The sequence below is a fragment of the Echeneis naucrates genome, chromosome 9 (genome assembly GCF_900963305.1).
Source record: "Echeneis naucrates chromosome 9, fEcheNa1.1, whole genome shotgun sequence".
Lineage (NCBI taxonomy): Eukaryota > Metazoa > Chordata > Actinopteri > Carangiformes > Echeneidae > Echeneis > Echeneis naucrates.
In genome coordinates this window covers 15,739,096-16,020,498 of record NC_042519.1, presented here as the reverse complement: position 1 = coordinate 16,020,498, position 281,403 = coordinate 15,739,096, and the positions used below count along the sequence as shown (strand labels likewise).

The window sequence follows — 281,403 nt, the reverse complement described above, 5'->3', positions numbered from 1 at the left end:
GGTAACAATGTCCAATTCTGAGTCCATCAGCTGTGCCCTTCCTTCGTGGTGTATTAGTTCATGCATACAGTATCTGATAAAGCTTTCCTGCACCTCTTATCAGACGCAAGTGAGGTGACCGCCACTTCCAGAGGCAGCCTGTCACTCTCTACTCTGCTGTGACTGGATGACTGTCAGCTTTTTGGGAATATGTGGGTGTGGCCATTTCCCAGTGGAAAAACGCCATCACAAAAACATCACAGTGTCATCAGTTTTGTTTCATCCCTCTTGATGGTGCATTTCTCTGAATTATTGATCACAGGGCCACCTGTTATTGTGTGGTTGTCAAAAGTCGGCGCTAAGACGTTACTACATCTCTACACTGTTGTGTGTACTTTCTTGTTAGAAAGCTCATTCAAATCCACCTATTTATTCATTCATTCATCTTCTACTGCTTATCCATTTCCATGTTGCAGAGGGTGCAGGAGCCAATCCCATACCACAAAAAAGCCTCACTTAAACATGAGTACAATATGCACATGTTGTCTGTTGTCTACATCAGAGTGAGGGAAGTAACGAGCAAACAATGTCTTTAAGTGCCCCCCTCCCTCCTTCTAAAATGGTATGTACTTATGCAACAATACATTGGAGCACCTACCAGATGGTACGACATGTTCTTAAATGACCAACTACAGCAGATGGAGAGAGGAGTAGTCAAGACAACTGTAAGAGAGGGAAAAGAGCAGATGGAGAGAATTACTGGGCAGAGCCAAAGGATGTAAGAAGGTAGTGAAGATTATATATATATATTGCAAGTATAGATGGTCAGCACAAATCTGTGTAAAAACAGTGCCCAGATTGTACTTGATATAAAGGAAGGAAGGATGCTTTTTGACGTACAAGGCATATCTCACAAAGTACAACTCCTTCAACGATAAGATCAGCAAAAGCCAGTGTCATTCATGTTCGCTGTTGTTTGTCTTACACATGTTTGTGGTATTACAGAAATATCTAAACATTCCTTTACCAAAGAAAATTCCTGGCTGACATTGGGTGAAGGCGAGGACACCCAGCTCCGGCTGCAAGTCTACTGCAGGGAGCCAATAATTTCCCTTTTTGGGATTAATGATAATTATAAGTTGAAATTGTAAAGGTATTAAGATTGTCCGCTTGGACTATGTGTTTTGTTTTGTGTTAGGTTTTTTAAGTTTGTATTCCTTAGTATGTGTCACTAGATTATTTCCCCTCTAGCAACATCACCCACATCTTTGGATCAATGCAAGCTAAACACAACCTTCACAAACCCGTAAAAAAGGAAACTGTATTTTGTGGCCTGGCTCAGAGCAAACTGGCAAACCCTGTCCCTGATTTTTGGCGAGTGTCCTGCTGGTTAGGATTAAAACCGAGCTCTGCTCAGGTACGTGTGTGTGTGTGTGTGTGTGTGTGTGTGTGTGTGTGCGTGTGTGTGCGTGTGTGTGCGTGTGTGTGTGTGTGTGTGTGTGTTGTGTCTACAGCTGCTGTAGGGCTAGTTTAGTGCTGAAAAGAGGAGGCCTGCCTTGTGTCTGTCCATGGTGCTGAAACTGGAAAATTGTTGCCCTGAGCTGAGTTTGTCAGACAGCTTTTCCCCGGTCTACAAATCCTAGAGAACCAGTTGTGCCGTGTCATGACCAAAGCCAGATCCAGTGACCGTCTGCCAGTTTTTTGTTGTTTTTTTGTTATGTTTTTTCATAAAACAGTTTTGGATTTAAGATACTGACACAAGTTTTTAAACTCACATCAGTTTGAGAACCAACAGTGATGGCTTTGTGTTTATTCTTTACTCTTCTCGTTGTCAACGTTGGTTTCTGTTTTGGTTCGTGTAATGTTTGAGACTAAAAGATTGTTATTGCCAAGTTATTTAATTGTGTCAATCTGTCATGAGGCTCTCTCGGAAAAGATTTCAGAAGCATATTTAAATCCCAAAACCTGTCAGTTCATTTTATTTAGAAGTTAACCTGCTACAGCGTGTTGTAGCAGTGTTGTAGCAGGTTAACACCTGTTTGTTGACACCTGCCTGGGTCTTCAGGCACCTTTTTCAAAGAAGGTACGAACACTGATGATAGCGACTTGGTCTCATCCATCCTCTAATCAGGATGTTCAATCGCCAGCGTCCTTGGGCAGGATACTGAACCCCAAGTTAATAATATGGAGCACTAGTTTCTAAGACTAGTAGCCAAATTAACCGCAATGCCTAGGGTGGCACAGGGTATTTGTTTAAATATAGAAAAATAGAAAATACATTTTAATTAAATAAAAAACAGTCACTTTAATGCAAGTGTGGTTCATGCGGCATCAGCTGGGAAAAGGTAATTGCTGGCTTGAAAGTGAAGCAGAAATGGATTGTCATTCAATTAAATCCCAGAATGTTTCCAAGAAAATACAATTTTTTACAATTTCTACAATTTTTAAAGGACTTACTTTTTTCTTACTTACTTTATTTGGAAAATGTAAAAAAAATCATATTCACAAGTTAAATTGCACTGAATTTTAAAGGATCAGGTCCATGGTCCAGTCAGGAAACTCTGTCTCTGGCTGTGTATAAGACTTCTTTCTTTCTTTTCTTTTTTATTTCATGAAAGCTGAGAGTTATCTGTGTTCCTCCTTTCCAAATTCAATTCAATTAGTATTTTTATTCATCAAAGCTTATTCTGCCAGAAATGCTTAATGATCTGGCTTTATGAGAGTACGATGGAGATGTCCTCATCCCGCTCATGTTTTACAGTCAATCACTACCTTTCATGTTCACGCTGAGACATACATTTCTGCTTTTATTGGTCCTCAGTGTGTCATGTAAGCTTGGAGAATGAGTTCTTGTCCTTGCTCTTCTCATAGCTTGTCTCAACAGAAGCAGTGATGATCAGAAGTTTCCATTTTGTCAGCAAGGTCTTCATTTGAGTGTTTGACATTTGTATGTTTTTGGAAAGCGTGACAAGACATCAAAGAATAATTAAAGGTTAGATTTGTTGTGCTTGACTTTAGCAGTGAAAATACATGTGCACGTCACAGCAACACAAAACGCACATACTCCCAGATCTCTGGACTGTTTAACACAATGGCTGTGCACTCATAACTCTATTCTCAAAGCTGCTGATATCACCGCAACCCGTTATCAAGACTTAGTCTCCTTCATATACAGATAGGACAGCATCAGATTGCTGACACGCTAGCTTGAAGAGAATATTACAGTTTCTTTGTTTGACAATTTTATGATGTTTCAGCATGTTAGAGAACAACATCTCTACAGCACCATTTTGCAAGGTACCGACTTAAGTAGAAGAATTTTCACTTGAGAACAAGCTTTCCAGTACTGTGTATATACAGTGTAATGCACACCAAAATCAGGAGGAAGGGAAATAAATTATTCAAGCAAGGTATTGAGTGTCTAACTGAAACTGACACAGCACTTGCTGTGTTTTCAAATTAAATCAGATCAGCTCTCCCCTCAGATTCTCAGTGAAGGATAGAATTCAAAGCAGCTGTAACATGAAAGCAGTGTGACACTCTAAAGTGTGTGTGGAGTGATGGGTGGATAGAAAATTAACCACTAAAATTCCTGCTTTTTGGGAGATTCGGCTGATTGTTTAGTAACAGTTTTGATTAACTGTCACTCTAACGTGCAACACAACGCTCACGTGGTCCTGAGGTCGCTAATGAGGCAGAATAAGTGTGAACTCAGGGTGTTGAGGGCCCTTGACAGAGCTTTCATTTGAAATGTTTTGATTTTAATCGCTGTGATGGACTGGTGACCTGCCTGGGGTGACCCCGCACTCACCCAGTGTGAGCTGGGATTGGCTCCAGCACCGCACATGACCCGGAAATGGGTAAGTGGTAGAAGATGAAGGAATGAATGATTATAATCAATCTCCAATATTTATTAGTTGTTTTTTTTTCTACACACAACTTTTTTTTTTTTTTAACTCTGTGCTATAAAACACTTTGAACACTTCAAACCATCTGACTCTGAGTTACTGTTTAAGTGCCAACCTTTCTGCTCACCTTCCATCAGCCGTTTTCATCCCTCCCCTCATCATTTTAAGTGCCATAAAGAGTCCAGGTCATGAGTAGCTTGGATATGAGTCTCTCTGTAGGGCTTAAGAGGCTGCCTCCTCTCAGAGGCATTGAGATGTATACGAGTCGGTCTGGACCACTCATGGCATTAGCGGTGGGTGTCGTAGACTGCTAATATTATCACACTGAGAGAGAGTCAGTTTGTGTGTATATGTGTGCACCGCTCTTAAATTACAGAGCGCTATAACTCATTGATTGATGGTGACATGCAGCATGGAAATAAGTACCGACACGTTATTGCATTTAAAAGTGCGTGAACATAATGTTATACATAGTTTGTGGGTTTGTGGACAAGACTCCTCATTCGTTGGTGATATAAACAACCACAGCAGGTATTGCTTCTCGTGTTTGTGTGCACGCACAAGTGTTTTAGATCCTTAATATAACCACACTGTGGCAGCTATACACACACACAGAGCACATGCAGAGAATACATGGAGGGGTCTGTGCCATGAATTAGATGGTGGTCTGTGTAATTTAAACCTTCTCCTGGTCAGCGTTTTCCTGTTTTGTTTTTGAAAGCCGATGAGAAATTAAATTTATTATACTATGCAAATATATTTTGTTTGCCAATTTTTTTTTTTTTTTCTGAAGTTGTGTTTCTGCCCTCTTGCTTTTGTGATGTTGAAGAAGTGAAGAGTTTTTTTTTTTCACATCTCTCCTGTTTGTCGTGGCACTGTATGGAAATCTCTGGTGATTACCTTTACAGATGACCTTCCTGGTTTTATTTCTTTGTTTACAATCACTTTTGTTTACCTCCTGGCTCCCAGTCTGCTGCAGTGAAGTTCAAAAGGGTATAAGTGACAATGTTGGCCGCCTGTGGTACGAGTGTGTTTCACTGGTCTGTCATACAAATTGATTTATTGTTCAACTACAGGCTTATTGAAATTGTGAGATGTGAATAAGTTGGTTGAAGATACCAGCAAGAGATGCTGCCAGAGATTTTAGTGACAAAACTAAGACCATACTAGTTACTGTCTGTTGTATGTTTTAACCAGGGGAACAGACTGGAAACACATTTTGATTTGGAATCCGATTCATTGCGTTTCAAAGTAGGATTCTTTTCAATATTGTACATTTCTTTTTCATTTTTCCTCCCATATCACCAAAGAGTTTCCAAATCTTCATAGATAGATCCTTCATTGTCATTGTGTGTTATACAATGAAACCTGGAGATGAAAGTATTCAATACTTTGATGCCCTTTGAGACATTGTATCAGAAAAACCACAAACGTGAGAACATCAGCAACTGTGAGGAAATCTTCAAAGTACAAGGCATGAATTTTCATCCATGACAAAAATACGATTGTGTCTTGTAGCTGTCGAGATGTTTGAATGGGTAACGGAACATTTTGACCTGCTGATGCTACCACAATGAAAATCACCAATCACCATCCATGTGAAGAGGAACCAAGAGAATACAAGTAATATGTAGGTTGGTGTTTGCATTCGGTCTTGCGAGCATTCAGAGAATATGAGCATGACAGCCCTGTCTAGTTTTGAGTCAGTATCACTTGCATGCTGTTGTCCCCTCATTAGCTCTTAATGCCCCTCCAATGTCCTTCAAGGTAACCCATGTCAGCTGGCCTGCAGCCCAAGCCCCACATTGATTTTGTTTGCACAGACGCTGGCCAGCCTTCAGTCCTAAAGTCGCCAGGCTTCAACAGAGCACCCCCCCTTCACGATAACACCCCAAAAGGTCACTGGTTAAGTTATGGGCTGCACTGGTTCACCTGGCTGGGCCCCTAAGATATAGCACCGTCTCTTCTTTCGCTCATTAAGCTGGGCTAAATGTTGATGCTAAATGTTAACATTTACATACGTATGCTGTCAATTACTGTCAAGCGGCCCCCAGCTTTTAAAGAGGTGTGTTAGCCGAACTGCCTGCTTCATGGTTGCCATGGAGACAGCAGAAAGGAAAGTCAGCATTTAGGAACCAAGAGAACAATCAAAGTAGAAATAGGGTGAAAGGGAATTTAATGTTGGTCTGCATTAAAGTGCAAAATTATATATGTCAGTGTCTCAGTCTATACTGCAGGTGAAACAGATGATGGAAATTATAATTTCTGTGGAAAGGAAGTTAACATTCAGAGTACTTAGCAAAAGTGTAAAATAAGAAACCACCACAGGCTGTATTCAATTATCAGCAGGTAATAGTTCACTATGGTGCGATATAAATTAATTTATCAATGCAACATTCACAGTACTTATACAGTTTCATTTCATGTGCAAATGAGGTAATCTAAATGCAGTGAGAACAGAATGAGACATACCTTCTGTTGTTTTGGTAGCAGATTTTGTACAAAAGCCATCATCACTTTTATCCAGCTACAGTTTTCTTTTTTATTTTTGACAAAAGAATGTCAGCACACACATACACTCACAAAAACTCTCAATCACACCAGTGGACATATCAGTCATTCATTTAAAGACATAATATTTTAAAAGAGGAGTCAGACTTAGAGTAGTTTTGGCTCTTTTTATGCAATCACATTTGAAAATGTCCTGAAAATGAATGAAAGGCTCTTGTTCCAAACTACTGCAGATGTATTTTAGAAAATGTGAGGCAGATGTAATAAAAAAAAATCATCAGATCGAAAGGATGACACCCTGACCCACAATATCCTTATATTGTATTCCAAATCCCTTTCTCTTATGTTTATTTATTTAGAATAGTGGCTATCTATTTTCAGATGTTCACTTCATTTTGATATTATGTATAATACATGTTACTGAACTGTATCACTCCAGTAAACTGATTGTGTGACAGTTTCTATATATAAACAGACGTACATTTTGAGGAACGCACTTTGTTCCTGGAAAATAACAGCCCCACCACATGCGAAATAAATTAGCAGTGTACGCTGTATGAAATAGAATTTTTAAAAACAGGATTGGATGCTGTCATGCTTGTTAGGCATGAATTGTTGATTTATAATTGTATGATTTGGGTAAACGGAGCAAGTAAATGTTACGACTGAGGCTATATCATTAAGGAAGTCGAAGAAAGACTTGTTTTCAATCACTCCAGCACAAACCTTCCATGCTTACGATAATCACCATTTGAAACACCTCTACTTCTACTCTGTGATTCCCATTACTTCTTCTCTCATAGACGCAGATCTGTCTTTCTGAAAGGGCCCATGGCATCTTTTGTTTGATTTTATGTGGCCCCATACAGCTGAATTCTACTGTTGCTCTCCTCCCTCAGTGTAATTTTGTTTTTCAAATTTTCTCTGCAGCCACAACAATGCAATAATTTAATGTGAGCTCTAGTTTAAACAAGACAGTTGTAGCTTATTGGCTGCACTGCTACCAAGTCACCACAGTACAATTACCTGGCACGGCGGGGAGCGTCATTTCGCTTTGAAACACGGTTTAGACCAATCTGCATTCAAGTAAAACAGAGATATTACGAGTGTTTGAGGAAATTACCATGAAGTTTAGTTAGAGTTTTGACTTACAACTGTTGGAAAATTGGAACAGCAATTTTTTATCAGCTATTACAATGACAAGTAGGAAGAAAGGTGAAACAGGGACAAGCACAAAGGTAGAACAGAGGCTTCTAGTAGAAATAAGGAAAGAGAAGAAATAATAATCTTTTCATGCTACCTTTGGATGTCGACTCCTGGAGTAATGAGCCAACTGTGGCCTTAAGATGCTATTCAAACATTTTCTTAATTAGTAACTGGAAAACACACATACACATCAAGGTACACCCTAACCCTATAAATTCAAAGTCATCAACTGAAATAACAACTCATAAGACAAGCAGGCATAATATCCTGTTTACAGTGTACACATTCACAGCCACAATGCAGCAGCATCATGCATGCAGCACATGAACACAGACACAAACAAGCACATGCTAATCAATTAATCCTATATTAAAGTGCAACAGAGCACTAAATTCAACACATTGAATTCAGTGCAGCTCTTTGCTGACAGCTAATTCACCAAAGAGGAAATGAAACAAGAAATGGACCAAGTAATGCCTGACAACAACACTGTATATTTATTGCCGTACTTCAGTTTTGTTTTGTTTTCTTCATCTTCATAAACCTTCTATCGCAGGCAGGTCTCTGCTTTTATGATTGTATAGCTGTGACAAAACACTGGATGCATCCCACATGCCAAAAAAAATAAAATAGAAAGAAAAGAAAACATACATTTTTACTCAGAGAGCAGGCCGAGCACTTTTTGGGGTGTGTTCTTAAAATTTGCTTGTGATTACATTTTGCTGTGTTCCCCTTTGTCTTCATCGCTCAACCCAGGCAGAGATAATGCCCATTTGCATGTTTGTCCCTGATAAATTGTGCTAATTAACAACTAAGGTCTAACAAGAAAATTAGGTTCTCGGAAGCGTAATCCCAGAGTGACTGAGCCTTGGGAGCATCATACCTTTTGATTTGATGAATTTCTACATTTATTAATGGCTGCAGACTGGCCGGGAGATGGCTGGGACAGAGGCTAGAGGTACAGAGTGTGTAGTTAGAGTTCAGTCAGTGTAGCACTCATGTTAACATGGTTAAAGTCTGAAGTCAATGGCCTTTTCTCTATGAACCATATTGACCTTAAAATGTGTGATTAATGCTGCAGTCATCTTAAATGGATGTTACACTGGTTGATCAGATATTTTGATTGAAAATAATTTTTTGTCTGTAAAACAGATTACAGATTTAGATTCTTTGGTATCAACCTTTAAAATCCATGTATTCCTGTTCTGTTGAGAGTAAACTTCAGTTCTGGGAGAGTGGGTTTTTATCACCGTAAGTTCTGGACTCCCTTACTGCTAAGAAGAAAGACAGCAGGAGCAGCTTCAGCAAATACTCCAAGAATTTTACCTAAAGTGACGAAGCCCTGGGGGTTGAAGCAATTATAGAGGGAGCAAGGAAGTAGGACGGTAATGCTAGTTGGATGGAAGACTCCATAAAGAGTCCTGTTGCAATCCTTTTTTTTTAACCCAACCACTGTTCTGTAATTTTAACTATAGCTATTATGAAAGACCCCAACCGTAATCAGGTTGCACACTAAACCATGATCTTTCACATTAAACAAGCCCAATCGTTGCTTTACTATAAAGATATTTCAATATATGACTTGTAACCTCATGTTAAGTAAGTCACCAATCAATTCTATATTGTACACTCACTGTCACTCCAGGGTAAACCCTTAAAGGTTCAGGAAGATACTTTGTTCTCTCTCTGAGCATTGTTATTCAACTGAAACTAGAAACGAAGGGGGCTTTTAATAAGATCTATTCAATGTGGCCTCCTCACAGATTTCTTGCCCCTACGAGTGGAGTCAATGTCCCACTTCGTGCTCTGCTCCATAAGACAAGTGTCCTTGTAGAGAGTGATTAGCTCAGAGTCTACAGACACTGAATATATTGCAGAAGTGATGGCAAAATGTTGTCTGAATTTGAGAAATTGATGCTGAGGATCAAAAATAACAGCAGCACAAATCTCTTCTAATTTACAAATACACGCCATTGCTAAAAATTTTAAGGGAGTGGGGGGCAAAAGGGTCCATTCAGAATCAGAATCAGTTTTAATGGCCAAGTATGCATGGATAAACAAGGAGTTTGACTCCAGTTGATCTTTGGACGTGAGGAAACATTGAAGTATAAAAGTGTAAAAAGTCGGCCCTGTAAACGGACAGCTGGCTCCCGTCTGGCACCTGTATTAAAGTGGACCACTGTTCATCTTCTCCTTTTATTGCTTTTGACTGATATTTTGCCTCTGATCTTAAGATCAAGTTGTTCCGAAGCTTTCAAGGCCAAGACAAAGTTTGATAGAGCTTATTATCGCTGTCTCCTCTGTTATACACATACCAGGGTAGAGATAAATGGGCCCTGGGGGCAAAACTGGGATTTCAAGTTCATAAAATGCCTGTGAAATATATAATGTGGCAAGATGGAGCCCCCTGATATTCCAGCCTTTTTCTGATTCACTCTTTACTTCTGTGGCCAGTGAACAGTTTAATTGCATCCTGAGATGAAAATATTTGCAATCTTCTAAACTACTTAGAAAAATTGTTTATCCACAAAGTTAAATATAATCTGATTCAGTGTGTGTGTGTATATGAGTTGGTTAAGACAGGCTGACAGACAGGCCGACAGACAGGCCGACAGACAGGCCGACAGACAGGCCGAAAGACAGGCCGACAGACAGGCCGACAGACAGGCCGACAGACAGGCTGACAGACAGGCCGACAGATAGACCGAAAAACAGGCCGACAGACAGGCCGACAGACAGACCGACAGACAGCTAGATAGATAGAATGATGGTGACATAATGACAAGTCACTGAATGGCAGCAAGCCCTCCAGCCTGAATATGAACTTAAATACACACAACTCAAACACTTTCCCACTCACGAGCATTGTGCACACACAACTAACACACTGTCCTCTGTTGCTGAAGGGTGTGATTGCAGTGATTGCTGTGTGACTGTCAGATCGTCCGCATGCATTTTTATAGCATCTTAGCTCCCCTTCTTCTCCTTTTCTTTACAGTACAATACATCTGCTTTGTTCTGTACAGATAGTACATGTGCCAAACATCCCTCCTCTCTCCGGAGCTTCTCTGACTTTTATATTTAGATGATGTTAAAATGCATCATCTCGATACTTTTCAATTACATTAAACCTTGGTGGATGTTAAAGGCTTGCTCATGAGCTCTGTAGTTCTGTTCTTAATGGCTCAATAATTTCTCATTGTTGAAGAGACATACAGTATTGTACCTTTGACGCCAGTGTGGCAGCCTTCAAATCACCCATAAGTAGGTTAACATGTTGAATAAAAGTAAAGTGAAAGTAAGATTAAAAAAAAAAACAGCGAATAAGCTATCATAGCATTGTTTCTGCTGTAGAAATGCTCAGGCACAGCGACATCATCACTGCCTGACAAAGTATTAAGGATTTTAAAAAATAAGTTTAGAAGGGCAAGTTGATCTTAGGATGGTAACGTTACTTTATGCAACAGGAAAGCTAACTACTCATGGTAAGAAATCCAGAGTTAACAGCTATGTAAGGTGGTCCCAAGAAAACTCTTTCTAACTCTACTGCAGTACAGTGGCATGCTGACATTGGAGCTGACAGGCATTTCTCTGATGTTCAGACAGGCTATTAACTTAACTATATTTACTGTCCATTCATTTGTATAGCAATATGGATTTCCTATCAAAGGATATGAGCCAAATGCCATACTGCCAGACCTCTGGTAAGTCTCACTGTCCAGCTAAAGAATCAAAACAATGCTAGAGTCACTTGTGCTTGGGAGGAAAGGAACGGGTGACAGAGAAAGAGAACTAGTATTGGGCTGTTTACGCCAAACAAACAGATTTCTAGTGTTCAAATAATTGTGTCACTGTGCCCAGATGCTTGTGCCTGACAGTTGTTTCTTTAATGTCATTCATGCTGGAAGGAGAAGGAGAAACTGAAACGCCCTTCAAAGGTCCCTTTGGCTATAGTAAGATTTATATTACATTTGTTATATATGTGTTCAGAATTGAAAGCTCAGAAAATAGTGTACCAGTCCACAAACATGGTCAGAGCTTCACTTCTGAACCTAACAATTGAAGAAGAAGAATCTTTTACTGTCATTGTACGCACACTGAAGTCAATGCACACACAACGAAATTACATTTACGCAGATATGTACATATATATATATATACAGGCCCCCCCACAACCACACACACACACATATAGGGCCCCATATTATGCAAACATACAAACGTGCAAAGAGGTTCCAGAGTGAAGGCACCTGGAGCAGTTTTTCAGGGGACAGTACCTCAGCAGTCCACACTCAGCATTTGAGAAGCTGTCGGGTTTTTAAAACAATAAATTTGTCTTCTTATGGATATCAAAACCTCAGTATTGTAGATTAAAATGTGAATGTATACATGGCACAGTAAGACAAACAACATCTTAACTGAGGTGTTTTTTGTATCCAAGCCTTTGATGTTTTATAAAGCATTTGCCCAACAGGTGTCAGATCAGGATATGCACGTACAGGCAGCAATGAAAATCAGTGTGGGCTTGTTCTTGAATCGTCCATGTTTGTTCTGTGACCTCTGTGTCTTCCACCAAACTCTGGCTCTGTCCATTTGTCACCCAACTGAAACTAGTAATGGAAATTTCTTTTTAAAAATAACCTTGTAAAAAGGAGCTTAATAACTACCGTGAGAGTGGACAGGGCAAGACATGAAATGGAGCAGAAACCAACCTGAGCCATGTAAATACATTTTCAATTACACCTTGATTTTCTCTTATAATGTTTTTTTTTTGTTTGTTAGTTTTTTTTTTTTTTACTGAAAGGATGGGAGAGACTTCTCAGGCAACACAATTACATTATAGTATTTTTTGATCAAAACAGCAGATAGCAACAACACATTAATGTTGAAGATATTTTTCTCTGTAGACATAGAAACTGAATTGAAGATCTGCATCAGCCTTGGCTGGACTCCAACCGGTTTGGAGACTTTATTAATTGTGTTTCTTTGAACAAGTTAGGCTCAGACTTCATTGGAAGTTTTCCTCAGAACTCATGTTGAGACTGAATGCTTCATGCCATGCAAGAATAAATCAAGTAATTCATACTTCATTACTGGGATGTCTGGTTATTTGCCAGAATGTGAGATGTGGTCACTGTTCTAAATTATATCAATAATTCTGTTTTGCATCAAAACTGTCACTGAACTTGGTAAGAAATCTCCAACATAGAGTCAACGAAGGAACAGACTCAGTCTTCAGCTGATGTTAATGTGAGCAGATCCCACATTTGGGGGGCAATATGTCGGTAATTGAACTCAGGATGAGAAATTAAAGTACTGCTAGCGGTATGGTATCCTGTTTATCAACTGTGATCCCGCTCACCCCAGCCGAAGCTCGGATTGCACTTGCAGTGTGTTGATATGTTTGTGTGTCTAAGTGTGAACATCTCTTTCCTTCCTGTCACCATGGTGTTGCACCTCAGTGACTGACTGATTGTGTGCTCTGATTGGATCCTGGTTGCCAGGATGTGGGACATTACCTCGATGAGTGGTGGATAAACAGAAAATATCTTTTATAAGTTTCTTTTTTTTGGTTTTTTTTTGCCGTGCCACAGTTAAAAGCCGCTGGTATTAACTGTTGCAATGTACAGATAGCTTTCTTTTTAATTTATCTGACAACAAATAGATCACTTTTTTGAGAATGGGACATTATTCTCACTGTTTAACATATGGCTGGATCAGAGCTTCAACTTCTAAGACCAATAAATGAGAGGCAAGCAAATCATTGCCTCTTTAGTCACCAAAAGCAACTTTATGTCCGAAGTCGTGCAGCAATCCACCTCACCGTGGCATCTAGTGGCACCCAGACAACATGACATCACTCACAATACTCCTAATGACCCCATTCGCGAAAGAGATTAGTTGCAAATGAACTAATCACTCGTGAGTCGCACATTGCAACAGAGAGTGGGAAAAAAAATTGGGTGAATTAGTAAGCAGTTACGATGATGAAGAGCTACTGACAGTTAGTTATGCGGGGGGAGAGAGAGCGATTCGAAGTTGTGTTTACCCGACTGTTTTATGTCTTCTCCACATGTCTTTCTGCTTCGATGAGAGAACTTTCCCAGGGCTTAATGAGCTTGGTGCCTTGGGCGGTTTAGATTGATGTGATCTGGGTTGAGGAGGTAACTTTTAAAATGTATTCTGGTGCAGTGTAATCATTGGTGTAATTCATCTAGTTCTTCTCAAGTGACAAGTGACTGGTTTTTTTTTTGTTGTTTTTTTTTTTAACTTAGGTGCACATGGAGTTGAATTAGCTGGATAAAGGAAAGAGAAGAACATGTATTTGTGATATAATTTGAAGAAGTGGAGCTCAGTTATAAGTAACCAAGCGTTATCTTTGAATCATAGTTTTTTTCTCTTTCTTACATATACAGTCTTAATTTTAGGTAAGAACCATTTGTTATGTTAAGCAGTACTACATTATAGGGAAATTTGGTCTAAAATCTCGATGATGGAGTCTGTTGTTGTCGCTTGAGTCTTTTCCAATTTCTCACACTAAATACCAGAGCTTGTTATGTTACATTAAATTAAAAAAAAGTTCCAGTGCTGTAACTTGCCTCAACACTGACTTTTAAGGCACAATGAAATTGTAACCCAATTAGCGGCTGTCACTACTTTTAAAATGTCATGTCTTAAACATGAAAAATAAACTTTTTCGGCAGTGAAATATGCACACGTGTTCGCACAGCCATGAAATGCAAGATCAAGAGGGAAGTGGTCGTGCACGGCATTGCTCAGATGATTATAAGGTCATCCGTCCTTGCACAGTGTCAGATCCCCGCTGTAAGCGCCTGTTACAGGACCAGCTCTCCATCTCAAGGGTCCAAATCTCTAGTTCTAACAGGCTCTGTCCTGAGTAGAATTTCCACAGGTGTCTACCCTGCTTCCTCCAGAAGTCAGAGTAGCTGTGTTGACTGTGGCTCACCGCTGGCCGCGCCCGTTGACGTCAGCTTTCCTCTCAATGATCTTGGATGTTGAAGTGATGCTGCTTTGACAATCAACAGAATTCTGAATGTCAGAAATGATATGACATTGCATGAATATAGTAATATACTCATCATTATGTGAAAATAAACCAGTACATTGAAAACCATAGCACGGTAGCATTGACTGTAGATGATGAGACTTCCCGAGTCTTCAACTTTAAGTTTGGGGATGAATGAAGTTTTCCAGACCAACGACTTCTCTCAGATGGGTCTGTTTTTACCGAGAGATGTCTGGAGGCTGAATGGCATCTTGAGTAGCACACACACACACTGTTGGGTTTCCATTCTGTTTCCTACTCACAGAGGTTAGTAATGTGGCTCACACTTCTAAACCATGTGGTGTGGTGTTAATCACAACTAGGAGCATTAGCACCTCAGCACAAGGCACCCTTAGTATGCACACACAAACCTGCCATAATAAATGCAGATTTTCAGTCTGCTTAGCCTCATTAACAAAGTCATAAATATTCAATTTACTATTGCACAACTTGAATTTTGCATGTCATGAATGTTTTTTTAACAAATATATCTTTTTATATTTTAAATATATATATATATATATAGATATATATATATCTATATATATATATAAAGTGTTGATAGTGTCAACACTGAAGAGATATGTAAAATATCTATTAATCTTATTTTTATATTTAATTAAATTGCAGCAAAGTTAAAGAGCCTTGGTGGAGTTTTCATATAAACAAGCAAAACCTCTGTTTACATTACTATATCTCACCAAATTACCAAGGTGTTTGTGTTTATGTATGGAATTAAAAACATCTAAATAAAATCTCTTTTTCTTTCATGGGAGTGATTTGCCACACACACACACTTCCTGAAAAACACCACAAACCTTTTAATATCTTTGGCGAGGATTTGGATTGTTGGTTGGACAAAACAAGCAATTTAAAAATGTCACATTGATCACTGTGCTTCAGGTTTTTTTCTATCAAAATTAACAATTCAAATAGTAATTGCTAATTGAAGCTAAGCCTGTGATAGACTTCAATTTCATGAGTCATTAGAAAAGGGCAACAGACAGTAAACAGGCAGAAAGGTATAAACAGCTCTTAAATATATAAAGTAGGAATGTTGTAGATTTCAGAGTAATATTAAGAAAACTTGCTTTACTCTGAGTCCAGGGTGCCATAACATTTTCACATATTGCTTGGCTTATTTGAAAGACCGCCTGTTCAGTTGCTGGTTCCACATTACATTGCGCTCTCTAATAAATTTGCCCACAGATTAAATTAAAAAGAAAAAATTGCAGTAGAATAATTCGCTGTATCTATCTATTGCTATAGCTTCATTAGAATTTTTCATTTCTGCTGCGTAGCAGCTCCCTGCAGGCCGGTTGGAATTTACACTGATTCTGTATGCAGCGGTGCCGTGTTTGTTTCAATGTCCTAGCATGGCAATTATTAAAGCAGGAACGGCTGTGATGTGTTTTCTGATTGGATGCTGAAAGATTAGAGCCATGAAGAATAATGAAATCAGATGCCACTATAATGTTTGGCTCTGTGGAAGTGCAAATTGCGGGCTGTCCGGGGACTTAAATGGAGCGGTCAGAGGGAAAAGTAAAAGTCATGTTGCCACAGAGGAAACTTCAATTTGTAGCTGCGTGTGATTTTTCAACAACCTTATTCCAACCTTTTCAAACCACACACACCGGGAAAAAAAAAAAAAAAAAAAAATATATATATATATATATATATATATATAATGTATTTGATTACTGGCTGGCTGAGCTTCAAAAGTTAAAGAGAGAAACAGATTCATATCTAGCCTCCTCTGCTTCTTCTTTGAGAAGCCAAAATCTGTTTGTATGTGTTAACAATGTCACTGCTGCTTCCAATATTTGAACTAGTTCAGTGGCACTTGATTACCTCAGCAAACTGGAACAGCTGCCAGCACAGACACATTACTGGTGAGATTAAAGTAAATCAAGCACTTTGGTTTCTGCTGTGTTAGCTGTAGGATCAAGTAGCAGGGTCTGAATAGGGCTTTCTGTCTTGATCAAGATTTAAAAGAAGAATGTGTGTGTGTGTGTATCTGTGTACATAAAATATAATTCCTATATGCCAAAGGACCACTAACTCCTGCTTGTACACCCCAGTACTGTGAAGTAATCTTTAAAACAATGACCTCTTTGGGTTTTGGAAGGCCTCTGTAAAGCCAGCCTCCTCGCACTAGAGTTGAAAAAGAGACCCCTGAACTAAATAAAAAAGTCCACATCCCTTCACTTCGCATCATGCTTTGACTCAGAGACTAAATTTCACACCCAGACAATGCCATGGCCTTTCATATACATTTACAGTATGCTGAGCGTGTAAAAGACTGCTGATTGGTCGCACAGTGAGTGAAACCAACTGCTCCCAGACTTCACTACATAATATTGCCACCTTTCAGGTGTGTCTGTGTACGTGTGTGTCACTGTGTGCGTGTGTGGTTGAAATGTGCGAATCAATATATCACTGAGCAAAAGCCCTTTACTACCCTCAAGTGGCCAAAAAACTGAACTGCCTGAGAAGTACAAGAAGAAGCTGGAGGTTAATGTTGAGTAAGTCTCTCTTCCTGTATGTGTGTGTGTGTGTGTGTGTGCATGCATGCTTATTTGTGCATCTACGCGTATTTGTATTTTGGTCTTACCTTCTTCTGCATCACTGTGTGTGTTTGTAAGTCACGCCTGTTTGCATCTCTTTATGTGTGTCTCTAGGTGTGCGATAGTGTGTATGGACTGTGCATGCCCAATAACTCTTATTTAAACTAAAGTTTAGCAGTTGGAGAAGGAGCAGCAGAGTAAAACGAACAAATATACAAACGCTGTGGCGTAGGTGGTGGGGGCATGAGTTCAGAGCTTGTTTTTTGAAAAAAATGCAAGAGGTTTCATGGATGGAGGACTGTGACTTCAGGTATAAGGGAGACATGAACCGGCATCAAAGGGAATTTGAAGGCGTATCAGACACCAAAACGCAGCGCAGTGGTTTGTGGAGAGAACTGGCAGATGACGTTGGGTCGAGTTCCAGCTAAAGTTGAGCCTAAATCAACTTCTATCAGAGCTGTTGTCAGTTTGAATACAGACTTAGGAGAGAGGAGAGCGCATGAGAGCACTCAAATGCAGCTTTTAATTATGTGTTTGTATATGCACGCGTTCAATCAATCATCCTGTGTTAACCTGGAGCGTTGGCTGTTGCTGTGCCACCCGAAATGCAATTAGTCTAAACCATCTCAGGGTATTCGTTTGTCACTGAGGTAATTGATTGCAAATGATTTTTCTTTTATGTGTATTGAAAAAAGTTTGAAAGGTGTTGAACTCCTCTGTGAATAAACAGGAACTTGACATTTCAGTCAGTTGCAGTGGGTTAGTTGAAACCTTTTAATGGTCAAAAGAAAAATATTGCAATAGCAACCTTTTGGCTGCTATCTTTGTGTCCATGTCGTCCCGCTTGACATAAATATGTACGTTTTGACACTTCTCAAAGTTGTCCTCAGTTTATGAAATCCTGTAGAACATTATTGTACTAGATGAAATTATGTACCGAGGCAGTAGGAAATGAAGATATAAGAACAATAATACACCTGCTCACTGTTGAACTGTAATCAGTTATTTGATATTTATTGTGATTCTACATTTACTGTGATTTTATATTTTCATTTATTTTGAGTTTTGATCACTTTTTGTAAAACTAGCCTATTGGAAAACCTTAAATGGTACATGTCTAAAGACTGTGTACAATGATGAGCCCTTGGCTCTACCTTGAAGAGATGCTAATAATATAATTTCTCATTGGAAGACCAATTATGAGTCGGTAGACCATATTGCAACAGGTTAATCATCTTCCTCATAATTAAATAAAATGATGTTGTAATTGTTCTAAGTAAATTGTACTCTCATCATGAAATCAACTCAAGTAGAACTATGTGGTTTTATTCCTGGCCCCCAAGGTAGGTTTGGACTGAACAGGGCTGCTGAAGTCGGACAGCAACAGTTAGCATTTATCCGTTTGCACTTAGCGGGAAGTCGAACCATCGAAGATCAGCAAAGCCGTGAAGTGTGTATTTACTTGGTGTAAACAGGCCATATAAAATGCCCCCAACCTTATTACATCACACGACAATCATCGGAATGCGTTCGATCAATCTGCTGTGTGCACGTGTGTGTTTGCGTGTGTGAGATACAGGTCACAGGCTGCTGCCAATGGACAGCGATGAGTTCCACATGAACGGCTGCTCCCTTTTCTCACTCCAGCAATCCATTTTCTCCAACTTCTACCGCGCTGTCAGCCCACAGCTCTGTTAATTTCTCATTCCATGTCCCTGTTTTTCTCCACCTCTTCATATATATATCTTTTTTTTCTATCCAAACATGATGTCTTTGGACGATGGGAGGAAACCCACCTAAGCACAGCGAGAACATGCAAACCCAGCACAGACAGGCCACAAACCCGGGACCCGAACCCGAGGCCTTCCTGCTGTGGGGGAACAGCGCTGACCGCTATGCCACCATGCTTGGCTAAATGATTTTCCCTATTTTATCTTCCCCATATTGAATCTCTTATTTTCTCTCTCTCGCTATCTCTTTTGTCAACACTCATGTTTTTGGCTGAATCACGACAGCAGAGCAGAACTATAAAACCCAAATGTCAATGACTAATTTATCAACTCATTGGTCAGGTGAATGTCACATTACTGTGTGATAAGTGATAAATTGGTTGACCAGCCAAGCATCTGTGTTTTCCCATTGGTCCTCATTCTTTAATGCTTCCACAGAGGAGAGACTCCAGTATTTGCCCACAAGCACAAGGTGCAAGCACAGGCACACCTGAGCCTCTAATTCAGCTGTATCAAAATACTGAGTGTGTTACTGAGTGCAAGAAGGAGGGGAATAAATGAAGCACAAATGGTTTAAGTAGTTGCTGTAGTAGGCCTTGGGCCTGATTAAATCGGCCCTACACCGTGCACGTTGCTGCAGCTGTAGACCTGGAGCCTGAACGTGGATTACCTAAAAAAAGAATGACAAGAGCAAAACAGTCGCAAAATGTGATAAAAGAATGACAGATACAGATAATCAGACACATTTCTGCCGAAGCTAGTACTACACCAGACTCAAAAAGTGATAAAGTTCCCCCTCTGCTGTGGGTTGTGCACGCTCATTAAGTGCTACACAACTTTCCCAAGAAACAGTATGCTGCTCTCACCACAGCGAAGCACAGATGGGATGGAAGTGTGAATGCCAAGGGAAATTACCAAATTGTCAAGATAAACCAAACAGCTTGGCATGAGACGACGTAGCCCCAGTCAATAAATGCTAGAACGTTGTTCAAATTGGGCTTTGGCAGCGTCACTAATGCAGATAGGTCCTAGTGGTGACTTCAGAATTCTCTGGAGCACCTAATCAGTGAACCTGAGACCTCAAAACTGAACAGCGGTCCTTGAACATCATGAGCTATTTTGCCAGACACACTTGACCTTCATATATAGGATCATTTGACGCTTTGCTTTTGACACTGTACTTCAAATGTTAGCGAGCAGCACAGTGATGGAAACCTTCACTGCGAAACTTTTCATAAATGTCTCGCTGCTTAAGCCAGTTGAAGGGGAACATTTCTGCCTGCACTGGCCCTGCACTGTGTATGCACATGGGCAGATTATAACAGAGATGGATAGAGACGGAGGAAAACGGTCACGCTGAGGGAGAGGGGGAAAGAGTTGTAGAGAGTGAGAGAAAAATGAATGGATGGAGTGAAAATGGAGAGCAGCAGAGGTGGTGAACCATTCATGTGGAACTCATCTCTCTCCATTGTTGACACTCTGTGACCTGTATCAGGCACACACACACACAGACACAGAGTCAAACAAGCAGTGCTTGACGGACGGGTCGGATCCTACACACAAACAATGGGGTGACAGAAGATAACTGCACCAACATTTAGTCCAACTGAAAAAACAAAAGCAACAACATTTTTCCGTCTTTGTTGAGCTTCTGTTGATATTTCTGGTAAAATGGTTTGGATTGTTTGATCTCCGGTATCAAAAGTTTCAATGCTTATTTTGTGTGTTGTTTTTTTTTTTTTTTGTTTGTTTTTTTTGGCCTGCATGATTAATTTGTCCCAACACCACAAAGGAGTTCATCACAGGAAACATTTCTTTCAAATATACAGATGCGCCACAATGCCAAGTAATTACAAAAACACAAAACATTACGGATGGGTCTATATCCAGCATTGATCTGTTTATGCTATTGATCTGTTTGCACTGGAAGGATGAATAATGGTCTTGGCCTTGATGATTCGCTTGTCATTTCTGGATCCATTTTACTGAGCTTGATCCAACTTTTTTTTCATCATGAATATAATATGTGTTTTACGTATGCAGTTTTCTCTAATGAAATATTCTCCATGCAGCCAGATGTGTCATGACAAGCTATATTAGACAAAAACCTCATCCGTTACCCTGAGGCCAAAATCCACTGAGACAGACTGCACCCAACACGCTATTAATATATTCACTAAAGTAATAATGACTGAATATTAACCAAAGTTGGCGTGAGTTAATGCAGGTTAATGCTTCTCATGTTCTGCAGTCATTTTTCAAACCGTGGGAAAAAAAAAACAAAGTCTCAGGACTCAGACTGTTTTCTGTGTTGACATTCACAATTGAGCTCACAAGGCACACAGGAAACGTTAAGAATACTACTAAAGGTGTTAGCAAAGGTGGCTACAAACAAAGCGACAAAGGTGCAGCAAGGCAAGAAGTTTGTATATGTTTGGCCTTTATCCTGGGTTACTATGACATCCAGAATATAGTCACATCCCTTTTGTAGACAGAAGTGTGAACTGTTGCATGCAGAAACTGCTACAAAAATTAAGTCAGCACTGCAAAATTTTAAATTTAATTTACTTTCATTATAAAAATGCAGACCTGTCCAAGGTGGCCCCGCCCTTGCCTGGGATTGGCTCCAGCGCCCCGCGACCTGGAAACCGATAAGCAGTTGCAGATGAATGCATGAATGAATAAAAATCGAGATGGCTTTTTTTTTTTTCAAGACAATTAATGCAATCACCGTATTTCTTGAGTTTTCTTATCTGATTTAATTCTTGATGTCAAGCCTGTTTAAAATGGCATTTCAGTGGATTTGGAGACAGACTCATTCATTCAGAAGCACCCACCCACACACACACACACACACACTTAAATCTCACACAGACAAGGCATTAAAAGGTTTAGGAGTGTAGCAGCACTTAAACAGATTGCCTCTATCTCTTCACTATAAAGGTTCACACACATACACACTGTCTCTCTCTAACATTCAATTACTGCTATCTATTCAATATACAAGCCCATGCACACACGGACATGTACACACACACACACACACACACACACACATAATCATTCAATTAAACTAAACTTGCTCTATCGATTTTCATTCACAGTGGCATGCGCATTCTGTTCCAGGCATCCTCTGTGTGTGCGCACTGGTGTGTAGGGGGTGTGTGTGTCTGTGCTGTAGAAGTGTTGTAAAAGTGCTTTGGAGCATGAATGGGCAGGAAGGTTGTGTGTTGGTCTTGCTCTCTTTCTATCTTTGTGAGGACAAATTTAAGTTAAACACCTTCAGAGCGAGGACATATGATGTCATCAATGCCTCCTTAAGGTCTTTTCACGGCAGCGCGAATGATTGAGGGGTTAACGCGCATGCCATGTTGTCGCAGCGTCCTCTGACCTGGGGAGCTATGCGCCATGTCATTCCCCTCTCTCTCTCTCTGTCCCTGTCTCTGTTGGCCTTTCTGCCACTTACTGTCGTTAGAAGAAAAGCTCTGGAATGAATGCTTTAAAAGGTCGAGCATTAAGACTTGGCGTTGCTAATAGGTTATGTGGGTTTTAAGGCTTATAGTGAAAACATATGGATATATTTTCACAACATCCCACACTTGGACCATTGTAGCCAAAAAATGTATTTTTGAGCTCCTGGTGTACCCAACATGGCCCCAAAATTACTGAAGACTGGAACAAGAGGAAGCACGAAAGACCGAAGATGACAATATAAAAACACTGTAGCTGGCAAAGCACTCACCAACTCTGCTCTACTGTGTTCATGTGAATGATCTTATTTTTGGACATTAACTCATAAGACTTTGTGATAAGTGTGACTGTGTTGCCTGAAACATAATTCCAATCTTTCACGACTTTTCTTCTGCTTTAAAAGCTATTTTGATATACTGTAGGTCCAGTAGCATATGCAGTGTGTGTAAGACCTTGGAGGAGCAATGTCATTGAAAGGTATAACGAGAAAACAAGAAAACACTGTCTCAAAACAATGTCCTCATGTGTTTCTTTGCCTCATGCGATCTACGCATTGTTCTGTCCCTCGCTCTCTCACACAGACACACACTCTACAGAGAACAAATTAAAGGCTAAGAAGCAATCATGAATAAGATTCTGACATGCAGTAGTATCAAGTACAAGTACGAGTATCAAGTAGTACAACAAATCCCAACGTAATTGAAGTCCACACATTCACAGTCGCACACATCAAGCTATACTACGTAAAGCATTTTAGTCTACACACACACAGGGCATTGCACACCCATACACACACATCCGTCTCTCACCGGGCGCTACAGTCATGTGTCCAATGTCTTAGAAAGTAATCACGATCGTCTGTTTGTGTGCGAATGTGTGTATGAGTGTGTGTGTGTAGGTCACTGGTCTCAGATCAGGTCCTGCTCAGTGCCGTTTTGATTTCCCCAATGAAATCACCAGCTGTACCAGCGCACAATGACACACACACACACACAAACACATTTTGTTTGATTGGAGCTTTTTGTGAGTCACGTAACACAAGCTGTCAATTTTGCCATCACACCTGAAACGAAGGGGAAAATATGTGTGTGGGGGAGAAAAGCAGCCATAATAGATTTTTCTCTGCTCTATTTTCTTCATTCTGTTTTCATTTCTTTGTCCCCCCATAAAACATTTCTTTCTTTTGTAAATTGTGTTTTTTCCAACACAGGTATAGAACATTTTATGGGAAAATGTCAAACGCAAATGCCCCTTACCATGGTAACATGGTGATAAACAATCAAACCAAGCAAATAGAAGGTTTTGGTAAAAGACAGTGACATACTTAACAAAAGGCTGGAAAAACAATGATTCATCAAGTAAATATCAAACAGAATGATGCCTTACCTGTGTTTTCCTTTTAATTACATTTGTTAAAGTTGTTTTTGTCCAATCTGTTTTAGTGATATAAAAAAAGCACTCTTTAATTTTACAGTCATGATCTATGTTGATTACATGTTTCTTTGGTTGCTTCATCCTCCTCAACCGAAACAACCTGTAGTTTAAAAGAATACAGCAAATCAGTGAAGCCTGAAAAACAGAACTCAACTTTTGAGTTCACACAGCAGTCAAAAACATTCTCTTGGAGGAAAATCCAATGTTGACTCATTCATCCATCTCTCCATATGGACTTTTGTTGCTGTTTATAGTAGCTTTATTTTTATACTATGTTTATACCATCACATCTGACTTCCTGAAGCCTTCCTGCTATAGAAGTATTTAAGAAGCTCCTGACGGCAGCAGACATGTAGAACGCCACCTGGTACACAATGCTGATTCAACTACATCCTTTCTTTTTATTTAGTCAAAGGTAGACTGAGGAGATTACAATGAAGCAGTGTTTTATTATTGTATTTTCCGGTTGACTAGCATTTATGTGTGAATGCACATGAGGCACAGTACAAGTTTGTTAAGATAAGACAAAACTTTGTTAGTACTGGAGGATATTATCGTGCCAGGTTGCTCCAATTACAGTTATACACGACAAAACAAAGTAACAATGTGAAGGTCAAAATGTTTCCTGAATATTATCTTTCTGTTTCTTCATGCTGTAACTGTAACTGTCAGGTTTTGAGTTAATTCTGGTGTTTAGTGTTCTGTCCATGTAATTTCCTGTTTTATTTTGTAGTCCTGGTTCCTTCGTGTTCCCCGTTATGTTACTTCCTGGTTGTGTCCCATGTTGATTGCCTTCCCTGCCCTAATGTGGATCACCTGTGTCTTGTTTAGCACTGTGTATTTAGGTCCTGTTTTCAGCCTCGTCCTTATCGGATCATTGTCATTTTGTCCCTGTCATTTCGTCCTTGCCTTGTCCATGCCCTGTCCATGCCCTGTCGTTTTGTTCCTGCCTTGTCTGTTTGTTATTAAAGTGTTTTCATCATCACCTACCTGGTTTTCCGGCTCCTGCGTTTGGGTCCTCCCTGCAACGCGCTCGCACCGCGTTTCCCGTTGTGACAGTAACTTACTGCTTCTGTCTGTGCTGTACATGCAGCACTTTCCTGTCTTTCTTTCTATATATTAAAACAAGCAGGAATAGAATAAAAAGTACTTTATTGTCTCCCTTTTGCATACAGACAGAAAGGCAGAAATTTTACTTCGACTTGTGTGACATTTGAAACACATTTGAAGCACATTGTCACGGGGTAGTCCTATAAAGGAAAACATTTAAAGGATGTGGGGTAACCTGCTCGGTGGTGTTTGTCTTTCACTCCCCTGGTAAGACTGGGAGCTGGCAAAACATGCTGGAGGGTACCATTGTGTTTTAAAGGGGGTTCCTCAGAAGAAGGCGCCAAGCATGGGAGAACTGGAGGGGTGATTTCAGGGGGATGAGTGTTTAAAGCTATTTTTAATTGTAAGTGAACATGGTGCACAACTAAAATGTAATTTTATCTAATTGGGAAGAGTGTATTGAATTGTGTTGTGTATTATGTATTATCACTTCCTAAGTGCCCAGTGTAAAGCTGACTTTTTCCTCAGTCTTTTCATAGTTTGGCATTTATTTAATCCCCTTGTTTCTCAGTATTGTTTTTTTTTTTTTTTTTTTTTTTTTACTTTTTGCCAGGCCTGCGCTGTACATACTCCTGCACTTTTGGCTGACAGACACTGTGAAATAAATCTCACCTGGAATTGTAAACAAGATTTTTTTCCACCACTCGGTCAACCCAACACACATCACTGACAAAACACATTTCAAATGTCAGTCTTAAAAGTCACAACAAGCTACATTTGAAAGAGCATGCTTTTAAAGAGCGCAATATGCTATTAAAATTTTGTTACAGTGAATAAAATGTAAAGTGCAGCATGGCTTCAAATGCGGTTATCCTTACTAAAATATTTTATTCCTGTTACTGCTAAAATGGGTCAAAAATTACAGATAGTGTGTGAGAGAAGTAAAATCGATGAGCAAGCCACATTGAAAACAAAGCTATTACATTTACATATACATGTCCTACTGTATTACCGGACGAGGGAGAAGCTGTGACCTGGTTAGGAACAATGCATTGGATGGCTTACAGTAAACATGTACTGACTTAAAATAACTTCAGGTTCAAATCAACTTCATGTGGCCTTCTTTTAAAATTTTTCACGAATCTCATCAAGGAGAAGTAGGGCAGAAAACAACTCACTGCCGGCTGCGCTGGTTTGCTCACATAATGACAAGTTTTAATACCTTTTCAGTGGCAGTCGCAGATGTTGATAAGAGAGAAAACAACAAACCCCTCGGTTTTCTCTCTAGTTTGTTACTTTGGAATGACGCCGGTTGAGTTAAACCTGAAGACAAAGTAGTCAGGCATTACACCTGGATCCAGTTTAAACCTTGCAGTGTATTTCTGCCTGATTCATCATGTTGTTATATAATGTTGCCGTTGTTACTGTTCTCTTACCAACAGATGGATTCAGAATGCAACAGAATAGCCATTCGGAGAGAGGTAGAGCGAGGTGGAAGGGAAGATTTAGAGAGGCAAACAGAGAGAGAGAAGGAAGGGACTGAGGTAAGAGAAGCTAAGGAGAGAGGAGGAGAGGATAGTAGATCCGCCTGGAGGAAACAGAGGCAGAAAGCATGAAAAGGGCTCAGCTTTGTTTATAATACCCTCCAACTAATATTATTTGGGGGAGGGAGCTTAACCTGCCTCAGGCGTGATATAGCATGCACTGGTGAGTTGTAGTGCTACCTGAGGGTGTGAATGTGAATAGATGAGTCCACGTTGAGAGGGCATACCTTATATGCTGGCTGTTTGTGTGTGAGCATGACTTCCCTTTCCCAGCATATGTTCATGGATATTAAGTGTATGTCTGTCTTTCAGTGGTGGAGCGACTTGAATGCATTTAATAAGGCCGAGGCTATGCAAAGGGAGAAGTTACATTGCATTTAAGTCACGCTCAAAAGTGTGTTTTACTTATTTGGGTGTTTGAGCTTCACAGTGCAGAATGATGGCTGTGCAGAATTGAACATGTTTACTCTGTGTGAAGTTTGCTGTAAGGGGAAGACTTTCCCTGTGTTGCCTTCAGGTCCTGGTTTAAGACATGTACATGGGCATGACTTCATGACATCAATGTGCAACTAATAGAAGAGTGAAGCGAAACGTGAATCCTGCAGCTTACATTTATTGGCATCGCAATTGACTTGACAGGGAAGTAGATCATATTTTTTGGCCCACTTTATTTCTTTTCAAAAACAAAAACTACAACAGCGGAATGTGGTCAAAATTGTTAAATCCAATTCTGTGATAAGCCAAAAACATACAACATGTCTGCCGTGTCATGTGTGATTTAAGCTTTGAGGTGAGTGGCGGTCATACTACTTTTCGTAGAGTGATAAACTAACAAACAAAAAACAACAGATAATTTGAAGGGCATTCTGACCTTTTTTAGGGAGATTTAGTAAAAAACTGTCAAGATGACATGAAAACATCATCAGATTGGTCTCACAAAATTATATTAGTGATAAAAATGTTTCCCTTTTAAATAAGATCTTTATTATTATCACTCTGCAGTCTTATTACAGTAGAAAGCAGAAACATCAGATGAAACAAGTTAAAAGAAAATATGTCCACCTGAAGAAAAGGGTGGGGCCACATTTCTTTGGATCTGTCTCTTTGCTTGTGTTTGTCTGGCTCTTTTCCTGTCTCCTCTGATCTCTTCAGTTCCTGCAGTTAAGCACAGTAGCCAGTTGTGACAACGTTGAAACTTTAATTGTCATGTGAGGTGACCCGTTTCACTGCTGTCAGCGCCCACTCCTGTCATGTCTACCAATGCAAACAGGAAGGTAAAGGAAGACAGAGATAAGATAGAGGAAGCCAAACTATTCACCCAAGAAGAATGGAAGACAAGTAATAAAAAACAGATGAGAGCAAGACACGTAGCCAACACCATTTAAAAGACTGGAAGAAAGAATGAACTTTTTTATATTTTCTAATCAAAGCTTTGTTTATGCTGCTTCTGAGCGACCTAGCAAATGAAAGAAACAGGAAATAGGGCAAAAAAACATTAGAAATAGGAGATTTTATGCCAGACGAGAGAAAGGAAACAAAAATAATGTTATTCACGGGTGACGTTCATTAGTTTCAGCTTTCAGTTGTTTCTGTGGTGGAACGAAACAGATCTGATTAAGCCTCACAATTAACCGAACTGTTTTTGGAAAGTAATATGAAGTGACATGTCACATGTGTGCCACGCAAGTCACACATGTAACACAAAGCAACACTCTGCTCGCTCATTTCAAAGGAAGGCTTTTAGTTCTCTTTTTTTGGCCCGACAGCTCCTAGCAGGCTGCTTTAACCAACTGTGGGAATGCTCTCATGACCCACTGTTCCTTCACATTATTAAAAAAGGGAGAATAATATGATCTACAATAGATACAATAATACTGAACTTCAATCTTGTTAAAAATCAATGTGCTCAGGTCTGTTTGCCCTTTAATGTCACACTCATGCATGCAATGAAATTTTACCTCTCCTTTGCATCGTTTCTTCCCACACTCTTTGTTTTTATTTTCATATTTTGGACAATCCTGTTTTTCATTCCCCAGATACATATTGAAGGTGGAGTCAGTGGAGCGAGATTTCTGTCAGAAGAATCTCACACACATACCTAAAATATATACACACACACACACGCACACACGCTTAAGCTCGCTCTTCTCGCTCTGATTGTCAATGAAGGTGCTTCGTGACAATACATATTTCTTAGTTCTCCAGAGCAAAATCAGATATTTCAATTTGTTCTTAGACCTAAAGTAGACTACACCACACCCAGAATACCACCTTTAAAGGCGTTAAGGATTTATTGTCAGTAACATGAGGAGCTGAAACGGCTAAACGTGATCTTTAATTTCTCATCTTCAGCTCACTATGGGTTTATCAGCGAAAAGCTAAAAAGACTTATTGAAAAAAGTGCATGTCAGTTTTTCATGTCAAGTTTTCCTGTACTCTACAATCCATAATATTTTATAGATAGCTGCTTTAACTTGTTCCAGGTGACTACAAAGCACTACTACTGCTCAACACTGCAGCAATAGATGATGATTGAAAGGCAAATGTTTCACTGCATTGCAAACCTGCAAACCAAAAATGCTGATATTAATGTAAGCCCTCCCCACGTAGAAGTGTGTGCACCATGAATATGGTATGATGTGAATTCGCTCTTTACCGGTTACGCTGTTTTCTTTATGACATTATCGATCAGCCTGCATTGTGACATTGGAGTCTTTGTAACTTCTCGAGTGTTTGGCCACAGAGGCAAAACACTATCTGACTGTGGACTGATGAAGATCTAAACTGTAACCCTTTTAGTTTTATGCTATTTGAAAATACTGGAAGCATCTTTTTCTTTTTGCATAGTTCACATGGGTACATTTCTCTAGTGAATAGCAAAATGTTTTTATGTGTCACCTGTAACTACACCTCCAATCTTATTCCACTGATTGGACTCCAGGTCTGATAACTCCTGACTCCAATTAGTTTTTGTTGATGCCTCTTGCCGAAGGGTTTGCGCACTTTTTTCAGTGTGAATGTTTGAATGATGTTTTCACTAGGAAGAATGCCATGATTTCTGTGTTATGTAAAAGTGATTATTTAATCACAGTCTCTGACAAATAAGTGGGACCAACAGCAGTGCCATCATATTTTTTTAGGGTTGTTTCTATTTGCTTTTGCAGATTTTCTTGTTTTCCAGCCATCACCACCTTTCCCAAAGCAATAGTTCTGCCTGTTGTCCACACCTAATCCTGCTGCTTTTACTCTCCATCATACCTTCCCCCGCTGTTTTAGCTTCCTATTGAAAAACAGTCAGCAGAACAGAAACCATGATGATTCACTCATACACACAGCAAGAGAACAATATCAACTCTAAGCATAGGTGAGTATATAACCTCAAACCCAAAGGATAAAACGTAGGACACACAATAATCCATGTAGTAAATGTACACATGAAAGCATCCAAACACACAAAGACACAGCTGTTGACTAACGGTCACTTTGGCACCTTCCAGACTGACAACTAATCAGCATGGCTCTGGCCAGTCTAATTTTCACACATGTGCACACGCTGCGTGGAGATTAACACACAGTGATTGAATTCAGATGTTGGATACCAGCCGATGTTTTCATTGAATAGCCAGTAGTTGTTTGTCAAACCAAACTCTCAAATGACTTCATCTCACTAACTGGCCAAATCAAAAACTGTGGGGGCTAAGAATATACGTGTGTGTGTGTGTGTGTGTGTGTGTGTGTGTGTGTGTGTGTGTGTGTGTGTGTGTATACAGTATATGTATTCACTGGCTGATGCAATTCAAATCAATGGTCCTAGTGTGTAAGGATATTATACTGATTGTCCAATAATGTAATGAATCATCCCAAAGAGGCAAACAGTGCAAGACACAGAGAAAGAAAAAAAAGAAAACAAGAGAGGAATTCCTCCTCCATTAGGTTGCAACCTGCTTCTCGTCTTTTGTGGGAACAAATAAGTGGGAGAGGCAAAAAGATGAGGAATAAACGAGAAGAGGCGAAAATAAAATGAGCAGAGAAGATGGGCTAGTTGCGTTGATCAAAGTGTGAATATTCACTACACTCTCTGCTCCAAGATTAAATACTAATTACTCTCAACAGCTGCTCAATGAGCTTGCTAAGAGTCGTTATCACAATGTACTACATGTGTACCGCTTTAGAAACACAGAGCTTTATTGCTAAATAAGACATCCACCAAAGAGGAAATAAAAACACAACTTTCTTGGGTACGATTATTCCTGCAGGAAAGTTTAAACTTTATTAGTTATCATTCATTAAGTCCTTCAGGAGAAAGACAGTTCTGTTTTATGAACTAAACAATACATTTTTATCTGTCACATCAGCAGTGATTATTTGGCGGCTATTGTGGCACAGATGTGTTATTCCCATCAGTTCTGTGCATGCTCAAAGTCTAATATGATGGACCCACAATGTCTAAATGAAAGCTTGTACCAAAATTGGATGCATAAAAAACATTCATATTAATTCACATTCAGATCTGATTTGTAAACACAGGTGAATCTTTCTTTTAAAGATCCCTTATTGCACACTGTGAAATTTCCATCTTCTTGATTGTAAAACACGTAGATATGATGGAAGTATGTCAAAGTATCAAAGCCCCACGTCCATGGAAAAATTCACATGGCCAACAATAATACAAACTGTTCCTCATAAGATGCAGGGTTTACTTAAAGGGCATATTGCAGGTTAAAGACCACTTTGAATCAATATTTAGAAAAACAATACAGGAACAGTTTTTTCTTCAAAATATAGCCTAATTAATACATTAATTAGGCTTCTATAGTCATTTTTGTGAGAAAATTTTACTTCCGAAAAAGCTAAAGCTTAGGTGACTTAGGCAGAGGGCGAGCAGGAAAACAATGGATCCCGATCTCAGTTGACACCGAAAAAAACGTTAAATGTGTCCAATTAGATATATGACGGACTGCAGCCCAATAACTTATGAGCCTGTTATCTGCCCCAGAGAGCCCAGAGAGAGGAGGGAGAGTAAATGCTCAGAGGAGAGCGATAGAGCTGTCAGTGGAGAGCAGGAGTTAGCTTAGGTAATACAGTTTTCACATCATAATATTAAACAGATTACCATCATATGTCCGGCAATAGCAAAATTATTAATGGTCATCTACTACAGGCAGGAGTATTGATACTTACAAATAATCAAAATCAATTATCTTGATTGATCGTGTCTCATACTCGTAATATCCGTCAACACTACGAGGTATAGCTGTACTGCTGCAGCGGGAGAGAAACACTTTGGTGATCCACGTTTTGTTTGATAGGTGCTCGAGTGGGAAATGTGAGGAGAGCCGAGGAGAGCATGTGCTGCAGGGAGGTAGATGCCTGCTGGGCCTTATTGGAGGATGTCACCCCCAGGCCCCAAGTGCAGGGCTGCGCACAGCACCCAGGATTTGATGCTTGCTGTCTGAATCCCTCCGTGCTTCAGACAGCCTACACGCGCTGCAGGCAGGAGCATGGACCTCTGCAGAAATAATTCATTCTTCTATTTAGCTATTTTATTCTTTTCCATATATGAGCTAGAATAATAAGTACATGATAATGCTGAATGTTCAGCAGATTTGTAAAACTCTAAATTTCTCCGGCACAACCGGACAGCTGAGCTGAGGAGGCTGTGTGCACCGAAGGCACCACACCCGGTGTCAGTCGGCAGACCTTGTTGAACTCCCATCAGATGGCTTGATTGATAATCCTCCGGTCTAAAGGGTCGTTTGTCATAGCTGATGCAGCCATGATGTCTCTTCAGCTGCACAAAATTAACCTACAATAATTAATAATTAACCTACAATATGCCTTTTGACTACTTGATGTCACAGCAAAACAGCCACCACTCTTGGCAGTGGACCCAGGTTTCAGGTTCAAGTGCACACAACTACTGTATGTTGTATAATATGACAGTTATTGAATTTTAGAGGTGCTGGTAAGCAGATTTTCCAGAGCAGAGGTAGCTGTTACCCTGAAACTAGTTTTGTGCAAGCTAAGCTAACTGGCTGAAAGCGACAAGGTATACAATTTCACAGTTTATGACTCCCCAAATGGACTTGAAAAAAAAGAAAAGAAATGTTTTGAATAATTTCTATATATATGAAGACATCCATAAGAAGATCAATGGGTTGCTTAAAGTGCCAAGAGCCATCTCATTGCATTTTTGGGGTACAGCTGACTGCCTTTTTGGGACATCAAAGTTACTTACTTACTTACAAAGTCCTAACAGCTCGTTTGAAGGCTTGCTTTTTGAATAGGGCAAGGCACATTTCTCTGAGGACTGAGCATTTTCATCCTTTCACGTCATATCACCTGTTTTATTATAGAGTGATATGAAAACATCTTTTTTTCCAAAATTGAACTTTTGCCAGAATATTGATTCCACTGTTGCACATATGCCCAAAACGACTCCTTTGTCTCTTCAATTGTAAGAGATATGCCATTAATTCACATTCATAGGAATTTTCCATTTTCAGTCATATGGTGAGGTATAGATACTTATGCTGTTGCAGTCATTACAGGGGAACTGAACATTAGAGACACCTCTGAATATGATTCAGAAAAATCCCTAACTATGCACTCGATACTGAAACGCACACTTTAATTAACATCAACAGGATGCTCTCAAACACTAAATATAAAAAAGATAGATCTGGTTAGTTGTGCTGGGTTACATTAGAGAGTACAGATCTGCCTAATACAGTAGCCACAGTATGTCATATACTCACAACAGAAACAGGTGAGCTTATTTAAAGGTCTCAAGTCTAACAGAGGAGGAAAGTGGTGGAACACAACTGCGAAAAAAAAAGTTTTGGTAATCTTCTCTTAAGGTTTCCAAAAGTGTCATCTTAAACTCCAGAAAATTAATTGTAGTATCAGTCAGTTGCCTAATATTTAACGGTTGGGCTATTGGGAAGTAGCTGTGTGTTTATGGTGAAAATATGTTCGTGTGTGTGTGTGTTTCTGTGTGTTATGGGAGGGAGGTGGTCTTGACATGCCAGTCCTGTAAGAGTTTTTGGTCCAAAAAAGAGAACAAGCTGGGAAATTAGTTACGAAATTCAAAACTCACAGTCGGCACTCTGTGTTGACCTAATGATGCTGATGAAAAACAAACTCCCACAGACAGTATTTAAGTATGGCCCTTTACTGCCTTTTACACAACACAGACCATCTCAACAACCGTAGCAACACCCTGTTTTTTCACCCTCTTAACGATAACTCTGCACAGTATCCTGATGTTGCAGAATCACCATAATAACATACGAATAACAATAAAAGAGCGTGGCAGATGGCGGCCAACCCTGTCGCGCACAGGGTCAGCTTGTTGGGGAATGGACCAGACTGTACAGTTTTTATATAAGCGATTGAGACACACTGCTGCTGTGATAGATGAGTGAATCTGAATTTGCACTATAAAGGCTGTATGAGTCTAATACAAATACAAAGAGGGCACAACAAGCTGAAAAATACTAGTTATCCAGAACTAAAAATATCATCAGCATTCAGGAGGGTGAAGGGTGTTCAGTTAAATTGTGTTCCCACAGTCGTTCACTTGTTTTATTTAACTGAATTAGCTGCAGTTTATCCTGCCTGTGTGTGTATGTGTATATGTGTGCTGTGATTGGCAGTCGGGTAGCATGAGAGTTGACAACTAATCAGTGCGTCACTTCCTAATGGGCTAAGATGCACACCTACACACACAAACTCACACAAGGAGCATAATTGTCTGTGATTGCATTTGGATACCCATCCACACTCATGCTGCTTAGCAACATGGTGTTAACGGAGAAAGAGTTGCGGAGAAAAATGGAGAGGGAGACACCGAGACAGGGAGCAAAGGAGACTTATTACCTCACACAGTTCTCGAATATTTCTATTAATGGGAAAGTTTAATCAATTAAAGTGAGTCTGAATCTACTACACAACAGCAGCCCAATATATTTGCTCATGATTCATGAACTGCACATAAATAAATAGATGAGTGAACCAACTGACTGTCTGTGTTAGTTTCAGTTTGCTTCCAAAAAATTGTTTTCAGCATTTGCTGACAAGTTCCAGTTTGCCTTGGAAAGCAAATTTAGCAAATGAACTGCTCATATCAAGTTCAGTGACGCAGGTTGCGATTGCGGAGCAGCGGCACACAAGTCCGGGATCACCATGCTGTAATTCCAAGCTTTGATGTAAAGCACATTACCATTGAACTTAGTGGAAACATGTTATCTGGAGTGGTGACTCACAGGTTACTGTCAAGCTGTCTAACGGATCACAGGGTTACATTACATTTACTCATTTATTTATCCCAAGTGACTTACGGATGAGTCAGTAAAGCTCCCCTGCAGTAGTACTTCATACAAGTTTTCAAGAGAGGCTTTGATAGTATTCGGGGATGACCGAGGAACAGAGTAGGTGGGTAAGCTGCGTTATTTGGATCGCATGCATTGGTGCAGACTCAGAAGTCGCTATAAGCAAACATGAGTGACTAGAGTTTTTAAGACAGCTGGGGGGTTCCCCATGTAGGTCAATGAGTGGGGGAAAAAACGTGCCCTTTCGGTTGGATTTAAGGCCAGATGGCCTCCTGCATTTTCAAGCATCTGCAGGGTTTTCAATGTGCACAAAGGGGAGGTCTACTTGAAGAGCATTGCAGTTGTTGAGGTGAGAGATAGCTAAAGCCTGAAGCTAACGCCCGGTGGCATACTAATTAATGTGAGGACTGAGCTGATTTTTCTGATGTTGTTTGGAGGAAAGGTATGACGGAGAGACATGAGCCACCGACATGATGTTAGAGAAGGATAACTCTTCATCTTCCTTTGGCTTATCCCTATTTGGGGTCGTCACAGCCAGTCAGTCGTATCTCATTTATCTCATTTATCTCGGCTTGGGACCAGCACAAGAATACTACTACAGAAGGATAAATGGTCATCAAAAATGACACCCAGGCTTCTTGCAACTGAAGTTGGGTTAAGAGATAGTTGTGATGTATATCTCAGCAACAGTCCCTTCAGCAATGGTAAAGAGACTGATTGGCTAAGATATGCAGGAGTTCAGGTAGGGTCAAATGATCAATACTAGAATGCAGAGTGCAAGAGGAACAATCATTTTCTGCCCCTGCTTCTATGAGGAGAATTGTTGATGATACAGTATACTTTAGATTCAGCAAACGGTGGCTTCTAACTTTTTGTTGGTTTGTGTTTATCATCATGACAATGCCCCCATATACAAAGTGAGCTTCATGTAGAAGATTTGTGTGGAAGAACTTGATTGGCCTGTCCAGAGCCTTGACATAAGAGCTGATCCCTGCACCCATGCTCCAGAAACTTGTATAAAACCTTTCCCAGGACTGTGGGCTGTTATATAGCACCATCAATTCCCGGAGATTTGGACAGAGGTACTCAACAACTCTATCCACACACTTGTGTGGTGTTGATAGATACACGGAGAGGTGCTGTCTAATATTTCATTTTATAGCTCCCTGCTCAGGAATACATATGCAGATTCATTTAAGTATGCCAATGTTTGCAGACCTGTGATTTATTTTTAAGGCCACATTTCACTGCTTCCTCCCTCAAGATACTTTTGGCAGCCACATCAACAATCGAGCCTGGAGAGAGTCAAGCGTACAGACGTCCATACTCACCCAAATAAAAGCACCAGGCAGGTCATTGCGGGTGATACCTAAATATGAAAAGCAAATTCGTTATTAAAATGTATCATCATAGCTGAATTGCAGCAAATTAGTATGAATAAGCAGCTCCTGCAGATAGCATCTCTATGAAAAGATAAACAGTTTTCACTGGAGCCCCTCACATGAAAAGACTGAGGATGCCTCACCCTTTCAATGTATGCAGATGGTAACAGAGGAAGAGTCTGAATGGGTGAGAAGGAAGGAGGGCAGAGAGGAAGTGGAAGAAAATGGAAGCGGGAGACAGAAAGATGAGTGGGGAGGAGAGGAGGAAGGATGGTAACAAAAAGGGTGGGAGAGCAGGCGTAACAACCATAATGTGTCTGCATGAGTGACAGCAATGTATGAATATTGGATGTGTGATTATGGAGCAGACAAGATGGGGCTTAAATGGCTTGTTAACCGGGCACCTAAATACTGGCAGAGTGATGGAAAGGAGCAGGGAAAAGGAAGCGAAGGAGAAGAGGGAGATGCCACAAAACTGACAGAGTGAGGGAGGGAGAGCACAGGAGGATGGAAAGATAAAGAGTAAAAGAATAAAAAAATAAATAAATAAATAAAAAAATCGCCTGATATTTCATAAGCTGATACAGCAAGCCAAAAGCTGAAAAAAGATCGAATCAGGAAAAACCTCACAACAGGCAAAGCCACATTCAAGTTGTAGAAACAGTGACACTCATGGGAATATTGGTCAGGCCTGATACAAACCATGTTCAAACTAGCTTCAGGAGTTCAGGTTCTGCCTCAGGTGTCAGCTCTCCACATTAGTATGTCTAAAGGTACATTCTCCCACCAAACCTCTAACTAAATACCTATATTTATATTTTGTTTGTCCTTACTCCCAGATATGATGACACATATTCAGCGCTGAAAACCACTGCTAGAAAATAAATTATAAATCCTTTTTAGTTGTGGCAATGCCATGATAATAATTATAATAATAATGCTTTTTATTTATGTGGCGCCTTTCAGGTCATCCAAGGTCGCCTGACAGAGAATACAAGCATATTAAGACAGATAAACAATAGGCAATAAACAAAGAATCGGACACAATAATGCACGCATATTAAGACAGTAAACAATGGGTGAGTTTGTTTTAGTGCTCAAACCACTTTAGGGTTTGGGTTTAAATAAGCCCTTTATTAAGACGAGAGGACCTTTGTTGTTACTGTTACAGCAAGACACATAAAAGTGAAGGATAAACAGCACATTTTAAAATGTGCGTGACAATCAAATGTTTTGTTTGTCCATTCATCCACTGGATAGTATAAATGGTATCAACTATCTGGAAAGAGGAATATTAAATGTATTGTCAATGGCTAAAACATGCAGAACCACTTGCTTGTTCCTTTAATGATTTGCAGAGATTTGTTGTCAATAACACTTTAGCCAAGATGCGTTGTCATTAATTCTCACTAATTCTTCTCACTAATTGTTTGCAGGCAATGAGCAAAAACACTTATGGGATTTTGCAAAACTGGCATGAGTAGCACTGATCCGTACACTGAATTATTGTTTTTATTGTTTGCAGCATTTTGGACAGGTTTTTGGCAGTTACAGGTTTTTCGTTTGCAGCATCTCAAACTTGTTTTTGGCTAGTTGGATTTTATTTTCTCCTGAGCAATTTCAACCAGTTTTGGCAGCATTGGATCTCTGATTGGGCAGTGTTGGGCCATGCTAATCGAAAGTGGCTGCATGCCCGTTTTGGCACCGTGTCACATATCAGCGGAGCAGTGGACACTTTCTCAACTCCAAATTCATGCTGCAGGACATTTTTTGGCAGAGAGAATTAGCTGTCCAAGCCAGACATACACGCACATGGGCACACAAACACGTACAGCAAACAGACTCACACTTACATACGCACAGTCACATGAACACTCATAAGTGCAAAAATGTGAAAGCTGAGAGGACAAATGAGGTACAGATTTGGTGGGGGTGGGTGGTTTAAGTGTGAACATGTAAATGACAGGCGTATGGACAAGAATAACCAGCCAGCAGGTTCTTCTGCCTTGCCTCTTTTCTATGAATAAAAGATGGATAAGACTACTTAGTGTGAATGCAGATTTATTTTGTTGAATACCATATGAGAGATGGCATATCTTTAGAAGTTTTACTTTCTTGAGTCAGTTTTAGGTTGGCTAAGGCGTCACCCCGACCAAGTGACATCAACTGTTGAGTGGCTGAATGTGAGTTCAAGGTCAGAAAATGTGAGCACTCTTGATATATTGTCCTACTTTGACAAGCCAAAACATGGGGCATGTAACTCTGGGTTTGGGTTTACTTTTACATTTTTTATTTCTGCCCATCGTTCCCTGTTTGTCAGATGAGCTGATGTAATTGTATTTGGAATTTATCATCATGTCACCATTGTAAACAACAGCTACACGGTCACTATGAATCTCACTATGAATCACCAGTGGGCTGTGTCTATTTCCCTTTCTTCATAACATTAACTGAAGCGTTTGTTCATCATTTTTCATCTGTCCTTCTCTTTCTTACTTTTTATTGCAGTTGTTTACACTTTGTCTAATGTTGTTATTCTTCAGGCATCCTGGGGCTACCGTGGTTGCCACATGTTGAACAATTCCCTCAGGCAAGGTGCATGATGTGTGCTTGATGATTTTATAGTGGGAGAGCACTAAGCCCTTATGGACTTAGTGAGAACATCCACAGTCTGAACTTGAAGTAATCTCCAGTAGCCAGTATGGCATTTAAAGGCTAATGGCTAAATAATTGAACTACACAAAATGTGTTGAAAGTTTTGTTATTAGCGTAAATGAGAGCTGGAGCCCTCATTGCAGGTCAAATCGAAATAATTTGATGTTGACACCGTATGCTGCCCATCTGGCAGTTAAGAGTAGAATAGTGAAATCAAAAAGTAAAATATAGATTTTGTGTCAGTGTTTGGATGAACATTGAATTGTCATTGACAGTCGATGACAAAAGACTAATCCTGTGATGAGAAATAACCAAAGTGATGGATATTTTTTCTGAATGAATATTTCATTGAAAAACAGCAAAATCAACTGGGATGTTGCACAACACGCAAACTTTTCTTATACGCCAAATTTCCAATTTATACGCCAAATATTTCATGATTTTTAGCAACAAATGACATACGACATTTCTTCCCTCTTTGGTTCCAGTAGCCTGGTGGCACCTGATCAATTCATGTTTGTGAGTGTGTGCTCTGAGTTCCTTTCCAATTTCGAGTGACAGGAATAATGGCATTAAAATAAACTGAGTTGCTCTTTTCAGTAACAGATAATCTAACTAATTAAGGTTTCTTTTGTTCCATCACCCTTGGGGCCCGTGGGGAGCAGTATCAGAATTGAGCTTATTAGCTGGTGTTACCACCAGTTCTCTCAGCCTTAAGATGGGATTGGGGGGGGGGGGTAAATTCAGTTAGTTAATGAGATTTCCTCTGAGATATTTGTTTTAAGTTAAAATATACCATTGAGCATGTTTAATTATCACCTTCTTCTTTACATTAGCGGAAGCCATCTTGTTGGAAATGCTTCTGTCTCAGTCATCATATTCAACCCAGTTCATTCTCAATAAATGGTTGTGACTGGCTCAACTTGTCTCGGGGCAGATGGAAATCTGTCTGAATGAGACAAGAGCCAGACCCATCATAGAGAGTGAATAAACATGAGCTCGCTGATTGGACCGGTCTCCAGGCATCTCGTCTCATGGACTGTGTAAACATACAGTGTGGGAGGGAGGCCAGAGTAGAATTATGAGCTTCATCACATTATAAGACAAGTCTACTGGAATCACAGTTGATCACAAAACAGACAAAAATAAATAAATAAATAATTTAAACAAATAATAAAAAACCATGTCAAAACTTGAATTTATCTACCAATTAGATAAACTTTGTCTTTATACATCTTCACAAATAACAATGTCTTTAAAGGGGCTTTTTGTAAGTTTTGTTAATGATGCATAGCCAACCTTAGCACTTACTGTTGTTGATTTACGACACAAGAAGAAATGTGAGTTCAGCATGAAACCTAATTCTCTTACTCAGCAAGAGCTGTTTCAGTGGTGGAAAGCAATGCCAATGTTATCTGGTGTCGCTACCGCATCTTTTCTTCTGCTTAATTTGCTGTGCTAATCAGCTAGCTCCAGCCCACCTCATGACTTATGCAACTCAGTGTAGTCTCCAATCTGCCCTACCCCCTATCCACCCATTCCCAGCAAGAAACCATGGTGGCAGGGAAAATTTACAATTACCCCCTCTAAAATGTCACTTTTTTTGACCATACATTAGTTCAGTACCTAACCATTAATTTAAGATACATTTATGGTGAAGACTAAAACCATTTGGTTACTTCCACTGGCATACACTGGCATAGGAGCACTTCACTTCACTTTATTATCCTGAAGGAAATTTGATCCACAGCAGGTGTCAAGACACGACAAAAACATGGGGACATCCAGGGGACAAATTAAGATGCAGACAAACAAAGACATCGCTATTAAACATAAAGCATTTATTTGCAGTTGTTGTGTATGTCTTTTACAGGAAGAGACTTGCAAAAGAAAGTGTCCAAAATGTGACTTTGGAAATATGCTTCTGTCCCCCACAATCTGATTAATGTTCAGTGCATACAAAGGCCAGACACACACACACACACACTCACTCAAACACTTCACCATCCTGCCGGAAATCTCATCCTTTGCAAATTGTGCTCTGTTGTGTGCTAGTTCAACCCAAGCCATTCTTGCATTTTGCACCACTGAAAGCTAATGAAGTGGCGTAAACGTGATCTTTCACGCTGAGTTACCCCTTCTTAGATGCACCGGCCAGACAGAATATGAATGAATGAATATCATGCCACATGACACATATCTTTTACCATATTCATCTTACTGTCTGAACTAACACGTCATTTTGTTCTTTTGTAAAGTTCCGATCGGTCTGCTGTTGTGTCCTACAAAAGAACATAGGGCATGTAAATTGCAGGCACCGCATATGATGCTGATGTTTTTCATGCAGTGATCACATTTTATCTATTTGGACTAAGCTTTGATTGATGGTATTGTCAGCCAGACCTGGTTGCAAAATCAATACTGGAGTTCTGTCTCAAATCCAGCCACTACAACATTTAGTCCACAGCACAGTGTCAAATTCAAGTGCTCTATTGAATTCTAATTTATAAACTTATCAGGATAAAGTTAGATCTAATCTTGTGACATGTGTTTTTGAAACAGATGATCAGAGATTGCCGATAAAGAAAAACTCGTTTTAACTTTTTATTGTTTCAATAAATATTTTAACAGTACAAAGCCATAACAGCAGTAGGTTGTTAAAGCTACCCGATTCCCAGAAAGAAATGCAAATACCATGATCTCTGCACACTCAAGACAAAGGCAAAAAGATATCTATAAATCAAAACTATTTTTGGCATGACTCAGTGTCATATACCTTTGAAAAATAATTATTCAAATGCAGGACTGTGATGGATAAGCTCAGCCATGACATGACATTTTCAAGTAGCATTCAAAATGCTATAAAAGTTTCTGAGCCCTTTCCTAGGAAGGAAGAAAAGTGCAAGAGAGAGAGGATAAGTGAGATTAAAAGAGAGATATGGAAAAGAGACAGGCAGGGAGAGAAAGAGAAAGATAGGAAGATTCCCGTACAGCACCGAAAAAGATACTGGACAGTGCAGGAATAGAAAAGACAGTCAGAGGGAGAAAAGAGAAAGTTATATAAACGTCCTTTAAGGAGCTTATCGTTCATATGATGATCAACATTCAATTTGATTGGTTGGCAGATAGTAGGTCAAGAAGGCAGCTACTCATAATTGTAGCTCCCAGCTCGGCCCGACTGACTCCTTTCAGGTATTAGATATTGTGTGAATCTATGTGTGTTCTTGTATTTCTGTCTTTGTGAGGTCCGGCTTGAATCATAGACCTTCAGATGGAGGACTTTGTTGAAATGTGACGGTGTTTTAGGGGGTTGAGTCTTGGTTTTAGGGTAAGGTTAGGTAAAGCTTCGGGTCAAGCAGCCTCTTCACCAGTTGACAGAAAGATACAGAAAGACAGGTAAAACCAACATCATTACAAAGTAGGAGAGCAATTGGTAAGCTCAATGCTGTAAGTTACTTTCTTAAATTTGTTTTTACTGTGTAACAAGATTCCCTGCCCATTTATGGCCATTCAAAGTTAAAGGGTACTCTCACTTAAAGTGTACTTCGTTGGGAGCTACCATGCAGCGTTGCTTTGTGATGGCATCACACACCTATGACTGAAAAGAAGCACGTCAATCCTGAAGGACAGTCGTCTTCCTTCAGCCAGTTTACAAAGTTGAAACGTGATGAAGTAAAGGTGATTTATTTTTTATTTGTTTGAGGTAAGAATGTTGTACAAGAGAGACTTTTTGTTAAAATCCAGAAGCCCTCCAACTCTGCCAAGAGTCACTCAGCATGACCATAAGCATGAGTCTTATTACTTTTGGCCTTAGTTTGACAAATGCGTTTCAGTTTCTTCTGCCCAGTGATTAAACTGAAAGTGGGAAAAAAAATGTGATGAAATACTACAGTAATTTTTTTGACTGATAGAAAGGCTTGATGGTGTTTGCAACTCTTCAATGATTTTTTTAAAGGCTTGGCGAAAGAAATAACATAGCATTTTACGTTTGTGTGCGTGCATGTCTGTCTGTGTGTTTGTGTGTTTGTCTGAGAGAGAGAGAGAGAGACGCAGGTGGTGAATTTCAGGCATGGAGAGCCTTTTGAGACTTTGTTCAAACCACCAGGGAACAAAAGAAGAACAATTTTTTATCTCTGTTCTTTCTATTTTTTGTCACGACTCTTTTTTTTCCTCATGCTCTCGGTCTGTTCACACCACATTCTTGTTTTTATGTTCTCCTTATTGCATAGTTTTCAAGTTGTGTACACGTTGCTCCATCTAGTGGCTAATTCTGTGGATTGTAATGTTCAGCCACCTTCAGATTTCTTCACAAAGGATTATGATGATAGAAAGGCTACCTTTTGTTATGCTCTTAAAGTAAGAATGTTATTAGTGTAAGTAGTGTCAGAAATCGCTGACCCAGGATGTCATAAATTGTGGAATATCTTAATACTTTGCAGCAGTGTTAATCCATCCTCTATGTTTTCATTTTGGAACATGTTCACATTCTTGCTATGAGCCATAAGATGCGGTCGCTCTGGTTTCTGCATTAACTATGAAATTACAGCCAGGAGGTATTTAGCTAAAATCACAGCAGATTGTTTTTACACTTAGTTTAATGTACAGATTGAATGAATGAAGTCGTAGAGATGCTGGTTTCTTTAAACAGCAGTTTCCAGTTCTCTTTACGACAACACTGAACCATCTGACATCTTCGGATTTACCCTAAAGGCATTAGAGCAGTGTCAGTCTGTTCATGTAACTCCTGGCAAGAAAGCAAATTATTAAGAAGGCAAACTATTGCTTTATTGATTGTTTAAATAATGCAGTGCTTACAACAATGCTGCAAGGCTTCTATCTGCTTAGCTTTCTCCAAAGTCCAACTATAGGCTTCTCAGTGTCTAAAATCTCTCTGATTCATGTCATGCATCTTGTTTGTTTAATCTATAAAGAACTGTTAAAACAGCAATTTGTGATTTTGTGAAGGAAGTTGTGTGTTGTGTGTGTCTCTTCTCTCCCTCTGCTTCCAATGAAAGTGGGTAAGCAGATGGTTAAAACACAACTTGTGTTTAACAGTTAACTTGAAAAAGTAACAAAATCAGCTTCTTTAGCTATCCTTCCTCTCTCTCCTCCCTTCATAGCTTCCCTTTATTCCACCACCCCACCCTTTATTTTTTCTGCTCATTCTCTCAGTTCCTCCACTTGTGCTTCTTCCTCTATGTTCCTCTATTTTTGTTTCCTACCTCCCCTGCCTGCCTCCCTCTTATTGTGTCATTTTTCTCCCTCCATCTCCTGCCTCCACCAGGGGCAACTCATGCTGTTTTACATCCACTGGAGGTATAAGTGTTGGAGCAGAAAAGATTATTATTTCTTAATGTTTCTTTGTGTGTGTGTGTGTGCGTGTGTGCACGCATGCGTGTTTGTGGTTGTGTGACAGGAAAGACAAGTGTCACCTGAATGCCCTGGGCTCTTCTAATACATGTATTCATGTATCAGGTGCTCTCCCATGGGGTTCACCAAGCGATGGATGTGTTTGCCTCGCAGCATCTGATCTGTGTATCTAGCTCGATAGTTATTAAGAAAACCCACAGCTACAGCATGACTGTTCATTTGAGGTGAGCGGTTCCATGTGTTTTAGGCCTAAACCTCATTTAAACAAAGCTGTGTTTTCTTGGAATCCTTTCTCGGCTGCTACCAGATCAACCAAAGAATGATTTTACCTCTTTTCCACAGCTGAGCCTGAGTGAAATATAACAACTGCTATTAAATAGATTAGATTTAAATATTTGTCAGCTGCCCATTGTTCCAAGACAACGTACCCTAATAGTTTTCATGAGCCCATGACCTTTCCTCAAGAGACATAGTTTAACGACTATGTTTTGGGTTAAATGTCTTACATAGTGTTGAACGAATAGGCACAGCATGTGCAAGTCTTAACATGTTCATGTCCCCTCCTGACTGAATTATAGTTATTCCCAATGTTGTAATTTTCAATCTAGTGCCATCATCGGATCATTCTTTTTAATGGTCTAATGTTTTACTTTATGACCAAACCCATTCAGAATTTAAATTCTATGCTGCCACACTAAACTTATATGTTAAACATAGCTGCTATACATCAGCATTGGCATTGTGAGAGCATGCTGGTGTTTCAGCAGTGGAGCCTCACATAGCTGTTTGAATTTTAAAGACACAATGAAGAATGACAAAAAAAAATAAATAAATCAGAAGATAAAGGCTGAAAGCCCAAGTTGGACACTGCTGTTTTATCTGATAGAGCACTGTGCCAGTACTTTGGGGTGGGCCATTTCCTGTCTCAGCACAACAATGCCCTGTTGAGAAGGGTATAAATTATGTCAATAAGCTGACAGTTTTCCTATCTCTCCTGGGAGTGAAGGGGCCTGCAGAGACCCTTGGCCTCTACGGGTTCCCGCATCTTTGGACGAACTGGCCAGGCCATTTCTCCTAAGATCACTGCTAGAATATGTTGGGTGTTCCTCACAAGTCTGCCTCTGATTATTGTATGTGGTGAAATGTGGGAGACTAACGGTTCAAAAACCACCCAATTACCCGGTTCTCTTTTCTATGATGAGGAAGTGGTTGTCATGAGTCTTTCTCATTTTGTCTACTATATGGAACTTTTCAAGTGATACATTTACTGGTACTATAGCCTTCACACTGGTTAAACCCAATGCAGTCATATTTAATAGCCTGTTTTCAATAATGTCAAGGCTGCAGTTACTTTCAAAATATATTCATGACGAAATAAAGGACTGACAAAGAATATCAGAATCAACAGCCTAAAATATCATGAAGCTGAATCGATATGATTCAGTCTAGGTTAGGTCGTTTTGGGAAGTTTGTACTTTTTTTTTTTTTTAGGGAAAGGCCAAAAAATGTAATCAGTGAGAGGATGTTGCCTTCAAGGGTCCTTGTTACCTCCACTTCCAAAATCAAGTGTATGACATTTATGCTGAGATTAATTCAATAAATGTAACTGATTGAGATATGAACTGTATGGCATTTATATGCATATTCTACAAAACCATAAGTTATACATGGCTTAAAACATGTCCAAAATTCCAGTTTTGGTTTTCTCCATCGAATCGCTCCCATTTGTTTCTTCCTACATGTGTAATACAAAAGCAAAAAAAAAAAAATCATCCAAAGTGTATGATCATTGCAACGTAATGTTGTGAATTTCTGTTCTCCACCAGAAGGGAGACTAGGTAAAAGGTCAGTTTAGGGTAGAGTCACAGTGCCCCACATGCTGCACTAAATCTTGTGCAGGGAGACACAGTCGACTGCTTTAGACACAGCTTTGGGTTGCTGCTGATATTGCTGGAGCCGCAGCTGATAACAGAAGACCTTGTGTGGTCGGTAACAAGTGGCTCAGGGTTCACTAAACTGCATTATAAACAGAAATGCATTAGTAATTGTAGCTTTAAAAAAAAAAAAAAAAAAGATCAACCGTCTCCTGATAGTTGTTATGTTTATACTCGTGCAAAACGCTTTTCTGTGTGTACAGCAGCGGCGTTTCCGACGGCACCTGAAGGCAGCGTGGCTCTGATGGTAGAGGCTCCTCTCTACCTGCCGCTGGCCAGCTAGCTAGCAAAAGCTTATCCGATTCCTTTGACGAGGTGTCAACAATGTAACCGTCGTCGCAGCTGTGGCCGCATGCTCTGGCTCCAAGAACATGGTCGCCTGTCGGATAAATCCCGTGTAATCGCAATCATTTCTTCTCTCGTAGCCGAGCACGGCGCGGTTTAAGGTGTAGCGCTAGCTTAAGTTGCAAGATTGACAAGATAAGAGACGGCTGAAGTTGCTCCGCAGAGATGGGAAACGTCAGGCTGACCAAAGGTAGCTCACGTAGCAGGTAGCCAGCTGTCAGCATGCACAGGTGGGCTTCCCGTGCAGTAAATTCACCGCTGTCTCTCCGTGCAGGGCTCAAAGGGCTGAGCTGCAGTGTCCGGCTGTAGCTGTCAAACTCTCGCTCGTCCTGGCCTAGAAAGCGAGCGGCAAGCTAGCTAGTTAGCTAGCCGGACGTCTGGCTCATCTACTGAAGTAAGTCTTCACATTCCCGAATAATTCATCTACCATTCTGTCAGTTTTACTTTTTCAACACCTTATCACGTGAACTCATGTGGTCAGTTAGCGAAGTTGCTTGAATACATTTGGCTTTTTTTTTTTTCTTTTCTTTTTTTTGTAACAGCTTGAGTGATCATAAATTGGTGGGTGTGTGGCTGCTAACGTTGACTTAATCTATTGAAGCTACAGCTAATGGTGGCAGGCAAGATCCTGGCCTGGATCCGTTTGTTGTCCATCCAAGTTGGCAATATTTGTTTGTATTTAACTCTTGATTTGGGCGTTTGGGCATCGACACAGCAAACTTTGGGTCAGCGCTTCAAAACAACGAACCGTCAGGAAGATATGGCTTTGTTTACTCTCACTTTTGGTATTCTTGTTCAGATTGTCCACTCAGTTAGAAAACTGAAGTAGGTCATGTGAAGATTTCTTCTATACAGTTGTGTATCTGTGTGATGTTCCTGGGAGTCACAGATATTGATACTTTTGAGCTTCATTCCTACACTGAGTGTAAATCCTTGTTGGAAATGTTATGGCATCAAGGCTGCATGCTGGAGGCTCCAGTGCCCTGTTTCTTTGCTCTGGGGCCATCTTGCATGCTTGGACTGGATTTCCCTACATCTCAAAAGAATAATAGGTTGACATAAAACTTACTGCAGCCATGATTATCAATTAATCCATCTTATTTTACAAAGTAAGTAAACACTTTACTTGGTATTTTCAGTTCATTAGTTGTAAGGGTTTGTTGTATTATTTTATTTATTTATTATTATTTTGTTCTTTCAGTGTAATAGCTTTGTGAACTTGATCTTTCTTTGCAAATCCAACTGGCTCTGAATTTTAATGTCAGTCAATATAGTCTGACTATTTACAGATGGTACTGATTGATTAAAAAGTAATCAAACCTGAAATAATCGCTTAGCCCCTTTTGTGTCTAAATGTGTTTACAACTTAAATTAAAGGTGGATATTTTATAACAAACGTGCTGTCAATATTTAGAGAGATTCTTTGGTAGTGATTATACCTACTCCCTCAAACATATATTTTTGCTTTGGCTGTATCACACACACAAACCTCTTCTATTTCAGAGTACTTTTTTCACTGGTACCTAACTAATTTAACAACTATCAAATACTTAATTTTTCAGTAAGGGCTTGCACAAGCAGACATGAAGTCATACAATGTTTTGAATTTTTCACTTCTTCTTTTTGGTCACCAATTAGATTTTGCTAATTGCACAAATGTATGTTGTGTCACAAATGAATCATCATGTAAAAATAATTTTTTTAAAGCAAGATATTTATTCTATTTACATAAACATAAGTCCATGTTTACAGCTCAACACTGAAAAAAACACGTTGGGAAGTTTTAGTAATCATTAGAATTGATGTGATAAGCTGTTGATAAGATATATAAAAATTGAGGATGGAAACACAGTTTATGTATGTTATCTTATCGTTGTGAGAGAAATAAGATATATTTAATTCAGCTCTTGGCTTAATAAAAGTTTGTATTTTAGGGAACTGCAGTGTGAATTGCCTGAATAACAGCACATTGAGTGAGAGGTTTTAAGTATTCTGCTTTGCTTCTGCATACTGCAAAATTTGATATTAAGATTTGTGCTGTATCTCCACTCCTGTGCGTGTAAATGAAAGAAATTAAGAAGGAGAAAAAGAAGGAAATTTGAAACGTGGTTAACACTAAGGTGGTATCTCAAAATGCGATGCAGCAATCTCAATACCCTACTTGCAATGAAACTACTGACTGTTTGATAACTCTCACAGCAAGCTGCCTATTTTTGAATTAGATTTGCAGATTTTATAACATATTTCCAGACAATGGTCCCTCTGTACTGCAGCTTTATGTAATACCTGAATTTTGATAACAGTTGCCCATGTTTCCGTGATTATGATGCTAAATTCATCACACTCAGAAAACAAAGCTGTAATTTTTTTGCGCTGACATTTTATTTAATTTATGGAAGGCTGCTTGTTGTTGAGGGCCTCCCTGCCAGCGATGGACACTGTGACAGACACATGCCCTGCGGTGCACCAAAATGGAAATGCCCATCAGGAATCTCCAGACACAAGACCGGCCACTACCGTACTAAGGCTTCATTTCTACCACAGCGGCCAAGGACCAGCTGACTGCAGTTTGATAAGCTACCCCCCTGGGGACTATGTGGCTGAAGAGCTGTGTATAGATGCAGCCAAGGCGTGCAGTGAGTACTCAAGCTTTCCAAGCCTGTATAAAGCACCCCCATTCCTGTGTGTTGCTGTAACTCAGGGCATAGGTCCCAAGATAAGGTTAACAAGAAGCCACAGCGAAATCTATCACCAAAAAAATCATTGGCTTGTTCAATCAGCACTGTGCTCTCTTTATGGTCTAACTTTTTTAGCCTGTTTAAGGATGTTAAAAAATATTGTTGCATTGCTTTGCTTGGTGCTTTTTCTATTGTTTTTATTTAATTATATCTTATATTGCAAGTTTGTGTGAATAAATGTATGATGCAATTTATACATAGAGCCAGGCCATAAAGTCAGGGGAGGGCCTTGCAAGACTAGCCTGCATGTTGTTGGAATTGCACATTATGTGTTGTTTGATAAACCAAACATAGCTGACAATCTTTATTGATCTTTTTTTCACCTGTGTTTAAACAAATAGTTTTCAAATGTGTCCCGAATCATTATCTAATTCAGTATGTGCTGTGCAGTGGGTTGAATTAACATATTTCCGACACATTTATTCATTCATTCATTTAATTTACACAAATAAAAACACTCAGTGCGGACAAACAGTTTCTGGGGGGACTTTTGTACAAAAATGTAGCATAATCGAGTTTATGAAAGATAATCTGGATTTCTATTTTTTGTATGCTTTAGATATATCACCTCTGTACTGCAGCCTTTTTGGTCTCTTTCGAGAGCGGGATTGCATGTGGTTTTCACCAAACCACACCTTCCAGCTCGACAAATCAGCTTCAGAAGATGTGTTTTTCAGAATAAGGTAGGATTATTTTCCCTTGTATTCTACCTTTAACATCTTTTCCACTTTAAATTTCAGATGTCATTGTGACTTGGTGCATTTTCCTGATCACTATCTACCACAGGTACTACTTCCCTGGCTGGTTCAGTGGTGGGGCATCCCGGGCATATCGATATGGTATCACCAAGGGGTCAGAAACTCCTGTCCTCGATGACTTTGTAATGTCATACCTTTTCTCTCAGGTAATTACCTCACCATATAATTACCCTCCGCATTGTATGTGTGTAATGCTTAATATACAGGAAAGATTTAAAAAAAAACAAAACAGAGCATTCTGTAATTATTTATTCAAATGTTTCCTTGCAGCCTGCTATTCTAGATAAGACATCAGAAAATGATTAGTTCACATCCTTGATAGATGCAGTGATATCAGTTTAACCTGCTAGTTAGGTCACATCTTTAAATTTCATTAAAAAAGAAATGCAGTCAGGGATACTAAAGATTGAGAAGTAACAAGCCACAAAACTTGACAAGGAACTAGAAAATTTCACAACTTGTGTGCTAAAGTCCCTTTTTGGGGATGCAGAAAACATGCATCTTTTTGCTGTCTTCTTTTCAGAGCTTTTGGAGCTGAGAGATTGAAAGGTCATAGAAGCATCAGGGCAGCACCTTTGTCCCAAAATGTCATTGTTCACTGTTTAAGTTCCTGTCTGTGTCTAAAACAATTGACTCTGCCACAGAGTATTAAAGAGGTGCTCTCAGGAGGCCAGTAAGGCTTGATTACTGACATAGGGGAGACTCTTCTAGACCCTTAATACTTGGCAAACTCCCAAATATTCTGTTTTGGAATATGATCACATTCAAATTTTTGGGAGGAATACCTAGTACGTTAGGAAAATATGATAAGGGTCATGAAAACAGCCCTGCATTGTTAGCTAGCCTTCAGGCTTCGTCGTGTGGTGGGGCCTTCTGTCAAAACATGGGCCAGCAATGCTTTAAATGGTTTTATTGTTGTTTGTGTCAACAAAGGAAAAGACCAGACAAATAATGTGTATCTATTTCCCAGTACTGTACAATTTCCCCTAGTGTTTCCTACTGAATCCATAAGAAGAGCCCGTAACATATATATACTCTTCACCAAAATCAGCATCAACAGCTTTAAAGGAATTCTTGCAAGTTCAGCATCAAAAGTTCCAACTGTTTGTTCTTCCTCATTTCTACTGAGGTTGGCATGCTAAATTAATAGTCTTCCATCTATTTAGCCCATTAGAAGTACATGTGCTCAGACATATCATAACCTTTTCCCTTGCTAATCCGATTGCTGAAACTCTTGGCAAGACTGGCAAGTAAACTGTTGGGCTGGTAAGGCAAATATTGGTGTGCCAATAGTTAAGTTAGTTACTATTAATATCTGATGTCGATAACAAATTATATTCTTAAAACAGGTGGGCACCATAGTTTTAAACAAACATCACTCAAAAGGGGATAAAAAGGGAATTTTTGTGTGCTGTTTTCAGCTGTATTTTGTGATCATATATTTGGCACTATCGCGAATTAAATCGTCATAATAATGTAGAAGGATGCCACCCAGTGCAACAATATGCATTATTCATTATTATTATTATTATTATTATTATTTATTTTAGCACGTTCTGGACAGCCGTTGAGATTATGGCATAATGAATGTTAAGTAGTCAGCAGTTCTTCGTCAGCTTTATACTTCACCTTTGCCTATCAGAAAAACATAGATAATCCCCAGACTTATACACTATATCTTGTACAAACTGTGTCATCATCACAGATTTCACATTGCATAGCGTTATTATCCATATTTATTATTAGGGTTGACATACATCCACATGGGAGTTTGTACAGACTACAGTATTCTGCATCTTTTCTCGTACCCCAGCAGGATAATCTAGCCATGGATATCACATTACTTTACAGCACTACTACCCAATTAAAGTCTGAAAACAGAAAGCTTGGTTTCATGGTTTGGACACAAAACTCAGGATGAAGACTATGGCACATTCCCTCTGATTTTGTGTTGGAGTTGAGGAAAGCAAAGCTGCAATTGGTATAGTTTTTTTTTGTTTTTTGTTTTTTTTCTCTTCCCACCCCTCGCATGGACAGTGAAATGTCTCAGAAGGACAGGTGGAATAAAACACTATAGAGTCAGATGAATCATCTTAAACCTACCTACCCTGGGTGGAGAAATGCTTTGTGTAAACTGCAGTGCATTTGAATTGAGTTTTATGCTACAGATGAATCCAGGTAATTTAAGACCATAATATGACTGGCCCCAACCTCAGTGTGAACTAAAAGATTATGTGGAATTATGTCTGTGGAAATCTGCCCTGGTAGCATGGGCAAAGCCTAAAAGGGAAAAGCACAGCTGTGGGGGTCATTTCAGGGTCTAGCCGATTCTGTATTTGCTGCCATTTTGTCATTAAACATGCTCACGTTCACCTTACATTCCCTTTTTACAGATGTTGTGTTTGCCTAGTGAAGGATGTTTTATTCTCACAGTCTAATCTTGAGATGAGCTTCTGTGTTTGTGATAAGAGATGGCTGTTATGACTTGCAAGTGGAAGTGTCTCAGTGCACCCACCAGCTGGCTTTTATCCAGGGTTAAAAAAAAAAAAAAAAATTATCCAATTCCTTAATTGCTCCGAGGACACCAATTAGGGGCATATTTTTTAAATTAAGGCTTTTTTGTCATGTAGTGTTGATAGAATCCACCACTGGGGCAAACAGCACTGATGGACAGTGTAGACAAGAAAATAACCTTCAACTGTTTCTCATTTTAAGATTCAGACAATGGACAAGGGAAAAGTGAGGTCCAGAATTAGTTGATAAATATATAAATATAGTGTTCAAATAACACAGATTATTTAATTTATTTTAGTAGCCTGTTTATTTAGATGTCAACCTTTTTTTTTCTTTTTTTTTACATTTTGATTCACACCATTGTTCAAATAGCCTTAGAGAACAAAGCCTGAAACTGCTGGACTGATGCAAACATGTGCAGGACTCAGACTTCATGCATGAGCACAAGGTTGTACACAACCTCTACATACATGAATGAAAAGATAACACAACAGACCACTGACAAATCTGAAGGCAGTTGTTTGCATGAAGGGCTATCAGATTCAGCCTAACAGTCCTAACAGCTGCTGTGTTTCCCTCTTGTGTGTGTGCAGTGGAGAAATGACTTTGTCAATGGCTTGGTGAAAATCCCAAACTCCCATGAGACTCAGGAAGAGTGCCTCGGTATGGCTGTGCTTGACATGACAAGAATAGCCAAGGAAAGACAGATGTCACCTTTGGACATCTACCACACAATAAGGTACAAGTGGGACACAGTGACAGCTTTAGACCCAGGTGTGTTAAGTACTCTCAAATATAGTAGAGACAAATACAAAAATGGCAAGACAATGTTTTGTTGTTGTTGTTGTTGTTGTTGTTGTTGTTTTTTTTTTTAATAAAACCTTTTAGTCAACTAAAACAGCAAAAAAAAAAAAAAAAAAAAAATTTTTTTTTTTAAAAAAAAAAAAAAAAAAAGATTTTTTTTTTTTTTTAGTAGCCTGGAAATAGCTATTATGCTTCAAATTCAATGCCACCTCTTAGAACCTTTTACAACTTTTTTGTATCTGAAAAGAGTGTGTATAATGTGATATTTGTAATGTATTTGAGACATCTGTCTTATTGAATCTCTTCCAGCTACAAGTTGTTCTTGCCAAAGGACGTGAGAGCTCAGATCCAGGACTGCAACTTCTTGACCCGTAAGCGAATCCGGTTCCGCTTCAAGCGCTTCATCCAGCAGTTCAGTCAGTGTCGGACCACAGCGCGTGACCTCAAGCTTAAGTACCTCATAAGTATGGAGACCCTGGAGAAAGCCTTCTACACAGAGACCTTCCAGGTCAAAGACTCGTGCAATGGGCAGGTCATCATCCTGGTGGCAGCAGACTGTGGCATCCAATGGTGTCGAGAGAAAATTAAAGATTCAGACCAGGTTTGTTCTAGTTGCCCCCAAAAGAAACCTGAAGACTCTGAAATTAATCAGTGTTTAAGAATAAACAACATATGATTGATTTTTTTTTTTTCAATGATTTAATGGGATTACAACAACATTAATGTTATAAAAGTGGAAGCATTAACCATATCAACTATTCATTATTGATAGTAATATTCAGATACGCACTTTTGTTCTGCTGCTTGATCAGGCGTTGCAGACTCTGTGTGACTTCCCTGATGTTACTGACATCAGCATCAAACAGGCCAGCAAGGAAGGTGCTGCAGAGTGTCGAGTGGTCACCATCAACAAGCAAGATGGCAAAAATCTGGTAATTTCAGTTTTTAGACTTTTCTCCAACTGCTTTTTTCCCCACTGCAAACACATTCAATTTTCCTACATTGTTTTTAATGTAGAGTGAATACAGAAAAAAATATAACCATTTTGGATGCAGGGTTTTTCTGGTTTGTGCCATGTCTGGCTCCTGTTGATAAGCTCTGTTGTGGTTTCTCACACATTTCAGGAGCTGGAGTTCCCCAGCCCATCTGAAGCGCTCTCTTTTGTGTCCCTCATTGATGGCTACTATCGGCTGACCACAGATGCACATCACTACCTTTGTAAAGAAGTGGCCCCTCCAAGGCTTGTGGAGGCCATCTCTTCTCATTGCCATGGCCCAATTTCGTAAGTGAAGAATAATGGAGCTTTGTTTATATTTAAGTGTAATCCTAAACTTGCAATGTTATACCAGTCTTTGGTGCCTCTGCTCCTGCTCCCAAGCATGAAAGATAATAGGTGACTCATCAGACTTGTAATCACATTGCCTAATTTAAACTTTCCAGCAGCAACAGCCATCCAATTTACCACAAATGTTCGCTACACACACAAAATAGAAGTGCCAAATCACAACAGAAATGATCTCAAGCAGAGCAGGCTAACAACCATCATAATGATAATTATTGTGTTCATGGAACCAGTTTGACATGAGTCTTGGTCATGTCAGACTGGTTTCATGAACATGGATGGATGTCATCAGCAGCAATACTCAGAAGGGCTACAGCATTCAAACCATGATTGATTAATATTAATGGGCCACGAAAATTTTACCCATACAATTACATCACCACCAGCAGCCTGGACTATTGACACTGGGAAGTATGGGTTCATGGATCAGTGCTGTTGACTCTACCATCTGCTGCCTCAGCAGAAATCCAGATTCATCAGACTAGATTACATTTTTTGAGTCTAAAATTGGCCAGTGTTGACATGCTTGTGCTCAGATTTCTGTTCTTGGCTGAGAGTCTTATGGTCTCGTGCTGCCGTAGCCTCTCACCTCTCAAGGTTTGATGTGCTTTGCATCCTGTTTATCATAGTTGTGTAGAGCCCACTCCAACTAATCTGGCTATTCTCTTTTGACCATTCTCAATATTTCTCTGTTCATTATTACTTACTGATGATTTTAGGTATTTCACACAATTCTGAGGAAACTGTAGTAACTTCAGCATGTAAAAATTCCCAGATCAGCCAAAAAAAAAAAAAATCAAATTAGTCTATCTGGCACCAACAGTCATACCGCATTAAAAACAAAATGTGCTTGATGAGTGTACCGATATGGCAAAATAGTGGCCAAGATTTTACAAGCAAGTAAAATTGTATTTCCCTGCTGCAACTACTGTGCGCTGCTTCTTTTTTTTTTCCAGATCAGAGTTTGCCATCAACCGGCTTCAGAAGTGTGGAAACAAGCAGGGCCTGTATATTTTGAGATGTAGTCCCAAAGACTTCAACAAGTACTTTCTGACTTTCCCTGTTAAGGTAGGTAACTCTGTCCCATGGTAGCAACTACATTTCCCAATAATAACAATAAAATGACAAACTTTAATTGTATTGCACCTTTGTTGCAAATATTGTAGCTCTTAAGTGCTTTACAATAAAAACACAAGTATGAAAGAGGCAACATAAACAGGCACGTAACTTGAAAACTACAAAACTAATAATTACAGTTAAATCTAACTGATTTAACTGAATTTCATTCAGAACTCATAAGAAGATGGAAAATAAAATGCTGAATTAAAATCATACAGTGAAATAGATTTAGTGAATTCCAGCAATGCCCAATTAAAAAAATATTTAGCAAATTTGCTTCCTTTTCATTTACAAGGTTTGTTCATGCTATCTATAGTCAAATCAGCAGTAGTACCCACTTTTTTTAATTGAAGAACAATGTGAACTCATCACATTGTGATGCCGAGAACAGTGGCAAAGTATGGGCAGTGTTCAGCAACAGAGCAATAACTGGAAGTGGTGGTTTTTTGTTTGTTTGTTTTTTTTTTCCTCTCTTCATGCTTGACATATAGCTTTGTTAGTCATGGTTTCTTCGAAAGGGGAACTTTGGCTCTAGTTTTATTCTGGGTTTTTTCTGGTTTTTGTTTGTTTGTTTTTTTTTTTGTTGCCCAACAACACATTCATTCAGTCTTATTAACACCTGAGAGAACACCTGAGAAACACCATGTGAGATCAGCTCTGAGAATCCCTGTAGAAATAATGTTTAATATCTTGCTGGGTGCTGTAATGGAATGATAAGCACTGATAATTCGCATGAAAGAGGAAGATATTCAGATGGTGTAGGTTTAGTCAATGTTGTTACACAGAGACCAATTCATCTTCCTCTGCCATTTTGTCTAACTGACTGATTCAAAAAATTACAATTTGAAGGACAAGCCTCCATCAGTGTTGCTACATAGATGAACTTTTTCTTTGTTTGTTTGGGTTTTTGTTTTTTTTTTCATTTTCGTTTCTTCGACCCAGTGTTTTTGGGTCTCTGAAGGACCTGAAAATGATTCTGTGCCAACTTTCAGCTCTAAATGCCCTGCAGTACAGAAACATTTGGTCAAGCAGTTTCCATGCAGCATTGCATGATATAGGCTGTACAATAAGTGCATTAAATTCTTGCTTCGTTCTCCGTGGTTGTTAATTGTTGAACTGGCTTCAGTTTCCCGCTAAGAGTTTTGGTATTGTTGAATTACTGATGATTCACTTTTGCGAACTTGAATAACAACCATTTCCACTTCTTTGTCCCCAGGTGTATGACACTATAGAATACAAGCACTGCCAGATAACCAGGTCTGCCAGCAGGGAGTTCAACCTGAGCGGAGCCAAAAGAAACTTCAGTAGCCTGCAGGAGCTACTCAGCTGCTACGAAAAAGAAACTGTGCGCTCTGACAGTGTCATTTTCCAGTTCAGCAAGTGCTGTCCACCTAAAGCCAAAGGTAAAACTAACTGAACCTGGATTTGTTGTGTGTTTCTTATTTATCTAACCCTAATGCTCTGTTTTAGGTGAGATTAGTAGACTTGCACATAGAGAAAGTATTTTTCATACTTTGATGCAAACTAAACACAAACTAACAGGGTGGCTGAATTGTGTCTTTTTTTTGGTAAGTAAACTGGACTTAGCTATGAATTTTAACAGCACAGCTGGTTGAGGAAATGCAGCCTCAACATTTCACATATTCCATCTGTGACCCACACTTTGACTTCCCAAGTTTCTTTGTCAAGGTTTTTGTTGGTTTTTATGTTTTTGTTTTGTTTTTCAGTAAACTGCAACTGGTTTAACACAAGATTATTTTCTTTTCTTTGCACCTTCAGAAAAGTCCTGCCTGCTCGTGTGCAGAAGCAACAAGGGCTCAGAAGTGCCTCTATCTCCATCACTACATCGACACAACATCTGTCAAATGGTGTTTCACAAGATTAGGAAAGAAGATCTGGAATTAGTAAGATCAGTTTACATTTTCAGGACTATACTTGTTTTTATTTCCTCATGTATGTCACAATATATGAGCCAAAACGATATCACCCTACGCTGTCGGTATTTACCCTCAAGAGAATCTCCTGTTAAAGATGAGGAGTATTCATGAGTGAAACCCACAATAATGTTCTTCCTGTCAGATGGAGAGTCTTGGTCAAGGGACTTTTACAAAGATCTTCAAAGGGGTCCGCAAGGAACTTAGTGACTATGGACTTGTGCACAAAACAGAAGTCGTCATGAAAGTGCTAGACCAGACCCACAGAAATTACTCTGAGGTACGTGGCTTTAAAGCTGGAAATATTCTGAAATATTCTAAACTGGTCTCAGTTTTATAGGTAAAAATTCTAAATTTAATATGATATTAAAGATAAAAGACTGCAGCATATTCATCATGCTACATCATGTTGGAAGAGTTCTTGAGGTCTTTTAACAGCAGTAGACAGGCCTATGTCTAACCCAGGGGCTACTTGTGCATTAGTCAGAGGATTTTGGACTATTTGGAGCTTTTAAAGTGTGGTGAATGCTTGAAATGTTGAAACTGTGCCACTTTCATATATTGACAGTGTTTATACAACTTCTTAAGTAAAATTAAATAAATGCATTCAAAGTCCATGGTGTAAGCAAAGTAAATGAAGACATCTGCATTTGGGCTTATGTAGGACAAGAAAGAGTTGAGATGGGTTAAATTCTCAGGAATTCAGAATCAGGTGAATCGCAAGAGCATTCACCTGATTCTTTTTTCTGCCATTTCAGATAATGTGGTTTTATATCTCTGTCTTGTTTTGCAGTCTTTCTTTGAAGCTGCCAGCATGATGAGCCAGTTGTCCCATAAACATCTGATCCTTAACTATGGGGTGTGTGTCTGTGGAGAAGAGCGTAAGTCTGCTATAGAGAGATCCACAAAGTGTGTCTTCAAATGTCCTTTTAAGTTTAGAAACTTGATGAGCTTTTTTCATCTAAGCCTGGTTTAGTTATATCAAGACTGTACCATGCTCTGCTATAATCTTGACTGGTCTCTTTGACCTTTGGTATGGTGGACAGTTCTAAGAAGGATTACTAAAGCCCGCCTCAGAAACTCACTCACCTTTCACTCTCTCACGCACATGTCTATATTTCTCAGGTCTGAAACATTACAGTGTTATTATTTTCACTTATCCCAATGTGAATTTTATGAATTACTGAAACATACTGCTGCTGCTATCAGTGTTATCTGTACTAGACCCACAATGTACTGAATGTAATGCAACATTTCCATTGCATAATGTTGTTGTTCAACTTTTGTACAGTTTTTTTGTTTGTTTGTTTTGTTTTTTTAACTTAAAAGCTATGGTAGAGGACTCAGAAATAGACTATTTAATATTTAATCTTATATTTAATAATTGCACTTTAGCAATGTTTTTTTTTTTTAAGTCCATTTTTAGAAAATAATGTGCCACAATTTCACTTTATTTTTTTGACATCAAATTACCAACTTGATAATTTAAAAGTATCATCTATCGATGCTTATTAAGATTGAACCATACTTCCTGATCCCCTTATAAGTTCCTTAGGTTAATGCCATTTGCAAGTTGGATCATTAGGGTCATAATATTATGTTGCTGACATTAAATTAATATATTTAAAACCTGGGTTGTGATCACCAAACCCTAAATTGTGTTTTTGTTTTTTTTACTTCAAATATGGACAAAAAATTTCAAATTTCTTTCAGACATTATGGTGCAGGAGTATGTGAAGTTCGGCTCACTGGACACCTACCTGAAGAAGAACAAGGAGTCGATAAACATCTTATGGAAGCTTGAGGTGGCGAAGCAGCTGGCCTGGGCCATGAACTATATGGTATGAGCAATGAATGCAGTGTCCGAATGGATGTTCACAAAGTACTAAGGATGATATTTATTTATTTGTTTACCCCACCACACACAAACGTAGCAAGTTATTGTTCTCTCTGAGTGACTCTCTCCTTTTCTGTATTTGCAGGAAGAAAAGCATCTTGTCCATGGGAATGTGTGTGCTAAAAATGTTCTTCTGATCCGAGAGGAGGACCGGAGAGTGGGGAACCCCCCGTTTATCAAACTGAGTGATCCGGGCATCAGCATCACTGTCCTTCCCAAAGATAGTGAGTTTACCTGTTTTCTGCCTTCAGTGTTATAGACTGCTTTAATCAACAGTGAGCATTAGGAAGCTATTAAGCAAGGTTGTGATTGCAGTGAAATGATAATTCAAATATACATTACATTGGATTTCTACTTAGTGTGGTGATTTGTCTCAGAAAAACAGACAAACCAATGCGAAGACTCTGCTGTTAAACTAAAGAAAATGAGCTTTGTTTAATGGGAAAGAATTCATAAGTATTGCTGGATGTAAAATAGTACATTCTTACGTTCATTAAATTACTGCATTAAACTAACTGAGCCAGTTAACATTTTGTCTAAAGAGGTTAATGCTATAATTGGAAATGTGAAATTTTACTAACAGCAGTGCGGAAAATTTCTTTGTGTTCAGTCCTTATTGAGAGGATCCCATGGGTCCCCCCTGAGTGCATTCAGGACCCTGCCAACCTGAGCCTGGCTGCAGATAAGTGGGGCTTTGGCACCACATTATGGGAGATTTGCAGTGGTGGGGAAAAGCCCTTAGCAACACTGGACAATTCTAAGGTAAGGCTTCAAGATGTGAGCAAAAGTATGTAATGTGTATATCCCTGTCTTCAATGCATTTTCTCAGTATTTGACAACATAGTTTCAAATCAATGGCATGTCATTGCCAGTGCAGTTTCCTGAATTTGTATTATATTTCCATCAGTTCCATGACTCTAAACATCATAGAAGCAGGTCACCAGTATTAAAAGGATCTGCAAAACTTTGTTTGTTTTGCTTTGTTTCTAGCCAGTAGCAGGTTGTAGTTTTGTCAGTTCTGGGTGGACACATACTTTGTGAATGTGTGAATGTGCCATAGTATGACTTGGTTTGCATCTTTCCTCCTACTCTTGTCAGTTTACTTTTCTAAAAAATCCAAAAGTGTTTCATTTCAAATTCAGAGAGACATGCAACATGTTTATTGTATGAAGATGAAGATATTATATGCAGAATCTGCACATACAAAGACCGCATATGAAATGTCTCACAGAAAACCCTGTTCTACGAGGACCACCACCAACTTCCTGCACCAAAGTGGACTGAACTGGCTAATCTGATTACCAGCTGCATGGACTATGAGCCCGCGTTCAGGCCAACATTTCGCGCTGTCATCCGTGACCTCCATAGCCTCTTCACACCAGGTGGGTGTTTTCCTCCTGGACCAGCCAAAAGCGACTGATGGTGTCACAACAGAGAATTAAGGTCACACTTACGTGGAATCTCAAATGTTCTCACAGATACACCCTCTGACCCCACACACACATTTATCATGAGGGACACACAGAGGGCTCTTTTTTTTATCAGGTGATCATCTGCTAATGTCAGAAATGTGACATGGAAAGAAGCAGAAATTGTGTTAAAGGAATCCACCATCTTGTAACAGGGTTGTGTGGTAAGAATTAATCCTAACGTCAGGACATCAGAGGCACAGAGACATTAAAATGACTTGAGGGTAAAAACACAGAAGTGGCATTGTTGATTTAGTGGTTTCGTGAACTGTCCCAATCATTTCTGAAATTTAAATGTGTTTTTTGTTTCTCTCGCTTTCTCTCTCTCCTTGTCTTTTTGTTTTCCCAGACTATGAGCTGATTGTGGACAGCGACATCCTACCAAATAGGACTGTGGGCTCTACTTGGTCCGCTGGAGGCTTTGAGAATCAGGAGCCAACTCAGTTTGAAGAGAGACACCTCATATTCTTACAGCAGTTGGGCAAGGTGAAACTGCTATCCTTCGACTTGGCTTAGTCCTCTTCTGCTTCAATACTATCCTTTTGTCTGACATGTGATATTTTATCTGTTCACTCTTGCTTTATAAAAAAGTTAGATGATTATGGGAGAACTTAAACGTTGCCTCTTAACTGTAGAGAAACCGAATCAAACTCCAGGGATTAATACATGCATTACTTGTATTATTGGTGAGAGAGCTTTCTGAAATTGGTCTACTGTTTCAGGGAAACTTTGGCAGCGTGGAGATGTGTCGATATGACCCACTTCAGGACAACACCGGAGAGGTTGTGGCTGTGAAGAAACTCCAACACAGCACTGCAGAGCACATACGAGACTTTGAGCGAGAGATTGAGATCCTGAAATCTCTGCAGCATGAGAACATCGTCAAGTATAAAGGCGTTTGCTACAGTGCAGGTACATGTTGCCTCCCTCTAATATAGTCTGAGTGAAAGCTTTATTGTGGGCTTTTGTCAAAAGAATATTCAAGCTTAAGGGCTTCAAACTAAAACAAATATTGGCTTCCAGAAGCTCATCAGCAGTCCTGAAAGTTTGACGCAACATTACAGCTTTTGGCTAACTGTTTGAATCTGACATGTCTGCAATTAAAAGCAATGTTATTACTAAAGGTGCCATAAGTGCTGTATTAAATATAGATGTTATATTGTAACACCTTAAAGTAAAGTGTTAATAAATGCCCAACCAAACATCCTAATAGAAAAACATATTTAAAGTTTAAAACACACAGCTAATGAACCTAGGGCTGAACAATTCATCAAATTTTAATCGAAACTGAAATTTCAGATAATGCCATTAGCAAATCACAAAAGGCTGCAATGTAGAAGATTCTGTATGCAGTGAGTTGTAACCACAGCAAAAACATGTATTCCCTTTTTGTAAGGCAGTCGTGCACAATCGTGCTCTACAATCACAAGGGGCCCTTGTAGTTGTGTATACACCCATTTGGTGGGTGACGGCTTGTATGTTTTGATGTCACCCAACACAGAGACAGTTTGATCTGTTGATTGAAAAAGGGCAGTATTAGAGACATTGTCAGAAACGTTGCAATTGGATATTTTCTCCAAATCGCCCAGCCATAAATGTATCTTTCAATTTGTTCAAACGTCTCAGTGAAGCACGAGTGATAGAAAGAACTCTAACAAGATGTATTGAAGTATTGATTGCCATTTTTTGGTTCCCTTCAGGGCGAAGAAATCTCCGTCTCATCATGGAATATCTGCCTCACGGAAGTCTGCGTGATTACCTCATAAAAAATAAGGAAAGAATCGACCACAAGAAGCTTGTGCACTACACTTCCCAGATCTGCAAGGTACGGCCCCTTATCCAAGTTTGTGACGTGATCTTTGGAGTTGCTTAGGCAAACAAAACATGTTTGATTAGTTTTTTGTTCTGTCTTCTCAGGGTATGGAATACCTGTCAAGTAAACGGTATATCCACAGAGACCTGGCAACTAGAAATATCCTTGTGGAGAGTGAGCTGAGGGTGAAGATTGGAGATTTTGGCCTCACCAAAGTTCTGCCTCAGGACAAAGAGTACTACATGGTCAAAGAGCCAGGAGAGAGCCCCATATTCTGGTCAGAATACTCTTTTATTAAGTGCAATTTTTACAGAGGGACTATCAGCTTTTGGAATTGTGCACATCAACTTTTTTGTGGGGTTTTAATTTAACCTTTTCAAATTTAGCTCACCAGTTACTCACTAGTTACTTCCTCGTTTCACAGGTATGCTCCTGAGTCACTGACCGAGAGCAAGTTCTCTGTGGCGTCAGACGTCTGGAGCTTTGGAGTGGTGCTTTATGAGCTTTTTACTCTAAGTGACAAGAATTGTAGCCCTCCTGCCGTAAGTCATAACAGATTTTCTTTGTACATTCACTGCTTGTTCAGATTCATTCACGTTAGATATAATATTTAAAATAAGAAATCTGGCAGTATGTGTAAACATCCACACAGCAACAGCTCAAGAGAAAAGCAGTTGAAAATTGAAATAGAGATTCCTTTCTTTATAGGCAGATTTAGAAATATGTAGGAACCCCTTCAGCAGAATGAACAAATTGACTATTAGAAATCTGTGTTGTTGATACAAGTTCACACAATCTACTGTACATTAACGTATTCAGATTGTAAGACATTTTTATTCACTGCGATGGTCTTGGTGTGTGTCTTAACCTGTCACTCTCCTCCCCAGGTTTTTATGTCTATGATGGGGAACGACAAGCAGGGACAGTTGATCGTCTATCACCTCATTGAACTCCTTAAATCAGGCAGCAGGCTGCCTCAGCCTCTGGGCTGTCCCACAGAGGTAGGAGGCTTTTTTCCTTCATTACCTGTCTCACACACACAAAACATACTTCAGAATTTTTAACTCCTGCTTCTTATGAAAATAATTCGTTTGAGTCATGTTTAGTTGATCAAAAGATTTAAATGTGGGGGAAAAATAATAATCTGTCATATTTCTATAACAGATTTTGGAAGTGGACGTTTTTGTCCTGTAATGGCTTAAAGGAGTAATACATTTGTAATTAATTCTCTGCGTTTTTTGTCTGCACTCATGTTTCTCCTCGACGCAAACTCATCTTGTGAAGTAATCCCTTATTTTACAAGAAATCTCTGCACTCTTAACATTACACTTAAACGCTCATTTAGCAGACTATTTTCTAAGGAACTAGACATGACATGAAATTTGCCTGAGATAGTGCCTCATAATTTTGTATGGAGGAAAAACCCTGAGGCATTGTTCAGTGTGCGCCAGCCTACTGGGGGTGAACTTTGCTGAACCTGGCCTGCTTTTTATCAGTGCCTGAAGCAAACTCTAATGTTTTACATCAATGTAAACACTTTGTAACTGTGATGTTTGTCAGGAGTGATTTACATCTGATTATTTTTGCCCAACTTTTTCCAATCTCTAGATTTAACAAAAAAAGAATCCTCTTTTGTGCTGCCTAAGTCCAATTACTGTAGAATCCATATATAATGTGATTGCACTGAAATGTTGTCATCATGAATTTCTCACTTTTTCTCAAGAAACAAGTGCAAGCAAAATGGCTGCAAAATCACCATCACTGGCAGTTACGTCAAAACTAAATAACTAGAACTTCTGATTGAGAAAGTTTTTAGTATAACTTAACCGAACAACAAAAGTGACTACCAGTTGGGTTTTCTTGATGTGACACCGTGTAAACACAAAATAAGAACCTTGTAAAAGCAGTTTGTTTTTCTCCATCCTGTTTCTCAGATACATGAGGTCATGGAGGAATGCTGGGACAACGACCCAAGTTTCCGTCCTTCTTTCAAAGAGCTGGCCTTGCGCATAGACTTGTTCAGGGACAGTAAGGAGTTTTAAAATCACCAGAAGTGCCCTGCTCGTATTCAGCCAAGACACTCTGCGCACACACCATTCCTTTTCCTTGTGATTGGAAGAGTGGCGCTTTGATACAAGGACCAGCTCAAAAACTGCCAAGGTGCCTTCAAACAAGGCACTCACCACCACCCCCACCCCTCTTTTTACATAGTGGAGCATCCCAGTGGCCAGTACAAGAAAAGCAGGCTTGGGTGTGTTGACCTCCTGAAGGAGATGTTGCTGAAAATAAAAAATCTAAACATCGTTGGTCAAACCTCCTGGATAAAGTTTTGAGATGTCAAGAGGTTGTAGAGACTGAGTAGACTATTACCAGGCCTGAAGCTAGAGATACTTATGTCTCACAAGGTCTGTGCGTGTGCGTATGTGTGTGTGTGTGTGTGTGTGTCTGTGTGAGTGAGTGCGTGCGTGCGTGCGAGGGAGAAAGACAATGTGTGTTATCTCCATTTTCAACAGCTAGCAGGGCTAGCACTTGCCTCTCCCTTTTCCCCACACCTGAAGAGAAAGGGACTCAGACCTGAGTGTTTTCTATGTATTTGTGTATATACTTTCAGTATTTGTGTACATACGTCCAGATAAAGTTTTATAATTTTTTAAAATGAAAATATAGTAAACACTATATTTGAACTGCCACTAAGGTGTCAGTGCAAATGAAGTAAATGCAAAGGTGATTTAAAAATCTGTCATTTTTTTCTGATTTCATTGTGAGAGGTGGTTTTCAACATTAAAGAACATTTAATTCAGCCGGCTTTTCTGTTAAGCTAATTCTTGATGTTGTCAATTGCTTTGAAATTCCTCCTTTTGTTTTTTTTTTTTTTGTTTGTTTGTTTTTTTTTTGGACAGTACACCTTCAGTACATATGCCTACCTCAATACTTTCTGTACAGCACTAAGGTCAGTCTTCTCTTTACAAAGCAACTTTCCCTTTTGCATTACAAAATTGTGCATTTGCATCTTCCCTCTTTTCAGAAGCTTCAGTCAGCCGGATTAAAGCGTTCAGTTGATTCTGAAATGAAAAACTTAAATGTTTCCAACCTTACCTACTGTGACTTTGCAGACCTGAAATGACTCTTCTGAGGAGGTGACAGGTAAGGCTTCCACTCTAAGCAACATTGGTCCAGTGTGCCATCGTGCAGTGTTGATAGACACAAACAACCCTGTGTCAGGTTCAAGGTTCATTCATATTTTTTTCTGCTATAATTGTCCTCAAAGGGGATCCCCTAAACGACCCTTAGAATAAAGACACCTTTAAAACAGCATGGTTAAACATTGATGTATTATTGACAATAACTAAGCCCATCACTGTCAAGGAACGAGGAGAAATGCAAATCCTTAAAAATCCACTTAGTGACATGTTAAACCAGTAAAATCAGTAATGGCGTGGTAAGGCATACATAAGTGGACAAAATGAAGAAATTCAATGCAGAAGTGAACGACAACAGATGAGAGACTTGAGCAGGCCACTGAACAGATAAACTGCTTCTGGCTGACAAGCCCACTGCTTGGGTTCTTCCTGAAAAATCAAGAGGAAAAAGGACAAGCAAACGGCAGTCACACATCGTATTTTACAGGTCAGAAACCCACCGAGTCATTCTGTTTTCACAATCTCAGAAGAAGCAAACACTCCAATAAAAGAACCAATCAGAATCAGAAATACTTTATTGATCCCCGAGGGTAAATTGCCTTCAGTTACAGATGCTCCCATTCAAAAGTCTTAAATGAAGTAGCAAAGTATAAATGTCTAAAATATATCATAATAATCATCAGTACTAAAATAAAATATATTTTAACACAAATATGAATGTATAATTGTTCCTGTATCTACAAAGTGACAAATAAAACAACAGTTTACCAACATTTGAATATAGATTATTGCACATTACTGATAGTCCAGAGTAAACCAACTGACTCAGAGTGAGGAGTTATACAGTCTGATGGCCACTTTGACCCCCTGGGTGGAAACAGTCCTCCTCATTTCCACAACCAGTTCTTTGGTCTTTGTCACACTGAGCTGCAGGTCGTTCAGCTCACACCATGTAACAAAGTTACACAGCACCCCCGTATCACGCCGCCCAAACAAAGCTTTAGGGAGAGGCCTGTTGCACCTTAGTCCTTTAGACTGAGTGATGCAATCACAAATATCTGCTAACTCAAACACAGTCAGATAGACAACAAAGGAACACTCAGCTTCCAAATTCAATAGCGCCCATTTCAACATGGACCTTTGATTGGTTATTTTGTCTGGTGTAGCTGTGATAAATACTGCTGGGTACAGTCGTTTGTGGTGTGAGAGCTTTCTTGTAGAAAATATGCTCCAGATTTAATTGATCCCCTTGTTGTTTGCTGTTTAAGTAACAGTGTGTGTGTAGTGGTTGACTACATTGAAACCAGTTTGTGTCACTGGAGCTGCAGTCCACTTATTGTTTGGTCACTCGTACATCACAGTTTTGTTTAAATGCAGTTGTGTGTGTACGGTGAAATCTGAATGTGCTGGGTTAGGCTTCCTCAGGTCAGTGTGTGTGTTGCTGTTTGACCCATTTATTTACAACAGTGTCTCTTTGGTGTTGTGATAGTAACAGTTCACTTTTGCTGTCTCTTTGTGTGTTGCTGCTGTGGTGTGGCTGCAACTTTGTAATTGGTCCCTTCACGTCAGTTGCTGTGGGTAAGTGCAGCAACATTAGTTTTGTGACATTTGTTGCATCTTTTAACAGTGGTATCCACTTATTTGGCTGCTTGTGTGTTGGCTCCAGTGGAATTGATGTTATCGGCCTTTGTTGTGTGTGACCTTGTTTGCGCCACCTTTCATCCTCACGTGCCATGTAGTTGTCACGATTTTTTAAGCGTGCCATGGTCATTGCTTTCTTCAGATTGAGGTTTGCTGAATTGCTTTGGAGCGTTTGGTTGGAGGGGTCTTGTTGGGAACCTACCTACTGTTCAGTAAAGATGTGTTGCAATGAATAAATAATCTGGTGGCCACATTGAAACATCAGGTTGTTGTTTTGTTTCTTGGTTTTAATTTTATCTTCCATAGACTTGGTATGTGCGTCACAGTTATCAATCATCATTTTTCAATTATCATTTTTTGAATAAAGTGTTTATTAAATGTTTTGTTAGAAGTATTTTCAGGTCACAAGGTGGGGCATTAAGTTAACAAGCAGACAGGAAACCTGCAGCATTCATCTGAAAGCCCTGTTTTTCTGTTTGTCCTCCAGAAACAGTGAGTGAGTGCTAATTAATTGATAAAGTTAAGTGATAAAAGTTGACTTTACATTCCTTCTGTAATTCCTTTGTTTTGAAGTCGACAACCTGCCCATGTTTTCAGTTTTCTTAATGACATTTCACGTTTTCAAAATTGGTGCAGGAAGCATTTTAATATATGGATGATAGAGGACTTTCACCGCTTTATTTTGAAATCCGGAAGTTGCATACGCTGCGTATTGGCAGTAGCTTCACTCAGAGCCAAACGTGATATCTCCGTCTCTTCAGGGCTGCGGGTCGTTTGACTTCGGACTCGGTCGTGATGCTTTTAGTTGTGGAGCTCCCTGAAGTAGTGGCAGCGTTGGCTGGCTGTGTTTTTTAGTGACATGGCGGTAAAACTGAGACCGAATTAAAACCTTTAAGCCTTCTGCTGGGGTGGCGATGACATTACCTTAAACTTCAGAATAAGAGCGCAGCGGGCCTGACCGCTTCACCGCACTACAAATGTTTGTAGCAGAACAAAGAACATAAATGTCGAGGACGAGCCGCGAAGGAGTTTAACCAGGTGGGAGAAAACGTAAGCTTGAATGTTATAAATGTCTTATTCGCTTCAAACATGGGTAATTAACCGGAGTGCCATTTTAGATTATTATTGTTAGATCCCAAAAAAATAGTGGTGCGTTTTAAAGCCGTAGTACACAGAGCACTCTGTAGAATTAAAGTAAAATTTAATTCTAATGCCTGCTTCTGTGATGTTTCTTTGTTTGTTTATTGTAATGTGGTGTACCCAGGGTTTGATCTTGTAAATCTAAAGCATGATTAAAAATGAAATTTATCCAGTCAGTTGATTTATTCTTGGCGTTGTAAGGGGGTGGAAATTAAAATGCGTTCTTGGGAGTTGGATATAACATGGTCGCTGTGTAATTTTAGATGGATGACTTTTGAACTAAACAAATGGTACACCAGAACCAGTGTTCAGTGTTGCAAGAAGTACTCAGGCTTTTTTTTTTTTTTAAGTGAGTGCCACTAAAATAATGTGGCAATCTATTGCAGCTATTCTTCGTTTTTGTTTTTTTAACAAACAAAAGTAATTTTTAATACAAAGTAATATATATTTAGTTAGAGACTTGTTTGGCACCATTGTCAATGTCTGTGTGGCTTCAGTCATCCCTGCCGGTTTGTGTATCTCTGTGAATTTTGCATGGATATTTCCATGAGCTCTGCCCTCAAGGGTTATCCATTCATCACATCACAATCTTACAGTGAAGGCAGGAGACCAGCCTGCAGATTAGCTAATGAAGATGAAGACTAGCAGAGCTGCACCTCCTGACGGCAGTTATGGCTGGGTGGTCGTCACGTCGGCCTTTTTCATCATGGGTCTCACTGCTGCCGTCCTCAAGAACTTCGGCATCTTCTTCCGGGACATCCAGAGCCACTTCGGGGTCCTGACCAGCACCACCTCCTGGGTCACCTCCACTACCATTGCCATGTTTCACCTGGGAGGTAAAAAAGCGGTTTTTGTCCCAAAGATTAAAATGTGTTCTTAACTCAAGTTGTTTTTTTAATAGCCAGTCTTGTTTTTGTCCTTTCCTCAGCTCCTGTAGCCAGCGCGCTGACCTTACAGTTATCTCAGCGAGTGGTCATCATCGTCGGAGGCCTGCTCACTGCCTCTGGGATGTTGCTGGCATCACTTGACCTCAGTCTGCCCTGGCTCTATCTCACCATGGGAATCATGCAAGGTAGTGCACACTCCAGTGTTTCTGGACTAAAGGCTTGGGAACCAGTGATCTACTAAATATTTTCCATTCTGATGCTGTTTTTGATTGACTCATCAGCGATCTGGAGCTAGTTTGTCATTTCATTATGTGCACGCATGCCTTAATGTAGCTTGAACATCAATTTTGCGGAGATAACAAGTAGCCATAAAAACATGCTTTGCATTGTTTCTTGGCGCAAATAGCCTCCCATCATTTTTTATGGCTGACAGCAGGTGTTACTAAGGGTTAAGATGGAATGTGATCTGCAGAGAATAAAATCAGGTTTGTTCAAAGTGCTTCACAGAGCACACAGTATTTCACGAGAGACAAAAAGACAGTGCTGTAGAGCAACTCTTCCGCCGCTTGTTAGAGCTACAGTAGAGTAAATGTATTTATGGGCTGAGTGACAAAAAGTTTATCTTCAACTATTTTGTTAACTGATGTGATTTAAAGGGAGAATGCCAAATTTTTACTGCTTTTTAACAATTTGTTTTGCCTCTAGTCTTCTTTGAGGGCTTAAAAAATGTAAGAAAATTGTGTGGTTAAAGTTTGACATCGACTGTTTGTAGGAACGGGCATTTCCTTCTCGTGGATCCCTGCCAACAGCATGGTAAGCCACTACTTTGTGCGGTGGCGTCCCATTGCCTACGCCATCGCTAGCTCAGGGGAGTGTGTCTTCGCCATGATGTTCAGCCCCTTCTTCCAGTGGCTCATTGAGACATACAGCTGGCAGGGCGCCCTGCTCATCATCGGAGGCCTTCAGCTCAACCTGTGTGTGTGCGGTGCTCTCATGAGACCTCTGGAGACGAACCAGCACTCAGTCCAAAAAGCCAAAGACCATTTAGAGGTCAATCCACCAAAGAGGAAGGCTATCTTCCAGTGTGCCCTGCTGAGGAAGCCTGAACTCTTCCTTTACATCCTGTTTGCCATATTTGCGGCAGCAGGTTTCTATATTCCGCCTCTCTTCTTAGTGCCGTTTGCCCACAGTGTGGGGATGGATAAGTACTGGCCCGCCTTGATCCTCTCTGTCCTGGCGCTGGCTGACCTGGTTGGAAGGTTGATCTGTGGTTGGGTAGCGAACATGAGGATCCTGAGGAACCTGCAGCTGCTCACCATGGTGGTCACTCTGCTCGGGGTCGTGCTCCTGCTGCTGCCGATAAGCCACAACTACTGGTCCATCGTGGTCTTCGCCTTGCTCTACGGCTTCCTGTTTGGCTGCGTGGTGGCCATTCATGTCACTTCCATTGTGGACATTGTATCGCTGGAGGGATTCGACAGCGGACTGGGGATCTTTATGCTTTTCAGGAGTGTTGGTGGTTTCATCGGCCCACCAGCTGCAGGTGAGAAGTCAGGCACAAAAAGTAAATAAATACATCCCAGTGCGAGACTGAATATGGCAGCACAAGTGAATAAGCTCAATGCTCACATGCTTCCGTATTTCTTTTGGGAAAGGAAAGTTGGCATTGTCCTAAATATTCCTTCACGGGCCTGCTCAGTTTTGTTTTTGATCAACAATTGAATCAAACACAACTGGACTTCGTATTTAGGTTTGTCAAAAACGATTCGCCTCCTTATCCCAGGGGCTTCATCGGTTTGGAACACATCAGTCTGACTAGTCCTCACCAGTCTGGCAAACAGTGGAGTTGGACCCACTCTGTGGGAGTGTTCACACAGCTCCTGGCGAACAGCATCTCATTAGTGAAGTTTCACTGACCATTGATAGTCATGTGAGGCCTCCAGTGAACGGCCGTCGTTAAGGGCCCACTGGTGAACGACAGTCATTGTGGTCGTTGGAGTCACATGAGGTCAGATTCAGGCAGCCAATGACCACGACGACTGTCGTTTGTTCCCCTGATGAAGCCCCTGGGATAAGGAGGCGAAACGTCTGACGATCCTAAATCCTAAATCCAGTTGCAGCCGACCTGGAGGAGTGAGAATATACACATTCAGAATTGAGCCTCTCACATTTAAGTGAATTAATTAGTATAAATTTATGTCATGTTCTCTTCTGTTAAATATTTGTCAGATGCCTTGTTCTTTTATGAATTATATTCTTCATGGTAGAGTTATGTTAAGGTATTCCAATCACTTAGACTTTTTTCTTTTCTTTCTGGTGACAGCTCTGTAAGGATTAGTTGAATAACCGCTCTAGATTTAACAGATGAATCTGTATGAATCAATATAACCCATCATTTATTGATCAGCTCTGGGACAAATGTTTGATCTTTTTTGTTCTTCCTGTTAGGCTGGCTGGTGGATGAAACAAACGACTACAGCACCGCTTTCTACCTCTCAGGTCTGTGCCTCATTACATCAGCTGTGTTTGTCGTATTCGTTGACCGCCTGGTACAGAAGAGAGAAGCCCTTGAGGCCGACGTTTGTCCGGCAGCCGGCCAACTGGAGGGCTGGGAAATAGGACAAGCCAAGTGACATTTTCACCTGATTGCCAAACATAAGGTTGAGGCAGATGTCAGTCAGACAATCGTCTAGTTTTTCTCTTTAAGATGCAATTCATTCACAGCAAGCTCCACTTTCTTTTTCCCTTGAAGGACCACAGCTTCTGAACAAATTACCAGCAAGAAAAGCAATGCGTATTTTAAATAAAGGCATATTTAGGCATATTTAGTATTTTTTAAAGACCATGTCCCATAAAGAGACTTTAGTCAATGACATGAGGAGGGTGACAGTAATAGGATCAGTATTATTTGATGAAGCAATGACTGAATCATTCATGCTTTTTTTGTGTGTGTTCCACTAAGGCAATTTTTTTCCCCCAAAGATGATGAATGATTTTGGAAAAAGCACAAGCATAGTGCACAAGTATTTCTTTGAAGATGTACGACTCCTGTATATTACCATGACTGTTAAACATATATGGGAAAGGTTTCAGTTCAGGTTTCTCTGATGCCTTCAAGTATCAATTTTCTGTGACACAGGGATCGTGGAAATGGTGCTGAAAGACTTTCACTATCGGTGCACTGTTGCTTTTATGAGTTTTATTCTTTCTCCATTCAAATCAGTTCTTTCCAATCACTAGAGGTTTAAGGAGGTTGAAAGATAATCTGAGTTAGATAGCTGTTGTTAATGAAGTACTGTAATGCCAGTTCCTGCTGACTCATTTCCTCACCTACATACTTCTAAAAAATGTACTTTTAAGGATGTCTTGATGGTTTTATTGAGATATCAGATTCTCGATACCTCCGTTTTTTCATGTCACCAGCTCTGGTAACAGTTAAAAAGAAAAATGTATTACAAACTGCTACACTCATGTCTGATTTTTCCTGCCTCCAGTGTTTTTGGTTTAGTTCTCTCAAAGCAAAAGGAAGGTCTGCCTTTAGCTTTAGGAGAACCAAATCACCAGGGCAAACTTTCAGGCGGTGTCCACTGCCAACTGAAACTGATATCAGGATGAGATATTTGTGGTGTCTTTTAGGAATCTGTGCTATGTGCTGTATAAATCGCTGAGGGGTTAAAGAACTGTTATGCAACTTAATGTCACAATCAGACATACACACTTAGGCATGTTTAATACATACATTTTTTCTACAGAACAATTAGATTAGAAAATATTTCATTTAAAATTAAACATCAAGACTATCTGCTATGTAGCCAACAACTGTCACAACATACTTAAAAACATTTTCATAGTATCGATGCATATTAACAAAAGCCTAAAAGGACACTAACTCCTATAGTTTCATAGTGTCATGTTTGGAAAAGAAAATGGGGAAAGTAAATGCAACTATTTTACACAAGAGAATAGAGGCACCAAGGGCATTTTTGTACGATGCTGGGAAGCAAAATTTTCCTGTACGCCGCTCAAAGCACAGTATTTCAGAGGTGTGTGACGGAGTGGACTCTGAAGTTGCACCTTTGGTCCATTAAAGTTCAAAAACAACCCGGTAAAGCGGGTGCAATCAGACAAAGCCCAGTCCCAACATCCAACTTGCAGACTTGACACCCTTTGGAGATAAGTAGGCTAATGCTCAGGGCTGTTCCCACTGCAATCGGAAAGTGCTCGTAGGCTCTTTTGCATTACTGCAGGCTCCATGTGAGGGCATCAATTTACAAGACACTAAAGGGTAGAAGTATTAAATCATCAAAAACCTAAAAAACCTGGCAGACAAGGAAGAAAACAGCAGCCAGACAGTCTAGTTCGTTTTGTCCCAAGAAGACATTTTTGCTTGTTTTGACCAACCATAATAATATAGACTATTATTCTATGGAAAAGTCAGCAAAGGTCATTGAAATTTATTAAACTACATCTAGAATAAGAGCATCACACTTGGATGGACACAGAAATTCATCTGCCCAGGCTAACTTGCAAAGTAGTGATTTTTAGGCTTTACCGTCCCTCTCTCGCATCATAACTGAGTCCGCAACCTTTTCAAGTCTGAGTTGAGTGCTTAGATCTTAGGCTGGACCGAAGGAAGCATCTATGACGACGCTCTCTTCTCCTCGTATGGGGACTCGTAGACCTCCATCGGTGGGCAGGTGCATACGAGGTGCTGGTCGCCGTAGATGTCATCAATCCTGGAGATGGTTGGCCAGAATTTGGTCTCGGGCCTTATGAAGGGCTGTAAGGTAAGAAAGGGAGAGATAAGGAGTGTGAAAGTTACCAAAATACAAAGCTCAAAGGGATTTACTGTGAGGCATTCAAACAGGGAACAGGTGAGTTTATCAGAAGCGGGCACAAAAGCAGAAATATTACTGTATAGTTAGTTTCAGTGGTTTCAGCAACCTTTTTTTTTTTTTTTTACTTTGAAAGAATCTGGCCCTTCTAATTAGATGAACTAATCTGTCAATTATTTCCTCTATTTTTATTCACATTTATTTAAAAAAATCTGAATATTTCCAGGTACTTCATAGAGGCCACTGTCCTATTTGAAATTGTGCCCCAGTGCTGTTGCCATTCATACCTCTCACCACTAGGGGGCAATAAAGACCATGAATTTCTTATCCAATGCACCTTTTGCAAGAAAGTAAAGTTTCGCCAGGGTGTGCGAGGGGGATTGGAGAGATGCCAGGACACTTACCAAGGGAAAAGCAGCAAATTCCCTGGAGTAAGGTCTGTCCCAGTTGGAGGATGAGATACATGCCAGAGAATGAGGAGCCATCTGCATACAGAAACAAGAAGATCAGATGGTTGATGTCGCAGCTGTTACAGTGAAAATATGGACCGGCCTGGCCGATTCAAAAGAAAAAGAAAAAGTTAGCATACTTTGAGGGGGTTGATGCGGGAGTCCATCCTCCCCTCCTCAATGTCTGCGATCTCCTGGCGAATGGCAAGCAGGGCATCACAGAACCGGTCCATCTCAGCCTTGTCCTCTGACTCTGTGGGCTCGATCATGAGTGTTCCTGCCACTGGCCATGACATGGTGGGTGCATGGAAACCTGGACACCAGCACACAAAAAGACAAAAACATGCAAGTCAGATTCAGTCTGCGTTGCTTATATGGGTTTAAAAAAAAAACAAAACAAAAAAAACCACACTAAGGTACAAGATGTAGACAGACATACCGTAATCCTGCAGCCTCTTTGCCACATCAACAGCCTCAATATTGGCCGTCTTCTTAAACGGTCTCACATCCAGAATGAACTCGTGGGCTACAAAACCTGTTCAAAAGAAGAAGCTTGCATCAATAAAAAGGCATCAAGCTTTCAAAACGACAGCTGGAAATGTCGAGATTTAGATCAACACACAGTGATAGAAGAGTGGCGTACCTTGCCTGCCTCTGAAGAGGATTTTATAATGACCTTCCAGACGCTTGGCCATGTAGTTAGCATTGAGGATGGCCACTTCCGTTGCATGAAGCAGCCCTTTGGATCCCATCATCTAAACAGCACAGGAGTGAAGTCGGAACTTAAGGTTAGCCAATCAAAAGAAAATGTGATTGAACTAATATTAATACATTCCGTAATTATTCCCATTAAAAAAAAAAATAAAAAAAATCCCTTTACACGTGATTTCTGCATTACTCATATCTTAGGTTTTACTAAGGTTTACTCTCTTGACATTGTTATTTGACCTTGATGACTGATAACTGACTTGAACAGCATGTTCTTTCCAACTTCTCTGTATTTCAAACTATCAAGCTGAACCTTTTTTTTTTTTTTTTTTTGTTTGAATATCCACATCTTACCCATCCAGAGCACTTTGTCCTGAACAGCAGTGTGTCCTGATAACACTTATTAGCTCCTAACAATCAAACGCTGGAATTTCTCCCTTGACCATAACTCAAAGTCACACTGGCTGAGTGATTTTAGTTCATATGTGACAACACGTGAAGACCCAAAGATGTTGAAATGTGTTGTAATTTAGCGAGAAAATATTTAAAACACACAAAAATTTTGTTGCCTTTGACTTGGTACGACTTCAGAATAAAAGTGAAGATAATTCTGGAGATCGTCAAATGATAAAAATCGTCTGAATTCAGACTGTTACACTGTTGGGACATCTCTTCTAACAACCTCTGGATCGTCCCATTTGTTCTTGCATCTCACTATTTCCCCCACAAATCTGTCGGTATGTTTTAACTTCAGAATTGCACTTACTACTACATTTGTGTCCTTCATGATATTTTTCACAGAGTTCTGGTTTGGTGCCAAACCATAAAGGCGTCGTTGAAGCATTGCTACAGCTGACCTTAATGTAAGCCCAGGAGATTGGCAGGATGGCGCTGGAGCCCCAGGGGGCAGCGCTGATGGTGCCCAGTGAGCTGCACTGGTTGACCGACTGCATGGGAACCACCGGGTGGCTCGGCAGGAACGGGGCTAGGTGGGCCTTCCTGGTGAGAGGTTGGTGAACATCGCAGTAACATATAGTCAGATTCAACATGTGAAAAGCAGCTGGCTGTAAACATGCAGAGATCTGCATGGTGGAAATGAGGCAGCTGATCTTGGATATCTAACACTGACGTAAATATTTGAATGCACAGACAACAAACTGGCATTTGTTCCTTTTGCCAACAGTCTTGCATTGTATTATTTTTCCCGCTGTTATTCTGACTTACACGCCAATTGGACCCATGCCCGGCCCACCTCCACCGTGAGGAATGCAAAAGGTTTTGTGCAAGTTCAGATGAGACACGTCAGAGCCATAATCTCCAGGACGACACAGGCCCACCTGGAAAACGGGCAAGGGAAGAAAAAAAAAAAAAAAAAAAAAAAAAAAAAATTCATTCATTTTCATTTCCAAACCTTTTTTGAAGCTCATAGCCTTGAAATTTGTTTAGCTTTGTGATGTTTAAATTTTTTCCTTCAACGTTTGTTAGTTTGAATCAGAAGCTGTAACTGGCAAATCCTTTAAGTCACTTATGAGGGCCTAGAAGGACCATCTGGGACCAAGCCCATCAAAAACACCCATTTAGAAATAGTTAAAAATTTACAATCTTACAACAACTTTAAATTGATGCCACCCCTGCATTGCATTGTTCTTGATCATAAAGAGGCAAAAAAAAAAAAACATGTAGTGGCATAAAAACTATCATCTGCATATTATAAAGATAAAGTTTGCCTACTTACTGCAAGATAACACCCACCTTTAAACCGTTATTCTATTAGCCAGTAGATTGCACGTGTAATAATTTACTAATGAACGGCAGTGGCATGTCTACATATCGCGGCAGAAATATCACACTGTTGCTGCTTCTCTCACCTGGGCGTTCATGTTGGCACCGTCCAGGTACACCTGGCCACCGTTGTCATGGATGAGATCGCAGACATCTCTGATATGCTCCTCAAACACCCCAAAGGTGGAGGGGTAGGTGACCATCATGGCCGCCAGACTCGCTTTGTGTTTATCCACCTTTGAGGGAGGACAGGAGTTGGCCCAGAGAAAATTATTGATTAAAAATTAAATTATGGTTGAGCACCCTGGGAGTGAAAGGTACTGATTGCAAATCACCAACAATCAAGGTGGGTTACCATCCAGAAGGAGGAGACCTTTGTTAAAATAGCTCGTGTTAAAACAAAGAGTTTAACTCTCACCAGGGCTTTAAGGTGTGCCAGGTCAATGTTGCCATCCTTATCGACTTCCACCACCTGAACCTTCATGCCAGCCATCTGAGCACTTGCTGGGTTGGTGCCATGAGCAGATTTAGGAATCAAACAGACCTGAAACAAACGATTTTTGGGTGATTATTATTATTATTATCGTTATTATTATTATCATTATTATTATTATTACCACCACCACCACCACCACCACCATCATCATCATCATCATCATCATCATCATTAGTCATCAGCAGATAATTCAAAACCAAAACAGTCGGGCCAAAACTGTTGACACATGGACACGTCCTTATGGTAAATAAATACTAAGGACACAACAGCTTTGCTGTAGAATGACCAAGTCTATACACTACCTGTCAAAAGTTTGGATACACTTTCTCATTCAAATGAATAGGAAAGTGTGTCTTTTGACTGGTAGTGTATATTTTTAAAAAAAATTAATAAAAATAGAAATTATGACTACTTTTAAGAACAGAATTCAGTCTGTGTGGGTTAAAATATTTTGGTTGAATTTCAATCCAGTTGATATCCAGCACTGGTACTCACGCATAACCTGCCTTCATGTTACTAATTGATCTTATCCCTTATTAGGGTAACTTTTGACATTTTGCAAGCTTGTCCCACAAGGGAACTGGGACAACAAGACCTGTGATTAGGTAACTGATAAGTGGAAGTCGCTGATATAACGGCCACAGTAATGTTTTGTCAAGCCAGTCGTTTGTCAAAGTCTTGAAACCTCCAAATATGGAATCTTGGAAGCAGGCAACCTGGCGTGGCATCTGTGTTTTCAGCCCCTTTGTTTGCACAAACGGTTGTTAGTTTGGACCTTGACTGTTTCAAGGGATCAGCCCACTATCTAAGATGTGCTTATGAGAGAGCTATTAAAAAAGGCCAAATAACAGTAACAGACAAGAATACCTGTGTCAGCCAGTCTTTAATCTGATGTAGTGCGTTATCTCGCCTTGCCCTTGAGCTACCGCCAATCAGCATGCAAGAATACTGAAGTAATTTCTAACAAGCATTATTGAAACCAGTTGCAGGCATGAACAATAAACCTGACTCATTCTTACTTATCAGACCTGTGGCTAAATTGATGGAGCGTATATCTAAGAATAGCAAAGAAATGTTCTGCTTTCAGGGGGGACTTGCATCCTTTTGATCTGCATTTATCTTTTCTTTTTTTTTTTTTTTTTTTTTTAAAAGACAGAATGCCTTTAAACACTTTTTTGAAAATGTCCAACTATTCTTACTGGTGAGGTTATTGAGGTAATTTAATTGGTTGTAATCCTAACCCTTTAATCCTTTGTGGTATTTGGTTGCAGTGCAGATAATCTGGAAATTGAAGCCCATCAACTAAACACACGCTGGCAAACGGAGTCAGATGAGAGCCTGCAGTTTTATTAAATCATATTAATTCCTCCATGACACTAATTCAAACTGAATTTTGGCATGACTGCAGCGCGATTCAACCTTTTTCCCCTCAACAGTGCTATACTTACAGTTCTTGAGCTCTCTCCCTTGGAGTTCAGGTAAGCTTTTATGGCAGCCAGGCCAGCATATTCACCCTGAGCCCCACTTGGGGGGAAAAAAAAAAAATAAAAAAAAAGGCAAACACATGTATCACACACATGCATCCTAACCTCAGCACAGTTCAAAGAGCAGTGTGCAGACATTACCAAAAGCGGAGCGAATGCAGTAGAGTGTGTTCATAAACCTGCTGCTGTACGTGGTGATAGTTAATACAGGTGTGAGCTTTATCAGATATATATAGTGTTTCAACACTCAGTTATGCTTATAATTCAAAAAGTAAAAATCTCATTTTTAACTCACTAGTTTAAAATATATTATACAAATTGACAGAAGACTAATTCAGCGCATTCATATTTTAGGTTTTAAAATTCAACAGTTTTATGTCAACTCTTTTGATTTGTTTAAAAAGCTATTAAGGAAGGACATTTTTAAATAAAAGCTGAAATTATTCTCTTAAGACAAAAATTTGTTGTTTTATTTATTTATATTTTTTGGCAGAGGTGTTAGTAGAAATGCACGTTATCAGTCCAGCACTGTCATCCTAACAGCGGTCCAATGACATAACAAAGTGTCTGACAAATTCAACTTTTAACTTCATGCTGCAGGAACATTAAGGAAGCCCAAAAGCTGTTCTGCAGATACCACAAATGTTTGTTCAATTCATCTATGAGTTCATGGAGTATCTTAGTCTGGGCCAAAGTGGTGGACTCTCCACATTTGCTATACTTGGATCCATGATATTAGAATATGCCTTAAATTAAAATCCATCATTACATCAGCTTCATGATCAGGTATGTGTGTTCATGAAGGCCTCATGATGTGTGGCAGCGGTATGAAATCTGTTCGTGCTCTTACCTGTTTGGCTGGAAGGAGATCTTGTCATAGCCTGTCACCTCACAAAGGTCCCTCTCCAACTGTCTGAAAAGGGTCTGGTAACCCTCAGCCTGATCCAAAGGCACGAAGGGGTGGATGTTGGCGAACTCCCTCCAAGTGATGGGCTAAAAAGGGGAAAGGTTAGCAACAAACTGTTTTGCTTAGGTTTTAGGTGTATTCAGTTAGTTCTGTAAATGGCATCAGATCTGCTGAATTACTCACCATGAGTTCTGAGGAACTATTTAACTTCATGGTGCACGAGCCCTGAAGAAGAAACCAAATTTTAACGCTCAAGTCTCACATATTGTGTGAGATGAAATTCCAAATCTGAATATCTTGTTGGACTTACCAGTGGTATCATGCTGTGGACCAAAGAGATGTCCTTGTTCTCCAGGCGCTTCATGTATCGCACAATGTTGGTCTCAGAGTGATAACTGCAGACGAAGATTGACGAGAGAGAAAAACAGGTTTGACTATGGGCATATCTGACACTGAGGCCTGGGTGCTAGCTACCTTTAAGCAAAATTAGCATCATTAGCCAGAGTAGGAGGCTCACAAAGTAGATGTGTTTTTCTTGTGTACTGCTCTTCCTCTGAAGTTTATTGATTTGCAATGAACTATTTCTGGCTTTATTTTTAGTGACCAAAACATTTGTATATTACTCAGTGAAATCACAGTTGCTCTCATTTTTTGAACACTGAAAATCAATTTACGACATTTATATCATATACAAGTGTGTTTTAATTATTGTTCAATAGCAGAGAAAAAAAAAAAAAGTAAAAACTTAAAATGCTTTAAAGAAAGTGCCTCATGTCAAACGATTAGCACAGAAAAAGTACTTTCTTCAGTTATGTAATGTCGTAATTGTGGAAGTAATTAAACGGCTTGAACATCAGTGGCATGTTTGACAGTGCTGCTGTGGTCAATGAAATCTATAGATCTGTTTTTGTAGCCCAACATGTCAGAAGAGCTTTAACACAGTACCATGTTTGTGCAATGTGTGTTATTGCTGATATAGTGCTGCAGTGTTGTAATTTAACTGCAAACCAACCTGTTAAAGACCTGATGCATGAGGTACTTGCTTGTCCTCTTGAAAGGACTTCCCATGATCCCCTTCACCCGCTCACTCATCTTCTCAGCAATCAGCTCCTGCAGATTTTTGCATTTTGAATTGAAGCAGTTGGCGCTTTGTTTTGAAATGACCTCGATGCCCTGAGGGCACACGCAATGTCAATAAATAGTGACTGAATAATAAATCAACATACAGCTGATGATTCACAGCCGAAGACCCAGAGCAAGTCATCTAAGTCCCTCTCAGTGACCGTCTCATCCAGAGAGACACCCAGCTGTCGAGATACAAGCATTTAAAAATCAACACTTCTTTTCCACAATACAGTAACAAGTGCAAAACTGAAGAAATTGTGGTCAGCTTTTTCCTTTTCTTGAAAAAAGGTACAAAGATTTTCAGGTTAGTTGTGATTATTATCATTTTCTACAGCATTTGGTTGGACACCTTGTCCGTATTTTATGGCCAGAGGTGGCTTTGGCTCAGGAGGAAAAGCAGACCATCCACAAAAACCAGCTGCTTGATGGTTCCACGTCTGGTTCCTCCTGTTTGCATGTCAGTCCTCGGGCAGGTTCCTGAACTCCAAAGTACCCCCAAATGTTGTGTGTACTAAACCAGTGATTCCCAACCACTGTTTGGTTTCTTTGGCCACAACTGATGATTTCCAATCGCGTGGAATTGGATACAGCAGTTGAGAATCTCTGTACTAAACAACGACCCCAGCAGCAGTGATTTCTATGAAAGGACAGGGGATAATTACAGGGAGTTTACCACATTGCCTCTAAAAAAATGATTTTGGTTTGAAAGGTGCAGATGCCCAAAAGCATTCAGAACATTGGGAAAATGACTTATTACCCAACAGGTGAATACAGCTTCTGATTCATGCGAATTTATGACCTCAGTCCATTTGTGATTTGGCAACAATGGTAAAACACTTCCCACGTGTATGTAAGTTATGTCAATTTAAAGTGTGCCAATATAGCTAAATCATGATTCATTCTCACCACTCCCTCAGTGTAGACACGCAAGTTTATCTGCCTCTGCTCGGCTCGCTCCAAAATGTCTTTAGCTGCCACACCACAGTTGATCTTTAAAGTGTCGAAGAACATTTCACTGTGCAGCCGGTGTCCCGCCCTCTTCAGACCTGGGGAAAAAAAAAAAAAGAGAGTGTGGGAGTGAAAAGTTACACACGGTTCATTGGTAAAATGGCAACATCGACACCCTTCTTTAATGTTTTTACTTTCATAGTTGAATGGGTCATATGTATCATCTTATCATCTTAGAGGGATGAGAAGAATGAATGCAAGTTGGATTTCAAATAGAATAAAAAGAAAGAAACTACCTTCAGCGAGGATTAGAGCTGCGCTGTGTGTCCTCTCAGCAATGTGTTTGAGCCCCTGAGGACCATGATATAATGCATACATAGCAGCCATGTTGGCCAGCAGAGCCTATGAGGATGAACAGCAGGAACAAAAATGTTTGATCACAAACAAAAGAAACTAAATAAATTATAGTGTATTAATTCAGTGACTGGCAGAGACTACGAGCCGTGGCCACACCTGTGCTGTGCAGATGTTGCTGGTTGCTTTGTCTCTGCGGATGTGCTGCTCTCTGGTCTGCAAAGCAAGCCGGTATACTTCCTTACCAGCTGCATCCCTGGAAAATGTTTGGTTATTAACGTTTTTTCATCCCCAAATGTAGCTCCTAAGTTTCCTTAACTGGTTATTGTGTCCCTTTTTTTTTTTTAATTCTGGCTTTATTCAATAGGACTGCTTGAAGAATGCCAAAATGGGCAGAGAGGTACATCTCACCTGGTAACACCAACCATCCTGCCAGGCATCATTCGGACCAGGTTGTCCTTAACGGCAAAGAAGGCAGCATGTGGACCACCGTAGCAGAGAGGGACGCCAAATCTCTGAGAGCTGCCCAGTGCGATATCGACACCAAACTCCCCAGGAGGACGCAGCACACAGAGAGCCAGCAGATCGGTGGCACAGCAAGCTAGGGCCTGCAAAAAGACAGAGACATGAAGAGAACTATGAAACTAAATGTGGTCACAAAAAGATTCTTCTGGCTCATTTCTAGAGTTTTGCAGTCATGACAGATTTACAATCGATATATTGTTGCAGGGGCGAATGTGTTCAGCCTCCAAATTTATTAAAACTCTCTGCAAGCTGAAAAATCTTGATATTACACTGCACACTTTGACCTTCAAAGCAAATTTCTTCTAGGGAAATATAAAAATAAGTGTCGTAGTAAAACTTCAGGTGGATCTGCTCTGGAAAGAAACATCCAAGTTCTTTCTTGAGACACTTTGATAGTGAAATTTAGATTTTGGATATGAAAACTTGACTCAGATAATTATATATATTAAAAAAAAAAACAATTTAAAATTGAATCAGTGAAACATTTAACCTCTGCTAGTTCCGTATTTTCAACCGCAGAGATTATATATATAAAAAAAAAAAAAAAAAAAAAAAAAAAAAAAAAGGGGGGGGGGGGGGGGGGCACAAATTTTTTCTGTACTTTGAATCTTTATCTTACCCCTCCTTTGTGTGCACGGTCCACTAAGGCAGTGAAGTCGTCCACCCTGCCATCAGTGTCTGGATACTGGAAGAGCACACCGCTCACATCCTTCCCACTAAAGTCCATCTCATGAGGCAGCTTCAACACTGTTTTTACCCCAATGTAGCTGCAACAGAACAAACAGGGTTTGAAGGTAAATGTTACTTTTCACCTTGTCCATCTTTATGTACATGCATAACTTGGAGTACGTACTTGGCTCTGGTCTGCACCACAGCAATTGTCTGAGGATGGCAATGTGGATCAATGTAGAAAGTCCTTCTTTTGTTCTGCCTGTGAGAATTAAGCATACATTGTCAGAGAAGCTACTGGCCAAGGTGTTACAGTAAGTATGCTTAATTCATGTAGATAAATTAAAATTGAAAACACAATCTAAGTAACAAGATTGATCTCTACATCATTGCTTGCAGTTGTGATCTTGTAAAGACCTGTGACATAGCTGCATGGCCTCAGCAGCAGCCGTTCCCTCATCGAGCAGGGACGCATTGGCCACAGGCATGCCCGTGATGTCACAGATCATTGTTTGGTAGTTGAGGAGTGACTCCAGGCGACCCTGGGAGACCTCAGGCTGGTAAGGAGTGTACTGAGTCACCCTGAGAACAAGATAATGTTGTGAATCAGCAGAGCAAGTCTGGACACGAGCACAATGGCTCAAAGCTGGTGGTATTCAAAGAGCTTGGACAGTGGAATGCATTGTATGACTCCCCCATCCTGGGATTTTGGAGAAAATGTGGGCAAGGACTGCCAATTTGGTTTGAGGGCAAAGAAAATCTTTGCATGTGAGAAGTAATTCATCAGATGTCACATGAGTGACGTCTCAAATCACACCACTTCCTATTAAAAACCACATGAGAAACCAAACTTAATCAATAAATATCAATAGTAATCTGTGACCGTGTGTGTGTGTGTGTGTGTGTGTGTGTGTGTGTGTGTGTGTGTGTGTGTGTGTGTGTGTGTGTGTGCGTGTGTGCGTGTGCGTGTCCCCTCTTGGCACTGTCCAATTTTCCTAAATGTTTTTCTGTAGGAAAGTCAACTGAGGCGAGGGACTCACCAGCCTGCGTTCTCCAGGAGATTGCGCTGGATGGGCGGTGGTACTGAGCAGTTGTAGTAGCCCATGCCAATGTAAGACCTCCATACTTTGTTCTTTGATGCAATCTTTTGTAAAGACTCCAGAATCTCATTCTCACCTGTAAAATATTTAAAATGAAGCAATCTAACCATAATGGTAACAATAAAAGCAACTAAATCAGAGCTTATGCAAAGGTTTTCTCTCATTGTTTACCTGGGCACAAGTTGAACTTTCCATTGATAAAAAACATTTTATCTACACTGCCCACCCTCACAATGGTCATGATTTAGGACAATTTAACAACTTTACTTTATATTTTGTCAAATATCAAGCATAGCAAAGAATGTCAAAATAAGATATCCAAAGATCTGCTGAACAAGCCTGATGCATCTAATGTGAAATAGTGGCTAACAGGATGGACATGAGAGCTGCCATGACCAATCAAATCATCAAGTGTAAGAAGATGAAATTTCATCAATTTTGATTATTAAAGAAATCAGTTAAGTCAGTATCCAATGCTGGGTCTACAAAGAGGGGAGAGGTGTTATTTTGTTTGTTTGTTTTTTAACAATTTCATCAATATTCTGTAAATGAGCAGTTTACCAAATTAATCAAAAGTTGCTGCCCTAAATACACCAAATAGGACTGATAATATTCCATTAACAGGAAAGAACAAAAAGGACAAAAGATGAGGACAACACATTGATAAGCGTATCAGTCCATGTCAGCTTCAAACCCCTCTACCCATCAAAACAAAGACCAGGACCGTATAGTTTCTTTCCTGATGGTCAGTTATTTCGGCTCGTTCCCCAGCCAGTGCACAACCAACCACTGAGATTCCTCTGGCCTTCCTGGCTGCCTAGCAACTCCAAGGAATGGACAATGCTGCCCGTCTGAGCTGAGAGCCCTGACTACTCCCGTTTTAAGAGAAGAAAGACATCTCTAGCCTTCAGTGGGGAGAGAGACTGTAGCCAGTATAAAAGTGGATATTTACAGCATCTTCGACAGGCTAACAAAAAAAAAGGCACATTCAACTCTGCAGAAGTGTTTGTAGGTGACAGGACAGGTTGTGTCCAGAAAACTAAAATAATAATAATAAATAATAATAATAAATATTGAAGAAATGTGATTGAGGATTACTTGGTGAGCTATTAGTGTGTATTTTTGTGTGTATGTGTGTGAGTTTGTGTCAGTAAGGAGTGCTTTCCCATGGTCCCAGAGTTCTACAGGGCAGCAAAAAAAGCCTGATTCAGAACCATCCAGGAGGTCCATTGTTGGAGAGAGAATCCCTCCCTGGCTTTGCAAACTGAAGCCCTCCAAAGCTGAACAAGCAGAAAACTACCATGGCCTCCAGTTTGTTCCTTCAGCATGGTTCATTGCATTATGAAATCCGACAGAGTCAGAGGAGGGACTGGCAGGAGGCGGATCAGCGCAAAAAGGTGATGGGGGAAAACCTGTGTCTGAGGATTAGTAACTTCTTTATCTCTCTTTCCAATAATATCTTCTTGATGCCGACTTGCCGCTGGCTACTGAAAACAGCTGTGTCAGCATTTATTAAGTCTTCCCACACATACGTCACATTAAACAGAAGACCTGTGGGAATCTGAGCTCGGGTCGGGTGCCAATTTAATCACATCACAATAGTTTTTAAAGCTGAAACATCCTTTAATCCAACCATTATTCCATTTTTTATTAACAATTTTATTTATTTTTTTTTTTTATCATTTAAGTATTTTTTCTTTGCAAGAATGCCAAAACTCCCCTGTTTTCAGCTGCTCGATGGTGAGATTTGCTGTTTTATATGATAGTAAATTGTTTAATTTGTGGTTTGGGGGTGCTGGTTGAATAAAGCCATACGTGTGTAATCACCTTATTGGATTTTAAGGGAATGTGACAAGCAGCTCTCATTGCTTTTGTGATGTTAAATGATAAGCTGGATCGGTTACTATCTTGAGCTATTGGTTCAGAAAATTCTGCTGATTAAAGCTGCAGTTCAAAATAAACAAACCTACTTAATGATTATTATTCAGACTAGAAAATGTTATTAGGGATGGTGATCTCAACCTTGTTTCCTAGTACTGCTGCATTCTTTTATATTTTGCACAACTGTACACTTTAAATCATGACAGCCAGAGTTCAACAAATTAACATACGCCTCATTCAAGGAACAATACATTTGCATTTGAAAGCACCCAGTATTTATGTCCTGAAGCATCATCATCATCATCATCAACTGTTAAATACAACCAAACCATTTTCTCTCTCTGCAGGAAATAAACACTGAGCAGGGCTGAATATGGTATAGTATTGCACATGAAGATGGAGAGAGGGGGGGGGGGGGGGGAGAAAAAAAAAAAAAAAAAAAAACACATCCAACATAGGAAAGTCACCTTATTAGGAACCCCCTCGGCTGTGATGTAATGTGAACGCTGTAACCAGATTGAACTGGACTTAGGACCGGAGCTCAAGGCTTAACTTTACACTCCAGTTGCCATCCTATGAGCATCGGCTTCCCAACAGGAGATTGGTGCTGCTCGCCGAGTTTCGCAAAAACAACTCCAAATATGTTCAAAGGAAGACTTAACCGGGGAGTGCGCTCCACGGCACACAATAGAGGTGCAACCTACATTTCAGCCATTCACTTGGCCTCTTTTAGCGCCCCTTCAATGTGGGAAAACCTCACCATGCAAAAAAAAAAAAAAAAAACCACAACAACCAAAAAAAAAAAGAACCCAAAACAGTGCGATAAATAGGCTCTTTATTTTCTCTTTATTTGTTATTTTTATCGGATGCATCGAGCCAGATCATTCAATATTTTTTAAACCATAAAGGAAGTATTAGAATATTAATAAGAATATATTTAAATTGAACTTACAGACTGGGTCATCCATTTTCATTCCCCACTGCATACGGATGGAGGCTGGTACTGTGTTTTCGATCAACTGGTCGATCGACTGGGGGGGTAAAAAAAAAAAAGATTGATAAAAATGCGAAAATGTGCCTGTGAATAAATAACTCTTAACAGATATCACACTGAAAGCGAAAATCTGCTCCCATGCTGGAATAGGGAGGGCGTTTTTTGTTTGTTTGGAGGGAGGGATGATGAGTAGTGGATCTTACCTCGACTCCCAGAGCATCCAGCATTTCTCTCTTCTCCCTCTCACCTGGACCGATGTGTCTCTCTGCAAAATCATCATGTCTGGGTAATATTCTCTCTATCTGCCGGGAGCTGGCGGCCGCCGACGTCCTCAGGTCCCGGGCTGCCGGTGTGAGGGAGGACCCGGACCCGCCGGTCGGGATCCCGCTCTGAAGTTTCCAGACCACGCGGCTCTTGTCACTCAGATGCCTGCACGCAGCGCCGGGACTCACCGACCTGGCCAGGAAGAGGCCCCAGGACTTGGCGCAGCTCTGCATCTCTAACGAAGTGTGCGCAAAAAAAACCGGCGGAGCCTTCTCCTCAGCAGAGCTTCGCCGCTCGCAGGAGTCTCTGCCAACTCCTTCAAACTGCAGAGTTTATACAACTGCACGGTTGCACAAGAGCGGGCCAATCAGAGGCGAGATGCGGCGTGACGCAGCGACGAGCCCCGGTCAAACAGCTGCTAAACTTTCTCACGTGCCTGCGGTTCAACGGCCAAGAAGAAGAAAGGGGTCGAGAAGAGAGACGCCGAGGATCAGTCCGGAGATATTTCAAAGTCCGCAGGGAGGACGGAGAGCTCAACTGCGGCACCGTGAGCCTTTAGACAGCGGCTGAGAGGCCGACGGGGAGGCAAAGGTTCGTTGTTTTATCGTGGAATGCTTGTTTGAGTAATAAATCAGACATGTATCAGGTCAGGATGTGGGGCCCATTATGAGACCAGGGGCCCCTGCACGCACACACACACGTAAAAAGGCCTCTGACGCTCTGGAGACGCCCAAACTAAAGCAGAAACAAAATGATGGAGCTGCTCAGAGATTACACCTGTGAAGACATTACAGGTTTAGGCATCAAAAGCAACAATCTCACCAGTTGCATAGGAACTGTTCTATCTCATGAACTAGTAGTTCAAGTAGATCAGATCATCAAATAATAAAAGACAATTAAAAAATAAATACCTGGAAAATAAATAGTGCTTACAGTTTTTAGGAGCCAACAGGAAGCCTCTTCACAGTTCACAAGAAAAATGCGCAACCCAGATTTTGATCACACCTTGAAAAAGTGTTTGCCTATACAATGTATTACTGAATCCACCATACCAAGACAACAAGAAACTGATTTATAAAAGAGGAAAAACTAAAACATAAGGTAAAAAGACAAAGTGTGGCTGGGCTTGGTCGCTACAGTTGCTGAATAATGTATTGACAGGAAGTTTCTCAGTTCCAAATGGTGTCAAACAAAAGGATTACTCTAATGCCAGCCACAGGCGGAATGGTAAACACAGTCGTCCAGGTAAATTAAGTATTCCAGCTCTTTAATAGGACAATCAACGCCAAATGTCTCCTATCAGTGTTTTGCCTCTTCCTCTGCGACATTCAACCGGAGGGTCAGATATGGGTTTGATCAGCTGGCTGGTGGAACAACATCAGTTGTTAATGCAACAATGTGTTTTACTCCCGTTTGCGTTTCTGTTTTATTTTCTAGCTAAATGTGGATATTTGCCCATGACATGCAGGTACGTAATTACAGGTCAGCAATTTAATAATTTATTTAATTCTGTTGTCAATTGCATTTCAAAAATATGTCAGGTAATGCATTAGTGTGCTACAAGACATCGTTACTCAGTAAGTCTCTTGTGGATCTGGATCCACAGAACCAAGGTTTTTGACTTTTATATACTGTGATGTAATTTTTTTTTTCAGTTACTTGTAATTTAGTTAAAATATGACTAAATCAGTCAGCAGTACACTAACAAGTATTGATGAATCTGAATTCATTTGGTCAACAGTGTGTCACCAAGGAATGGAAGACACCCATCACCCAGAATCCTTGTTGATGAGACCAAATGTCCTATTCTCTCAAAGAAAGAATCCAGTCCAGCTTAAAATGATAGAAATTATGAATATATCAGATCAACATTATTAACGCCCACAGTAAAGGAGCTGAGGCATTTCTCCTTCAAAAGTGCCTCCAGCGTTTCACTGATGATCGAAATACTTGCTGATGAATTTTCTGACCTTTTAATTGAGCTAACTTCTGACTTCAGGTACCTGGTCCTTTCTGTCGGAGGGTGTGTCCTGGCAGTTTTCACAATGCGTCTCTACAGTGTGCTTCTCTTCATCCCAGTCTTTGTCTTTATCCTGCTCCTGAGCTTTGCTCCCTGCTCTGTCCACAACTGGGTGTTTGGCATTCAGATGCTCTGGCAAACCTTCTGGCACCTGTTTGTACAGTACAGGGAATACTGTTCACGAGAGCCCGTCAGCATCAGGTACTAATCTTATATCAAGTCATCAGTGTGTGCTCTGATAACATCACGCTCTGCCGGAGCAAACGCTATCAATTAGGAATAAAGAAATTAGCTGTAAGTGTTTGTCACAACAGCTAGGAATTCAAAGTGGACTCCTCTGTGATCTGAATATGATTTAAGATTGTACTTTCAGATTGTTTCTGGCACTCTCCTCCTTGATGCTGCTCACTCAGAGGATCACTTCACTGTCCATGGACCTCCAGGAGAAACGAGTTATGATCACATTCAATGCCTCATCCAAAAGGAAATTGTGTGAGACGCTTTTACCACTTATGAGCTATCTGCTCAGTTTCACCACACTGCTTGGTGGCCCTCTGTGCTCTTATGGCCAGTTTATGTCCTTTATACAGGGGATAAGCCACAAGCCTCCACCCAACACACTGGGAGTGGTTTTCCTACAGTTGATGCAGGTGTTACTGCTGGAGGTAATTAGGTTTTGTCTGGTCTGTTTTATAAAACACAACGTCCCCGATCCGTCTTGTGCCGCTCTCTGTGATATTCTGTGGGTTTGGGCTCTTGGGTTGGTTTTGAGAATTCAGTACTACTCTCACTGGAGAATCAGTGAATGTCTCAATAACGCAGCTGGGTTTGGATTTTGTGAAAATTCTTCAGGAGACCAGAGCGGACTATCTGATGGAGATTTTTGGACCACTGAGGCATCAAGCCGTATGTCAGTGTTCTCCCGTCGATGGAACAACACAACAGCTTTATGGCTGCGTAGACTGGTGTACAGGAGGTGCAAACATTTCCCATTGTTGATGACTTTTGGTTTTTCGCTGTGGTGGCACGGTTTGCATTTTGGTCACTTTGTGGGGTTTTCTACCTGGGCAGCAACAGTTACTGCAGACTACCATGTGCATAAGTACTTGCATCCAAAGTTATCGTCACCATGGAGGAGAGTATTATACAATTGCTTAGGGTGGATTAACACTCAAATGATTGTTACTTGTGTTGTTCTGGCTGTAGAATTTAGAAATATGTCTGGTGTGAGACTTTTGTCTGTTACACCCATAGGCCTGTTTCCACTTGGTAATATACTGCTACTGGTTATATTATTAACAGTCAACACAGTTAGGTAAACTATTCAGGTAGTCCATATCATGATGTGACAGCTCTACTACATTAAATCAGACTTATGTCATCTGTCAATTTATGCCAGAAGACATCCAAAGTTGCTCTTAGATTATCATTAAGTATCTCAAACCCGTCTAATTTTGTCATTGTATGTTTCTATGCAGTATCAACTTGAACTTCAGACATATGAACAACTAACTAATTAATTATATTCCCTTGATAAATTTCTTTAAAATTCTACAGACAAGAAATATATGAAATGCAGATGGACACTAACAGCAAGTAGCTGTTACTGTTTCGTTTTCGTGTTTTTAATCCCACACAACTCCCACGAAGCAAATTCAGTAGAAGTTGCGGTGAGGTTGATTGCAAAACCTACATATGAACTCTGGGCATGCACTGTCTTGTTTAAAAATGTTTGATATGTTCGCTTTATGGCTGTATACTTGATACATTTTTATTGCATTATTCTCTTTGAGCTTCTGCAAAATCAAAGCAGTGTATATCACATTTATTTTTCTGAAATCATTTCCAGATGAACAGACCTTCGATACAGGGGTGAAGAGCAAATGAAATTGATTTTCCTCTATATGCTCTAACCAAGATTTGATGTAATGCGATTACTTCGTACCATTTATCCATCTTCTAGCAGGGGGTGCTGGAGCCAATCTCAGCTCACGTTGGGTGAGGGCGGGGTCACCGTGGACAGGTCGCCAGTCCATCACAGGGAAACACACAGAGACAGACAGAGACCAACAACCACTCACACTCTGACCTACGGACAGTGTACAGTCACAGATTAACCGAACATGATGTGTTTGGATGTTGAGAGGAAACCGGTAACTAGCAGTAACTTGCAGTCATATTCATGATGGGAATCAAATCAATCATGCTGCTCTCTAGTGGTCATATATTGCTGAAGTTTTTCCAGGTTTGCTAATGCTGCACAGCAAACATTAACAGCTATTTATTTTCTGGTCTTGCCAAAGACTTCAGCTATAGTTGTGTTTAGGTAATTGCACACTCTCTGACTGGGGCTGGTTCCTCTGATAAACTGAACACCTTTAGGGTGCTTTTACTGACAACAACCACAAATGCTTTAGATGTGTTTCACTTTTTTTTTTTTTTAAGCAGAGCTGTTTCTAATTCAAAGGTCTGAACACAGAAATTCACTATATATGTAAAAATTTGTGTATTATTTAATTTAATCTTAAAATACAGTTGAATGGTTTTTGTCAACATAAAGATTCTGTTTGCAGTGTGTGATGTGTTGTGGCCATAAATGTAATAAAATGTTTTGTTGATGGATTATCTCACTGCATCCTCATTTTGCAACAAACTTTCTCTTCTTTCTTTCCACAAATTGCCGGCGACAATGCCTAAAAATAACAGCAGTCCAAGGTTTCTGTTGGAGACAAATTTCTTCCAGCAGTCCTCTGGTTTATTGATGTCCAATGTGTGAATCTAGATGAAAGAAGAGTAAATATAGGGATGAGGAATATAACCAGAATTATATTGCCTTGAAAAAAGAAAAACATAAAGGGTTTAAATTCCGTCATGTACATCTCCATTCCACTTGATGATCTCACTGTAAAATGTATTGTAGCCACACTCTGTAAGTTTATAATTTACCTGGTGCATTAGGTGGATTGCCACTGTGGTCAGCACTGCGTAGTAAGGGAGAGTCTGCTCAGCACTGAGCCCTGATACAGCCAGTCCTGACATCATGGCCACAGTGAAGCCACTCAACCAAGGTTTGGTTTGCTCTTGGAACCTCAGTGCAGTAGATTTGACCCCAACTTTGATGTCATCATCCTTATCCTTGTTATCAAAGAAAGAACATGGGAGGACATGTCTCGTTCAGTATTGTTATTCCTTAATCTTGGAAACATTTATCTTGTTATGCTCCAGAGTGACTGATGAGTGCACTGTGAACAGCAAAATATAATGACTTAAATTAATTTTACTGCGGTCAAGAGAATTGTTTGAATCTTGAAATGGTGGAAACAGATTTTAGTGTTTATTATCTGGTATTTTCTGATTAAAAATAAAATGACATTTATCGTGAAAGTGACCATTATCATTATCAGACATTACTTATGATTAATTACAAAGATATTGTAGAAGTTTTTTGAACAAAACAAAAACATACACAATAGATTTTGTTTCTTTAAAATAACCAAGGCTAAAGAAGAGACACAGAGGGCTGCACAGCTGCAATTGTCCTCATTTGACTGCAGTCAACTCCAGTTTAATGCTGAAGCTGCGTGTTGAACACGAGGAAAAGAATGGATGACTGAATAACTTGGTGAAGATTTAAAAAGAAAAGGATCCCTTGCTGCTGTTCAGGATAAAAAATACGAAAATGGTAACATTTCACCAAGGTCTGTTTTTTAAAACTATGCAACTATGGTTGCGAATGTGGTATTTCTTCACCAAACACAGGTTAAAATCAGTTAAGCATAAATGCTCTTTTACTTTACCTGATGTGCATATATAGTGTCATATATCAAGGTCCACATCACTCCTGCGAAATACAGAGGGAGGCACACAGACCAATCACAGGAGCCCTTGACAGCAGACCAGCCAAGCAGTGCTCCCCAGTTAAAGGTGAGTCCTAGAGAGAAGGACCAGATCAGGGAATAAAGAAAATGTTAGCTCTGCTGATGATAATAAGTGAAGACTTTAGATGTGGAAAGGCAGGGGTTAATCTTACACAGTAAAAGTAGAATGCCATACCTAGCACAAACTGTGGCCAGTAAGTGATCCTCTTCATCAGTGGGTAGGTAATGACAAGAGATAACGAAGCGGCACCCAGAGCTATGCTGCAAGGAGCACAACGACTCAAACATTGTCAAGCCATTAAAAATATAACATCTGACCATTATATTAAACTGCACGTGACAGACCCCAGACTGTGTTATTTGTCTGACCTACCAATATGGTTAGTAGGGTCCAGATCAATACACAAAACTGATTCCAGTTTGTTTCTGGTACCTGTAGTAGTTGAGACACAAGAGAACCCCAAGTGCAAGAGAGAGCTGCCCTCCCAAGAAGACTAGTGCCTGCATCCGAGAAATCTCCCCTGACGCAATGGGTCGAGTGGCTGTTCTGGACACCTGCACAAAGCATAACCTTAACATTAGGAATAAAAATAATAATTTAAAAACATGAATCTAAAAAACAATAATTTAAAACAATGAAAAAAAAAAACATCAGGAGTTAAGAAAATCACTGGGTGATTGAGTTTTAATAAAAGATTTCAATCCTGATACTGAGTTTGCCCAATTTACATCTCCTGGCAGCGCCCTCTTGTGGGTAAAAACAAAACTGACACACCATTAAGTCAGATCCTACCTGCCTGGAAGTTTGTAGAATAGTTACAGTGTAAGTTAGTTTATGGGAGTTCTGTGTACCTTTTTGTCAAAGTCTTTATCCCACATGTCATTGATGGTGCAACCTGCCCCTCTCATTAGCAGAGCGCCTGTGCCAAATAAAGTGAGCATGCCCAGATCTGGGAGGCATCCAGGGTCGGCAGCAAGAGCAATGCTCCATGTACATGGAAGGTACAGCAGCCATGTCCCTACAAAACAAAAACATAGCAAAACATGGCATCAACATTTGAACATTTACTGAAAAAATTCCATTTTAAATAGTAGTTTGAATCTCTTATTTGAAATCCAGCAGAATGCAAAAGAGGTACATCTAAAGTTGACTTAAATAGATTTTCTGTATGGAAGTATCACATTTAAGGGACAAAAATAAACATTTTCAACATTTGTATTTTCTTTATATTTGCATTGTTTAATAGATATTTGGAACAGCTTTTTGGGATCACAGACAAAATGAATCATTTGCCCGTATCTTTCTACAAAAGGTAATCTGTGAATCAAACACTGGGGAAAATCAAGCTGTGCTTTTTAGTCTGTTTAAAAAGAAGTGCATAATGTCTTACACAGTTTTAAGGTACATTAGATGTTTTTATGTTCATCTGTCTCATTCAGTAGCAAGAAAAAACTACCCCAAACACAAAACAAGACATAAGGAACTATCTTCAACAACAGGAAGCATTAGAAGGTGTCATGGTTTAGCCCTGGTCTCATCAGTGGAAATACATGAGAAACAGATGAAACTGAAACTATGAACTGGCCTCGCTACTTTTTTTATCATCTAAATCTTGTACACAATTGCATATATCACTGAAAAATAAATTTACCAACCAATGGGTTTGTCCAGCCTCATCAGTCTGAGGTATGGCTGGACAGGAGCTGGGGCTGAATTCACAATGGTAGCAGCAGATAAACTGAATGGTCTTCTCCCATAGCTGTGAGCTTCACACAGCCTGACTGATGGACGGATTGCAGCAAGGCTGTGAAAAGTGTGACATCTTCTAAACATGCTGGAGTCTGAGTGGAGACCATGTTTAGTCCTCTTTCCGTTCCTTTGAAGGAAGCAGTCTGACACTGGGTGAAAAGCGGTGGAGCAGGGTCCGTGGTGAACCCTCCTCAGGATGAACTGGCTGATCAGCTTGGCTTGGAACATGGTGTGTCCCTGAAGTCACACTGACATGATCCTCAGAACGTTTCCCTGAACACACAAAAGAGAAGCACACGCAGAGACACACAATGGTTTTTACTGTGGACTTTTCACAGGGGAGAAGGGATTTGCTTAAACTGGCAATACTTTTGTTAAACACTGAATCAGATGTGCAAAGACTGAGGCATGCCACGATTGTGTGTGTGTCGCTGCAGCATTAGCTCAGTATAATAACAGCCTAAATAAATAACTGAATTTAACAGCCACTCCTGTCACGTTGATTACTAATAATAACAACAATAATAAAAAATAGCATAAAGTTTAATGTAATACTGAAACAAACCTACGCTGTTGGTTATCGATGAGAAAAATACATTTTAAAGGACGGCAGGTATTTCTTCAGTAAACGCGGAACGAACGCCGTGTTTTCTTATTATTGCAGGCCGAATATTGTTCCGGGTGAAACTGAGTGATAACTCGGAACCAATGACACCTGAGAAGTAGTTTAATAGCTGTGTCCTGAAAACATTAGCTGTTCGCATTGTTTCTCTTCGAAATCGTTTATTATTATTATATATATTTTTTTTTTATTTTATTATTATTTTTTTTTTTTACCATTTGTAGTCTTTGGTGCCTCCCCTGCTTCGCTTCAGCTTCATCACACACGGCCGTATCCACATAAGAAATAGAAAAAAATATATATTGTTCTCATTTTCGTGCTGCATTTTTAAAGTGCTAGATTATAAACTTTTAATGTAACAGCCATTTGTTTTTTACGCATAGGTTGTTTAAATTCTGACACATTAAAATGATTACAGACCTTAAAATAAAGAGGGCTCCTCTTCCACGACCCTGCTGGCTCTTTGTCGCCTCTCGGAACCACCGGATAGCATATGCCACCTTTACTTAGATTTTTCCATTAATTAATCCAATCGTTGCTTACAAAGTCACATTTTGGGCTCAAAACTCAGTTTGAAATATATTGTATCTTTGCGGGGTAACTCGGGTGGATGGAGTAAGGACAAGGAGGCGATGTTGCAGTTTACTAGCTCAACAGTGCCCAGATTTATTTTTCCAGCCCTCCTACCTGTAAATGAAGTAATTTCAATTATTTCAACTTCAGTAGGCTGTGGCCCAAAGGGTGCTCCATAGTTAAACAAAAGCAAACTTGTGTATTATATGCCAAGTTAAGCAAACCATGTTGCTCGTCAATGTTTGAAAACTGCGCTTTTTCCGTCATTACTCAAATGACAGTGACAGCAACTGGTTCCAATGAAAGGCATGAACGAATGACTTAAAAAAAAAAAAAAATCATTTTTATTTTTCATTTAATGATGCGAATTGGATTTAGAAAAACGAAAAAATACGTTATGACTTTAGAATCGGGGGGGGGGGGGGGGGGTACGTATTTTCGATCACAAATTTGTTTCTCATTTCACAATTAAAGCACAAGTTGGCAACATTTAACTGCTGTAGTTCCAATTTCGCGTTGCCAAGACTTTATTTTGAAGGTCGGTGACTGTCCGGAAGTGAAGCTCCGCCCGTTTGTCGCTGCAGCGGAAACAACAGTTCTACTCGCGCGAAAAATGGCGGAGTCGTGTTTTTCCCTCATGGTTTCTGCTAGAGAGATCCATCCACTGCCCTGAACCTCATCCTGTGTTTGTCCGCCTGCGTTGGTACATAAACTTTGTTCCGATGTGAGTACTTTAATTTTTTATGTTTTGTCGCTCTGCCGTTTTATTAACTTGCTGTTCAGATGAACTGAACCCAAAGTTAAAAACTGAGCTGCTCAGTCGACACTCCTGTCGTTGTTGTGGAGTTTTCTTTCACGTTTGAGAAAGGCACTATCAGTGTGTGTTTGAATTTTTAGATCCCTGAATATTCTTCAAATGCATCTGTTTTCATTCCTTCAGGCCCTTCAACCCTTTCTCTGATTAAATATAATAATCTGGGTTTGGAGAATTTCAAGATGCAAAAAGGTATTTACTGCAGTCATTTACTCTCAGACATTTATCTATCTTGACATCGCATCTCAACTGTAGATACAGGCCATTGCATTAAAATTAAATTAAGTTGTTAGTGAAATATTTGTATTTACCTCCTCAGATTCAATGCACTTTCCCACCTCTGGCCATATGACTCACAAGCAATCTGTTATTGGAGAATCCCCGATCAAGTCTTTCCGTTGTACTCACTGTACACTCATCTGCAAATCCAAAGTCTGTCTGTTTGAACATCTCAACAAAGTACATTATTTTGATGTCAGTAATGCCCTTATATACGCCGGTTTAAAACAAAATGAGGTGTACAAAACGAACACTGACAGCAGCAGTTCAGGGAATAATTTTTTATGCCATCACTGCGATTTTAAAGCTTGCAGTCAGGACATTTTGAATGAGCACAGACAACAATGTGACAACAAATCAGAGAATCAGATTAGGATTGGAAATCCTACCATCTCTGAAATTTCGGACACCCAAATCGTAATTTTTGCAAAACAGCCGAACACAGAGGAGACGACAAAAGAGAGTCTTTCTGTTAAATCTACCTCAGAAACTAAATGCATGCCTGACCTATCAAAAAATCTGAAAACATATGAGAGGCCATTGCAGACGATCACAAAGCTATCTGCAGAAGCATCTGTATCACAGGAGAAACTCTCGGTGGACTCAGCTGAGAATCCAGTGCTGGATAGCACTAAAGGAACTCTAATTCTGCAAGAATCTGCATCAAGCTACAGCCCGAACAGAAGTGGTGTGCTTAAAGTCACTGCAAAGTCCATGATCGATATCTCCAATCCACCGGCAAACAGATTTCTGCTGAATGATGATGCTTTAGATCTTGATCCAGCACAAGTGAAACCTGCAGAACAATTCAAAGAACCTCCTATTAAGGTTGTCAAGAGGACCAGTAATGAAAGCATAGAAAGCTGCCCTGCTAAAAAAACCAAGTCACCCCAAAAAGAAAGTGATTCCTCAGAGAAAGAGGAAGCAAATAAACAACAACCATCAAGAAATGGCAACTTTTCATTTGATATTAGTGAAGATGAAGAAGAAAAGCCAGATGACACAGAAAGCCCAAATCTTTATTTTTGTAAGCGCTGTGATTATAATGATGCAGACATCAGACGCCTGCTGACTCATTACCAAAATGACCACCCTTATGTGAGATGTAACATGGCCTATATTCAGGATCCAAGTAATCGAACTGTTACCTTTCGTTGCTTGGAATGTCCAGTTGAGTTTTTCAGTGTAACTGACCTCAAGAGACACTACACAGAAATGCATCCAGAGGCCCCAAATGTTTTCACGAAGCAGCCACATGAACTTAGTTTGGTGTTCAAATGTTTTGTGTGTCCATTCACTACCAGTGATTTGGAGCCCTTGAAAGAACATTACAAGGAAAAACACCCAAATCATATTGTGGACAATCCCCTGTTTTACTCCAGATATTCTGCGCCTAGATCTGAAGAAGGATCAAGAACCAAGATGAATTCCTGTGTGAAAGTGCACAGCCCAGAAAGATCAAAGGGGCATCCTATAAAAAACAAGGAAATAGAAAATTCCTTTTCTTCTTTGCATCCCATCTCTACAAAAGCAGCGGTGGCTCTGTATAAATGCAACAAGTGTAAGTTTAGTCATAAGTCCATTGTTGTTATGCAAGTCCATTATCAAAAAAGCCATTCAGCGGAAGCCATTACAATTGACCAAATCAAACGGCTAGTTAATGCACCACCACAAGTAACATCTCAGATGCCTGAGAAGTCACTTACAGAAACAAAAACCAGTACAGTTACAGTAACAAAAACCTCAACGAGCCAGGAGAACATCTCAAATTCTTCTCAAAAATCAAAGGACAAACCTGAGCTGTCCCAGAAAAAGATTTTGTTTTATCTGAAACCCATGCCAGATGCTTCAGAGACTCACGAAGAAGCTCCCAAACCTGAGGAGGCGAAGACTTCAGATACCAGAAGCAAAACAAAGACATTGCCAACCAAATGTCCAAGTTCATCAATAAAAATGTTTTACTGCAAGTTTTGTAGTTATTCAAGTAAAAACATCAGAAGCGTTTGTAATCATCAAAATATGAAACATGCTGAGCAAGGTAAAACTGGGAATAAAGAAATCTTGTTGTATAGCGCCAAGATGCAGAAGAAACTGCAAAGGAAAGCTGAAGCCTCAGGAAGAACTTCTAATTCTAAAACTAGGAAACAGGTTGAGGTACATAACAAGAAAAGAAATGATCATGTAAAAGATGCGTCCATGGTGAAATCTAGTCCCTTTTCATGTGCTGAAAATTTGTTTTACTGCCAAAAATGCAACTATGGCAATCCAACTGCAATGGGAGTACATAGACACCAAATTGTAGTTCACCAATGCCTTGATCCCAGTTGTCTAAGTATTCTTGAATACACTGCTTCCATTCGGGAGGAAATTAAAAAATCTAAATCTAACTCAAAGAAGTTAGCCTCTGCTACTGGACTACCTCTCCCACTTATGAATGAAGGTGATGAAAATATGTTTTTCTGCTACTTGTGCAACTATCGGCACCGAGGAGTGTCCCGGGTGTTGAATCATGGCTCCAGAAGACATAATGGATTTATGGTTAAGACAAGACAAATCCTTGAATATACTTCATTGGTTCTCAAAGAGGTGTCGAAAATGCACCCCAAAACACCTAACCAGGAAGTTAAACACACGTCGCTCAGGATAAATGGAAAAAAGACAAAAAAATTGCTCTCCAAGGACTCGCCAGGTTCAGCTTCATCCTCAGTCAAACAAACGCAGAGGAACCTTAAGTGCCATAGATGCTCATTCACCACTCAGTATGTGTACCTTTTGAGGAGGCACATGTGGACTGGCCACAGGACAAGTCCCTCAACCAATCAGGTTTTAAGAAGGTGTTTTCACTGGGGAATGTTAGAGCCAGGGTATCACTGTGACTTGTGTGTTTTCTCTCATAACACGGCAGCGGTGCTGTATAAACATTACCAGACGCAACACCCAGAGCGTAAACTGACCCTAGACTATGTATCTACCAGGTTGCATGTTGGTGCTAAGACACGCAAGCCTAAAAAGAAGACATCTAAAGTTAAGCAAGCTGATTGTGTAGACGAGGGTGATGGTATTGATGGAAGCTCGCCATCCCAAAGAGTTGGACAAAGCAAAAATAAGAGTTATTCCTGCAGAGCATGTTCATTTAGAGGTCACTCCTTGTCAAGTATTGAAGACCACTACCGTGCTGTTCATCCTTGGACTGTGAAAGAAGATGGCTCAGTCCTGAATGTCATCACCAGCAAGGAGTCAAGTGCAAACACCCATGTGGATGAAATGCCCGAGTCATTTGACATCTACCAAGTGCCTCTTGAATTTGAAAAGTCACTTGATTCATCTTGTGAAGGAGCAGAATCTCCCACAGGGATTAGTGAAATATTAAATGAGGAGCAAGTCAAAATCCAAGCCCTCGGGAAAATCTACAAGTGTCCATATTGTGCCTATGTCAATACCAACCATAAAGGGTTTGTCACTCACTTCTACATGATGCATCCCACCTCTGTGTTCAGGGAAGACAGAGTTGACTTGGATGAAGCCCATTTATCTGGCTTGAGGAGAAAAGATCCCAGTGGCAGTTTGACATTTCGCGGGTACATGTGTCAAACCTGCCCTCAAATCCACACAACCCTGCAGAAGCTGAACAAGCACCGTGAGAACGACCACGCTGAGACTGGGCCGAACACTGACCCAGACATGCTCAAAGGAACTCCTAAACCATCAGCTAGAGGCAAAATACAAAAGTCTAATACCCACAGCACCCGGGGATCAATTTTGACGCCTTCCTTTTTGCACAAGAATATATACACAGTGGTTAGATGCCAGTATTGCAGATACAAATGCAAATCAAAACTTGCACTCTTTCAGCACGTGCGTGTTCATCACCAGAATATATCTGTTCCAAGGGAGAAGTGTGTCCTCTGTTCAAAATCCTATCTCAGGGGATCGTGGCTGAAAAGTCATTATCTGAAAGAACACGGAAAGGCTGCCTACTTAAAATACGGCAGAGCAATTTCCAAAAAGGTCCCAGAGAATTCATCTCTTGACAGCCCTTTAAACCAGCAACCAAAAACCGCTTGTGAAGTCCTTGCATCTAGCACAACATCAGAAGAAGGCAAAATATTAGTCTACAGGTGTCCAAGGTGTGCCTATGTAAATGCTAGCCTTCATGGAATGCTCACTCACTGCCAAATGAGACATCCAACCCTTGTAGCCAGAGCAGAGCGTCTTAAAACAGGTGAAATACTTGTAAAAAACATGGTTGGGTGCACAATGGGAAAAGGTTCTAATGAAAGAGGGTACATGTGTAAAAAGTGCCCACAAATTCACAAGTCACTGCTAAAACTGACGATCCACCATCAGAAGGACCACAGTTCAGCTTCTACACAGTCAACAGACACTGAACCTCAAGAAGACTGCAATCCCAGCGTTTGCGACTCTGAATTCGAGGCCGCTTCTCTACAAAACAAAACATCAGCAGTGAGCGATACAGACACAGACTTCCAACAACTGGGCTGTCCTGAGAAAAGTCAGGTGTCGCAGAAAAAGGAATTGCTGTACAAGTGCCACATGTGCGCCTACAGAGGAGTATGTCGGAAGTACCTTCATTGCCACTACAGAAATACTCACAGATTGGATAAATTTAGCACACATAAGCTATTGCAGAAGTACAGCAAACGTAAAAGAAAAGTGCCAAACAACATGGCAAAAACTGCATCTGAGGAGAGGACACAATACAAATGCAAGACTTGTCCAAGCTTGACGTTTGACTCATCCCATCTGCTCATCGACCACTATAGTACCTTTCATTGCTCAGATTGGAAACTTGACTTTACCATGTTGTCAGAGCAAACAAAGAGTAACGCTGGAGTTTTCCAATGTGCTCACTGTAATAAACACATATATGGCGTAAGAAACCTGCGTCGCCACCTGGATCGCCATTCAGCCAGCGAAAGAAAGATGGCAACAGCTTCAAAGGCTCTGTTTGTCACGCCAACACCACCAGACACTACATCCAGTGAAGTAAGAATGCAGAATGAATCTCCTCATACGATCATTTACGTACCTATCTCTGTCACATGCTTGTCAATGCTAGAAGCTTTAAAAGTTGATTGGTTGTTGCTCTGTTTAATTTCCAGCTCTATAGGCAGGAGGAAGTGCCCATCTTTAACAGTGTGGACGAGCTGACGCAGTGGAATGTGACACCAGTAGAGACCTTCGCTTTGCCAGCAAGTCCTCAGTCTTCACACTCATATCCTACTGATTCAGAGCAGCCAGATTTGAATTCAGGAGTGGACGAACACACTTGTAAACAGTGTGCACGGACATTCAGGTCCCTGAAGGGTTTGCTCTCGCACAAGCGCAGCCATGAAGCCCTGGCAGCCATCAAGAAACAAAACAATCTGCCAGCCTCACTACTAAAGCACGAGTAAGAATTAACAGTTGTGGATCAGCCAGAATTTTTGCATTGCTTAATACTTTTCTTTTACAATTAATGCAATTCAAAGCAAAATCCTGTTTATGGGTGCTGTATTGGTCCTTAAGAGAGCCCACTTGATTCCAGTGCCCTTTACACACATTGAAGTTGTTTTACAGAGATAATGTATGTTCATAGTGTTGTTAGTACATAATTATTACGCAGTATCAACAGTATATGTTAATGAAAAAAAAACACATTTTACAAAACTTGATGTTTCATTGTGCACTCCGTTATTGGTTACTTAATTGTGATTGATTTAACTTAATGTACGTATGTTTTCATCTCTGCAGCATTAGGAAATTTGTTGTCCACAAATCTGGCACCACGAAGCCGTTCCTATGTAGTTGCTGTTCCTATCGGACAACGGTCTTGGGCCTGTGGATCAGTCATTTCATGAAAAAACATCACGGTGAGCAACCTGAGCATTTCACAGTTTGCATTGGAATCACAGTAGAATGAGTGGTCAGAAGTCGGCTGAAGGCGAACAATACTTGATACAGTTGGTGCAGGTTCATTTTATAAAAGAGAACAGGTGAATGTCTCCGGTATTATCTGCAGTTCTGCAGTTTCATGCTTTACATGTAACTAGTTAAATATATTGCTTTGTTGTGAAAAATAACCTGGAAGGAAAAAGAAGTTGAATCATAGTGATTACTCTCTGTGAATTTGTCAGGTTTCAAATGTTATATTTATCTATACCTTAATAGGTTATATTTTATGTAACCATAAATATTGCAGCTGAATTTAAAGGGTACTCTGAGATGCTTTCTGAGATTTTTTCTTTTCTTTTCTTTTCTATTCTTTCGTTACTGCTGTTGTTGTTGCTGTTTCTGCTGGATGCCCAGATGTCATTGAGGATCTTTCAGAGACTGACAAGCAAGATGAAGAGAATTCTGAGAGGGCCTCCAAGGAGACTCCTAATTCATCACAGGTCCATCTGGTTGAACCTGACGAAGAACCTGACAAGGCTGAAGGCAAGTTATGTGAACGTCAAAATTTTCATTAAATACTTTAAGTTGGTTTCTGTACTCACACTAGATAACTCTGTAATACTTGAACAGAATCAAGGTACTTGGAGCCCCCAGATGTGCAGCGACAGTTGAACCACTATGGCTTGATGGCGCAGACTGTTGCCTCGCAGAATACAAACCAGCAGGAAGCCGAGGTACCTGACACCAGTCTGCTTCACTGTGAGTTCTGCAACTTCAGCACTGGACACCTGTCTAGTATACGTCGACATTACTTAAACCGCCACGGGAAAAAGATCCTCAGGTGTAAGGACTGTGACTTCTTTACTAGTCTAAGGTAAGCTGTTCCCATAATGAGTATCTAATTTTTCCCCTCAACATTGTTTACATAATGTTTACTGTAGAAAAAACTTTATTTTTTATATTAATTTTTATGTAGCTTGTACTTTCGAAAAAACAATTAAGGCAGTAAAAGATTGCATTAATTATAAAACACCTCTAAAACTGAGATGTGTTTCAGTGTAAGTCTGTGCCTGTATTGTTGTTTTATTCAGTAGTTTCATTCATCATTCAAAGAAAGATGAACAGAGAATCTTTCCCAGGAAGTGATCTGAAGAAATTGACAGTGAACTACATAAAGACTGTATCATAAGTTTCCGTCAGTTAAACCGGAACTACTTTTTCTCAAGAGAACCATTATATCTGTGATGTTGTCAGAGAAATGTTCGCCGCGTTGGTCTCACTGTCATTCGTCCTTTTAACCTTTTCTTTGTTACTTTTTGTCGAACTCTTGATTAGAAAAACCCTGGAAATGCACATCGAGATGGGACACTCTGCCTTCCAGTCAAAGCCGACTCATCACAAAGACATCCGCTGCCCTTTTTGCCTCTACCAGACCAAGAACAAGAACAACATGATTGATCACATCGTCCTGCATCGCGGTAGGTTAGATGCCAGACGGCATTCAGTGTTTCCCACTGACCCAAAACCTCATCATGCCAAACTGCACTCAGTCTTTGTTTTCTCCTGTTTTCAGAGGAACGGGTTGTACCGATAGAGGTGCGTCGCCCAAAGCTGTCACGTTACCTTCAGGGAATTGTCTTCCGCTGCCACAAATGCACCTTCACTAGCGGCAGTGCTGAAAACCTACGTTTGCACACAATGAGGCATGATGACATAAAACCCTACAAGTGCCGGCTGTGCTACTTCAACTGCACTCAGCTGAGCAACTTGGAGGCGCACCTGACTGATAAGCATCAGGTGAGGATTTGATGCCATAGTTGTATGTGTATCACTGGAATTCCCTTCTGTCCGAAGAAAGGATTCATTATTTACTTTGAATGTTCATTAGCTTAGATAAAACCCAAGGTTCTTTTTTTTTTTTTTTTTACATTTTCAGAAGATGTAAAATATCCAATCAATGAAGCGATTTCATTAAAGCATTAGGGCGGTGGAGGCCATGGACAGCCTAAGGAGGGGTATCTCCTCTGTCTGTAAAACTATGCTGCATCCATGAATAGAAATGCTCAAAAGAACTTGCCTAGATGTTTTGGGCTTCAGAGCTGCAACTAAAACTCTCCTCTCGACAGCCATGTAATTACTAGAGTTAATAACATAGTTCCATTGCCTAGGTTTACCTTTACTGTGTATGTGTAACTCTTTTTTTATCATGTAACTTGTGTTATTGTAACAGTTCAACAACTGTTTTACGCATACACAGAAAGTACCTCATTAAACCAGACACCAGCTTCAAATTTTAGTTATGTTGTCTCATTCAGGCAACATTTGGAGGCGCCCCCACATACTTAACTAAGACGATTACCGAAAGTCTATGAAAGTTCAAAGCTTCAGCTTTACTTTACACCTTCCCAAAAGGTGTCTTTCTTTCTATGTTTTTAAACTGACTTACCTTCGAGTTTTTCTTTTGTGCAGGTGCTGAGGAATCTTGAGCTTGTGGGTGAAGTTAGCCTTGAGCAGCTAGAGGCAAGAGTGGGCAGGATGCCTGAAGAGGAAGAACAACCGTTAAACCCTGAGGACCACATCAGTGAGCATGAGGATGCTGAAACAGAGGAGACACAAGCCGAGAATCCAACTGAAAACATGACCACAGTACAGATGATGGAAGTTTATCCGAAGGATAAGCCACAAGATCCAGCAGACACTGTCCGAGGAGAACAGAGACAAGATGTAATGGAGCTGAAGGGAAAGAGAGGGAACAATGCCGATAATCAGTTTGAAGAATGTGATGGTCAACAATGGACAACAAATGAGAACCAGACCCACCCCAAAGTGAGAAGCACTAAATATGGTAACATACAGTTGACATGGCAAGAAAAAGAGGTGGCAGAGGGGAGACAAACTGTGTCCCACAGGTCAAAATTCAAGGCTCATCCACGTAAAACATTGAACATAGAATCTAAAGTAGAAAGCGATATTTTGTGTCACATTGTTGAGTTGGATAAGAACGACAGCATCAATAGGATGCACATGAAGGCAGATCAGGGCAGAGAGGTTAAGATAGAGCTGAACACTCAGACTGGCTGTGGTGGTGATAAACCATGTGCATTGCCAGGGGGAGGCACTCAGGCAAACGAGGGCACGAGTCAGCACAGATTTAAAGTTGAAAGGCCGTCACCAATGCTTTTGCCTAACTATGCACAAGTTAAGATGAGAAATGAGGAGAGCTCAGCTGTCTTTGCACCAGATTACAAAGAGGAAGTATCCAATCAGAAAGACAGTGAGGAGGTGACTGATCCCTATGGAGAAATGCCAGTACTAGAAAATGAAAATCTGAAGGTGCCATATCAATCTCTTGGATATTTCAAGGAAGAAGAGGATGATCTTCTTACATGGAAGCAAGACAAAGATTGGGAACATGGAAAGGGAGAGGGGAGAAATAATACTGCTCCACTTGTACACAAAAGTAAGAATCTACACTGAAAATTGTAAATGTTAATGAATGATTTTATGGTTATTTAAAGGTTCTGTAGTGTGTAAATTGAGATTTCCATATATTTTTGATGTAATACAGGTTTATATATAGTGTACTATTTTACAGTGTACAGAAGAATGGACATCCCATATTCACAAACAGAGCTTTAAAATGAGCTGTCTGAACAGTTTTTTGAGGATTTTGTCAATGTGTGTAGTGTCCAGTTCTTATTGTTTGACATTCAAAAATGTTTTGGTGGTTTTAGTTGGATGTACGACGTAGCATGTGGCGCCAGCCTAAATGAATGTCTTTTTTTTTTTTTTTCACCCAGGTGCATTCATAATCACGGATGAAGCTGCTGAAGTCCTGCCCCCATCAGCTATGGAGAAAAAACCTTTTACCTGTGAGCTTTGTGGACGAAGCTTCATGAACAGCTCTGAACTGAAGAGTCACATAATGCGACATGGGATGTAACGGTTTTCTTTATGCTGCAGACAGCCGAAGCAGCTTCCACTGGTGACAGTTGTGTGGACGTTAGTTTGCTGTTAGATTAACTGTCCTTTGGTCGCTTACCGAAGTGCATGTTTGTAAAGTACTGAAGCCGTTAATTTTTCATGTTTTGTAAAATTTTAAACCTTTTCGGATTATGTGTTTGTTTGTTTTTTTGTGTTGGATTTTTTGTTTGTTTGTTTGTTTAGTGTTTTTTTTAATTACAAGCACTATTTAATTTTGCTACTCAAATAAAACTTATGATTAAAGGAAGTAACTGCTAAATGTGTGCCACCTTATCACTTTACACTTACCTTGTAATAAACAAGCACACCTGAACAAACTTTAGTACCACTTATGGTAGACACGTTTTTGATGCCTTCAGGTGCTGTTGGATATTTCATCCTAATGTGTGTGTGCATTGCTAGTGAGCACATACACATTTTCATTAGGTGATAATACCAACTGTTTTTAGATATTCTTTGAACTCATTAATTAAAATGTTTTATATTTTAAACAACTGTTTGATGATTTTATCATTAATTGTTTTAGATTTAAGATCAAAGTATTGCTGCTGATGAGATGTACTGTTTTTCAAACAGGTGGTGCCTGTTTTTTTTTTTGTTGTTATTTGAGTCAACTATATTACTACTATTATTATATGCATGTTTTTTATGATATTACAATTTAAGAGTGAAACCTCACCTAACATTTTTAGCCCAGACAGGTTATATTTTAACCTGTTTTTTTTGGTTTGTTTTTCTACATTTTCTCACTTTTTCCTACTGTGTCCTACTGTGTCCCGGGGCAATACACTAATTAGCCAAAAAACAATGTTCCACTATAATATCTCCTCCTCACAGACAACTGTTTTCTTGTTTGATTTGGCTAGCTCAGCAATTAAAAAAATTATAATTCTGCAGCAGATATATGCACTACAAAAACACTGATAATTATTCTGTCCACTGTAGATTAGGAAAAAAATCTGTTTGGCCAAAATATTTGTTCTGGATCTGATTTGGAGCTGTATTCTAGCATTTTTCAGTCCTTATTAAAAAAAACATATTTGATATATATATTTCAGTTGTTTTTTTTTTGTCACCACTTATTCATGGGTTGATAAAATGTACTTAATGGCTTAGTCATCAGACATCAGCCATAAAACATTAATAAGAAGAACTGTGGTGGTGGACCAAAGCAGTTCTACTTCTGAAGGACATCTTTTCAAGGCCTGTTTACTCATTTTATAGGAAAAGGCTGCAAGAACTCTGGAGCAAAAATCTAATATAAACTTTACAAATACTATGTATAAAAATATTTGTATTGTTTAAGGAAAATAATTGTTGCAGGACATTAGTACGCATAGTAAAAAAAGGTCAAATACTCTAATTAATTGGACAACAAATCTCATTGAAACAGTAGGTTGCAAAATAAAAGACAGCGGCTCTTGTTGACAGTGGTCAATAGGGTGGGGAATGAATCATTGATTTAGTCCAGGAGATTTCCAACCAATTTCTGATTAATCGACTCGGGGGGGCTTTTGGCTCTGGTGGAAAAAAAGTTAATAAAGAACTTTAGAAAGAAAGTCTTCACACATCAGCTGTCTTTCTGGAGTTTTAATAAGCATTCATGAATGGACTCACACGTAGAATCGCATGACCAGTCAGTCATCTCGCAAGTGAGCAAAACTTACAATTCTTATAGGTTCTCAAACAGGTTTCAGTAGACAAAACATGACGTTCCAGTCCTGTTCCTCAAAGTCTCACCCTTGTAATTCCATTCCCGTGTACCTCAGTGCTGTCACAGCAGCTTCCATCACAACTCCTTTGGCCCCGGGCAGTTGCATGATTTGACCAGTTTGTCAACAACCCTTTCTGGTCTGTGTTTACAACCAATTTATTACCCATTAGTTAAGCAGTTGATGCTAAAATCTTTGTAGATTATGCCTTTTTTTTAAGTGCTACCCCGTTATTTTATTGTGTGAAAACCCCAAAGAGAAACAGAGAGGGAGGAGAGTTAGAAATCCTTAACCAGCCAAGAATACAAAAATCCGAGTTTACGGGAAGCCCGTGAAGGCACCGTGCTGGTCCGGGTGTGCTGGTTACGACACTTCTTGTCATCCAAATGTAAGAAGACTCCGCTTCCTGGTTGGACTAAACCTGAACTGATGAGAGCAGAGGCTGATCCCCTTCAGTCCCACAGATCCGAGCTTCGGACCGACCAGCCTGCCGGACCAGAGTGAGGTAGATCCGGTCCGAGTGTTTCCTGGTTCAAAATGTCCGTAAAGAAAAGAGGTGATAATGATTTATTTTTGAATGGACAGGCTTACCGGACTGATAGTAAACTCTGCGGAAACTACCCCTTTTTGGAGGTGTGCGTGTGTGTGTGTGTGTGTGTGTGTGTGTGTGTGTGTGTGTGTAGTGTATGAGTGTCTCAGAGGGTTCATACAGGGTTTAAGTTTGACCTGAGGATTTACTGGAATTGTTTCGTCCTTCCTTTGGCAGCACCCTTCTCAGATGATAACAAGCAGTAAGAAGATGTTGAAAATGGAAAATGCCACTACGTCTTCAGTGTAGTACATTCACTTTTGTAAACATATTCAACACAAGGACTAACCTCGAAAGTAAAAAATCTTACACTGAAGGTTTTAAAGACTTAAATAAAAATGCATCTGTAAATAAGGGAAATATACACAAGAAGTAAAAGTAAAAAAAAGTACCCAACGTATGTTATGTTCTGTATTTGGTATGAAGAAATGCTCATATAAATCATGTACAGTTTTTAAGCGTAGGCTATAACTTAAAAAACTGGAAATGGAAGAGGATGTGAAAATGGTGGTGATCTTGTACTAGAATTAATTTAAAGAAAAAAAAAACTGGTTTCCTTCCAGGAAGTCCCACACTTGTATATGAAGCTGTCTGTTTTATTTGCAGTACTTCCTCAAGGCTTTACCTGCTGCTCTCCCTCCAGGCACTGTAAAATTAATGTAGGTCAAGACATTTATTGTAATAGCAGGGCAGCTCATCTAGCATGTGCTGTATGTGTTTTTTCTCCAGAACAGGAACAGAAGAAACACCCTGCGCCATCAGCTGGAGGAATGTCAAACCTAAACAAATCTGTTGAGGATGGAGGCGCATCCTCAAAGGTCATCAACATTGTGTTTGTCATCTTGCTGCTGGACTTGCTGGGATTCACATTGATTTTACCTCTACTACCTTCCATTTTAGACCATTATGCACAAACTGGGGTAAGTAGTGGTTGTTGCCTTGTTGTTCTTAAGAAGTGACATATTCTGCTCTATTAAGATAGTGTTATCATTAAGTGCAAAATTAATGCACTGGTTTATTTTTATCACCGCAGCTTTGACAGTAACAACATTCAGAAAAGTAATATTTGCTGGAAAAGCAAAAGTTTTTACTTGTGCAATGTTCTGACCTGCGAGGTTTTCGCCAGGGAAATGCAGACTACACACACAGACATAATATGACAGCCCTACCTACAACTATGTGATCCCGTGAGTTATCATTATTACATCATGGCATCTCCTCACTGAAGTTGGAGAGGCCTGTAGCCTGTGGTTCAGCCTTGCAGATGGAAATGCTGCACTAGCACTGTGCCCAGCTGGAATTCAAATGTACGCACAAACATTTCTAGTAACCAAAACTGGAGTAACAAAAAACAGGGATTTTGAGAGGGAGTTACTGGACAGAAAACATGTAGAACGTGATGCTCCATCAAACAAAAGGGACTGTGTGCAAGTAATCTGTTTCATGAACTCATGAGTGATTAGATGAGCAGAAATGGGCTGTGTTAGTGGGAGAGCTAAAGCTGACTCATCCTGGACTGACCTCTTTCCTCCTGTTCACAGTTTTTTGTGATGTTGTGGTTTTGTGTTTTCCTGCTGTCTAGGATGTTGTCTATCAGTCTCTGCAGAGTGTCGTGGACTGGTTCCGGGAGGCTGTCGGGATTCCTATGGAAAAGAAGTACAACAGTGTCCTGTTTGGAGGTAGGAATCTAGTTTTAACTTTTAGCTTTTAACAACACTAAGATTAAGAATAAATGTAATTATTCAACTGCAAAAGTGGGGTTCCTTTCAGGTCAGCTATTCCATTGATGAGCTCCTTCATTTGCCCCTCAGGTCTGATCGGGTCACTGTTTTCACTGCTGCAGTTCCTGTCGTCACCTATAACTGGTGCTCTGTCAGACCACTATGGCAGACGACCGCTTCTCATTCTTACCACTGTGAGCGTATTGCCAAACTTATTGTTTTATGCTTGATAAGGGTATAACAAATTTTATGAATTTGAAAAATACAGACTTTAGTATTCTTTTACATTGAAAAAACCAAATGAAAAGCGTGACAGTGCAATGATTTTGAGGACAGGGTTCTTGGAATTAAAATTACAGCTATGTCACCAATACAATGACTCATTTGGGACTGATTGGGTGCTTTGTGTTCCAGTTGGGGCTGATGTCTTCCTACGCAGTTTGGGCAGTGTCCCAGAGCTTCAGCATGTTTCTTTTGTTTCGGGTAATTGGTGGCATTTGTAAGGGCAACGTCAGTCTCTGCACTGCCATCGTAGCTGACCTGCCTTGCGCAAAAGTGCGAAACCGAGGAATGGTAAGCCTGTGAAAAGAAATCTACTGTTGAAAATAGATATTTGAAAATTCCTCAAATTTTAATGGCTTCACATTCACTTATCAGTATCAGAGTAATATTTACCCACATCTATTGTCAGGACCCTAAGACTTTCATATTTGTTGGTGGTACTTCATACTACAAGTTTATGGTCTTGTTATTGTCTCAAATGTGGCAAAAACTGTTTGTATTAATGTATTTTATTGTGACCAGGCTATGATTGGCGTTGCCTTCTCCATGGGCTTCACCTTGGGGCCTCTAATGGGGGCTTACTTTGCCAGAACAACTGGAAATGTATTCTACCAAACTCCAGCTCTGCTCGCCTTGGCCTTCAGTGGTGCTGATTTGCTCTTTATTTGGCTCATGCTGCCAGAGACTCTCACAAAGGACATCAAGGTCAGTTGTGGAAACATTCTTAGTGCCAGCTGACAAACAGGTTCCCTAAGCACAGTTTTACTGGTGATACATAAATAAAGGTGGAGTTTGGCATTCAGCTAAACATATCAATATTTGCTGAACATATCAAAATCTGCTAAGGGCATATTTTGCATGTGAAGATTTTCTTTGTGATCATCTGGCTTGCAAAACATGAAAAATCAAACAGGATGATCTTAAAGCATTATTGAACTTCAGTCTCTCTGTGTTACTTAATTTACGCAAGTGTTCCTCCAATCTGAGAGAGCGCATATTAAACCAGCAGCAGGTTTAATACAATGGAAGGGGATCCATTTTTTGGCAAAAAAATTGTATTTTAATCTTTCTTTTTTTTTATTCCAGGCTTCATCTTCAGGATTTGGAGACTCCGGGGACCTCCTGAACCCTATATCTTTGTTCTATTTTACAGCTGTTACCAGGACAAAAGATCCACCTTCAAATGAAAGTGAGTTCTCTGCACTGACTGTGTGAGCCAGAAGCATACAACCATTTGATACAACTATAATGCGTGAATGACCTTTGTTACACTAATGGAAGGTGGGTATTTCTTCACAGAAATGCAGAAGCTTCAAGTGTTAGGGCTGGTTTACTTCTGCTACCTTTTCCTGTTCTCTGGTCTGGAGTTCACACTGAGTTTTCTGACTCATGAGCGCTTCCAGTTTACGAGGTAGAAACACCAAGATAAAGCTTTGTACTCTGCCAAGTGCAGTGAATGCAGCTAAACAACAACTTTGCATTTTTATCTCAACAGTATGCAGCAGGGAAAAATGTTCTTCTTCATTGGTACGGTCATGGCGTTGATTCAGGGTGGATACGCTCGTAGGATCAAACCTGGGCACCATATCAAGGCTGTCCGTTTGGTAGGATCCTGTTTACATGTTTACAACTTCCATGCAGCACAACTGTCTTCTCTACTCAATTATATTTCTTGTTTTCAGGCAATCATTACATTAATCCCAGCATTTATTCTCATTGGGTTATCCTGGAATGTAATGATGCTTTACATGGGCTTGATGTTATACTCCTTTGGTGAGTTGCACTACATTCATTCTGCCTGAGAAAAATTTATGTCAAGTGGTGCTGTCTGTTGTGTTATGACAAATTAACCCCTCTACTGTGTCCAGAAATGTGCCAAATATTTTAAATATAATTTGCGAAAGGAGTGAAAGCAAGCTCGAAAAGAAAAGGGGAAAATATCCAAAGCAAATAAAAAAAAAAAGTTTGGACAGATATTTAAACTGTATAGCCTTCAGCATGTGATCTGGCTATTTAATAACCACGAAAGTAATATCTTCAGTCTTATTAAACACAATTTACAAGGAGATGTTAACTCCCAGAGCTGATGCATATGTATGAAACTAGAACAAAATAATCAATATCCTAAGTATAATAGTGTGTTTGCTGCAAATGTTAGTTTTTAATCATATTCAATAAAAAGAAATACATGTAAATGTTATAACTTTCTAAAACATGACAATCAAAAGTAATGAGCAATGCCTAAGTGATCTGGTCTAAATATATATAGATATATTTCAGGAAATTAGTGAGTGAAGAATTTCTCAAAAATAATTGCAGAGTTATTAAAGTTTAAATGAAAAACCTTTATAAACGGTAAAATTATTTCCTCTCTAGCCCCAATCTTATTGATCTATATATCAACCTAAGACATTTTCATTAGTATGTTCTAATTTCCAACAAGGGGCTTTACAACCTGCTTGTCTTTAGATTCTTGTATTGAACTTTATGTAACCTCCACTGTCCCTCCACACATCATAAGAAACTTCCAGGTTAAATAGATATAAAAATAACTACAGCACATCACCATTCACACATGTGAATCACAGTTGGTATTTGGCAGGAAAGTATCCATAGAAAACACAAGACATGAGTGTGTTTCTAAAGCATAAAATACATTTTCTTCTCTTGTTACAGCGGCTGCAATAGTAGTGCCATGCTTGTCAACACTTGTGTCTGACCATGGTGAGCATTTTAATCATTCACATTTAATTATTACTTTCAAAGTACTTTTTGATTTTAATGATGCAACTATGCACTCTTTTGCTCATTATCTACAGGCTCAGCCAATCAGAAAGGCACAGTGATGGGGATACTACGCAGTTTGGGCGCCTTAGCTCGAGCATCAGGACCCATTGTATCCTCCTCTGGTGAGGAAGCATGTGTTTATATTAAAATAGCAATCAATTTATATTCTAGTTTGTAGCTCATTTGAAACATTATCATATAAAATAGTTAGTTTTTCTTGAAATTTATTTGCAGTGTGGATGTTTTAACTGTTGTGTTTTCTTCACAGTTTATTGGATTGCTGGAGCACAGACGTGTTTTCTTGTCACATCAGCCTCTTTCATTGTTCCCCTCGTTCTCTTGAACTCATGCAAGAGGCAGAAGGAGGAGTGAGCTGTACAAGATCTTGGACAGACTTCAAAAAGACTGAGAGAATTTATGATATTTTTGCTGCAGAAATGAAATGTTTTTAGGGTTTACATCTGCTGGGAAACCATGCACTGATTATTATTTTTTTTTTTCACATGCAACAAGAAGATGTTCATTATACTTTCTGTGCTGCTGGCCAAGGAGCATGACATGGAAAAAATAATGCAAGATGATGCACATGCAAGCCAAAGCCAAAGGGGTATTTGTGTGAAGGGAGTTGTATGAGTGTGAAATAAATGGACATATGCCTTTGTCTTTTATGTGCACATATAAACCTGTGCATATCATTGACAGCATTGGTTAGGATGGGTAGCAAATTACATTTATACTTGTGGAACATGTATTATTTTATATTTTAGTACAACTTTGAGCCATTTGTGCTTTTCTTTAATATCTTAAAATGTTTACTTCACACAAATTGTCACACTAAGTCTTATGTCCCATTGTTTGTTGGTTTGAACAAAAAGTGTGTCAATTGAATTCAAAAACAATATTCAAAAGCTTTTTTTAAAAGCTACAGCATTAAAATACTGCTTAATCCAGATGATGGGAAATGCAGGGCATAACTGACGGTATTTCTTTAGGTATGCTGAATAAAGTTTTTTTTTAAGATAAATAAAAATTTGAATGTTTGAATGCAGGTTTTTTATTTGTATCATGATTTAAATGCATGGGTTGATTTATTTGGGAGACTCTGCCAAGGATGCTCAAAATAAAACAAAATACATTATTGCTAAATGTTATCTTCACTCTACAAAACAGGGTCATTAGCTGACTGGCCATTAAGGGACCCAGAGAAATTATTCATTTATCTGATTGATAACTACAGTTGTTTAAACCATTATATTCCTACTTTTATTCCAGCAAACCTCGAGTTATAGTCAGTGTCTATTAATCTGACTCCCATGTTTAAGCTTCCCATTATCGGGAGACAACATTTCAGCATGAAATTATCCAAAAGTAATAGAAATGCGTTCACGCGTGCAGACGTGTTTTTGGGGTCATTTCGTGTCTGTGAAGGCAGCAGGTGTCGCTGGTAGCGCTCCAGTCTGACCATCAGCTGTTTGTCAGGCTCATGTAGCTGCCATGCTAACAACCTGCTAACAACCTGCTAACAACCTGTTGTTAGCATGGTTAGCCGGCAGACACACTGTCGGTGAAAAAGCGACGTAGCTGTAATGAGGACTTTGACACCATGGGAAATCCAGTGAACATGCGGAGAACTGACTGCTTCTGAAAGGAGCCGAAGATGGACAAGGTAATTTACGAAAAATAGCGCAACATGTTGGGCTTCTTTTTGTTTGTTTGTTTTTTTTTTTTTTGCTAGCTAGCATGCTAGCCTGCGCCGCTAACGCACGCTTCTGCATGCAGCGGAGCAAAAGCTAACTTTCAGCAAACTTTGTTTTTTACAGATACGAGCTGGGCATATTTCTAAGTTTGGCCATACACCTGAGCGGTTTGTCTTGACTTTTACCAACACATCTATTTATGACGGTTTTGCCCGACTTTACTCATGCGTATGGATGTCAACTTCAGTCAAAAAAATAAGCTAGTAGTTAGCCACTTGTACTGGGACCAGAAGTTGGGTTTAGCACGTTTTCTTGACAAGGTGAACCGGATCATGGCTGTCAAAGGTCGCTTTCAGCCTGCTCCCTTATCTCAACTTTAAATGTCAGACAAATATAACATGATTGCAAAGACAGAAAGCGGTGATTAAATACAGGCTCAGTATGTTTGTGTGCACACAGATCTTTTCATGCATCCACACAACCAAGTAAACTTGCATGTCACAAATTAAGCGAACAAAACAAATCTTACATCTTAATTTTGGTTTGGAAGTTGGTTTAAATTGGACCCTTTCTCAGGAACTCCAAGGGCCCACATCAGTTTTCAGAAAACAACAAATACTTTACGTTGTTGTCTTACACAGAGGAGGAAGGTGGAAACACACTCCATGAACATAAATGAACCCACAAAGGAAGATGCTTAACAGCATGTGATGTGTGTGTGACACATGACCAGCTGTAAGGAAACTTTCACCACCAGTTTTATATTGTCAGTTTCTCCCTTTCAAATTTAATGTACTGGTCTGGGATATCCAAAGTGAACGTAATAAAAGTTATCCACTCATGTTCGAAAACATTAAACCTGATGGCTAATGGTTAAAATTTGTGAAAATGTATCCATCTCTTCTGTCTTTGTTATTTCCTTTCTGTTCACTCCAATATTATTAAATAGTCTGCTACTTTTTCTTGTTTTTATTTGGCTGTGCAGACTTTTGAAGGTAAACACCAGAGGAGACAGCGAAAGGAGCCTGCTGAGCCACCCACAGTCTCGCCACCTACGCTGATCATACCAAACCCTTATGTTTCTCATCAGATTTCAAGAGGGTAGGAAGAAAATGAAATGCATAATATTCCTGTCCTGGTTAAATGAATTAACTATTTATCCTCACCTAATGACCTGGAGCACTTTTATATATTATGAAAGTACTTATTTGTGTACGTTTTGGGTTTTTGGTAAAGGAATTGGGCAGGTCTGAGCCCAAAGCAAGTAAGAAAAGGAGGAGATGTCTCAAGGAATTATAGCTACAGCAACAGCCGTCTTGTCGGGGAGAGTAGTGCCGATTTCCTACAGAGAGAAAGGTCTGTACGGGATCCACAGGCAAAGGTTGGTTTCATTTTGAGTAGCAGAAAAGTAGCTCAAAAGAAACTTTATCTTTTCTTTCTGAAATTGATTTCAGTAATATTCATTCTCCACAGACATCAAAAAGCAACAATGACTCTCTCACTCAAAGTGGAAAAATGGGAAAGATGACAGCAGTGCCCCAGAAAAGAGGTAGTTTTTACACTTGGATGCAGCCAAATGTAAAACTTTTTTGTAAATGTAAATTTTTTCCCCCCGAAAAATATCCTTTCTAAAAATTGATCATCAGGTTCTAGAAGTGTCAGATCTGCTCCGAACACTACGGGGAGGTCAAAATCAGGACACACTGACTCAATCCCATTTGAAGTCAAGATGGCTGACTTCCCGGAGCTAGCTGGTGTTTCACTGAGCAAGACATACCAACCTCCTCTTGTTCAAAAAGAGTGTTGGGGTCCAACTCCTATCCATGAGTCCATGAGTCTTAAATCCAAAGTATCTGCACCTGCCTGGAAGGTGAGCTCACTCTAGTAACTCTAGTAAATGTGATAGGATTTAGTGGTGAATCACTTGTCACGAACAGAGTTCATCAATTTGGTGCTATGCTTCTACCATAATTTCCTGTTGAGCAGGTTGACAGGAGGGAATCATCAGCAAAACTGGAACCCACAGCAAGTGCCACTAATGCTAAACAAGACACCTCTGACATCTCAACACCAGGTAGGATTACCTATCTGTCTCTCAATAGCTTAAAGGCAACAGCAAAAAAAATTCAGACGCTGTTAATACTTAATTATCAACAGGTCAGCTGGTGGTGACATCCTGGGCTAATGTTGCCTCTCAGCCTCCGAAGAAGTTCCTCCCGAAAGAGAATGTAATCAGCAGCAACCCAATGCAGGTTAGATGATAAATATAATTTCAAGCATCAAAGGTCCAGCTGTTTTCTAATCAGAAACTTGCTTGATGAGTCCTATCCTAAATCCTAACATCATGCACTTTATATATAAATGTTGTCAATGTATAGCTTTCCTACAAGAGCATCCAGACTTTATTTCAAAAGGGCCCTAAAAAGCTCTAAAATGATCTTATTGGTATTTAGGAAGAAAGACTGACTAGCAGATGGTTTTGTTTTGTTTTTTTAATCACAATTTTTAGAAATAAAATAATTAAAACACTGATGATAAATGTAACTCGGGCACTGGTTTAATTATATTGAGAGATTTTAATACTAAATCCTGATTAGGCTTTAAATTGTGTTGTGTGTTTGTTTTTTTTTTTGTTTTTTTTTTTTTTTAAGCCAGAAAAGTTGCCATCAGTCAAAAGGCTAACAAATTTCATGGGGTGCTTTAGTCTGTTCAAGTAATCAGCTGCTGTCCTGGGCAATAAATCATAGTTGTCAGTTATACAATTGGGTTGTCCTGCCTGCCATGAGTTATATTGTTGTTTGATGCCAATGCGTTTTGTACCTTAATAGACTGAGGAAATGGTAGCACAGCAGGAAGAGGGCACCCCAGGTAAGAAAAAGCGAAAGAAAAAGAAGAAGAAGGCTAAAGGTGCTGGTGAAGATACAGAGGCAGAGTCAGAAGATCGGTCAATTTATCAGGAGCCTCCAAAATTTGAGGTAAATGAAAATTAATAGTTTTTTCATGAGATGCAAGATTTCTTTAAAATGTTGAATGGAAAATGATTTATTTTTATTTTTATTTTTATTTATTTATTTATTTAGGATGAAGAGGAATTTCCTGGCTTGACCCCTGGTTTGATCAGGACAGATAGATTGATAAGCAACAGCTATGCAGGAAGGTTATACAATGAGGCGCGTCTATCTCCTGGAGACATTTTCACAGGAATTACATTCTTGATGTTATTTCTAAAAAATAATATTTCAAAATATATCTTATATTTTTTTCTAGGAAATCCAAAGAGAAGGAGATCAGCACCAGCCAGCTGACCAGAATAAGGTCAAATCCTTTCCAGCAAAATCTCTGCCCACAGAGATGGCTAAAAAAGTACAGGTTGGTATTTAAGCTTCAATTCAAACATATTTTCCTTTAACATAATTTAGCCTGGTTTGTAGTCTTTGTCTGTTCCCTCCCAATTGAACACTAGAAATCTGAGAAAGTCTCTGGCAAGAAGAGTAAAGTTCCTGTTCAGCTGGACATTGGAAACATGTTGGCTGCCCTGGAAAAGAAGCAAGAATCTCAAAAAGCCAAGCATGACGCCAAACCAGTCATTCTCTCTGGTGGGTTACAATGGGCTGGGTTTCCTGTTTCCCACTTTCTTCAATATTTAGCTGTGTAATTTTGGCTTATTTTACTCAATTGACATGACCACATTTACTCCTGCAGATCTTCTGGAGCAAGGTCACCTGAATAAATGTTTTTTTATTTGAATTTCTTTAAGTTGGTGGAGGACTCCCTGTTGTCCAGAAGCAGCCATCAGTGCAGAAAAAGCTGCCCTGGCAGCAGGATAAAGTTGCACACAATCCCCTGGACTCCACTAGCCCTTTGGTGAAGAAGGGGAAGCAGAGAGAGGTGCCCAAAGCCAAGAAACCCACTCCTCTCAAGAAGGCAAGTGCTGTCACTTTGCCTAGAGCAAATAGAGATGTTCTGCATTTTAGCAGATATTGTGAATTTCTATCTGATCCTCAGGTCATTTTGAAAGAACGGGAGGAGAGGAAGCAGAGACGTTTGCTGGAGGAGAGAGGTCTGCTGCCTGAAACTGAGGTCCAATCTGATCCTGCAGAGGAAGAAGAGAAGTGTGAAACAAATGGTGGAGGTCAGAGCAAGCATGTGGGGGGAAAAAAAAAAAAAAAAGAAAACACATGTCCCGTGGTCAGTAAAGACAGCCACAAGTAGGAGGAAATATTTGATTCTAGCTAATAATTGATTTGTGGTCTGTGTTTCCCTAACCACAGATGAGGTTGGCAGCCCCACAGAGGAACTAGGTGATCAATCTGAGTTCAATGACGCAAACCAAAGCGTGAAAGAGGTTGATGAGATCACCAACGAAGAGCCTGTAGAGCAACAAACTGCCTCACCTGTGCCCTGCTCAGTCAGTAGACCCAAAATCCACAGCAGAAAGTTCAGAGAGTAAGACTGTGAAAGCTAGCTCTTCCACTCTGTGTGTGTGTGTGTGTGTGTGTGTTTTACATAAACAAGTAAACGTTGGGTCTAACTGAGTTTTTCTCTCATGTTTGTCTATTTGATATGTCTATATTTGGACATGTCAGCTACTGCAGCCAGATGCTGAGCAGAGACGTGGATGAATGTGTGACGACTTTGCTAAAGGAGCTGGTTCGTTTCCAGGACCGACTGTACCAGAAGGATCCCATGAAAGCCCGCATGAAGAGGCGCATTGTGATGGGGCTCAGAGAGGTCCTGAAGCACCTCAAACTCAGGAAAGTCAAGTGTGTCATCATCTCACCCAACTGTGAGCGAATCCAATCCAAAGGTACTTTGTGCTTGTGAGAGCTTCACCATATTTGTCATTAGGTTCTCATTTTAAATTGTCACATTTGCTGTCAGTCTGTTTAATGGAAAATTGGTATTGCTGTAACTTCAGCTGGTCATTTTCTGGGTTTTAGTGTCATTTTTACTCCCCTTAAAATCAAGCAGAATGACTTTTTTTTCCTTGAAGATCATAATATATGCAGAAGTTGAAATCAGCATGTCAGATGTCAAAGAAAGAGGATTTTGTATAACACTCGTTTACAAATTTAAACCTGGAAGAAACTACACAGACACTGACTGTTTAAAGTTGCGACAAAGATACAGAAAAACGTTACCTTTCACAGGTGGCCTAGATGAGGCTCTCCACACCATCATCGACATGTGTCGAGAACAGGGGGTGCCGTTTGTGTTTGCACTCTCCAGGAAAGCTTTAGGTCGCTGTGTCAACAAGGCAGTGCCTGTCAGTCTCGTGGGCATTTTCAACTATGATGGTGCACAGGTCAGTTTAGTATACTGTAATCGCTAACAAGGCAGATATTCATGAAATCACCTTCAATATCATTTCAATCAGCATATTCATTCATGATTTCTGACCACGAAAAATAATTTCTTACCCACAGGACTACTACCATAAAATGATTGAGTTGTCATCTGAGGCCAGGAAAGCCTATGAGGTGATGGTGTCAAGCCTGGACCAGGCAGAGCAGACAGTGAACACTGAAGAGCTGCAGATCAGCAGCCTGGCAGAGGAGGCTGCTCCTGATAGCACACAGCCAGACGAGCCAGACTACAGTAAGTGACCCATTATTAATGATTTTGTTTGGTCTCATAAACTCATTTAAATTCCACTTTAGATACATTAACTATTTCAATCTAGTGAATAACACAATGTATTTAACAGTGTTTGTATTTCCCCTTCCAGTAAAAATTTGGAAGAAAATGTTGGAGAAGGAGTACAATCATACATTTTTGAACTTTGAGGAGCAGCTGAGCTCCATGCACTTGGACAGTGAATATACTGATAACACTGAAGATGTAAAGAGTTGACAGTGGAGAAATTCTCAGTGCCTCTTGCCCATGCCCGTCACCAGCATAGAAGAAATTAGCAGGAAAAGTAAAGTGATCTGTTGCAGTGGTTCTCAACTTGTGTAGAAGTCAGGAAAATCATAGTGATGTTAAAGGATATTTTTGAATTCTGTTCAGTTTTTCTTACTCAAAGTAATATTTTTGTGGCTGAGCCCAAGATTAATGGGCAGAGTTGTTATTGTGCGCGCGTGTGTGTGTGTGTGTGCGTGTGTGCGTGCGTGTGCGCATGAGCGTGTGTGCAGTGGCGTTGGGGAAACTGAAGAGGTTTACTGTCGACTTAATAGGACCAAAGTTGTCACTTGAAGAGATCCCACAATATGAATTTTCGACTATATTGTGTGTCAGCATACTAAGAGGATGGATCAAAGTTAAAGTTCTATATGATGGCAAAACCTGTTTTTAAGGACTGAACATTTATATTTTGGGGCAAGAGTTTAGCTTGAGCAGTTTTTTTTTTTTTTTTTTTTTTTGGTTCTCTTTGACTGGTAGACCAATAGATGTTGATCTAATGGCAATTTAGGTGATAGAAGAAGGAACGCATACAACAATGGCCAGCAGCCAGACTCAGCTCAGCACCTGATATGGTTTAAAATAAGGACCAATAAGAATTATTAAAATTTACTGTCAATGATAAATTTAAGTTTTTGAAGGATTTGTGTTTGCCAAAAAATATTTGAGAACACAGTGCTCAAATTTTTAACTGTGAATTGCCACCAATTTAGCTTATGGAATGCAGCTTGCCTACTTGGATGCTTCAAATGTTACACATCGTGTTTGAACCTGTTCAACCTTATTTGCCGCAATAACATACCGCAATAACTGAGTTTAGTTTAAAGCCCAGGATTTACCTATCTTAGTTTACATCAGAATTTATTATTGTGACATCATTGTGTCAAAATAACTTTTCTTTTTTTACCTTAATTGCAATATACAGTAGGACCTCTGTTTCTGATGATGTTGATGCTACACACCTATTTGGAACTGGTTTATAACAGGTTATTTTTTATAGCAAACAGCAAAATATTGAAGAAAATAGGCTGCCATTAACTTAAATCAGTTTATATCTTGTTTAGGTTTTTTGTTGTTCGACTTTATTAGGAAAAATATAACAGCAAAATGATTTTAGGAAAAGACAAATAGTAATCAACAGTAATCAAAAGTGCTAAGTGACAATCACATTTAAAGAAGCAATAAATGACAAAGCTCAAATGCAGATTTTAAAGGACGAAGATGAGATTTGTCGTGCATGGCTCAAATAATTATAAATACTTTGAATTCAAAGTTGAAACTGATGATATAAACTGATTGTGGATTGTGGTGCATGGCCTGATGTGGTTAAAAAAAAAAAAAAAAAAAAAAGGCTTACCGAATGTCTTCGCCGACAGGCTGCGTTAAAAGGGGAGATGGCATGCCAATGTCTTGCTAAGGTCTTGACACAGTCCTACCAACTGGAATTTAGTAGTTTTAGTAGTCCTATGCCAGTATAATGTAGCTAAAGATTTATTTTCTGATTAAGCTAATTTCTAAATTATCAAATTTCCAAGCTCCATGGAGAATGAAAAAAATAATTTCTATCTTGAAATTTAGATGGCGGTTAAAGCATTAAATTTGAGACAGTTTGAGCACAGTTTGGGGTTGATTGTTTTTATTTAAGTAAATATCAGGTGTTATTTACATAAAGAAGACAAACAGCATTTACTTTAAGAGAGCAGGTATCAAATGAGCAAGCAAATGAGAGGACGGTTGGGGACCAGGTCTATTTCCCTGAGTTATTGTTAGATTACTTAATCTAACCACTTGAAACATTTAACTACATATGAAAAGACAATTGAGTTGTTGCCATTTAAATTATTAATTTTTGCCCTCATACATCACATAAAATAATCAAAGTTTAGTTTAAGTGTCTACATTTGCTTTGGTTTCATTTGTAATAACCAGTTTACTCAAGTTTTGTTTGGATTAAAGAAAAACCAACACTTCCTCCATGAGACCTTTCTTAACAATTAACTTCCACAAAAAGAGCAGAGAAACAGAAAGCCATGCTTACTCTTAAGTTCCTCTCCTTAACCTGAGTCAGAAAAAAACATCCTGAGTTTAAACCACACTATGCAAAGGGCCACACAATAGTGTTTAAAATGTACAGCCCAAATAAGCATTTTAAAAGCTATGTCTGCCATCTTTGTTTCTATGAAACAAACACACATGACATGCAATTTGTATGAACACATTTGAGTCCTCTCACTACTTCTCTCCTATATGAATATGAAAATATAATCTTTCAAAATCCCTTGTACAATGTGACATAAAGCAGCTTGTGTCGGCTCTACACGTGAAGTGTTTAATTCTAAAATAATTTATTTCTTTCTTGAAGTAAAACTTTGAAAAAATAATTTAATAATATTTCCCACTTATACATTTAAAAAACAATCATTTGTGATCTGAACACACTACTCAAAAATGACAAAGAATGATAAATCCTTCCTAGAATGAAACGTGATGTCAAATGTTTTCCAGGATATCAGTTGCATTTACTGTCATGTAAAACAAATAAACTGTTTATGTTGATTAGACTACTGACGAGTGCTGTACTGTCTTTAATTTCTCCAGCTCCACTTTTATTACAGCCGCGCATTATCGTCTCCTTCAAAACTGTAGCTGTGGGTTGGGTGTGATGACACCGTGCAGCCTCTCACTCCCACTGGAATACACACCCCAGAAAAACCAGAATGACAAGATTGTGCCTTAAGCAAAAGCAACAGCAAAACCTCATCTAATCTTTACATTGCCAGCTCCTCTTTACTGTAAGGTTTTTTTTTTTTCCCCTCAAATTACATTACCAGCAATTACAGCCACAACTATTATAGCTTAATATTTATCGGGTGTAATGTTTACCTTGTTAAGGTTTGTCTCCAGGGACCTTCACTACAAGCAACAACTTTCACAACAACACATTCAGAAGATATATCGCACAAATCCAAAAATGTCATACCTCATGGTGGTGCTTAAGAAGTCAGGAGCTCACCACCTAGGAACTACACTCAAACAGTGGAGTGACAATCCACTGGGGAAAATGTGACCTACTGGCAGTGAGAGAGGGGACACTTAAGAGGATCATAAGTGCCATAATTCATACTTGAGACAGCCTAAATATCTGCAGGATATATCAGCAATCCATCCAATGACTGTCACAGTATTTTACCCTGAACAGAGAATGTCAGCCACACGGTTCAGAGGGAAGGTCAGAGGATCTTTAAACCCTGGTGACCATGAATTACTCAACTTGAGTATCATTTTAATCCATCTGATAAAGTAAAGAAATATGTAGATTATGACCAACACCTTTCTTGAATCACAAAATTTCAAGTAAATCTTGAGGGACATAGGTCATTTGTTTCTGGATATTGGTGTTGAAACAAAACTCTCCATTAAAGGTGCTGCAAGGAGCGTATCTACATATCCACCACAGATGAGTTCTGTGGACACTCCCACTTTGCTGGGTCCACTGATATGAGGATTTCTTGCCTTTTGATTGGTACCGTCTGTGTAGTGGTCGCCCTTTTCCTTACAGGAAGGTTCGACTGAGACATTTTGTCTCTCCAGCAGGATCGTATTGTCACCGTCCACCTCTTTCACCCTGCTGTATGCCTCCGGTATGTTCTCCTCACCAATGTCTGAGTAGCTTTGGACTTTCTCTTTCTGGAAGATGAAAATACTGTCACAGTTCGCCTCCCTCCTTTTGCTGTAGTCCACGTCTTTCACATCCACCTCCTGTGTATTCTTGTTCCTCTGAATATCCACATAACCGCTGTTTGCAAGAAGTTGGACAGTGGTCTTGTCCTCACTGTTGCGGTTTGACTGACATTGATCTGTTGTTGTTGTGTATACAAAGTTTACACTCGGCTGTTTCTGAGTTGGCAGCTGAGGTGGCTCCACCTTACACGAACTCTCTCCTGAGGTTGACGAATTGCTTTTTACAAAGTGATGTATTTCCTTCATTCTCTCCTCAACCTCCTCCCACTCATTACGTTGGATTTCCAAGTCTAAGTGGAAGCCAGCAGGAATAATTAGGCTTTTCTTTCTTTTTTGGGAGTCTGATGGATCTGGCAGAATTCCATCATCAGACACTATTAGGTACTCCTCAATCTTGTCCATCCATGCTGCTGTAGGAGGAAAGCTCTGGTTGATGATGAGGGCACTGATGCCTTCAGCTCGCCCACTCTGTAAGGGTTAGTTAGTAACTCAGTGGATTGTAATCAGTGTCGAAATAAAAAAAAATTAAAAATAAAAAAAATAACACAGTGCTGGTGCAGTGTTACCTTGAGCAGTTGAAGGTCAACTCCTCTAATCTTTGGACCTGGAACAGGGGCCAGAAGACATTTCTTCATGCTAAAAAGAAATGAGTGAGTCTTGACTTATTCTCCTCATCCAAGGTTTACATACAAAGAGTTGTATTGCAGGACAAACTTACGATTTCCTTTTCATGACCAAGAGACACATTGCTGTCATTAATGGAATTGCAGAGAGGGCAGAAAACAAGAGCCAAACGTTTTTCTGAGGGTCTAAAGAAAAAAAAAAAAAAAAAGTTTTTATTGATAAGTAGTGGTGTCTAAAGAATTCCACTTTGATGTAAAATCCAAAGATGGAGTAAATAACTTACAGTCAGGGGTTTTCACAGAAACAGGGTCGCTCCACTCACTCCAGGAGCCATGATCCAATGCGCAGTGCACCTGAACTGTGTACTTGACACCAAGATTGATGCTGTACAAGTTGAATTGGGTTTGTGTACCTGACGTATATTTCTAAAGAGAGAGACAAATCACTCAACACTTCATCTTGTTTCCATGTTAAGATTACATTACAATGACAAACATATTTGTATTACTGGAAGTAATGGTTGTTCTGATTATGGTACAATAATATTTTGATGTGTTGTATTCTAGCTGGATACTGAGAAATTTTTTGGATAGGACATGCTATATACTGTGTCTTGCAGTTTTCCTGACAAAATTATTTTTGAAAATATTTGCAGCTTTGTTTTAGTTTTTTTTTCCAAACCAAAAACAATGTGGCCTGAAGTAATAATTTGGATTTACTTATTGTGCCTTTTTGGTCAGTCCACTTTGGTAGTGAAAGTTCACAGACTGGACTGTCAAAAGGCTCCTGCTGTTCTTTCTGGTACAAAACAAAAAAATATGCAGCACTCCAATGAGCCAGGGAACTATTGTTTGTTTATACTCACCTTCCATTCATTGCTGTTTTCTTGCTGGACTCTCAGCTCATATTTCATGGTCACCCAGCCGGACTTGGTGCCTATGCCATACGGATGGTCCCATCTGACATGGAGATATGGATTGTCCTCTCTCCTCATCACTTGCAGAGTCACATTTTCAGGAATGTTGGGCTTCACTGGTGACGATAGACAGCACTCAGAGACTGCTATATGCTAATGTCAGCATGTTCATCGTGTAGACACTCAACTAACAATCTGACAAATACAGGCATAATATTTATCCACTGCTAACATTGGCTAGTTAGCAGTGAAAGTACAAAGTACAGCTGACAGCTGGGATGAAAAAAATAATAGTAATAATTTGGGCCTGATGATTGTACTCTATGAAAAAAGCTGACAGAAATTGTTGGCGGAACATTTCTATCATTCCTAAATTCTGTTCATTTATAAATACATTATGTTTTAAATATTTGATACAGATTAACTTTAGGAAAATTTCAAAGTCAATATTTTTTACGTGGGACAATAAACAGTTTGAAATGTTTTCTAAGGGCAGTGCATGAAGGCCACTTGGACAAATGCTTGTAAAACAAGAGAAAAGTTGAAATTTGACCTGTAGACACATTTTACACGGGGTAATAAACCTGTTCTGTCTCATTCTGTTGAGGTTTTCATTTGCGTGTCATGTCTGTCAAACAATAGTTTTCCATTCCTTACTGAGTTCAAGAAAGCTGCATCAGCAATAAAACTATGCCAATCATTAGCTTAAGCAATACAGATCACTCTTCACAAATATAAAGATCTAGTGGTCATCAATAGTTCAGAGGGTATCACTGACCCAAAAACCACTGTTGATCTAGCCAGATTGAACTGCTCTTGATATTCATCAAGTCTTAAACTGAACATGTTGATGATGTTTTCAACATCTCTTGTCAGTGAGAGAAATCAGGAGGTAAAGTGTATCTCTCCGAGAGGTCATTCGTCTCATCTAATTCTCTTCCTCAAAATAACAACTTACCGTTTTCCGCCACATCCATCTTAAAGGTGTCAGAAGAGGTATTGCCAAGGGCATTGGAGGCTACCACTATCAGGTAGTAATAGAGCCAGATGGAGGTGTGGTACTTGTCAAAGAAACAGGTGCCTCTCCCTGCTGAGTGGTAGTCTGGACACTCGCGCCTTCCCTCCAGTCTGCGTGCAGACAAAACAAGACCTTTTCTGACCAGGATATGGGTGCTGGTAGCTCAGGGCATTTGGCTTACATACAGATACAACATAGCATAACTGTGCTGTAGGCGATACTTTTGTGTTGGTGTCCTGCTCTGTACTTATGTGCAGCTAAAGGCTGACGGCTTCAGTAGCAGGGAGTAGACACTGTGCAGGTGATTGAAATGTCATTAGTTTGGTTGATATTCGGGAATGAATTTAGGCTAATAAAAATCACAACAGCAACTATCTGTCTTCAATTGCATTCAGTGGCCTGGCCCAAAGAAGTAGTTGAACAAACTGAAGTTTCCATCCTCTAAAAGTCGTAAATTATCAATACTGCCATTTTGCCCCAAGGCCGGGGCGAGTAAGGGTCACACAGGTTTACTTCCACAGCAACAAAGATTTGTGCTCAGCTGACTGAGCACGAGCATGTGAATAAGACATCTGGTAGTTTTCCACTCGTCTGCAGCACCACACTGACAGCAGCAGCTTTACTGTCACTGAGCTCCAAGTGTGAATAATATACTTATCCGAAATTCAGTGGGACACGTGGTGTCCTGGCTCCAAACCTGGGCGCTATTTTCTGATCTTTCTGAATAATTGATAGGAAAGTGTCAGTGTGAATGTGTGTAAGAAGGCTATAACCTAAAACAGATGTAATCAAACTGAGCATTCACCTGCATTTAAGTGCATCCACTTTAAGTGCTTGTTTTTTGTGATTAACAAGCTGAACTTATTGCCTGTTAAAGAGTGAAATGCTTCCTGTTTGACCAAAAATAGTCACTGGACTCCATGGACAAAAACTGTCATTTTTCCTTGCACAACGTCGCAGTTATTGGTTTATTGCAGCCACTGTTGGTGAGTTTGTTTGTGTTATTGTGTGATTTTCATTACGGCTGTGTTTCACTGCAAGTGAAGCTATTTCACTTTCCACATTTTTTGTCCCTCTTAGTGATTTCCTTGCTCATTGGTGACCTTTGTTGTATGTCATGTGCAAAAGGGAACGTAAAACTAGACAAAAGTTAGTGACTGGACTGACTTTTCTGTCTCATAGTAGAGGCGGTGTGTGGTTGGCAGCCCACCGTCAGAGCCTGGCTTCCACCAGCAGGTAAATGTCTCCTTGTCCGGGGACCTGCAGCTGAGCAGGACTGGTTTTCCCGGCGGAGACATGCCTGGCAACACATGATTCAAACATCAGTTCACAATGTTCCGACTAAAATAATGCCTTTTGGTAAAAAAGTGAGTGCTAACATTGTCAAATCAAATATATTAATATAGAGCCAAATCATAAGAGAATTACATCAAGGCACTTAAGACACAGAGCAGGTCCAGACCAAACTCTGTATAGTATAGAAGAGACCCAACAATTTCTAAGATCATAGGCAGTCTTTCTGGAAAGAGAATTGAACTGCCCACATACAAAACAATTGTGGAATTACCTGCCAGTTTTATTCTATACTTTTGGTATATTGTTTATAATGACAGGAAGGCTTGTGCTCATTTTAATTAGTATATTTGTATCGTATATTGTCTTAGTTTTATGTTCCTACAAGCATAAGGCACAATTTCACAGAACTTATTACATAAAAACATACCACCTTAAGCTTTAAGTAATTATCTAAAAAGCATTATTTTCGGTCTTTTCTTTCATTATAGCAAAAATTAAAAAAAATCAACATATCTAGAAACCCCAAACTATCTGCATTTATATTTTGAGTGAATCAATACTTTAAACAACATGTCAATATAAACCGCAGATAATTAAACCTTTTTAACTTACTGTTGGACTCTGCGGCCGAAGACAGCAGCAAAAGCAGTGCCAATCCAAGTGTCATCATGGCACAAAACGTCACGCTTTGTGCCCAAAAAAGCAAAGTGACATTGCCAGCATAGAGTAAATGAGGTGATGTGAACCCTTGGCTCAGCTCTCGATGTTTGTTTTTACCTAAAACAAGAACATATGACAGAACAACGAACAGTAATCATTTGTAATGAAGCCAAGACAGTTTATAGAAAGCTATACCAATAAAAATGTGTTTGAATTTGATTTTATATGACGAATGACAATATACAGCCATTTCATCATAAACAAAATAAATCAGAATAAACAGACTGGCAGCAATCTGCAATGGTTTGAAGTTAATATCAAAACAAAATCTTCATTTCAGGGATATAACTCACTGATACGTAAGGTTTGCTGAGGTTAACAACTTTGCCATATAATATCATAACAAATGTTATTCTCTGAAATAATCTGATTTTTCTAGGAGCCCATGTAAATTCAAATCCACGTTAAAGCTCACATACACACTATTACAAAGGAAACAAAAAAGCAACACACTTAACCTCCTTCTTATTTATTTCAAAGTCCTGTGCCTGTTTTTTGCAAGTTGGTACGCTGAAAATTAGCTTGAGGCTGATTGGAGGTTGAGATTTATGCTCCTGGTTCAGACACCATAATTGCCTTTTCTATCTTCCTGTTCATGCTGTTCGGGATTATAACCTTGAAATACTTGATACAATTAGTCATCTGATGATATAGAAAAAATCTTTCTCGATCCTTTCAGCCTGTAATTTACAGCATGTAACTGAAGGTAAACTAAAGTTTTACTATGTCACAACAGTGACAACAGCTCAGAGTCATGATGCAAAACCAACAGCAACAAGTTTTAACAGGATCACTTGGGCAAGGTGATCGCTGGATGAGGGCTATTCCTGTAGTCTGCCAAAAAAAAAAAACTCTTACCTAAACCTAAATATACTATATTACACTATAACTATGCAGCATTATGCTATTTAACAAATACTCCGCTATTATAGCCTATATTTGGTCTTTAGAATAATATAAACTATTGTTAAATAAATGCTGTTTCTAGTCTGTTTTGAGAAAATAGCAAACAGCAAATCCTATGTTATCATGGATATTTGTCCAAAAACAAGAAAACAACATTCAAATGAGTGACTTGATGAAGTATTAGTTGTGTCTAATGTGTCAATACATTGTCATCCTCTGTGTCGTCTGTGATTCTTACTAGAAATGATTCACACGACCAGCCTCCAATTTTTCGTGTAGCCACAGAGGTGTTGAACAACACGGCTGACAGAGGTAGGTGTCCATGTTGGGACCACCTCGCTGGTGGACTCACCTCACACCCCGGTTCGGGACAGCGCGGTTCCCGCCTTTGGTTTCTTCCGGCACTGCCTGCAGCGGAGCGGAAAGCTGCTCCGGCTCGGAGCCGAACCTCCCCTCACCTGGCGGCCGGTGAGCCCGACGCGCCTCCAGGTGCGAGTCCGAGCCAATGAGCTGACACGTCCTCTGCGTCACGCAGAAGGGGAGGGGCTTGTGTCGTCACCACTTTCCCCACCGAACGCAGCCAAAGAGTGCAGCTGCGGCGAGATGGCTCACTCCGACAAGCGTTCTCAGGCTTATGTGGGCGTGGCTCCAAGCCCATCGTGACGCCATCAACGGTCGTCACAGCGTTGCTGCTGTGGGGTTGTTTTTTTTTTTTTTTTTAGTTTTGCTTTGTTTGGTTGTTTTTTTTTTAACCAGAAGAAACGATGTTTGGAGTGAGGGTTGGGTTTGTTGCACATGGTGGCAATCTCACAGTAGCCTGGGATAATAAATGAAATGAGAAATAGGAACATTTCATCAGATCCGCTTTCGCGCCAACAGTTGTGGGGTCTGTTGGATAGGAACTGCAAACCTAGGAGCTCCCCCCAGGACGACAAAGGTTCTATGGCCTCTATGGCCTTTTATCTGTGTGCATCGCACCGCCAGTAGGAACGCTAACGTGATGTAAGACCATCAACGGTCGAAAAATAAGCCTATTTGTGGAAAATATTACGCAACATTTGAGTTCCATAAGTTGGTTTCCTTGGTTACTGTTGCTATGCCAAGCTGCTCTCTGTTGTCTGAAGTTCGGTAGGAAAATGTCCAGTCAGCATCAGTTCGGTGATCAGAAAGGGAAAGATAGGAGAATAAGAAAATAAATGATGAAGAAATTTTCTGAATAAATATTTTTTTTTTAATGGTGGTGACGGAGAAGCTGGGAGAAAGCAAGGTAAGAAACAGCGCAGTTAGCTTGTAATGTAAGCTAACTGTCCAGCTCTAATGCTAACGTCCATTAGCCTAGCTTGTATTAAGTTTGGTAGCTCCATCAGAAAGGAAGAAACAGAGAGGAGAGCGCTCCAGATGCAGTCAGGTCACAGAAAGAGTGAAGAGGAATTTATTTAAATTGTTGGCGTTATTTCTGCACAAAGATATTGACTGCAAAAATTTGGAAGAAGTACTCATCAGTAGCTGATGAGGAGATGGACCGTGTTGTGATGTCCGCAGAAGATATCCAAACTCTGGATACAAGCTAATGTGTTCCAGGTAATAAAAAGGCCACAATGTGTAATGAAGAATGAGCCGATCATTATGGAGAAATAATCCAGGTAGGATGAGGATTATACATCGTGGACATATTCTCACCTGGAACACTATAACAATTAAAAACAATAAACTAGTAATGTTAGACTAGCGCAAAAGTATCAAGTAACGAGAGCATCAATAGAAATGTAGTAAAAAGTAAAATATTTATAGTGAAGTGTGTAGTGACGTGAAAGTAAAAGTACCCTCCCCCAAAAAATACTCAAGTAAATTCCCTTCGTTAGTGTCCACTGCGCTAAGTACAACTACAAGAAGAGCAACAACGAGATGGAGGACGAAGCGAATGTGTTAGTGTGTAGTGCGGGGATGCACATAACTAGGACGCATGCGCGGCAGAAATCATGAGTGAGTACAGACTCACACTATGGAGTAGACTACTATGTAATATGTTAAAGACACAACAGACATTAAGCAGCTTCTTTGGTGTTTCGCCACCGACAAAGAAACTGCACCCCGAGCTGGAGAAAATTGTTTTTTTTTTTTTCGGAGAAAAGTGACTGCATGATGTGCCATGCCTTGAAGCTAATATTAAATGCACTGAGTGGTGGTGTGGTGCAAGATTTTCCACATCTAGCAGAAAAAAAACAAGCGCGTTTTGTACACGCTCAAAGAATTTCAACCATCCTTTCTTTGACAGACATGAAAAGAACAAGGAAGACATGAATGTGGCGCAAGCTATTGCTAATAAACAAGCTAGCCAAGTTCAACCAGGGACAGGCAGGCGCATCTGCAGCATCTTCATCATCTACCACCCAGGAAGCTGAAGCGGAGGGGCACCGAGGAAGACTGCACCATGCTACACACGGGGTTAGTACCAAACACCATCTGAAAAAGTTATGTTTGTCCCCAGCGTAGTGAGTGCCACGTTAATGACGAGGTTTGGAATGAAACGTGTGCATTGTGTGGTTGGAAGAGCAAGGCGGAGAGCTCTCTTTGTATTTCCTCTGTAGAATACAGGCTTAGTAAAGTCCGACCTTCACCATCGGTCCATTTCTCGCTGTTTACTCGACAAACGCTGTAAATAGTTTTTTTTTTTTTTTTTATGGCGGCTTTGCACGTCGTACGCCTACATCTGGACCAATCACCGTGTACCTACGTCACGCAAACTTCCTATTGCGTTGCGAAACTACAAACCCTGAAGTAGGGGCTAAAAAAGTCGCCCAACGCGGCGTTCTTCGAACTATAGTGGTTCTACGTTCCTGCGGCACTTTCCCCAGCTGTTCGGTCTGACCAACCAAATTAGTGTTTGAGTGGCTGCATGTCTCTTTGCTGCTGAACAAGGTGGCTTTCTGAAAGCAGGTGCTGTGGTGATGTCTGCTAACTATATATTTACAACTCAAGTGTAAATGTAGGATAGGTAGATAGATAGTAATGTCATTTGTAAATTTCAAATGTCATGACAAAGGGTTAGAATATTTAGTCAGTCAGATATTCTAGTTGTCAGGTGAAGAATCAGTAATCTCTGATTGCTATTCCTTCTCTGAGCATACATGTGATCATTATATGATAAATTGAGAAGTAGGAGGTCCAACTAAAGTAGGAGGGATTCACTCACCAAGAACTGTTTAGAAACTGCTATAGTGTAAATCTTTGGAGGTGTTTATCTTAATCTGCAAATCCTCAACATTGGACCCAACCTGACGAGGCCACCGACAGCAGCCCATCTTGATGCATATATTATCTTTGGCAGAGCAGTAAGTATGTCTACTTCCAGTAACTCCTGGAGCTTTAAACGTCATGAACCTGGATGATGTATGCTGGGTAGAATACAAATGCCTGCTGGTTGTTGTTTTCAAGTGGACTGTAATCAGGTCTTCTCAATATTTCAATCAGACACCATGAAATACCTGTTTTGTTTAGACAGACCTGTATGTACACGTTTCAACATTTTCAATAAGCTCAGTAGTAGCAACGAAAAAATGACAGGTGGTACGAGGTGGTGAAATATACAGTTTGTCATTATGTACATCAAAGAAAAACATTACAAACGTTACAATTACAAACATACAGTAGAAGAGAATAGGCATCTCCTTGAAAGTGTAAGTGAATTATTTAAAATATGTGTATATTTGTAAAAGTCATGTTCGATGTTTGTCCTGATCTTCTGTTAGTTTCCCTATCACAGTGAACACCAAAATAAGGATGTGAAACCTGCAGCTTAGTTGCAACATCTGCCATCATATTTACCGTTGGAAAAATGAACCCATCAACAATGTCATAAAAATTAACTGTTAATGTTAATCACAGCTGAACTACAGCTAATATATACTACACTCTTTATGGAGTTTTGTTTTTTTTTTCTAAACAATGACAGTAAGGAAACTTATTGTCTATGTGCACTTAATCAGCCTACCTGGAAGTCCATAAAAACAGCTTTGCTTCATTAGTTTATGATTTCAAAGAGCTATAAATTCCACTGGCTTTGTTATTCAACAAAACATGAGCCACTTCCCTCCTAAGAGAGATACATGTTTTCAGTTCAAGTTTAATCATTAAATAAAGGGATCATAAGCTTTCCACATTATTATGGAGTCAGATACGGCTACAAACATTATTGTCAGGCTCAAACACGAATGCAAAGTCTATCCAGTGATTCATTGAGAAGATCAGCATCTACCAATGCCATCGACGTGGGATGGAAGACACACTATAAAGTACAAGCAATTTTTTTATTTTGTTGTGATTTTATTTTTACCTGTAGATTTTACTTTAACTACTGTCACCTTTTTTTGTCAGCTACAGATGGAACAAAGATGTTCTCTGAAAATCAGAGGGATGGACACTGAGTGGGCTGAAATGGAGCTTTGTACCTTACATAATGATTGCTGAGAGAAAACTACATTTCCTTTATGCCTTGATCGTGATCACTTTTCGGTCTAAGTGTAATCTAAATAAGGCCTTGTTATCAGAAGCAATGTCTTTTGGAGTGGTCATATGAGAACCCACACATTCAGTCATTGATATGATATGAGGAAAATACGTTATTGTTTTCTTACATGGGACAAGAGGCTGCTCTCACTGTACTATAATGACAGTGACAACAGGCTGCATATCTAACTGCCAGTGAAGCTAAAACACAAAAGATGTGTAATTTGATCCGTGCAAAGGGTTTACTCTGTCACAAACCTGTTCTGCTTGGTTTTTTCCTTCTTCAGGATGCATAAAAAGCTAAATCACCAATAAAACTATGCCAATCATTAGTTCAAATGATACAGCTCATTTCCTACTGCTGACTTCTATTTTAAAAAAATCAAAGACTGATAAGTTATCTATGGGCCAAAGTATATCATGAGTAAAAACACTGTTCAGATTTGGCTTAAATTTATTTGATTTAGAATCACACTTCCATAATAACATTAATGTTAGAATGAACCTCCATGGGAAGACAAGATGGTCATCTAGCTGTCAGCTCACGAGGATCCCTTTTTAATAAACAATAAGCACCCACATTTTTTTTATATTTATTCTTCAAAATGTCTTCAGAGGAAGCATACAATTATTTCAACATACATAAAGGTATTGATGTTTTTCAACCAAATTATTGTTTTACCCCTCCTCCCAGTGGCTGAGGATCTTTGGCTGTTTTCTTCCTGGTTGCTGAAACAACTATGTCTTTACTACGAGGCAACTAAAAATGACATATGCCTCTTCTCCACACGGATCTAAATGTATTCAATAGTTAGTTAATAGTGTAAATGCTGTAAGATGGAAAAAGGTGAACATTCATTCACAGCTCCTTTGCGTTCACCTGCAGGCTCTCCTCTTGGCGCATATCTGGTCTTTGTAAGCTGCTAACGCGTGTCGGTGGGGAAACCCCGACAGGCGGAGCGGTAGGTGTGTCTGTCAGTCCTCCGCATCTTCCAGGAAATAGACTTTCTTTTTCTTCTTCTTCGTGCAGTCATTTGTGTCCTAGTGTAACTCGGGTGTCACCGGACTGACGGACACCATCCCGTGGATGTGAGGGTTTTCCTCTGTGGCTGCCATGTCGGACTCTTTGGACCGGTTCAGTAAGATCAGCCAGCTGAAGGAGCCGGTGCTGAAGAAACTCTGCGAAGTGCTGGACAGGTCCAGCTCCAAAGGATGGCGAAAACTGGGACAGATAGCCGGCAGTGAGAGACGGTTCAAGGTCAGGTAGGTGGACAAATCATTCAGATGATATATCAGGCCAGTGTTATTAAAGCAACCACAGGTGGAGAGAGCGCTTTAACTTTCCCTCACATCTGTCAGATAACACAAACAACGTGGTTAAATGAAATCAATGAGCTGAGGCTCTGAAAGTGTTCTGTCAAAATATTTTATTCTTAATCTACAAATTCCCTTTGTCCTGATACAAAAAATATTATTAAACCACATCATATGATTTATTTCCTCAGCTATAAATTGTGCATTATGTGCACTTTTAAACAATGAGTATTGCTGGAAATGGCTGCATCTATTTTTGTTACTTTTCTGAGATTTATGGTATTATTTTCAAGAAATTAAAAATATGTTCATGTTTGCTTGTCATTATTAAGCTGCATTGCCAAATCAGTTTATTTTTGTCAAATAAATCTCCCCACTACTTGTAAATATATTGACATTTATCCACAAAAAAAACAATAAATTGTATCTGACATATGCTGCTCCAGCTCAGAGGACATAGAGATGTGCTCTCTGAAGGTGTTGGAGCTGGAGGGCAGCCCGAGCCGCATGCTGCTGAGGCTGATGGGAGAGCGAGGCTGCACCACAGGTCATCTGATGGACTACCTTCAAACTTTGGGCAACTCTGAGGCCGTGCAATGCCTAAAACCATCAGGTACAGTTGAACCAACCTCAAGCCGATTGCTTTTACAATAGGTAGAATATAAATTACAATCACTTAACTTCCTGGCCAGTAGATGTTGTACTGTGAACCTAAACCTTCAGTAAATGAACCTTTCCTTCAACCACTATGACTCCTATTTACATATAGAATATGACATCATGCTCCACTGATAGTGGATTATATGTGGGGATCAGTTCATTGGGATTTTTTGCTGTTGCTATCTAAAGTGGAAATGGCTGGTCTCTCAGTGAATACTGTCCAGGTCAGGTCCTCCCTGCATGCCCCATTTCCCGAGTGGTACAACTCAGTGGTGTAACTGCCCAAATTTTCAGCCTTGCAGATTCTCATCCAGCCTCAGTCGGTGGCACTTATAGCTGGTCACAATCTGCGCCTCAGCTGCCACGCTGTGGGCAAATCTCCAGTGCAGTACCAGTGGTTCAAGAGTAAGGAAGAGGTGAGCTATGAGTCTTCGCCATAAAAACACAAATCACTTTTTGTTATTTCATTGCTTTACGTTAATTATTTAATTCCTGAAAGAAGCTTAAACCAGCACTAAATTGGGAATCACACAGGCCAAAGGAAAAGTCTTAAAAGAGCTGGTAGAGTGAGCAAAAGGAGTGTGAAGATGTAACAGCAGGGAGGTGAGATGGGTTTGTTGCTCAATATGATTTACATTTTCCAACCTCAGGTACCAAACAGCTTCTCTCCAGACCTGCTGATTAGTCCGGTCCACCCAAAGGACACTGGCTTTTACATCTGCAGGGTCAACAGTGGAGATGCCTTTGAATTCAGCCAATGGGCTCAGGTGGATGTCTTAAATCTCTCTATGTCACATGGTAAGATATTGCAAACTCTAGTTGTTTTCTGTTTTGCTTGCTGTGTTTGTCAAGCATGGGAATCGAACCTGTACCTCTAGTTAATTTCCCAATACAATCTTCTGAAGCATTACTTTAGTTGGCGTGGTAGATGTTATACTAATGATATCTCCTTTTGGCATACTGGCAGTAGGACAGAGTTATCATTCTGTTGAGGGTCGACTGAAGTTGGTGATTCAGCCTCAGTCTCAGCGGCTACATGTTGGAGAAACTCTTCAGCTGGAGTGTGGGGCCATGGGAAGGCCCATCCCACGATACCAGTGGCACAGAAATGGAGTCCCAATCCCCAACGCCACAAAGAGGAAACTCACGGTGAGGCAATTCATTCAGCCAGGTCACTCATGAGAGCTTTCCTTTATGCGTCACAGTGGCCTTTATTGAACTTTGACTAATTGTGGATCTTTGTGCAGTTATTTTTAGAGAAGAATGGCTAATAAAAAACGGTGTGTGTGCCCTCCAGATTCTTCACCTGATGCAGGATCACCATGGCAGATATCGCTGTGAGATCAGCAGCAGCACTGAGAGAATGTGGACTAATGAAGTTGATGTAGTCGTAGGTATGTCACATCAAGCAGTTTCTGATACTATAATACAGCCCTGTAAAACCAGCTCCATTGTCATCATGTCTGAATGTTTATTTGCTCTGTTCTTGACGGAAAGCACCAAGGATATCTGTCCAGATTTCAGGGGCAATGGAGTTCTCTGAAGGTAGAGTTGACAGGCCTGGTGCATGGGTTGTTAAATGGCTATAGGGTAACAATTAAGGGTATTAACTGCATGCAAAAGTTGATTCTCACCCTTAATTTGCTCCTGTACGTACATGTTGGTCATGATCTGGATTATTTTGATGAATACTAACACTAGCCAATACATGTTTCCCAGGGTTTGATCTCCAGGTTTCATCTGCATGAATTTTGATTTGATGACTTCATTACTTTAGGTGAAATTTATGTTAAAGAATGGCAATATTCTATATCTGTCTTGTTGAGCAGTCCCCTTGAAAAAAACAAGACGAAACAAAACAGTTAACAAAATCCTGTGTATCAAACCCAGGCTCATTCCTCAGTGTCACTGACCTCAACTTTTTGTCTTACAACCGTTACTGTCAAACCACCTTAGTGAGTCACAACGGTGAACAAATTCCAATGATATGATCTGTAGAGAGTTCATCTTATTTTGATTGGCACTCCTGGTACATCTGCATATACTCACCAGGGCACCAAGCATGTAGTTATATGCTATAGTCCCCAGAAAATACACTAATTCCTTCTGTTCTCTGAAGCAACATATTAGTGACAAAAATTGAGTTAACGTCACTGGGAAATAACCAACTTGAAACTGCCACAACTATATTTAGACATAAATAACAAGAGACACACGAACTCATTTTTGTGTTTTTATGGGATTCACTGACAGTAAGAAACATACAGAATGACACCAGCCTTTATTTCTAAATATAATTATGATGAAAATGATTTGATGACTCTTCTGCCATCACTGTGTGGCTCAACTCTCCTTAAAAGATTTTTCTGAAATCAGTGTTCTAAACATGCTCTAAAAAGTTAGAAAAAAACATGTTCACCTGTTTATGTTTTCAATTTCCAGATGACCTTTATGCCATTGGAGGAGGTAAATAAGTGTAACTGTACTCATCGAGTTTTTATACACATCTGTCGTAAATACATGTACTTACACAGCCTTTGCTTTTTGTTTCCTGAAGGCTCTAGTGAATTTTTCCTCGATAGTTTTGCAGAACAACTTAATGGTAAGTGTCTTAAAACACACCTTTGTGTTACACACACTGAAGGACAACATAGTGCTCAACAGCATAATGAGGTTCAATAACAGAATACTGGAAAAACAGCATAAGATAGCATGTAATTTACTAAATGACTCTTAGAACCAACGTCATCAGAGAAGGGAAATTACAAGCACAGCATCTAAAATTATTACATGGCTTGAAATGTCAATGTGTTGAATAAGTCTGGCCCACTTCCTTCCTGCATGCATTACTTTCTAATACTCTACTATCACAACTTAATTAATTTCTGCTGTTACCCAAATGTGCAGTTTTCTGCAAATCTTTTTGATGCTAAAGCAGAATTTCTCCCTCAGTGTAACATGTAAATCAAACCAGATGGAATAGCAAAAAATCTAAAGGATTTTTCTTTCTGTGTGGAGTTTGCATGTTCTCCTTGAGCCTGCATGGGTTTCCTCCAGCTTCCTCCCACTGTCCAAACACATCAACCAGCGACTGTAAACTGTCTGTAGGTCTGAGTGTGAGTGGTTGTTGGGCTCTGTTTCTCTCTGTGTCTTGGCCCTGTGATGGACTGGTGACCTGTGTACCCCGCCCTCGCCCAGTGTGAGCTGGGATTGGCTCCAGCAACCCCCCAACCCAGAAACAGATAAAGCCGTTGAAGATGAATGAATAAATGAATTAATGAATGTTCTTCTAGCAGTTTAACAGAATGGGTTCTCCCCCCCCCCCCCCCCCCCCAACAGCAACTGACAAAGTGGCCTTGCTGATCGGCAATCTGTCCTACAAGAACCACCCGCAGCTCAAAGCTCCCATGGTGGACGTGTACGACCTCACCAACCTCCTGCGGCAGCTGAACTTTAAGGTCGTTTCACTGCTGGACCTCACAGAGTCAGAGATGAGAAATGCTGTTGATGAGTTCCTGTTGCTGCTTCACAAGGGAGTCTATGGTACGTTTGGACTTTAAATGTCACTCCTTCGGAGACTGTTCTTAGTTTAGACCCCGACATTGTCTCCCTGTGCATGTATGTGCTCCCTCCACATGCTGTGGCCCTCTCCCTTAGTCCAAGAACATGCAGGTGCAGTGTAAATGGTGACCGTAAATTTCCCTTTCCCTGACTGTTAGCATGGATGGCTGTTTGTAAATGTTTGAGTGTGGATGGTCATTTTTCGCCATATGTGAACCCCAGACTGACGACCTGTTTAGGGTTTACCACAGCCTCACCCACTGCTAGCTGGGATTGACACCAGCCCCACTGGATGGATCAATGGATGGATGAGTGACGCTAGATATGGTCCCAGAGAACACTCACCCTGCAAGACATGACATGAATAATGTTTTAGGTGTTACACTTATCGTATCAAACACAATAATGACAAAGGCTTTAAAGCAGCAGGTAGTATAATGTTAGGCAGGGCAGCCCAACTACATTCGGTTTTAGTTTCATGTCAAACTTTTTCTTCCTTAAAATGACTTTATGAAATCAGACTGAAATGAACACCTCCCTCTTTAGGTCTGCTGTACTACGCTGGTCATGGATATGAGAACTATGGCAACAGTTTCATGGTGCCAGTAGACGCGCCCAACCCATACCGGTCAGCCAACTGTTTGTGTGTGCAGAGTATCCTTAAACTGATGCAGGAGAAGGAGACGGGACTCAATGTTTTTCTGCTAGACATGTGCAGGAAGAGGTGAGTGCTCTAAGCAGTGGGATATCCTTTTGTACATGTAAGCCATTCAATCAAACTTTATTTGAATAGTCAACTGCAATTTGAATTGTTTTACAGTTGACTGACAAGCTGATAAAAAGACAACAATGTCAAGTCTGATGACATGGTTTTTGGCTTTGTGAGAAACATGTCTGTTAGTGTCTTCTGGCATTTTTTAACAAAAAACTAAATGAATGAAGAAACAGATTAGTCAGTAATGAAAGTGATAACTAGTTTGATACTTTATAATAGATTGTTTCAGTGACAGGACTGTTCTAGTAACTGTTCTCCCTCCATCATACGGCTATCAAAGGCTTTGTAAATGTACTCATTTTCCAGGAATATTCATGATGAGACCACTCCAAACATTGTGCTGAGGGTGACGGCCAACATCGTCTTTGGATACGCTACGTAAGTTCAGAATATTGAGCATCATTCCAAACGTCATTGTGTACGCCTTCTCTTTTCAAGTATATGAAATGTTGCGACTCTTTCCTTTTGCTGTGCAGGTGCCAAGATGCAGAGGCCTTTGAGCTGAGCTCCAGTGGCTTCACTAACGGTGTGTTTGTCAAGTTTCTGAAAAAGCGGCTGCTAGATGATGAGAAGATCACTGTGGTGCTGGACCGAGTCGCTGAGGGTGAGAGAGGAACAGGAACTATAAAATATAACAATAAATCTGTAGACTCAAAACAAATAAAAAAACAACATGCAGATAAGGATGAAAAAACAGCAGCTGAATAAAGACGTGATAGAGGCAATCAAACATTAAAGGCAGTGATGCTTCAAAATATATAATAAATGCAATAATTTATCATGTTGGATTATCAGGTTGCCATGAAGAATTGTGACTAAGTTTGATTGGGAAACACATTTTCTTTCAAGTTTGTATGTTCTCACTGGGTGTGGTTTACAGTATTTTAATGAAATGGTAAAATAATGAATTTCTGCATTAATAATGTTAAAATTGTATCAGTCTGGATGTTAAATAATTTCTTTAAGATGCTTGAAGGAAAATGGCTTTAAAATGCACTTATCATTAAAGATTAAACATTTAGGATATGTTTTAAACATTGCTTTAGGGAGGGTAAAGTTTAAGATAATTATGTTATTGATTTTTTTTTTTTTTTTTTATTGGGGGGGAGGTTAAAGTCACAGCAGGCTATTGTTGAAATTCTGTCACATGATTTATAATATCTTGTATACAGACATGGGTCAGTTTGATGCAACCAAGGGGAAGCAGGCGCTGGAAATCCGCAGTAGCCTGTCGGAGAGGAGAGCTCTGACTGATCCCATTTTGCCTGGCGACAGCGCCGACCTCGCTCATGCTCACAGCCGCCAGTGGGCAAAGGCTCATGGTGAGTTTAAGGCACAAACTGCAGATTTGTTGTCATGGTGCTGCGAATCTTCCTGCAGTTCAGTACTGCACGCTCATTCAAATGTTGACTCAGGTCCACTTTGGCTTTGCATTACATTATTCACACTTGCACACATCACAGCTGCCTGAGCCAAACAACGTGTTGTTAACAGCTCAAATGGTGTTGATTGGACAGAAGGTTGGAGGAGCGTGAAACCCCAAAGTACAATATCGTCCTTTTAAATCAGATGATGGATATTTGCAGGTTCTCCTGAAATAAGAAAATTTCAATACTGGTATCAGTAGAAAACTAACAACTTTGTGAAACAAGGTTTCCCAACCTGTTTAGTTTGTGACCCCATAAAAAAACCTTTTATGGCTTTAGTGCTGACATTAGTAATGAACAGTTTCAGCAAATACTGGATTTGGCGTAAGAGGAAATATACAACTATTAAAGGCATTTTGACTCCACTGACTAAATGTGGTTGCCCATATCAAGTTTAAATCGCCAGTGTTTGACCTCAGTCTACTTGAGCTAAGTGATACGATGCAGCCAATGAACACCTCCTAGTGTTTGCGTTTCTAAATTTTAAAGTAAATTGTCTCTTTTGAGGGGGGCAGTAGCATGAAATCCATTAAATGTACAGGACACATAAGAAATGTTGCCTTTTCTTTTACCGTGTCTGTATTTCAGATCTCCCTGAGAGTATGAGTCTCAACTTTGACTGTGGGGCTCAGATCAAGTTGGGCTTCGCTGCAGAGTTTTCCAACGTGCTCGTCATTTACACTCATATCATTAAAAAACCCGAAGACATGTCCTTCTGCCAAGCTCACGTCACTGACTTCTCACAGGTTAGTGGGTAACACTTTAGAATAACCAGGTCTGTGGGTCACTATGTCCTTTGCATGAATCAGATGCAGTTTGAAGTGCTTTACTGTAGTTGATGTGTTTGTTCATACTACACACAACTGCCTGCTTCCTTTTCTTAATGCAGGACCTTGATGTGGATCCTAAAGAGATGAACAGAGAGACTCCAGAGGAGACTGGGATCTACCTCCTGTCCAGCAGTTTGCCGCAGCACTGTCTCTACACCAGACTCAGCTCCCTGCAAAAGCTCAGGGTAACAACTGCACTGTATAAAAGTGTCCTTATCCCTTCGACACCAAAAGCTTTGTGCTCAGCCTTATAGCAGGAAGGATAAACTGTTTCTTAGGAAGTCATTTCTGAACAGTAATCTTGGAGACATGTCAGCATTTAGGGATTTTAATGTATAAAAAGAGAAACTTCAAATTGCAATAGCAGTTTTTTTTCTGATATTGAAAACATTTATTTGTCTTACATCACAGAGAAAGTATGTGTCCATCTGGGGAAGAATTTGTGCATTTTCATCTCAAGATGAGTGATAATGGGTTGTTAAATCAAACCAAAGACCCCGACCCAGTCCTGTTTCAGTAAGACTATTTCTCCCACAGGAGGAGCTGGTCTTCACCGTGTGCCTTCAGGGCACCTTCTCAGCCATGGACAATGATCCTGTTCACTGGACCAAAAGTATCAACATTGGGAAGCCGCTGATTGCCCGACTGGACCTGCACCGTGCCATGCGGAGAAACAGCTGCCTGCAAACCTGCATGATGCCCCACAGCCCGTCTCACAGCCCCTGCCACAGCCCCGGGCCTGAACACCACCTCCAACTCCACCATGTGCTGCACCAAGCCCAGGACTACAACCGTCTGTCCCCGCAGCACCACTACCTGGAAGCCCATGAGCGTCTCCAGGGGGCAGTGGGAAGCTGTGGGGATTCCCACTGTGAAAATCTGAGCCAGTGTAACTATGAGCCAATGTACGACTCATCTGGCGTACTCTCGAGCTCACCAGGCAGACCCAGCATCCCTATAGAGGCCAGTGATGACATCAATGAGCTGCAGACCGTGTTCATCAACAGTCTGCAGCTTCAGCAGCAATGAACAGCTGCTGGACATCACTGACATGTCTTGGGAGAGAAGTTATATAATGTCTTTAATGCTGTATCTGGAATTTTGCTGCTCTTTCTTTAACATGATTTGTTTTTTGTTTTTTTTAATATATAATGATGTTCTTATAAGCATTATTTTTCTAAACAAGCTGTATACTGACATAATACTTCAGATTGAAATTTTCTAAATACTTTTTTAGAGAAATTCACAAAGGAAAATGGTAATAGCTAGAATTGTAATTTTGTAGAGTTGTTGAGCTTAGTCTGACTCCAACCAAACTGGAAAACTAAGCAACTTAAAGGTTTCAAGATTGTATGAGTAATAAGCTTTGTTTAACAGTTACAAGATGTTACAATGTGTTGCAAAGAGACTTTTTATAGAGTTGGGATAGGTGGAAAAGATGCAAATCAGGCTTCCCTTGCCTACGACTGAAGAGCAGCATTGTAAACAAACTAGACAAATCAAATGGAAAATTTGCATTGATGGAAACAGAGGCAGTCTGTGTTTCCTCTTCAGCACAGTAAATAATTATCTTAAGTATTTTCATCAAATAATAAATCTGAGAGGGTAAAAGACGCAGAAGAAGTGCTCATATTATCCATTTACAAGTCTACAGACCACAATGTGGAAATAAGTGATGCATTTGGTCATGCATTTACAATTACTGTTGACACATTGGTGATTAAGCAGAAATGTCCTACTGGAGCCGGTCAAGAGAACAAGTATTACATTTTTTTTGGGGGGGGCAAGATATGACCACTTGAACCAGTTGTTAACGGGTCACACAATAATACAGAGGACTCTTGAGATGGTTAAGGGGAGAGGAAAGAAAATAAATCTGCAGCGCATCTGTATTCATTTTAAACCAGCTAAAACAACAGCTGAAATGTGTCAAGACACCCCAAGCAGATAGTGTTTGTTTATTTTTTTTTATTGGTCACAAGATAGCCCTGAGATGGGAATCACTGCTCTTACAGCAAGGGACATTTTTGGCCTCTTTTTTGAAATTTGAGAGTTATAGCTCGAATGTAAAAATACAAAATAAAAGATTAAATTAAACTGAATGGGCCCATGATTAAGTAAGATTTAGTGAAAATACCAAAATTTAAATAGTGCTGTATGTACAGGTAAGTATTGATAATGCAGCTATGTGAAGAAAATCCACTGAAAGCAACAAGCACACACCAACAAACTACATACGTCGTATGAGCAATAAATAAATCTCAGTACATCCTCAGGACATAATTACACATGAACGTTTAATAACTGTTCAATAAATCCAATTTAAGTAAACTATTCGTCACTCAAAACATGTTAATTAATTTTAATATATGATGCATAATTAATAACTACTTTTTTTTTTTTTTATGTATATATATTTCAGTGGCCTGACTCAGGATGGCAGGTGGAAACCTCTCTTTTAGTTCTGCCCACTGTATTCCTCTCCTTCCTCTCTAGACCTGTCTGCAGTGCCCATGTTATCAAGTAAGTTCAGTTAAGTTTGTTCACACAACACCTTTCATGGATACAAAAAAGTGCTTTAAAAATGCACAAAAGCTCAGCAGTTCACGGTGAAGAAATAGGCAAATAAAAAGCAATGAAATGAAACCACAGCAATAGAGGCAGGCTAATGAAAAGCCTGACTGCTCGTGTCCATCTGCTCCTCAGTCAACCCTGAAATCTTTGATGTGGTGACTTTCTGGCAGGGATTCGAGGCAAAGTACATTTTATTAGCCCCCACGAGTTCATGTTGCAACTTTTACATTGGCTTCGTCACAGACTGAGGGCTGCCCTTTTTAATTACAGTTGTTTGGCACTATTCCTCCTCCTTCCTAACCCTAACCCTAACCCGTCAGCAAATCAGACTGCAGTTTGTCTTGAGTATAATGTGCTTATGCACACTGTTACTATCAATTATACTCAGTACTAGTGGCATATTAGCAATTTTGCAGTTGTCACCTTGAAGGAAGAGGTAAACCATTTCCTGAGCAACACCAAGCTACTCTGACTCTACTCTGCAACTCAAAAGACTCAGACTGTAATAAAGGCAAAAATTTTGTCTTCCTCAAAGGTAAAAAAAAAAAAAAAGCATTATTCAGTTTCAGCGTGTTTACTTAAGCATATTCTGTTCATGCTCAACTGTTCAGGAGAGGAGACACTGCACTGCAGTAATGAGAGATAAATTCTGTCAGGTTGAATAATAGATGGAGGCAGCTACTGAGAGGCTGCAGAGTGACATCATAGCTGCGTCACTTGCAGGGGTGGGTTGATGCGACGATGCAGTAAAGGGAGAAAAAAGAGACCCAGTCGCACAGAGGACAGAGACATAATAGTCATGTCAGCATCATGGAAGCAGCTCTTTTTTCAGATCTTCTTGCTTCTCATCACCTGCAGACACATCAATACAAGTAAACTATATTTAAATTTAATTTTGACTGTATGTGGTTGTGTTAACGCTCTGCTTGCATTGTGATTCTCCACTGTCTTCTGTAACCTTGTGAACTGTCAATGAAAATGTCATAGGACTTCAACACCAACATAATGTGCAAGTTTTGGTTTGAAATTATAGTACATAAGTGTTTACTGTCAGTACTTCTACCCCCCCAGTAATTCCATAATCACAAGATGTTAACACTCTCTATCAGGAGAAAAAACGAGCAGCTTTTGTGTACAAAACTGAACAATTCAAAGAAAAAAAAATCATATTTTAAAAATTTTTTTTGTAGCTCTCAAATAAAATGTGCTTGTAGTTGGCTGTAGTTGTTATATTACTTTTTGACTCTTTATATTACTGTGATTCTGTAAATAACCCCATGTACTGTTGGGTCATTTAGGTACATTTCCATATGCATCAGATACGGAAATAAAACATTTGTAAATTCTATCAGGAGGAGGGCACTTTGAAATCTTCGTCGGCCCCTTCTTAAATATTTCAGTAATCTCTCCTCCTGTCTTAGTATTTCTGAAATAAATGCTAATCAACAACAAATAATTATGGACTCTCCCTGTTGTTTTGCTATACATTAATTTTCATTTTTGAGTCATGCAGCAGCTGAACACAGCCATGGTGTGTTCTCTTTACTAAAGAAAGAAGTGAAACTTGAGGGTTGTGGGAATTTCTGAGTGTCGTCTCATTATTTTTCAGAGGGACGAATCCTTTATTATTATACTGTCTTCCTCCTTATTGTCTCTGAAAGCAATATGTTTGGTTGACTGATTGAGTCCGAAATAGTGATGACTGACATTCTCCCTCATCAAACTAGTTAGCTAGTGATGCTAGCAACTTTGTTCGCAATAACTCCTGTCCTACTTGCATTTTAGAGGATTGTCTTTAGTGGCCTCTTTTGGCGTCATCCTTTTAAATTAGGATCCAATAGTTTCAGTTTTCCCTAGAGCAGGTGCTAAATACAGCACCTTTTGAGAAAGGGCCTGTCATCCTGCTGCCAGAAACGAAATAATTTTGTCCTAAGATATAATCTTGACTTCCAACCACTATGGCCAAAACATAGCTCTGATGGAGCCTAAACTGAGGCAAAAATATCTTTGAGACTAAAGTCCACTTGCAATGTGCTGAGCGTTACCAGCAACGAGCAACACTAGTTATTTCGAAACCGGACCCAAAGAAACACCTTAGCGTCATGGAAACCAATTTCCTATTCTGTCAACCACTGGGTAATTCCCTAACGACGACTTCATCCAAATCTAAGACTTTCTGAATGAAGATGTGTAAAGTTGGTGGGTGAATTGATTGTATTGGTAAATTCTTTCCTTTTCTTGTTAGAAACATCTATCCCAACTTCTGCACCAGGGGTGTCCATCACACCTCTGCCACTGGAAGTTAGAAGTGTCGTCCTTAAAGGTAGCCTTAGCCTCAGTTAAACCTTATATTCCATAGAGTTTTTCTTTTGGTGATTTTACAAGAGATAAACAGAAACAATATGGCACTGGTTAATATTAAAAAAATGGCTAGTAGTACTTTTGTATTTGTTTTTTGTATATTTTGTACTTCCTTTAGTTATCTACCAGTAAATTGCTATAGAACTTGAAAATTCAACTGATCTTGATTTAATTGGTAATTTATCAATACTGTATATTGTTTGAGTTTACCAAGTGTCTGTGTCTGTCTAACTCTCACAACAGGTGAAAGTCACACTGAGATTATCGAACTGTTCAACCCTGTTGCTCTAACACTTAAGTGCACCTGGACTGGTGGTCTGAACCCTCTGCCAAACATAACTGGCTACTGGAGGAAAGATGGAGATGAACTCGAGAACAGTCGTGTCACACTGCAGTTGGTAAACAAACAGTACGATCTCACACGAGAGTAAGTGCTATTTGCTATGCCGTGTTGTCTGTTAGTTGAAATACATGCGTGTGTACGTTCTGATTTTATGAATACACTTATAATGTATGCATAGATAATGTTTCAAAATGAGTTTTTATTAGTCTGCATCGACAGTCCATATCAGCAGTGGTAAAAATTCGACCCTTGGGTGTTGTTGTCTGTGATTTAATAAATCTGTTCCACGGCTTGTTGTGAGCTATTGCTTGAATAAAAATAAAGACTATTGTTGACAAGTTAAGCATAACCTCAACACATTTAATTGTAGGACAGGCATGTCATAATGAACTAATATTGCACTGTATGTATAATAACTTATGCATCATTGACTCTAAATGAAATATACTATCTGTTGGCATAAAACCGCTCATCTATTTTTGCTTTACAGGCTCAGGATTGTCAGTGAAGAAAACCTCGGCAATTACTCATGCGTGTTTGGAAATGAAGCCAAAGTAGACTTTATTTTGGAAGGTAGACATTGCATCCTGTGTTATGTGACAGCCTGTTCTGTATTTCATTTTTTCAGCCATTACTTGTCTCCAGCACATCATGTCCCTGTTGCTCGATCAACATTAATATCCATATTTACACGTGTTTAAAGGATGCAGGTAATAGTTATTCAGTGCCATTTTCTCCCCATTATCTCTCGCTCCATTCCCCATTTTAATCCAGTTCCACAGGTTGGTGATGTGCGGGATAAACCAATAGTGAGCTACGTTGGGGATTATGCTGTGATTTTTTGTAAAATACAAGAATCCAAACCAATGCCCGTCTCATGGAACTGGTACAAACTCAATGGGACAGATAAAGTAAGTGAGCTGCTTGCTGACTGGCTGCTTCAGATACAGTATGGCGTTGAATAAAATATATAGTGATGTTTTTTTTTTGTTTTTTTTTAATCGGCACCCTTTTATTTATGTTACCTATTTTTTCATTTGAAAATGTATTGTCTCTAGCCTAACTCTTAAGATGATGTTTATTTCCTCTTGATACCACAACCACAATGCTAATCAGGCCATATTTAATTGTATGACATGATTAATATGATAGCAAGCAATGAGCTGCAGATTGTTTTTGTCCAATAGGAGCAGATTGTTGTTGATGAAAAGCCCCCTCGGTATTTAATCAAAAGTGAAAACAGAAACACCAAGTTGTTGGTGAACAACCTGAGAGAGGCTGACTCTGGCTGGTATTACTGTGAAGCTGTGTACGCCATCAGCACCGCAATAAGCCGCGTGGAGCTGAAGGTCAGTTGCAGAAAATAACTTACATTATTACATTATTATACATTAAGTCAAGGATTATACTTAAATAGCATTTTGTGGTTTCAACTTTGATCATAACTAGCATAAACGTATAATAATTTAAATAACTTAAATAATTTGACATTAAATACCTTGCCAAAAAAAAAAAAACAGACATTTTGTGCTTTTGTCAGTATGATTTTACATGTAATGGAGCAGTTTTTGTTGTTGTTGTTGTGTTGCATTCTCACTTAACTAAAAAATGTGAGTTCTTCCCCACCACTGATGAAGGTCATCTCATTCTGGGAGCCTCTGAAGCCCTTCTTAGTCATCCTGGTTGAGGTGATCCTGTTGGTTGCTGCTATCCTGCTCTATGAGAGAAGTCAGTCCCAAAAAACCTGCCCAGCAGGTAAACAGAGAGCAAACAGAAGCTGTTTTTTTTTCCAGTATGCAGTGTAGTGTACAGTAGGTTGTATTTAACTTTTATTTTTTATTTTTTTCTTACTCTCAGAAAATGGGACAAATGCTGGCGAAACAAACACACAGTGAGTACTCTGTCACTGGCTTTGGTTTTTCAGAAGTAATATATGTAAAGAGTAGGTAAGGTTAACTTTTGGGCACACTCATACCACAGTGTTTTATATTTATTGACTGTTTCGGACACATTTGGACCTAAAGGCAGTTACAAACAGCTTATAAGTATTAAGTAGACTATTTATTTCTTCATGGATAAATATTTTGTAACATTTAGATTGGCTTTTCAATTGTTGCAAATGGGAGTAAGAATGAATACTATACATTTATAACTATGAATCTGATGGCTTCTTAGAACGTGCAAGACCTTTGGCACTTTGGCACTTTGGCATTCATAAATTACCAACATTTATAACTGCATTTTTAAACTGAAACACAAAGCCATGCCATTGCCAACAGAGCACACAGATGAAAGAGAGTTTTCATACAGATACTAGAATTGAAAATTGAATTGGAATTTAATGAAACTTTAAAGTTAAGACTTTGCAGTTTCATTGGATAACATTTCTAGAAGCACTTCTGAAAGAAAATGAGTTACCTTTATTTTAACTAATTCACATGAATGAATTTATAAAACATTAATTAAGGACTTTGTGACCTTAGTAAAGGCATTAATTACAGCTTATAAAGTCTTAAAGGCCAGTGATTTTTGGTTTTTCATTGTGTACATTTTGATCTCTTTAATAGGGTGCAAACAGAAAATAATGGATCAGACGAAAGTTCTTCCATGAGACAGCGTAAAGTTTAAAGGCTGCAATCCAGCAGATTGTAGCATTTGTCTTTAAACCTGTTTTATTTTTCACCAAAGCAAAATGCAATAACACCCTTTTCATTTGTAAAGTTTTCTTTTTTGGTCTATATCACAAGAGGAAATGTGTGGGGTCACAGTGCATGAGAGAGCAAAAGACTCTGGTGTTTAGCATTAAACTGTGTATCTCACTTCCTGCAGAGAAACCACATTGTACTCTTTACACCTCCCTGTGACTTTATTATTGAGGGAAAGTGTGATATATTAGTTTTGACATCAAACTCAATTCCTTTTTACTGATTTCTGCTTGTGAGTAGTGCCTTACACCCTCTTAAAGCAATGAACTAACTCATACTGTGCTTGCAATGACTTCCTGAAGTTTGTGCTTATAAAACTACTGTTCACAACGTTCGCACACTATAAATCACCTTACTGATCAAGATTTATTTTAAAGTGTGCAGATGTGTGTTGTGCATGTTAACGTATCAGAAGATGTTCAGAAATAATCTGAAATCATTTACTGCCAATCATAACTTTTTTGTTGTGTGCCTGTAGTTTTAATTGTAAGGCCTTTTATGTCAAATATCAGATTAAAAATTATTCACTTTAATTGTGTTTACTTCAGTAATTTGCATTTAACGCATTTTTGAAAGCATTTGCGTTTGTGGACACAAATGCTTCCCAATAGGCCCCAAATAACAATCAATCAATCATCGGAATGGTTGAAATTGCAATCTCATGAAAAATGTTGAATCGCTGTTTAAATACCGATGAAATTCGACATGAGATAATGCTGTCAACAATGACATGGTAGCAACATTGATTTGAGCGCTCCTGGTCGATGGGTTGATTCCTTGATACCATTTGGCGGTAAGACTGACGACCCCGAGCACGACCCCCTCCAGTCTATTAGACAGTCCTTGAGTTTATGACGCTTCACAGCACACCTTTCCAATTTGCGGCGCCGTACACTGGGTCCTTCGGTCGGAAGGACAGCGGTGTGAGTGAGTGTCAGAGATTTTGTTGGTACTGTTAGCGGCTTTTCGGCGTGTGCGTGTGTGTGCGTGCGCGTGTGCGTGCGTGCAGGCTGGACGTCCAGCTCTCTGCAGCTCTGAGCCCTCAGTGAATTTAACGAAACTGGGCCATTCAACGCGCTCCCTGTCTATGAAATAAACAAACGTGTGAATAAAATGAACTGGATAAATTCATCAAGTGACTTGGAGCGACTTTTTGGAAAGACTTTCCCTCGCTGAGGAGATGGCAACAGTTGAATTTATATTACATCCATTTATCAAAGTAAAACTAAACGAAAGAAGGTCGCCCTTTCTTCAATCCGTGGAAAACCCCTCAGCTGTGAACAAAACCTGTTGCTCTCCAACTTTTTTGCGGGAGTCCGTATATTACCCCAATATTCACATTCCTTCAGTTTGTCGTTATTAGTGGATGACGATGGAAACTGTTTAATATTCTGCACCAAAGTGCTTTAAAGAATAGTAATGATAAATATAAATGGGCTATGAATGGAAATTATATAATGTCCCACTCTCGAGGTGTCCTACATTACACTACTTTCCTGTGATATGCTTATTAAAAAAATGTTATTTCAGACTTCCGTCAGCTGCAGTGTCTGGATACTGCACCTCTTTGTAAATGAGATGAAGTTATTGTACATGTAAAGATATGACCACCGTAAATGTGTCAGTTTGGCGAGACTGATGATTGGTATTGATGCAGGTGATGTTGTATTTGGATATCCAGATTAAAGGCGTTCATTTTGTGCATTTCATTGTTCAAATCAGTTGTATTTATTGTAAACCTAAGCTGTTTTAACGAACCTGACATGACATGAACATGACAGGCACTATTGCCTGTAAAGCCTAAAGTCTGAAAAAGAATTTCAGAATTACACATTTCGGACGATGAATAACACGCAACCCAGTTTTCACACTAACAGGAACATCAGCAACAACATAAAATGGAATAAAATGATGGATTAATAATTGGCACTTTCCTGGACAGCAGGTTTGCAGTTATATTTATTTGTTTGTCATTCACCTCACACATTACATAACAGTCCATTTTACATGATGCACGACAGGGCTGTTGAATATAATACAATTTAACATTGTGATGTTTGTCAGTTGCAGGTCCTCACCACTGATTTCTTCTTATCTTGTGTTTTGGGCAAGTTTCCTAAAAAGGTGCTATCATTTTTTGTAAACTGCAGATGTCCATTTAAAACTAAAAATGCATGAAATTAAAAGAAAGGTTTCAAAGTTTTATCCACATACACAGAGATAATGAAATATAATATAATTCTTCCTGCTCTCTCCCTTGATATGGACTATAATTAGTTAATCAGGAAACCATGTAGGTCACAGAGAAAAGAGAAATCTTTCTGCTGACCTGTGATGACACCTGTGATAATATTGAGGGTAGGGGAGGTATATTTTTAATTACTTGAAGTTTATCTTCGGTGCACATATTAAACTTATTATACTTACTTCCATTTTAGTGCATTCCAACCTTGACTTTGTCATTCATGTGTGGATCTTGCAAATATTACAAGAGAAATTTTTTGGTCACAAATTTATTTTGACCAGTCTGTACATATAATATTTTTCATTTCATGTTTAAGATACTTTGTGCAGAGATTTAATAAAAAGATTGTGTTGTAATGTAACTAATATAATAATAAATACTATAAAATATACATGCAGTAGAAAATGTATGAGGGCAGTAATTTGCTGTTGCACAAACACAAATTTAAACATTGTATTATTGTGATTAAACTACATGAAGAAAATGTGCAATATCAAAGTAGACGTGATTCCACATTCAAAAATATAAAAATGAGCAAACTGGCTACAAGTAAGTTTGTCTTTGCTGCCAGCCACACTGTAACCCACCCCTGAGGCTGAGTGAAGCTCTACAGGCACTCAGGACTAGAGAAACTGCCTTTTTAACCTCCAACTGTGTGCGGAAATGCGTGAGTGTTTCATCCAGATCAGCTCATACATGCTGCATCTCCAGCAGGAGGCGTCCTGATATCGAAACTGCTCAGCTGGATGTCTGTGCGGTCAGAGCTTAGTGAAGGCCGCGGAAGGAAACACGGACACCGGAAGTTGTGCGATCGTTCCTGTCAGAGTTAAGGCTCCTGTGTACGGGGGGATTTGTTTTTCCACACACAATTAATTTCACTTCCTAACTTAGTTTGTGGTAGAGAGAGGGAGTGGTGGTGGACGGATATCTCGCCTGATATTGCTACTTTAAGCAGATTAACCAACCCCGGCGGAAGAGCTTTTCGTGTGTTTTAAACCCCACCTCACATGTCAGACTCTTATTTTTGAAGCGCGTACCGGAAAGCTGGCTGTGCCGGCGGTTGATGTCGTGTCTGAGCGGACTGAAGTCTTGCGGCGACTCAGACTTGAGCAGTGACAACTTACGATGGCGAGAGCTCTTCAGCCGTCTGCCCTTCGCTGTTCGCGGTTCCCTGGACGGAGGCGGCAGCTGCTGGGCTGAGTCCGCCTGCCGGGTCGATTCGGTCGCTTCAGGACGAGCCCGGCCGCCAACTCCTGCGAGGGCAGCTCGGATATTCAAGGACATTTTGACGTTTCCATCGCTCCGTTGGCCTTGTCTGCCGATTGAGGAAATCCAGCGTGCGGTTCTCCTGCGCAATGATGTGGCCAGATTTAGCCAACACAGTCAGAAACGGCGGCTGAGTCTAGTTTTTTTTTTTTTTAAACAAACAAACAACAACCAAACTACCGGGCTGATGATGTTTCTATGTCTGTCATCCTTACACGTTGTACCCGCAGCCCTTCCTCCGCCGAGGGAAATCACTGTCCGACTTTAGATGCGTTCATCTCAACCATGGTCCAACCATCGTTTCCTGACGCTGTCCAGTCGGCGGATATTCGGTGCTGAAGGGAAAACCGTGTGACCGGAGACGGACAGGCCGACAAACTTGGACCGAGTGTGGAAGCCCGCGGAGCATCAGGTCCAGGTATGTGAGCAGCACCGTCGTTACCGTGCCGCCGTGTTGCTAGGTAACTAACTGACGGCGGGTTTACTCCAGTTCACTTTTTTTTTTTTTTAACCATCCACCATCCTAACACCTTCAACAAGTCTTCTTCTACAGGGCTTTTAATACCACGCTGCTGCCACAGCTGAGCGTTGAATGTGTTTAGACTAACTTTGGCCTGCAGAGGTGCTCTCCTGCTCTGGCCCTGCTTCCTTGTTGCTGTCACTCAGACCTGTTTGTTACATGCTCCTCTCCTTGAAAGCTGTCCTGATCTTATCACACTCTGCCTCCCATCACATTTCGAAAGAGCATTCACTTAAATCGCCAGAGGCATCATGTTTTTGGATAGGCATGCACCACCATGCAAAAACGCAAACACAGCATGTGATGGTGTTGAATACTGAACACGAGCAGACCTCCATCAGCAGATACTGGGAAGTGAAGGAGAGCTCAAATCCAACGTCGGCTGCAGTCAGTTTGTGTATGACATACATGCCATCAGCTGCGTTCTTTTTCAAGATCACTTTGTGAGTTTTTCAGCATCAGGACTCATTCCACTTGACTCAGCAGGGTCTGGGTGAGTCACTGAGGCGGTGCTGTCTTGGGGGCTGTGGCGTCTGTTGTCCAGATGATGGCCCGGTTATGAGGACGGGAGCTGCGACATGGCCACTCCACTGTGACCACCTCCCTGCTTTTATTCCAGCAGGTCTTTCAAACTGAGACTGGTATTGAGATTTATCTGCGTAATAATCACTACTCAGCCTAAAAACAACAAGAACCATCTTGCACTTGGGTTATTTTGGTGATGAAAAAATATATCACAATATTCTAGATTGGCTATTGGGTTGTAAAATGTATTCACTGTGCATAGTGTCTTTTTTCTCTTGACATGTTAAAACTTGCATCTGCTTCCTGGAAGCAATTGACAGTTGTCGGGATTGTGTAACTCACTCAGCATCTAGTTGCTCCCAGTTCTTCACCTCGTTCTTAATTTTATTGACTTTGTTATGTTTTGAAGGAACATAAAAACACACACTTAAGATGCAAAGTTCTCAAGAAGTGCAGTTTGCAAATTGTGTTTGCGTTTTTTTTTTTTCTTTCTTTCTCAAGATTAATTGCAAGTGCAAGTTTGTTTTCCTTCAGAGTTACTGTTGGGTTTTACGTTTGGACAAGCCCAATACTTGTTTTTTTATTTTTGATTGGAAGCACACATGGCTGTTTTTGCCTCTAATTGCAGTGATTACTACATAGAACATTTTCTATGAGACACCTCTATGAGAAAGACAGTTAGCTGCTGCCTGTCTGCTCTGATCATTAAGAGCAAACTGCTTGAAGTGACGGCCATTGATTCCAGCAGGAGTATCACTGATGACCCAGAATTCAGACCTCTCCATGTAAGAATGCATTGCACTTTTTTTCTTCCAAGTTAAGACTTTTAGCATACCTACAGGGATTTCTTCTGTAACAGTGGCAGCTCCTCCAGATATTTGTCTAACCAGTTTTCCCTCCCCTAAGTAGATATGCTTAAGTAGCACATGCAGGGCATGGGAAGTGTTGTCGACAATGGAAATTTTTTTTAAGTGTGTTAAGAGTTTTCAAGTTAGGCAAGGTCCTATTCTCTTTTTTAAGCAGTTGCAGTTTATTCTTCTGTTAATTTGTAGTTGAGTAAAAGAAGATAAGTAATTTAATGACTGTCTTATCTTAGTTTTTTTGTATGGCAGTTTTTTCATGTAACAGCAAGTTTGATTTGCTTAATGGGGAGGGGAACAGCATGTTCGTCTAATCATTTGTCAGTAGTGCTGCAGTATTTCTGTGGATAGTAAGGTGCAAGCATGACATGTTGTTTAATGAAATTGGTAATTTAATGCACAGATTATATAATGTACCTTAGCCATGTTTTAAAAAAGGTTTTACTTTTTAATCATCATTCTTAGCATTATCAGTTGTGGATTATGTCCTCAAGCAAGGTCTACAGTACTGCAGACACAACAGTGTTCATAAGCACACACTGATTTCACTAGTCTTAACCTTCATTTACTGTGAGTTTATTTTCAAGTCTGTGAGTGCAGACACTGGAATTGAGCCATGCTGTTGGATAGATTTAACTCGACAACATGTCTAATCGCTCTAATCTCATTGGCAGCTCTCTGACTCTTTTACTTTTAGCTCCTCATAAGGGCATCTGAATGATTCCTTTTAAGATTCCCTATTTAATGGTTTAGGCTAAGAAGCTTGTTTATAATGGCATTATTTTTGTTTAAATGCATCTACCGCATGTTTCCTATATTATTTAAATTTATGCTTATTGAGATTGTTTTGCTGTGGAATAGATTTAGAATTGGTGATTATTCATCTGCTCAAAAAGATTGCGAGGTTATCACCCCAGATTTTTTAGTTACCAACTTTTAATGAGTTTCACATATTCATTTTATATGCATATTGTATTATTAAATTGATTTTTTGGAATAAACTTTAATTAAATTAAACATTATTCTGTAGTAAACAATTCTTTGAGTTTTTTTATATTGTTTAGTACAGTTTAGAAGGAATTTGAGAAGAAGACAGTAGTTGACATGGTGAAAGCTGATAGCTCTTAAACTCTCAGGTGCCACCAGACATGGTATCATGCTACTGAAGGAGAGAGTGGAGGTGGTTATGAATCACTCCATTGTCTCTAGTTTGTAGTTTTGTTTTGTTTGTTGTTCACCGGCTGTATTTACTGAATTAAAGTAATTTGAATCTGTTTTTAAGCTGACACAGGGTAGCAGAGGAGATATTTCTATACCCATTTTGATATATGAGAAGAATAATTGTATTCAGATACTAAGCAAATGTTGATTCTTTCATGTCATACAGGTCTGTCTTGTAAATTTATCCACCACTCCTCCAATGTTATACATTTGCTGGAGTGCTCTACAACTGCCTTTTGGTTGGAGGGAAAATGCACTTCGAATATGTAAATATGTTCTGTATGTCTGAATGACTGTGGAGTGGAAAATTCCTGACAGTGAAGTCTGTAGCTTGTGAGCAAGGGTCCTATTCCTGTTAGACTATTCACAGCACTGCGTGTAATCTTTAAGTGTTCTGTTTTTTTTCTTTGATGTGACAGGTCTTCTGTGTTCTTCTTACAATTGTCAGTTTGCTTATATTTGACTTCCTGCATAAGTCTCTAATCGTGAAGCTAGGAGGTAAACCAGTGACAAAATGAGTACACAAACATTGAGTAATGATATTATGGCTGGGAAAAGAAAAAGAGCCAGAAACCCGAAAAAGACTCACTTCCTGTCAGTTAAAGTTGAATGACGTCTTCACCACATCATTTCGTTCCATATCTGTGTGTTTGAGCAGATCATAAGATGAGATCAGAGGCACAGGAAGAACAGAAAACCTTCTATTACAAACATTGTGAAATGACCCATGGGCTTTCTTAAGTGTTAACTATAAGGGAAATAAATGTGAGAAGATTTGGCGAGGTGCTGGCTCAGCTACTGTAACATATCGTTTTCGACATTTCCTTTTTCCACGTTTTGGTACAATTTGGTCAGTCTAAGCATAGGTGTGGTGTAGTCTTGGCTCTTGGGATGATTCAGAAGTCTTATTTTGGAAATCAGTTGCCTGTTGATCTCCTGCATCTTGTATACATACAACATGATGTTGACTGTTTGTCCCACCCAAAAAAATAATGTCTTCATCACTCCCTTTTATATTTTCTGTTGGTAAACCAGACAAGCTGGTATTCCAGTCTCTCTGTTGCTCCTGTCTCAAAATAGGTGGATTGTTCATATAGTTAGACTGGCCAGTTTCCTGTAATTACCGTGTTTGGATATCATATAAGTCTGTTTATGCTCCATTTCGGTGTGTTAATGTGGAAATGCAATTTCTGAAATGAACTTACATAAAGGTATTGAAGGTAGTAAACAGGATTCACAACAAGCCTCTTTTATATTGTCTTGGACTGTATAGTCTAAATAATTTTTCCCACAGCTGATAACTCGCGGTACAAAGACTCAAGTCATGTTGGCGTCATTTCATTGACAGTCAATAGAGACTGATTGTTATAGGCACTGACAGCACCAGAGGGGATTTAAAAAAGTCTGGCTGTACATGTTATACTGCTTTGAAGTTTTAAAGTTTTGAAACATCAATACAAAATCAGCTTTATAAAATTTCCTTTTTGTTCCTCTGTATTATCTGTCATGGGACACAACTGCTGGTGTGTTGGGTTAGGAGTGCTGAAACAGGAAACTGCACTAGGTAAACGTCCCAATCGCTGCTCAGGGTTGTTCAAGCAGACACAAAAATCTATGAACTATAGCTTGCCAATACAATTCTAATCATAAAATGAAATGAAAATTCACGTCTTGTCCTCAAATACAGCTATGATTTGAACAGTCAGGTTGGGTGACAAAATGTGATTGAGTGATTTATTTATTTATTTATTTATTAAGGTGGACTATTTCTCTGAAATCAACTCTCTGGGTCCCCTGTACATGATCAGTCTCACACCTGCTTTGGAACTAGATAATGATGATGACTAGATGAAGAACATTAATAATCTACTAATGTCAAAATCTTGCATTCAGTTTCATTGTACAATGAATGCAATCTGCATCAGAGATGATATGAGTTGGTAATATTACTGTGTCTGTTGCATGTTGATCACGCTGAGACAAGCTTTCACTCTGCAACTGCTCTGCAGTTCATCTCACACATAATTACCTCTGTTTACAAATTAAAAGTTCCCTGTGATTGTGTATCAAGGAAAGTTAGGAAAGCCAATCTATTCTGGAAGTAAAACTGATATTATTTGACCTACCAGAATGATCAGGAAATGGTCTTTCTTGATGTCAGAGAGAGGTTTGAATGTCTCACAACATTATTTCTCATTCAGAAAGGAATAATATAATTTTCCTAACTCAGGTTTAAAGTTAAAGCTTGATTGATTGTCCAGTATTTAGAGTAGTGCAACACAATATAAGTATAAACAATGTCATTATTCAGTAACATAGTTAGAGAACTCAAAGTCTTTGTTGGGTTAAGGATGTCCTTACAGTCATCCAGGTAGTTATAGGGAGTTCAAACCGCCCTCAAAACATCTTCACTGAGGGGAAAATCAGGGTGCACTCCCAGCTTGCTGCTTATTTAAAGGTCTGAATTATCTGTTTAATTAATCTTCAGCAGACAATCAGGAATCATGACCATATTTCAGGCGAGCCTCCATTGTGCACCTGGGTGCCAGCTCAGTACTGAAGAGAATGTTCTGTTTTGTTGGCAATTTGAGCTTCAGAGAGTTTGTCCTTCGCTCCAAGCCTGCCTTCCAACTTCCCCTCCCATGAACAAAGCAGGTGATGTGAATTCTGGTGTTGAGCTGTTGACAGGGACAACAGGGGTACAACCTGTCCCCACGCATCCTTGATGAGCCAGCTGATGAAAGGCACATCACTGAAATGTTCCTCGAGTGGCTGTGTCTGGAAAATGAGACAAAGACAAACACTTGTGCAGGCCTGCTCCATGTCCTCTTCAGTTTAGACATGTTTTCTGGCAATGTGGATGGACTTCAAAGAAGGATTCAGTTCTTTCATACCACACAACCATCTTCATTCCTGAGTTAATTACTTCATTTTATGGAGGAGGCACTAAGTCTCAAATGGACATCCTGTAAGGGGATGGTGATGTTGCTTTGTGTTGATAGGCCGGTGCATTACGTGAATGTAAGGCTCACTGAGAGGCACACCTTCACCACCAAGAAACATCTTAGAATCGTAAAGCAATAATATCTACTTATGTAAGAAAGTAAGAAGTTAACAATGCCACAAGATGACAGATTAACTCATCTAATCTGTGTGGGGCATAGACTGGTGTAAAATGGAAATGCTGCTTGCACCACCCTGTCATTGAAGAATATATTGGTTAGTGGATCTCTTCCCGCTCATGTTTCCATGTCCACATTAGTTGCGAGGCTTTGGTTAATCGTTAAAGTCTACAAATCACATTTTTATTTGAGCTAAGTTATTGTTTAACCATGCAGTTTTCACAATGAATTGGCTCTGCGTGTGTTGTCAGTGTGGACCATTTATGCCCTTTTTATGTGCATTTCATTTAGTTTTATTCTAACCCAGCCCTAGCAATCGTCGCTGCCTCACATGGATCATGTAAAATGAAAGCAACAGTGCTGCTTCATTTCACTGTACCAGCACTCCCCTTTCTTTTCCACTGGCCGCAGACACCTGATTTCTCTGAGACTAAAAATAGACTCCTTCAGGCCCCAACTCTCCCTCTTTGCACTCTCTCACCTCTTTCCCTTTTTCCCTCCCAGTATCCAGGTTTTTATTGAGTAGTCTGTCTGCATCATACCCCAGCTCTGCTTAAATTTGCCAGACAAAGCACGTTGTCTACATTCATAGCAGCGTGTCTTGGTATGGGAGAGATGTCAGAATCTTTTGATATCAAGCTGATGGGAGAGTTTCTGGTTTACATAGGTTTTCACAGATAAGAAAATCCTGTGGTGATTGAGCCTGCTCTTCTGATGAGCTGGAAAGCTGACCCCGGAACCCATGAAAATGTTGGCCAAAGTCATAGGAGTGTGAGCATCTATGAAAATGGCCTTTTATGGTCAGTGTGAGAGACACTTGTGTCTTTGGTAACCGTGCAGAAGACTTGGGATTTTTTTGTGCTGCATAAAAGAGTTTGAATTTTTTGACAAAAGGGCAAATGGTTGATATCAACCTTTTATAACAGCTTTCTTATCATTGGCAGCTAACTTTCATTGATGTATGGTATCCTCTTAATGAGTTCAGGCCTTCTCCACAGAGTCAATCACTCAAACTAAAGACAGAAGAACACAATAGCCATAATGGAGACAGGTGCTGTGCTAAGATCAGCTTTATATTTCCTTCCTTTTACAGATTGGGGTGAGGTCATTTATTACTAACTGAAGGGGTTATCGGGTATTCCTTGAATTGAAATGAATGATGTAAGCTGATAACATCAAGAGTTAGTGTCCTGCATAGATCAGGGAACATAATTTAAGCTTCCCTCCACCTGTTGTTTCTCACTGTTGCTGCAGAATTCCTTTTGGTGGACATTTGCATATTTTTCTGCCTTTCTGTTCCCAGTTCAAATTTTCAGATCTCTCTTCTCTCTCAGCCAATAGAGCATGAGAAATTGCAGCATTGACAAAGTTTTTTTCCCAACGATTTAATTAATTAAATGCTAGTATTCATTTTCAGCCCATTCTTCTCATTCACTATTAGATATTTTAAGTTAGTTAAATTCATATTTGACTTAATAAAAAGACCTTGCAAATGCTTAAGACAGAACTTTTTTTTGCCCTCTGATGCAGGTAGTCGAAGTGAGGTAGCATAAAATGTACCTTGGCATTATTTTAAACCAAAGTACAGTATTAGCAGAAAATATGCAAAGACGCTTTCAAACCAGCATGAGGACTCTGTGAAGCCCACATATCTGTATTTAGGTTTATGGCTTAGCTACTTTATTTTAATCCTGCATTCTGTTATACGAAGAACTACGGTCTACATGTATGACAGGTGTCTAAATTTAGGTTGACGACACAGTAGAATCAGTTAGCTTTGCTGGCGGTGGTTGTAGCTATAAGAGTTAAGTGTGAATGAGCTGTGGTGAAGGAAGAACAGAGACTAATGGAAGTGAAAGTGGAGATGGGAGGAACAGAAGAAGTATCAACCTAAGTAGCGTCTCGTCTCCACTTTCCTCGTCACTCTGACATCATCTGGGCAACCAATGAAGAAAGGGTCCTTGGTGTCTCCATGGTAACCCCCCCCCCAATTCATACAATGACGGAAAGTATAAGTATTCCCTCCCCTGCCCCTGCAGGAGAGGGAATACAGCTTAGCTCCAGGCAAAATGTTTTTCTTTGCAAGTTTAATAGAGTATAATTTTTCATTTTTGTCTTTTTTGACATATCTATTGCAAAAAAATTGTGCACGTACTTTGGAAGTTTTTATTAAGTCAGGGGAAATTAAAATAGACAGAAAATTTTGTTTATCCATTGACTTTACACCACAAATGTGAAATACTGCTAAAATTGCTACACACATTTGAAATCTCATCATCTGTTTGCTTTCAGTGCTCATAAATATCATGTATGTATGAAGTCTCCTGAGGTTGATGTTTAAAAACACAAATAACACAAGTTAGACTTACTGGATATTTTACATGAGTTCATGTTTTCAAACTTTCATTTCAATCAGGCTATCTAAACTTCTGAATTTCTGAGTGTCAACACCTGAAGGCTCATACATATGAAATTTAATACCAGCTTTCTGGTATTGTCTCACTCCAGCCTCAGCCATATCAGTGTGATATTTCCGAGTCAAAGCCACTCTGGACTATTGTGAGAGATTGTTAATAGCAGTGATACTGGAAATCCATTAGTCGTCGTTCCTCCAGGCCTTTGTGGCTTTTTTTTTTTTTGTGCTGTTACTGGCAAACAAGTGCTCAGCATTAGGCTCCACATTAGCGCGACGGCCTTAATTTGTATTGGAATCCTCATTCAGGGGCTGATGTTGATATTTCAGAGTGAATGTCTAAGTCTACAGAAGAATATCCTGTGTTTTCTGTCTATGGGTTACACAAATTAACTAATGGGGTGGACAAAATGCTAGGGTAGCGATGCTTTCCTTTTCTGTATCTGTCCAAGTTACATAAGACTGCTCTCAGCACCGTTGATTTGAGCGCTCAGAGAGAATGACGGCAAGAGGAGATCCTCATTTAACCTTGGCATGTAACTGATTAATCCAAGTGTAATTTGCATAGAAGGTCATCTAATTTTGGAGTTAAGAATGAAGCATGGAGTTTATTTGAAAAAGAGTTGGTATGTAATGACGGGCAGATGAGTGCAACTGAGGCGTAAGAAAAACAATGGCTCCAATTATTACGAGCGCTTAAGGTTCTCAGCTGTGCTCACCACATTTGTTTGTCAAATTCTAATTGCATGCTTTGGGGGTATCTAATCTAATCTAAGTCTATTTTTCTGGTTGTTTGGAGCTTTAGATGTTAACTGATCTGTCTTGGAGTAAACTCATGTTTGCATGAGATTTTTGTATTGCTATTTTCATGCATGTCACTATCCAGCAATATATTTGTTAGTTTGAAAGCTGATATAAATTAGTTGTAGTATTCTTTACATGAATCTACCGCCATAATGTAACAACTAAAAGTCATATTGAGTTGATGGTTAATATTTAGTTTGGCAGGTGATTTATCATCTTGCTTGGCACTAATCTTCTCCACTAAGTTCTGCTTTCTTCATTACACCAAAATCTCTGCTGTGTGTGTAGTTCTTGTTTGTCCACCCCTCCCTTTAAACCAGGATCATTTTTAGAAGCAGTTCTTGTAGGCCTGCTGTAGGAGGAAGAGGATGAGTAGCAGAAGGAGGAGGGACGCAATAGAGGAGAAGCTCACAGGGTGTCAAATATTTTTAGCTTTCTCTTGTTGTTCTCAAATGTACAAAGAACAAGGGCAGATTGTGCATTGCACCTTCTTAGCTTGTACAGGAGCATGGGCCTGAGAGACAGTAGGAGTGGTGGCCTTATTGTGAGCTTATTGTATTAACAGTATGTGGCAAGTGTTGTGGCACCACTATTTTTTGTGTTTCAGATTTTTTTATGTCCTGCGTTTTGCATAAATAATAACTCTGTCAGCATATGGCATTGGTAGGGTCAATGGTTACTCATGTTTCTGCTGTGTTTGTTTTTGTGTACTCATCTTTCATTGTGAGAGAACTGATGTTAGGGGTTCACATTGTGTTCCATCTGCATTGGACTGCTTCTTTAGATCAACCACAGTTTAATTGACTCTGTGATGAAGACTAAACAATGGATTACTCAGTGTCTTCTTTGCCCCGCCTGTCTTGTACTTTTTAAATGTGGAGAAAAGATGGGCTTTATTGAAGTAAAACAAAACCAGTTTTTTGTGAAATGTGTATGTATATAAGGGCATCTTAACAGGTTGCTATTTAACATGAAAGGGTGAGTGCATTTGCCATCCTCCATTCAGGCCAAAGTGTGGCCAGCTTTTGTAGGTTGTAAATAAATTTTATATCCAGCAATCCAATCCAGTAATCAGTGCCAAATAGTATTTATCTCAGTTATACCTATTATTAATGATGTCTCATATTTTGCCCTTATTAAATGCTCCATTGGACAAAGAAGTCTAAACTTTGTACAGCAGAGTTGTGTGAAATATGGCCTTTTTGGTCATATGCAGGTCTGGCCACCTAATGCATGCAGCCCAGCATGAATGGTATTGTCTTTAGCCTTTTGACATTTTAAGTGGATTGGTGGATAAACCCATCTGCTCAATCAAGGGTTCTTGTCACAGGCTCAAGCAGTGTTTGTAGTGGTTATCAAAGCTGAAGTTGTCTCTCCAACGTCAAAGTAATGCTGTGTGAAATGGATCCAAGGTATCTGAGACAGCGGTTAATATTTTCCACTTTAAAGGGTATTGCCTCCAGTCAATCCAGAGGGAACTCCTGCCCCTGCCAACACCCCTCCCCCCCCCCCCCCCCCCCCCCCGGACACACACACACCCTAACCCTTCCACCTCCTTCGGGATTCTCCGCCTCTAAGTGCTAACATAGTTAGATTTAAAGAAGCACTTCCATTGTGGCCTTTGTGGAAAAAAGCCTCATGTGAGTCAACACCTCCCCCCACTATTCTACATTTTGATGACAGCCAGACCCAGCTGTTACTCCCTGTCCTATGGCCAACCTGTTTACTGTGCAGATTTCGGTCATGTGCTATATGTTGTGCCTTCAGCCAGAATTAGTTCCACCATTTTCCCATTTCCTGTAATTGTAGTCCATAACACAATGTAGTCACAAGGTAATGGATCTCAGAAAGGCAGTTTTACTGTTTAGGAGTAAACAAGTGCTTTTGATCCATCACATCAACCCCAGATAATCCTGTTTTAGCTCTTTGGAGTAAGCAGTGAAAACTCTGGTAGGTGGACTGACCTGGCATTGAATTCAGCTTCAACAAATATGATTCTGAATATCACAATTTAAAGTCATGTTCTTGCTTGGAGGACCTCTGATGGTTCATCATACCTTCTGAGAGGGTCACAGATGAGGTGATTGCAACTATAGACACTTGAGACTGCCACAGCTGGCCATACATTTAACAGAATGAGGAAGTGGTGGTGGGAAACAGTATTCAACTCAATCCCACTCAAGTATCTATAGCAATTGCTGGCTTCAGTTTTGTTGAAACTAGAGCAGAAACATTGGAGGCTGCTTTGTGATGAGCGCTGTGCATTGGTGTGTGCTGCTATTGCGTCACTGCCTAGAGGGGGGCAGAGACTATATTTTTAGAAGGGAATGAGCATATTCTCTAAACAAACAACGTCAAGCACTCTGCTTGCGTATGCTAGGATTATTGTGACCAGGCTATTTTAAGCTCTGGGTGTGAGAGGGCTTTTTTCTGGGTCAAGTTTGGTGCCAGTACTCTCTTGAGGTTGATGGTGGATTGTGCATTACAGGTCTTTTGCTGTGCACAGCATCTGCATCAGTCACAAAGGAAAGAGGGATACAGGTTTAGACATCATGGAGTTACAGATAAGTCTGAGTCTGCATTAATGCTGTAGAGGAGAAACAGTGATTTATACTGTGGAGAAATCAGAAGGGTTCTTTAATTTATCACATATCAATGGAAAATCTAAGACCTATTAATTGACAGTACTAATTAACAGACAAAATATGGGCCAAACACATTTTAGTTGGTGCCAGTTTGGTTGCATCCATCTTTGGCTACTGCTTGTATGAGCCAGAAAACAAGAGACAAATGGATTGGAAAACAGTATGCTGCAAGATTTTCATATTTTACAAAAAGCAGTGCTGAAACTAAACATAAAATGGTTTCACTGAACAGGAACAGCAGATTGAGGGGGGGAAACTGTATACATAAATTTCATTCTAAATGGTTTTATCTGGCTAGACGCACACTTAAAGTCAAAGACATGAATAAGTCTGTACTTATATATTGATATATAAATACTGTATTGAAATGTATTTTATGAAAAAAAAAAAATATTTTAATGAAAATTAATTTAAGAAAATTTAATGTATGAATTAATGCAAAATTATTATTAAAGGATTAGTACATAATCTGCAGTATAGGTAATCAGCAAATTAATGAATGATTGCTCTAACAATTAGTTGATCAGTGGGTCGAGATAACGTGACCTATATTTTGAGTCAAAAATATCAAACATATGCTAGACCTCTTTATAATTTTTTGTAGTTTAGGCAATAGTAAATCTGTTGTCTTTTTGTTTTACACTGTTGAAATTCATCTTTATTAACACCAAAATTCAATGATGAATATAAAAATAGTCACAAAATACTCATGTATCATCATCTCTTCAAATCCCTGTAGAGTATCATCACCACAGGCTGTGAATACATTCTAGTGGATGCAACACCAAGAGGCCTCTCAGTCTCTTGAGCTGCAAGCTTTTCTCTGAGCCTCTCCAGCTAGCCTAGTTTTGTCCCAGTCTTTCCCAAGAGTGCAGTTATTTTCAGCCAAATGTGGCTGTCTTATATTTTTTTTCCAATACATTCTTCTTCTACATATAGCAATGATATCATCAGAGGAATGTACTCGAGACAACGTTATTATCTTTTTACCATGGCACATGGTCCAGGTTGATAAGGAAGACAGTCTGCATCTTTGTGTTAGCAGTCCCACACATTGGATTACTGTGTCTTGTGCTGGCATGTGCTCACTAGGTGCAGGACGTAAACCCTTGGTTGCACCTGGATCCTCACCCTAGCTGGTCTCGGTTGTCACTGTTTAAGTGATACAGTGGGAATATCAATGTAACTGTACAGACCGGCTCAGGGCCAGAGCAAGGTTCATTTGGTTTCGTTGGTCAGAAAATGTGAACATTTGGTTTAATCCAGTACCGCGTAGCCAAATGTAGGTTGTGCAGATACCTCCTCTATGATAGTAATCCTGTCCACTGTGCTTCTGCCTGTCGTATCTGAACACATACAGAAACATCCCCTCATTACCTAGACTTTTGGTTGAATTATTAAAAGATGTGTAGCTTCATTTTCGCCAAAATGCTTTTATTTTGATCACAGTAAGTGGCAGATAAGACAACAGGAAGTAGGGAGAGAGAGGGGAATGACATGCTGCATAGGTCCCAGCTCAGAGTCAATCTGGGAAGCTGTGATAATGTGGCATGCATGCTAACCTCTGACCATCCAGTCTATAAAGGTGTTCATTTTTTGGAGCACTTAGCAACTATAGAAATGATGTGCTGCTTTGCTTATGTTCTCATTCATTTTGACAGAGTAGTTCTTTCAACTTGTGGATTGTTCCATTCGTTATTGGCTCCTCTTCGGTTACTGTGTCACCTCAGCTGACACCTGTGATATTTAATTTAGATAAACTCCCACTACAGCTCAGTACATTGCTGTGTAGTCATGATCTTGTTTTGTACTTGCTTTGCTTTGGAGAGTTGTTCTTCCCACAATGGTCAAATCAGACTTCTGCAACTCACGCCACCCACACGTTGCATATGTATAGCCCACACCTACCCCTATCTGCCCAGTGGTTTGAAAACAACGCTTTGTGTAATTCTAAGGCTGCTATTTGTGAAACCTCAATCATGCACATGGGGCTCTTACAATGTTATATAATGCTCCCCACGCAACTGTAATCCCGCTTATGCTGAGTGAGCCCCCCATGTGACGGTGCTGAAGTCCTGGGAAAGATAGGGTGGCGGTTTGGAGTGTCAAGGCACGGGTGCTTTCTCCAGCCACACACACACACACACACACACACACACACACAGAGCTGTGGTCTGTGTATAAGAAGAGAAGTTTATCCTGGGAAGTGCCTTACTTGGACCTGAAATGCTGGATGGAGACACAGTGCTGAAGCTTGTCCTGGATGCCAAGACTTGGACCAGACACAGAATAAGTACACCGAGCATATATTCTGAATGATGCTTGAGCTCTTCTCTCTTCATCTGCGCGTGAGCCAAAAGAATGAATGCTTGTCCTTGGTCCTATCTATAGGAATCTTATAGCTTCGGAAATTAGTTTTTGTGCTGCTATCTTTTGCTCAGAATCATTTTTTTGTTGCTGATTGAAGTTGGTTTCTGCTTTTGTGATGGATATCCATAAAGATCTATTTGTAAAACTTAAAGCAAAATTTAATGCCTAAAAATCGTTTTTAAAACATCACTAGTGAGGTTGTTGCTTGCTGGAAAGTATTGTCATGTTGCCATCTTACGTACCTCATGCTTTCATTTCTTCTTCCCTCACAGGAACCGTCAATGTGGACTTCAGCTGGTTCTTTAACAAGTCACAAATAGGAGCTCCCAGAGTCTCTCCTGTCCCCTTTCACCCTCCCTTCCCTGTGTCCCTCCCTCCCCCCTTCCCTTGTCAGTTTTCCCCGATTCCCCCACCCAATCTTCAAGATTCATCATGCTTATCAAGGAGTACCGCATCCCCATGCCCATGAGTGTGGAGGAGTACCGAATTGCCCAGCTCTATATGATTCAGGTGAGGTCCCCAAATTCTCATCAATCTGACCAAGATAGCTATATGATGCCGAGACCGGGGGAAGAAAGAAGTGGTGTACAAGGCAATCGATTCACATGTCATTTTTTTTTTTTTTCAAGAGTGTGATTACAGTGTTCCCAATTATGAAATGATTGGTCACATGGTGTCTGAGGCTGACGGAGTAACAGAACAAAGAGAGCTTGTGTGCTGATAGATTAGCCAAATTAAACTCTGAGGCTGGCTGTTTCCTTTCGTCACAGGCTACATGCTTTTAGAAGGAGGGTGGAGACATCATGGCTTTGGCACACACAAACGTCACAATGGAGATGGACATGCTGCCTTGGTGGTGGTGTCATTTGTCTAAACTGGCCCATAATTCGAAACTGAGAGTCTGTGCTGAGCTTTAGGGTTTAGAGCTGATTTATACAGCTTTAATTATCCTATGAGGCAACACATTTTCTCTTCATATAGTATGTGTACATGAAGGAGGATTTATTTAATCTCGTGGTAATGCCAGGTTCACCAGGGACAGGAGTACACAGGAGAGGCAAAGACCACAATCACAAAGCCTCAGATTGTGTTTTAATCATGGCCTTAGTTCAGCCTTACTTTAATGACTAATATTTGGTATGTAAACACTGAGGTGTAGTCTTCAATTGGAATCTTGTCATTTAAAGCAGAAGCACTAAGTTCATAGGCACTAAATTATCAGCGTTTTTTGGGGGGATTTAATCTGCATGTAGCATGAGTGGTGTAGCATGAGTGGTGTATACACTCATTAAAAGAGCAACTTGATGTGACAGGCCTGTTTGATCAAGTTGTGGCTTTTTTTTTTTTTGGGGGGGTGAGGGGGTGCCCTTTTGTTTGATTAGTATATACAAAATCGAAGTTAGTGAGGAGAAAGTGGCTGACATTGAGTGAGGCACATCAAATTCACTCAAATTTGATCCCTGTGTGCTGCAGTAAGTGCTGAATTTAAATGGTATGTGCTTTTACCATGCCAGTTTACAGCTTTATAGAAATCATAAAAGAAAATATGGCCCCTGAAGTGTACTGAAGCATCGCCCACATATATTACAATAATGTGGCGGCTGCTTTAAGTAAGAAAACCTCCTTTTCTAAGGATTCTGTAAATCTCTCCTGTAACTGTCATACATACAGCCAAATTAATAAGCTTTTACGTCAACATAGTTATCTAACAATATTATACCCAGCCATTTGTATTTATATTACAAAATAAGCTACAGTACTCTTCATTTATAATAGAGGACCTCTCCTTTTTTTCTTTGTACATTGAAAACTATTAGTCTGATGTTTAGTAGATTCTGTGTAGACAAGCTTAAGTTATAGCAACATTGGCTCACACAGACATTACGTTGTCCTGTCTGCACAAATGGAATTAATATTTTAGTCATCAAGTCCATAAAGAGTGTATTGTCCTCAGACTTTTCAATTGACAACATAGTTTTTTCTGTTGTTTTTCCTCATACCGTCACTTCAGTGTACCAAATGGAGAGGTAACCCAGTTGAGGTGCAGATGCTTGGGAAGTTGACTCAGCAGGCATGGCCCAAAGCGGGCAGACCGTTAAGGACAAACAGGACAAATCAATCACTACATCAGATGTTGGCGCATTTGCTTTATATGACAATATAGAGTGGAGAATTATTCATTATTGACAAGTACAGATAGTGACATCATGTCCCTGACCTGCTTTGCTCCAAGGTCCTCTACATACTTTGTTTAAGATTTTTTTCAGGACATTGTGCAAAATAAGATACTTGTGTAATCGGGATTACCTCGTCTTTCATTCTAGAAACAAATCAGTTCATATGTCCTCTCTTAAGCATGAAAAGCAGGACAGGAGAGGAATTCTTACATTAGTGACCCATAGTTACCTCTCTCCCTGACCTCACCCTCTCAGCACAGCCTGTTGCTGTGAGGCTTCTGTCACTATGGCAACAATGACATCAGCAGCGTGCCGGTGGTCAGGTTTTGTTTAAGAGAGGGAGTGAATAAAAAGAGGAAAAGGATGGTAAAAAGAGAAAAGGCAAAGGAGGGAGGGTAAGAAATGAGAGGAGTTGGAAGGAAAAAAGGCAGAGCTGTATAGAGGAAACAAGGATTTTGCTGGTGTCTGTAGATACCCTCACTTCTTTGCTGTATGTTGCCATGGGCAACTGCAACATGTAGGCTTGCCTGTCAGCAATCCATCTTCAGTGTAAGCCTTGTGAATGAAGTCAGGCCCTTAAGACAATCTGGTCATATCCGCACCACAGCATACAAAGGGTAAGCGGCCCCACCCCATCTATAGTGTCACTTCCTTTCCTTTGCCCTTATACACTACCTAGTTATCTGATAGCTAAATGTACATTCATCATTGCCAGATAAGGTTTTGCAGTCCTGGACAAAATAAGTACATAATGTGCAAGTATATGTAAGTTGAAGATGAAAGACCTGTGTTTCATTAATTTCCACATCATCACATTCTGCCTAAGCAAATGTATCTGTGGAGTGTGGTGCAAAGCAGCATCTCAAACAGGAAATGCGCCTCACGAACTTGATAGTAAGAGGAAAAAACCAGGATGTGGCTCCTATCCTGTCAGCGGGTGACAGCGGTTTTCTTTCAAGTGCTTGATGATTGTTTAAAGCAAGATGAGTGAGAGAGAGCATAAATGCTGTGTGGCAAAGGTCTTAGGGCAGGACTTGAACTCACTACAAAGTAGGTACTGTGTCTTTTTGTGCTGAGTAGGAAGGGATTTTATGATAGAGGAGGGTAGATGAGCACCCCCGGGCTGCCCTCGGTGGCCATTCAACACTCTGGCGAAAACGCTTTATTTCTGTTCTCCCGCAAGCATAGTTTACATCTGCACACAAATGAAACACACCAGGACCTGAGTCCTGGCCACTTTTTTGTAATCTTTGTTTGGGTGAATTAGAGAATCATATTTTACAGCAGGGCCGAAAAGAAGGGGCACTGCTTTTGACAGCCTGCAGTCACCTGTCAGAAATCTAAATAAGGGAGAGTTCTTCAGAAACACAGTGAAACTGAGTTTTTCACATTGCCTAGACTACTGATTTACACCCAGATGTGTGGGAAAACGCGCAGCTGTGGCTAAATATTATTACCTTTGGAACAACTCTGCAGCAACTCTGCAGCAATACATTTTTCCAAACATAATGATAATAGGGGCAGCACAGCAGTCGCAGCGTTCACAATAAGAAGGTCGTGGGTTTGGTTCAGTTTGGTTTCCGGCTTGGGTCCTTTCTGTGCGGAGTTTGCATGTTCTCCCCGTGCCTGTGTGGGTTTCCTCCGGGTACTCTGGTTTCCTGCCACCGTCCAAAGACGTGCATGTATAGGTTAACTGGAGATTCTAAATTGACCGTAGCTGTGAATGCAAGTGTGAGTGGTTGTTTGTCTCTGTCTCTGTGTGTTGGCCCTGTGATGGACTGGCGACCTGTCCAAGGTAACCCCGCCCTCGCCCAATGTGAGCTGGGATTGGCTCCAGCAGCCCCGCGACCCGGAAACGGATAAAGCGGTTGAAGATGAATGAATGAATGAAATAATAATGATAATAGCACTCACATTAACAACTGGTAATAAACTTGTTGATCGGTTTAAGACGCATGATGTATTTATGTTTCTATAGTGTTTGTATGTTGACATAATGTAAAGCTGGCTTTTACATCAGCTCCTTTCCAACGTCTTGCACACTATCTGCTGTGGCGTCTGTGCTGTGTCTTTGGTGCTCTGTCGGGGCTGTTGAAAGCAGAGCGGGTGGCTAATGAATGACCTGTCAGAGGTAATGAGGTCCGGAGTGCTGGCTGCTTCATGGCTTCCTCCTCTACTCCATTGATTCACTGCCTTGCCTGCATTGCCTCTCCTCACTGGACTGACTGAAAAATCTGTCTCCCTATTATCCCAGCATTGCACTAAATACAGGGTGTAACAGCTATATGTGGAAAGACTGGACAGCACCTGATTAGAGAAAAAGAAAAGACATATCAGTAATCTTTAACATTTATGTTCCTTGCTCCCTGTGTTTTTAACATTGTCAGCACTTGGACTATGCTCTACTCTGTAGGTTTCCCAGTTCAATGATTTCATAACCATCACAAATCATCCTCTTGCCATGTGGCACATTCCTGTGTTTGAAGCTGTGAGTCACCTAGCTGTTGCTCTACTCAACTACATCACAAGCTCCAACCAGCCTCATCCCCCCCCGTGCACCTGGAATGTAAATATGGGAAAGGTGTGGCTGTGTGACCTAGTATTTGGGCTTCCTTATTTGCATTTCACTGCTGACAGAGCTTTCAGAAAGCTCTTCAGTTGTTGTTTTTTTTTTTTTTTCTTTTGGTACCAATGGTGCAAATGTCCAACTCTCCAATCAGTAATTAGTTTGTTTCACTTCCATCTTGAACATATTTCAGTTTAAGGGAATAATTGCATTTCTGTTTTTAAATGTAACACTCCCCTCAACTACACAACTTTAAACTCCATATCATCTGTTTCTTGTAGAAAAAGAGCAGAGAAGAGAGCTGTGGTGAAGGTAGCGGAGTGGAGATCCTAGAAAATAAGCCCTACACAGATGGACCAGGTGGGATAGGCCAGTACACCCATAAGGTCTACCACATTGGTATGCATATTCCTAGCTGGTTCCGCTCCATCTTGCCCAAAGCAGCACTGAGGGTTGAAGAGGAGTCATGGAACGCCTACCCTTACACCCGTACCAGGTAAGTTTTGTTTCTGCAGTATAGTCAGCTCATCACTCAGTGCAGGAGGCAGAAAGCATTTAAATATTCAAGCACCAAACTAGATTAGACAATAGCTCACACCCCACTCATGGATATCCTAAGACAGAAATGTAACAGAAATAAAATGCCATGAGGGGTGAGTCTGATAATGACAATTCTGAATTCCTGATCATGCTGCTTTCCCTCAGCAAAAGAAAAGAAAGATCCTAGGGCACGTTGTCAGAAAATTTACAAGCAGGGTCAGGTTTGCATTTGGCCAGCATTGCTCCCAGGCTGATGTTGACAGCCCTTCATTCTTAGGGTGTCAGTCTGTTTGTCTGTGCAAGGCCTGGCAAGCAGAGAGATGTGAAGGTGATGAAGAGAGATATGCCCTTGCCTGTATTGTCAAGACATTGATAGACTGCATGCGCTGGTTGACATATCTATTTAACCAGTGACAGCTTTGCTGCAGAAGCCTGAGATGCAACAGATGGACATGGCACACCTATAGTCTATCCTCAGCATTGAGGGCATATCATTGCTCTCCACAAAATAGTCCGATCTTGACTTATTCCATGAAAATTAATTCTCAGAATGAACACTGGTGTCAAAATGTTATTTACTCTTGCTTTGTTGTGACATGTTTTAATGTCGTCGTCCTGTCCCTCAGATACACCTGTCCCTTTGTCGAGAAGTTCTCCATTGATATTGAAACCTATTACAAACCCGACACAGGCAACCAAGCAGATGTCTTCAACATGTCTGCTGCAGAAAAAAGGCAGAGGACTATTGGTGAGATCATTTGGTATCAACTTGTAGTAATGAAATAGTAATTTGTGTTTATTTGGCTCACCTGTCCCCAAGTACCACACAAGCTCAATGTAGGCCATGTTCAATCATTAGTGAATGATACAGAAAGTCATGAGCTTATCTTGTGATGGTTTAGTATCACAGCCTTGTTAGTATATGAAGGTTTCTGTCTGAATGTGTTCTGACATCTGTGCTCTTGTTACTCAAACATAAGTAGCAAGTGAGGCCCACTTGTGACAGTTTTATGATACTGCATCTGTTTTTTCAAGGTGATCGACAGATGAGTACTCTGAAATTAATGGTCTGAAGCCATGCAGGGACACAGTTAGACTGTTATAATTTCATCCTTGTAATTTTTTTTTTTTTTGGTCATGCAGAAAGTCAGTTTTAAAAGAAATGTAAAGCCTTAAAAACAAGCCCATACAGAATCTACTACCACATCCACCTTTGTATGCAGTGTGATAGGTGGTGTGAGTACTACAATGAAAACACCTGGCTAAGTTAGTTGTCCTTTCATAATAGGATTTTTTTTTTTCCAGACCCCATTGACATAGTGACAGATCCCATCCCCCCTCATGAGTACAAATTAGAGGAGGACCCCAGACTCTACAAGTCAGCAAAGACCCAGAGGGGCCCTCTCCGAGATGACTGGACACAAGAATACAACAACAACCCAGGGAAGACACCCATCATGTGTGCCTACAAATTGTGTAAGGTGGAATTCCGCTACTGGGGAATGCAGTCAAAGATTGAACGCTTCATTCACGATGTTGGTGAGTAAATCATTACAGAGGTGGTAGGGTTTCACCTAATGATATATATTGTTGAAAACAGATCTAAACTGAATAACACACCAGTTAAAATATACTAACTGTATAAACCTTGGGATTTTCTGTAATTGGTGTGTAATATCTCCCCTCATTTCTTTTGAGGACTGAGAAAGGTGATGGTGCGTGCCCACCGGCAGGCCTGGTGCTGGCAGGATGAGTGGTATGGTCTGACTATTGAAGACATCAGGCAGCTGGAGCTGGAAACCCAGCTGGCCCTGGCCATGAAGATGGCCCAGTTCAGTCAAGCCGAGGAGGCCACCGAGACCAATGGAGACGCTCCGTCTCCAGATCAAGAGGCTAAAGAGGCGATAAGCTCCATTGAAGCTGAGGAGGTTGTAGTCAGCTCAGGAGAGACTCTCCAGCCACGAGGTGTGTTAACTAAGCAGTGGTCCACCTCCTCCCGCTCCTCCCGTTCATCTAAGAGAGGAGGTGAGGGGCATGCCATAGTCGTCTATTTACCAGTGTCCTCTGTGTATGACAGTGAGCGTGACTGGAATGGTTGTGAAAGACATATCTCACCTCTATGCACTTTTTCCATCCTCTTATACTGTAGCTCTGACAAACTCCTTCCTATAAACATTATTACATCTGTATTTTTGCGCCTTCATGCCTTGTAGCCATATTTATTCAACCTGCCGTATGACTCCTTTGCACCTTAAAGTCTGAGGCATGTCCCCACTGGAAAACAAGAAGAATTCAACAAGGGCAGGCATCAAGCTTGTTTCAAGTCAAAGTGGGTCTGTTTTTTCTGTTTCTATGATTATTTTTTTCATTAGTTTAAAATGATACAATGGATTCCTATGTATTATCTGCTGGCCCCTGTTGTCAGTCTGAATGCTTTCACTCATTTGGTGTATATTTTCTGAATGTACCTTCCCCTGACCCCCCCCCCCCCACAGTTTGATGCCTTACTTGGGTTATTTTTTAGCATAACCTTTGACCTCACAAACCACATGCATGCACACACCCATTTCCAGTTTAACCCCTGCTTTAAGGCAGTGCTCACTGTAGCTGTCACCTGGACCCTGACTCTCATCCCTGTTTAACCCTTATTTCTCCTGGCTATTTTAAGCTCAGTGAGGCTCCCCTCCAACAGTTGTGTTTTATTCTGTGTTGACAGCTACAACTGTGTCTCCCAACCACTGCCCCCCTCCACCATCACATCGCCAGCTAGCTCCTTCAGAGCAGCGCACCCTTCTTTTGCTCTGCACTAATGATATTTGAACATAGGCTGACGATGCGTGACAGACGAAACCTGCTTTTAGTGTGGCCATTTTCCCCAGCTTGGATTTAATGGTTTATGTTGTTGTAGCTTTTCTGCGTTCAGTTTTCACACACCCCCTGACCACCAAGCAGTCCATCTGTGATGAAGTAATGCACCACAGAGGCTGTTGCATGTTTATATAACACTGTGTGTGTGTGTGTGTGTGTGGTGGGGGGGGGGTAAATTTCTTATTTGTAATGTGTGTTTGAGAATGTGCCTGTACTTGTGTGCTTGTGTGTGTGTGTTTAAAATAGAAAAGAATTGCTGAAACACATGTCCCAAAACAACACTGTTTTTCTTTGCTCATGTGCTTTTTTTTTTTTTTTCTAGTGAGCCCGTCACGTCACAGCCTCTCAGAGTGGAGGATGCAGAGCATAGCACGAGACTCAGATGACAGCTCGGACGAGGAGTTCTTTGACGCCCATGGTAATCAATTTTAATTCTACATTAAAGGCGGACGTTTGTATGAAATGCTTATTGCGTTCAGTTTTCGCAGGACCTTTTGCCTCCTGTCTTCTTTCATACTGCATGCATCTCTTTAACTACAGATCAGTTCATAAGCTTTCCAGATACCCAGCATGCTTTGGGCCTGCAGTTGAAGTAACTGGGGGAGTGGTGCAACATCCAGACTCTCAGCTGGATGAGTTTGGCCAAGGACACAGGCCACATGTCTCATCCTGATGTCAAATTAAAAAAATCACAACAATTTCCCTCCTTCAGCTCCTCACACTCATACATGCACACGCATGCTCTCACATTTCACACACACACACACACACACACACACACACACACACACACACACACACACACACACACACACACTCTCTCAATCACTCAGCCAGTTATGATATGCTCCTCCCCAAATAATTCACTAGTGTTTTTTGTCCTATTTGTCATGATGGTGAAACGATAATAAAAACATAAAAACATGTTACTGTCATTATTATATTAATAGGGATTTTGCTGCAGTCAGACGTTTGTATCTGTTACTAGTTAAATCAGTCACTGTCTGTGACTCTCAGGAGCTGCAGTACCATCATTACACTGAATTGTGTTGACATCTGGTCATTTATTGTACTGCAAAGCTCATGTTTGCATGGATTAATTATTGTTGTTGAGTCTCTGCAGTCAAAGCACATCATACTTGACAAATGAAATGAAATAACTCTATCAAAGTTATGGCTGCACTGTTCTTAGTTAGTTTACGTTTGTCTCAGTGGACGTTAATACAGTGATTAATGTTTAACGTCCCCAGTGCCTGTTTCAGTTATATATGATCTATGGATGTAAATACTACCCTGCAAAGATGACCACACGAAATAGACAATCATTTGAATTTTGTGTGAGGTTTGTGTAACAAAAAGATTTTGAGATACAGATAAAATGACGATATCTGTTGTACACATACAGTAGTTTTTTCTTTGGTGCTGCGATGAATCACATGATAAATATGGAAATGGGCTGACTTGGCTCATATTGCATTCAATATAAGATTTCTCTCTTTAAAGTTGGTTTGTGGTTGTGGTAATATCACAGTAAATATCTGTCACAAATACATAAAATGCACGACCAGGTTTATTTTGATCTGTCACATTTCCCTTCTGTTTGTGGGAGCATGTGAATTGAAAATGAATAAAAAAAAAATCTTTTATGTGGATTACATATTATAAACACCACATTTGGTGTCTTTGGTTTCATAAAGTTTATTGATCATGAATAACAGGGCAAATGTGTCTACTACAGGTAAATTGAAGTGCAAATCCTTAATGCCCGAAAAGCCACAGACTGCATTTCTACTATCATACAAGTTGAAAATAAATTATTAATATTAATATTAATTAATATTATTGAAAATGTTTTAAATAACAAAAAAGTAATGTTCAACAGACACATTCCCCTTATAACTCAAACTGTTCATGACTAAATCTTTTTTTTTTTTTTTTTTTTTGACAAAAAAAATGGCTGTAAGTAAATCACTGTGGAGTTGTTATTCATTCATCCTATTCTGTGAAAGTACATGAGATTTGTATTTAAAATGATAGGTATTCATTTTAGTTTGCTCACACTAAGTAAAGCAAACAGGAGGTGGCTTCCTCTATTGCAGAGAAGAAGATGCTGGCAGTAAAACAATAAATGTCCCAGGGGAGAAATTATGGGATAAAAGGGGATATTCTTTTTTAGATCCTGAACCTTGCCTTATAAATCACAGATTAATGTCTGTGGGTAGATAACACAGACCACCGATATTTTTAGATAAATTCAAAGACACATACTTGTTTCAAACCTTCTCTCAGTAAGTAAGGGTTTCGTAAATGGATGTTTTTGTTTTTTGAAAATTGGAAACAAAACAAAACAAAACTTATATTTCAGACATGGAAAAATTCTGCATAATATGTATTTGAAGGCACCATGGTGAGCATGGCTTTACCTCAAGTGGAGAGAGGATATCTATTCATTGATAGTGTCTTTCATGTTGGTCGGTCGTTTCATCACATAACTGAAAAAGTAAATAAGTAACTCATACAACCCTGTCAATCACTGAAAACCGGTTATGCTGTCGGTGTCATTACACCTTATAAACCCTGAATGGCATGCAGGCTTTGGCTGAAAAGTTGAAAATGTTTTTGTTTTCTTTTGTGTTGCCTGTGCAGAGGACCTCTCAGATGGTGAGGAGGTTTTTCCCAAGGAAATCACCAAGTGGAACTCAAATGACCTCATGGACAAGATTGAAGCCGCAGATGCAGAGGAGACTCCTGGTATGATGAAGACCACGAGCACTTCACCGCAGAAAGTCACACTGCTGCCAGATGTTAAGATGTTAAGAATGTATTTGTGTGTTTTCAGGTGAGCTATTTAAGGAAAATACAGTGGAATATGACAGAACAACCAGTGAGGAAAGACTAGATGAGGTATGTGTGGGTACCATTGAGTATTTCTGTACAAAACATAAACCTAACCAGCTGCCTTTGAAGCAGAAGCACATTTGAAATTAATATTCCTGAAGAGCCATCTACAGACAATGCCCTTCAGGCCCCAAGCCTTCCTTCAAGCTTTGTTTCACTGAAGTTATGCTTTTACAAGAAATAAAAATGTAGTTTGTGTCTTAGGCTTTAGACTCTAGAGGATATGAGAAGGGCTGTTTGTCCCTGAGCCTCTCCATCCTCTTGTGTTCAGATGCGTGTTAACTGCCAAGCAGATAGCTATCCCATTCCTACCATCATGGTAACAAGGCATCCGTCAGTAAGTAAACCTTTTGGTCCCAGTGCACTGTGGACTTCAGTAGCTTGACAAAGACCTCTGACCCCCCTGAACAAACCCAGTGCTTATTGCCCCCTTTCCCTGCTGTTGCCCAAACCCAAAACCATGTGTACTCCTCAACCTCACCACCTTCTGTTTGACTCCTGTGTTCATGCAGCTGTGGTGTTGACTGTACAGACAGTGCTTGTATAAAAATGTGAAGTTTTGGATCAGCGTGTGTAAGACGAAACTACGCGTTGTGTTGTTTTATCTTAATGTGTCTTGTGTTCAGGGAGCACTGTCAGTGTTTGCTGTTGGTTGAACAGTTGTCCAGGTCAAGTGCAGTTTGGCTCTGTTTTGTTTCCTCTCATGGCCCTTTATGGTTTGTTGTGTGGCCCGTGTTTGAAGAGATGGACACTAATAGTCAGAAACAATGACTAACAAATTGTATAAAAGTCTTTTGATGTCCAGTCATAAATTCATTATTGCTGATCTATAAATTTGTTCCGTTACACTCCGAAAGCATGTTTTTATCAACTGTCTTTGGTTGTGCTAATGAAGAGAATTTTCTTGGAAGTAAATACTCTACTTATTGAGTATTTTCCAAAAGCTGTTTCTCTGTGTTTCCACCCATCGCACTTCTTTTAATTCCTCAGGAGAGCTCGTCTCAGCAGTGCCTGCAGCCTTCCAAGATCCATGTGCTGATTTTGGTCCTGCACGGAGGGAACATCTTGGACACGGGCAGTGGGGACCAGAACAGCAAGCAGGCAGACGTCAACACAATTAGCACGGCTTTCGACACAGTCATGCGTGTTCACTACCCCGCTGCGCTGGGACGCATCGCCATCCGCTTGGTGCCCTGCCCTGCCATCTGTGCTGAGGCCTTCTCCTTGGTGTCCAAGTAAGAGCACACATGGAGACATTTTCGTGCAGGTTGCAAACATTGCAGATAATGATAGTTATGTTTGTTGACTGTGACCACTATTTGCTTGTGTTGGTAAAGGTCCAGATGGGGGGCGCACCTGGACCTTTACCAACACAAGCAAATAGCTTCTTGTCTTTATTTCATCAAACCTCGCCGTGGCTGTTTTGGAAATATGTTCCTGGTTTTGACTTGGTCTGTTTTTGTCTCTTGCGGCAGTCTGAGCCCTTACAGCTATGATGAGGGATGTCTGTCCAGCAGCCAGGATCACATCCCACTGGCAGCTCTGCCTCTTCTGGCGACATCTGCGCCACAGTACCAGGAGGCTGTGGCCACTGTTATCCTCCGAGCCAACCAAGTTTATGCAGATTTTATCAAGTCTCTGGATGGGTCTGCCTTTTCTGGCCAGGTCAGTTACTGTCCTGTAAAGTTATGGGGACTGTTAATTTCTGTTCTCCTTTCTGGTAATTTTCTATTTTATAGTGAGCTATTGATCTTTCAATTAACAATAAAAAAAAAGTAACACAGCTGAGCCTTGTCTTTAGTGTCTTCATTAGGTATTACCTTTTATGCGATTTGTAAGTTTGTACTTGTACTAATTGACAAACACCCATTTAACACAAAATTTTGTTTGTATCACAGCTTCTAATTTTTGTTAATTGAAGAATGTGTAGGAAATACTATAGCCAACTTGAACCTTCAGGATGTGGTGTGTCAGACATATTATTTGCTCTTGCTCTCTGCTCTCTCTAGATCTGCCTAATAGGAGACTGTGTGGGAGGAATCCTAGGATTTGATGCTTTGTGCAGCAGCAATCAGACAGTAAATGAAAGCCAGAACAGCAGTCGGAGGGGCAGTGTCGTCAGTGTACAGGCAAGAGACATGCACCATAGTGATTCCTTATTTTTCACTTATCATAAAAGAGCTTAAACTTTTCATAGCAAATATTCTTAAATCCCCCCCACAGGATCAGGATCTCCTATCTCCTGGCATAATTGTCAACAGTGGACATGGATCATCTTCTCCAACGCTGGAGGGAAGCCGCCACCTCAGCCGCAGTAACATCGACATTCCTCGTGCCGGTGCAGGTGACGACACAAAGAAACAATTGCCCCGCAAGAGGAGTGATTCCTCCACCTATGAACTGGACACAATAAAACAACACCAGGCCTTCTTGTCCAGGTGTGTTGTGTGCAAACATCACTGCCTGTTTCATGTGTACTGTCTTATTTTTAGGTCTGTGAGAGGAACTGACTTTGTGTTGTCCTTTCAGCTTACACTCCAGTGTTTTGCGAAGTGATGCAGCTTCTCGTCGGTCAAGCAGCAGCACTATGCTAGATGGAGGCTCACTGGGGAAGTTTGACTTTGAAGTGGCAGACTTTTTCCTCTTTGGCTCACCACTGGGCTTGGTACTTGCTCTGAGAAAGACTGTCATTCCTGTGTTGGATGGTAAGCTATTTCATATATAGGAATGTAGTGTTTCCTATAACAAAATCAATAACAACCACTGTTTATGTTGTAAATAAACAGGTCAAATATCCTGTCTCTAAAATTGCAAGTGGTTTGCCTCAGGTGATGCCTTCAAATTAGTTTTCAATTATGTATATTTAGTTGGTATTATCGATAAAATGCTTGAAGACCATGGGTTTATGATAGATGTTGCATAATTTTCCCATTTGAAATAAAGGCGCTTCCTTCAGCGCTTCCTCTCCTGTCTTATGCCTTTGGTTCACTTTCTCCCTCTAGTGGCCCAGCTGCGTCCTGCCTGTCAGCAAGTCTATAACCTGTTCCACCCAGCGGATCCCTCAGCTTCCCGCCTGGAACCTCTACTGGAGAGGAAATTTCACCTTCTGCCTCCTTTCAATGTGCCCCGCTACCAACGCTTCCCCCTGGGAGATGGAAACTCCGCCCTACTGGGTGAGCCCTCTGCCTCATGGTGCACGAAAGCCTGTATATCAGTTCCAACCATGAAGTGCAGCACTGAGTCACAGGTGTAGCTCTGACTTGGATTCACATGCACAGACACAAATGCAGAATTTGGTGTATTGAAAATGCATCTTAATTTCTCTTTTTAACTTGAAATCATACTTGCATACACTTTAGAAACTGTCCCATTTCACACGGATGCATGCTTTCAATAGCACAAGCCTTGGAGATGCTTCAGTAGCACACTTTGATTTGAGTCTCAAAGTGAAAAATTTTTCTACACTTTCCACTTCAGCATCTTTTTTGACGCAGTGGATTCATCCAGATGTGGCCATAGTCCTGCTGGTTTCTGTTCAGACTGGTGATTAGAATAAGTCTTCTATCCTCACCCTGCCCTTTTAAACGCAATCTCAGTCCATGACTCCCCCAAAAAAAGGACCAATAAATTATAAAGGTAGCCAGTGAGCAGGGATTTTTTTTCCTAGGATGAAATAGCTGATGTGAAATAGCTATTTTCATGACAGCTCTTAATGATTTCAGGCCCGTTTTTTGATGTGTCAGAGTTCTAAAAGTGACAGCTTTCATTAAAGAGCTGTGGCTTATCCTTATTTTTCAGTTGCTACCAGATGTCATGGCTTTTGCAGTGTGATAGTGTGTGACAGTATTAGACCAAGAAGAAGCTGTGGTTCACATAAGTGGGCTTGATTAAGGGTTTGACTCTGCTTTCTTTTCTCATGCTCAGTTGTTCTTGCTTCATATGTTTTTGTGTTTTCCTTGTCTTCTTTCCTTCTTCCTCTCTTGGCCTCCTGTCCCCATACCTGCACACCTGGCTCTACCTCTAAAACCCCTTTGACCTCTGCCCCGCCTGCCCCGCCTGCCCCTCCACCTCCCTCTGTAGTGGAGACAGTCCAGAGCAACGCTCAGCTACTACTTGACAGCGGGCTTCCCCTGTCCCTTCGCTGTCAGGAGACCATCAGTGAGACCTGCATCCCTGTGCCCGTGCTAAACTGGCAGGAGGGCTCCCTCAAAGCCACACCCGCCACTATGGAGTGTGTGTAGCCTCTCCCATTTGCCTGTATCTGCACCCTTGTCCTCTACCACTCATTTTGTTTCTGTTGTGCGTTTGTTCCATCCCTCCTCCTCATGTCCACGATGCTCAGATATATATTGACCACGTGTTCCCTCCAAGTATTCCCATCACTGTTGTTGCAAGAAACTAGACTTGCAACCATGGTTTTCCAAACATCCAGACAAGGATGAACTAAACCGGCATATCTACTGCACCTCATTTGCTCATCTTCTATCCAATCTGTTATTGTATTACTTTGAATTGGTTTCCCATAACTGGTTATATTCGTATCTTGTTTAGATTTTGTGAAAAAATCTAATGAGCATCTCGTGTCGTATTTCCCATCATATATTCGTGTGACGTTCAGCATTTGGAAGAGGCAAGCATTTGTGTTTGTGCTGTGGCTTTTAAGGCAGGTTTTAGTGTGTCGGCATCACTTCATAATATCAGATTATGGAAGTTGACAGAGGATATATCTACAGCCGTCCACATTTCGAGAGATTTATTATGACAGTTGTGCTGCTTTTGATGTTGTGTTTGCACTGTGTGCTTTGATCCCTACTGATAAATCCTGAGTGTAGTCTGAACCATGTTTCTGTTTCTCTTAGTGATCTTAGTCAGAGGTCATCTGACTTTATAAAATGTGTAGCACTATTTCAAGAGTTGTTACATGACATTGGTTATTAGGTAAAGCTCGCCTTCATAGAAACTAACAGATGTGGACATTTGTGATTTTGTATCCACTAAGTGTTTTATGTATTCATGTTGTTGTGTTTCCACTTGGTTGGTTGCAGAAATCTGACCTTGGCCACCATGTGGCTGCCTTGTGGTTTCATGTTTTCCCCTGAAACCATGATGCCTGCTGTCACATTTCTCTCCTGCTGCCCCAACTCCCCCATTTCCCTCCTCCCATCAATGTGTCCTCCCTTGCCTGTGTCTCTGTCTAATGGGATCTCGTTGTTTCGGCTCACTAGCGGATGTTGTTCAGTCTCATGGTGGTGTCTTCATGGACAGTTCGTATCCCTCATCCCCTGTAACGGGCCCCCTCTCCCGGGGCCAGCGGAGGGCCAGTGAGGTCAGCATTGCCAGCCAGGTCTCAGGAATGGCAGACAGTTACACTGCCACCACCATAGCGAACAGTAAGTGTTCTCAATACCAACCAGTGTCTCCTTCTCGCTTCCTTCCACTCACACAAACACATAACCTAGTTATTACTCTCCCTTCAAGTCCACCTTTTCTCTATTATTCCCACTTGTTCCTGCTCACTCGTCCTTTCTCTCTCTCTCAACTCCATTACTCTGACTTCCCACACACCTCACACTCCAGCTGGAGAAGTCTAGGCAGCCAGATAGACACACACATATCCCGCTCCTCCTGCCACCTCTGCTTAGCCAAACTTACCCCCTGCACTAAATGGTGTGTTATGAAGGGCATCATGTCCTTGTCTTGTTTAGAATCCCAATCAGAGTCCTGAAGAAGAGGAAGCTTAGTGCCACTTTCCACCGTCTGTCTTACTCTTATCACTGTCTAAATGTAAATGCAATGAACGAGTGCTGCATTTATCTAATGTTGTAATGCATGTAGACACCTGCCTCCCTCAGCCATTTCCTGCATTGTCCGTTCCCTATTGCAATGTTTGCTGAGTGAACCAGTATTCTGTTTCTTGTTTGTTTGATTCCCCCTTAACAATTTATTTGTACTTTCCATTACTGTTCTGAACATGGCTAATGTAGGACCTACAATACAACGCTGGAGATGCACCTGAACTAATAAGAACATTCTGCTCCTTCAACACCAGAGTACCACACCCTATTACCTCACCTTAACTAATGCTGTTCTTTTTCAGTTTTGACATTCAAACTTCTCTTCAACAACATCACATTTCCAACTGTTCACATTATCATAACCTGACACATACCAGCATGTCTATTTTTTTCATATGGTTTCTTTGTCTTTTTTTTTTTCTCCCTTTAGCCAAATCGTGCCAATTTAACCAATCCAAAAAGTTCAGTCTTTTGTCCCAACTCGCCCTGTCATCACAAAATAAATTCTTCCTAAAAAGTCCTCCTAAGTACCGTAAGAAAGCGAAGACTGGCCAGGTCCCCGGATCACCTGATGCTGATCTAGTAGCAGAGCTGGACGGTGAGGCAGACTCTGTTGAGGGTCTAAGTCCCACTGTCCATTACGAGAACTGTCAATCACCAGGCCTGGACTGTGCTATATCTGATCTGGTCTCACTGGACTCCCAGGCTGAAGTGGAGCAAGGTATATTTCCAGGGGATGGGACCTCTGAAATCAGCATGAGGCTGCCGGGCTTTTCCTTGTGCTGTTCTATACTCTGTCACAATCAAAAAACTTTGCTGCTCTTCCAGAATGCCTGTTTCCACCCCTTTACTTGTATCCTTTCAAAACTGAAGAATGAATTAAGTTTTAAGGCTGCGACTTCCACTGATGACTGACTTTTCTCTTCTTTTTAAATCCAGTCTTCTTTAATGCTTAAATGAGACTAACACGAAATCACATTTCTCTATTTCTGTTCCTGAATTCTTGTGCTTGATTTTCTTTTAAGTAACAATTAAAAACCCCTTCCTTTTCCTCCTGTAGCTGACGAACAGCTGGGAACAATGATGATTGTTGTTGAGGACTGAAAGAATCCTTTTACTGTAGCTTCAGGGGTGTTGCACCTCTGCCTGGCATCACAGACGTCCCACTGACAGTTTCATTTTGCGTCTCTGCTCCATACTCACTCTGTTCCCTTCACAGTTGCAGCACGTTGGTGGGGCACAAAGCGGCTGGATTTTGCCCTGTATTGCCCCGATGCTCTGACTGCTTTCCCCACAGTGGCTTTACCACACCTCTTCCATGCATCATATTGGGAGTCCACTGATGTTGTTTCTTTTCTCCTGAGACAGGTGGGTAAACATTAAATATAACTGCCCTTCTCTTTTAATATGTAACCTCCTGGCTTAGTCCTCATCGAAATATCCCCTGTAGGTCATGAGACATGAAAACTCCAGCATCCTGGAGGTTGATGGAAAAGAGGTGTCTGAATTCACTCCCTCCAAACCTCGAGAGAAGTGGCTCCGCAAGAGGACTCATGTAAAGATCAGGGTAGGCATTGGATTTCAAATTAAACTTGTTTCAGGCCATTTGGGGGCTGTTTTATTTCTAAGGTCTGCATTTTAATTTTAAACCTGCTCCTGAACTTTGGTTTTCATCAGTAAATTGTTCAATGTTCAGGTAAATATGAAAAGGTAGATGTCAGTGTGTATCTTTCTTTCACTCCTATAACAGAATGTGACAGCCAACCACCGGGTGAATGACGCTGTGTTTACTGAGGACAACCAGCAGGTTGTGACAGGTCGTTTCATGTATGGTCCTTTAGATATGGTGACTTTGGCAGCTGAGAAGGTAAGCCCTTCAAACAACGCACAGACTGTTTCCCGTGACGTCTGTGTTATTTTTGGTTGTGCTAATTTTTCGAGCTCAAGTTTGTTTTTTCACTCCCTACCAGGTCGACCTCCACATTATGACCCAGCCTCCATCAGGAGAATGGGTTTACTTTAACACTGAGGTGACCAACAGTAGTGGCCGAGTGACTTTTACTATCCCAGAAGACAAACGTCTGGGCATTGGAGTCTACCCAGTTAAAATGGTTGTCAGGTGAGATTAGTGTGGCACTTCCTATACACCAATACACACACCCTAAAGGATTGTCGCTGGAGTTCAACCAAGCGTTTTCTGTATTTCTTTTTCATTCCTTCATTCATTCATTCATCTTCTACTGGCGCTGGAGCCAATCCCAGCTCACACTGGGTGAGGGCGGGGTCACCCTGACAGGTCACCAGTCCATCACAAGGCCGACACACAGAGACAGACAGAGACCAACAACCACTCACACTTACACTCAGACCTATGGACAATTTAGAGCCGCCAATTAGCCCAAATATGATGTCTTTGGATAGAGGGAGGAAACCCATGCAAGCTCCACACAGAAAGGCCCCAGGCCCTGGAATCAAGCCTGCAATCTTCTTGGTGTGGGGAAACAGCGTTCACCACTTTGCTGCCGTGCTGCCCTTTGTGTATTTCTTTTCTGTGATCATTATGTCCTCAGGATGAATGTCAAGAAATATTTGTTTTAATAACTTCCTGCTGTATCTTATGTTTTTCTTTCCCCAAGGGGTGACCACACATTTGCAGACAGTTACCTGACTGTTATTCCACGTGGCACGGAATTTGTGGTTTTCAGTATTGACGGGTCTTTTGCTGCCAGTGTGTCAATCATGGGCAGTGACCCCAAAGTGCGGGCAGGAGCTGTGGATGTTGTCAGGTGCCTTGTCTTCTTTGGTTTGAAGTTTGAGTTTCTTCCAGATAAAGGAACATAGGCATGTGGTGTTATTCATGTCTTGGTACGTTTTCCTGTTGTTACTCATTGCAGGCACTGGCAGGATTTAGGCTATTTGATCATCTATGTGACAGGACGTCCAGATATGCAGAAGCAGCGGGTGGTGGCTTGGTTGTCTCAGCACAACTTCCCTCATGGTATTGTCTCCTTCTGTGATGGCTTGGTCCACGACCCGCTCAGACACAAGGCCAACTTCCTGAAGTCCTTGACAGAGGTCAGATTTGCAGGAGGGGAAGCACTCGGGGATCTCTGTGTAACTTTATGACCACACTTTCGACTGTGTATGCGCTGTGTTGATCTTTGAGGAACAAATAAATATTGAGAATGTTCTTTTAGAGAAGTAGATCAGAGAACACAGTTGATACAATACATCTATGTGAAATATATTTGAAAATAAAGATCAAGGACAGAACAGTTCTCTTTTTGATATGACTGATTCCAGGCTCACATGAAGATTTTTGCTGGCTATGGATCAACCAAAGACATCTCAGTCTACGCTTCCATTGGCCTCCCTCCCTCACAAATATACATTGTCGGCAGACCCACCAAGAAGATGCAGCACCAATGCCAGGTATCATTTGATTACTTTATGTACAATTTGGGGCACAATAAAATGAAAAACGTGATGCTTGTCCATCTTATAATAATACTTGATTAGTATGATTAGAATGATTAGTATAAACACCTGAAACATTATTAAACATGTTTATTCAGGTTGTAAAAAAAGCTATCTTACTTCCTGGTTGACCGTGTCTGTGTCTGTTCTGCTCATCTCACCAGTTCATCACAGAAGGATACGCAGCTCATTTGTCCCAGCTGGAGTACAACCATCGTTCTCGGCCGGCCAAGTCCAGCAGCGCTCGCATGGTGCTACGGAAAGGCAGCTTCGGCCTGGGTGCGAACAGCGACTTCCTGAGGAAGAGAAACCACCTGCTGCGCACCATCTCCTCCCAGCCAGCTCCCAGCTCCCCCACAGGCAGCATCCACAGCAGACCAGAGCGCACGCAGAGCCAATCAGATAGCGAACGGTTGGAGCGGGAGCGACTGGAGCGCCCTTACAGCCACAGCCAGGGAGCAGTCCAGCGCAGCATGAGCATCACAGCAAGCTGCTGGGGCCGGAGCAGCAGCACCAAGCTGGAACCAGGAGTTCTCAGCCCAAAATAGGAGGAGAGTCGCTTGGGATACAGTGCTGGAGAATAGACCCATGACATTAAGATACATAGAAAGAGTGGAAAACAGTGGGCTTGCACCAAATGCATATTTACCACAAGGAAAATAATAGGTGCTACAAACCACTCTTTATATTAAAACTAATGCCACTCACCTTTATGAACAGAAGCTATGGCTATATTTATTATTATCAAACACACACAACTCAGCAGGCATTTCAAGAAGCATCTTCCTGAAGCAGGAACATGCACACAAACAGAACTAGCTAATAATGTAGGAATCCCGACCGTTTCTACTGTTAGTTAAATATTTACCAGTCTTGAATACAAGGTCAATTTTTCTCTTACAACAGGCTTTTAGTTTGCTGTATTCTGCAGCAAACAACACCAAGTGGTTACAGACAGCTTGGATCAGGTCATTGTTGTGATACTGCACGGCAGGAGACTGCTGTGGCAACTGTAAGCACAACAATTATTATAGAGAACAACTTTTTGAGTAATGGTTTTCAAGCTATGTCCTTTTTATGCTCAGATGATCAGCGATAACTTGTAGTCTGAGCGCTGAGCTGAGAATCAGGTCAAACTGGACTGAATGTGTTTGTTTTTCTGGCTGTGACCACAAACACAGAAATAATCATTAGCCTAAATGAAGCTTTTCCTTATTTTTTTTTAAAGGAAATAATTCTCATTTATCAACAATAGTTTTGCTGAGTTATAAGCCAAGGATTACCAATTTGATCACAATCTGCTGCTTCCTGCTTTGACTTTTGACATGATAAGTGCTATGAGTAAAAGATGTTTCACCAAACCATACAGTCCAGTTCTGCTTGTTTTCTACTCACCCCTCAGACCAAAGAACCCTCCAATTATCATAAAACACAAGCTACAAAATTACAATTTAACTATGTCTGCAGCTGAAACTGTTTCTGGGGCTTTATTGTATTTCACCACATGACACCACACTGTACTGCTGTAGCTTCCTAAATATATAGTGTGCAACTCAGAAACTGCTACTGTAGGTTAATGTGCCAAAGTAAACAGTATAAACTGATATGCTGTACATGAAGAGAGGGAAGGACTGGGGTTTCCTGTGTTAAAAAAAAAAAAAAGAGGAATAGATTGTGTAAGTATGTAGTTGAATGCCTTAACAAGGCTTGTACATAGTTGTTATATTACAGTGCAGATCTGGTATCTGGTCCACTGAAGACCAGTTTCAAGTGTCTTCTTATCTCTGGGGGTAAACACCACCTCAATCAGGATAAACTTTATTGATTGACGATGATAATTATTGTTATTTAAGATATATAGATATTTTAAAATGTATTGATTTTGTGAACAAAATGTGTTTTAAGATTACGTTAGTTATTGTGGTTTCGTTTTGGGGCTTTTTTTTTTTTTTTTCCTTTAAACTTCAGTTGCAGCATCCAAAAGTCAAAGAGGTCTTTGCCTGGCACAGTATTGTATTTTTCTTATTTTATCACGCAGATGACCAGAATTGTATCAACCGAACTGCTATCTTGTGTCATATATTGTGTGTTTGTTATCATCTGTTTTGGAAATTTGGGATAGGACTCTCTGGTTATCCCTAAGCTGTAAATGAGGCATTGAATGTGCTACTAGATCATCTTTTCTGGGTTAAAGTCTCTTTCTCTGTTCTGCTGCGCCATCAGAGGAAGAACAGTCAGAATTGTAAATTCTGTACCATATGCTGTCGGATGAAGGGACAGAGAGCTATGGTTTAGTTTAGGCTGTTATTTCTGATTCATTCATTCAGATGATCTTTATTTGTCCCTAACAAAAACACGCACAGGGCTGACTGTGATGGACCAATATGGGCTCAAACATAAGGGGAAGTGTGCAATATTGCTCAAACCATGTCACAAGATCAAACAGATTGTGAGGAAGAAATGTCACAGTGCATTGACAATCAGTTGAATAGACACATCCTCTACAGATATCAAACTGCAGAGGATATCTCCGCATGTCTTGGCTCTTCACAGATGCACAACCACACACAGCGTCCGTTTTACACAGTGTGGGATTTGACAGTGGCTTTCCTCCTGTGGACACATGCTCAGTTTTAGTTTTTGTCATGATGTTTCCATTTCAGCACTCTTTAGGAAATGTTAAATGTTTAAAATTCGATTTTTTGAGGCTGCAGTTCACGATGCTGTTAAATTGTATTTTGTTGCACTGAGGAGATTTGTCCACGGCACATATCAGTGAGGGTAGACAAAATCTTAAACAGCTAGAGTAAAGGAACCACAGTATGGCCCTGACGTGGACAGTCAGTACAGGTCATACTGAGCTGCTGCCCCTTTGCGTTTGCTTTTTCAAAAGCCACACAGCTCTTAAGGAGCTGCTGTTTCTATAGCATGTGTGTCTACATTCATGGTAACTGCAGGCAATGCACTTATTAAAAGAACCATATTCTCTTCTGGAGTTCTGGATCAGCTGGATATTAAAATCCACAGAATGTAAAGACAAAGTGATGCAGATACCTGTGAAGCTCTGACACCTCCGGGCAGACACTTTAATTCTAACACACACTTTACCAGAAGCCTTACATGTCCCTATTCTGCCTTACATTGACCATTGTGTCATTGTGACCACAGCAGGGCCCACACTTAAATTCACTCCCCACAAAAGAATAGACTTCATGTGGAAATAGGAAAAGGCAAGATTTTCAAAAGGCTGTGGCTTGTCTTCACTTTAAAAGGAAATGAAATATGTTTGACGTGTTTGGCCGATCCATCAGCGTCTGAAGCTGTCTCCTCATTTAGTTCAGATTGGCAAGCTGTACATATATATACACATGTAATACCTTGGGAAATATTTTCATTGTACAGGGTGTGTACCTTGTAGGTTTTTGGATAACTTCATTTTACCTGTTGTGTTTTTATGTACAGTGTATAAAGAACATATAAAGAACAACTAAGTAATCCTGGGCCTTTTTTTCATGCACCAAATGTTAAGAAGAATAATACGGAATAACATCAGCTTAAGTACAACGAGTTTCTTCATATTACAGTGTTTACTGTTAATTGTTCTTTTCACACAAATTCAGATTTATTCAGAGACTCGAGATGTGTGATTTGAAGGTGAGAACATGTCTTCAAGTGGGTGTTTGAATATGTAGCCAAAATACAAAAAGAAGGAAAAGTTTGTAGTGTCACACAGCACAGTGAGCACTTTATCAATCAGCTTGTTACTTAGTTCCACAGTAAGACATTATGTAAAATGAATTGGCTGCAAAGACCATTTCCATGCCAACTGAACTCCTCAATTTTAGACATCCTGAGCTGGGAGCCAGTTAAGGATAATCTGTTCATTCAGCCGAAACACTGTGCGAATTTGTCATGTTGTAATTCTGCTCCTAAAGAGCTTAGTGGACGCAACGTGATGAAATTCACTTTTTAGCTCCACTGTGATTATCACGGGTTTAAAAGGGCAAATCAACAGACATCAGTAACTTACTAAACTCAAAGAAATGTACAATGGGCGGGACATTTTTAAAACTCATTGGCGCTGTGGAGCAGTCCATGTCGTCAGGATGCCCTGGATGATCTTTGGAGACAGGCAGCTTCATCTCAGTGAAACTACCTCGCCTCCTCTTCTACCTGTTCATTCCCAGTTTCCGCTGGAAGGCGTTCCCGTCTCCCTTGGTTGCCTGCTGCAGGTGGAAAGGACGTTCGCTGTTAGATACATTTGGTGAGTTCACATTTATGTTCAAGTCATGACTGAAAGTTTGTTCTTTTTTTTTTACCTTGTTTATCTCTTTGTGTTTTTCTCGACTGACAATCTCCTCTATGATCTCTCCTTCTCCTCTCACCAATCTAGAGGAAAGCACAGCGACAAAAAATTGTACAGTGAAATGGCAGTGTGTCACTCGCCTCTGCCTCACCCGGCCCCCAGCTGTGCCTCACCTGGTCCGGCCCGTTTCAGGGTCCACCACCTTGCGGATCACACTCTGCCTGGCCTCGTACTCCTCTTTGGTGAGAGGCCTCTTGGTGGTGAGTCTGGCTTTCTGCTCGTCTGTCATGACTGCAGAGGAGGAGAAAAACAAAACAGACCTGACTGCCAGTTTAACTAAACTGAGTAAGTTCTCCAGGTGTGGATTTCCTATAATGTGTAACATGTAATGATGTATCAGCAGGGCTGTCTCACCAGGTCCGAGCTCCACCGCCCCCTCCTCACTCTGCCACACCTCCAGGTAAGACGGTCTCTCTGCCGGACCTGAGGACTGCTGTCCCTCCGCCTTCTTCTTCTCCTTCTTCTTCAGCTTCTCTTTCTTCTTCTTCTCCTTTTTCCTCTGTTTCTTAAGCTTTGCCTTCATCTTTTTCAGCTTCTTTTTCTTGGTTTTACTCTTCTTCCTCTTTGCCCTCTCAGCGCTGGACGAGGAGGAGGAGGAGGAGGAGGAAGAGGAGGAGGAAGAAGATGAAGAAGAGGGGCTTCTTCTTCGCTTGTTCTTTTGAGTTTTCACATCTGCGGGACAAACAGAAGTTTAGCACGGATCGCTGCTGCTGTAAAATGCTGCTCGTGTCAGACTTTTTTAACAGACCTTGGCTCTTGCGTCTGTCTTTCTTTGTCGATTTGCTCCGACTCCTGCTGCTGCTGCTGCTGGAGGAAGAAGATGCCGATGAGGAAGAGGAGGACCGACTGCGTTTCTTCTTCTTCTTCTCTCTGTCAGCCGACCTGCTGCGGCCCATCTCCGGATACCACAGAGAAACACCCAGCCAAAGGTTGGTTCAGTATCAGCTCAGCTTCGGCTTCAGCGTCTCTGCAACTGTGTCCGTCTTTAATGTCCTTCCGTCGGCGCCAGGAAACACGTTACTAAGGTTCCTAGTTCCTACTGAGAGTTTGCCCATCTTCTATTTCAGTCAATAAACTGCAGAAGAAACAGGATTTTATTTTACATGGAATATAACAACTACTGCATCACCTCTACGGTTTTTACTGTTAACTCTTTAATGATAATTGTTTGTTTGTGTTATTTGTTGTTTTATAATAATTTGAATATAGCTAATAAGCTAAAACAAATCCAATTTGCCAAGAAACATCAATACAAATAAACCTAGTAAAAATGTTTACACTGAAATCTGATGAAATATTATTATTGTGTGTTTCATTTGAACTGTACTAAAATTAATTTAATGGCAGATTTTAATGTCTAACTTGCTTTACCCCTTTTTACGTGAATTTCATTATTCTTTTCTTCTCCTTTTATCAGTTGAGTGGATCTTCTGCTGCTCAGTCTTAGTGTGTGTGTCTGCATGTGTCAATGTAGCATTTGTTTTTTCCAGGTCACCAGGTCTTATCAAAAGAAGGTGACCTTTGTGTGTGGAAGATGGTTTGTCCCCAAAAAAACTCAAAGTGTCACACAAAATTGTGTCAGAGAGTTGAAAGAATGGAATGATATAACTGAGGGGAATCATCTTTTCATAGGCTTCATAAGATGCAGTTAGTTTGTGATTCAGGATGTTGAGACTCCATGGACTCGTAGAGAGTTGAGTTCGTTACGATGCAGTTGCAATGCCAAGTACACAAGGTAGGAAGGTGATAGGTGGTCACTTAATACTGATGCTAGGGATCAATATTTATAATGATGTCTTTGAGAAGCCACCTACATTGGAATTAAGTGTAATTATTACGATGCAGCATTGGTGCAGTTGGTGAGAGGTCCAAGTAGTTGATGGTAGTGCTGTTTGAGATAGTTGTCCTGATGTGAGGAGCGGTGATGGCTGGCATTAGGGGGTGACTCTGGGACGCCAGTGATCACTGTCTAGCCTCCTGGAGGTGTTACGGGCCTAACTAGTCGAAACACCAGTGAAAGGAAGTTCCCACCTGATGACCCCAAAGACATGTTAGCTATCACTGCTCACTGGCCTAGTTAGATATTATCTTCAGGGCACATAGGGCAGGGCGAAGGTTTGTTGTAAGGGAGTTAGTCAATGAGTCTGGTCCATTTTTTGTTGCACATGTTTCTTGTGTTTACCCTAAATATGGTGCTATAAATAGTAAGTACACAAAATTATGATTCATTTCAGAACAAGACAAGGATGACATGGACTGCAGCAATATGAGAACATATTTGTAATTTATCATTCAAAGTTTTTACAAAGGCATTTGTGAATATTTAAAGCTTGTATACTGATAAACATAGTTCTTCCTGATGAGGTTAGCCCTTATCACTCTTAACACATAAGGCTAAACTAATTGGAAAAGATAAGGCAGAGAGTCCCTGGTCACGCTGCCTTAACTGCTTACCAGCATTGAGTTAAATTCTGTAACATGTCTGCATTCATGTTTAAATATTACCACTTTATGGCAATAAATAAATCCATCACCTTTCTTCAAAACTCCCAAATACCAAAGAAATAAATTGCAAAGAGATAAATACTGTGAGCACTGTTACATAAAACACGCAGCTGCATGAGTGAATGTAACAGTCGAAACATGGCTATATCAGGATAGGTTAACGATGCCAGCAGGAGCGCACTTAAAGCTATCATCTTCCCAGTACATGTACAAGGTGAGCTCATCGGGTTGCTTCAAATAAAAAAAAAAAAGAAAAGATGGTGGCTGGGCTGGTGGTACTGTTGGAGTGGATGGAATGTTTCACTGTGGCTGGGATTCGCTCCAGGCCATTAGGATGCAGCTACCATGCGGATCCTCTCTTGGGGATACAGCAGAACATTCTTAGCTGCTTTAATGGTGTTCTTCATGAGCATGGCCACGGTCATGGGTCCCACACCTCCAGGCACTGGAGTGATGAAACCTGCCTTCTGTCTCACGCCTGGATATGGGCAGCAAAAGATTCACGTTAACAAATACCTGAGACACAAAGCCGTCCTCTGCAGAAATGCAGTCATGTTCACTGTCGGCTTCCTACCTTCAAAATCCACATCTCCAACTAGTCTGTCCTTCCCAGTGACGGGATCCTGCACTCTGTTTATTCCAACGTCAATCACAGCTGCTCCCTCTTTGATCATGTCCGCAGTAATGAGGTTTGGGATCCCTAGAGGTTCATCAACAAAGCTCGGTTAGTAGCTCGGACAGTAATTCAGTCTAGCCAACAGAAATAAGATTCAAACGTTGCAGCCACAGTCTGATTAAGGCATGTGACACAAACCTGCAGCAGCCACAATGATATCTGCGATTTTTGTGTGTTGGCAAAGTTGGTCCTTTGGAGTGTAACGGTGAGAAATGGTGACCGTGGCATCACCTGCAACCAAATTAAGTTAGTTTGTATACTCTAACTCTATTTCCCCATACATTGCACAATCATACACAGCAAATGCAAACATTCAGCACTACCTACCTCCGGGCCTCTCGTGACGACCGTCTGTATGAAGGAGCATGGCAATGGGCATCCCCACATTCTTGGAGCGTCCTGCAACCACGACATTCTTTCCCAGAGTAGGAATACCTAAGAAAAGTTAAATAATTACTTTAAACAGTTTCTTTAGCCGTTTCCAGACTAAGAGCAAATAAGTGATCTTTTACATTACCTGTGCGCTTAATTATTTCCCAGACTCCCCAGGGTGTGGCAGGAAGCATGGTAGACTGATCCAGACACATGCGTCCCACATTGACTACGTGGAAGCCGTCCACATCCTTGGCTGGGGAAACTGCATTACAGATTGTGCGCTCATCGATGTGGTCTGTCAGAAAATAAAGAGGACCGCTACATGTCAAACATTGAGTTTCCAGAAAACAGGTGAGTTTGGAGATACAGATAAGAAACTGAGACTTATTCTACATTTTATTATTTTAGCATTTAGAAAAAACAGACTTGCTATAGATCCACAATATCCAAAACTGAAAGATAGTCTCCCTACTCTGTACCTGGCAGAGGCAGTTGGACCAGCAGGCCATCCACACGATGGTCTCTGTTGACTTTGTAGATCAGCTCCAGTAACTCCTCCTCAGTGATGTCTGAGTGCTTGAGAATCGTCTCACTGGAGATTCCTGTGGGAGTTTAAGGAAAGCAAGGAAATTCAGTGCATTTGTTCTTTTGGGACTTTCCGCAGTGACATCATGTTGAGGAGTGTGCATGCTTTTTTCTTACCGACATCAGCTGCAGCGCGCGTCTTGTTTAGGACGTAGGAGTGACTGGCTGGGTTGTCCCCCACCAGAACCACACTCAGATGGGGTCTCCTGTTGCCGGCGAGAACCCATTTCTCCACGTCAGCCCGGGCCTCCTCTCGAATCTGCTTTGCTAGTTTCTTTCCTGAGATAACCACTGCCTCCTGCCTGAGAGATGGTGTAAATACAAAAACACAGGGTGACTCAGTAACTCAAATATTCACAACTTCAACATCTGCCATTATTCAGAGAGTAAAACAAATAGTCATTTCAACTCTCAACTGATGATTTTCCTTACTTTTAATTGTTACTATTAGTATTACAAATACTATTAAATAAAGCATTTCCTTGTTTAGTACATAAATCTAAGCCAATATGTTTGCCTTTTTTAATGTTTAATCGAGAAACGATCAGTATTTAATAGAAAAAGGCTAAAATAACATCAAAATAACAGTAACTCAACATTTCTTCAATTGTAACTTATGTGACTTGTTATCAAATACATTTTAGCTTGATGCAGTCTCCTTGTTTAGCCCTTTGACACCAGAAACCTGTAATCAATCCTAAACATCTCCCCTGGACCAACCAACCAAGCCTCTAAAATTAGAGCCTGCTCCTCTCCACATGACTGAGCCACATGTTTTATCAGCACTTGAACTGTCGTGTTAGGAAAGATCTGGCTCGCGCTGATGTACTGAGCCCTTTGCTAAATGATCTCACAGGCGGGGCTGAGCTGCATCCAAACAAAGGTGCAGATAGTTTTTTGTTATATAACAATGAACGCAGAAAGCAGTTTGCTGGCAACTGAAAAGTAATGAGCTATCCACAGTGATGTAACAAACCCTGTCTTTGTGCCAAAACTAATTAAACTTGCAAAAAAGCATCACAGAAAATGCAGTGAGGCCAAGAGGCCAGTGTACCAGGTCCCAGAGAAAATGTGTCAGCATTTGAAACTGCTCTTTAACCTCCTGAATGTAAATACAGATCAGGTCTATCGTGGAGAAGGTCTCTCTTTTCAGACGTTCACACATTTCTGTTGCCCAACTCAGGAGAAAGTTCTTTTGTTTTTGTGTTTCACTTGAACTATTTTATTCTTCAGTGCACTCTACAGGTTACATCTGTTGTTGTTTTAAAATAAAGAGTACAATTTTCTATGTAATGACTATGTCCTGTATAAATAAAACAACCTTCATATTATCTCTAAATAATAATAATAATAAAATTAATATATTTCTAGTTACAATTTTCATTTTCACAGTCACGTCATAATAAATGGTTGGTTATTTGAGGTTTGCTCTAAATGATCCATCCTGTGACTCTGGGTCTGCAGAAGTCCACATGACATTTTGATTTTTAAAACGTGAGTTTGTCAGATGATCTCTCTGCACGGGACGCAGCAGCAGAGACGTTTTGCTCCCTGACTGATTTACCTTCTCGTCGCTTCAGTGCGCACGGCTGAGGTGTCCCCGTGTGGACATGCAGCACCTCGGGCCGAGAGGATCCACGTCTCGGCTGGATCCTCTCGGCCACGGGGTGCAAGCGCCCCGACGGATTTCATCAGCCAGCCCGCAGTGCTGCCGGTGCACGGCTGAGGGCGCCCTACCGAGACTGGCCGCGGACATTTAGCTCAAAACTCACACGAATAACGCGGGCGACCCGGTGCGTACAGAAGGTGCACACAATGTGAGACCACACGGGACACGGACGGATTGAGCCGAACCGAACCGACCCACACACAGCACCGATCATGCCGTAGAAGTGAGCTGACTTAGAGCCGCCTCAGTCGGAGCTTTCTCCGCCGGGGGGTCGCACTCACCTCGGGGCAGACGTGTGCAGGTTACAGACGTGGTGCTGGGCTTGCTGGCACAGTTTCCTGAGCGTCCTGATCGCCGCCATCCTGACTGACTGACTGAAGGAGGAGAGACACCGCGCCCGATTAAAAAGCACACACTTTCTCTTTCTCTTTCGCTCTCCCTCCCTCTCTCTCTCTCTCACACACACACACACACACACACACACACACACACGCGCGCGCGCGCGCGCGCGCGCACACACACACCGACACCCCGCTGACAGACAGCGTGTGTCGGACAGGAGGCGAAGAGGACCAGCCCATGCCGCCAGGCCCCGCCCCCTTCACGTACGTCAAGCTGCGTCAATGGTCCGTGCAGCCACGCCCCTCCCGCGCAGCACACGGCCCTGGAAGTTTCCACCGAAATAACCAACTAAAAAAACACACACAAACACACAAAGAAAGAATATATATATATCTATATACATATATACACACACACACACAGACAGACAGACAGACAGACACCAGAAATGACAGTCCTTTTTTGTTTATTTTAAATGAAGCACTCAGTGGAAGCAGAAATACCTCGGTGCTGACAGATTAATGTCGCCCGCTTGTGTGAGCAGGATTTAAAAATGGTAAAAATGTCGGATTGTGTTTTAAAAATGACTGACTTCAGGGTGTATTGCTGCGGTTGCTCCGTGCGGCCGGAGGGGGGCGACAGTCGGCCAGCCGAGCCGAGCAGAGGAAGCCTCTCCGCCGTGTGTAGCAGCGGCAGCTCCCGTTAGCCTCCACCTCACTGTTAGCAGGCGGCGCCACCACCACCACCACGGAGGGACTCCTCGGCGTGCTGTTGTAATAAACCCAGCTTGTGTTCGCTCCTCCAGGATAAAGTGTGACCCGGAGTCTCCCACCACCGTCTCCCCAAGATGAGCTTCCTGTTGTGAGTAAAGTTTTCGGGCTCTCGCTGAGTTGCAGCCGGAGCTTGCGGTTTTTAGCTTCGCCTCCGCGGAGTTAGACGGAGGGAAGTAAGTGTTAAAATAAGACGCAGTGACAGAGACAACGCGGCTAAATAAACATTTAGGCTCACATTTAATCCGCCTTTCATTCGCTGTGTTTATTGTCCGTGACCCGAAAGTATTTGTTTGAATATAAAAATGGCCAACATGGGCCAACTTAAACTTTTTAACTCGGTTAGTTCGGTGCTAACTCGGTTAGCCTGCTGATAGCTGTCGGTTGGTTTGCGTGCTTAGTGTGTATTATCACGTTTTACCCAGATAAGCTTCGGGCGTGGTGACATTTCTCTTTATCCACATCTCAGCCTCGCTAAATGTGGAGTAGTTTTAATGAGCTGTTCGTTGACAGAGACTCTGAAAGCGCATTTCCTGTGCGTCGGACTAAATGGGTCATCACCTTATTCACTCCAGTTTCATGACAGATCACAGTCGGTCCTCTCTCACTTTACACGCAGGACTGCATGTCCTATCACAGCCTCAACGCTAGCATGACAAATGCTGCAGTCGAGCACCAAGTTCACAGATAAAGCTTCCTGCAGCTGCTGACTGCACCAACTGGACCGGAAGGCTCATCACACCTGAGTCTGAAGGCCCAAGTGGAGCAGCAACCCAAGCCTGTTTGGGGTGGTGGGGGGGTGCTCACACAGTTGTGTTGTTTTTCTTTGCAGTGGCAGTCGCTCATCTAAGACCTTCAAGCCGAAGAAGAACATCCCAGAGGGCTCCCACCAGTACGAGCTGCTGAAACATGCAGAAGCAACACTGGGCAGCGGGAACCTGAGGCAGGCTGTCATGCTGCCGGAGGGAGAGGATCTCAATGAATGGATTGCTGTCAACAGTGAGTGGTGCTAGACACATTCACAGACAACAACACTCACATGTGAAGATGAGACGTCAATCATAACCTGTTGTGAAAATTAGGATTTTATTATTGTTATAAGTAAAGTTTCGATTGCAAAAGAATGATAATTTAACCTTTCGTTCAGCGGTGGACTTCTTCAACCAAATCAACATGCTATATGGGACTATCACTGAGTTCTGCACTGAGACCAGCTGCTCTGTGATGTCTGCTGGACCGAGGTAACAATAAACTATTATGCATGCATTTTATTCTTCAGAACAGGATGTATAATATGGTTTATGATTTTAAAGGTACTAGCATTTTGCATGTTGGTTGACGGTAACATTGTAACCATAGTTAGTATAAATAGCAGCTGTGTTCTACTATGACATGTAGAAATGTCTACTGTGAAACTGTGTAACTGTGTATGCACTGCATGTAATTGAAAATATTGAACATGTGTCACATAATGACAGTAAATGTCTTTAGACTGATCTTAGTCAAATAAGAATAACATAATATTGGGGGAAAAAAATTGGGTTTCACAGCTTGAACAGCTCAAAAAGCCAAGCAAGTGTTAAAGGATTTTTTTTTTTTTTTTTTTTTTGGCTGATGTCAATGCTGATGTAATTCCAGGAAAGAAGAAGGAACTTAATGCAAGTCAGCTGAAACACAAGATTTGTCACACTGCTTTACTAGCACAGTAACACAAGATGTCATAATAAACTTCGATTATGAATGGCAGATTCCTACAATGCAGTGCAAAATGTCTTCATAACATTTCTTGGTTGTCATGCTTTGCGTTAGTTGATTAAAGAGCCATTAGAAAGACCTTCTTTCTGTCATAATGTTTGACACCAGAATAATTTTCACCTCACATCACTGGATGAAAGACAACTAAAGGTGGAAGCAGTTGTAATCCCTTTAGTCAACTGATGTTATAAAGTTTTATTTTATTTTATTTATTTTTTTTTTGGGCCATTTTCTGCTTCAGAGATAAAACCGACCTAGCAGGAAATAAGGGCAAATGGAGCAGCAGCAAAGGGTTTTAATCAATATTTAATTTAACTGTGCCAAAATCACCTAAGCCTTCGACCTCAGGCCTACCATTACTGTGCATTTAACTCAAAAACGCCGTCATTATAAAGTGCAGGTGACAGAACATAATACCGTCTTTAGGCTAAGTTTTGGATATAAGGTGAATACAAGAACCAAGCCATAAGTTTACCCTTTTTATGGTTGAGACAGTAAATGTAAATCGAATTGATGATTCTCTTGTGAATGTCACATGAAGAAAACAGGAATTAAACTTTGCATGTGGTCCCTGTAGAAGCAGTTTAGTTAGAATCTAGATTTGGCACTTCCTCAATCCTCTCTCCTGCCAAGACTTTCAACAGTCCCTAATCAGGAGGAAGAGACTGGGCTTACTTCCTGTTGACATAGAGGCCAGCAATGATATGACTCGAGATACTTTTGCATTTTCCCCCTCCTGTTCTGTTTTTAGCCTTTCTGCAACAAAATTGTGTTGGAAAGGCAGAATGTTAGTTGTAGAGCTTTCATCAAGTCTAATCTAATCACATTAGACATATAGAGGATATGAATTGTGCTCTTTCTCAATAGATATGAGTATCACTGGGCTGATGGCACAAATATTAAGAAGCCCATCAAATGCTCTGCACCCAAGTATATCGACTACCTGATGACCTGGGTGCAGGATCAGCTGGATGATGAGACACTTTTCCCCTCTAAGATCGGTGAGTTTTCATTCTTTGTAGTTTCTGGGCACTTTCTATCTCTTTCACCTGTGGTTATATGCTTGAATAAGAGCTATCCAAAGTGTATTTTTCTGAATTACTTCTGTAAAGCAAAAATTAACTCACAAAGACAACAGACCAAACACCAACAGCAGTGATGGATGACAGGTTTCCTAAAACTACCGACAAGACAGAGCAGTGTCATCTTATTTTCAGTCACCTGGTTTGAGATCAACTGATAATGTCTCTCACATGAAGTCTGAACTAACTGTTGTGTTGCTCTTAAGTAAGGTTCAAAGAGTAGATGCTCCAAATTAGACTTCTTTTTGACATCAGCATCTTTCAACTTCTGTAATGCAGGGGTTCCCTTTCCCAAGAACTTCATGTCTGTGGCCAAAACAATCCTGAAGCGTCTGTTCAGGGTTTATGCTCACATCTACCACCAACATTTTGACTCTGTGATGCAGCTGCAGGAGGAGGCCCATCTCAACACCTCCTTCAAGCACTTCATTTTCTTTGTTCAGGTAAGCTCATCTGCCAGCAATATGTATTTCGTCTAATGCATTTATGAAGTACCTATTCATGCAATCAGTGTTTATCTGAAGGTGATGACAGCTCGTTTCCAACAACTGTTTGCATTGAAACCAAACCTTTATTCAAAGAGAGATATTAAATCAATTTGATCAATTTAACATGCCAGGAAGGTTTTGGCATGTGTAATGCCAAATGATAAATGTTTTGATCTTTTGTCTTACTTAGAAGATCAATATAGCACTTGTAAACACCGCCCATGTTTTAGGGTTACTGTCCACTGTATCGTCACTCAGAAGGTGTTTTTTTTATATTCTTGTCACATATTATTTAGATGTCTACGAAGATTCTCATTCATCCAGGTCATTGTTCTCTGTCTCAAAATGGATTCATAGGCAACTGGACTTGTATTTGTCTATGAAGACGTTTCGCCTCTTATCCAAGGGGCTTCATCAGTTCATGCTTGTTGGTCTACTAGTCTGACCAAGACAGTGGAGAAAGAGCCAGGTATATAACCTCTGTGGGTGTGTTCACCAAAAGTCAGACTAGTAGACCAACAAGCATGAACTGATGAAGCCCCTTGGATAAGAGGCGAAACGTCTTCATAGATAAATACAAGTCCAGTTGCCTACGAATCAATTTTGAGACAGATATTATTTAGATGTTGTTTTGTTTTTTTTTTTTCACAAAACCTTTAAGTCATAAATGTGAAATACATGTCTGTGTATTTTCTGTGTCTTAAAGGAGTTCAACCTTATCGACAGACGAGAACTCGCTCCCCTGCAGGACTTGATTGAGAAGCTTGGATCCAAGGACAGATAGACATTTATTTACAAATCTCCCTTTTTTAACATTTTCATTTTCTCCTTTGTCCCTCTTTGTGACCTCTGCTACCTCTATGACTTTTAGTCTCAACTCTTAAAATCTGTGCCTTCTTCCTTTCATGTTCTGAATATTTGTACTGTATTTTTCATTTTATTCCTACTGTTGTCTTTTATGCTGTCTTTGAGCCTTTTTCCATTTTGCCACTCTGTACCTGAAATAGTGTAGTGTATTGCAAATGTTTTTCACAGGACTGTATGGTTGGTGACTCTGTAAGAGTAACCAACTGATTTTTGTATTTGACCAAGGGTATTTGGAAGTAAAAGTGAAAACAAAGTCTTTCTCCTAAAAGTTTTAGTTATGGATTGATAGGCTATATACTCTTTGTTAACTTTTAGCCAGTGCAGTTCTATTGGCTGACCAACTATCCTAATTTTAGGTTTGTTTGTTTTTTTTAATGGCTGTTATTATTGTAGAGTAACAGGAAAATATAGCTAGAAAAGCGGTAACTTAAAACAGGTTTTGGATAGACCTCTCACTTATGGAAGTACAAGACTGTGGGAGGTATTATCTGGCTCACATGAAGGCAGGTACAAAATTCATAGCATGTGGCGTGTGTCACAAGCTGGTTGATGGATGGATGATGGAGATTTAGATGTCACGTGATATGATATGTCACATTTGGCAACATATTTCTGAGTGGCATGGCCTTTGACACAAACGTCTTTGTTTTTGCCCCACATAAACACCACCCCCAACTTTATTATAACTATTTTAATTTGGTCATGTAAAATTGTTTTTTGCACATTTTTGGCTATTTTCTTTGTTAAAATTAGAAAATACAAGATAAAGTGCTTACAGTCATATTTTTATCTGCTTTTAGTTATTATTAATAGCCTTGTAAAGCTGGTGTAATGATTCAATAATGGAGTTGTGTAGCAGAAATAATCCTACCAACAGCAAAAATTGTCTAATGTGAATTTTTAGTTTTATGTTCATTTCTGTGGTGCCGATTAATTGGGAACTCTTCATGTTTGTTCTTTCAATGTTGGTACTGAATTATTATTATTTTTTTACCCATTTTAAGGAACGTGACCTGAGATGTATGAAGTTTTTTTTTTTTTAACATAAGCCCTTTATATGTCTTGGCTCATGTATAATTATCATGGTCGTTTCATTTCCTTAACGCAGTCCAACAGCAGGACTGTGTGAACTGCCATCCTTTTAAAAGCATTCAGTTAAGATTTCAGATGAATGTCTTGAACAAGGGAATTGGTCTATAACCTACTTCATATTATGTCTTAATTCATATCAGACAATCAGGTTATCGATTAAGAGTTGTAAAACTATCAACAGGACCCAGTGAAAATTAGGTGTATTCTTAATTTTTCTTTTTTTTTGTGTGTGTGTAATTTGCAACTTTTCCATAAATACTGTTCCTGTGCATTGACTTTTTATTTTTATTTTTATTTTTTTTCAACAATGTGTAATTTATCCATATTTAGGGCCTTCAAGTTGCTTGATTGGAAAAAAAAATCATTACTCAGCATATCAATATATTTTGCAAGACTGATATATTTTACAGATTTTATTTGAATATATACGTTGTTCTTTCTTCCAGTCTTAGGTTTTTGAATTGTATTGCTTTTTCTCACAATTTTGTTTTTAAACTTGACCTGAAGTTACATTTCATATTCAGTAAGATAAATTGTTGACACAACTTTTTCTGAAGAAAAACAAGGGCTCTGAAATGAATTAAAAGTTTTATATATTTGCAACAATGATCCAATCATTTAGTGGTCATTCTCCAAGGAGGTGCAGGGATGTGTATATACTGCGTCCGAATATTTGTTGTAAATAAATCCAGTGTTTTCTCTGAACAAACCTGTGCCTTACAAAAATTAAAATGTCTGACAATGACAGTATTGGTAGATCAAAAACTCAATAAACACTGAAAAGACAATACTGTGGTGATTTTCATTTTGCACACTGAATGTCTGGCACAATATGGATTTGGAACCATTAAAATGAATGATGATAACATGAAGCTTGTTTATATTAATGTATATTTTGTGTTTCTAGAAATTTGGCTCAAAAATTCTAAAAGACAAAACTGGGTTGCAGAGAGAAATGGCCAACAATGAGTCCAGACCTGAACACCTGAGGAGGGATCTCAAAATAAAAGTGGAAAAGGCGACCTTTAAATCTGAGTGACCAGGAGCAGTCTGCAAAAGAGAAGTGGTCCAATATTCCAGCAGAAGGGTGTGAAAAACTCATTTATGGTTAGAGGAAGTGCTATATTTCAGTTATCCATTCTAAAACGTGATACCAAATGTTAAGTTTATTCTGACAATAGTTTTTGTCAATTTCTGTCAGTTTTCTGAGAGTTTTGAGCAGAATAAAGTCCGACTTGGCTCGTTACTTCAATACACTTCAATACCAATTTAAGATGCCATTGTGATGATTTTCTGGGAGAACTGATGCGTTATCGGACACAAATGGAAAGGCGACAATATTTTTGGCCATGACTGTATTATATACAAGGACACCGAGTGTCGTGTTCATAATCATGTATTTTTGAGTGATCAATAATTCTCGCCGGACGGTTTTACAGGCGCACGCTGTTTACTCATCCAATCAAATTGGAGCCTGGGGCGCTCAGTTAACATTATTAGCCCTAAATTTAGTCTTACAGACATCTTTAAACCCTCCTCCTCCTTCATTTACACGCTCGGGCATTGTCTGACAGATTCACGACACCATTCAGCTCAGTATAAATGTTACGGCTTGTGCATCATTGCAGGGTGTCGTTGTTTGTGTCGGCTGTGTAAAAGTTACAGCTGATGTATCGGGACACACTCAGCCTGAGAGTCCGTACTGAGGGCGGTGGGTGACTGAAGAGGAAACAGCCAACTGTTTTCCAGACTAGCATCAACTAGTTAGCTGCCGTCTCAGCTTCTCCTTGGTCAAACACTCACAGATAATTTGACTGACAAACGGTAACCTCGATATGTTTGTATGATTTGCTTCTGGATGGACCAAAGCAGTGTTATTTTGGCTTCATGGCTGCTCCATTAGGGTCTGTACTTAGTTAGTCAGTCAGCGTCAAGCGCTACTTATTTGAAGCTAAGCTAAGTAGCTAGCTAAAGCCAACACATCCAACCCGGTCCAGCCTTTTTGGGGTTGGGTCGAGGTGATTGTTGATTATTGTTGACGGGCGACATCCTCGGTAATCCAGACTGTTGCTGTCAGATAATAATCACTGCCGGCCTTGAAACACTGAGTAGACCGGAAGAACTGAACTTGCTAACGACAGTGGCGGATCTCTAATTCAGTCGTGACGGTCCACAGTGCCAACTTAATATCAGGACAGTGGGCAGATTTTAGAGTCAGTATCATCAAGATGATGCCCTGAAGCTCAAATATCACTTGTTAAACTCATCAATCCCGGATTTTCTGCTGTAGCTATAAACACTACGTGTTTCCATGTTATGAACACGTGAGCCAAGCTGGTTTGTGTTATTTATTACTAACCTCACACTTTGTCCTCAGGTTATGGTAAAGCCATGGCAGATGAAAAGACACACTTCTGTGGCAATTGGTAAGTATGAAAAACCGAGATGGTCAATCAGTTTGAAGTGGTGAGAACAGGAATTCTTTATGTCTTGTTTTTCTTATTTATAGCAAACATGACATCCCAGAGGCAAATTTCACCACCCATGAGATCCACTGTCTGAGAAACATAGCTCTGTGTGGTGTGTGTCAGGAGCCGGTGCCCCGGGCCGATCTGAAGGAACACATGCAGCAGGAACACACGCAGGTAAAATGTGCACATCAGTATCACAGATTTTAACAGCATCTCTGCATCTGCATCATCGATCTGCGCTACTTACAGTGCTGTACGTTGGTGAATCAGTCCCTAAGTGTTTTTACTTTAATTTTAGGTTACATGCAAATGTGGTTTGAAGATTGAAAAGAATCACATCGACATCCACCAGGTATTTATAAGGAACCTTTTCCTTCCCCATATATAACTGATTCTTTATACTTAATACTTTCATTGTATTTCTTCATGATTTTTATCCCGTACAGAGCTCTGAATGTTCTCAGCGGCTGGTCCCATGCCAATACTGTGAACTGGAGCTTGTTTTTAGTCAGTCCAAAGAGCATGAGGATTATTGTGGTACACGCACAGAGCCCTGCCCACATTGCAAGTGCAATGTAATGCTGAGGGAACAAGCTGTGCATCCAGTCATATGTGGAAGCCTCACACCGCCCCAAGAGAGGAACAACAGTAGGATGAGTCGGAGTCCAGTAGAACCACAGTCTCCAGGGGCATGGTTTGAAGCCCACTCCATCCATAACATCATAAAAGCCCAAGAAAGAGGCTCCAAGAATAACAACATCAGTGCAGGAGAACATCAGGCTGTTCCCCGTGCAGATGATCCCAGCATTTATAACACTTCAAGGGGACCTCAGAGCTCCGGAGACTGGAAGAACACGTCGCAGAGCAATCCAACTTTTAATCAGTGTGAGTTTGGTTAAACGTTTTGGGAAATTAAGCCTATAAAGCTGAATTATTTATTGGTTTGATACCAGTGTAGTTTTAAGAACAATCTAGAGGCCCCCTGTGGAGAATTCATGTTTATATTCAGTATCCTTCACTTTTTAATCACTAATAAGGTCACAAAAAACTTTTGTTCCTTCATTACTTGTTTTACATACCAAGTTGCTGTGTTGCTGCAGTCCACTTTAACTGTTCAATCCACTTTTCTTTTAGTGCTGAGCCAGAGTCATTTTCTGAATAGCAGCAGCAGCAGCAGCAGCAGTAGTAGTGCATGGCCTAACAGAGGTCAGACACATGATGAGGACTCTTCAGGCTTGGACTACATGTTGGCTCTCAGCCTACAGAGTGATGGGGAATCGGCGGCTGGAGATGTAGAGGGCAACCTGTGGAGTGATATCTGGGACAACAAGATTGGGAAGACATCGAACAGCTATATACACTCTCCATTCTCTCCACCCAACAACAACTACCAACACTTAACCACCGGGACAAGCACAAGTGAAGTCCAAGACTACGATCAAACAGGTAAACTGTTGCTGATTCACTGCTTAAGGTATTCTATTGTCAGGTTGTTAATAGTTTAAATCTTTTTGTAGATATCATGCTGCCTTGTGAGTTCTGTGAAGAGCTATTTCCAGAAGAGGACCTCATTTTGCATCAGGTTTGCTACGCAATCTACATTTTTTTGCTACATCATAGACACGTAGAATATTTGGTTTCAAGTATGGATTGGGCTTGATCATATTGTGTTTACCTATTTTATCATTCACCTGGATTTCAGGTGCCACCGTTCTCATGATGCAATTGCTGCTGCAACAAATAACTTTTGACTGTTCAAGGTTCTCTGGCAGTTCAGAAAACACTTTTGGTAATGGGAAGAGACGCAAGAAATGTGTAACCATAATTAAACTGAGATTAAGAGTAATTAAAGAAGGAATGATAAATCTGCAACACCATCTCACTCACATTGTAAAAGCAGCTTGGCTGGTTGTTCTCTTTTTATATATCACATCCTATGTTTAAGAAAGCTATGGACATTATTTTCTATAACAAAGAGCCTTTAAACAATTCAAATAACCTCATCAGTTAGTGCTTGCTCCCTCACTCACCTTGTAATATATGTCTGAGGAGATGGAGGGTAGACAGTTTATAATTCCGTGTCCCTGCATCACATCTGTGCCGCAACACAGCAAAAATTAAAAATAAAACCAGAACCTGACCGGCAGACCTTACTCACACTTTTTCAAATTGCCAATCACTTCCAGTTTAGTTTACTGTAATGTCAGTAAAAAGGTTGCAGTGACCCCCCCCTCTGAATCTGTCGATGGGCTGCTTCCTCCCACAGAAAGATTATGCTTTATCTGATGAATACATAAATCCTTATGTACAGGTCAGTGCAAAATGTTCAGAGCCAGTCAGAAATTGCATGCAAAGATTTGAATACCTTTCTTTATATTTCTTTCAGACAGTTCACAGTCCAGTTGCAACCTTTTCCTGTTGGAACATGTGGCCCTCATCTCCATCTAGGAATCAAACACTGACTAGATTTTCAGCAGATTGAACATCGGCTTCAATCTTTTGTCTACTTGAATTTCTTTGTTTCAGACTGGATGCAGCCCTGCGTCTGCCTTTGCGTCTTTCAGCAAGCAGCCGTCCTCGCCACCTAAACTTGACAGGATGAGCAGGAATACCTCAGGGCTCATGCACAGCTTCCCCAACACTCTGGCCTCCAACATCCCCACTTTCCCCCGGTCTGTCTCCCCAGCCTCCTACAGTCCTCCAGCCAGTCCACTAGAGGGTGATGTGGTTATTCCCTGTGAGTTCTGTGGCATAGCTCTGGAAGAGGCTGTCCTCTTTCACCATCAGGTACAATGCACATGACAAAATATTAGAGACGATGAAACAAAGAAAGGAACAGACATGCAGTTGCATACTTCTGGAATATTTGTGACATTTATTACTATTTATTACTAACCCCAACCCTTTCACCTCCAGGACAAATGTGACATGCGCCCTCAGACTGCCCATCCACTGAATAATCTAACTAAAGCATCTGTCAGAAAGCCGGTAAGCCCTGGCAAAGACTGCTTTGGGCAGATGTCTCCAGATTTGCAGAGGAGAATAAAGCACCAAGGTAGTGTATGAAATGTTCTGGGAATTTTAAAATATATATTGTGTTTTCATATCTACATCTATTTGCAGTGTTAGATGGTTTGGAATTCTTGAGGCTGTAGTTGTGTTTTGATTATTTTCTACATTATACTGAGAGATTTGTGTTATATTTTAATCCATGTTAATGTCAGTGGAGTTTTAAAAAAATCTATTACAATAAATGGCATCACTTCAAAACAACAATAAAAGTACAACACAATAGCCTTTCTGACTCAGATTATCAACAAACACTGAACATACAAACTTAGTTCATGCAGTGATTTTTGTAGCAGGGTTTTTGGTTTAGTCCTTCAGTGTGTATGTGTCATTGTGACATACAAACACTTTGTTGTATGCTCTTGACATATAGCTGACTTCTTGGAGGAGGACTTTGGATTTGACAGACACACCTCACCAGGAAGAAACCCAAGGGAATGGCCAAGGGGCTACATTGGACTGCCAAGTCAGAGAAAGACGTCCAACTATGACATTTCTGGGAAAAACAAATCTCTACAGGGCAGGGAAGCAGAAGGGGCTCACTCCTCTTTCTGTGATCCTGACAAGTCTCTAAAGGGGTAAAAGCAATAATCACGTCCCATAGGGAGAAAAAATTGAACTTAATTTGATTTATCTTAGTTCCATTTCACTAATTTAGAATTTTGTTATCAAAGAAGTATTTGTGTTTGTCATTTAATTGTAAAATATAGTAGTAATTCATATTTAATTCTCTTCACCAGATCTCATCCACCAGAAAACAAAGAAGGGAGAGGGAACAGGAGTAATCCACTGACAAAGGTACACAGTGCAACAGAAAAAGTAGTACCCAAACAAACCATAGCAACAGGCTTCTGCTTCTCCACTAAGTCTTTTACATGAAACCGAGGTACAACATTAAACATTTACAGTATGGAGAAAAAAGGATGTTGCACCGATACATTTACAGTTGCTCTGTGGGCAGGTTAATCAAATAGTTTGTGTCCATTAAACTGAATGAGTTTTTACCAGTTTTTTGGGGGGTACCTGTAAAATTGAAAAAACAAAACAAAACCTTATTTTTTTTCTTTTGCAGTTCCCCAAGAAACAGAATGAAGAGCAGCAGGAAGAGTGAGAGCAGGAATGTGGAGAAATCGTAAAACCAAATCTCCTTCTCTGCTTGTTGCTTATCTTTTTGCACACTTTTGAAAAAGAAACATGTATCTGATAAGTGCCTGTGTGAGTATTGATATCTCAGTTACATTAATAAAGTCAAAATAAATCACTTGCTTATTCATACACATTCTGCTTTGTTTGAAATGTTTCAGTATGTTTAACATTTAGCCTTAACAGTTATACATTGAATTCTCTTCACACTAAATTTGATTAGATTTTTTTTTCAACTGTACAAGTTGTGTCATGGCTCATTAAGAAAACTGAGAACATCGTACATAGACATGTGACTTTGTGTGCATTTGTCTAATTTAATTTTGTTACTTACAGCCAAGGACATTTTGTTTTCACCTGTTTGCCAGTTCTTTCAGGGCATTACTTAATAGTCCTAGTTGGTGTCGACATCCGTATATAACCTAAAGCACTTTTATAGACTATTTTGTTAAAAAGGGCTTTAGGAACAGATTTGATAAATTTGTGACCAAGTTGAAAATTTAACTGTAATATTGAGCTGTCTTTTTATATTGTTGAATAATTGTCTTAAAAACTCTTCAGTAATATTTTTTTTTCTTTAGAGAAAACTAACTATGTGGTATTATGACAACATGGCTCTTGAAGCAAAAGAAAAACCTTCTTTTAATTAATGTAAAAAAAAAATTGTTCCTCCAAATGTGAGAAGATGTTAAGAAAATGTTAAGATTTTTACATGTGCTTTGTGGGTATATAAGTTCTACTTAAGAAATGCATTTGAAATGGGCAACCTTGTGTGGCAGGTAGTCGATCCTGCATATTTCCCTTTTTAACCATAAACATTATTGGAGGATTTACCTAATTAACATCTGATCATCTAGTCCAAGTGGAGAGCAGCAACGAAAAAATGGAAGCACCTGGTGTGGTGTTAAATTGGTCTTTGGTTACTCATAGCTGACTATTCATGTTTAAGTACATTTGTCTTCTCTTTGTCTCGTGTGGTTATTAAATATTTTAATGAGAATATTCAGGGTTTCATGGCTCCAGTTTTTGTTTCCTGTTGATGGTGTGTCATTACACATGGGATTACATTGTTGACTTTTACAACCTTGAATTAGAAGCAGTATTTGTGTAAATGACATTGCACTCTACAACTCAGTAATTTTTTGTAATGTTACAAGATCACAAATTAGTCAGTAAAACCCCATTCTAAAAGAACTTAATTATTCACAAATATTTCTATCAAAGATTTTTTTATAGCATTTGTAACAACATTGAGACCCTGATAGTTTAAAGTTAAAACTTCAAAAAAATTCTTGTCTGTAATTTTATAGGTATAGACACAGACACTGAAGGAACTATGAGATTAGTTTATTTTGTGGGAGTCATAAAGAGGAGGATATTCATACAGTACAAACATTTGCTTTCATTTAGTGACAGCAAACACGGTACCAATAAAAACATCTATATGGGATCATACGTTTTCACATCGACATCAATACAAAACAGAAAACTGGTGGAGTCACTTTTCACTTTTCGATTTTTAAATGCTGTCTATAATGGTGACAAACAATGAGGCACTAATCACCCTCCATACATGGCGGCCGTTTCCTGTCTCCCCACGGAGCGGCGCGCTTGAATGCGGACCGGGATCAGCCGGGAACTGAGAGGGGCGGGGACTACACTTTAGAGTGGGAATCCCGAGTTCAAAAAGCTCCAACGTCCGATCAGAGGACCCGACAGAACCACAACCCGAGAGACCGAAGACCAGACCGGACCGGACCATGTCCTCCGTCTGCGGGACAGGACTCCACCTTCACTGACACCGACACCAGCCCCGATCCCGATCCGAGACAGGCGGGAGGAAAACCCGAAGAAAGACGGCAAGACCGGCAGCAGCCGTGCAGGTGTTTCACGGTGTACACCGGCGAACCAGACCCGAGCCAGACCCGGACCAGACCCGAGCCAGACCCGGACCAGACCCGAGCCAGACCCGAGCCAGGCCAGACCCGAGCCAGACCCGGACCAGACCAGACCCGGACCAGATCCGAACCAGACCCGGACCAGACCCGGACCAGACCCGAGCCAGACCCGAGCCAGGCCAGACCCGAGCCAGACCCGGACCAGACCCGAGCCAGACTCCTTCACCCGAGCCCGCCCAGAGACAGAGAGATGTCTGCGGAGAGCTACTCGGCGCTGGATGAGTCCTCTCTCCGAGCCCTGGTGAGTGATGACCGGGCCAGGTACCGGGCCAGGTACCGGGCCAGGTACCGGCTCAACAGAGTCCCTCAGTCTGTGTCCAGTCGTTAAACAGCAGCTCATCATTGTTAAATTAATCTGAGTTTAGTCTGACTTTCCCAGAACAGATCTGCTGTTGGCATCAACCTGCACTTTAAATAACTCATTTAAACTTTTAGTGTTTCCCTGAAACCAGAAACAAATAATGTCGATAGACAGATCAGTCAATTGGCACTAAACAATCAATAAACTGTTTTTTTTTTTTTTAAACTGAGCAACTATTTGTCTTTGTCACTGTTTGGTTTTGGACACTCAAAGAGGTTACCTTGATTAGGAGTTTATATTTCCTTTTAATTGAGCTCTGTGTGTATATTCCCATTCATCCAGGTCATAGTCATATCCGGTCATATGCTTCGTCTTCGCTTCAAAGGTCTTTTCAGCTGATCTCATGGTCACACTGACTTCTCTGTTGTTTGTGGATGTAAACCAGTTTTAAAACAGCTGGCTAATCAATTAATCAAATTGCCTGTAAGTTTGATAATTTCACGGAGGTTAGCTGTGTTTTTTTTTTTATTTAACCACAATGTCAACACTTCTTAAGTAAGCACTTATCAGGGTTTGAGTTGGTGTGTTTCTGTTTTCTGTTATTATAAGAGCAATTCTCTGGCATTGAGCTGGCTATTGGGAAAACTGTTGAAACAAACAATTTAGAAATAGCACTCTGGAAAGTTTTGATTTGTTTTACTATTTTCTGGCAATTCAAACACTAACAAATGAATCCAATGAGTAAAACTGGAGACTGAGCCACGAAGACAAAAATAGTTTGTCTTCATCTTTACAAATAAAATCTGACTCAACCTAATGTGTCATTTTGGTGCAAGTCCAACTGATAACACAGCAGATAGAAGTCCATTAAATAGTGTAAGTGATATCCATTTGGCTTGGAGGTCACGGTGTGTTTTGGCCATTACTGGTGGGTGAGCCGCAGATCAGCTGTGATAAAGTCATCGTGTACAGAACGGTGGAGCTCCATGTTCCCAGTCACATGACTCATTTTCAGATCCTTTCCTGAGGCAGAGGAAGGTGGATGGGTCTCCGGTGCGACAGATATCACACCTGTCACACTGACACGTTTACAGGGATACATGAGTCAGGCTGTCCTCAGTCAGACTTGGCTGCTCTGGACTCACATCTGAGCCAAGTAGTTACACAGTTTAGTCAAAGTAAAACTTTATTGAAAGTTTAAGCTGATCATATCTCCCATCTCCCCGTGACCTGACCCCGGATAAGCGGATGAAGATGGATGGATGTCTTGTGGCAGGGCGCTGTTGATTTCAGCCATTTGGTTGGTGACATTGGAGAGCAGGCATCCCACTAGTTTAAGATAAAAGCTTTTTATATTCATTATCCTCACCAGCAGCTTTCCTAAGCTAATTTAAGACGAAAAGAATTCAGAAAAAACATTTTGATTCCTTTTCTTTAAGATCGGTAAACCTGACAAGACAAGGCTGTTGTCTTTGGACCAGGCAAAGCCTCAGTGTTGAGAATATTTTCCTGACCCGTCAAATGCTGTTTCAACTGTAATCCATTATTTTCCCAGAGTCTAGGATCATTTGGCCAAGAGCTACAGTCTCTTCTCACAGATCCCTTTAAGGACAAACATACCCCAAGTCAAATGACATTATCACAGCGGGAGAACAGCAGCATGCTGAGGATATGATATTTATCCTTCAGTGTAATGATTTGTTTTTTCTTGGTGCCTCTAATCAGTCGATTATAGAAGGCCGGGACAGGAAAGAGGGAATACAAATGAGGAAGGACTCACCACAGACATTGAGGAAAGAAAACTTAGGAAACATTTTTACATTAATAACAGGACGTTGAAAAGCAGCTCTTTGTCATCTGTGACGCTGAGCTCAGTTTGGGGATCTCCTGCAGGAGCATCCTGCTACACCGCTGGCCAGCTCTTTCCCCAAAGAAGCAGCAGCATCATGCAGACGCTGGAATGAGATGGACTGTCCCTCTGCACAACCCTTTGTCTTGTCTCCGCTGTGCTGTTGTCATGGAGCTCAGCGTCTTCCACCCCTAGTTTTCCTCCCGCCAATGTGACCACCAGCTGCAAGGTCACCGAAATCCCACGTTTTCACTGATGGTGTTGGCGGTGGCTGGAGTGTCAGAGTTTTCCACAGTCAAGTCAGTTTCAAAGGAAACACAGTGGGATGAAACTGACTGCTGGGGAGAGAGTTTCATGTGGGGTGGTGATGGAATTTAAATTGTTCACAGAGACATGAATGGCGCCTTCTGTGTTTAGTTTTTATGTCATGAAAATCTCTACTCTTTGCTGTTTATAAATGTGCTGCAAATAAAAAAATGTATCATCACGGTGCTGGAAGAGATGATGGAGGTCTGGCTCAGTTAGCTTTGCAGTAAACTGATGGAGGGGCTACTCTTAAACAACAGTTAAACAACGAAACACAAACTCCAGGCCTCTGTTGTAGTTAGTGAACTTAACAGTCAGAAGGTCACATGGCGGCCTTTCTAACGACACTAATCCTGTCTCTCGACTTCTATTCAAAGACCAGTCTGCCTTTTATATCACTCATTTAATTCCCTCCATGGCAACCAAGAGAAGCATTTTTCCTCTCTCTTCGCCAACACAATAATTTAAATATCCACGAAAATAATCAGTTGGTGTCCCAGTTTCTGTAAGAGAGGAGCCGGGTGGATGTTTGTGGTGGGTCACATATTTGAATGGTGCTTAAGATCTATGGACACAAGTAGCTGGTGAAAAGCTCTCTATAACCAAACTGCTCCAACCGTGGCGGGTCCCTGGCTGGTCATCAGCAGTTATTACTGCTGCGCTGCAGTTTGTCAAACCTGTAGTACAGGCTGGGCGTACAGGTGTTTGTTGCTGTTGTTGACAGACTTGTGCACCTGTCCGCAGAACTCCAACCTGCTTATCCAGGAATCAAGTTTGACTGAGACATCTGTTGGGCCCATCACGGTCTCCCTTCTAATTATCTCTGAAACCTCCCAGCTGCTCTGTAGCACAGGGGGACTGTGTCACAGCTGACAGCTCAATGTTTGCATGAAATCTTGTTGTCTTTTAAAGCTTGTGGTTTGCACAAGTGTCCGTACAGACACATTTCTGCCCATGGCGCCTGCTCGGCTGATTTCACATGCTGGATGTTTCTTGTAATGATTTGTAATTGGTCTTGCCAGCTCTGTGACAGCCTCTCTCCCCGGTGAGTCAGAAGCATTCACACATGTTTGAAAAAGGGCAATTTCACTCAGAGGTCCGTCTTCTGTGATGTATGGGGCCGCTGGGGATTTTTTTATGGCTCCCTGGATGCTTTGTGCCTTGTTGACAAGAGTTCAGTAGTTACAGTGGAAGCGGAAGAATAGATTTATTTTGTAGGCTCTCTGCACAGTTGTCCTTATCCCCCTGAGGTGGGTCCAAAATGTCAGCTTCCATCATGACCAACAAATAAATCATAAAAATGACACCGCTTTATAAAACTGTCGTCTGGGATGTCTGTTTTTTATTTAGTCTGATTTGCAACGCAAAAGGTATTAGGAGTGTTTTGTTTGTCTTTTTTTTTTCTTCTTCTTGTTTTGGTCACATTTAGTTCTGTAGGCAGTGAGGACGACCATTTTTCTTTCTGTCGTGTTTTCTAAGAACTTGTGGATACAAGCTGTTGCACGTAACAAATCTTCCTTTGACTGCAGCTCCACCGCTCCTTTTTTATATCCACACAAAGAAGAGAGTCTTAAGGGCTTTTTCTGCCCCTGAACCTTCGATAACACCTGCTGCTGCTCGGCCTATACTGGTGGTTAGTGCTTTTGACCTCAGTCCATGTTTACAGGGTGTTTCCACACCTGGAGTAGGAGAAAAACATTAATAATAATAAAAAAAACAAAGAAGTTGAGGCTCCGAGCTTTTCATCCGTCTCAAAGGTATTTATGCCCTTGACATTTTGTAGAAAGCATTTCCTGTATGACTAACTAACTTTCAAGATGTCAGTTAGGAGAAGATGAGCAGCTCAGCACGAGCTATCTACACTGATACAGTGGCAGTTCAGTTACTATATTCAGACTTCAACCTCTGACAATGAATATTCAAATACACCACATGCAGCCAAGAGATAATAATTCACTTGTTTTGTTTGATAAAGCAGGAAGCATTTGTTACTGGATAGTGCTATTAATAGACACATATTTTGGCTCTGAGGATGAGAAAAGAAAAGCTGAACAAAGTGAACTCTGAGATGATGAGCATAAAAAGTCCTCTGAGTCTATTTTTGGTCTTTGGCCTTTAAGTAACTTCTTGCTGGAGAACAATAATTCAAACTGAAGTGGACTGTAACACAGTTTAACACAACTTCAGACGGTTAGGATACTTTAACAATTACTCATCATGTGCTGTAATTCATATTAAATACTGTTATTTTGAGAAGCTGGATAATCTTAGTTGTGATTGAATATGAGGAGCAGTATACTGCGTATTTAAAATGTCATAAAAGAACGACGTGGTCTAACTTAGAAGAACTCAAACAGGGAGATGCTGTTTGTGTCTGCACAGTAATGAGTGAATTAACAGTTTGTCACTGTGCATTAACCTGTCTAAACTGTCTGTGAGCCACATACTGCCCGTTAATGATGGTGCTCCTTTTATGGGACTCGTGCAGTTCAGTTGTGAGGCAACACATAGAAAGTGCCATATCTCATTTTTGTGATGTAGACTGAACAAATGTGATTTCCTGGAGTTTTATGGTTATCAATCAAAAGTAAAATTCTAGTGTGCATGAAATGGTGACTGAGTGTAACACCACCTGTACGCTGCTCACTTTAATGTCAAACATGCTCTAAGTGGGAAATGGGACGTCACGTGTGTCTAAAGCTCCACAGGGTGCCATTAAAGTTTAGTAAAAATGCAGCCAGTGGTTAGATCCTGAGCATGATGAAATCAGCACAACTGACCTCTGGCATACGACAGAATTACATGAGCTGCGTGGATCCAATGAATATAATAGATTCTATGTTGAAAAATTGAGCTATCAACTGAGGAGCAAAGCAGTTTGCTGTCCAAGCTGCTGATGTCTGCCTTTTCATCTGTCTGGTAAGTGATCCAGCACAGAGATCTCTGCGATGTCCATCTGTCTGGATGAGTACCTTGCCAAATGGAAAAGGCCTGGGTAAGACATTCGAAGGTGCGTTTTCTCTCTTTGCTTCTGTCTCCTCCAGCAAAGCCAGTTTGAGTTTCAGTGTTGTGCAGTTTGCTTATTTTCTTTTCCATTTTTTTTTTTTTTTTTTTGATGACAACTGCTTCAAGCTGCCGTTTAGACTGTTTTCCATGTGTTTCAGACTGAAGAGAAATGCTCTACAGATGTGTACAGTCTCCTTCCATTACCGTTGTAATGTTCTCCATCGACGCAGACTATTCATGCTACCTTAACTCTACAGGAGCTTGTTGTATTTCAGAGGATTCGAGGATGAAATTGAGGAATTTTTTTGTCTTTTAATCTGCACACAATTAAGGCATGTGAATATAACATCTGGCTACTGTCAACATAATATCTTGAATGAATTTGGAATGCTTTGTTTTTTGTTTTTCTCTTCATTACCTAGATAATACAAAGATGCTGTTTGATTTGCTTCAGTCTAACTCTTCTTCTATTTCAGTCTCTACAGCTATTTCTAAAGGGACCATGGTAGGACTTGGGTAAAGTTTTCACAATCTTTGGCTTTACATTGGAATACTAAGGTGTGGCTCTGTTTATAGAGGAAAATAGCACACAGGAAGCAACACGCTGTAGTCTGCAGGATCCAAAATGTTTGCTTAAGGCCACGTTACCAATAAAAAAGATAAATATATCACATTTGGAACAAGATGGTGTTTTTGAAAGAGCTGAAATAGATTGGGCAAAGTGAAGTATATTGTCAGTCAGAAAAATGTAGAAACACTATGGTTTTGGCCTTTTCTCCCTCAGGAAAGGTTCATTTCCTGAGATCCACCAAATCATCCAGCGGAAGTTGATGCTTTGCTTTCCATCTGACTTTTGTTAATGTCATGGCATTCTTGAGATATACACAGCTGATCTCTTAAATTGTGTTTGGCTCTCTCTGTCTGTTGGTGTGCGACTCTCATTCCCATTGTCATAGTTTCGGTGGATGTTTGGAGTCAGTGTGGCTGGCCTTTATGGCTTTATTAGAACAAACTGTTTGTGCTCTGCAGCCTGCCCAAGTCCTTTAACGCACAGGGCTTAATCTACTCCGGAGAGTGTCTAACTGTGATTTAAAAAAAGATCAACATTTAAAAAAAACAAACCTGTTGATGCAGGATTTTGTCCGGTTGGAGCAGTCAGTTGAGTTCTCCTATCAACAATGATAGGCAGCTTTCCCTCAACCAAACTAACATCACCAGCCAATCAGCAGGGCTGGACAGTAACCGAGTGCATTTACTTCAGTACTGTACTTAAGTACAGTTTCTGACTATTATATTGGGGGGATACTTTCACTTTCACTTCACTACATTTGAAGGACAAATATTGTACTACATTTCTATTGATGCTCTCATTACGCGCTACTTTTGCGCTAGTACATTACTCGTTCATTGTTTTTGTAACACACACACACACCTCTGTGTCTGTTCCAGGTAAGAATATGTCCACGATGTATAATCCTCATCCTACCTGGATTATTTCTCCATAAATATCGGCTCATTCTTCATCATACATCGTGGCCGTATTATTACCTGGAACACGCATTAGCTTGTAGCCAGAGTTTGGATGTCTTCCGTGGACATCACTGACAACACGGTCCATCTCCTCATCAGTCACAGCTGAATACAGATCTGTCTTTCTGCACCAAAAAAAAACATTAACAGTGAGTAATGTCCCGGCCCTTGTGTGTGTTGTTGTGTCTGCAGCTGCAGCCCTCTCCTCTCCGTCTCTTCCTTTCTGATGGAGCTACCAAACTCAGCTGTTTCTGTCAATGCTAATGTCCATTAGCCTAGCTTGAATGAAAGCCCGACACAAAACGTTAGCTGGTCAGTTAGCTTATGGTACAATCTAACTGAGCTGTTTTCGTATTTAGAGACGAATTAAATGGTTTACTGTTCTGTGTCCTCCTGTGGGATGTCCCATCACCCCCTGGCTCTTCCCTCATTAAACCAGAAGAGCTGGTCACGGAGGGCTTCAGTTTGACAAGCCAGGATTCATCATATGCTCCTGCTTTGACCTGAGTCTGCTCACAGGACAAGCCCAGTTTCTCTTATCTCTTTATTTATACAGGCTCCTTCCTACCAGAGTCAGAGTTTTATCTGATCTGAAGATATCAGTGAACATATACACGACCAGTCAAAAGTTTGGACACGCTTCCTCATTCAAATGAATTGGAAAGTGTGTCCAAACCTTTGGCTGGTCGTGTATATTCTGCCAACAGGGTGCAGACAGACAGATTAGGTATGATGATGTAAAAAGTTTGAAAGTGTGAATGGTACAAACTCTACGTTTCTGCTTTGATGGCTTTCATTTACAGGGGGGATGACTGTAGTTGTAAAGTACCAGCTTCCCAGCAATCAAGTGACATGTCCATGAGCATACCGTTGCAAAAGTAAATGAGTGTTTAATGCAGTGTGCAAACTTTGGATTTTCAGGTTTAATGTTGCCTCATAGGTTAGCCCCATTGCCTGTAGTATAATGAGACAGCTTTTTGTGGGACATGATTGTCCTAACCAGGTTGTAACTGACCTGGATCCCTCTCTGTGACCTGACCTGCAGCTCTGAACAGACACAGTCAGAGAGGATCAAGTGTTTGAAGTCAGCCAACTGAAATGGGCCAAAATGTCTCTCTGAGGCAAATGAATGAGGCCCGGGAGAATAATCTGACGGAAAGTTATTCTGAGTAGTTTTTGGTGGACTGATGTGCAACAGAGCAGATTAGAAATAAGTTTGAGGTCCTGCACCTCACTGCATCAGTGGGTGCTGATTAATCCATCAGCATGTGGTGTTCACCGCACAAAAGTGAGTGTGAGTTGGAAACGTGTACAGCATGTGACTTTGGTGCATCATTATAGAATATTTTTGAAGCCGATACCCCCCTCTGATCCACAGACATTCCTCCATGGGTCTGTTCTTTATGTCTGCTACCTCAAGTGTAAAAGGGGACAGTGTTTTCCCAGGTCTGCCCTGTCTTTGTCCTACCATTCAGTCATTAGTAATGGTTAAGCTGTCCTACACATTAACCACCTTCCTAGAGCATGTTGCCAACGTGTAGCGCAATCTTTCCTCTGTATCTCTTTCCTTTTTGACCTGAAACAATAACGGCTCAATTTGTAGCACAATGTCATTCAGTCTTGAATCTGGTTAGTTTTGAATGCTTTCTGCACTGAAACGTCTTCTTCTTAGAAACCAGATTCTTATATCTAGCAGGGCTCTCATCTATCTGGATTAAGTTTCCATCTTTCCATGGGTGTGGTTTGTGCACTGATTCACTGTATGGATGCATCATTTTCCAAAGAACCCCCCCCAAAAAAAAAAAAATCAAGGCCCTCACCTGATTCAGACTGGAGTTTTGCTCTGAAGTGAGGCAATACATAGGTTTGAAAGAGAAATTTATCTGACCTTTTTGAAGTACCTCTCAGTTGTTTATTTGTCTGTCTCAATCTCTGCTCTCATCCAGCTTCCTCAGTGGCAGCTGGTAATCTACTTCAGCTCTGCTGCAGGGAGGGTCCCGTGTGTCCTTATATGGGGAAAACTCACTTGTGGGCTTGACACAAATGAGTTTAAAGCGCTGATCTGATCTGCTGCTCTCTAACCCCCGTCTGCTCTGGAAATTATTACCGTAGGCCTCTTTTCATGCATATACACACAGGAGCCCCACTCCTGCCCGTGCATGTGGGCGCACACGTACACAGTTCTTGCAGAAAGCATTCGTACTCCTATTAGTAGAGGAATTTACTCAATACTCCTAGTCCACAGAAAAGAAAGCATTGAGTGCCAAAACAGCAAATGAGCACACCCACTGTGAGTGAAAAGGTCGGGACTTGGCCTGAAGGGTCATTGCACTCCCTGGGTGTGTGGGAGGAGTGTAGGTTTATGTCTTCACCACTCTGAGCTATAATGTTTGACTTGTAAATAGTAGCGCACAACATAATGGAGACACACAGATATCAGTCCTTTTAGTATGTAAACTATTATGTTCTACCTGTCAGCACAATGTGCAGAGACTTGTCTACACTAAAAGACAGAGCTTGTTAGCGGTTTATTACTTTTAATCAGCGTTTCAGCTGCTAAATGCTCAGTAAGAATCCACCGTCGTAGCCATTCAATATGACACGTTCCCATGAAAATGACTCCAATGAAAGAAGCAGCAGAATAAAGGGATGTAATTAAGACAAATCTGGGCTTGTGCAGGATTTGTTCTCCATTTGCTCACACTTTAAAAGAGTGATCTGTCTGTTTTCACTACAGCAGGTTAAGCATAATCCTGTCTCAGATAGTCATTAGTGTGACTGTGTTTGGCTCAGCTATATTTGGCGAACCCAGTAAATAGCAGCTTGGTATATCTTCACCACCTGAAGAACCTCGACCTTCTGCCCCTTTTGACCACTTCTGAGGCCATTTGCATCAGAACCACATTAAAATCAGTTTTTTAATGTGCAGCAGAACAATTTAGAGAGCAGCGGTGTCCTCAGGAGTGTGTCACCAGCTGGTAGGGATTACTGCTAAACCAGGAACACTCTCTAATTGACCATGATTGATTGAGCTGAAAGCTTGAAAGTCTTTGGATGGCTTGGGGGTTTTGATTCCATAGGAAGCGGCTACAGGGCTGGAAGTGAGTCAAAGAAAGCGGTGGTCCAGTACAAGTCTTAGCAAGAGTGCTTGTGAAACAGTTTTTTTTTTTTTTTTCCTCCTCCATCTTGCTCATCTGCACCAATTCCTGCCAAATGCTGTAATCGTTTTCTGGTTTGTGTCATCGACAAGTGTATTTGATTTTTAAAGTAAACAAATAAAAGTTTGGCTACTCATCTATGAACTTTGTTTTGAAGTGACTGCCCATATTACTACAGGTCTGCCTTTTGTCTTGTTATCCTTTCAGTCATTTCCGCCAATCCTGTTTCTGAGCACTGTGGCTCGGCAGAAACCAACAGGTGTGACAGCGATGAATCACGAGCGTAGTCAGAGCAGACTGTGATATGATTAACCCTCTGTCGTCATTACAGGTGCTGACAGCTTGGTTATGTCTCAGTGGCTGCATCTACTCTGGGGGGGGGGGGGTGCGTGTGACCTATTTGTTAGGTGTAATTTCTTAGTCATACACGTGTTGCAGCAAAAGCAACACAGTGTGAAAAGCTTTCTGTCTGGGTGTAACGGCTGCCCTGCGTTGTCAGTTGGACCCACAGTCGGTTACCCAGAGGTCTGTGGGCTGGTTTGAAAAATGCCTCACTGAAGGGTCAGTGGTCTGAGGCACTGTCATTGAGTAACTAGGCTGATTTTCTTTTTTCCTTTCTTTGCCCCCTCCTCCTAACACAGTCTACTCAATGTAGAGGCCACTGTCATGTGCTACTTTTAGTAAAATGGACTGTGTCTGGATGAGCATGTGTTTCCGTCTCTGGTTCTTTAACGGTTATTCTGTTTTCCTTGGCAGACACCCAAGTTTAAGGTGTGGTTTTTGTTTTTTCTTTTTTTTTTTGCTTGGGTTACGCCCACTCATTACTTTCCTTTGGAACTATTGGTCTTTTCTTTTTATTTCCCCCTTTTTGAATACGTAAAGAAAAAGTCAGTTACAACCATTCTACCAGCTGGATTGGTTAGTTTAATTACTGTAATTTTGCTGGAACCAATTCAGACTCACTTGAGATGCAGATGTCTGTGCGCTGATTGGTCTGTTCAAAGAACCTGAAGTTGTGTTGTTAAAGCAGGTAATACTCACAGCACTTATGATCATGTGTTTGGACTGTTTTCCTGATATCATAATGGCAGCAAATCCCACTGATCCAGCTCCCGTCAGTCACATACTTTGAGTTTGCAGTTGTTACTTCCTTTTTTGGGTGTGTTTTTTTTTTTTTTTTGCAAGCTAAATTTTTTATTTATTTATTTTTTTTTAGTTTGAGCTGATATGTGCAGCAGATACACTTCTCTTATATCTCCATAATGAATAAATAAATCTGCACTCCTAAAACTTTGGAGCACGCTGACTGCGTGATCTCGTCATTGCATACATTTGGGAGTAAACCTGACAACGACTGCTTTCTCAATTGTTTGGTCTGTGTGTGAGTGTGTCTGAGTGGGCATGTGAGAGACATTGGTCAGTGATAGAAATGACTTCTCATTTCCTCTCCTCACATTCCTATTTTCCTGTTTCACACTCAAAAAAACAATCGCTGCTGCTCCAGCTCATCGTATCGTCTCACTGCTGAGTTGGATCCAAACCCAGTTCCTGATTTCACTACCATGTCTTTTCCTTGTGAGTCAGCAGGAATGTGAGGAATGACCCGTGTGAAGACTGGCTTTTCCCACCCAGTTCGTATCTGCCCATTTTTAGGCATACACGAGTCTACCCTCTCTCTTCATTTTCCTCTTTCTCGCTTTGTCACACTATCTTTCAGTTCACTACTTTACTCTTCCTTCATATACTTTTCTGTTCTCATATTCTTTCCTCCTTCATTTTGAGCACTTTCTTTTCTCTTCTTTCTTCTTTTTGGGCCGCTCAGCACTTAAAATTTTCCGCAAATTACAGTCTATAAGAGAGGCCCTTTGAGCCAGTGCAGCTCATGCTGCATATTTTGTTAAACCACAGCGAGACCTCAAACCCAGTGGGTTGAAAAGGGAGTTGATGTGAGCCCCCACCCCCCCATCGGGCCAAGCAACAGGGGCCTCGCGCATCAACTCCCTTTTCAACTCTTCAAAGTATAAGGCTTAGCTTAACAAGCACATCCAATTCCCTTTGGGTGGCATACAAAGATTTGTATCTGGACCCTACAGGTTCTAACTGGCGCAGCAGAGATCCTTAAAGTTTGTGTTTCAGTGTGACGTTCATAATAAAACCCCGTCACAGGACCTGCTCATCGCTGCATGTGTTTACAAGTTCCTGCAGACCTTAAGAGAGATCTGCCTCCTGTTTGACAGGAGAGGGCTCCCTCTAACCCTCTATGCTCACAGGATTCACTCACAGGGAAGCATATGTCTCACTGACGTGGTGTGTCTGCCAGCATGCAAGTGTGCACTCACATCCCCTAATTACTCTCCTTTTTCACTAATAGTCAACCAGAGCGATGAAATAGGTTGAGTGAGTGTTTTAAGTGGTTCACTTAACCAACCAGCTGCTGTTCAGTCAAGATGAAATACAGGCAGAGGAGAAGAGTCGAGGGATAAGTTGACCTGAAGAGCTAAGCACATTTCCGTCTTGCAGTAAAGCACTAGCTGTTGTGCGTGCCTGTTTCTTATCCTTTACTTTTTGCTCAGGTGGTCCTGTCTTTGCACATTAGTGAAGTCAGGTCATTTGTCAACACCAGTCCATAAGCCGTCCATCAACCCTGCTGACTGTCTTACTCTGTACTGCACATTTTAAATGAAGACTGGGCTCTTTAGACCATCTGGATGTTGCACACACCTGGATGTTACTTGTACTCCATTAGAGATCCCTAAATGTTTTAGGACACTGTCTCTCTGTTGGACAGTTACACATGCTTTTGTGTGGGCAGATGGGCTGAAAGTCTGTGGGCCTTATTGTGCTTGTCTGTCAGGGTTAATTACAGAGAGGAGGAGAGGCATCTGAAAAGAGCCAGTGCTCCGACTCGTGTTGACCCTAAAACCCTGAACTTCTGCCTATTTAACGGCCTGTACTTACAGTGAGGACCAGCCTGTGGCCTATTTAGGAGATTCTTATATGAATCCACCTCCGCACCTTGTTTCTGTGGTTCACTTCTTCTTTGATGCAAATACAAGGCTGAATGAGTGACTAAGATTTGCAAGCTAAATACTTTCTGTCTGGTGTCCTGCTGTGTTTCCATACCTTTGATGCTTGTATTCACCTTCCCGTTTGTGTTTTTTGTTACAGCTCGATGGAACCGTGGATCTGGACGAGAGGCGCCTCATCCGTTCAGCCATCCGGGAGCTGAGGAGGAGGGAGATTGAGGACATGGAGGCTGCTTTGGCCAGCAAGAGGTTTCGACCCACACGCCTCAAGCAGCAGCAGCAGCAGGAGGACAAAGAGAACCAGCACAGGTGAGATAATACACACACACACACACAGATCTGTCCTGATGTCAAACTGGACAGGGTTAGGTGAACTAGGGAGGCTGAGAAAACAGTCAATAACCAATTCGGTTAGGGAATCCTAGGGGACTGAAAACTGTAATCACAGTACATTTTCCAATTTTGAAATCTTGTCCTAATTGCCAACATTAAAGCTATGAGAGTGAGGTTAAAGCTGTTTCAGTTCATTTGATAATGTTTATTTATCATTGCAAAACTAATAATACACCTTTCATTCAGAAAAGGAATGTGGAAAAAATGAGAAGTCAGCTCTAATGTCTCCTGTTGTCAATAAATATGGGTTTTGCTGGAAAGGCTAATGAGAAACAGGACAAACAAGCTTTGAATCATTATATCACTGTGTGTTATGGTGGTTGGCATTTTAAACATTTTACTTTCTGGTGTAACAGAGCAAACAACAACTAAACTTTTTCCCTGAATTCCTGAAATCATCATGTTTAAACCAGGAAGTAGGAATGTAAGACTAATGAAACTGCTACTGTCAGGCAATCAACAAAACTTTATTTGAGAAATGCTTGAAATTCATTTGCAAAACATCATATAGACCCCCCTAACCCATTTCATGTCATCGGACACACGCTTTTAATGATAAAACTACAGCAATGTAATGGTTTTCTTTTCCCTGGAGAAACCTGAAATACTTAGCTCTATGGAACAGGATGACCTGAATCCTTTAACAGGTGCCAAACTTTAAGAGACGGGCAGACTTTGGCACCTTCCCAGCAGCAGTGAAGGTTTGACAGTGCTAGATGTGGAGAGGACACCAAACCAAACACCATCTCTTTCCATTTCTTTGTCACTGAATCCCATTCAGACCTAGTGGCCAGGCCTAATCATTTCCATTCACTGCTTCTCTCAGATGACTTGGGTTACAATAACAAAGGCAGAACCTCACTGGAGCTGCTACCTGCTATAGCAAATGTATGCACGTGCGCTCATGTTAAGACACACACACACACACACACACACACCCAAACCCAAACCCATCTGTAAGTTGTATTATCCTGTGCCTCTCCTATCCCGAGGAGGAATGTGAAATATTCCTCTCCAGTATGCCACACATCCTTTAATACCAAGGAATGGAGGAAAGTGAGGATAATGAGAGAACTGGAGGAGTAATAGAAACCAACATAAAGCTGGCAGTGAAATGGAGAAATAGGAGACTGAAAAAATAGAAGATGAGAGCAGCTTTTTTTTTTTTTTTTTTTGAGACACACTGTCTCAGTGCTGTCAAATCTGTTTCGCCACAGTATCACTTTTTCCATGCTCGATCTGACGACTTCTTTCCTGGCCAAGAAAGCTCTTTGTTACCTTTTGAGTTGTGTCCTCCTGCCTTCCACTAACAGATAGGCCTCAGGTTGAAGCCAACTGTTTTCATCCTGATATTTTAAGATTTAGTTCTTCACAACTTGCTCCATGGGTACAAGTTGAGGCTCACTCATAAAGAACTCCATTAAAGCTGATGAGCTCTATTTATCTCTCAGGTCAGGATCCAGCGCCAACTTGGACATACTGTCACAAAAACTACAGTTAATCCAGGACATTGATGAGCTCATGAAAATGGTAAGTAATAATGGACATAAATAAAATGTGTATATATATTGTACGCTTGTTCTGTGCCAATAAAGATTTTCCATGCATTTATTCAAAGCTTCGTGCTGCTGGTGAGTATGAAGAGAGGAAGATGATCAGAGCAGCCATCCGACAAATCCGAGAAGAACAGCAGCAAGGTGAGGCTGCATGTTTCAAACCGTGTCTTTTCATTGTTACATCAGTTGTTGACCTACTGCAATAGCTTGGGTGTGTCTCCACTTTCAAATTTTTTATTTATTTATTTTTTTTTGCCATTTTCTTGGAGCTTAAAAATGAAATGGTCCTAAGATGGCTCTGTAAAAATCAGTAAATTCAGTAATGAAAAAGCCCTTAATTAGTTCGTGGTTGACAGAAAACCTGAGCCATTCATCATTCCCTGCTCAGGGCTGAAATTAAGGTAGCAGACTCTCTGTGGTTGCCATCGTATCTGTGCTAGATCTATTTATGATTCTGGAAAAGATAGCGGATTCCTTTCATTCCGTAGCGCTGTCTGGTTTGTGTGAAGGCCCTGTCACTCTGAAACACTGTGATGCATAGACTTGTGGTGAACAGGTTTGTGCAAAATTTGATAAACTTCATCGTCACTCAGCCTATTTAAAGGTCATACCAGGACACAACAGATGAGCTTGTCATTTGATAAATGATCCACAATGCTAGAAATCTCAGGTGTAATAAGAAGTTAAAAAATGAAATGCTTGTGTTTGTCACCTATTTCATCCTAAGCACTGTGTGTGTGTGTGTGTGTGTGTGTGTGTGTGTGTGTGTGTGTGTGTGTGTGTGTGTGTGTGTGTGTGTGTGTGTGTGTGTGTGTGTGTGTGTGTGTGTGTGCTTGTTTTAGGGACTGTGGAGAGGGTTAAAGCTCCCACTCGCTGCCTGGATCCTGACAGTGTGGAACCGCAGAGCAACATGGGAACTGAGGTAAGTACATCAGATTTGATTGCATAACTTGTCATTTATCAGGGAAAAATGATTAAATGTTGAGTCAGCCACTTCGATTCAAATCACTTTATGTCGTCAGTGAACATCACTTTAAAGTCAGTCTGCTGCTCCACAGCCCTGGCTTTGTAAATGGGTAGTAACACATTGATCCACTCATCTGCCTTGTGACTCCTTCATTGTACTTAAAAAAAAAACAAAAAAACAATCAAAATAACCAACTCTTGGTATTTTTTTTTTTTTGCTCTGTTAAATTTTGGATGAGCCCTGACGAACTGGCGATCCTAACCCGTCTTTGTCCAAAATCAGCTGGGATTGACTTCTTAACTTTTCAACCTCGAAATTTTGATGATTGTTTGTTTGTTTGTTTGCAAGTTTCCATATTTTGTATTACACTGTTTTTTACCTCAACTTTGCAAAGGAGGATCCGGTCAGTAAATTGCCCTCTTGATTCCACCATCCTCTGACTTTGCGGTGTGTGTATGTGTGTGTGTCCAAAACTGCTCACTCAACGTTTAAATATCACAGCCGATGAGTAAACTGTCTCAAAACTGTTCTCCACTTCTTTTGGCCTTCATTTGAAAGAATGACTGAGAAAAGAAGCAGCAAAAACAAAGTAAAAAAAAAATGTGGGTGCTGAGTTTGTTTACATGGCAACAGTGACCCATGAGGTTTCTACACTGCCACAATGAAGAATGCAGCAAACACCAGCAAGCATTTTGACACCGACTGTGTCATGAATGTGGCCACAAAACATGCACATACACACACAAACACATAGCACATGACTAGACTGCCACAGAGAAAGGAATGTGTTTGTTTCTTTACATCCTTATTCAGGTTTGGCGGACTATGCAGAGGAAGATAAAAATTTGTTTATTGCCTGGTGTTTAGTGGAGATGGTAGATTGTTTTTGCACACATCTGTCTCTGCATACGTTTGCATTTTGACACATCAACACATTTAGAGAGTCTGTATGAGAGAGGGTATCAATTCAGAGTATTTATAAATGAATAAACACTTTTTTAGTGGTTTGATCATCACTCTCATCAGTGTCTGAAACACCAGCCTGCTCGCTCAGCGGACAGGCCCTCTTGTGGACGACAACAGGACTGTTTTGAGGCTGGAACTAACCTTTTGTCTGTTTCAGTCAGTCAACCTGAATTATATGGTTGTTTCAGCAAATGTGATGTGAAGTGGTTAGGGTTAGTGTTATCTTATTAGCTGTGGCTGTTCACTGTTTTTTATTTTCTTTTATACGACCATTGATCTATCTCCGGTAGAAAAGATCTCCATGGAGGGAAAACAAACTTAAATCCTACTGCATGCGGTCACAGTTGTTGTAAATAAGCCTTTTGCGTGATAAAGAGAAGGAACATCTAGTGTTGTACACTTAAGGAAAATACAGTCAGATTACCAGTGGGGGTCATGTTCTGGTGAATCATGTCTGTTGCGTGCTTGCGTGTGTGTGTGTGTGTGTGTGTGTGTGCGTGTTTGTATTCTTCCCAGTTAGGAAATGACGGTAGGATGTTGCCGTCACAGGATGCTCAAGCATTCAAGCCTTTTTACCTCACTTCCTGTAAGACAGCTGAGTTGTACGATGGGGGGTTTGTCAGCTGCAGGTGGTGTGATGGATTTTGGTGGGAGGTAGAGGCAGAGAGACAGACGTGCAGCCTACCAACTGTGCCTCAGCGGTTTTGTCTGTGCTGGAATGGGGACATGGCCAGAAACAACATCAACCAGCAGCAGCAGGGCTCCTTCCACTCACATCACAGCAGCAGATCTCTTTTAGCTGAGTGCAATTGTCCCGTGGCAGATGGGGGTCCTAGATAGGTTTCCACAGTAGCCTCGCACGCACACACACACAACATGCAATATGTCTTGAATTCAAGAGCCTGTCTGACAAAAACTTCAATATGTCAAATACTAAGTGTATGTGTTTTAATTAGTGGAATATTGTAGTTGTTCATTTGTAATTTGATTCCAACTGCCATTAGAAGCAGTTTTTAATGGGCATAGTTTACATGCAAGGATAAGGTACTGAGGTATAGTAAAAGTTTCACTTTCCACATTTGGGAGAACAGTAACAGCTTATAAAAAAACTTTAATGATATGTATGTAGTGGGAAAAAAGCCACGAAGGAAATTGAGCTTTTATTCATTTCTGCTGAATAAAATGCTGCAAGATATCAAATAATTTGAATGAGGTTTTATTGTAGTGCCGTATTTGCCAGTGAAATGTCAGTAAGAGAAATGAAAAATAGGTCAAAACAATAGTGTAAGTGAGTTAATGTGTCAACCAGGCAACCCTTTAACCTGTGTGTGCGTGTGTGGTGGGGGTCAGATCCCTGTGGAGCCAGCAAGGGAGGGAGGGGAAGTCAAGGGAGTGGCTTGTTGGTGTTATGTGTGTGTGCTGTATATGTTTGTGTGTGTGTGTGTCTGTCTGTGTGTCTGTGTGTGAGTATGTATGATGTGGCTGAGGGAGTAGAGCAGCAGAATAGTGGATATCCTGACTTATTGAGGGTTACACCAGGAGAGTCGGGCAGTCAGTCTGGTGAGGAGAAGGTAAATGTCACTCTGATTTTCCTGCCGCTGGGTCACTGACCAAAACTCATCTTTTCTTCCACCAAGAGACCATTTATATTCCTTTCCACTTCTGTCTCCATCTGTTTCTGTCTGAGTGAAGAATGAGACCTGCCTGCATCTCGGTTTACCTTTCAGGTTTGTGTACATTTTGCTGAAATAATTAACTTTTCTTGTTTGTGTTTAGCTCACAGCTCATGTCTTAGGAAATGCATGACACCTTAATGATGCATGAGATGACACTGAGGCAGATCTAGAAAGTTAAAGAAAGCTTATATTCAAATGTTTAGTAGTTTAACCCTGTAAGTTGTCTCTTTGGGGATACAGGTTTGCGTGCCATGTGTTGAGAGGGCGTTGAAACGGCAGGCAGTTTTGTTTGTGATCTCAACATTGCATGAAGAGATCTGAGTAGCTTAACTATATACAACTAGACCTTGCCTTTGCAGTCAAGGAGGTTGGATTCAATTGGATGGATTCAAAGAGACAATTTGAGAAAATGAACTGAGGGGAAAGAAAGTACAGAGAAGAAACGTTTTGAACAAAAGGGCAGTAAGTAAGTGAGCGGAGAGTAGCATAGGATGAATTGCAGTGAGTAAAAATGGGAATGAAGTTCACGGCTGACTTCTTCTGTGAGTTTACTCACTCGAGCGAGTGTGCGTGATGCAGAGATGATTGCTACTTCATACAAGCTACTGTATTTCAATTTTGGAGGTGAGCCGAGCATGTGGTTCCTGAGGCTGCAGTAATGGAAAATGAGCCGCCAGATTTCTTCTTCTTCTCTTCAATGTAAAGGCATGGACGACCGTCAGGAGGTCTGACTTCATCAGTGGTTTGATGAATTTCAATTTCATGGAAAACTGGAGCATTGAACCCCACTTTTAAGCCTGAGCTGACCTCAGCTATCTTAACTGGTTGGTGACAGGGTATGTGTGCCTCAGCTTTGACCTCGTTGAGTTTTTTTTTTTTTTTTTTTTTTTTTCCTGTGGTCTTGAGGGCTCAAAAGAATCCAGATGACCCTGTGGTCATGAGAGGGGATAGTTGTTTTTGTGTTTACGAGTTTAAGATTTTACAATTATAGTCTGACACAAACAAGCCCCTGAGGCCAGATGTGACCTGTGGTTTGGGTGAGTATTGGAGTGGGACCGTGTCACTGCTGGTTCCAATCTGTCAGACCTTGACTACTGGGGCAGGAGGAAAAGCCTCTAATGACAGCACGGTGGCTGGCAGCAGGTTCAAGCTCTGGTCTGCGTCTCCAGTTCCACTTTATCTTCCCTTTTTTCCCTGTGCCTCGCCGTCTGTGAGAAAAATGCTCCCTGTGGTTTAGTCGGAGCTGTGAAATGATGGCTGTCTGTCTGACTGCTGCTAGAGGGAGGAGAGGGAGTGGACAGACGGGTGAGAAAAGGCTCATTCTCTCTAATTGTGTTTATGGCTCAAACACAATTATCCCCCCTGTGACTCTCTGAGTGTGTGTCTTCATGTGCTACCCTCCATCTTTTGTCTTGTTGCTCAGGACTGTTTGTGTCTTCATCAGTTGCTGTACTATCTCATTGGAGGAGCGTTGAAATACATTTCAGTTTTCCACTGAAATATCGTAGGCTGTAAAAGACAGAGCAGCACGGCAGCATAGTGGTTAGCGCTGTTGCCCCACAATAAGAAGGTTGCAGGTTTGCTTCCCAGGCCTGGGGCCGTTCTGTGTAGAGTTTGCATGTTCTCCCTGCGCTTTTGTGGGTTTCCTCCCACTGTCCAAAGACATCATGTTTGGGTTAATTGGTGACTCTAAATTGCCTTTAGGTCTGAGTGTGAATGGTTCTTTGTCTCTGTGTGTTGGCCCTGCGATGGACTGGTGACCTGTCCAGGGTGTACCCCACCTTTGGATTGGCTCCAACCCACTCCGCAACCCACAAACGGATACGCGGTAGAAGACGAATGAATGTAAAAGACATATTATTGTTAGGATTCTTTTAACCCCAGAGAATCTGTGCTGCCACCTGTTTGCTTTTCTGAGTCAATGGAGATTTCCATCCTAATGAAAGTTTCATTAGATTCAGTTCTTCTGGATAATTTTAGTAACAAAACCTCATTCATTTTATAAAGTAAATGAAATCATCTGTCTTTGCTTATAACATGAGCAGTGCCACCCCACATTTCCTTTTTTTGCTGCCATGCCCTGCAACAGTGTCTGATTACATTTTCTCCTCGGTGATTGAGCCTCTGTAATCTGCTCAAGGTGGGGAAGGTCACAGTCAACAGAGCAGAAACCCTCAACTCCTTTCTCACCTCTGCAACTCGCTTGTGTTTAAATTCAAACAGGCTTTGTGTTTGGTCACTGCATTAACTTGCACTCTCTCTCTGTCAACTCTGATCACACATTGCATTGATTAAAAGCTTTTAAAACACAAAAGGTGTGTTTTATACGATTTTCACACCGCTGTTGACAACTATGCCAGCCTCTTGTGCAGGATAACTTTGTTTACACATGGTAAACTGATTGTGAGGTTGGGTGTGCGTGCTTTTTTTTCGCTTGGTTGAAAGATTATGAATGTTTTCAGAAGCTTGTTGAACTAATGGCAGACTGCAAATCTGTTTTAATTATATTTTCAGTTTTTAAGGTCATGACCAGTCTGTTATTTATTTATTTATTTTTTTTGTTTTCCCCCTTTAAGATCCACCCAAGCCTCTCTTGGACTGTTCTTAACCATGATAACTCTTATTAAACAGGAGATTATGTGCTGTGATACAGTTACAGAGTGACACATAGCACCAGAAGCTCCACATACTCATTGACAGAAAAGCTAGCCCTCAGTGTTGAAGAATGGCTGCACACGTACTAGAGGAGCCTTATTTGTGCAGCTGATTCTCCTGTGGAGTAGCTCTCAGGTGAGGCACCAGAGGCCTTACAGGAGTACCAGCATCTCTTCCTCCCACCTCCCTCCATCCTCCCCTCCCCTCTACACCTCCTCTTCTTTCCTCTCCATATGCAAAAGTTCTCCTGCTTCTCCTCTAAGAGCTCCCTCCTGCTGCAACTGTCCTCTGTGTTGCAGAAAAGCTGCATGCTACTGTTTAAATTTTTAAAGAGTAGAAGCTCCCTAAGTCAATACATGCTTTAAAGCAGTGATACAGCAGTGCAGAACTATACTTTGAAAGTTTTTGTTTGGTCTTAGGGCTGAAAGGGCATCCTTTTTAGACATATACAATGGAAAATAAAACAGATCTTTACTTTTCCAGCTGGCCATGCGTTATGGCTGGAGCATTTGACCTCAACCTCCAACAAAAGACTTTTGGGACCCCCAACTGACCGCAAACAGGCGATTGTAGAAAACTCTCTGGTTTTGATCAGAGGAATGGGCTCGAAGTCTGGCAGTGGCTGGTTGCTACCCTAAGAAATACCTGACAAGACATTGTAACCTGAGAAGTAAAAGAGCATGGGTGCTTTTGAAGCTGCATTGAAGTGCACTTGTGTTGTTTTTCTTTTTTTCCCGACAGGAGACTGAGTGGGAGAGTCAAAGTGAAAGAGAACACAGAGGATCTCAGATCCAGGAGTTAAACGGCCAGCAGACACAACAAAGTCGAGAGCTCCAGAGAATAGGTGAGAAACTGCTTCTAGGCATGCTTCTATCACTGAGCTGTTAATATGGCCACGGTGGACATATATTCATTTGCCTCACATGTAGATCACGTTTGGACATGCCATTGCTCTGGGACTGTTGAAACACAAATGCTTGTATGTACTGTAAATATTCACATAAAGATTAAGTTTTGCTAATGCGTGAAAAAGCAAACACTGACCACCTCTGTTGCATGTAACTGTGACTTCACACACCCACCTTGATGCAATTTCCTCTTCTCTGCCTGTTAAAATAGTCAGCCAAAGGAGTCGTTCTCTGGAGGTAACGGTCAGGAGGTCATATTACTTCAGGCTCTTTAAGCTCCTTCATCTAACTTTTATTAAGTGTTTGGAATCATAAGCTAAATGGCTTTGACTTTTTTAGTGTTCAGTAATTTCATTCAACATTGTGCTAACTCATTAATAAAGTAGTATGAATGAAGGCCTTCAGCAGAGACTGAATGTGCTTCCTTCACTAAATTCTTGAACCTTTACAGCTACACTTGCAGAGCTCATGATGAATGCCTTGTAAAATGACAAACATGCTTGCAAACCCCTACCTATTGCTTGTTCAGTTAAAATACATCAGGATAAGTCATTGTGTGAAAAATTCCCTTCCTATAACGCATCAAATTTATCTTTAATCATCCTTGGCTGAAGATGAAAGTGTCATTTCTTACTGACGCTCAGGCCTGACTGACAGTCATTCTGTGTGGCCTGGTTTGCCTTGGTTTTGACTTCAAGTCTTCTGATGGACCTGGGGCGTTGGGGGTGGGGGGGGGCAGTGTTGGGGTTATAGGAAGCAGCAGAGGGAAACCCAAGAGCCACACCTCTGCTAAATAAAGCCGATACCAGAACAGAACTGAGGCTTGCTTGACGTGGTGGAGAAACTCCCCAGTGTTACTGATTTATCCTTGCCTTACAATTTAAACCAGGGTGAAGCGGGGGTGAAAAAAAAAACAAAACAAAAAAAAGACCACCATAGGAAAAGCAAAAGAGGACACCAATTAACATAGACGGCACGTTTGTGGTTGGAGAAGGGCACAGTAGCCGGGTGGGCCTAATGTTTTTGTGTTTTCAGCTGAGTGAAAGTAGCAGAAAATAAAAGATTACCTTGGCGGTTCAGTGGACAGTTGTTTTTGGTCTTTGAACGCAGCACCTCTACCTCTCAGAGAAAAAAGCTTATATTAACATTCTTTACCTCAATGACCATGTGTCCAGCTGCACTGCATTTTAGTGCTAACTGTAACTGGTAAAGCTATGATTTAGGAAATGAAATGTTTTCCGAGACTCTCTGAGGAATGCACTCTGTACCTCAAGTTCCCAAAGGAGAGAAACTTGAACCATAATTTCGATTTCAATTTCAATTTCAAAGTAAAATCTTGTAAATGGCATGTAGGACTGTGCACTAGAACATTTTGTCTAGGTATCAGGCTTTTATCACTCACAAAGGGTCCGATGTGCAACAGAAAGTTGCGAGATTGTTTTATAATCTCAGTAGTGGATAAAATAAATACCTCAGCCACTCTCTAATTAGACAAAGATATAAATGTCTATAGAATATCTCAAACTTTTGTCAGGATAAATTTAAATGATTTTGGAGATCTCCTGGTGAATGTGGATTCACCAGGATTGTGGATTAGAATAGACATTTACAAAAAGCTGCTGTAGCAACTTGTGTCCACAGAGGACTTCATTGTTAAGGACAAGGTCATTCAGTCTCAATTATTCATAGTAACATTAAATTTACTTTGAAAACCATCCTCTCCCTGTTATGGCAAATGTGATTTGTGACAAATGGATAATAAAAACTGGTTAAACTTGTGTTGCTCTGTTGACTTAGTTTTCTTTGGATCAGTGCTTGAGTGTGAAAGATGTCTTAAGAAAATCCTTTGTTTCCCTTTGTTTGTCTGCTATATATTGACTGGCAGCTTAGTGCAAAATGCAGTGCAGCTCCTGTGGCTATTTTGAAGCAAAAAGCAAGCCTCTCATTATCCAGCAGCAATGGGGGTTTTCCCAGAAATTGCTACACAATAGACAGCCATTTCTGAAAGACAAAAATATGAACAATAGCATGAAACTTGATAGAAGGAGCAGTGTTTTGGCTCTCACTTCATTTGCAGTTGTCCAGTAATTTAGCTTGGGTTGAGTTCTTCATTGGTTGCAGACACTGTTGTGTAGTGGACTGTTCATGTCCCATTAGTGTGTTTTAATCACGTTTTCTGTTCTAACTCTATTACATAATCAGCTCTATTTAATCAACAACTTGCTGCCCTTCATGACTACGCACAATTCAGCTAGCATCTTTTTGGGGATTTTTTTTTTTTTTTTTAGTTTCGAGTTGGAAAAAAAGATGTGAATGTTTCCCCTAAATCCTGTCCAGTTTAAAGTTGAAAGAGGCTGCAGCGGCTGGCGGTTGGATTGGAGTCCCTCTTTGATTTGGTTTGTAAATAACAGTTATGCATACTTGGTGAACCCCATTTGGTTACAGAGTTGGTGCAAACCTCGGTCATGTAGACATAATTTCATGCCTCTTTGTTTACATGTGTTGTGGGAGTCTTGGTTTTTGCTGTTTTTGTTATCTGTTGTGTATACAAAACCTCAGATCCTCTACACACTAGAAGCGCCATGGGTGTTGGAGGTAGAGTGTCACAGTGGGAGGATGTGGGCACTGCTGTGTTGGTTGGAGTATGGTTTCCTGAGGAGAGAAGGAGCTTGAAAAGAGGGGAGGGGAAGTACTTGTCCAACTCTCAATTTCTTACCCCCACTTCCTCCTCGACTCCTTGTACTTGCTCACTACCTGTGACTATATCACAATCTCCTGTTCTCGACTCATGAAACTTCCTTCTCCTTTAAGCACATCCACTAAGGCAATCTCACAAATCTTGCTCAGGAACTAAGGCCATTCTGGAGGAAATGCCTACATCCCCTCAGGTCTCCACGTGCCTCCTTTCTGATCCCAAGTGATATTTTGTAGACAGGCCTCTAATGGGGCCCCAGTCCCACAGAAGCATTTCATTTCCGACACAAACTTCACCACCTCTCACATACAGTAACAACCTTTTCTGCTTTAGATAATGTAAAATGATGAATTAAAAAAAGAAAGAATTTATTAAATCATACAAGTCACAACATGGAAAAATATATTTATTTCTTATTTTTGTTGCAGGCTCCAACTCAGGCATGGTGTTGGTTCTTGATCACCTGGTGAAGGATGATGGCTCTGGGCCTCTGCTGATCCAGCCTCAGAAAGAGGCTGTGACCACAGAGCCAGACATGGTCCTGTCACACCGTCAAAGATCAGACTCCTCGGCTTCAGACCACAGTTTGACCTCAGTGCTGTCCAAGTCTAATCTGGACTCTGTGGCCCCAGAGAAGACTCTAAGCTCAGGCTACAGAGACCGACTAGACTCCGGTGCTTCAGACAGGAGCCAGAGTTCCTCCCAGCGTGGTCGCCTCGGCTCTGGGGCATCAGAACGAAGTATCAGCTCCCAGTCCTATATCAGACAGAGACTGGGCTCAGATGTCTCTGACAGTGGTGTCAGGCCCCGTCTGGGCTCTGGGGCTTCAGACAGTGGTCATCTTTTGTCAAGGACAAGGACAGACTCTGGGACATCTGACCAGAGTGTGAGTATGTCGTCTGAGGAGAGGGGTCCAGGGGAAGAGGTGGAGATAACCACAAGCGGTTCAACTTACAGCACAGATTCAGAAACAGACAGTCAAAGCCAAGGTCCAGCCAATCTTACAGCTGAATCCAACCAGGAACACGTCATTGACCAGGACCAGCTTGATGGAGCCATTTTATCTCGGAGTGACCCGACAGATGATGTGCTGAGCAGCAGCAGCAAAACTGAATTCCAGAAACAAAAGGTAGAGTATACAGGCCTTGTGTGAAATAGATGTGTACTGTCTTTGACTCAGGAACATCTTGGACAAAGACAAAGTCAGCAAGAAAAAAAAACCATCAATTACCGCTGACAGTCAATGCTAAATCAATGTCAGACTAAAGTTATGGCAGACAGATGGATGTTATATATGTCTTCTCAGCCGAGTGTCAACAGGCACACCACTAGAGTGGGGTGTTGAGCTGCACACCCTCGGTCACATGCTCCGACAGACAGAGCTCTCTCTGTGTTTCTTTCCATTTCATTATACCCGTTAAGTTCGACCATCCCTCCATACCTCAGTGACACCCAGGTCACATCGGCATCCATAAACAAGTCGTTCTAAACTCCTGTTTGGAGCTGTTTAACTTTTGTTACTTGGATACATAAACTGTGCACCTGAGTGTGTCTGCTACACCTCAGCGGCATGTCAGCCCTCACCTGCTGTCAGAGAGGAATACACAGCATTATGGGCCAGAAATTTTGTCTATTCTTGTGCCACAGTGCTGAGAACACACAGAGCTGCTGTCTCTGTACTGACTCCTAACTGTTCATCTATATTTCCCATCTAGGGGGATCAGGTCACCATGACGCCATCATGTCATGCCTCTAAATGTGTTTACCCAAGACTTCTTTTATTGTTCTCTGCAATATACACCAATGTTCCAAATAATGTAAACACTCTGGGGCCCATCACATCCTCAGCTGCTAAAAAAAGAACAGAGGCCCACTGCTTCACCCGATACACAAATGTTACATAACGAAAACACCACTGGTCGATTCTGTATTTAGGATTGTGTAGGTCTGTGTGTGTAGTTGCCATCCTGGTTGTCCATGCAGTTTTTTTCCTCATGAATGTGTATTGCTGTCCTGTAAAACATGGGACTGTTCAGTACAGCAGCTCTATGGTGCAGCACATGTTAATCTGTAATCTTCACTTCCTCTACTCAATTTTAATGTCATGTTTCTTTTTTTTTATTTCCCTTTTTAGATAATGGTGAACAGGGATCTTCCCTTCACCTGTGACAAAGCAAAGGATTCTGGTAAGAAATTATCCCAAGTTAATCAGTCTTGAACTGGTGAATCAATATTGTTGGTAATTAAGGTACAAATTAAGGAAAGCATCCAAACATTCATAATTTCCAGGCACTTAAAATGGAAGGTCTATGGAATTACAGTTCATATATATATATTAGAGGTCAGTATAGTTGATTTGTTGGGGGGGGGGGGGGGGGGGGTTAATATGCTGTATTCACATTGTATAGGCAAAATTATAGTTTGTCTTAAAAACAAAAGTGTGACGCACGACTCTCCATTATAAAATGGTACAGCATATGGAAGCTGCCAGAGTCATTAGTTAGTATGTATGACTGAGAAGAGTGTTCTCTAATATACACCATTTCTCTCTTTCTACCAGACAGTGCACTTTACTGTGTTCACTGTGGTTCCCCCCTCCCTGAGCTGCCCTCCCCCCTTGTTAGTTTGACCTCAGTGAATATCCTCTCCTCTAATCACTAATGTTTTTTTCCATTGCGTGGTCTGTGCCAAATCAAGAGCTTAATACTTTGTATCTGAGAGTATTAAAGATCAGAGAATAAAAAAATATCCTTTAGTGGAAGAAACATGTCCTGAAATGTACAAAAAAAACCTGTCTGAAAGAGTTGAAGTCAAGCAAAATAAAGGGGCAGGAACACAACCTGGAGAGGGGGCTTTTAAGGTGGAGCAGGAATATAAGATGATGATACAAGCAGGTGGGATTGGAGATCAAGTCTGTCTGACTCATCTATTTAGCTCTTGACTTTTCCTATAAATTTTACTCTGCAGGACATAAGAAGAAAAATGCTGTACTGGAACGATTCAACTGCACCAACTCTGTACGCGACAGAATGCGCAAGTTCACCGAGTCCAGTCAGAGTCCAAGTGTACCTGCTCTAAAGAAAACTCCACTGAGGAATGGGAAGACCTCAGGTTGCACAGCAGCATCATTCAGCACATCTGGAGAGCCTACATCTCACATTTCTGTCGCATCTCAGAGTCAGACCACACCTCAGCCAAGAGGTGGGGCCAACAAGCCCCTGTCTTCAACTAGCCAATCGCTGAAGTCCATGGGCGGGATGAGGCAGCCAGCTGAAAACGATGTGCATGCCCACAGTAACTCAAAGGAGGATAGGGCCCCAGGGAGAGCAGCTGGACAGCAGGTCACCCAGGGAGAGGAAGACCCAGACATGAAGACTTTCCTCACCATTGAGATCAAGGAGGGACACGCCACCACCTCCTCTACATCTGCCCTTAGGAGCAACATCGTCCCCATTACGACCATGACCCCACGCATCACCCCTAATGCCCTGGGGCAGAGAGCAGGTAGGCGCAACAGGAAGTTGGGTTTTAGGTAAAAGCCCATTTGAACAACTTTCCTTTTGTTTGATCTGAACTGATTTAATCATAACACGTTTTAGGTCAAATGTACTTCGACCTAAGGTCATAAATTTATGACTTACCAAAGAACATCTGCCAGTCCATATCGTTACATTTTTACATGTTGTTGTGCCTTTTTTCAGCATTTTAATGGACTATACATCAATACAACCCTTGTATCCCAAATTTTAACAATATGTATGGACTTCCTCCTCGAACCATATTAGAGGAAGGAAACGGTGCTCAGGGACACGTTGAATGCCTCATGAAAGTGTCACTCCGCAGGTTTTATATGCAAAAACTGGTTGCAATTCTACCAGCACTGAAAAATAGATATGCAAATTGATCGAGGGTGCTCTCGTCTTCAATAGAGGGTTACAAAGCCTTTTGTTTCTAGAGGTATGAATCCACATTCAGCCGCTCAATGTGTTTCTTTGCTAATATCAACCATTAGACCGTGATGGATTGCCAGTTACTGTGGGAGGCAACAAGGACCAAGGCAGTGGGATGAGGACGTGGGGCTTTGTGAGACCAAGCAAAGAACATGGATAAGTGGGAATAGATGGTTGATCTGAGGGGCACTTGTCACATAGAGGGCAAGTTGTTGGAGTGTGGAGGAGGGTGAGGTCAGTAGTCAACAGTGGAGAGCATATTGGGACAAAGGAGACAACAACTGGTTGTCTCAGGCTGGGCTGAATAGTAATTCTGTCAGTGTATAAGGCTGCAATTGAAAAAGCCAGCACAGTAGATAAATCAGAGAGCAGAAAAAGAAGGAGAGATGCAACAATAGTCTTCTGTCACTACATGAATCAGGGATGATGTGTTTCGTGGTCATCAACAAAACCCAGAGGGTTTAATAAGAGATGACTATAATGGGTGGTTCATGCGTTATAGATATCACTGTACAATGAAAGAAAATAATAATTGTGCCCTGAATTGTTTAAAAAATTATGTAGAGCCATAGCAGGTCTATTGAACTGAACAGTATTTGACTTTTAGTGGATCCATATGTCAAATCACAACCAATCAAAACTTATATATTTATAAATATAGATATAGAGAAAGGTGATGGAGTGCTCAGTGAGCCTTCGTTCACCCTTCCAAATATGGCACGTTGATCGGTCCTCTAAAATGTTCTCGCAATGTACATACAGTGTGTGTGTGTGTGTGTATATATGGTATATACTGATGGTGCAATCTCAGCAAGGGTTCATTAATTGCTTGAAAGAAAAACACGAGCAGTTTGTTACTAAAATGAGGCTGCTACAGCTGCTATTACTAGTCTGTCCATACGAGACATCTCCTACCAGCAACCAGGACCCCCAACCCAAACAGTTTATTTAATTCTCAAGCTGGAGCTGTGCAATAACAGCTTCTTCACCTCTTACAGACCCCCCTCGCCAACTCAACACATTTTGGCAACCCCTCTGGGCTCCTTCATGAGTGTCACAGTTTCATCTCAGCCCAATTTTCTTTAATGGTTTTAGACTCCTTTTTTGGGAACCTTTCTGTGTCTCACTGACAGAGAGCAGGCAGCATGTGTATCTCATAAGCACCTGCCAAGTCTTTTAAATGCACACTCTGCTGTGCTGGTGCGCATCAGTCTTTAATTTTCTGATATAGATGTGTGTGTATGTGTGGCAGGAAGCTGACGGGTCACGAGGAAATGTGTGCTGTTGGAGGTGAATGAAGAGGGCTGTTTATGTTTAAGTACTCTTCTACATTTTCTCTCACTGGCAGCTTATGTAACTGACTAATGGCTCATACACAAAGCCATGCGCGCCCCTCAACAGTACATATGTGTATCCATCCTTTCTTGGATCTGTTTCATTATATGTCAACCAAAAAGGCTTTAGGATTTAATTATTTTATTATTTGTTCTAAATCTTTGCTTGTTTTATATATGTTTCAGAGTTGACTCTTGGCCTCAGAGCAACACCATTCAAAATCTCCTCATCCAACTTCTCATCTGGATCCACAATAAAGGTACAGTCTGTTGTAAGAGAAATCTTTTTTCTGTAAAGCTCTTTCTGGTCAGAATTTCTCAAATATACATTTTAAAATGTCTTTCCCGTCCATTCCAATTTAGGCTGAATGTTGAATGTTTTGCTTTTATTCACTAATTTCCACCTGATGCTGGAAGATCCTGCTGGTGTTTTTTCTGTGTTCCTGTCCGAGCAATCACCTAGAAAGGCCTGAAAAGCAAGCGAGCCAGGACAATGAAAGGCAGACGGAGTGTGAGAAAAAGAGGGAGTGGAGGGAAAGGACAGTGTTTATCAAACAAAGAGTGGGTAGCCGGTCACATCTGTCCTTGTAAGGTATTTGAAGAAGAGAAGGAGCACGAGGGAGGTGCTCAGGGCATTCCTTGTTTTCTTTCTGCAGGCCATGCCTACTGAGATTTATCTGGGAAATGTTCCTAAATCACACCTGTCTGTCCTCATCCTCACCACCATTAGTTCTTCATCACTTTGTCTGTTCTTGGGAGAGGATGAGCTGTCAAAAACTCCCCAACTCCCCATCGTCTCACTGTGACCTCTGAACATTCATTTACCTCATACCATAATGTACTTGCTCTTCCATGAAAGGAAGTGTCTATGAATGAGAGTAGAGGACTGAGAATATGATGAGAGAGCTTCTGTCCTGTTTACTCTTTAATGGCTGAGTTTTCCACACCCTGTGTTGAATGCAGCTGTAATCTGGTTATGGGATCAGGGAACAGTTTAATTAGGGGTGGGAGGAGGCTCTGTGAGGCTGCAGGGAGTATTTCGGGTGCTGGAATGAGACAGTCTGCTCTATGAACACAGGACCATTTACAAACTTAACATCCAGAAGAAGATCCCTTGCTATAAGAAAGCGCTATCTCAGGAGAAGGACCGAGATTCTGCAGAGTATGAGGTTTATATTTGACTGATCCAAGTGCAGTCAGTCACAACAATACCATAACAACATGCAGGTAACATCTTTGCGTGAGTGCTAGCATGTGTATACTATTGCTAAACATGATTTTTTTTTACATTTTGGTAATAAAATGCATGAATTACAAGAAATTTCTCTCCAAATCTGCCCTCCTGTTCGCTATTGATCACACCCTGCTTATGTGTCACCTAAAAACACACGACAATTAGTTGGAACTTATTGCTAATAAGTTCCAACTAACAGAGCTAGCAGCTGTTAATAGAGCTAGTAGCTAGTATAAAATCCGCTCTCATATTAATATTGATTAATAGTTTGCATTCCTGTTCGTATTGAGCATGTGTGCAAAATGCGGTGGAACCTGTAGCTCTGCCTTTATTCGTTAACGGTTGCTGACCTCAATGTTTCCAGTCTGAAACTCTGATCTGTTTGGGTGGTCTAGACTTCTCCATGGTGGTCTAACTTCAAAATTCACAACCTTCACGGTTTCCTTTGTTGTTGTCTTTTTTTCTTTTCTTTTATTGCAATAAAACGTGTTGGGGCTGATAGCATCTGCTCCTGCAGTGGATTGACTTCAAATTACAATCTGTGAATCAACAGAGAAACAATAGAATGTCTCCAAAATAATAAAAGACAAGGTAAAAGAGTAAATTAAGAGATATGAATAAAAGCGTGAGCTCTTGTCCCTGTTATTTATTTTAAATGAAAGAGGCTAAGATGAAATCAATGGCAAGGTCAAGATGGTTGTAGTGTTTCAGAGCAGTGATGAGGGTTCAAGTCAAGCAGGTGAGACAGGCAGCTGTTCTGGCCATTCGCTACGCTCCGCCTGAACACATATACGAATAAGACCTTAGCTTTATAACCGGAGTGGTGGCAGGACGGTTGGTCTGTTTCCTGTAGTATCAGGGGTCACACACACGAAGTGCTGCTGCAGGAACGTGGGCACACCAATGCCCAGCTAGTCACAGACACTCTTGCTGTCACACATTGGGTAACCGGTATGAGTCATGGATCGGTGGTTTGCTGGCGTGTTCCTTATTGCACTAAGTTCACGTGTCACAGATTTAGGATTGGTCCCTCAGTACAGGTATTGTGGGTGACATGCTTTAGTGCTTTGATGTGTGATTAGACCGAGGACATGTCCTTCTTGGGTTTTGACCCACTTTCCCTGCTGCCAGTCACATTTCTCTCCTCTCCACTTTCCCCAAAGGCCAAATTCTTCCTAGGAACTGTTTTTGTTGCCTAGAAGTCCTAAAAGCGATCACTGATCTCTGGCCCTTTGTCACATTGTTTTCCATTGAATATGCCAATTTATTTGACTTATATAATTCATGATTGGTGGGCATATGTTTTAGGTAAATAATTGATTTTCACTTATAGTGTATTAAAATCTATTTAACGTTTTTGATTGCATTCGTATGTTGACTTATTAAGAGCTCTTACTCTGAGACCAAATCACCTGTAACATTTGCATAAACAGCAGCTACAGCCTCACTGCTTAGTCAGTGAGACTAAAACAAAACATTGGGAGGATCAAGTTGTCATTGGTAACATCCTAGCGCTTGGTGGTGGAGAACTGGGCCCATCTAATCATGGCCCTCAACACTTTGTCCCGATCTTCCAATCTTGAAATCAGTCATGCAAAACATCCAGCCTGTATTGTTTTGGCTTTCTTGCATTTTTGTCAAAAAGTCATTTTAAGTAGGAGTCAAACACTGATGTGACTCTTTAAAATTGGCCCAGGCCTAGAGCCTCATCTAAACCCCCCTTTGCCTGCCAGTTGACGTGTGAAGGACAAGGGCTCTAAATAAAATGAAAGGAGGGAGGAGTTGTCTAAATCGTTGCCATTGCCTTTCCCCTTCTGGCCTCTACCAGTGTCCCTGGACTGACTGTCTGTGGAATAATTGGGAAGGAGATAGGCATGTCCATGGCACCTGGAAATACAAGGGTGGAGCTGCTGCTGCCTGGGAAACAGTATTTCCTGCATGCTCATTGGCTGTCAAAGTGTTGGCCAAGATAGGGGGGAGAGTCACTGGGGGTATAAAGACCATTCACTGTGTAAAAAGGCTGTTAAAAGACAGACAGACAGCACAACCCTCCCATCTGTGGCAACGTACGCAGTACTCTCTGACTTTACACCCATACCTCAGTATTTGGGACATTAAATTGGATTGAAACTGAGGGATTTTGACCAGTGTAACAGTAAGTGCAGCTGGATTGGCCATGCCTGGAGTTAACCTGGACTTCCTCCCAGCCTTGCAGGCTCCAGAGGCTTTAGGCAGCCCAGACTGTGCTTGTGCAGAGTCTGGTTTGGAGGAGGTGATTGGAGATCTGCTTACTCAGGAAGAAACTGAGGATGAAGGGGAGCAGGAAAGCAGCAAGATAAATTTTCAGTTAACACTACGATGTGCCGTTGCGGAGATCCACAGTGACCTGCAGGCCTTCGGAAAGCGAGTGGATGCCCGTCTGGAGGATGCGGTAGCTCAGGTGACTCCTCTGGCTGAGGTTATTGCAGGGCTGCAGGAAGAGAACCTGAGTCTGAGGATCCAGCAAGAAAGACTGATGAGGCAGGTGGACGCCCTGTGTCAGGTAATGGGGCTACCTGACCCCTTACTCCATGAACTGCCGGGCATGGAAAGCTCACTCTCAGTTCCTTGTGAAACCAAAACTCCAGCTTCACACAGTGATCCTCCAGCTTTCACTCCCCAGGACACTGCACTTGAAACTCCTTATGACAATATATCCCATGAAGCTAACGATCCTGCATCCAGAGCAGTTCAGGATTCTCCCGTTAGCACTCTAGATACTCATTCAAGCACACCCAAGGGAACTGTTTCCTCAGACCCTGCAGGGACAGGTTCATCAGGACAGGATTCAGAGCTTTCACCTGTCCCTCACCCTCCTACCTTTGCAACCCGTCGCTCCCTCTCTGCTCCTGCTCTGATGAGAAATTGTGACATCAGTGAGGTACTGCATTCTGTTAATGGTCGAGATCACGAGCCATTTTAATTCAGATAAATTGGTAAATCAACAGAAAGACTGTTGTTCCAGTGTTAACAATACATGTCATTCAACTGGCTATGACCTTTACATGCCATGTCAGTGGTACTCTGTTAACTTCCGTGTGTGTCTGTGTGTACGTGCGCATGCAAGTCTTTTGAATGGATCTACTTCCTGGTAGTGGTCAAAATATATGGCATGTTTTACCAGTACAAATGACCCTGCCCAACTGTAATGTTCACTTTGGCAGCAATATGAATTTATTATTTGTGAACGGGAACCCTGAAATGAAAGATTTTTATCGGCCTTGCATCAGATAAGGAAATGGTTTTAATGTTTTGCATTCCTGTTATAGAATCCCTGTGCTATGAGCTAGAAGCCTTCTTGTCCTATTGGACTGTGTGTGTGTGTGTGTGTGTGTGTGCGTGGACCCGTGACATTTTGAGGGATACTGAGTCTTTGTGACATTGTGTTCAGTTGCTCAACTGCCCAGAGTTCATATTCCTGTCTAATCCTGCAGAGACAGCTGTGTCTGCCAATCAGCGACTCACTAAAGGTGATGGATCTGTTTTTATAAGACTGCGATAATGAGTGGTGACCAGTGATAATTGTTCTATGTCTTTGTGCATTATTCCCCTGTGCTGGGTTTTCAAAATTCTGCACACCAAGTCCAAGCGGTGGTAAATGAAAACGTTTACACATTAAAACGCTGTACTATTTCTCCCACGAAGAATATTCCAAAACACAACATGGATGGAGCACTAAGGTTATCTGGGACTTTCTCACCCCACACACATTCCCTCATTGCCTGGGTTAGATCCCTTGTTTGGCTGGGTTACGTCCCAAAACATTCCTGGTCGGTCAAGTGCCTCTCAGTCCAACCAGTCCCGTGGGTCAGGACTTTGTGCCCAGAAAAGTCTTAAAACGAAGGGCCACCCGTTATCCCACAGCTCAGTGGCTACAATGGGCAGTGTCCCTCCTTGGTGGGGTCTGGCTTGGAAGGGGCCTGCAGAGAGGAGGGCTGATACGAAAGATAGTGTGGACAGGGACGGTGCCAGCTGTCTGAGCTATATCTGAACATAGACCCAGTGACAACAAAAGCACGGAGGTTGCAGCTAGAGGCTGCTGTCTGCCACAGCCTTTCAGCGCCCTATGAAAATTTAGGAGATATTTTTCTGTAGGATATATGGTCAGTCAGAATAAGCCTGCTTAATAGTCAGGTTAACTTTAACAACCCATGATATTCTACATCCTTTTTACTTCTCTAGTGCTCATCATCAGTCCTGTAACGATGGCTTTGGACGTATTTGCTCACAGTTTATATGTGCATTGTTCCCGTCTTGCAGCCGTAGTGTTGTATTCCACCTGTCATATAAACGCTTGGTCTGCAGCAGCTCACAATCATTTACGCTTGGTGTGTCAGTCACACTCCATGAACAGTAACTTGGCAGGATTTCACGTGCTCTCATTTGGTTGGAAGGTAGAGGCGATGGAAGAAATGATGATACGCTGAGGGTGAAGTGTTAGAAAAAGGGAATGTCAGAGGGAGGGAGATGAAGGTACAAAGTTATTACAGTTGCACGTTGTTTAACCTAAAGTACTGTTGTGACAATTACACTATAAATGTAAGCAAACTTCAGTTATGTTGGGTCTCTTTAACGACTCCATAAAGAGCTTGGTCTAGACCTGCTCTATGTGTAAAGTACATTGATGTAACTTTGTTATGATTTGGTGCTATATAAATAAATTTGATTTGACTTAGACTTGTGATTTTAAACACACTTTGAACCTGAGCTCCAGATTAGAAGAGTCTGATCTAACATATCCTGCTGTGTGCAAAATTTATATGGACATAACCTTTTAAAGCCCATGCCACGTGAGATTTATGCCCCTATGTGTCCCTCTGCTTGTGTGCATGCATATGGTTTTACTCATGGTGTGTGATTTATTTATTTATTTATCTTTATTTTATTATTTTGTATGTGTGTGTGCGTGCAGATGGAGACAGAGCCTGTAATTGCCTCTGAGCCAGTTTTTTCAGCTGGGCCATCTGTCCAGGTGGCCTGTCAAATCCCAGCCATCCCCAACGGCTCCAGCATTCAGGCCAAACCCAACGAGCTCTCTGGAAAACTGACCGCCGAACAGCTGGCTGTTATCGAGGATGAAGAGCTCCTTGATAAGATGGTACTTCGCACTCAACTTCTAATGCTCAGTGATTTATTTATTTATTTATTTTTTTGATTCAAAGCTTTTTTTTTTAATGCAACAGCTTCAGTCAGTAAAAAATCTCACCTGCTATGTGAGGAGATATTCTTGAGTCACAGCTCAGTGCCATGTGTAAGGACTGTGTTACAACTGCAACTGGAATTGTGCAACTTTGGCTTTTTGAGGGAATTGCTCTTCATTGTTGGTTGTTTGTGTGTGTGTCTTCCCCCATACACAGCTCGATGAGTCAAAAGACTTTGAGGAGAGGAAGATGATCCGTGCTGCAATGAGAGACCTCCGCAAGAGAAAGAGAGGTAACAACATAAAGATGAACAACTTTTGACATTACTCCTATTTATTTATTTATTTATTTATTTATTTATTTATTTATTTATTTCCCATTAAGGTTTTCATTACTGCTGCTTTCCTTCGGATCATGATAGGCACTCTTCTTCATTATAATTATGAGTTTTAACTTGCATATTTTGTCCTCAGTATTTGTTTGTTTTTTCCAATCTTTAAATAATCCATTCTGCCCTCAGAGGCCATGCTGGGATGTACTCAAGAGGAAATAGGTAGGGCAGGTTGGTGTGCAGTGTGCATTCGCAATTAAAACTTGCCTGCTTTTTTTTTGGTTCACTATCCCGTCACCATCGAACCACAACAATTTTTAAACAGCCAACCTCTGAGATGCCTGCATGAATCCTTTTTTTTGGGGGGGGGTTTGAATATACACTGAGTATATTCTGCTTTGTAGTGAGCACTGAGTGTATAGTAACCAGTTGTCCAGTTGTCTGGTCTGCGCTGACAGTTGAACCACATAATTGGATTCCCCGATCTGAGCCTGATCTTGCTCAGATCCAGGATTGCTCACAGTGTCCTAACCTCTACAGCTATGAGAAAAAACACACACTCGGTCTACTGTACAGTTTGTTTAATACAAATACACTGTTTAACATCAACACAGTTTTGTGTTGTGTGCCTGAGGTCCACGTGTATTAAAGTATTCACAGTGTTGCTGAGCTAGGTGCTATCTTCCACAGGGGGCAATCGCAGTATTTTTGCTCTCTTGATCTGTAATGTTTGCTCAGTACATATTGCTTGACAGCTTTGGCTCAGCTGCAAACCTCCCACCTGTGGGTGTTCAGAGGAATTTTACAGTGTGGAAAGATTCCTAAAATCCCGTATTGGTTCATATTTGGAAGCTCTGTTTTAATCCATCTCTGCAGAAGTCAGATGAGGTGCTGTCAGTTTGTTTAGGATCTTTTGTTCCCCTCCACCTCGCCTTTTTCCACTGACATCATCTCTCATCTCCATCCTTCCTCTCCTCTAACCTCTCTTTTTTCCCACTCCAGACCAGAGAGAAAAGGAGCGAGAGACCCGCTTGCAGGAGCTGCGGCAGCAGAGAGAAGAGCGTTCACAGAAAGGTCGCACTGGGGTGGGAGCAGGAGAGGTTTTAATGAGGAAAGTGGAGACATCAGCAGATGGTTCTACCCTCAGTGAAGTCACAAAGACAAACCGTTTTGCCCAATCTGGTACTTATTGTTTTTCTTCCTCTATAACCTTTGTTAAACCTTTCTTGAGCATGTTTTTAACCACAATAGTCAACCGAAAGCAACTTGTGTACAATGAGGTCCTCCTGACTCACAAAACGCCATTATTGCAGAAGAATACAGAAAAATCAAAGGACAGTAGTGAACAAAATTTAACGGCAAAAACTGTGTGTGTTTGTGTTCAGATGACGGGAGCAGATCAACACGCAGCACTGTTGTTGAGGCCAGCTATGTGCAGAAAACAGACAGTGAGTCTTGCTTTATTTTTCTTTCTAACTTTAATAATAAACCACTGTCATCATATCATCATTACAGTGTGACATTATTGTCTGCATTTCAGGAGGGACAGTCCAGTCAAAAACATACAGCTACACCTCTTCTACTTCCTCTTCCTCCTCTAACACAAGCAGAAAAGTGGGCAGGTGGGCAATGAAGCATCAGCAAAATAACTGCGCTAATTGTTAAACCCTTCACAAATTAATTTGCTGTTCATGTCTCTGTCTCAGTGTCTTTGATCGTGAGGATGACACATCAAGTCGCAGTGGCAATGGGGGGTTGGAGAGAAAGCAGGCGGAGAGGCGCAAAGAGCTGATGAGGGCTCAGACTCTGCCAAAGACCTCTGCCATGCAGGCCCGCAAAGCCATGATAGAGAAACTGGAGAAGGAGGGAGGCGGGTAAGGATAAACACAGAGGTTATACTACCAAAGAAAGAAACAGAGAAGATCAAAGCATGTAAATATTAACACAAACCTCACTTTTCTTCAAGCCCTGGAAATCAGGCAGTTGCCAAGGTAAACAAGGTGCAGCGCTCCACCAGCTTCGGTGTACCCAACGCAAACTCCATCAAACAGATGCTGCTCGACTGGTGTCGTGCCAAGACCCGCTCCTACGAGGTGAGACAATTGACTACAGTGTAACGAGCCAAATGTGTTTAGGGCTGGTCTTTTATGTCAGCCATAGTTGGATATAATTTCCTCTCTTGAGAATGTTTCCATGACTGTATCCATATCTTTCCTATTTATTTCTTCTCGTCCTGCAGCATGTGGATATTCAGAATTTTTCATCCAGTTGGAGCAACGGCATGGCGTTTTGTGCCCTGGTGCACCATTTCTTCCCTGACGCCTTTGACTATGACTCCCTGAGCCCCAGCAACCGTAGGAAAAACTTTGAGGTGGCCTTCAGCACAGCAGAGTGAGTAAAAGCAAAAGACATGTTTGGTCAAGTAACATGAACTAACCTCATCAGTTTGGCTGTTGTTATGTTTTGACTGCTAGTGCGTGTCAACAGACTTCACCCACATCAACTGCGGTGAACCGTTTAGGCAGAGAAAATGTGAAGAATATGTGGAGAAACTGGCAGAAGAAGCTGCTGCAGGTTTAGTTCTCTTTAGTTCTTCAAAACCAAGTTTGCCATCCATAAAAACACAGCCAGTTTTGCGGACTGCCCCCAGCCCAGACAACACATTTAGCTTTCTATTCACGTACAGGTTTTCCAACCCTTCTTTCATTTCTGTGTAAAATCTGTTTGTAGCATTTATTCAGTTGCTGTACTTGAACTTGAAGCACTGGGACAGAGAGCACAGAACATGTGGAAGGACTGATGTCCGAGTGTTAACTCTCTCTTGCAGGTGTTTCTCAGGTGTATTGAGACTCCTCAAGGCTGAGTGAGCCTCATTACTCTCTAATATCTCCGCCACTAAACCTGCATCTGTCCTACTATGAGTAACCACTGTGACAGCCTGCATCTGTTCTAAAGCAGAGACCCCTGAGACAAACCTCCTCAAACAACCTGCAGGTTAAAAAAACGGACAAGCTCTCGGCTGCACCTCCAATAATTTATCCCTCCTTTTATTATTCCTAATCTCTCTTCTTTCTCTATCTTCTCTTTTTCTTATCCCCCTTGCATCACAGCTCACTTGTGATTACCCCCCCACTACCACCAACACCACCCACATGTGTGTTTGCTCACATGCGCTCAGTAGTATAATGTCCACGCTGATGTTCAGTAAGGATCTATATTCACCCAAACAGGCCCTATCCCTCCATCTTTGTGTTGCACCATTGCTCACGTCTCCTGGCACTCCTCACCCCCCAAACAGTTTGCTGTTATCTGGTATCCCAACACACTCAGTCTCACACTCATTGCTGCGCACCAGTGTGTTTAGAGTCACCATATGGTTTTATTTTTGTGTTTGTGAGTTTGTTTTGTTTTGTTTTGTTTTGTTTTTTTTTCATTAGCTGAATCCTTGTTGTTTTTTTCAATGTCCTGTGTTTGTGATAGAACTTAGTATTAAAAATACCCAATTGTCTTTTGTCTTAGTGCACAGAAAAAAACAACAAACAAACAAAAAGGCTAAATGTGCGTCACCAGATGCTCATTTGACTTTTTGTTTTGACGTGTGTGTGTGTGTGTGTGTGTGCGCGTGTGTGCGTGCGTGTGTGCGTGTGCGTGCCACATGCTGTATGTATCATGATGTTCATGAAGCATGTCAACTCATGGATATATATGCGTGAACACAGAGAATGTAATGTTATTCTTTTTTTTTGTGTTCTTTCTTTATCCTCCTGTCTTTTCACTCTGAACCTTTTATATTTGGCTGCTCACTGCTATATCTTCCTTTCTTTCCCACTTTTTGTCCACTGTCTCTGTCTTCACTCTTGGTCCTTCCTGTTGGGTATCGGTCTTCCCATCTTCCTTTCCTTCCTTTCCCTGTGCTCCCTCATTGTTTCTCCCCCCTGCTGGGCATTGCCGCAGGAAACTAGTGGACTGTCCCCAGCTGTTGGATGTGGACGACATGGTGAAGATGCGTGAGCCGGATTGGAAGTGTGTGTACACGTATCTGCAGGAGTTCTACAGGGGTCTGGTGACGAAGGGCCTGGTTAAAACCAAAAACTCCTCCTAGAGGTCGCACCTCACCTAAAACTGAACCTATGGTGAGAGAGGGGACAAGCCTATGGAGGACCTCACGCTGGTTCTGATAGACGTAAAGGGGTAGAAAAAGTGTGTGTGTGTGCTGGTGTGTGTTTTTATCAGTTGATTGTTCATATCAAACCTGATGTTTATTGGCTGCATTTAGATGTTTGGACCTCAGAAGCTTCAGGTTAACACGAAGTATCAAAGCACCAAACATGGTGTGTGTGTGTGTGTGTGTGCGCACACGCACACTTTTCAGCAAAACCAGACTATAGCTCAGGCAGAGAGCCAGGACCATCGGCGGCTCCACACTTTAAAAGGAACTGCTGTATTACAGTGTTTTAAACAAAGGAGTTTAGAAACAAAGCAGATAATTGGAGGAAAGCTCTGAAGAAAACTGTCTGCTGAAATTTTATCAAGTATGACTTTGAAGGCATTTATTCATTGGGCTTGTAAAGGCTTTTAAAGATACTGTAATAGAAAAGTACACAATGACTGATGTCTACATTTCCTTAAGTAACAAAACAATTTTGAGGCTGTTGACATTTATTTTGTCATGTTAGAGGTTTGCCCTTATGTGGCAGCTGCTCTTTGTGTGTGATATCTCAGCAGATTTAAAGTATAGAGATGATGCCACCTAGTGGTCACTCTGCATGATTGAAAATGAAGTCTTTCGAAATCATATTGAAACAGTGGAATTTATCTTGCCACATCATTGTAGTTTATTCACATAGCAGATTTAAAGGCCTTTCCACACAGGGATTTATCTTGAGAAATGACTTTATGGATATTGATCGTGAATATCATGACTGAAAATCATGTAAATCAGAGGAGTGTCCTTCCAACTTGGTCTGCGGTCCTCTCCATCCTAAACCTTCCTTCTTCTCTGTCTCACCACACTGTCTTATATGCCTGTTCTTCAGGAGATACGCCAACTGCATGCCCTTGCTGGAAGTGGAGGACATGATGATTATGGGTAACAAACCCGACTCCAAATGTGTGTTCACCTACGTGCAGTCTCTGGTCAACCACCTGCGCAGATACGAGATGGCCATGGGTCGGCCCTCTGACCTCTGACCTGTGCTCAGTGAGCACTCAACCTCCGTAATTAGCATCCGCCCCTCCTTCACCAGTCCTGACCCGTCCCCCAGCTCCATCATCACCTGATGAGTGACTGCCTCTCATCTGATAGGCTCAGTCACAGATTGCACATCTCCGATGGACAAGTTGGGGATAGTGTGTGTGTGTGTGTGTGTGTGTGTGTCAGTTTCTGTGTTGGCAGTGGTGATGTCTACTCACTATTTCAGATCTCTTCTGGATGCACATTGATGGCACAAAGTCCACCTTTCTCAAGCAAGAGAGCGCCAAAGTTTTTATAAGACTACCTTTTGAAGCTTTAAAATTTTTCATATTTTATACTCAAACTCATCTTTATATCAGGTAATATTTAAGATACAGTAGCTGTGTCAGTACACCAGTGTACTGCAAAACACTTCAAGAGAAAAACATGTTTTAATATTCCTCCTTTAAAAATTATTTATCGACACATTTTTCTTTGCTACACTTCTCAAATTATTTTAATCACATTGCTATCGTTCATTCCAGTGAAGAAGAAAAATATAACCAGTCCAATATATGATGAATTACTTTCTTTTCATTTTGTTGTCTTTAAAAAAATTCTAATCAAGCTTTTGTTGCTTGAACAATTTTAAGTTATTATTCTCATGTTGATCTAATCAGTAAGTCTATTACTACTTAATGCATGAGCACAGGGATGTTCTTTCTGTTCAAATGGATTCAACATTATTATGCTGTTACGTTGGAGTCCATCGCTAAGTCATTTCACATTTCTGAACTCTACAGTGATACTGACAACATGTTTCAGATTGTTCCACCCTTAATTCCTCATGCATCACTGTATTATCGCATTAGTCACAGGCGGAAATTTTTTCAGATCAAAATGTTTTAAAAATGTTCAAATTTTTTAATCCAGGTCATTCTGATCTGAATAATTGCTTTCTATTGCTGGACTGAGAAGGTATGTACAGAAATGGTCTGGTTGCCCTCACCCATCAGTATCACTGCCCACACCCTGCCAAAAAACACTCACACACAGCTCTTTGAGGGCTCTTTATTTAAGCTTGGATGTTTTTGTTTTTTTATATATATAATTGTTTTTTAATTTTCTTAGTGTATACATTATACTTTTAAAAGTTTTGTTTAAACTAAGTCATAAGGCTCAAGATACGTTTCGTGAAACAAATTGGTATAGTTCTTGAACAAGTTCACAGGCCTGCTTTGAGTTTAAACATGAATAATCATAATTGAATATAACTTTGCCACATGAAGCTAAGGAAAACTTCTGAATTTAGATTTTTATTATGTTTGTAAAACTAAGGTTTCTATGAGATGTCTCAAATTTTGGCACAGGGCTGATTTTTAGTTTAAAAAAATTCTTAAAGCTGTTTTAGTAGAGAAATTATTAATAGTTATTTCACTGCTGAGAAACTAAAAAGAAATTCCTTCTATCAAGCAGTGACTGCTGTATATAAGACCTGAAACACGTGATCATTTCATGTTTCTGTGCACCACACTTAAATGTGAATTAACAATTAAATCCTTGAGAAACTATTGCTTTTGTGGGGAAATCTCTCTGTGAATCGTCTCATTTAAACCACACCCAAACGTATCCATCCGGCCATTCGTATGCCACCTGATGACAGTTTTGATTTTAGTACCTCAACCTGTACAATAAAATGGGCAGGAAAGAAACATTCAACACAACAAGAACCAGAGATTATTTTTCTCAGATCTTTTATTTTTTTCTTTCTCTACCCTTCTACTTGGATTGTCTTGTGTGTATCAATCCAACCCACCAGAGAACATGGCATCAACCTCAGGCCAGTCAGACGATTTTCAGTCTGGGGTTTCATTCTGTTTCACAGTAGGCAGGAAACTAAGACACACAAGAGAACTCAATAGAGATGGTGGTCCTGAGCGCAGCTGACACACAATAGACCAAAAATTCATCCCTTGTATGGAAAATAGAAAAGCACTGTCAAAGCAGCCTGTTGATTTTTTTTTTTTTTTTTTTTATCACTGCAAAAAAAAAGAAAAAACAGACAACAAGAACATTATGTGCAAAATCAGACTATGAACTTTCTAAAAAGTCTTTTGCTGATGCTATAATTAGGTCTTTCCACAAGGACTGATCCAGGATCTGCTGGTTTTATTCTGAAATGACCAGGTGGCCATGGAGCAGCTATGGGGAAGAGTGGTATCATTATATTCCACCTTTTATCCACTTGGACAGGTTATAGGTCACTGTGCTCAGCTTCTGTGTTTGGCTCAGAGGACGTCTTTTTGGTGGGTTTGTCAGCCAGGTCCTCCCTGAATGGGCTGCTTTTAGCAGGAGAAAAACGAAACTCTTCTGGGACCTCATCCTCAGGTTGAGCCTTCTTGTAGAAGCCCAGTTTCCCCAGCAGCTCATTAATCTCAGAGCGGGTCAAGTCGGACAGGGCAATCCGCTGTGGAGGAAGCACAGATTACACAGTGATTTCACCTTAAATGTACTCTGTCAGTGTTAATGTGGCATAAATAATTACAACAAACAATAAATTCAACGTGACAGTACACGACATGAATGTAAGTTGATTTAGCAAAACTGATGAGTTTTAAATTAAATTAATCCACCATTATGAAACTAAACGTTAAAGCTGCTCAATTAGCTGTTTTAAATTAGAAAAAAATTTGACCTGGCTCTCAGGTAGTAATTTGTTGCATTTCTCAGCACTGAGCAAGTTGAAGAACCTGACATTTAAAAATTGCTTTCTAAAGACACAATGATAAATATGGATAGTTTTTTGCCCCAGGCAGCCACATTATGTATGGAAACTGTGACTTTTAATTAACTTCTCCTGATAAGGAGATAAGGAGTGAAAGGGGAGAGCAGGGATTTGGTGACATCCAGCTAAGGGCCATGAATGGATGTGATCAGTTGTTAGGACTTGAGGTAAACACTTTACTAGGTGAGGCACCAGGTATACATTTAGGACCTTTCATGTTCTGCAAATCAGACAATAACTGGCAATATGGCACAACTTACATCCAGCTCTTCAAAGTAGTGGTTCAGGAGGACAAGCTCAGGGTCAGCCCCAGGAATGTGCTTCATCACCAGGTTATGGCTGAGATGATAGTCAGGGAACAACAAAGAAATGATTGACTTTTTATGAACACACATAGACAACAGTATGTAATGACAATGTACTTAAATGAAAGGATACTAAAGAGGAATATCCTGGGTCACAAAGGCTTTGACCTGCAGACAGAGATGGAGAGTCAACTGGTTTCAGTGACAGATCTGCCGGGGATTATGAAAAAAATAAAATGCTTCTCAGATGACAAACACTTTGAGTCAGGGATTAGTGTTCAGTCTGGCTCTGATGCTAGCTCTCAGCGTGTTGTCCGTTCTGTTCACGCTGAGTAGAAGAGAGGCTAACTCACCTCTCTGAGCCTGTTCAGCTGTCATCCACCACAGCTCTGTAGGGAGAACACAGGATGGAGAAAAATGTTACGAGCAAATCTCAGCATGAGAAAATGAAACATTAGGCTACCAGAATTTTGAAAATGATTATTTCATTCACATGGTTTGACAAATTAAACAGTTTGTGTATTTTACTTTATAACAGTCTCTGCTGCAGTTCCATATTTGGTTACTTGTTGAAAACTAAAAAAAAAAAACAACCTCAGCTAGTGTATTTCATTGTGTTATCCCTGCAACATTACAGCCTCTGCACAGAGCACAGAATAAATAGGCCCCTGGGGAAAAGGTCTAACCCATTTTTGCAGAAATTTGAGCCTTGGATAGGCCTTTATAGTTGCTGGCGTGACTAATACAACAATAGTGACAGAAAATATACTTTTCATTGAGGCTGGTGGACAGTTGGTGATTCGGTGACACCCTGGGGAAAGAGTGCGTAGTTTCTGACAAAAAGAGGGGTAGAGTTACAGAAACTTGGGCTCTGCCCTCTGAGCCCCTTTCCAACTTAAAATCCCTACCGAAGCCAACGTATAGTCACATTACTGTTACTTCAATAAAGTTTAGCCAGTTACAGTCCACAATTCTTGTGCTCCTGGCTGGTTGCGTGGCTTTTACAGAGGCAGATCTCAGTTTTCCACAGCCTTATCCACTCCCTTAGAATGGACAACCGCGCATGCGCCAATGTATCTGGGAAATAGAGCTCATCTTTTCACACACTGAAACAAATCTGACTGGGAAACTGTCTCTGTGACAATATTTCAGCCAAAGGTCATGTATTTAAGCCGTGTACCTCCACCCTAGCTTTTGCCAGCCCCTCCAGTTTCTTCAGGTCCACATCATATGTCGAGGCGCACTGAAGCAAACCGGCCAACAGGATCAGCCACATCGTTTCCCCTGGATCGGATCGTGGACCAGGACCGGGTCGAGCTGCACCAGGACCTGTACCTGCAGATGCTCGTAGGTTACTGAGCTACGGGGGGAAGAGGAGACGAGGGCGAGATGATGCGCAGCAATGTCACGTCCGGACCTTTCGCCACGTCAAACATTAGGCGGGGAGAGGACGCTCATTGGTTCCCTGAAGGTCCCATCCAGACACAGTCAGCGCCAAAAGTTCATTTGGGATATATACTTAGTGCTCGTTAATGCTAAAGGAAAGCGACCGCGCAACAAGAAACACACTGACATATTTCTGATTTATTCTCACGTTGACGCAGATTGAAACAATATGTTTTATATATTGTGTCATCTAAATTCTCTTCAAGTCAACACTTAACATAGACGCTGAGCCCAACTGAAATCAAGTTTTAACATGAAATGCTGGCGAGAAGAAAAAAAGTGCCTTGGGGCTGTTTTCCTACATTTCCAGTTGGTGCACCATGAGGAAGGATTTGGGCCATTTTGGAAAATGTATAAATCAGTTTAGCTGACTTTCTATCTGACTTTGGTTTGGGGTGAGCTGCAAAAAGGACAGCAGATACAAGGTATATCATGAGGAGTAAGCTAATACTAGAACAGCAGGTTATGAAGCACAAACCAACCTCTGTGTTTGTTTGTGCAATTTGGAATAGAAGCAGAAGACAAAGACATACAACATTGCTTATTTAGGCTTCCTGAACGGAAAGAAAAACATCTTGTTACGCTACAATATATTACTTAGCCTACAAGGGGCATGGACAAAAGACTACATTGTTTTTGGATGGTGTACTTGTGCACTGGGTAATCTCTACTTGTAGTGCATATATACCTTTTCAGCATTTTTATTATAAAGAAATAATACAAAACACAAATGAACAACTTTCTTACCGCCACTGATAACCCTGAAATGCTGTCGAGATGCTGTATGTTGTTTTCCATTCAATGGGAGCGTAGGAGAGTATACAGGTGTGCGTGCAGTCAATGCTCATCACATCCTGTAGTGTTGAGATCATTTCTGTGCACCATCAGAAGCTTCAGGATACTGTATAGCTCACCACATTTACTGTACTGGAGATTTTATCGACAAGCTTTGGCCTTTGACCGTACACATACACACACAAGGGTATAGCTTTTGACTTGAAGGGGGTGGATTAGGAGAAACAGTTCACCAAGTCAAAAAGCTCATATTTGTACCAAACTGTGGCCTTTTGGTGTCTATATGTGGTTTTCTTTTAGTTCACGCCTTCTCTTTTGCCAGTTTGAGTGTGTGTTTTTATTTTGGACGCCTTTCAAAGAAGAAGACGTCAACACTTAGGGACACACAGGGATCAGAGGTTTTGTCATTTCTTCCATCAGGCTTGGCCCAGACATGTGTTACTCAGCTGGGGTTTTCTGATGTGATTGTCCTTTCAAAGATGGAGGTTTATGTGATGAAGACAGGTCCACTCAGGCCTCACTGCTGCTGCCTAATTATCCCACACACTTCCCCACGTCGGCCACCAGGCGGCGGAAGTGCGTCATAATAGATCGACACCACATAGAGCGGCTGTGTCCGTGACGTCTACACATTTGAATGGAGCTTTAGGTCTCAGCGAGATGGCGGCCCCAGGGCCCGGTAACCATGGGAACCAGCGACATGTTTCATCCCAACCCGCCAGCGGAAGTCATGTGTGTTTGTTTTTATGTCTTCATTTTATCCCCCCCGCTTCTATGTGCCTCCGTTCTGTGTGCCTCAGGCTCCGGTAACCGTCTCCGGCAGGCAGCGGCTCCACTTTACGGAAGTGAAGTCGGACGTTTGGTGTAAGCTGAAGGTCACGGCGGGGGGAGGCTGCCGCTGCCGCTGTGTCTTTAAAGGCAGGAGGAGACATTTGTGTTCCTGGGAGATGTAGCCTGTCCGGTCCATCTGTCGGCAGTGTAGCTCTGAACCACCTGCTCCGCCTCCGTGTCTGAGGAAGGGACGAAGGGATGAAGGAGCAGGCTGCCGGGATGCCGATGCTTTCCTCTGGGACGGAGCTGGGAATGAAAGTTTAGCGTGTCTCTGCTTGACGTTTCACGCCGACTCCGATTCTGGCCCCTCCGGACTGACAGACTGACAGACGGCTGCCTCTGCGGATCCACCATCGGTACAAACAGGTACAGGTGATCATCCATTATGGTCCAACGAAGGTGTTCATCGTTTTCTGGTTCCATGAATCACAGCTTTAACGCACTTAATGTGCAAGAGAGGAAGTGTTGTTTACCTCAGTTTCATCCTGAGGTGTATGTGTGTGTTACAGTTGGCTATTTTTTTAAATGGAGAACCACGGTAATTAAGAGTCAACATCTGACTTGTCTCACCTCTTTTAATGTCAGAAGTTAAGCTGCTGAACCATGTACATGAGTCACACACTAGAAATGTGTACACATACACACAGGTATTATCCTCCCTCATCCCTGACACACACACACACACACACACAAACACAGGCATATACGATCAGATGACAATGCTTGATGTAACATTTGTTGGCAAAACATTGCATTAAAATGACCTTCATCCCCCGTTTAAAGCCAGAAATATTGCCCTCAAAGCGGGAGTGCAATGAGGCCATATACTGTATCTGCTACTGACCTCCTTCAGACATTTCCATCACATTACATTTATATGTAAATCTGCTGGATGTTGTCTACCCAGACAGTGTACAGTGTGAAATTTGCATTATAGTCTTAACATATCACTTATAAAAGGACACCTCACATCAGAAGCCTTGTCTTGGTTTTCAGGCGTATTTGAATATTCAAGTCAGTTAGCCTCATGCTATGAAAGTGTGACTTATCAACCAAGTGCAACATATACATATACATAAACACATATGCTTTACCTTACAGTCCTAAACATTACATTCCTTGGTGGTATTAGGATTGCATCTATATTTTCTATTTTCTCATGCATCAGTGTTATGTGTTCACTGAAAGAGGATTCAGCATTTGGGAGCATTACACTGGATTTAAAATGATGTATTTAACTTCTTGTCCAAGAGTACTGATTATGACTCCACTCGCGGGTGTTTTTGGTTGTTGCTGAGTAGTTTGTGAAATGAGGCACGTATTTCTCAAGACTTACTTAAAGAGGAGTGACAAGACAGGAAGGGAAATGTGAGCGATTAACAAATCTTTCTGTTCAGTTCATTTCCTTGTCCGTATGTAGTACACTTCCATCAGACCCAATTTATTGTGCCAGTCCAAGCAGAGAGTTTCAATAACTAGCGGTTTGTTGAAAATTAGATTCCATTGATGCTTCCTTCACGGTTGAAAATGTTTATTCTAATCACGTATTGTTATATGACAATTGATAATTTACTGAATCTGAACTTGTAACTTCATCATTTTACAGTGCAAATGTTATACTGTCGGTTGCCAGCACATTCCTCCAGTGCCTGAGCAGAATCTTTTTAACATCCTATCGCCTTGTCTGTGACCTGATCAGAAAGATGAGGCCCTCTGGACACAGAGGATAGTCACTCAGTGGCACTAGGACCTGGAGCAGACATTTACAGCTGTGGCAGCAGCTGCCTTGTCATTTCTGTTCCGGTCATCATTAGTGTCCCTGTCACAGGGGCACATGGCCCTGGAGGGCCTGGACTACAACACACTACTTGGCTGAAATTTCACACTTTAACACAGAGGAGGCGACCAACATTAAGGCTGGCATTAAGAGAATGACTTCTCTCAACAGATTTCAACATAGCTGAGAGATTAAAAGAAAAAATACTCAGGAAGGCAATATAGATCACTAAAATGTGACTCCTGACCATTGCAGTGACTCTGTCATCAAAAACTATCTATGCGGTCAAATATTTTCATCAGAGGTGTCAAGACGGCTGGCTACACCCTGCTGTTTGGGTTGCTTTGAGTCCTTCCTTGTTCTCTGAGATCTCACCCTAGGTCTCAGAGAGCATGTAAACGCCATGTCACATTTATTATCATCAAATCATTCCACCCTCTCCCCTGTGAACGTGAGTGAAATAAGCAATGATATTCTTGTATGCCTCTTCTTGGAAAAAGCATTTATTTCTCTTGCTTGTGCATAAAAAAAAATGGCATTTTTTGTATTAGGAAGATTAATCAATTCTTGCGGGCATGAATATTACGGAAAAACATTTTACAAAAAGATAAGGCTCTGCATGTGTGGCTTCCACTCTAAACGGTGTCCATATCAGTGTCACATAGTCCTAGATACGGCACCTCCTCATTCCCAGCTATTTTTGTGTAAAATCTCATACTGACTGAACACGCTCTCATTCCTTCATTCTGTCAGTTTTTCCAGCTTCCCAAGCACAGAGAGCGCACATTACCACTGACTATGATCTATGTCGGGCTGATGTGATGGTGGCACTCAGACTGTGGCATGTTGACGTCATTGATAGTTACTGTGAGATGGTTGGCCGAAGGAAACAATACAGAGCATTTTGCTGGAGGAGCAGTATCACCTCCAAGCACAGGGGAATAGGAGAGGAATGGGACGAAAATATTTTAGGTCACTTCGATGTGACAGCGTAAAGGTAAGATGGGAAAAACTAAATTGGAGGGGTGAGCAATCCAATGCTCGTGCAGTGGAGGTGGGTAAGACAGAATAACAGTCTAAAGAAGATGTGGTGAGAGGCAGGATTAGAGATATTTGATGATAGAGAGAGGGAGTAGGGGATTTTAAAGCTTGGAAAAATAGACCGTGCCAGAGGGAAGTGTGAGTGGATCAATTTAGAGACATTCTGCAAAGAGACAAAGTGTGGGCAATGAATTGGCTGTCTAGCTTGGTTCTTCTCTTTGCTTCCCTTGGCTAATTTTGTACCCACCCACTGCCACATGTTCCCAATCGCCCTGAGACCCCCACCCCTTCGACACATAGACATGCTAAATGCCATACATGGACCAGAGTAATGCATTATTCCCAGCCAAGCACCATGTTATTGGTGGACTGAAAGCCCAGCATGTCTCTGGGCACATGTGGAGCACAGAGGCAGCTCTCCTTTCCACGTGAAAGTCGTGGCCTCAGTCTCCTCAAGGTCATGTGGAGAGAAAAAAACAAAACAAAACTGAGGGAGCTGTGTTGTTTCTCAGTCCCAACCAGTTATATCCCCCCCTGCATCTACCCTGGAAAGAAAACGATGACAAAGTGAACAAATTAAAGCATTAATAAACAACAAAATAGCAGCCACAGTGAAAATTGTAAAAATATAAAAATAAAACAGTAACAATATTAAAAGATAATAAACAAATAGACTCATAAAAAAATAAATAAAGATATAGCAAAGCACATCACTGAAATGCTCAGTTCAAAGTGATCTGACATACTGTACTGTTAAAATAGGACAAATAGGGATTCCAGGTCTTTTTCAAATTATGCAGTACTACCAGCCAGAGCCAGCCTAAGGGCCACCAATTGCATAGTGGGTAGAGCGAGAACATGTGCTGTAGTGGGTAGAGCATGTGACCCATGAACTCTATGGCTTATATACTAACTATGTGACTATTAGACTTTCACTGATAGCGAATGAACGGAATTCCTTTATGACTAACCATGACGGCTGGACTTTTGTATCCACATATCAAACTCCTTGTATTTGTTCCCCAATATTAGTAAGGGATGTTAGGCAGTGTCATTCCACCCAAAGCTCTGGACTTCTGTAAGACTTATTGGCGCAATCTTGGAGGCTTCTTGTTCCAAATAAAATCCGGACTGAGACTTCTACATTACGGGATAGGCAAGAGGGAGAAACATGGGAATGGACTGAAACAAATATAAGTACCATGGAAAAATATTCAAAAACATTATTGATCCTAGTGGCCAATGAAAGATTATGGCGGGACCATTGCTCGAAATAATTTGTAATTTGTGTGAGCAGAGAGAGATTTTTTTTCTGTAACGATAAACCATTCTGTCAGCTATATGAGTTCATACAACAGCCTATCCAAAATCTAAGACTGAAAGGGCTGCAGGGATGCAGTGTGAAAGATTGGACAAGAGCAAAAAAGATGAGCCACATACTAGGGCCACCTATAGTGGATTTCTGTATGAGGCACCTTTTCCATTTTTAGACATGTTGCATTTAATCGTAATTACATAGCAATTGAGACATTTTTCATCTATGCATAGATGCAGTTGACTCTTGTGTAAAATATTCAATGTATTCTCCATTTAATAAACAATAGTATTTGAACAGTTTAATTGCTATTAAGTTATCAGTCGTCAATAGCGAAACGCAAAGTGGACATTTATTCAGACTGTGACTGTGCAGTGGTGCACCATGTCACTGTGGCAGGTGCTTTGAGCTGAGATGGCCTGACAGAGTATCTCCCTGGTTACTGGAGGACCAGCAGGAGGCTTAGGCAAAAGTAGAGGTGATAAACCGCGTCCAGGGCTCTGTTTTTCTGTCTTCCCAAAAAAGCTCCTGGAGGTTAGGACAGTAAGAGAATATTCCTGTGCCCTAGTTGTTTTTCAAGGCCATGATAAAGCAGGTAATTTAACAGTCCTAATGATGGCGGACTGAATGCTTCACTCAGCTATACTCCTGGGTCAATAGGGTCTCACGGCAGTCCTACACTAATCAGCTGAATTGACTTGTCCTTTGTGCAAAAAGCTCAACGTTTTGCTCTCCTGTGATTCAGAATTAAAAATCTTGTGTGTTTTGTCTTAGCTCATTTTATGGTTTATACAATTTTATTTACTATTCTCTGATTTATTTATTTTTTTTATTTGTTTCAAGTCTCATTTTATCATTATTACATCTGGGAGTTTGCTTCGGTCTTGCTCCTTATAAGAATCCTTTCATATAATTCAGATTATATTTCAGTGAACATATTTTTATCAGGGTGAGCTGAGTAAGACATTTTGGATGAGTATGAGTTAAATTCCTAAAATGTAAACCTTATGTGTGTCTTGAAAGAGGAGACATTTCAACAATTGTTTTCTTTGTCACAGAAATCACTAGAAATGGACCAAGTTAATCAGGGTCAGAAACAAGAAGATGACCTAAATGGAGCTGCAGAAGTATCAACATCTCCAGCTCCAGAGTTGAAAGCATTGGCTCCAGCCACAGATCCCACCAGTGGGCAGCCTCCAGCTCCTGCCAGGCCTCGAAGGCCCCAGAGAGGCGCCAGAGTAGAAGGGTCTGTTGACATCTCCGAACCTAAAGCTGAGCCTAAAGCTGAGCCGACTCCATTGGCTGCCCAGGAAGAGAGTAGTCCCGATGGCACTGTGGCGAGTCGTTCTAAATCATCTGACCCTGCAGCTGTCACACCATTAGGAGAGCAGACTGGGCCTACTGTTAAGACTCGTCCTAAAGGTCCAGGACATCAGCCGGTCAGGGCCGCGTCAGTCCCCTACCCAACTGCTAGCAGGCCTGTGCCTCCTCACCTGAACCCTCAGGCACAGAGAGCCCTCTCTGTAGCAGGTACAGCTGACACTCAGGCCCAGAGTGTGGAAGACTTCAGGTAAGTCTCTGTGATCTGTGTGTGACATTCATGTCTCAGCATGTCTCCACAGAGCATCTCATTCCCATTCCCTAACCCTAACCCTAACCCTAACTCAGTTGGTATATTATGAATATGTCTTCATAAAACATAAAAGTCCATCCAACATAATTATAACATATTATCAATTAACTTTCAAATATTTGTATATGGCTTATACATTTGAAATAAGTGAGGTTATTACCATTAGCAGCCTGAATCTTGCTCTAATTTACCTTCTTCTTCACCCTAAGAGCAACAGTTGTTGCTAGAAATCAACATAATCATTTTTTATCTGTTTTGCAAGGTTATATTATTTGAATATTTATTCATTAGATTTATAAAATTGAAAGGATTTATATCTTTGTTACCAGAACAGCTATACAAGTGATGCATACAGTGATTCTTAAACCTTTTCGGTTATTCGCCACTTTGAACAATGGGGAATTTTCAAGCCCGACCTTCCCCGAATATACCCCAACAAAATGCAAATGAAATATACCAAGTTATTCAAGTAACATCAAGTAACATGATGTTCTATCCATCACCAACTTTTGGATACCGTGTCACAAATGTATTAATTTAGTGACTTCATAGCCTACACTACCCTGCCATCCCTCTGTGTGAAATCCTTTGTTCTGCTCCAGTTAACATGCCAGTAATCATTATGGCCGCACTTTTGTTCCAGGTTCCATTCTCCTCTGGGTCTCCTATCTAATGTTCCTTTCATTTAGGCAACACGTACGCTAATTATTACTTTGTTTGTGTGTGGATGTGTACCCCGCCCCTCGCCCAATGTGAGCTGAGATTGGCTCCAGCAGCCCCACAACCCGGAAACGGATGAAGCGGTTGAAGATGAATGAATGAAAGAATGAACATCAAAAGGAAAATTTCCTTCAATTTGTTGCGCCCCACCTGTTATGTCTCTATTCCCCACCAGTGCAGTTTACCCCACACTTTTAGGACCGCTGTGTTAATATCAGGGTTCAGCTGCCTATCTCAGTCTCTAGGTTATGACATTGAAGTGTGTGGGAGATAAGTGTATAGAAGAGATATCACATTATGCTTTTTCCCACCAGGGTGCACATCATCACTTGGAATGTGGGTTCGGCCACTCCCCCTGATGACATCACTTCCTTGCTGGGGCTGAATGTGGGTGATGGAAACACAGACATGTACATTATTGGGTGAGTTTTTTTCTGGTCTAACGGTAGTCCAGTCTGTTCCACATAAGTATCCATTTATGTTCATTTGTCCCACATTGATGCTGCAGACAATGTCACTAACGAGCAATATGGCCTAGATTTGAATCTCTCTCTCTTTCTTACCCTGTGGCAGCAGTTCTCTCATTTATTAATCCATCATAACATTACAGACTTACTCTCATCAGCTCCTCCTACATATTTGTCTGCTGCTGACCCTTGTTCCTTGGTGTGTGTAATTTGTCTCCAAGGCTGCAGGAAGTGAACTCTATGATTAACAAAAGGCTGAAAGATGTCCTTTTCACAGACCAGTGGAGCGAGGTCTGCATGGAGAGACTCAGCCCCTTTGGTTATGTGCTGGTTAGTAATGGCTTTTATTATTAACACATATGCACATTCTCACAACAAAATAGTAAACTGCTTAGATTTACACGCATTACATGGACTCTGATGAGCTCTTTGCTTCCTGCTGCTGGTTCAACTCATTTTGTTCCTTGAGCAAGGGATGAGGAGATTTATAACAGGTGTATGATGTCAGCTTATCTGCTATCTCCTGCTGTCTGCCATGTTCATAACGCAAACTCAAGTACACTCTGTCTGCCTCTTCCTCGCCCTCAATGTCTTTATGCCTGGATATGTCCCATTTTCTCTATCTTTCTGTTTCATTCCGCTTTACAACTCATCTGTTGAAATGTAGGTTCCCCCTCATACAATACATCATATATAACACAGTAAAAACTGTTTATATTGGAAACAACTGTGTTTTCTGATGATCTGACTCCTACTGAAACATTGCTTGTTTTGTTGGTGAACAAGAGAGCATGAATCAGCTGTCGAGCTGAGAGAGCTAGACAAGGGTCTCTCAGGGTGGTGTTTTATTTTTGGATCATGTTGTTGTCAGTGTTGATGGGCCTCTGACAGCGAAACTGATGCTGTCCTTGAGCTATCTCAGGGTCTGTTACATTAGCTGAAACCTTGTTGTGGCTCTGCGCCAACAAGAGCCAGGCCTGGAGGTATTATATTTTTTGTCCATCCCTTTTGTGCAAACACATTATCTCACTAACAATTTGAAGGAATGTCTTCAAATTTGATACAAACATCTCACTCTCAAAGATGAAGTAATCAGATATAGGTTGTCAAAGGTCAAATATCAAGGTCACTGTGACTTAACATCACAAATTTGGCGTCTTGAATGTGATATCCCAAAACTGCTCAGAGGGAATTTCTTTCTTTAGATTTACAGAAATATTTTCTTGGACTCGAAGGTCTGACCAGAATTAAGTGGTCAAAGGTCAAATGCCAAGGTCACATTGGTTATAATATATTATAATATATAATGCACAAATTCACACACTGTTTATCAAATAAACTCAAATGTCTATATGGCTGAAATGATGAAGTGTGACGCTGTGACATCTTTATTTTCTGTAATCATATTTCTGGCAATTATCCATCATCATAACTCAGGAAGATGTTAATCAATTATTCTAATTACTGTGTTTCATCTGTCTGATGGTGTGAGTGGGCTGGGAAGCATGTCAAGCTCTAAAGGAGCAGGAGAAGTGGTGGTATAAGTTATCTTGACATGTTGGACAGACAGCAAAACAACTCCATCTGTTCTTTGTGCTCTGAGATACTCTTCTCAGCCAGATTCAGCTTCTGTAACCACTGAAAATAGAAGTAAACTTTCTTAAATCAGTTCTTCCTTCAGACACACTTTTCCAACATGACTTTCTTTTTGACTAAGCTGGGGTTTAGTTGCAGCTCAAATTTGCAAATCAAGTTCTGTCCTCCATTCTTTAATTACAATATCACACACACTAATGAATGCATTGTAATGAAAAATTTAGTTGGATCTTTTGGAAAAATTTGAGCTATGAAGCCATTAAATGTGCATTTTAAATATTGCTAAGCTGTAAAATGTAATGATTCTGTAACATGATTAATATGTAACTGATATCACAGTACTTAAATGAAGACTCACAAGTATACATGAAGGTGAATCAATAGGTTTCAATAAGTTTCTTCAGAAATCCAGCAAATTCATATTGAGAATGAATGCAACATTAAAGAAGATGCTAATGTTTCTGTGCTTGTCATTGTCAGAGACTGGAACGAATAAACATTCATTTTGCAGTAAACTTCTTCCCTTACTGCCTTGTAAACATCACAATTTCTGCTCACAGCTCATTTAATATGTGCGCAACAATGTCATATGTACACCACTGCACACATGCACTCAATCTCCCGCTCTTGCTCACACACATGCACACATTTGTCGTGAGCTTTAATGCCTTTTCTGTTCTAGCTTAAAATATAGTTTGGCACCCTGCAGGAGCGCTTCCATTGTTTACTGATGCTGACAGGAAATGCTACAGTACACTCACCCAAAAGTAGATTCTCTCAGACTTCCCACAAGTGTACACAAAGACACACACATTATCTATGTCTGCACAAATATCGCAAATAAAGTCATTCCATGTTACGGTTCAGCAGAAACTATTATGCAACAAAATCATTCAGATACCCAGTTAGTATACAAGCAAGAATGTCTTATGTCACGTGGAGATGTCTGCCCCCATTACTGCCCTCAGGGTTTTTCAGGCAGGGTGTGATCATGCTTTTTCAGCCTGCAGTTGGGGGTTGGGATGTGTGGACAACTGGAGAAAGGGAGTGGGAGAAATTGACATTTACATCTAATGAAGAGTTTCAAATGGCATACAAATACCTTGTCTTTTGAACAAATTCATGTCATATTCCTGTCTCTGTTATGAAGTAAAAACATTCACCACAGTTTTTTCGTACTATTGGCACACAGCTGTCAATATCTGCATGTTATCATGTTGCATAACGTAAAACAAGAGGCTGAAATGATGGGGCAGCTTTAAAGAAAGGGAGAGTCCAAGTGTGTGCACCACATTTCCTTTACAAAGTGATATGTTTGTGCTGTGAGGGCAGACTAGAAGCTCTGGCCTCTTTAATGTGCAGAGCTTTATGGATAAAATTAAAATGTTGGGGGGTAGAAACATGAAGAGTGGAGCAGGAAAGAAAGAGAATGTGAAACAGAGCAGCACCCAACTGAGAAGATCTGTTCATTGAGGTTGTAGTTCAAGCGCTGTTCTCCTTTAAGAATAATCTAAAATACCTCCTCATAACTCACAATGTCCTGTCTTTTTTATTGCCTGTCTGTCTTTTTGACTGTTTCTCCTCAGGTGACTTCTCAGCGGATGCAAGGATTGTTACTGATGGTTTTTGCCAAGTATTTCCATCTGCCTTTCCTCCGCGGAGTCCAGACTGAGACTACCCGTACTGGCCTGGGGGGCTACTGGGTGAGACATCTACTGACACCATACTGCAATTAGCATTGTCTTGAAGAAGCTTCACTCTTAAACTCAGCTGTACTTCTCTGTAGGAGTGACTCAGCTATATTACACCCTGATAGAGAGATAGAGATACAAATTTCTGCATCCCTACAATTCTGTTTCTAGATCATGTGGTGTGTGTCCTAATTAGTTAAAATAACTGAGGATACTGTGTGCTGCTAATCTAATGCAAGTGACATTATTCAAATGCCATCCCTACTCTTTTATGGAAGGGAGATAGGAGTTGATATCTCACAGCCGGCGGTTGCTAATGTTTGGAAAGCCAAGCATAACAAAAATGAAGCAGGGGCAAACAGCAGGCTGGAGCAATTCTTAGATTCAGTAAGAAATGTAAGAAACCAGACAAAACTTTAACAAACGCATACAAAGATCTATAGGAGTTTTTACAAGCACCTCGCCACTTTGAATCATTCAACAAAATATTGTTTGTGTTTTTTAGAGCAGTTAGAGTGAGATGAAAACCATAGACCCATCCTGTCTGCCCACTGTAGCATTAAATATTGACTAAGGTCCTTACAACTAAACTTCCTGTCTCTGTGGTAGAGACACGCAAGGCACTCAACTGAGGAAATACTGACTCACTTATCACTTGGCCATCACTATGTCTTATTCATTCTTTGCTATTTTTGCTTTGAATAAAAATTCAATGTTTCTGTCATAAATGCATTTTCCTGAACAGTATGTGTCTTTTATAAAATTACAGGGTAATAAAGGTGGAGTGAGTGCCCGGATGTCAGTGTTCGGTCACACCATCTGCTTCCTCAACTGCCACCTGCCGGCTCACATGGAGAACTCAGAGCAACGCATGGAGGACTTTGAGTGTATCCTGCAGCAGCAGCAGTTTGAGGGCCAGGCTGCCACTGGGGTTCTTGACCACGAGTAAGTCAGCTGTTGTGGACACACACACAGACACACTTCCATAAAAGCACATACACACTAAAATTCTATTCTCATATTTATACTTGTTTGAACTGACGAATACTCCTTTTTGAGCAGTGTGGTGTTCTGGTTTGGAGATCTCAATTTCCGCATTGATGACCTGGATATGCAAGTGGTAAAATCAGCCATTGATAACAACAAGTTTCCTATGCTGTGGGAAAAAGATCAGGTAAAAGACTAATGTTCTTATAAATATGTAATTAAAGTCTGAAACGTTGTTAATTTCTTCTTCATGTGGTTTTCATGAAACACTCTAAAAACACTCTCTAACCTCATCTGCATCCAAAGCAGCAGACAGCATTAGTAGAAAAAGTCATGAAGTACGTGACAAAATGTTTTCTCTCTCTCTCTCTCTCTCTGGGCAATGCACTGTGGGGGCAAAGGGGAACCTTTCAAGAGCCTGAATACATTTAAAAACAGTTACATTTTGTAAGATATGTCTGTTAATTGTGAATCTTACAGTTGAACATGGCCAAAGACAGTGAGACAGTGTTGGAGGGATTCCAAGAGGGACCGCTGAAATTTGCTCCTACCTACAAGTTTGATGTGGGAACAAATACATACGACACAAGGTTGGTATGTTCTTATGAGTTCTAAGCCCCTGACCAAATATCTGAGTGCCTTGCTCAGTAAACTTTTCCTCCTCTCCGAAAGGTCCTTACTTCCCTTGGGATCCATGAAAGTGCCTCTTCTTTTTCCCCTCTATGGCTTGTTATTGAATCAAATGTTGTTTATAGAATGTTTCTCGCTCTTGCTCCATCTCCATCTTTCTTTCAACATCGTAGTGGAAAGAAACGCAAACCTGCTTGGACCGATCGGATTCTGTGGCATCTGAGAGCCACCGCACCTGCTGGCGCTGCACTTAGTGCAGGGAAGCGTGGCTCCATTTCAGGGTTGACCAGCGGCACGAAAGTGACACAGCACTGTTACCGAAGTCATATGGAATACACTGTCAGTGACCACAAACCCGTCTCCTCGATCTTTACACTGCAGGTGAGATTCAGCAGGCTACAGTGTAAAGACGACCAATTAATTATTAGGGTCCAAGTGGTATTAATATGATTTTGTAAGATTTTGTTTCTATGCTAATACCAAATTAATATCTAACTAGTAAACAAACTTTGACTGTATAAAGTTTGTGATGAAGTACATCACAAAACTAATAATATGACCATCCATTTTGTGCCAACCTTCTATAGTTTAGTCCAGCTTTTGCTCAAATGATGCTGTAAAATGAACTTTATTAGTCAGATCATACAAGAAGTACACAACAGCAAAAAGTTGCTTTTCTGCAGGCTCAACACGCAGGTGCATAAAAAACACAAAGATTTATAAATAAACACAACACAAAATGCTGCTCCGAGTCAGGGAGACAATAAAGTCATTGCAAATTTGAGTATTGCACATATAACAGCGGATAAATTACAGCCAAACAAGACCTGGAACCGCTGCTATACTGCCATCTTGTGGAGACATTTTGCTCAGTACTCAAAATCTAATGAGGTGTGATACCAACCCCTCTTAATTTAGGAAACTTAATTGTGCACAATGTAAATGTTATGATAAATGCTCTTTTGTAGTTCCCATACAAAGTGGATATTCCTCTGGTCGTGCTCATTGTGGAGGATGAGTGGAACAGCACTGCTGATGCCATAGCAAAATTCAAACTGGCACCCAACTACTCACGCAGCTCTTGGGACTGGATCGGGCTATACAAGGTACCCTCTAGCTTATAACTTTTGAGAAAGACATGATGCACAACGTAACAAATATTTTCATGCATTGAAAATTTTAATCAAGTAGTTTAAATTTTTGATATTGCTGCTGTCTCCATAGGTGGGTTTCAAACACCAAAAGGACTATGTGGGATACGTGTGGGCCAAACAAGAGGAAGCTGATTTTCACCGGCAGGAACATCAGGTAATCTGAATATATGTGGAATTCTTTTGAATGATCATTTCCTTTCATATTTATTAAATCTCTACCAACTGTTTGACAGGTAACATTTACAGAAGAAGAATTGCCCAAAGGCTCAGGGGACTTTATCTTGGGTTACTATAGCAACAACATGAGCACCATTGTGGGTGTAACAGAGCCTTTTCAGGTAATTTCAACCCTGCCACTGCTTTCTGTAGATCAAATCAATCAAATGTACTATCACCGTGTTAAATGCTACTTCCTTCTAATGTTTCCATTTGCACCTCTCCTCTTTTTAAATTTCCTGCTTCACCCCTGATAAATGTTGCTCTTTCTTCATATTCTATCTCCTCACTCCCATTCTTTGTTGTCTATCCCTAGATCCAGCTTCCCACTTCAGGGCTGGATATCAGTTCTTCAGACAGCTCAGACTTTAGCTCAGAAGATGACAGCACTATTGTCCTCATGAAGATGAGGTCCCGCAGTCCCAGTCCTTGTAAAAACAAGCACCGCAAGAATCACAGTGACAGCCACACACACCCCCGCAGCCAAAGTCGTAGCCGCTCTGGCAGTCCTGCACAGGCCACAGTAGCAGGACTCAACGTCACTGGTGCATCTCTTTCTGGCCCCTCAGCAGCAGCTGAGAATGAGTCCACAGGATGTGCAGCAGAGGGCAGCAGCAGCCTGGTGTCTCCTCCTGGGAAGAAAGACAAGAACACAGAGGATTCAGGAGTGTGAAGGGCTACCAAGTCCTGCTGTTGTCACAGGTCACATAGCCAACTATTGTGTCTTTTATTTGATACATCCAATACACTGTGTGTTCTCAGTAATTCAAATGTACAGTTTCTGGTGCCATCATTTTCAGCAACAGCCATCTGGCTTGTCCGGGAGGCTCACTCTGCCTTGAGTTGTTTTATTAAGATGTGTACATGGTATATTTTTATTTGTTTCACTCTCTGCTGTGTTTCTTCTATCTTTCTCCGTTCTCAGGTGTGGACAGTACAGGGAGCTGTCACCTTGCATTAGGAAATACTCAAGGATTTATGCTCATGTAGAGCCAACAAGAGGTTATGTAATACTTTTTAGAAACCATCCTCCTGATATTCCACAATTGGTTTAATGTTCTGCATTTAGTGAGCAGTCATTTCCAAAGTGAATCCAAGTGAAAAAAAAAAAACAAAAAACACTTTTCAGAGATGACATACTTGACTTTGCTTACAAATCTTGCAATTTACAGTTATCGTGGAGCATCTATCTTCTTATTAAACAAATCCACTCAGACTAAAAGGACCATAGAAATACAGTAGAAAATTATTTTTAACCCAAAATTTCCTATGAAAGTTTCACAGAATCTGTCAACAAACACTCAGATTATTAGTTTCTATGAATCTACAAGTCACCATAACCATCAAGTTTTAAATTTTTGGTATGGCTCTGGTGTGATTACATTTTTTGTAATTTCACCATCATCCAACATGCAACGAACATTTAAAATGGTCCAACAATGACAATGAGGTCCCTGTATGAGCTGTATAACACCAGACAAGAGCTAATGGAGGTGGGGTCTGAGGTTTAGGAGGCTCAGCTTCTAGACATGGCAGCAGCAGCACAGCACATGTCAGTGAGGGTGAATGTGCACAAATAGACCGCCAGATCAGTGCAGTGGGATATGATGAGTGTAGGAGAGTCACTGTAAGCTGTCATAGCAAAACTGTCTTGCCAGATCCAGGTGATTAATAGTTGGTCACCAAATCAGCTATGCCAACCACAGTTATTACAGCAATATCTGACCCAATGTGTGTTGCTTTTACAGATATAGATTTAGGAGTTAATGGCCTTTATCTAATACTTACTGCTCACAGTAAAGAAGCAAAGATACATTTCGACCCGGACCAGAAAAATCAAGAGATTTCAATATAGAGTAAAACTTAACTTTCAATTTGGATGCCTCAAATAAAATGTCAGCATGACTCCACTATTTAGACCTAATACAGGGCTTAAAATTATCTTAAAATTATCTTTCAAATACAGCAAATGGCCCTATACTCGCTTCAATTTGTTTGTACTTATTTGCTCAGAGCCTCCCTTAAAGCTCCTGGGGATTAATTTATGGTGTCAATAGAAACAATATTTAGGTATTGAGTGCGTGCATCCGAGCGTGTGTGTAGCTTGCTGTGCCAGTTAATGGGGTGTAACTATGTTTGCATGGTTTACTGCAGGACATACTGTACATTCCGGTACTGTGACTATTGTGCTGTTTAATGTTGTTTTTGACTCCTCTTTGATATTATTGTTGCTGTGAAAATTGTTAGACTAAATATGGTAGGAAGGACAGATTAAAAATTTAACTCTAGTGTAAATTTTAGGTGATGAAAATGCAGAAAGATTATGCTTGCATAAATATGCAATTGTTTGAGTCATGTCATGGTGCATTCATGTATTTTCTTAATTTTGAAATGGAAAACCTAATGGACAGTGGTTCAGAAAACTGTTTTAAAAAAGAGAAAAAAGGTTGTATGAACCTTGTCCTGCTTTATTTAACTTAGATAAGTGTGATCAGTTCTGAAGTCCTGACCAGTTATTTATTCTGAGATGTTTATGGGTAAAAAACAGTCTACAGAATGTTAATGTTTTGTAATTATGTAGCTAAAATAGATTATGTATGCAAAAGATAAATAGAAAATATGGTAGAAAATCTAAAATAGGAGACAATCTATTCCATAAAGATTATTTTGCTTAAATTAAGTATTTATTTTCTTATTTCACTGTTAAATGAGCCTGAATTCTGCTGGCCAGTGAGAGAGCATCATTTCAATGGAATTGTCAAAGAATTGATAATAAGTTTCTTTTTGTATTTGGAACTACTAAGAGTCTGATTTCTCCAGTTTCCAGTTTAGTATATTCAGAAAAAAATGTTTTTAATGTCTGAAGTGTTGATTGTTTAGTCTACAGGTGTTATGTATACTGTGAATGATATTGAAACATAAAATACAGCAGGGGAGACGTAAATTCTTGTTTGTTCTGCGTATGAAGATGGTTCACCTTTGTGAAATCATCTGATCAGTGAGGTGAGAGGGTTTATTAAGGGTTGCTTGCTTTGTTGTTCAACCCCTAAACTACTGCAACACAAAGAAAAAAAAATAATGTTACCATCCAGGCTGTGATCTGTGTTTCTTGAGTCTCTACATACACAGTGCTATTGTTCGAAAAATGTTAATCAACAGTATAATCTATTTTTCTTGCAGTGAATGTGTGTGTAAGGGAAAGAGTGTGTGTTTGATAGAATAATAGAATAAGAGGAACTTACTGGGTGACTGGTCATATGACGTGAGTCTGCAAATCAAATAAAGGTGCCCTGTAGTCAGAAAATAAACTCT

At 40.7% G+C, this 281,403-nt stretch overlaps 19 protein-coding genes across 39 annotated transcripts; 13 read left to right on the top strand and 6 right to left on the bottom strand.

Annotated features, from left to right (window-relative positions):
• The first annotated feature begins 46,383 nt into the window (after positions 1–46,383).
• On the top strand, positions 46,384–64,944 carry jak2b (Janus kinase 2b). The gene is made up of 25 exons (XM_029510222.1): positions 46,384–46,675; positions 46,760–46,879; positions 48,885–49,121; positions 49,783–49,906; positions 50,010–50,127; positions 53,089–53,234; positions 53,609–53,900; positions 54,112–54,231; positions 54,424–54,581; positions 55,598–55,709; positions 56,977–57,163; positions 57,540–57,664; positions 57,840–57,974; positions 58,488–58,575; positions 59,408–59,535; positions 59,677–59,815; positions 60,202–60,353; positions 60,823–60,973; positions 61,410–61,546; positions 61,783–61,972; positions 62,761–62,885; positions 62,978–63,150; positions 63,298–63,415; positions 63,761–63,874; positions 64,808–64,944. The coding sequence occupies exons 3-25, from the start codon at positions 48,917–48,919 to the stop codon at positions 64,913–64,915; spliced, it is 3,345 nt and encodes a 1,114-aa protein (XP_029366082.1). The 5' UTR covers positions 46,384–46,675; positions 46,760–46,879; positions 48,885–48,916; the 3' UTR covers positions 64,916–64,944.
• A 3,533-nt stretch (positions 64,945–68,477) lies between these two features.
• On the top strand, positions 68,478–73,087 carry LOC115049303 (monocarboxylate transporter 13). The gene is made up of 5 exons (XM_029511396.1): positions 68,478–68,704; positions 69,391–69,630; positions 69,723–69,866; positions 70,454–71,224; positions 72,130–73,087. The coding sequence occupies exons 2-5, from the start codon at positions 69,423–69,425 to the stop codon at positions 72,312–72,314; spliced, it is 1,308 nt and encodes a 435-aa protein (XP_029367256.1). The 5' UTR covers positions 68,478–68,704; positions 69,391–69,422; the 3' UTR covers positions 72,315–73,087.
• A 307-nt stretch (positions 73,088–73,394) lies between these two features.
• Positions 73,395–92,477, bottom strand: gldc (glycine dehydrogenase (decarboxylating)). Of its 4 annotated transcripts, none has more exons than XM_029509909.1 (27): positions 92,168–92,477; positions 90,173–90,373; positions 88,142–88,816; positions 87,897–87,975; positions 85,004–85,139; positions 84,381–84,545; positions 84,148–84,225; positions 83,914–84,061; positions 83,181–83,377; positions 82,929–83,025; positions 82,712–82,817; positions 82,374–82,513; positions 81,569–81,649; positions 81,355–81,452; positions 80,653–80,737; positions 80,526–80,567; positions 80,286–80,428; positions 79,400–79,475; positions 77,874–77,999; positions 77,542–77,691; positions 76,898–77,010; positions 76,531–76,672; positions 75,609–75,720; positions 75,405–75,500; positions 75,106–75,278; positions 74,921–75,001; positions 73,395–74,461 (listed from the first exon to the last, which is right to left on the bottom strand). In XM_029509909.1, the coding sequence occupies exons 3-27, from the start codon at positions 88,433–88,435 to the stop codon at positions 74,321–74,323; spliced, it is 3,099 nt and encodes a 1,032-aa protein (XP_029365769.1). In that variant the 5' UTR covers positions 88,436–88,816; positions 90,173–90,373; positions 92,168–92,477; the 3' UTR covers positions 73,395–74,320. The 4 variants fall into 4 exon arrangements, with proteins under 4 accessions (XP_029365769.1, XP_029365770.1, XP_029365767.1 ...); XM_029509910.1 differs by having other exon boundaries at positions 88,142–88,203; positions 90,206–90,373; XM_029509907.1 differs by having other exon boundaries at positions 74,321–74,461; positions 90,206–90,373.
• On the top strand, positions 90,031–91,711 carry mboat4 (membrane bound O-acyltransferase domain containing 4). The gene is made up of 4 exons (XM_029509924.1): positions 90,031–90,423; positions 90,596–90,714; positions 90,813–90,887; positions 91,701–91,711. The coding sequence occupies exons 1-4, from the start codon at positions 90,140–90,142 to the stop codon at positions 91,709–91,711; spliced, it is 489 nt and encodes a 162-aa protein (XP_029365784.1). The 5' UTR covers positions 90,031–90,139.
• A 173-nt stretch (positions 92,478–92,650) lies between the features above and the next one.
• On the bottom strand, positions 92,651–96,524 carry coq2 (coenzyme Q2 4-hydroxybenzoate polyprenyltransferase). Of its 2 annotated transcripts, none has more exons than XM_029509912.1 (8): positions 96,416–96,524; positions 95,757–96,123; positions 94,953–95,119; positions 94,534–94,655; positions 94,276–94,361; positions 94,020–94,153; positions 93,169–93,357; positions 92,651–93,000 (listed from the first exon to the last, which is right to left on the bottom strand). In XM_029509912.1, exons 2-8 carry the CDS (start codon positions 96,076–96,078, stop codon positions 92,845–92,847), a joined length of 1,176 nt encoding a protein of 391 aa, XP_029365772.1. In that variant the 5' UTR covers positions 96,079–96,123; positions 96,416–96,524; the 3' UTR covers positions 92,651–92,844. The 2 variants fall into 2 exon arrangements, with proteins under 2 accessions (XP_029365772.1, XP_029365773.1); XM_029509913.1 differs by having other exon boundaries at positions 96,420–96,521.
• Positions 96,525–97,628: 1,104 nt separating this feature from the next.
• LOC115048449 (zinc finger protein 462-like) lies at positions 97,629–109,061 on the top strand. 2 transcript variants are annotated; one of them, XM_029509906.1, is made up of 12 exons: positions 97,629–97,769; positions 97,986–98,051; positions 98,179–103,145; positions 103,262–103,551; positions 103,893–104,011; positions 104,448–104,576; positions 104,664–104,907; positions 105,369–105,511; positions 105,607–105,830; positions 106,503–106,859; positions 107,397–107,493; positions 107,834–109,061. In XM_029509906.1, exons 2-12 carry the CDS (start codon positions 98,042–98,044, stop codon positions 107,974–107,976), a joined length of 6,723 nt encoding a protein of 2,240 aa, XP_029365766.1. In that variant the 5' UTR covers positions 97,629–97,769; positions 97,986–98,041; the 3' UTR covers positions 107,977–109,061. The 2 variants fall into 2 exon arrangements, with proteins under 2 accessions (XP_029365766.1, XP_029365765.1); XM_029509905.1 differs by having other exon boundaries at positions 106,503–107,493.
• Positions 109,062–110,121: 1,060 nt separating this feature from the next.
• LOC115048932 (major facilitator superfamily domain-containing protein 10) lies at positions 110,122–116,196 on the top strand. Of its 4 annotated transcripts, none has more exons than XM_029510803.1 (13): positions 110,122–110,234; positions 111,048–111,238; positions 111,901–111,997; positions 112,130–112,233; positions 112,454–112,612; positions 112,844–113,026; positions 113,408–113,510; positions 113,621–113,732; positions 113,817–113,925; positions 114,004–114,094; positions 114,998–115,045; positions 115,141–115,230; positions 115,377–116,195. In XM_029510803.1, the coding sequence occupies exons 2-13, from the start codon at positions 111,089–111,091 to the stop codon at positions 115,478–115,480; spliced, it is 1,350 nt and encodes a 449-aa protein (XP_029366663.1). In that variant the 5' UTR covers positions 110,122–110,234; positions 111,048–111,088; the 3' UTR covers positions 115,481–116,195. The 4 variants fall into 4 exon arrangements, with proteins under 4 accessions (XP_029366663.1, XP_029366664.1, XP_029366662.1 ...); XM_029510804.1 differs by having other exon boundaries at positions 110,145–110,268; XM_029510802.1 differs by having other exon boundaries at positions 110,148–110,285.
• A 441-nt stretch (positions 116,197–116,637) lies between these two features.
• On the top strand, positions 116,638–124,057 carry LOC115048657 (selenocysteine insertion sequence-binding protein 2). 2 transcript variants are annotated; one of them, XM_029510313.1, is made up of 18 exons: positions 116,638–116,774; positions 117,791–117,906; positions 118,042–118,186; positions 118,279–118,354; positions 118,452–118,675; positions 118,792–118,879; positions 118,963–119,057; positions 119,634–119,780; positions 119,886–119,975; positions 120,073–120,174; positions 120,269–120,401; positions 120,563–120,729; positions 120,811–120,937; positions 121,077–121,251; positions 121,392–121,612; positions 121,956–122,110; positions 122,232–122,403; positions 122,534–124,057. In XM_029510313.1, exons 1-18 carry the CDS (start codon positions 116,766–116,768, stop codon positions 122,656–122,658), a joined length of 2,367 nt encoding a protein of 788 aa, XP_029366173.1. In that variant the 5' UTR covers positions 116,638–116,765; the 3' UTR covers positions 122,659–124,057. The 2 variants fall into 2 exon arrangements, with proteins under 2 accessions (XP_029366173.1, XP_029366174.1); XM_029510314.1 differs by lacking the exons at positions 116,638–116,774; positions 117,791–117,906 and having other exon boundaries at positions 118,059–118,161.
• Positions 124,058–124,113: 56 nt separating this feature from the next.
• On the bottom strand, positions 124,114–132,411 carry prlrb (prolactin receptor b). The gene is made up of 9 exons (XM_029510316.1): positions 132,280–132,411; positions 130,914–131,078; positions 130,173–130,305; positions 128,946–129,115; positions 127,937–128,103; positions 127,355–127,496; positions 127,166–127,256; positions 127,014–127,083; positions 124,114–126,915 (listed from the first exon to the last, which is right to left on the bottom strand). The coding sequence occupies exons 2-9, from the start codon at positions 130,969–130,971 to the stop codon at positions 126,082–126,084; spliced, it is 1,665 nt and encodes a 554-aa protein (XP_029366176.1). The 5' UTR covers positions 130,972–131,078; positions 132,280–132,411; the 3' UTR covers positions 124,114–126,081.
• A 2,736-nt stretch (positions 132,412–135,147) lies between these two features.
• On the top strand, positions 135,148–148,108 carry malt1 (MALT paracaspase 1). 5 transcript variants are annotated; one of them, XM_029510545.1, is made up of 18 exons: positions 135,148–135,259; positions 137,464–137,696; positions 138,194–138,360; positions 138,702–138,823; positions 139,058–139,205; positions 139,375–139,556; positions 139,705–139,801; positions 139,905–139,952; positions 140,850–140,873; positions 140,965–141,009; positions 141,747–141,950; positions 142,515–142,692; positions 143,050–143,121; positions 143,220–143,347; positions 143,916–144,065; positions 144,759–144,916; positions 145,060–145,185; positions 145,538–148,108. In XM_029510545.1, the coding sequence occupies exons 2-18, from the start codon at positions 137,548–137,550 to the stop codon at positions 146,027–146,029; spliced, it is 2,490 nt and encodes an 829-aa protein (XP_029366405.1). In that variant the 5' UTR covers positions 135,148–135,259; positions 137,464–137,547; the 3' UTR covers positions 146,030–148,108. The 5 variants fall into 5 exon arrangements, with proteins under 5 accessions (XP_029366405.1, XP_029366406.1, XP_029366404.1 ...); XM_029510546.1 differs by lacking the exon at positions 135,148–135,259 and having other exon boundaries at positions 137,207–137,696; positions 139,378–139,556; XM_029510544.1 differs by lacking the exon at positions 135,148–135,259 and having other exon boundaries at positions 137,210–137,696.
• A 70-nt stretch (positions 148,109–148,178) lies between these two features.
• emb (embigin) lies at positions 148,179–153,516 on the top strand. The gene is made up of 9 exons (XM_029510549.1): positions 148,179–148,446; positions 149,820–149,897; positions 150,179–150,362; positions 150,769–150,851; positions 151,053–151,189; positions 151,466–151,627; positions 151,916–152,033; positions 152,136–152,169; positions 152,846–153,516. Exons 1-9 carry the CDS (start codon positions 148,308–148,310, stop codon positions 152,904–152,906), a joined length of 996 nt encoding a protein of 331 aa, XP_029366409.1. The 5' UTR covers positions 148,179–148,307; the 3' UTR covers positions 152,907–153,516.
• A 2,549-nt stretch (positions 153,517–156,065) lies between these two features.
• LOC115048788 (membrane-associated phosphatidylinositol transfer protein 2-like) lies at positions 156,066–193,012 on the top strand. 3 transcript variants are annotated; one of them, XM_029510540.1, is made up of 26 exons: positions 156,066–156,912; positions 171,247–171,484; positions 175,999–176,213; positions 176,884–177,005; positions 177,563–177,796; positions 177,956–178,282; positions 179,448–179,543; positions 181,772–181,876; positions 181,965–182,029; positions 183,014–183,258; positions 183,499–183,688; positions 184,033–184,152; positions 184,247–184,461; positions 184,553–184,728; positions 185,026–185,196; positions 186,104–186,181; positions 187,249–187,413; positions 188,249–188,539; positions 189,038–189,186; positions 189,269–189,385; positions 189,569–189,685; positions 189,789–189,937; positions 190,455–190,604; positions 190,713–190,893; positions 191,122–191,250; positions 191,460–193,012. In XM_029510540.1, exons 2-26 carry the CDS (start codon positions 171,407–171,409, stop codon positions 191,841–191,843), a joined length of 4,269 nt encoding a protein of 1,422 aa, XP_029366400.1. In that variant the 5' UTR covers positions 156,066–156,912; positions 171,247–171,406; the 3' UTR covers positions 191,844–193,012. The 3 variants fall into 3 exon arrangements, with proteins under 3 accessions (XP_029366400.1, XP_029366403.1, XP_029366401.1); XM_029510543.1 differs by lacking the exon at positions 186,104–186,181 and having other exon boundaries at positions 156,067–156,912; positions 177,956–178,222; XM_029510541.1 differs by lacking the exon at positions 186,104–186,181 and having other exon boundaries at positions 156,067–156,912.
• Positions 193,013–193,595: 583 nt separating this feature from the next.
• On the bottom strand, positions 193,596–196,635 carry arl6ip4 (ADP-ribosylation factor-like 6 interacting protein 4). Of its 2 annotated transcripts, none has more exons than XM_029510551.1 (5): positions 196,410–196,635; positions 196,016–196,333; positions 195,775–195,892; positions 195,615–195,684; positions 193,596–195,518 (listed from the first exon to the last, which is right to left on the bottom strand). In XM_029510551.1, the coding sequence occupies exons 1-5, from the start codon at positions 196,555–196,557 to the stop codon at positions 195,465–195,467; spliced, it is 708 nt and encodes a 235-aa protein (XP_029366411.1). In that variant the 5' UTR covers positions 196,558–196,635; the 3' UTR covers positions 193,596–195,464. The 2 variants fall into 2 exon arrangements, with proteins under 2 accessions (XP_029366411.1, XP_029366410.1); XM_029510550.1 differs by having other exon boundaries at positions 193,598–195,521.
• A 1,277-nt stretch (positions 196,636–197,912) lies between these two features.
• mthfd2 (methylenetetrahydrofolate dehydrogenase (NADP+ dependent) 2, methenyltetrahydrofolate cyclohydrolase) lies at positions 197,913–201,979 on the bottom strand. The gene is made up of 8 exons (XM_029510926.1): positions 201,753–201,979; positions 199,920–200,104; positions 199,697–199,819; positions 199,360–199,512; positions 199,170–199,277; positions 198,981–199,073; positions 198,741–198,866; positions 197,913–198,644 (listed from the first exon to the last, which is right to left on the bottom strand). Exons 1-8 carry the CDS (start codon positions 201,830–201,832, stop codon positions 198,496–198,498), a joined length of 1,017 nt encoding a protein of 338 aa, XP_029366786.1. The 5' UTR covers positions 201,833–201,979; the 3' UTR covers positions 197,913–198,495.
• A 369-nt stretch (positions 201,980–202,348) lies between these two features.
• On the top strand, positions 202,349–208,663 carry mob1a (MOB kinase activator 1A). Of its 2 annotated transcripts, none has more exons than XM_029511054.1 (6): positions 202,349–202,671; positions 203,416–203,582; positions 203,731–203,824; positions 205,206–205,339; positions 205,700–205,863; positions 206,615–208,663. In XM_029511054.1, the coding sequence occupies exons 1-6, from the start codon at positions 202,661–202,663 to the stop codon at positions 206,690–206,692; spliced, it is 648 nt and encodes a 215-aa protein (XP_029366914.1). In that variant the 5' UTR covers positions 202,349–202,660; the 3' UTR covers positions 206,693–208,663. The 2 variants fall into 2 exon arrangements, with proteins under 2 accessions (XP_029366914.1, XP_029366913.1); XM_029511053.1 differs by having other exon boundaries at positions 202,352–202,674.
• A 928-nt stretch (positions 208,664–209,591) lies between these two features.
• Positions 209,592–215,552, top strand: trafd1 (TRAF-type zinc finger domain containing 1). 2 transcript variants are annotated; one of them, XM_029510707.1, is made up of 12 exons: positions 209,592–209,691; positions 210,245–210,293; positions 210,377–210,512; positions 210,637–210,690; positions 210,785–211,223; positions 211,473–211,784; positions 211,856–211,920; positions 212,865–213,125; positions 213,255–213,393; positions 213,781–213,973; positions 214,148–214,205; positions 214,480–215,552. In XM_029510707.1, exons 2-12 carry the CDS (start codon positions 210,259–210,261, stop codon positions 214,516–214,518), a joined length of 1,731 nt encoding a protein of 576 aa, XP_029366567.1. In that variant the 5' UTR covers positions 209,592–209,691; positions 210,245–210,258; the 3' UTR covers positions 214,519–215,552. The 2 variants fall into 2 exon arrangements, with proteins under 2 accessions (XP_029366567.1, XP_029366566.1); XM_029510706.1 differs by having other exon boundaries at positions 213,781–213,985.
• Positions 215,553–216,205: 653 nt separating this feature from the next.
• Positions 216,206–260,273, top strand: smtnb (smoothelin b). 2 transcript variants are annotated; one of them, XM_029511553.1, is made up of 20 exons: positions 216,206–216,749; positions 229,827–229,993; positions 231,529–231,607; positions 231,696–231,774; positions 232,476–232,555; positions 238,639–238,741; positions 241,929–242,629; positions 243,635–243,686; positions 244,468–245,004; positions 246,971–247,044; positions 252,970–253,155; positions 253,415–253,490; positions 254,532–254,711; positions 254,915–254,977; positions 255,070–255,151; positions 255,236–255,403; positions 255,496–255,622; positions 255,769–255,920; positions 257,484–257,662; positions 258,566–258,703. In XM_029511553.1, exons 1-19 carry the CDS (start codon positions 216,699–216,701, stop codon positions 257,629–257,631), a joined length of 3,105 nt encoding a protein of 1,034 aa, XP_029367413.1. In that variant the 5' UTR covers positions 216,206–216,698; the 3' UTR covers positions 257,632–257,662; positions 258,566–258,703. The 2 variants fall into 2 exon arrangements, with proteins under 2 accessions (XP_029367413.1, XP_029367412.1); XM_029511552.1 differs by lacking the exon at positions 257,484–257,662 and having other exon boundaries at positions 258,566–260,273.
• A 425-nt stretch (positions 260,274–260,698) lies between these two features.
• On the bottom strand, positions 260,699–263,180 carry selenom (selenoprotein M). Its single transcript, XM_029511556.1, has 5 exons — positions 262,973–263,180; positions 262,146–262,181; positions 261,926–261,960; positions 261,748–261,826; positions 260,699–261,169 (listed from the first exon to the last, which is right to left on the bottom strand). Exons 1-5 carry the CDS (start codon positions 263,066–263,068, stop codon positions 260,957–260,959), a joined length of 459 nt encoding a protein of 152 aa, XP_029367416.1. The 5' UTR covers positions 263,069–263,180; the 3' UTR covers positions 260,699–260,956.
• Positions 263,181–264,780: 1,600 nt separating this feature from the next.
• Positions 264,781–281,182, top strand: inpp5jb (inositol polyphosphate-5-phosphatase Jb). 2 transcript variants are annotated; one of them, XM_029511555.1, is made up of 14 exons: positions 264,781–265,230; positions 270,056–270,567; positions 271,665–271,772; positions 272,039–272,147; positions 275,000–275,116; positions 275,874–276,049; positions 276,167–276,278; positions 276,572–276,681; positions 276,895–277,102; positions 277,690–277,827; positions 277,946–278,029; positions 278,109–278,213; positions 278,408–278,793; positions 279,017–281,182. In XM_029511555.1, the coding sequence occupies exons 2-13, from the start codon at positions 270,068–270,070 to the stop codon at positions 278,762–278,764; spliced, it is 2,124 nt and encodes a 707-aa protein (XP_029367415.1). In that variant the 5' UTR covers positions 264,781–265,230; positions 270,056–270,067; the 3' UTR covers positions 278,765–278,793; positions 279,017–281,182. The 2 variants fall into 2 exon arrangements, with proteins under 2 accessions (XP_029367415.1, XP_029367414.1); XM_029511554.1 differs by having other exon boundaries at positions 264,783–265,230; positions 278,408–281,182.
• Positions 281,183–281,403: the final 221 nt, after the last annotated feature.

Bases quoted from the DNA above. Each gene is read 5' to 3' on its own strand.
- emb (XM_029510549.1), top strand. From the start codon at position 148,308: ATGCGACGATGCAGTAAAGGGAGAAAAAAGAGACCCAGTCGCACAGAG. The intron at 150,852-151,052 runs GTAGACATTGCA...ATTTTAATCCAG, and splicing joins AGTAGACTTTATTTTGGAAG to TTCCACAGGTTGGTGATGTG. The intron at 152,034-152,135 runs GTAAACAGAGAG...TCTTACTCTCAG, and splicing joins CCAAAAAACCTGCCCAGCAG to AAAATGGGACAAATGCTGGC.
- trafd1 (XM_029510706.1), top strand. From the start codon at position 210,259: ATGGCAGATGAAAAGACACACTTCTGTGGCAATTG. The intron at 210,513-210,636 runs GTAAAATGTGCA...CTTTAATTTTAG, and splicing joins TGCAGCAGGAACACACGCAG to GTTACATGCAAATGTGGTTT. The intron at 214,206-214,479 runs GTACACAGTGCA...TTTCTTTTGCAG, and splicing joins GGAGTAATCCACTGACAAAG to TTCCCCAAGAAACAGAATGA.
- LOC115048932 (XM_029510802.1), top strand. The intron at 111,239-111,900 runs GTAAGTAGTGGT...CCTGCTGTCTAG, and splicing joins ACCATTATGCACAAACTGGG to GATGTTGTCTATCAGTCTCT. The intron at 115,231-115,376 runs GTGAGGAAGCAT...TTTTCTTCACAG, and splicing joins ACCCATTGTATCCTCCTCTG to TTTATTGGATTGCTGGAGCA.
- coq2 (XM_029509912.1), bottom strand. From the start codon at position 96,078: ATGTTCCAAGCCAAGCTGATCAGCCAGTTCATCCTGAGGAGGGTTCAC. The intron at 95,120-95,756 runs GTTGGTAAATTT...TTTGTTTTGTAG, and splicing joins GAGGCTGGACAAACCCATTG to GGACATGGCTGCTGTACCTT. The intron at 93,358-94,019 runs GTAAAGTAAAAG...TTTGATAACAAG, and splicing joins ACACTATATATGCACATCAG to GATAAGGATGATGACATCAA.
- arl6ip4 (XM_029510550.1), bottom strand. From the start codon at position 196,557: ATGGGCCGCAGCAGGTCGGCTGACAGAGAGAAGAAGAAGAAGAAACGC. The intron at 195,893-196,015 runs GTGAGACAGCCC...CCTCCTCTGCAG, and splicing joins GGCGGTGGAGCTCGGACCTG to TCATGACAGACGAGCAGAAA. The intron at 195,522-195,614 runs GTAAAAAAAAAA...TTCCACCTGCAG, and splicing joins AACACAAAGAGATAAACAAG to CAGGCAACCAAGGGAGACGG.
- LOC115048449 (XM_029509905.1), top strand. The intron at 105,831-106,502 runs GTGAGGATTTGA...TCTTTTGTGCAG, and splicing joins ACCTGACTGATAAGCATCAG to GTGCTGAGGAATCTTGAGCT. The intron at 107,494-107,833 runs GTAAGAATCTAC...TTTTTCACCCAG, and splicing joins TGCTCCACTTGTACACAAAA to GTGCATTCATAATCACGGAT.
- inpp5jb (XM_029511555.1), top strand. From the start codon at position 270,068: ATGGACCAAGTTAATCAGGGTCAGAAACAAGAAGATGACCTAAATGGA. The intron at 271,773-272,038 runs GTGAGTTTTTTT...TTTGTCTCCAAG, and splicing joins ACAGACATGTACATTATTGG to GCTGCAGGAAGTGAACTCTA. The intron at 275,117-275,873 runs GTGAGACATCTA...ATAAAATTACAG, and splicing joins CTGGCCTGGGGGGCTACTGG to GGTAATAAAGGTGGAGTGAG.
- smtnb (XM_029511552.1), top strand. From the start codon at position 216,699: ATGTCTGCGGAGAGCTACTCGGCGCTGGATGAGTCCTCTCTCCGAGCC. The intron at 253,156-253,414 runs GTACTTCGCACT...CCCCATACACAG, and splicing joins AAGAGCTCCTTGATAAGATG to CTCGATGAGTCAAAAGACTT. The intron at 255,152-255,235 runs GTGGGCAATGAA...TCTCTGTCTCAG, and splicing joins ACAAGCAGAAAAGTGGGCAG to TGTCTTTGATCGTGAGGATG.
- mboat4 (XM_029509924.1), top strand. From the start codon at position 90,140: ATGATCGAAATACTTGCTGATGAATTTTCTGACCTTTTAATTGAGCTA. The intron at 90,424-90,595 runs GTACTAATCTTA...TTGTACTTTCAG, and splicing joins CGAGAGCCCGTCAGCATCAG to ATTGTTTCTGGCACTCTCCT. The intron at 90,715-90,812 runs GTGAGACGCTTT...TCCTTTATACAG, and splicing joins CTCATCCAAAAGGAAATTGT to GGGATAAGCCACAAGCCTCC.
- mob1a (XM_029511053.1), top strand. The intron at 203,825-205,205 runs GTAACAATAAAC...CTTTCTCAATAG, and splicing joins GTGATGTCTGCTGGACCGAG to ATATGAGTATCACTGGGCTG. The intron at 205,340-205,699 runs GTGAGTTTTCAT...TCTGTAATGCAG, and splicing joins ACTTTTCCCCTCTAAGATCG to GGGTTCCCTTTCCCAAGAAC.
- malt1 (XM_029510545.1), top strand. From the start codon at position 137,548: ATGTCGGACTCTTTGGACCGGTTCAGTAAGATCAGCCAGCTGAAGGAG. The intron at 139,206-139,374 runs GTAAGATATTGC...GCATACTGGCAG, and splicing joins AAATCTCTCTATGTCACATG to TAGGACAGAGTTATCATTCT. The intron at 141,951-142,514 runs GTACGTTTGGAC...CTCCCTCTTTAG, and splicing joins GCTTCACAAGGGAGTCTATG to GTCTGCTGTACTACGCTGGT.
- jak2b (XM_029510222.1), top strand. From the start codon at position 48,917: ATGGACACTGTGACAGACACATGCCCTGCGGTGCACCAAAATGGAAAT. The intron at 59,816-60,201 runs GTGAGTTTACCT...CTTTGTGTTCAG, and splicing joins CACTGTCCTTCCCAAAGATA to TCCTTATTGAGAGGATCCCA. The intron at 62,886-62,977 runs GTACGGCCCCTT...CTGTCTTCTCAG, and splicing joins ACACTTCCCAGATCTGCAAG to GGTATGGAATACCTGTCAAG.
- mthfd2 (XM_029510926.1), bottom strand. From the start codon at position 201,832: ATGGCGGCGATCAGGACGCTCAGGAAACTGTGCCAGCAAGCCCAGCAC. The intron at 199,074-199,169 runs GTAGGTAGTGCT...ATTTGGTTGCAG, and splicing joins TCGTCACGAGAGGCCCGGAG to GTGATGCCACGGTCACCATT. The intron at 198,645-198,740 runs GTAGGAAGCCGA...GCCCATATCCAG, and splicing joins TGGAGATGTGGATTTTGAAG to GCGTGAGACAGAAGGCAGGT.
- LOC115048788 (XM_029510540.1), top strand. From the start codon at position 171,407: ATGCTTATCAAGGAGTACCGCATCCCCATGCCCATGAGTGTGGAGGAG. The intron at 183,689-184,032 runs GTCAGTTACTGT...TGCTCTCTCTAG, and splicing joins GGTCTGCCTTTTCTGGCCAG to ATCTGCCTAATAGGAGACTG. The intron at 190,894-191,121 runs GTCAGATTTGCA...GACTGATTCCAG, and splicing joins TCCTGAAGTCCTTGACAGAG to GCTCACATGAAGATTTTTGC.
- gldc (XM_029509909.1), bottom strand. From the start codon at position 88,435: ATGCAGAGCTGCGCCAAGTCCTGGGGCCTCTTCCTGGCCAGGTCGGTG. The intron at 83,378-83,913 runs GTAAGATAAAGA...GTCTTTTTGCAG, and splicing joins ACCGTGCACACAAAGGAGGG to GCCCTAGCTTGCTGTGCCAC. The intron at 81,650-82,373 runs GTGAGAATGAAT...GTATCTCGACAG, and splicing joins GTGTCTACACTGAGGGAGTG to CTGGGTGTCTCTCTGGATGA.
- LOC115049303 (XM_029511396.1), top strand. From the start codon at position 69,423: ATGAAGATGAAGACTAGCAGAGCTGCACCTCCTGACGGCAGTTATGGC. The intron at 69,867-70,453 runs GTAGTGCACACT...GACTGTTTGTAG, and splicing joins CACCATGGGAATCATGCAAG to GAACGGGCATTTCCTTCTCG. The intron at 71,225-72,129 runs GTGAGAAGTCAG...TCTTCCTGTTAG, and splicing joins CATCGGCCCACCAGCTGCAG to GCTGGCTGGTGGATGAAACA.
- prlrb (XM_029510316.1), bottom strand. From the start codon at position 130,971: ATGATGACACTTGGATTGGCACTGCTTTTGCTGCTGTCTTCGGCCGCA. The intron at 129,116-130,172 runs GTCAGTCCAGTC...GTCTGCACGCAG, and splicing joins CTCTACTATGAGACAGAAAA to ACTGGAGGGAAGGCGCGAGT. The intron at 128,104-128,945 runs GTAAGTTGTTAT...TATCGTCACCAG, and splicing joins GATGGATGTGGCGGAAAACG to TGAAGCCCAACATTCCTGAA.
- LOC115048657 (XM_029510313.1), top strand. The intron at 119,976-120,072 runs GCGCGTCTATCT...ATTTTTTTCTAG, and splicing joins CAGGAAGGTTATACAATGAG to GAAATCCAAAGAGAAGGAGA. The intron at 121,252-121,391 runs GTAAGACTGTGA...TGGACATGTCAG, and splicing joins CACAGCAGAAAGTTCAGAGA to CTACTGCAGCCAGATGCTGA.